General features: G+C 45.1%; 8 protein-coding genes and 1 non-coding gene across 12 annotated transcripts; 5 read left to right on the top strand and 4 right to left on the bottom strand.

The window, feature by feature from the left end:
- Positions 1-6,865: 6,865 nt before the first annotated feature.
- GCHFR (GTP cyclohydrolase I feedback regulator) lies at positions 6,866-22,863 on the top strand. Its single transcript, XM_006270345.4, has 3 exons — positions 6,866-6,970; positions 13,195-13,289; positions 21,180-22,863. Exons 1-3 carry the CDS (start codon positions 6,935-6,937, stop codon positions 21,376-21,378), a joined length of 330 nt encoding a protein of 109 aa, XP_006270407.2. The 5' UTR covers positions 6,866-6,934; the 3' UTR covers positions 21,379-22,863.
- Positions 14,868-53,014, bottom strand: DNAJC17 (DnaJ heat shock protein family (Hsp40) member C17). The gene is made up of 12 exons (XM_006270347.4): positions 52,907-53,014; positions 45,899-45,968; positions 43,708-43,766; positions 41,632-41,719; positions 41,052-41,134; positions 39,536-39,629; positions 36,360-36,409; positions 35,739-35,816; positions 34,936-35,016; positions 34,176-34,304; positions 22,947-23,442; positions 14,868-18,427 (listed from the first exon to the last, which is right to left on the bottom strand). The coding sequence occupies exons 1-11, from the start codon at positions 52,982-52,984 to the stop codon at positions 23,320-23,322; spliced, it is 933 nt and encodes a 310-aa protein (XP_006270409.1). The 5' UTR covers positions 52,985-53,014; the 3' UTR covers positions 14,868-18,427; positions 22,947-23,319.
- C2H15orf62 (chromosome 2 C15orf62 homolog) lies at positions 23,438-27,700 on the top strand. Its single transcript, XM_006270346.4, has 2 exons — positions 23,438-25,913; positions 26,332-27,700. The coding sequence occupies exon 2, from the start codon at positions 26,427-26,429 to the stop codon at positions 26,964-26,966; it is 540 nt and encodes a 179-aa protein (XP_006270408.1). The 5' UTR covers positions 23,438-25,913; positions 26,332-26,426; the 3' UTR covers positions 26,967-27,700.
- A 510-nt stretch (positions 53,015-53,524) lies between the features above and the next one.
- ZFYVE19 (zinc finger FYVE-type containing 19) lies at positions 53,525-69,584 on the top strand. Its single transcript, XM_019496577.2, has 11 exons — positions 53,525-53,994; positions 54,742-54,863; positions 56,673-56,726; positions 57,283-57,443; positions 58,515-58,660; positions 61,042-61,156; positions 61,715-61,924; positions 62,217-62,296; positions 64,093-64,203; positions 66,012-66,175; positions 68,848-69,584. Exons 1-11 carry the CDS (start codon positions 53,941-53,943, stop codon positions 68,918-68,920), a joined length of 1,290 nt encoding a protein of 429 aa, XP_019352122.1. The 5' UTR covers positions 53,525-53,940; the 3' UTR covers positions 68,921-69,584.
- Positions 69,585-70,936: 1,352 nt separating this feature from the next.
- On the bottom strand, positions 70,937-106,140 carry PPP1R14D (protein phosphatase 1 regulatory inhibitor subunit 14D). 3 transcript variants are annotated; one of them, XR_009460191.1, is made up of 5 exons: positions 97,594-106,140; positions 90,290-90,565; positions 84,221-84,316; positions 76,809-76,841; positions 70,937-73,806 (listed from the first exon to the last, which is right to left on the bottom strand). XR_009460191.1 is itself a non-coding variant. In XM_006270350.3 (4 exons), the coding sequence occupies exons 1-4, from the start codon at positions 90,470-90,472 to the stop codon at positions 73,738-73,740; spliced, it is 375 nt and encodes a 124-aa protein (XP_006270412.1). In that variant the 5' UTR covers positions 90,473-92,211; the 3' UTR covers positions 70,937-73,737. The 3 variants fall into 3 exon arrangements, 2 of the variants coding, with proteins under 2 accessions (XP_006270412.1, XP_006270411.1); XM_006270350.3 differs by lacking the exon at positions 97,594-106,140 and having other exon boundaries at positions 84,221-84,310; positions 90,290-92,211; XM_006270349.3 differs by lacking the exon at positions 97,594-106,140 and having other exon boundaries at positions 90,290-92,204.
- A 202-nt stretch (positions 106,141-106,342) lies between these two features.
- On the top strand, positions 106,343-127,823 carry SPINT1 (serine peptidase inhibitor, Kunitz type 1). Of its 2 annotated transcripts, XM_006270353.4 has the most exons (10): positions 106,348-106,882; positions 115,558-115,709; positions 117,756-117,894; positions 118,660-118,830; positions 119,610-119,636; positions 119,991-120,116; positions 120,405-120,455; positions 122,558-122,728; positions 123,976-124,032; positions 125,490-127,823. In XM_006270353.4, exons 1-10 carry the CDS (start codon positions 106,447-106,449, stop codon positions 125,684-125,686), a joined length of 1,527 nt encoding a protein of 508 aa, XP_006270415.1. In that variant the 5' UTR covers positions 106,348-106,446; the 3' UTR covers positions 125,687-127,823. The 2 variants fall into 2 exon arrangements, with proteins under 2 accessions (XP_019352148.1, XP_006270415.1); XM_019496603.2 differs by lacking the exon at positions 119,991-120,116 and having other exon boundaries at positions 106,343-106,882.
- An 11,913-nt stretch (positions 127,824-139,736) lies between these two features.
- Positions 139,737-139,807, bottom strand: TRNAG-GCC (transfer RNA glycine (anticodon GCC)). The gene has a single exon. It is a non-coding gene; the product is annotated as a tRNA-Gly (tRNA).
- A 19,455-nt stretch (positions 139,808-159,262) lies between these two features.
- Positions 159,263-168,511, bottom strand: RHOV (ras homolog family member V). Its single transcript, XM_006270351.4, has 3 exons — positions 168,056-168,511; positions 162,799-162,857; positions 159,263-162,223 (listed from the first exon to the last, which is right to left on the bottom strand). The coding sequence occupies exons 1-3, from the start codon at positions 168,252-168,254 to the stop codon at positions 161,783-161,785; spliced, it is 699 nt and encodes a 232-aa protein (XP_006270413.1). The 5' UTR covers positions 168,255-168,511; the 3' UTR covers positions 159,263-161,782.
- A 7,539-nt stretch (positions 168,512-176,050) lies between these two features.
- On the top strand, positions 176,051-186,523 carry VPS18 (VPS18 core subunit of CORVET and HOPS complexes). Its single transcript, XM_006270352.4, has 5 exons — positions 176,051-176,202; positions 179,065-179,206; positions 179,363-179,454; positions 180,954-182,824; positions 183,997-186,523. The coding sequence occupies exons 1-5, from the start codon at positions 176,112-176,114 to the stop codon at positions 184,723-184,725; spliced, it is 2,925 nt and encodes a 974-aa protein (XP_006270414.1). The 5' UTR covers positions 176,051-176,111; the 3' UTR covers positions 184,726-186,523.
- The last annotated feature ends 59,568 nt before the right edge of the window (positions 186,524-246,091 follow it).

Genomic DNA, 246,091 nt, shown 5'->3' with positions numbered 1-246,091 from the left:
ATACTCCACCTCATTTTGCAGATTAGTTTTCAAGTCTGACAGCCATTTTTTGTATTCATTTCAAATAGTCAAACTCTCACTTTTCTCAATGCCAACCCCACACAGCCTGTTTGCTTTCCATTATTGTCAACTACAAGGTTCAGCCCCATGTCACAAACTCCTTATCCTATCCATTAGTGGTTTTGAAAGAAACAGTTTTGTGAAGTTTTGAGGAAGCGAGAGGATTATGGGACCAGCTAGTCTCCCAAAACCTTCTACACACAAAGTTCTGTCATTACTCACTCATGATTTATACTACTACTCCCCAGCCTCTTTGAATTAGTCACTGATAATTGCATCAAATTGTCCTAACTGAAATTATTCTGTAAGATACAAAGATGTCCTCCAAAATCTTCTGTAAAAGAAAACTCACTTTCACTTCTGCAGAATTCAAACCTGTTTCTTTGGAGACCCTAAACTAGGATTTGAACTCAAGTTTCCTGAGGTAAAAAGCTAATTCAGGCAATCTGACTTAGTAAAGTGAGCATGACACTAGGCATAGAAGTGGAGTTCTTTTCCTGTTTCTGTTGCTGACTCGCTCCATGGTTTTAGGTATATCAAGTCACTTAACATCCCTGTTGCTCAACTTCCCTATCTGTCAAAGTGAGCATAATACTACTTGACTCATAAGGGATGTTTGTGTCGTTTGTACAACTCCATATAAAGTGCAATCATTCTTATTTTTTTTAGTTCCCAGACATTTTGTCGTATTTTTCTCTTCCCAGCTCCATAAGGTAAAGTCTTTCATTTTTGCTTGTGATATCAAAATTAGTATGTCTGAAAGCCATTGCTCCATCAAAATAACAAGTCTACAACTTCATCATCTGAAGCAAGATCATAGAGTATAGGCAGTAAAAAGCTAGTGTTCTGGATTAAAGACAATTAGGGAGATTATTACAAGCTAGTGTAATTACTTTAAATATACATCAAGTTTTCATTAAATAGGCTTTGGAAATAAATAGCGCTTTCATGTGGTGAGGCCTATTCATTCTCAAAATAAGGTGCTTGCAGATGGTTTGTTACTGAACCTTCCCTCCGTATGTGGCATTCAGGTCTAGGAAAGTTGTCCATGGACCATGTCTACATGAAAAGTTTACTTTAGAGTTAACTGTTTATCTCTGCAGTAACTGTGTTGCATCTATATGTGCAGGGCAATTAGGCTGGAGTAAACTAACTTTTTTTTTTACCTTGTAGCAGCACACATTTAGACACTGATGTGGCTGGCTGGGGCATGAGGGTGCTTCAGTGCAGGGGCTTTCTGCTGGCTAGCTCTGCACTGAAGCACCCTTGTGTCCTAGCCAGTCCCTCTGCAGCATGTTGAGCCAGGGGGAAGCAACCTCCAGCTGGTAGGCGGATGCCCAGGGCCTCCTGCCCGCTGGTGCTGCCCAGATCCAGCTCGACATGCTGCAGCTTTGGGCACATGTTCAAACAGCATGCCCGGGAGCCATAAACTTCCATGGCTTCTAAGGACAAGTGGCTGCTCACTGAGATGATAGCAATCTAGAGTCACATTGTATATTAGAGGTCTTCTGATGTGAGTTCTCCAGACTATTAGAAAAAACCTCTCAGATTTAAGGCTCAATCACAATTCACAAAAGATGTGTTGGGTGTGTAATGAATGCCCAATTCTCATTTCTTCAGACTCTTATTTAAAATGGAAATTGACCTACATGCAGAGCAAAAAAAGAACTGATGATCGGAAAGAGCATTAAACAGTATCAGGAAAAGAAAATAGGGGCAAACAACCATAATTAATTTAGTAACTCAGGACATTAATTACTGAATACAAAGAAATATTAAATCCTTTTGTAGTTTTTTTAAAGCTGTATCACAGTTTCATTAACTTCCTAATTATAAATTGACCAGGTAGCTTCTCAATGAGATACCCCAATTTGATGGTACAAAGTTGTACACAGAGAAAATAGCTCCCATAGGGAAACAAGAAATGTTTAAAGTTGTAAAGCTAGCTCTGCATTTTTGTAAAATAGTAAGTTGATTCTTTTAAATATGAATATACAGTAATAGTATTAGAATGTCTTATAATGGTTTTGAAAACCCTCTGTCTTCCATGTAATCAGTGATACATTTCCCATGTCCCATCCTCAGACTGTCCAGAGGGCAGCTTCCTGTTTGCTAATTCAGCTCTTAAAAGTTATTTAACATATATTTTAAGACAAACCTTTTGTGATTTACCTTTTACAATCAGATGTTGTGATTAAAATATCTGCTTATTTTTTGCAATGCAATTTGCCCTTATACAACAGAAGTCAGATTCAGGGGTTACTTACAGTACAGTGCTGTCTTCCATCCAATCAGTATTATTCAGGCAAGGAATTTAATTGAGTGTTAGAGAAGAAAGTATTAATTATAAAAAAAAATTACTGAACTTAGAAGAGAAAAATAAGCCTATTTATGTACCATGTCTCTTGTATTTTGAGCAACAATGCTATGATCTGTGACACAACCAAATAACCTTTATCCTTCTTTTAAAAGAGTCACATGGCAAGACCCAAAGTAAACAGCCCCCACTGGGACCTATTTCTGCCCTAAGCAAGCTATTCTATGTTTAACAATGACCCTAAGTAGACTTTTTGGAGCCAGTGCCAAATAGTAATAAGTTGTTTTTTGATGATAGACAGTGCCTCTGAGCTATATTACTCCGAGTTGTATAACACTCTCATGCCACTCCAGTGCAGATAACTTGAGGTCCCTCGCAGATTTGGTATCTAAACAGGAAACTAAATACCAAAATATAATTTATGTGCATATTTTATTCTGTTTTTCAAAAGACAATTATGTGAGCCATGCTGGCTAGTTGGAACTTGGCGGTCTGCCACAGAGTAAGAGCCCTTGCCTATTTTTTTATTTATTAAGAGATCTGAGTTTGGAAGCTGGAGGTGAATTTCAAACTCTCATTACATTCTATAGCAGTGAGCTAATATTGGAAGGAAGGAATTGGGAGACAATGCAAGTTGTAGATACTGTCTTATTAAGTTTAAAGGAGAATTGCAGGTGGCATTTTTGAAGAAATCAAATAAAGCAAGAGGTGTCACGCCTATCGCTCCCAATGCTTCGTATAGTGATCATTTATCATGCAACTGCTGCCACAATTGGGCAGAACAGGGTAGCTGTTCTTTTTTAATCAGTGCCACAACACAGTAAGGTTAGGAAGGTGCACTAAAGAATAACTACCCCAACTGGAAATGCAGTGGGAATTTTAGGAGGGCAAAATATTGCCTATCTAACCATAGATACTTAGTCCCTGTTACTTAGAGCAGTGATTCTCAACCAGGGCTCCATTGCATCCTGGGTGCTGCCAGATCCCTTGAAGGATGCCATGAGGTGTGAGGAGATAAGCACATAAGCAAAGATTCAGGCTTGCCTGACCAATCCCCCACCTCCACTGCCCAGCCCCTCTGCAAGGAGGTAAGCCTGTTAATATAAATTGATGTTTTTAATTGGGTGCCACTTAATTTAGAAAAAGTTATGAAAGGGTGCCTGGAGCCTAAAAAGAGATGAGAACCACTGACTCGGAGTGAGTCAAGAATATTCTTTTGTTCTGTGCTTGTACAGAACTAAGCACAATGGGATGCTGGTCCATGACTCAATATCATGGTGCTACAACGTTTTGCAGAATAATATACCTGTTCAAACACATCATAATCTTTACAGCAGCTATCTTCATAACACCTCTGTAATAGAGGCCAGTGCTGTTCTGCCCACTTGACTGATGGGGAACTGAGGCATGCAGAGAGAAAGTGCCTTGTCCAGGGTCCTGCAGAAAGCCTATGGCAAAGCAGGGAATCAAACCTGGTTCTCCAGAATCCCAGGCTAGTGCCTCCATCACAGGACAATGTTTCTGCTTAAGTTGTATATTTAAAATATCACCAACCAAGTAAAAAATTTGCCCAAGGCGTACATCTTTGTTCTTGCAAATTGCATCACAAGATTGATAATGATTCCAAGTGATCAAGACCTCAGTTTTTAATTTAATCTGAAACGCAATGTCCCACAGCCCCACGTTGGAGCATTCATTCTGCATACCATTCTGGGAAACATTTAAAGAAGTGCTTAAATCCCACTGACTCATACATAAGTGCTGTTATGAATCAGGGCCTCAACTGAAAGGGAGATGTGTTTAAAATAAAGCAATCCTCTTAGATACTGACTTACCTCTTGTCCTCTTTTCTGACCAATGCATCCATGCCCGAATACTTTTCTGCTGAGTTTTAAGGTGATGGGTAGCACTGTTAGGATGGGGTATTGGCAACTCCAGTTACATTGCATGAAACCTACAATACCATACTCTCATAAAGACGTGTCTGTTTCACAAGTCTCACCAAGCCTCCCTAAAATGGGATTTTATCGTTTGTTCAAATATGAATGATAGGGGTAGATGAGAACCTAGAGAGGGTCAGAATTGTTCCTGGTGTAAGCATCTACCCGCTCATTGGTTCTATTGCATAGCAAAACAGTCTGCATTTAGACACTAAGAAGATTAAACCAATGACCTTAGAGCTACTTAAATTTAGTAATTTATTTAGCTAGTTTTAGCTGAAGGTTCCACAACACCTTACAAAACAGAAATTCAGGGAAACTTTCAAGACTCCTATTAGTACAGTAAGTATTATTAGCTTGATTTGTTAACATATGGGCAGACAGAGGGATAGAGGAACTTACCTTAGGTAACATGGAGCTTGTGTCAAAGTTGACTTGGGTCTCAAACTGTGCTCTGTTCACCTTTATCATCTTTTAACATCTATATTAATAATAACATATTTGAGATGCTTTCCTTTGGAAAACAGGGCTTGTATTCAAATGTTTCTTTTTATTTCATCGAAGAATCAGTTCTAGAATAGACACATACTTTTTCTTTGTGCCTGTGTTTTAATTTAAATGGTCAAAGTTGGAAAAATATGTTGGGATAGGATGATACCCAATAAAGTTTTTGGATAAAATTTCATGTTTCAGCACTACTGGATGTGCTGGTTTCAGTGGAGAACGTGTCAATGCCCTGAATTAGCACAATTTTATAACATTATTCAGAGTCCTGTGGTAGAAGGAAAGCTAAAATCTTGCTTCTCCCTCTTGTGTGCAGTTCTAGAAGTGCATAGTCCAACTTCTTACAAATTCCTCTTTATGTTTTCAATTGTATGGCTGTAGGAAGTTGCAAAATAATATCTCCTCTGAGGGCACAAAAGTACTGTAATACTTACAAAATGTACAGTGAAACCAGACAAAAGTGTTTCTCTCTCTAAGCTTTTACAGTTTCACAATGCTAAGTAGGCAAAGCAATCTTAAATAGTGAGCAAATAAAAACAATTAATAGCCAGAACATTGTGATGAATAAAACATATTAAGAACAAATTAGGAGGAACCAATGTCTTGTTTACAACTCTGAAATTTTACCTTGAAAAGCTTTGGGGCTCACAGGGCTGTTCCCTGTCTTTGGCTGTGATTTACTTGGGGTCTATTACACATCATCACCTTTATTTTTAAATAAGCAGGGGTTTTTTGTGTGTTCTGGTATTAAAAAAATAAAATCTTAAAGTTTGGAAAGAACAAGAATCCTTTCACTTTTGGGCAAAAGCTAACTTTCTCTGAAAGTTAAGGAGATATATTCCCTAGCAAGTTATTTTGTAATGTTTACTTGAGGTTTCTTGCATTTTCCTTTGAAGCGACTGGTACTATCTAAAATTAGTGATAGGACACTGAAACTAGTTGGTACACTGATTTTAGGACACTGTGTCCTAAAACCAGTGTACAGTATGGTGATTCCTGGGTTTGACTGTCAAATACAATGTTTTGACATTTGTCCCATGTTGCCAGTGGTACTGGAGCTTCATATAAATCATTCATAACACATATTCATTTGTTATAGATTTTCCTCACTGGGTTTTGATCACTTCACTCCCATCTTATTTATGCCACTTTTATGACTCCATCCTCTACCTTGGAGAAGTTGTCCAGCTGACAGTAATGTGATAAGCAACATATACAAAAACCTAGGCAGATCCAGTGGGGAAAGTGCATACTTTCTGTGTTTCCTCCTTGGTCTTCTGGTTCAGAAACTGCAGGATGGACTAGAGAGAAGAGCACAAGGAACACGTGAGTTCTCATATTGGCTCTGATCTCTCTTACATAATGTTGGGCATGTCACATAGACCCTCTATCTGTTTCCCTCTGTGTACAATGGGGACACATGTACATTCTCAGGGTGTTGTGGGGGATTCAACAATATTTGTCCAATGCTCTGAAGGTATACAAAACTACTGTTGTCCTTAATCACTGTTTTACTCAGAGAAAAAATGGTGTTAACAAATAACACGGGTATTATTTTTCCTCAGAGATACCATGCAGCACAAAGGATATTCACTCCATTTAAGAACCAAATGTGAACTCCCTACAAAAGGGCACAACAGAGCACACACTTCAACCCTTGTAGCAGTGGGGTCATTCACATATTTGCCTCCTCAAGAAGGCAAATATTGGGTTCTACTATCATTGCATCCCCTGAATGACTTCATCAGGCATTTTTAAGGCTCCCCTGGATGGGACTTGATGTGATATCCCCTTTGCCAAACTTTCTTGCAAGGGAAACTAAAATTTGCTCATACAAAGAGCCTCACATTATAGCTCCAGTTGCTGTTTTCCCTGCTTTTGGTCCTGACCGGACCCCTGTAGGAAGCATTACTCAGGCCCGGGCAGCCCTCCCCATACCTGCAGCTCGGGGTGCAGCGAGCGCCCCGCCCCGTGCAGCGGGCGGGCTAGCGGCAGGCCCCGCCCCCGCAGCGGACTGGCTGGGCGGGGGGACGCGGCCGCGCGGCGGGAGCGTATCACGTGCGAGGCGGCAGGTGGGTAGCGGCGGCTGCAGCAGGTCGGGGCCGGCGCGGCCATGCCCTACGTCCTCATCAGCACCCAGATCCGCATGGTGAGTGCAGCTGGAGGAGCTTCCCTTTGCAGCGGCGGGTGGGTTTGAATCGGGACGAGGGCTTGGCGGCTCGGCTGGGGCCGGATCCGGAGCGCTGCCCTCTGGCCTCGGTTCCTTTCTGCAACCTCTCTCTCGGGGGCCCGTGCGAGGCTTTTTTGGCCGAAATCCAGAGTCTGCAGCAGTGTGGGGGTGATGCTGCAGCCGCCGCTGTCCAGGGGTTGTGCGAGAGGCCGGGGTGTTGGGGCGAGATCTCTGGCTGCACCAGCCATGCTTTAGAAACGGCTGGAGGGCACCCCATATGCCCTGGGAGTGATTGGATGTTGCTGCTGCTTGTCTTTTGGGGTAGTTTGTCCCAGGGTTTTTGTAAGTGTAGCTGTGGCCTGAGCCTGGCCCTGCCCCCTGTTCCAGGCATGTGTAGGGTTGTCCAGCAAGGTAAGTCACCTTGGTACAGGAGCAGGTGGCTGGATGACAGCTGTGTGAGGTGTCATGTTGTCCCTCAGGCAGGTAGAAAAGGACTAGATACCTGGCTTGGCACAGAGCCTCCTCTCTCTTGCTGTCCTTCCTTTATTCCAGGTAGGTCCCAGGACACTACGGCCATGTCCACGTGAGCGCAGATGTTTGGCTCCCTGGGAACAACCAGCAGGGCACACGCACCCTTTGGCATTGGCATGCAGCAGGTTATCCCGAGTGGGGTAGGGGAGGCTGGGACCAGCAGCTATGCTGGCCCCAGCAGCCTTACCTGGTGTCCTGGGGGCCGGGGAAGCTACAGCCGCAGTGGCTGGCAGCTGGAGTGAGTCTCCGGCCAGCCAGGCTCTGGTTTTGGGCAGTGCACACTGCAGCCATGTCTGCCACCTCACTCTCTTTTTTCTGCCCAGGTTTTTGTTGTTGTTGTTTGGTTTTTTTTGTTTTTTGTTTTTGCCCCTAGATCTCCAGGGGTAAAAAAAAAAAAAAAAAATCCTTGCACACTACAAGGTAGCAGCATGGGAAATGCCTGAATGTATGGCGTGTGGTGGTGCAGACAAGTCTGTACCGTCACATACCATATGGCTGTGCTTATCTGGACACGGCCTACTTGGTAATGTTTGCCTCCCTCCCCTGTCCCAGCAACCGTGGCTTATACTTCAGGCTTTGCATATGTGCTGCCTCCCAGGTGCTCACTGAACTTAGAAGATGAAGCTCAACAGATTATCATGCCCTCCTGGAGAGCTGTATATAGGAAACATTCCTTATGTCCAGAGTCCTATGTAGATGAGTACGTGGAGGATTCTGAGTAGGAAATAATATTACCCACAGCTTGGAGGCAAAGTATGGCAAAGAAATGGGCTATAAGAGCTTGAGAGCCTACTGAGGGATGGTTCTGCCATCCAGTGAGCCTGGTACAGGGTGGCTGACTATCTTTTCCACAGGTTTTACATGATTCCCTACAAATGAGTTGTGTTTCTGCTCCTTTTCCTGACAACCCTATGGAGCTGTGACTGTTGTGCTTGGTGAAGATCCTATCACAGTCCAGTTGAAACCACTTTACAGCCATGCTACCAACAATTGTGGTAATGCAGTTTCCCTGCCTGCTGGGCAGGGATATTAATCTGAGGCACTCTATCTGAAACTGACTTTTCTTCTACATAATTATATGAGAGAAACTTGTTTCTCTGTCTTGCTATCAACTGTGTCTAAACACAGTTGTAGCTAATGCAGTTTTGGCTGTTTGGCAGAATTTACATGGCAGAGGCATGGTATGTTGCTTTTTAAATTTTGTTTTAAATAAAGGAGAAAATGTACATTTGGACCAGGGTACCAAATATGAGGAAGTGGTTTTGCAGTAGGAAAAATTTACTTGTGAAACGCACAAATTGATCAGTTGTAGCTTCGTAAAAGGAACAGTCTGAAGTAGTGGGAAAACATACCTGAATCTGTGCGAGTGGAGAACACAAAGAAGACATAATGATGTTCAGTGGCATTAAAGGCTTTGCTGTTTACTTTCGTGCATTCAATGTAATGACAGTTATGTATATAATCAAAAGCAAGCCACTTTCTGCCATCATACCTTGTTCACATAACTTTTTAGGAAAAAGCTGTTTTGGATCATAGCAAAACTGTGCATGGATTAGTCAGTATTAGAGTTGACTTTTATAAGTCCTCAGACATGCAAATACTAGTTACAGATCCTGCTGCAATCCTGCCTTGGTCTGTGTGAAGAAGCTGCTGTACCATGAGTGAGTATGTTTGCCTGCAGGATGCCAGTTGCAGGTGTGACTGTGTGGCAGGCAAGCAGGCAGACCCAGGCTCATGTTAATCTAGTTCACTCTAACATTTGTAGTGAAGATGTGGCAGCCTGGGGTCCACGAGTCTGCAGAGACCCTGGGTACTTATTTGGGGGTCAGCTTGTGGTGCAGCTCACATTGTTTCACTGTTATTGGGTGTGTCTGTATCATTCAATTGCAGTGCTGTATTGGAACAAGCATCACTCACTCTGCACGTGCTGTTTCCCATCCAGGAGTAGCAGAACTGCCTTACTGGCATACGTGTAGTGCTGCACTAAGTTCTGCTGACTGGCACTTAGACGGCTATGCTTCTGAGTTGGGAGGTAGCATTTATTGCTTCTCCATATGATGCTGCCTGGTGCCATAACTGAGTGGCACAGGTCTGGGGTTGTCTGCCTGTGCTACACTTCTGCTTCTGATGAGATGTAGACAAATCTATGGAGTTCCACTGACTGCTGTGGGACTTGGCAAGGGCACAGAGGTCCATTTACATAAATCGACTTCTAAGATTTTTGTGAATGGACTATTTATGTGAATCACTGGGTCTATGCTCTCTATTAATATAGAACAGATACTCTGGGCCTAAAGTTGGACCATGACTGTAATCAGTCTGTCCTGGACTAATACAGTTTACTTATTTAAGTTCCTGCTTTTACCTGATCCATGGTGGCAGTGGCCAGAGAGGGAGGGGATGCAGTTGTCATTCTTTTTCTGGCTTTTGTCCAGAAGCATATTGGAGACTGCTCAGAGGTTTGGGAAGTTAAGTACACCCACTTTTTGAGGTTACTTGGACTGAAGATAGGAAGGAGCTAAAAACGGTGCATGTTATCGTCTACTTTCAGGAGACTGTGCCATGGATAGTATGTGTGTGTAGCCAGTGATGCTTTTTTACTACCTTGCTTTGTATCTTCTGTGGAACTCCAGCCTGCTGGCTGATAGTAGTGCGTCTGGGGAGGGAGACTGGGTAGAAGGAGGTTTTGTGATGCAGGGTTGCCTAATGTGTGTGTCAATTAACACATCTGCTTTAAATGCTACCTCATTGTGCATCTGCTCACTTCTGCTCCCTTTTTGGAGGCTGTGAACCAATGCTTGTTGACAGAGTTGCTGTGTTAATGGCTCAGCACTAGGGGGCAGAGGATTTGCCTTCCATGCTAGGTTTTGTTCTAGTGATATTTGCTCTTAAAACAAGTTGTGCTTCCAGGAGTTTGATCAGCTTATCTGACCATGCACAAGGACTCTGATTTTTGTAGCTGTGATTTCATAGTACTTACTACCCCGGTTGCTGTCAGGCTGGATTTTGCTCTCTTGTCCTGCAGTTTCATTACTAAGCTAATAACAGGTCAAGGTGCATAACTTCTGGCTGCTAGCTTGTTTGCTTCTGTAACAGACAGGCCCACCTAATGACATGGAGCACATGGTCCAGGCAGAGTGTCTATACGACATGTTCCTAAGGTTCATGCAGGGAAACCAGGCAGGTCTTTAGCCTCTGTTCCATTCCCATTTGCAAGCTGTGGTGTTTCCTTTCTTTTCTTTGTCATTTAATAGTTGATTTATATTTAAAGTTTCAGTTAGTTTTGCAATATTAGGGGTGGGTGGCACATAAGAATAGTTTTGCTGGCACACATGTTGCCTAATCCATCCATCCAAAGCACTCATGGGTCTTTAAGCTGCATCTACAGGCAGTGGGCATAACTCTTTGCAAAACTTTGCTAGTGTAGATCAGACACAGGGGACAGCAGCTGCTCCTCCGATTAGTTACTGGGGAAGAATACCTTTGACTTCAAAAGGAGCCAGATCAGGTCCTGAGCCTGTGTCTAAATCCTGTTTGGGATTGTTTCATATTCCTGGGGTTGAATTGGACATCTTCCCTGAAATACCTCTGCTGAAGAGTCTCCCCTACCTAAATTTCATGAAACTATCAGGCTACACGTTTTGTTTTGTTTTTTAAAGCAACAGATGCCCATATTATCTTGTTGGGGTTTTTTGGTTTTGGTTGTTTGGTTTTTTTTTGTTTTGTTTTGGTTTTTTGTAGTTTTGCTGACTCCAGAGAAGACCCTTGCTGAAAGGTACTGCTTCCTCCTCCTGATCAAGTCTGCCATAGCAACCAGTTATTTTTCAGAGGGTTAGAAGGGACCTCAGAAGTCATCTAGTCTAACCCCCTGCAGAAATGCAAGGCTCATTACTCCTCAACTATTCCAAGCAGATACCTGTCTAACCTCTTCTTGAAAACCACCAGAGAAGCAGCTTATTCCACTGTCCCAGTGTGGAATAGAGGAGAACAGTTTTTTCCAGACTTGTCTGGAGCAGTAAAATCCTTTGGCTGGGCATCAATGAACACTTAAGTGTTTTGTAGTAGTTAGGATGGGCTTTGCTGTTGCCTATAATGGTGTAGCAATGGCTGCACAAAGTTCCATAACTTGTGGTAAAGCCTTCCTCAGGGCACAGTGTGCCTCCTCCCTCCCCAGTTGTAACCATTTAGAATAGTCTGTAAAACAAGAGATAAAGAAATGAGACTGCTGCTCTGGACTGTGACTCAGGCTTCATGCTGGTCAGTTAGTCGTTGCTCCTCAGTTTTCCTGCCGTAAAAAATAAGCATGATAATTAGCTGCTCTGCAGGTGTTTTGAAACTTAAAAATTGTCTGTAAAGCATCCTGAGTTCAATGGATGGAAAATGCTACAGGCAGGTGAAGTATTATCATGCATTTGAGGAAGGTCATTATTCTTCAGGCTTCAGCATCCTGCTTTATCAAATCCATTCTGTCTGCTGCCTGTAGCTCTGCTGTGCTGGAAGTCTCTTTTAGAATAGTTGCCTTCAAGTATGGTTAAATTAAAACACAGTTGCCTCTTACAGCTTAGAGGAACAAAGTCTCTTTGTTATTTTCCATATAGTCTGTTGTAATGGCCTTGCAAAAATCCAAAGTGATTGTACAGTTCAGGAATGAGATTTAACCTAGTTGGTCCTGTCCGTGTTTTAAGACTGACATGCATTCTAACAGCATCAAGTGTGCTATGTTACAGCGTAGTCTCCCAATATTACTGTCCTAATTGTACTTAAAGTCTAGTTTGGGGAGCTTTCTAGAGCAGGGAATGCCTTATAACAATTATGTATCTGTGGCATTGTGTAACTGCTTAATACAAAGCAAGCACTGAGCTTATTTTGTATCTCTGCCTCACCTACTTTCCCTGCATTTAAAGGGAGTATGACATTTCCCTGTACCTGACTCCTGCCAGACAGTCCAGATAACTCTTCTTCCTCTCCGCTCCCCAGAGGATGTTTAGCAGTCAGAGAAATCCTCTAAAAGGGATGGATTATTTATGAAATGCATCTCTGCCTTTCCTTGCTCAGCCAGCAGAGGGCTCTGTTGGAACAATATGCCTCAGGCTTATACTCCCACTTCGAGAGAAATGGGCTTTCCTTACACCTTTTGCTTTTTGCATGTGCACAAACACCATTGCTTTTTTGGTTGCCAGGCTCTGTAATTGGGCTAAATACCACTGGGAGCTTGGCTACTATATAGTTAGTAGCATCAGATAAAGACCTGTCTGGTGCATGCTATCTTTCCTGTCTGCTGTGACACGTGCCACCTTCTGTCATCTTCCCAGTGTTTACTTTCCTGTATATGCTGCTTTTGTACCCAGAGCCTGTGCCTGGCTTCAGGAATGAACATTGTCAAGCCAGTGCAAGGAATATGATTCCCCCAAAATTCCCTTTGCCCAAATGTTAATTTCCTGACTAACTACAAATAGGAAACCTACCCTGCCTCACTGCAAGGATTCACTTCTGGGGCCTTGGTACAACACTAGCCAGCTGGATGACGGCTGTGTGTTCACCCTCCTAGAGGTATAATGTTGCCTTTTTTTTTTTCTCTTCTCGGATTAACCTGTCCTGTGTGGGGGAGGCTAAAAGAAGACCTGGCCTAGGGAACTTTTCTTACCTGCTGAATTGTCCATTTCCCTCTGCAGGAGGTTGGCCCCACGATGGTGGGAGATGAGCATTCTGATCTGGCTCTGATGAACTATCTGGGAGCCACTAAGAGGAACATGCTGGGGAACCATTTGTAAGTACTGCTGTGCTGCTGCTTTCCTCCACTCTTTTCCTTGCTGTCTCCAGCTCTCTTGCTGGATTTACCCATCCTTTTATCTAGACTACAAGGTTTTCTTTTCCTGAGACTCTCACTGGGGCCTTGCCTGTGTGCAGTGTCTCTCCTGTTCGATGGGTCACCATGCTCAGAGGACAGTGCTTGGGACCTGGTTGTGCTGTGTAGCCTCCTGGTAAAACTGAAATATGGGACATCCTTAGTTCTCAGAAACCCTCTGGAGAATACCCACTGTTCAGATGATTGACTTTGTTTAGATAATTGAAATCCAACATCTTGTGAGGGATTATCTATGCTAGCACATGGTGCAAAATGTAAAACCAGAGCAAGTTTAACAGGAGGGTCCTAAATACAGGCAAACTTAAGAGAACACTTTGTTATACAGTGCCACTTGTTACAAGTTGGTTATTTCAGTGGCAAACTTGTTTTACTGGGGTTGTGATAATTGAGGATGTATCTTCGTTGGCAGAGTGACTGAGAGGTCTGTAGCACTGGATTAGGGCTCCAAATCCCTTTGGGGGGCTGTGGGCTTGTAGCTGCCATAGTCTGTTTTTTGGTTTTTCTTGGGGGGGAGTTTGCCTGTAGGATCCACTCCAGTGACTGTGATAGTGAGTACTTTTGAGCACTCAGCAGCCTCCCTTCAAATTTGAATTATGGCAATGAGGGGTGCATCAATAAACATTTTTATGTCTGGTTATTAACCAGCCATATCAGCTGACACCAATCTGATTGCTGATATGCAGCCTGACAGCTTGGAAAGTCCATCTGGTAAGTTGGGGGGGGCAGATCGAGGCCCCCATGGTGAGTTAGGGAGTGGGGCATGGGCTGCCCAGCTGGGAAAGGACAGGACCGGGCAGGGGTGTGGAACAGAACTGTAGGCAGCTTGTCTGGTGTGGGGGTGTGGATCCTGCTGCTGCGCGTACTCCAGGGGAGGTATGGGGAGCATATCCCCCCAGATTTTTGCACAGGGCAAGGGTGGGCTGCCCACTGCAGCCTCTTCCTGGTGGCAGGGCTGGGCCGGAGCTACACTTAGGACGAGCGGGCACGGGGCAGTGCTGGGAGGTTACGGGGTGGGCTACAGCCACTCAAAATTTGCTGTAACCTCCCTCCTAGCACCAGTCACCCATTCCAAGCAGTCCCAGCCCAGCTCCGCTGCCCACGGCAGGCATCCCACCCTCACCCTGCACACACATCTGGGGAGCATAAGCCCTCCATGCCTCCCCTGGGGGTGTGCACAGCAGGGGGAGCCGCCCCTCCCCACCCTCCTGGATGAGCTGGCTGCAACTGTCCCACACCCTGCCCTGCACTGGCTCCGCAGCAGCTGTCCCAGCCCCACTCCCTCCCTCACTGTGGGGCCTTGATCTGCCTCTGCCCCTCCCCTATTCCCCTTCTCCCACACAAACTTACCTTCCAGATGCTGCTCTCCACAGTGCTGGGCTGCATTCCTGGCCACGTACATACTGCGGTTGCATGCATGCACGTGGCATTTATCAGTGACATAATCGGCCACATTGGCCAAAAAAAGACTATTGCTCATAATGTCAATTTTCCTTTTATTGGTTCTGATATGACATGGACTGATGTATCAGTGCACCTCTAATGGCATTGGTGGTCAATCTTTTGGCCCTGTGGACCAAATGAGTGGCTTGGGGCCAGTGTCATTGCTCCTCTGCTGCCAAATTTTTGGACCCATGAGGAGCCCCATAGGCCAGATGACCTGGTGCCAGGGGCTGGATCTGGCCTTTGGTCCAGGGTTTGAGCTGCTTGAATTACGGCAGTCTTTTATCTCCATCCCTGGAAGCTTAAGTGCAGTTTTGACAAATATTTGGCTCAGCAGCTGCAAGCAACGGTAGTTATTAATGGCTCCACATCAGAATGGCAAGAGGTTTTGACCATTCAAAATTCCACAGGGGTCTGTTCTGGGCCTGCTGCTGTTCAACCTGTTCATTAATCATTTGGATGTTGGCATACAAAGCTTCTTGAGCAAGTTTGCGGATGACATGAAACTGGGAAGGATCGTGAACATGTTGGAGGATGTGAGCGCAATTCAGAAAGATCTTGACAGACTGGAAAGTTGGGTTAGATCTAGTAGGATGAAGTTCAATGTGGACAAATGCAAAATGGTACACCTCAGGAGGAATAATCAAAAACACAAATATAAAATGGGTAACGCCTGACTGGATGGCAGCACGATGGAAAAAGACTTGAGAGTCTTGGAAGATCACAGACTCGATATGAGTCTCCAGTATGGTGAAGCCACACAGAAGGTGAATGTGATTTTTTTGGGGGGCTGCATCAATTGAAGCATTAGGTGCAAGACACAGGGAGTGATAATGCCTCTCTACTTGGCACTGGTTAGGTCTCATTTGAAGGGTTTGAAAGGCTGAAGGAGAGACTGGTGGAGCTAGGCATGTTCAACTTGTGGAAAAGGTACTTCAGAAGGGACATGATAGCAGTCTTCAAATACTTGCAGTCAGTATGAGCTGAGGTGCTTTTGGCAGATGGGGAAGTTGAGGCACTAAGGGGGTTAAGTTACTGCCTACATCACAGGCTGCAGTTAGTATGTGGGAGCTCTAGGCTGCTCACTGTGCACAGACCCTATGCTGCCTCATCCATTAAAGGCTGGTTACCATCACCATCCAGTGGGATTTGACCTGAGGTAGGATGTGCGTGTGGTCTTAATTGAGAATCATCCTCAGCATATTTGCCAATAATGGTTGCTTGAAGTTTCCTGTTGAAATCTAGTATTCAGCTTTTTCACTTGTAGAGCTTTGGAGAGGTCAGAGCATCTCACAAGGATTTATGTAGACAGTGAAACTGAAGCAAAGGAAGGGAGTGTGTCAAGATTGCACAGCAAGTCCCTGTCTCTCTGTTAGATCTCACAAGCAGGAAGCATTTCCTGACACTGAGTTGAGACCTTTCCCTTATCTCTAATTATACCACCAACGCGGCACCCTGAATAACCCCCCTACATCTCCACTGTTCACATTCTTCAAATACTTGCAGGCTGGTATCAGCTCTCTGGAGCTCAAGTAGGGTTTTGAGTGGTTTTTTTTTTTATCCTTCCTATAAATGAGTGCATCTGACCATGTGTCCCCAGTTGTTTTCTTGCTTTCATCTGAAGTTTCTCGTGGTAAGTATCATTTCCGGTATGGAAGTATTCACTCATGAACACAATACCAGATGCAGCATCCCCTGAGTTGCACAGCTATTGCCTGTCACCCCCAGTTCTCTAGCTAAGTTTCTGGCATTTCTCGCTGCCAAGTAACACTGCAAGCTGGCAGCCAGGCAGTTCAGAGGGAACACAATGTCAGTTTTCAGATCTTTGAAAGGCTGTCATAGAAAGAGCTGGGGGGAGAAGAAATTCTTTTCCCTTGTCATGGAAGACAGGAGGCAGTGGATTTAAACTGAAGAAAAACCCATTTGGACTGAACCCCAGGAGAACCTTAACTATTTTATGAAGAATGGGATAATGGAATAAGCTGCCTAAAGAAGTCATAAAACCCTAGTGAAGGAGGTTCTTTAGGGAGAGGCTTGAGGTTCTTTCCAGCTCTGATTCTGTAATTCTGCTTATCCATCATCACCCCATGGTTGCTGGTGTCCAGGTTTCCCCTTTTTATTGAGTACCTGACCCAGCGCTCACTGATGTCAATAAAAGCCTGTTTTGGCTTCCCGAGACTTTGCTTGGACCCTGAGTATGTGCTAGATACTGTTCTCCCAGGTGTATGAATTTTACATTTTTCCAGGTGGAGTCTTTCAGTGCTCTTCTCTGTCCATGTTTCTGATATCTCTTGGCTCTTATGTACCTTGATTGCCCACCTTGAGGTGGACACCTGCTCCCATTTTAGTATGAGTTGCAAGTGTTATTGACATGCTGCTTCCACTTTCACCTGAGTTCTCAGCCACTTATTCCTCTTTGAAAAAATTAATTAAAACAGATGAGGGGAAGCAGTTAGACTTCTGTTGAATGGAGCCCACATACATCTTTGAGTAGAGGAGGCGTGGGAGGAGGGAGAGGCGTCAAACAGAAGGAGCTCTTCTCAATTCCACCCTGCAAGCTGCAACTTTACAGATTGTCAGTGCAGCTCCAAAAAGCCCACTTGCTCCCACACTGGCAAACCTGAAACCAAGTCGGTTCTGCAGAATGCAAACTTAAAATTGGGGAAGGGGAGGTTTCAGACCCTTAGAAAGAGAGGACCTTCCCAATGTATGGTCCATCCAGCATCTGCCGGCAGATTGTTCTAGCATCACTTCTGCCAATCATAACTGTGCCTAGCAGCAAGATAGTGAATTTTACCAGACTCTGATTGGTTTTACAGCTGCTATTCTGAACCCTGTGGGTGGCAATGAAATTGTCATGAATGTCAGTTTCAGGCTGGTGCCTGTGAAGCTGAGGGGCAGACTGCTGAATTATGCATGGGGACAGAGGATCCTAAGGAGAAAAAAAGGAGGTTTGTGGAAGGATAAAGTAGAGAGATGCCTCAACCTTAAAGCTGCAGCAATGGTTTAGAAGGAGAAAATCCTTCTGGCTCCCAACAGCTGGGGAGGACCTTCAGAATGGTAAGACACCTGCAAGTGGGAAGCTGTTGCCAAAAGTTAAAACCCAAAGCATGCTTGTCTTACAGCATCCTTCTAGAAATACCAACAGCTGGGGTAGCAGAGATGGGGGCTTTCCAGTGGTGAGCTGCCCTGGTGGTCAGTGCAGGTGACGGATCCACTTTCTTCCCTACAGCTTTTGATTTTTGCCTTTGCCTTTGCTAGGAGGCAAAGGCAATTATCATCCTGCCTACTTGCTAGGATGGATTGGATGGATGCCGGATAACGTACCTTCCTGCTTTAGCAAAAAGCAGCAGCTCTGTGTTGCCTCTGTATTTTAGGCTTTGATTGAGCAAGAGGAGGAGGAGAACCTGAAGAAAATAACTCCTTGGAACGCATCTAGGTGTGCCCAGAGGCGGACTGCTGCATTCCAGATGAGATGGCCCTGTGGAACCAGTTTGGAGCAGGCTGAAACTCTGCTTGAAGAGTGAAGCTTCTCTCCAAGCAAAATGAAGGGTCCTTTAGTTGCACTTGGGGCCCACAGGATTATCAGTCCACCAAACCTGTAAAACAGAGTTTTGCTCTGTAATAGAACCACAAAATCAATCCTATATTTAAGTTGTAAACTTGAACAACATGTTCCAGTTGCTGCCTTTTGATGTCTGTCAGAGCTTGCAGAAGACCTGAGATGAATGTTCTGAGGGTGTGAGCTGTCTTCATTGGGGTGATACCTCTCAATTCTCTAACATAACATTCAGATTAGCCATTTGATTGCTCCTCTCCTTTCTTATAAACAGTCCTATTATGCTGCTGTGAATGGCACACTGTTTGTGGGGGGGGGGATCTCAAATGGACAGTGTGTGGGGAAGTATCACTGCTACTCACAGCAGGCCTGTAGAGGCATATCTCTGGGAACATCTAAGTATCATCCCCAACATGCACGAACCTAGTGTTTGGTGATGAGTATGGGGACAAACAGCTTTCTCCCTCACTTCTGTGACTGCTGCTTTTCCAGCTGCATGCAAAGAACACCTTCAAGCATTGGTTACAAGTGGTCATGCTGCTAGGCTTTCCTATAACGGCAAGGAGTAGCAAGTTTTTTTTATCTGAAGGCAGATATTCTGCCTTTGTATGCATCTCTGTGCATTGATGTAGCCTTGGCCTAGGGCATAACCAAGCTGCAAGCCTGAGGAGCTCAACAGAGCATCGGTGATATTTTAAACATCTGCACAGACAAACCACTGGGAGTTGTCTCACTTTAGTGTCCCAAAGGGCAGATCTTGGGACTGTACTGCTCTTATTCTTTCTTCCCCTCAAGCCTGGGCTTGTTTAGGTTTGAGTCCCTGGTTCATTGTATAATTGAGGCATGCCTTTTGGTGGGATTTTTGGAAGGCAGAGTAGATAATGTAAATTAACATAGCTAATTTACAAGATCGAAGTTTGTTTCACAGACGCCAGGTAAAATTATTATCTCTGCTGGGTTTTAGCTGGGAGAGAGAATTTATAAACTCCAAACAGCCAATGTTACCAAAACAGGCTGGCTGAATATTTGCTACAAATAGTATGTGGTCTTGTGATAAAGAATCAATGGAAGCCCTGATCCTACCTAATCTACCAATTTTCATAGGCTTCAGAAAGTTACAAGCCATCTCTGCCTCAGTCACCTCCTCTGCATATTGGGAATAATATTTAATTACCTCAACAAGTGAGCTGAAATTGCACATGGGAACTCTCTTTAAAAGCACTAAGTTCAAAGCCAGCTATAATAATACACATTATCTTTGCACCTCGTCTGTAATTACAGCAAAGTATAATGCGTCTGAGAAACAAAAATGTCTTCAGCAGACTTTTGCATCTCAGGATTATTGCATATATTAAAAAAAACCACCCCACTAGTAATGCTCTGCTACCTTAACTATAACAGTTCTGTCTGGAAATTTCTTTGGGCACAACTATAGTCCATAACATGCATTATGTTAATAACTGAAAGTCAAAAAATGTATGGCCAAGGCTCAGTACAGTTTTAACTCTGCTCCCACATCCAAAGTTATTATCAGCTTGTCTGGTGGTATGAGTCATACCCAAGCTAGAAAGCTTATTAAAATGCACAAATTATACCCAAAAAATGACATTAAAGAAATATTTAAGGTTTCAAAGTCAAGTGTGTTCTAAGTTGGTAAGCTTCCATGTACAACCATGATTTAGCCCCTTTGTGTGTGAGAAGACTGTGATTCAGTGCAGCTTGGACCAGCTAGTTAGTGCCAGTTCCTTCAGGCCTTTGTTTAATCTCAGTCTCCCCATCTCTATTTCCAGCTGTAGACTGTCTCTTTATCCGTTTTCACATGTAGCTACTCCCTTCTCTTCCTCCCCCCACCAGTCTGTCTCTTGTCCTCCGTGTGCATTCAAGTCAGGCTACTTCCACCTCCGTGCTGCCTGGGGGCCAGCATGGAGAACACTGTCACATGGCTCTTGGGTCCTCTGACCAACCTCACAGCAGCCTGGAGAATATAAATGAAGGTAACTCCTGTTCAGCCCTCAGCTTATTTATCTAATAAGTGTGCATTGAGCAAAAGTGAACTTGATTTTTGAAAGGCTTAACACCTGAATTTGGGATCCTCTTCACAAGGACGGCAAAAGCTCATCCTTGATAAATGGCAAGCACTTGTTCCAGAGCATGGGTGTAGGGAGAGGTGGCAGGTAGCAGGGTTTCAAATAAACTGTAAAAATGTTTAACGTGAGCAAAAAATATCTCTCGTCACCTTGGAAACGCCTGAATCATTTGTGCTGAAATGTTCCTAAGCAATCCAGCCAGCTAGATGCTCTGCATGAAAAAGCTCTGGCCTCAATAATCAGCTATTAGCAACTGGAAATAAAGTCTAGTAATGGGAAATGACAGGTAGCCTAAACTGCCCAGCTCTGTTCATAATTATATATGCACATGTACTTTCCAATAAGGTGAAGATTCAGAGGTATTTTTTTTTGATTAAGCCCAAAGTGGAGACAGTGGGGAGTTCAGCTGCCCATTTGATGAAGCTAGTGACCCATGGCTTTAGACAATTAATCTTTGAACCACACTCCAAATCTTAGGCAGCTTTTAGTTCTTGGCAAACTTTCTCCTCAGTTTGGAACTTGTGGTTATTAGCTTGTCTAATATGATGAGACATTACACACTTGCTAGGTTTTATGTTAGTGTGGGGACACCAAGGTCTTGCATGGGTTTAGAAGGTGTTGCCAGAATTATAGGGTCCCTCTGACAAGCAAAGTTGTGCCTCTTCCTTCCTCACCTTTGTTTCTTTCCCTCTTGTTTGGCTGCAGCTGGGAGTATTATGTAAATGATGCACCCCGGATCGTGTTGGACAAGCTGGAGAACTATGGCTATCGAGTGGTCAGCATGACTGGGGTGGGGCAGACACTGGTCTGGTGTCTGCATAAAGAAGACAACAATGTTCCACCGGGGCGTGACGTCAATGTTGATCCTGTAAAACTACAGCCTAGAAGTGAGCTTCCCCAATGAGAATCTCCTCTATGTTCCACTTTCCAGCCACGTTCAGGGGAAGTGCTGCATAGTCAAAACTTCACATAATGGAAAACTGCCATCAATGCCATTACATGAGCCCCAAGGAGAGGTAGGTTTGCCCATTCAGTTCTGAGGATAAGTCATGCATGGAGAATGAATGGCCCCAAACTCTGCATTAGTCTCAGTGGTACTTTGGAACACATTTACAGAGTTAATCTTGTCCTATGCAAGTGTTTGAGTTAGGTCAAGTCCTGGCTTTGTCTCTGTGGAGCAGTGGAGTACTAAGCTTCTTGCTTAGGGGGATCACACATGGGGGTGGGCCAAGCATGGGCCACTTGTTACACAGTCCCCAGAATAGGAGGTCAAACAATACCCCAGTTGCTGCTGTTTGAGGAAAACCTCTCCTTGGGCATGTCCCCCCACTCCTAGGATTAAGGTTAGGGATGCACTGATAAAGATTTTCTTGGCTGATACTGATAGCCAATGATTAACCAACCGTATCGGCTGATGCCGATCCAATAATCGATCTTTAGTAATAGTGAAAGCCATTTTAAACTACTGACATAAATGCAAAAACAAAAAAAAGGTTAACACATGCATGAATGTAGGCACGTGCCTTCTGCCTGCTCCAGCCCTTGCTGAGGAAGGCAGTAACAAATTTATTCCCACATGTTGCCCGCAGCCCCACTTCCTGCACAGCCCAGGTGGGGGGTGCGGACAGACCCTTGCATGGACAGCAGCACCGGGTGTGTTTGGAGCCCCAGAGTATGCCACTGCCTCAGAGCTGGTGGGCCCAATGCAGCTGGGCTCCTGCGGCCACCAGGGAGAAGCCACTTTTCAAAAGGAGCCCATTACCCAGTGCAGAAGAATGTCCCTCGCGCAGCGTTTTACCTAGCCTGTGCACAGCCCAACATGTCCACAGCAGCCCCAGTGCTTAGGCCCCTGCTACGTGCACAGTGTTGCCATGGCAGTGGCAGCAGCAGCTGGAGCCAGTAATGGTTCCTTTGTTGCTGAGCGCAGCACCCTGTGACCACTCCTCAAGTGCCTACTCCTGCTGCTCGCTGGGACCTGTAGTCTGTTGTGGGCTCAGGCTGGCAGCAGGATGCAAAGCCTGGACCACGCTCACCAGGGTGCTCCAGACGTGGCCATAATTATCAGCTACAATGACCAAAAAAGCTGATAGCTAATAATGTCATTTCTCCTTTTATTGGTGCCGATCAGATAGCCAACTGAAATATTGGTGCACTCCTAATTAAGGTTTCTCTGGTCAGACTCTGTCATCCCCAAAAGAACCATTCCAGCATAACTGGAAAAACTGCAGAAATATCTTTGGGCAGTAGATCATTGAAATAAGGCCCTGTGAATATTTCATGTTTTGGCTATGTAATCTTACCAACCGCAGGTCACTGATGGATTGACTTGAGCTGTATGTATGATCGACTGCTGCTGGTGGATAAACTAATAAAACTAATAAAAAGGTAATGTAAAGAGCCTGACTCCTTTCCATGGGCCACTCTGAATTATCACAGCTATGTCAGTGAAAAAGTTACCTAAAACACTCTTACCTCCCATGTGAAATTCCCAGACCTAATCTTGATAGGCCTCAAGCAGCCACAATGTCTTGGAGTCCTTTGAGCTGGCACCCCTCAGAAATTAGGTCCTCAGCTATGGTGCAGCTGCCATAAAAAAAAAAAAAAGACTATGACATCTGTTCTGCCTTTTCCTAATAAGGGAAGAAATTATGTGAGAGCTGTGCAGACTTGAAAGATAGTATGCCTTCAGCCCTGCCCCAAGAAAAGATTCCTATAGCCATTTTTCTTAAAAAACAAGGTTTATTGATTTAAATTAAGAGAACAATTTTTTTTAACGAAGGGTAGGGGTTGGGAGGAAGAAGGTGGAATGGGGTGGGGGGCAGGGGCAGGGAACTACTTCTCCATGCTAGGTATGAGACTCTTCTTCATCTTCCCGCTGGAGCTGCTCAATCAGGTGCTGTCTCTCAGCTGCTTGGCGCATCCGCATCATCACCAAGCTTTCGTAATCCCGCTCCGAGAGCACGGAACCCTACAGAATGAGAGCGTGAGAGGACCCAGGTGGTCAAAACCATCCTATATCCCAGGCTTATGATTCCCAGAAATCCTCCTCATTACTCCATGAGACACCCCTATGACATTTTGAATGGAAAGGTCTACAGCTGTTATTCCAGCACCACTAGGGCAATAGACTAACAGAGCTATGCACCACATCAGGTTAGAAGAGAAATTTGCTACTGGAAGTAGCCAACAGACAAGTGTCTGCACTATGATAGATATCCTCACTGGCAGCAGCAGCAGAGAAAAGGCTGGAACAGCGTATGGAGATTAATTCCTTTTCCTTCCCTTCCCTTCCCTCTTCCCGTCCTCCCCTCCCAGGTTCTACAGCGTGTCCCACCATGTCAAGGCAAGGCTTGGGGTAGCATAGAGAAGCTTGCATTGCATTCTGCCAAATGTGAGGAAGGACTTACACACACTGGAATTCAGCAAATTCACAACCACTGCAACACTTTTAAACAAACAGAAAGAAACAATGCACTAGGCTGGCACATTGTGCTGGTGTCTTAAAGGGGCATGGTTGACTTTATCTGGTCAATATTTATGCCTGCCCCTTGCTCCATTTTCCTAAGTTTATGGGGTTCTTCTACACAGAAGATTCACACAACCAACTGAAAGTCATGTATAACATACTGTCTAATATACAAAGGGACTAAATGAAGGAATCTTCTCTCTTGGTTTCCTTCAAGCAAAGGAAAACAACTTCAGATGTAAGGTATTCTGAATTAATAGCATTTTTCAGTGATATCTGTTTTCTGTTCTTCACTCAAGTTTTTACTGCTAATCCTAGATTTATTGTTCTTGGTCACAGTAGTACAAACCATTTCAAAGTAAATCTGGTATGCTAAAAGACACTCTTCTTTTACTGAATTTCTGAGACAGCCTTCCCGCAAGAATTAAACTCTTGCCATTTCAAATACTGTCCAAGTACAATAAAAGCACACTGGGTAACTTGTTCAAGTTCTATAGCATCATTAGCATCTGATGCCAAGCATACCATGTAATTAAAACTCTGGTGCAGTCTTGCATGTATCTTGCCAGTTACAGAACCAAAAACCACTGTAAAATGTAAGCCTCCCTAAAGTGCGTTTACTCAGAAGTGGCTGTATAAAATTAGCACCTGCCAGATCTGCTCCCATGTGTTTGAGAATCCTTTGCTTTTCTGACAAAAACACATTGGTATTAACAGTGAGGAACCACTCTAGTGATGATACCTCAAGCCTCAGTATTTAATCCAAGGTTCACTGCAGAATTTTTAGTATGAATATGCCCCCCCTCACTTCAAGGTTTATTCAAGATACTGCAAAGCTTTGAGACACTTGTCTTCTTCACTTGATGCTCAAAAGGTAAAAAGCCTTCCTGACCAAAAAGAAAAACTGAAAATGAAGAGAGCAAATTTCACATTTATCAGATATATTCAAAGCTGTCCAAACCAATATTGAATGTGGCTATGACAGTGAGGCATGAAAAGCCTCTTAAAGCAAAACTAGGCACCTGCAAGGAAGTCAGCAGGTGTGAATTCACCATCGTATCCCAGGAAGGAGGCTCCTCTAGCTGAGGGATAATACGAGATACCAGGAGGATACAGAACTAACTGAACTCTCAGAATGGGAAGCTTGGAGGATGTTACACTGTAGGTAGTATCTTAGCAACTATATATATTAATAACTGATACCATGAGACAACAGCAAGGATGTAGTTAATACCCAAGACAGGCCATACTTGGGCCAAATAAAATGAACTGTCTGCAGATGAACTAGGATGCTTTCCAGCTAAACCTGAAGCCCTTCTCCAATGAGCACAGATTCCTTTTTGCCATCTGCCTGGCTTGATTAATTAGCCAGCACGAGGCTCTTGCATGTGAGTCACCAATACCAGAATGTGTTTATCTCTACCTCGCATTCTAGTGTTAAAAATAAGAGGCACAACCCTTCCCCTCCATCTGTGGATCTCAGTGACACAGCCAGCTCTGTCAGAAATATCTTTAGGTAGAGCTATAGAGGGAGAATCAAAGTGCTGCTGAGGGGGGAAAAAATCATGTTGACAGGTCCCTCAATTCAAGTGCCTCTCAGGAATCTTGCCTTCTCCTCAGGCAGTGTGGGCTGATGCTTCACCATTCTACACACCTACTTCCTGCAATCCTGGCAATTACCAATAGTGTAAAACCCAGTTTCTGACGTGGCTGACTCAGCAAGGGTTTGGCTCAAAACAAATACATATGCACAAGGAACTGCAGCCTGGGAAGCAGTGACAAGAGACGGAAGAGAAGAGAGAGATGAAGAGAAAGAGATTTGGTGGATTTTAACAGCCGTTTCCAAACCAACTTAGCCCTGCCTGGAGTTGCTGCTCCCAACATACAAGCAGCGTCTGGTGTGGTTCTCTGTACTAAGTGCTTCAGCTACCTCTCCTTTCTACCTGCCTAACTCTGCCCTGCTCCAATACAAGGTAAGTCCCTCTTCTAAATTCATTTTTTCTAATGTTTGCTCATTTCAAATTCCTCTCAGACTATTTCTTTCACTGTCCTGTGTGAATGGGCTAATGAATCCCCTTCCTATCCACCTAGTGCAGTTTTTGTATTGTGCCTTTCACCATGAAAGTGCCTGGTTACCATGGCATTAAGTGCCCTTTTGTTCTAGATGTTGGGTGAATTTGCTCTCATTGTGACTACCTCCACTTACTGCTCTTCATTAGTTAAGATCTGCAGCACAGATCAATACACACAGATCTCATATTCCCTTCTATACTAAAAAGGTAGATTTCCATATAAACAAAATGGGCTAGCGACACCTTACCATAGGGATGTGGTAGGGATGAATTTGTATTTCCTATAATACCAGCCTCTTTTGATTTCTTTTCCTTCCAGCTACCAGAGTTGAAGGTAGGAGACTGTTCCTGACTGAGTTTTCACTAATCGTGCCATTAGAGTCCTGAGACTGATCTTCCTTTCCTCATCTCACCATGGATACTTGGCGGAGAGGATCCATTAAATCCTCAACGTTCTTCAAGCGTTTTTCACTCAGGAGGCATAAAAAGCTGGGAAATCAAGTCATCATCTTGAATCAGAATAGCAACACAATTGACAACGATGGGCAGTACCATAAGAGGGAACTAAGGGACCTGAAGGACAAATCGGAATACTTGTCATGCCAGAGTGAGCAAAACCTTGCCAAGGCACAGGCACCTCCCAAGCCTCCCCGGCTGTACCTGGACAGTTCCAGCTGCCCCAACATAATCGACCACACAGATTCCCCCTCTAAAGACGTCTCCTTTTCCAGTGCCAACCATCAGTACCACAAAGCTACTCAAACGCAACAGGCTCACATCCACAAGGACCAGGCTACAGACTGGGGGACTGCTGAGAGAGGCTCCCAGACTGGCTCACCTCTTTATGATCCGTCTGACCCCTTCTTTTCCTTCAAAGTGGACTTGGGGCTATCACTCCTTGAGGATGTGCTGCAGACCCTCAGGAAACAGAATCCCAGAGATTACACTATTTGAAAGCACCTGCCATTTCATTTATTGAGTTAATCAGCAGGACTGACAGTTTTTTAGCCCTAACAGAGGAAGGGATACCATTGTATCCCTTACTCTGAGGGTTTGTCTTATTGTCCTGCCTTACCCACCACAGGCTGCTCCTGTCCTTTCTTACAGAGCTGTCAGTCACCCAACCACCTGCTGGAATAAAGAGAAGCATTTCCATTCACCAGACTACTCTAGAAATTTTTCTCCTGCTGTTTATCACGCACCTCATCCTGGTAAAAGAAACCACTTTACTTGGCAACACAGAGACTTACTATTTTTGGAACATAATTGAGACTACAGAAGGTGTGGGAATCAAGGTGGACGGAACATGCATGGTTCATGGGTTACTGGACAGTCTGGATGGGAAGGCAGCTCCCACATTTCAAAGCTATAGCTGAGGAATTGAGAACCTGTCCGAAGAGAGAAACTGGAGTGTTTAACCCATATCACAAGCGGAGATCCTAGAAATGAAGATTAAGGATGTTCCTTTTTCTGGTGGGTTTCTTTCCCAATAGCTCTAGTGCGATGGGCATTCATAGTCACCTTGTCACTGAAAACAGGTAAGCAGCCAGAAAGACTCCTAATATAGGATCAGCAAATTCTCCATCTTGCTAGCAGGAGAAGGAGCTTCTGTAGATATTGCTTTCTGGAGCTTGTTCTGACTAATCAGCTGTAAAGATATATGCGAGAATAAATGTATCTGTTCTAAATGTGTCTTTGCTTTTTTTTTTAATCAAAGAGCACGGCTCATATATGGTAATCAATTGCTCCAGGTCTAGTGCTCCTTGGTCCCTTAACCCCCTCCAGCAAGATGACTCCATAGCTCCAATTTGTTCTGCAGCTCCTGACAGGAAAGACTAGAACTGCAGCAGCTGTGACATCCTTCTCCAACCACAGCACTGAGAACATCACTCAGATGCTAGACCTTTTACTAAACCCCCTGAAAGAACACTGCTGCCCATCTGAGATACCAAGCTGTTGCCAAGCCTGGCATCAAGGCTTAGAACAATTTGGGTAAGTGCCTAGTTCTAATCAAAATGGTGCTGCCACAAAAATTCTGCAGTAATTCTTATCACTGACTAGTGGTGCCTTTTTTCTAGGGGTCATTAATAAAAGGCATCTGAGGCATTAAGCCTTTGGGCAAACCATCTCAAAGAAGGTGCAAATAGCTCTCATCTCAGTAAATGTAAAAGCCATGCAACACTAAGGAGCTTAGCTCTCATCTATATGACAGAGTTCTGCCCTTAGAACTGATGGCTGCAATGAGTAGAGTTCACACCCTGTAGTCACGTAGCTGGGGCAGCAAAACACCAGGGCACAAGCAGCTCTGCTGGCAGAGGGCATCTTCTCCCTACAGTTTGTCCTTTGAATAACTAATACAGATCTGGTGGCAGAAAAACTCCTGCTAGCTGAGCTGTGGCTATACTAGGGGGTCCAGTTGCTAAAACACTGGCACCACAATTAAAGTGGCAGCAGCCTATCTAGGGTACAGAACAGTGTCAGAGAGAAAGCTGTGCTCAGCACCTGTACAATAGAATTGCTGGATATCTAGCTACCAGTGGAAGGCCAATGAGCTGGTAGAAAGCTCCCAGAGACAACCTTGCTAGGAGGGAGCTTCGCATGCTGCGTTTGCTGCAAATCACTCATTCAGTACTAAAATATTCAGTGCTGCTGCAATGTCAGACAAAAACTTCCTGCCCTTAGCAGCTAACAGTCCAGAACCACAAGCTGTTTCAAAGCAGAAAAAATAGCAAGTGTACAATCACCAAAGTGCTGTGGCTTTTCAACAGCATTCTGAAGGAGAGTATACAGGTAGCTTCATTTACAGGAAGTGGAAAGCTTATCTAGGTGTATGGGTGAATTAAAAGCATGAAGTAGCCAAGGGGAGTGGTAGAAGAGTGAGGGCAGACTGAAGAGAATAAGATATAGGTGGAGCTGAAGAACTTAAAACTGAGAACCCTGAACTTAATATAAGATGGGAAGGATGATATGGAGTCAATGATGAAAGATGAAGTAGGGGTGGCTGGGGCAGCAGAAAAAGAAGCTCTTTCAGAAACTGCATTTTGGATGGACTGGAGAGGAAGGAGAGCTGAGGGGAAAGAGTGAAGTCAGTGAGCAGCCAAGAAATATAGTTCCAGATCCTGGACATGTTAAAAGAAAACAGCAGGATCTGGGAGGTGCTGCATAGGCAAGGAGTAGAAAAGAAAGGAATTGGAGAGTACCTCATGGCTTCAAGCCTGGAAAGCAAGAGGAGAGCAATGTTATCAGAGTGATGGCAGATGTTACCAGCAATGACAGTGGACTGGAGGAATGTGTCAAATGGAAAGGTCACTGCATGCATGACTGATTATCTTTTAATTAGTAGATCCCAAGCCCTCCCCACTTTAACAGTGGACCTGTACCCCTACTGGTGGGACTCCATGCAGAAGCAACTCTCCTGCCTCCATGCACCAGGAATACCATAGACTGCTTTGGCTTGCCCCGCCTTTCTGTGCAGCTGCGTTAATCTGATGCAGCAGACAGATGCTGTAGTTTCATGCTAACAAGCCTTTTGTCGTGAAAACAAGCCAAGAAAAACTCAGTCACAAGTCAGGGCTTTCACAAGGGAATCTGCTAGAGCCAAGAACGCATTATCATATCAAGCAGCAGTTGAATCAATGACCTCTTATGCAATGAATGAGCTCCTAGCTGGGCCATTAGTTCTTGCTCTTGTGCCTCCAAGGGGGATGCTGAGATCTAGTAGGCTGACTACTGCTGGCCACCCCAAAAGACTCTGCAGTGCATGGAACTCAAGCCAGCTCTACACTGTACATTCCCAACCTCTCAACTCTGCTCCTGCATAAGCCTGCAGCCAGGCAGAGAAGCCACTCTGCTTATCACAGGCAGATGCATATATACCAAGCACACACCCCAGCCTGAAAAACTTGGGGTGGTGGCTAGGCGATACCCTCTGCAATCCCCCCTACATTCCTCCTTACATTGGTTGGGAAAGATCAAACAGCCTTGGAAACTGCCAAAAATATTCAGCTGCTAAATATACCCAAGGCTGGTTTCTAAGCACCCACTAAAATGGGGGTTGAGAGCACAGGCAGTGTGAGGCAGAATCACTCTTGGCACTGACTAATTCATTAGGGCTTGGTTTTGACCTCCAAATGAAGATGGGTTACATGAAATTTAAAGACTATGTCAGATCTGAACTCAATGGCAGAGGAGCTTGCAGCACTTCAACCCATCCCTCAGGGGTGGCTAAGGTGTCACCATCTGAACCAGACATGCAAGGGTCTGCAGAACTAAACACACTGTACCTTACAATGCCCTTATGTGGCACTGTTTACTTTTGCATTTCATAGTATTTACAGGGTGGCTATGGTCCCCATCTTGCACAGTGGGGAATGTAAGCAGAGGGAGATTGCGTGACTGCCACTGACTTGCTGCACAACCTCAAGCAGAGTCAGAAATAGAAACCAGGTTTCTTGTTCTCACCACTAGGGACTGAGTTTGGAATACTGCTACTGTAGCACAACAACAAGCGCACAGGGATTATTTAGGGCAGGGGTGTCAAACATACAGCCCACAGCCCAGATCTGGTTTGCAGAACAGTGTCATGTGGCTTGCAGGAATCCTAGAAGGGGCATGAATTTGGGAATGGGACCCACTGCTGAAATTTAGGACACAGAGCCTGTTAGGGACATGTGCTGATGGGGAAGGGGGGCGGGAGGAGGCGAGTCATGGCTGCATTAGTCCCCACAGCTCTCTGACACTACTCATCCCAACCATCACCACTAGAAGTGGGTCTGGATCTGGCTCCCAAGAAACTCTGTGGGCTGGATCCAGCCTCAGGGGACAAGCGAGTTTGACATCCCTGGTTCAGCGAAATTAACAGGGTATAGCAGAGTTAACGATCATCTTGCGTGTGTCCCATTTTCAATCAGATTCTAGATGGATTTCTCTCCCAAACATCCCGCTGCATTATCACAAGCCTCCACAGTCACAGAATCAGAGAAAATTTGATAGACATTAGGGCTGGAACGGACCTTGGAAGATCTTCGAGTCCAGCCCCCTGCCTCAGGGGCAGGAAGTCAGAAGGGGTCATAGGATCCCAGCAAGATAAACATCCAATTGTCTCTTGAAGGCGTTCGAAGTAGGTGCTTGAACCACCTCCGGCAGCAGTCTATTCCAGACCTTGGGGGCTTGGACAGTAAAGAAGTTCTTCCGTATGTCTAGCCTGAAACGGTCATGGAGGAGTTTGTGACCGTTTGACCATGTCATCCCTTAGGGCGCTCTGGTGAACAGACATTCCCCTAGACCCTAGTGAGCACCCCTTATAAATTTATAGGCAGACACCAGATCACCCCTGAGCTTGCGCTTGTCTAGGCTAAAGAGTCCCATAGCTCTCAGCCTCTCATCATAAGGTCTGTTTTCCAGACCTTTGATCATGCGCGTGGCACTCCTCTGGACTCTCTCAAGCTTCTCCACATCCTTTTTGAATTGTGGAGCCCAAAACTGGACACAGTACTCCAGCTGCGGCCTCATCAAAGCCGAGTACAACGGGAGAATGATGTCCTGGGATTTGCTTGAGAAGCATCTATGGATGCAAGCCAGCATTTTGCTCACTTTACTAGCTGCAGCATCACACTGATGGCTCATGTTCATCTTGTGGTCAATCATGACCCCCAAGTCCCAAAATTAGGGTTGGAAGGGGACCTCAGGAGGTTTAGTCCAAACCCCTGAGATTGCACCACCTCTCTGAGAAACCTGTTCCAGGTTTTACTACTCTTCTAGTGAGATAATTCTTCCTAATATCTAACCTAAACTTCCCTTGCTGCAACTTGAGACTGTTGCTCCTTTTTCTGTCATCTGCCACCACTGAGAACACTCTAGCTCCATCCTCTTTTCAACCCCCTTCAGGTAGTTGAAGGCTGCTATTAAATCCCCTCTCAGTCTTCTCTTTTCTAGACTAAATATGCCCAGTTCCCTCAGCCTCTCCCCAAAAGTCACATGTCCCCAGCCCCCAACCATTTTTGTTGCCCCCTGCTGGACTCTCCAATCTGTCCACATCCTTTCTGTAGTGGGGGCCCAAAACTGAACACAGTACTCCTGATGTGGCCTCACCAGTGCTGAATAGAGGGCAATAATCACCTCCCTGGACCTACTGGCAACAAACCTACCAATGCAGCCCAGTATGCCATTAGCCTTCTTGGCAACAAGGGCATGCTGCTGGCTCATTCAGCTTACTGTCCACTGTAACCCCCAGGTCCTCTTCTGCAGAGCTGCTGCCCAGCCAGTCAGCCCCCAGCCTGTACTGGTACATGAGACTGTTCTGTGCTAAGTGCAGAACTTTGTGTTTGTCCTTGTTGAACCTCATGAGATTTCTTTTGGCCTAATCCTCCAATTTGTCTAGGTCACTCTGAATACTAGCCCTACCCTCCAGTGTATCTACTACTCCCCCCTCCAACTTGGTGTCATCTGCAAACTTCCCAAGGATGCACTCTTTGTCTTCTTCCAGGTCGTTGATGAAGACATTGAACAAAACCAGCCTCAGGACCGACCCCTGGGGCACTCCACTTGATACCGGGTGCCAACTAGACATCGAGCCATTGATTATTACCCTCTAAGCCAAATGCTCCAGCCAGTTTTCTATCCACCTTACAGTCCATTCATCCAACCTACAGTTCCTTAACCCATATGTCCTTGCTGAGCTGCTGGCTATAGTAGCAACAAGGGGATGGATGGTGGAGAGGACATGCCAGCGTATGAATCTTATCATCAAGATAATCTATGTAGGTACTGCTGTTATTTCATTTCTCCAGTCTCTAGACTTTAACAAGCAGCTGGTCCTTAGGTTTCAATTTCACCAGTGCATGAGCCCAGCATTCCCTACAACCTGGTGAACCAACCTCCCTAGACACGTTCTGAAGGCCTTCTGGCAAACTCACAGTAAGCTGCAGTCAGCCTAAGGATGTCCAGGGTTAGGGAGCGTATGTTAGAATAGATCAGTTAAAATAAAGTCACAAAAAAGGGAGTTCAGAGGCTCTAGGCTAAACACAGAATGTCTGCACTTCTCAGTCAGGAGGAGGAAAACAGAGAAAGATAAAGTCATTTGAGCAGTTTGTGCCACATTTTGTACTTCCTCAGGGAAGAGATGTTTCAGCAAAAGGCTACTGGGTCAGCAAGACATTCCAAAGGCCAACTAGGAAGTACAGGCTGAGATAGAGAAAACTTTTACGCTGACATAACTGGCATTATACCAGTGTAAAAGGGTAGTGGATAGACGTGCACATCACCAAAGCAGGTAACTTCACCCAGTCCAGTGTAGTGTAACTCCTGAAAGAATCTCAGGAAACGCTACTGGCATAAATTATACTGACTTTTTTCCTGTCTGCTTCCATCCTGGAGTAGCTGTCTGCAGAAGGCAGACAGATTGTTACCTACTTCTCTGCCACTGTTCAGAGAACAGTAGCTGCATTTCTGCCTGTTCCTAATACCAGTGCAATTTATATCATTGCCCAAAACCAATGTAAATCAGTGCAGGGTATGCATGTGTCTGTCCAGGTCTCCAAGGCCCCTAACTAGGACTTTCTTATTAAACTCTTTTGGGAATGAACATATTTTATCACACATTAAACACTGTAAGAAAAATAAGTGCCACACTGGGTTAAACCAATGGTGCATCTAACCCCATATCCTCTATCTGACAGTGGCAGTAGTAGATGCTTCAGGGCATTGGGAACCAATCTTTCTGGCAGGCATGCCTCAAATTCAGCTCGAGTACCACTTTGATCCCCTTCCTCTTTTTTCTCCTACCCAATCTGGTGTGTGCTACACAGAGAGACTTTCCATGACACTTGGGGCACATGTGCTGCAGGTTAGTCACCCCTACTTTGGAAGGAAAAGTTATGAACAAGGCATGTCTAGAGTAATCTATCCCCTGCCATACCCTCCCAAACATCCATCCTCATTAGTTTAGATATAAGGATTGTTAAGTTTTGTTTAATAGCTATTAATGAATCTATCCTCCACACACTGGTCTAATCCCTTGTAGAACCTGGTCATGCTATTTGCCTCTACAACCTCTCCTGGCTGAAGTTACTATGTGACGAGTAAAAAAGAGTACTTCACCTTTTAAACTTCATTGGTGTTGCTATCCAAGTAGGTTTAACAGTAAATGGCCTGCATTCTCCTTACCTGGGAAGTCCAAGGCTGATTAGTACTTCCAGGAAACGTGGTGTTGGGATTGTTCTGTGGCTGGCCCTCTAGCCAGGAGATTTTTAGAGGATTATTTATCAGACCAGCTTCATTCTTCACTGCCATTTCCTATCAATGAGAACATTTGCCCATCACTATCTGAATTTCAGACACCATTCGTTCTAAACTCACTTTTTCAGTTTCAACCCAAAATCTAGGCCATATAGAGCACTAAACTGAGAATAACTGATCCACAGATGCTATAGTATCCTTACAGGAAGTCCACACCAGTATCAAACAGGGAGAGGATTTATGACAATCAGTGCATTTGATAAAGAGAATATATACTTGTTTTGATCTAAGGAATAAAAGAATAGACCCAGTCCTCATGCTGTGTATATTAGAGTAGGAGGGCTGCTTGGCTGAGAATTCACAGCTCCTGGCAGGTCAGTAGGGAAAATAAAGATTTTAAACCGGAATTAACCAGATTACACATGCCCCTCTAGTCCTGTAATCCACCTCCTAATAGTAGCTACTACTAAATGTATAAGTGAACTGGAAATTAGGTTTTAGGATTTCTGCTCCCATTAACCCTAGACTCCAGTGATATGTTTCTGCACTGTCTTGACTGTAAACATAATGCACTAAAGTATAACCGCCATTACTTGACTGGTTATAGCAGTAGTAAGAGCATCCATATCCTATTGCCCACCTCCAAGCTTCCCAAGAGTGTAAACCTGAGGTCTTCTGCTCAACTTACAGCAGCCTTAACTGACACAAATTCCACAACCGCACTCCCAGTCTTCTTACTTGAGATCACCAAATTGAGCACTTCACCATACTGTTAGAATCAATAAGAAAAGACAGGGCTATTGCAAATCCAGCTGAGAAGCAAGACACATCGCTGTGAAACATGACCAAAAGCTACAGCTGCTCCAGTTCAAGCATGTCTTTATGCAGACTGACGGAGGAGCTCTAACTGTCAGGGATAAGGGCCAGGATAAGATATCAGCTCCCCCACCAAGAGTCATTTTAAGAAATGTATGAATATAACTATGAGGTAGGTCAGAGGTACACTCACTGCTCCTGACAAGATGCATTGCAGGGCAGTGGAGTAGGAGGGCTGCTTGGCTGAGAATTCATAGCTCCTGGCAGGTCAGTCTATACCATCACGACTCAGGGGAAAATAAAGATTGTAAACCAGAATTAACCAAATTACACATGCCCATCTAGTCCTGTAATTCACCTCCCAACAGCAGCTACTACTAAATGTTTAAGTGAAGGGGAAAATAAATCCTAATTCTAATCTTTATACATGGTTACCAAAGAAGCCAGAACCACTGTAGGGAAAAGTGTATGAATGTGAGCCTGGGCACAGTTCAGTTGACAAATCTATAATGACAGCCTTTATAAGTGGTGTGAGAGGGAGAAAGGTACACAAGGAGGAACAATTAGAGCTACTCTGGTTATATATGTAAGTGCCACCAGAATTTTCTGCCCTTTCTTACAGCATCACGGTTGGGGGAAAGTCAAGCGGTAGAAAAGAGCATCTCAGAACAGGACCTTCTGCAGGATTCGCAGGAGAACTTCTTCTGAATATCCACCCTTTGTCTCATCATCTTTCTTGCATTTCCATCTTAGCTGGGAAAAGGAGTTGGAAGTTAATTTTGTCTACTTCAGTGCACTCTGCATACAGCTGTTGTAGGCTGCAGAATAAGCCACAGCCTGCCAATGACAACTGCACTCAATGATGCTGATAGAACACGCAAATTAAAGGGAAAAAACTTATACAGCAGGGAAGGGAGAAATAACTCCCAGTGAAAGAGGTCACACTATACAGCACCTGAAATTATTTTTCTCCAGGTAATGAGATGTTTGCAGTGCCTGAAGCACAGCCACCAGAATTCCAAGCTCAGACCTACCGGTTTCTATGTCAAACAGCAGGGGGAAAAAAGTGGGGAAAGGACTTTTTTTTCTTTTTTTAAGAGGAAAGCTAACTGAAACCATCTATCAGCATCAAGAGCACTAGGCAGAGAATATCAGCTCTTTCCCAGACTGGAGATGTCCCTGGTTTGGAAAAAAGCTGAGATGCTCCTTCTGGAAGCAAGTGCCCATTGGTTTCCAATATGGCAAAGGCTAGTAGCCAGTTTTCTCACCTGGCCTGATTTTTAAGGAATGTCTTACTTTGAGTTTGGGAGTCACTTTGCCTTCTGCTCCATTCCCTTCTTGTTTGCCTAGAAAGAGGAAAAAAAAAGAGTTGTATAACATAAGGGCAAACAGAAACACCACACAACATGTCAGAACATATGGACATTGTACTAGCCATTCTGTCAAGGAACTGTGGGGGCACTCTTCACCTCTACAGTCTTCTACTGTTGCTGAGAATGGCTCACTACCATAAGAAGGGCCCCTACCATCAACCAGATGCTGGTAGCTGCCAGCATTTTTTATATCTTGTTGCCCATACTTGCCTTGATCAAAACCAGATGTCACAAAGACAAATACAGGCAGTGTAGGAGCCTGTGCTCCTACAACAGCTCCACATAATTGAAGCTTCACTATGAAGTAATTGTGAAAATATGGAAAACAAAATTAAAACTAACGTTGATTGGGAATATCTGTTGTGCAGAGTTATGCCAGCAACACCTTGCTCTTAATTTCCCCTTATTTTCACCTTAATCTCTGACCATCTCCTCTCAATTTCCCATCTGTAAAGTGGTAATAACAAAGCACAAGAAGCTTCTGGTGGATCATGGAAGAGAAATTAGCTCACCTGACTTCCAGTGTTTATATTTTTTCCTTCCATACAAGATCAATCATTGCTGTGCAGGATAAAGAGAACTGAATCTATCCCCTGCTAGAATGGAAGGGGCATGAAGTAAGGGGCCCAGCAATCTCCCTAGTAAATTTCCCTCTCAATCTGGGAATGGTCTAACTCATTCAGATCAAAGCAGTATTTTCTGAATCATACACAGCACTGTACTTTGAGCCCAGGGGACAGAATGTTAAAGAAGTAAGCAAGGAATTGCTTTACAGGTATATGGTTCAGGTGGAAGATTCAAGACTATATAAGGAGGCAGCACAAGGGATGTGGACAAAACTCAGTGTAACAGGGAGCCTAGAGCTCCTGTTACTTTAAAGAATAAACCACAGCAGGGGGACCCTCAGGTTGGGAAAGCTACCTATCATGGGCTGAAGGATAACAGGTCCCCAGGGATTTACAGGCGAGGCGTGCCTATTGCAAAATGAACTATGCTGCAGCAGTACAATAAAGCAGAGCCTGCATGGGCAGCAGAGTGCCTACTGCAGTGCTAGCCACTCCGTAACAGTTCTGTAAAGCAGAACCCAGCAGAGCAGACAAGGCACTGCTAAAATGGCTAGACAAGCAGCAGCAGGCTACCCTTGAGATCAGTAAGTAAGCCTAATCAGGGTACACCTGCAGACTGCCCAGGGGAGTCACCTGCCTGGAAAGGGGCAGGGCCTGGGAGACAAACCCAGGGCAGGTAGTCTAGCCTCAGATGCTGAAGGGTAAGGAGCTCTGCTGCAAGCTGGCTGGCTAGATGACTGACTGAGACTCACCAAGCAAGGAGCTGAGGGCTGGTAGGGGACTGAGACCCAGAATGAAGAGAGAGTTTAGGAGATGGCCAGCAGACTAACAGTTATGTTAGAGGCAGAGTGCCTATGTTTTTCTGTTTGAGTTTTGACTGGTGGTTTGGGTTTGGGACTACTGAGGAGGTGGAGGTCCTGGCCATGCCCGAGAAGCATGTGACTACCTTAAGCTCAGCCAGGGGGTGGGATTCAAATTGTGAGTGTAGTAGAGACAGGGCCAGGGCCAGTGCCCAAGCAGGACAAAAGCCAGGACCAGGGACTCTACCCCAAGATGGGTGAACTCATAGCCTTGGAGGGGCTAGAGCTAGGGTCAGGGACTGGTAGCCCAGGAGAGGCAAGATCAGCCAAGAGGGGCAGAGACCAGGAACAGGGTCCCAGAAGCCCCAGAAGAGCAAATTCTACAGCCAAAGGCTCAGAGTGAGAAACCCAAGGGCCAGAGACACTGTCGACTGACAGGGCTGAGGCTGAGACAGCCAGACCCAGAGCAGTGGGTCAGGGCTGGAGACTTGCAGCCAGACAAAAGAGGCTAAAGCCAAGGGGGCTGAGGTCTCTACAAGGAATAGAACTGAACGTGTGCTGAGCAACAACTGTGAGACATGGGCATGGCTGTAGGGGAGGCCAGAGCTGTGAACAGCCCATAAGGCAACAGGTACCCTGGTTGGTATGTATAGGCCAGGAGGGCCAACTATGAGGACGGGGTTGGGACCTGAAACATCTGAGAGGGATTTGCTGGTAGGAAGATAGTTTGAAGCTCACTCAAGAACCCTTGAGCAGCTTCCCTTAAAAAAAAAATAAAAAAAAAAAATCAATTAATCAAGATATGGCAGGCAGGAGAGAAGGGAGGGTACCTTAGAACTAGAGTCAAACAGGAGCCGCATGATCACTAAGGGGCATCAGGGCTGCCCCAGGAGCACTGGCACTGTTACATTCAGTTATTGGTGCATAAGGGAACTACTTACAGTACCCAAGGTGCCATGAATATTTAGGGGCTGACCACTTTAAGCACATAAACTTTCTTATCTCAGACAGCAGTGCAAGAGATAGGGAAAGAAGCTCAGGAGTGAAGTCTTGAACTTAAAACTTTGCTGATTTCCTGTTGCATGTGAGAGTATGTGCATGTATGTGGGGGAGGAACAAACACCTGCATATGAGAGATCAGAGAAGTAAGTCCCAGGCACACCTGTGACTGCAGTTTATATAACTGACCTTCCATAAGTTGAGCCTCTCTAGGTGACAGACACTACACATCACTTCTGAGGAGTAGTGGTGGCTTTCATAAGTAACTAGTTTCCTAACCCCCTGGCAAACTAGAGCTGCTCTCCTGGTTGCTTAAACTGTGCAGGACCAGAATGGAGAGGGTGAATGCCTGTAACTGATTCATATCCCACTTTAGACTATCTTCCAAGCTCTACAGCAGGGAGCCCCTTTGGGGACATCCAGGTTCAAAGTGTCATAAAGAATGTATTTGCATTCCCAGAAAATGGAAAGGAGGTGGGGTGCAGAAGATGGCAAAGAACTTTATTTCCCCTCCTCCACTGCACTGGATCATCAAGCTCATGTGGGAGGCATTTCAGCAGGACTATTAGTACCACCTGCCTCCACATGCAATTCTCACCAGGGTGCCATACAGGAAGCTGAGATGTGGGTGTTTAATGAGTAGGGAGTGGTGCCCCTGCATGTTAACTCATGAAAATTTGGGGGCTTGTGAAGCATTTGGTTTGGACAAAGGCTCCAATCTCATCTGCCCATACCTTGGACTCGCTCTCTCTCAAGCCGGATCTGTTCCTGAATGAGCCTCTGCTGCTCTTCTAACTGCCTGGAGCCCTCTTCACGCAGACGTATGATCTGTAGCCAAGACAAAGTGAACAAATAAGGTGTACATGTGAGCCAGTTATATCAATGTAACTTACCTGTAACTTATATTGCCTGTAGGTCAGGGTGAGAGCACACAGACAACCAGCAATTCTGTTTTTACCCCATGGTAAGTGAAATCTAAACCATTAACCCTTTTTACCCCTTTTCCACTGAGGGCTCCGCTAAGACTCCCTCCCCAAACATCTGAGGCCAGGATTATCTCACATAGACACCCCTCTTCCTATGGGCTCACAGAATCGCTTATTCCCAAAGCTTTGCACTAAGCCATACTTCATGCAAATTTATAGAACCATAGAAAATTAGGGTAGGAAGGAACCTCAGGGGTCCAGGGGTTGGACATCCAGTTCAACCCCCTGCTCAAAGCAGGACCGGACCAGCCCCAACTAGATCCCAGGTCTTATAAACCTCCAAGGATGGAGGTTTCACAACCACTCTGGGTAACTTGTTCCAGTGCTTTACTACTGTCCTTGAGACAGTTCCTCCTTACATCTAACCTCAACTTCCCTTGCTGCAACTTAAGACCATTGCTTCTTGTTCTGTCACTGCCACCACTGAGAACAGTCTAGCTCCATCCTCTTTGGAACCACCCTCCAGGTAGTTTAAGGCTGCTATTAAATTCCCTCTTAGTCTTCTTCTCCAGACTAAATAAGCCCAGTTCCCTCAGCCTCTCCTTTTAAGTCATGTGCCCCAACACCCTAAACATATTCATTGCCCTCCATCAGACTCTGTCCAATTTGTCCACATCCTTTCTGTAGTAGGGGGGCCCAAAACTGGACATAATATGCCAGATGTCATCTCACCAGTGCCAAATAAAGGGGGAAAATCACTTCCCTCAATCTGCTGGCAACACACGCAGGTCAGTAGCTGTAAGCTTTCTTGGCAACAAGGACACACTGTTGGCTCATATTCAGCTTACTGTCCACTGTAAGCCCCAGGTCCTTTTCTGCAGAGTTGCTGCCCAGCCAGTCAGTCCCCAGCCTGTATTGGTGCATGGGATTGTTCCATCCTAAGTGCAGCACTTTGCACTTCTCCATATTGAACCTCATGAAATTTATTTTGGTCAAATCCTCCAATTTGTTGAGGTCTCTCCGAAACCTAGCCCTACCTTCCAGGATATCTTCTACTTCCCCAGCTTGATGTCATCTGCAAACTTGCTGAGGGTGCACTCTGTCCCATCATCCAAGCTGTTGATGAAGATATTGAACAAAACTGGCCCCAAGACCAACCCCTGGGGCACTCCACTTGAGACTGGCTGCCACCTAGACAGTTCATTGATTACTACCCTCTGAGCTTGACAATCCAAGTCTAAGCTCATCATCATGGCTATCTGCCCAAAGGGTCTTGCCCACATTTCTGCTAGGAGTGGATCAACCCACAAATGGTTCCCATTACCTCTTGCTCTAATGTTCTGGTTATTTGGAGCTCTTCCTCTTCGCTTACACGAGCTTGGGCTTCTCGTTCCCGGGCTTCAAGGTCTGCAAAAAACATTTCCAGTTATTGCCACAGTGGTCTACAAAGCCAAGTGACATGTCACCAGGAGCCAAAACTCTCTGCCTAGACTTGGCTGTTCTTATTGTTCCTGCCCTCAACTCTCTTCCTGAAGGGTAGTCCCAACCTCCCATCTACATCCAGGTTCAGCAATGAGCAACTTGCATCATTAATTCAGCAAAACAAGTCCCATGTGTTTAGGAGGTTGGAGTACAGGACCTGAGGATCCCTTCTTCAATCCCATAATTCTATGAAAACTCAAAAAAGGCTTCACCCCATCCCCCTTCTGCTGTTTGCAGGGGTTGATCCCAGGGGGAAATCTGAACAACCGGAGTTCCACAAGGAATGACACAAGAGTTCAGCCACTATGGGGAAAAGAAGTTTAACAGGAAATAGGGAATTCTAGGGGTGGAAGAAATGCAAATATCTCCCACTGTCTTAGACTTTACCCCATGGAAAAAGGGAGCAGTGTCAATTTTCCTACCAAGTTTCACTTTTTTCCTTCTGTCGTCAAGTTTTTGAGTCCTTTCTGCTGCCTGCTTCTTCGCTTTTCTCACTCTGTCATATGCTGCCTGTTTAAGGGAACAGCAGAAAGGATGACATGCTGTAAAACTTGGGGAGAAAGTGAGGCATGACAGTTACTGAGACATTGTAAAACTGGAGCTAGACCTTTTTTCCACCTAGTGCTGGGGGCTTTCATGAAAAAAACTGGATGTCAGCTCAGGTACTCAGAAAACAGAAGAACAAAATAGGACCGACCACTTCAAGTTGTAGCATGGAAAGGTGAAGTGTAAAGGGTGCCAGACCCAGGAATTATCCTAAAATATTTTTGAGAGAAACCATGACCCACCTTTAGAAGTGAGATCATTTTGGTTTCCTGAGCCAGCTATAAGCAACCATTGGTGGCACTGGCACAAAATGAGTCAGAATAATTATTTAATTTACATCTGACGGTGACAGATTGGAGTTTGCTTAGAGCAAAGTTTTACACTAAAAATGTCTAATATATAGGATAACTTTACTCACAAGCTGGATGTATAGCTTGACTTGACTTAGAAGATATTGTCTAATTGGTGACACCTGTAATTCTTCACTAAAAATATCAGGTTCAGCAGTTACATAACACAGTATAGCTCTTATGGCACCAGGTACAGCTCTGGCTCTTTTACAGGGAGCAGTGAAGTTATGCTGATTTATGTTAGTTGAGAACCTAGCCCATTAATCTTTATAGCATCTCAGTGGTAGGTAAGGCCCTTATCCATCTCAGAGTCATGCACATGCTTAAATTACACATTGCAAATCCCAACTGAACTGAGTGACACACAATGCAACGTGAAGTCAGGCATGTCTCTGAGTATTCATTTAACTTTAGACTAGGAGACGAGTTTTTTTTTTTCCCTGTCTTGACAGATCTTTGGGTAAAGTGGAATTTTGAGGGAGGGAATGGGGCAGGGGAAGGGGGTAGTGCCCAGCTAGGACGGGGCGTAGGACAGAGCTGCAGGCAGCTTGTCCAGTGGATCAGCGTCCCAGAGCTTAACAATGGCAGTGGGGGTGCTTGAACTGGCTGGGCAGCAGCCCCTGCCCCACTCCCTCCCTCACCCTGGGGGGGGGGGTCTTGATCTACCCACCTACACCCCCTCCCTCCATAGACTTACCTGCAGGGAGCTGCTCTCCACACTGCCCGGCTGCATTCCTGGCTATGTGTATGCATGAGGCCGTGCACATGCATGCAGCGCCCCATGCCCCGCTCCTGGGAGCTCCAAAGCAGGATCCCTTGCAGGGTGGAATGCTGCCTACCTGCAAGGGGAAACCTGCCATTTCCTGAGGGAACCCAGGCATCCAAGGGCCCTGGCCCCGAGGGTGAGAGGGAACAGAGGTGTTTAGGGGCCCTGGCCAGAAGGCATAATTAATTATATTTATTGGTGAACATTACCAGCTAAACTCGACAAAAAAAGCCAATAGCGTATATTTCCCTTTTATCGGTGCCAATCCGATATATTGGTGCACCTATACTAGATTTTGTAGACTTTCTTGGGAAACTGAACAAGATTCATATATAGTAAAGAGAAATGCACCTTGAAATTAAAGAATTCACTGCTCAGTTCTTCATAAGTCTAATCATGACTGTGGAGACAGCAGTTGGGGGATCAAAAGAAATTGCAGGTATTCAGTCTCTGAATCGAAGCCTACTTTGTTTGCTGTTGTTAGCCAAGGACACGTAGTTTAAACATAATATTTCAGAGTTCTCTTCTACTCAGCACACTGTTTCTGATGGAAATATATACATAGCAGATGGGACCCAAAACACTGGCCTAGGTTTTCTGTCTATCCTCATCTGAGCTCTGATGGCCAAAAAGCCATACTGGAAACAAGGAACTTCCTTATAAAAAGATGCACAGGATGTAACAGATAATCCTGGAGGCTCAGAGTTATAAAGGGGGCAAAGTATGTGAGACAGGAAAGAAAGGACAACTTCGATTATTTCTCCACTTAGACATGTACACTAACAGATATGAACAATGTGCACATATCAGCATGACCAAGAGATGGGCATCCTTACCCTTGCTGCTGCATCGGTTAGTACAGTTAAAGCCTGAGACAGCTGGTGGAAGACTTCCGCTAGGGATAGAGAGGAAAAAAAAAATATTTAAGACACAGAAAACCAAGTAAACAGCTCACAGGATTTCTGGATAAGTCTCTGAACAAGTAACCCTCATGCAAGGGTTCTAGAGAATATGAGAGAAAATAATAGCCTCTCCACAGAATTTATAGGCTGACAGACAACAAGGGCATCTGGAATTTAGTTCTATGCATGATTAACAAAGCTTCTGTTTAAAAGAAAAAATAAAAGTTTCCAGACCACCTGATTATGATGCAAGTCTTGACTAGATGAATTAAAAAGTGTGAGAAACCTCTTTCATATCAAACTTAATATCATATTTAAGAGTTATTAACAGTCAAACCTAAAGGAAAGTATTCACACTGTTAACTCTCTTAATTCCTGATCATTTTACCTAAAGGAACCAACTGATGTGCTTATCCCACCACCTCAGGTTGCTTCTCTTGCCTACTTGTATGTCGAAAGCCTGTCTTCCTGTCACCCATTTACTGAACCCCATTTCCTCTGTGACAGCCTTTTCACCAAAATTATCAGTTTGAAAAGTCTGTGGCACAGCAAGCTAAAATTTAGCTTAATTAAATATCTGGACAAAGAGCAGGAGCTATGGCACACATGGTGTAGCAGAAAGCCCCCTTTTCCTCTTGCCTGCATTTGCTCTTCCCTCTGGATATGTTTCTCTTTTTCTACCTTTTCTTCCTTCCTCTCTCTTTCACTTTAAGATAAGGAATTGTGTTTTAAAATTTGTGTGGGCGCATTTTGTATCTCCCCTTGTAGTTTGGTATTTTTATCTATTTGTGTGCCATGGCATTTGTAGCTTACATTTTATACTCCTCACCTTTCAACTTTCAACTAAATGTGTTTTAGTAAGTTATACATTGTAACAATGTTAACAAGCGCAGGAATCAAACTGTCCTTCTCTGTATCAGGTGGGCCCCTGAAAGAGGGAGTGAATCAGTGATTGAATATGTAACAAGGTAGCACACAGCAATTAACACCTGGGAAGCTGCAGATCAACCAAGGGAAGAACTCAATAGAAGACAATGTATCAACCGGGAAATCTCTAAACTAACTGATCAAGGGCTAGAAGCCCTGGCCTGAGTTGATCAACGCTGGGGACCAACTTTTGGGCTGAGTATCTCCAGATCAACTGCTCCCAGAGCCCTATTCAAAATTCATCAACGGACTCCCAAACCCGCACGTACATGCAGACGACCCCTGGGGCTGACAGATGCCGTCCAGTAGCCACCGAGGGGGGGAAGTCCCATGAGGGTCAATGACCCCTGGATTGGGCAAACCTGAAAACTGGGGAGTCACCAAAGTCTGCCACGGACAGATAAAAGGCAGTGAAAAGTGACCCTCAGTGGCGCCCTTTTGATCTCCAACTTGACCAGCACCCGACCTGTCCAGTCAGAAGGACCAGCCGGCAACCCCCTTCTGGAAGATAACACTACGCTGAAAGAAGCCTCAACGACAGACTCCAGCGCTTGAAGGATAGGTATACCTGACTCTGTAGCCTGCTACTGTGTGTGCATGTGTGTGGGGACCAGCCCCAAGGTTTATGATTACAGTGTTTCAATCCGCCTAATAAACTAGAATTTTAAGGATCCCGAGTTGGACATTTGTAGCCAACAATGGCATTCATTCATTTTCATATTTAAAACAGTTAAGGTTTGATTCATCTGAATGTAAGTGAAGCTGCTGCAGAATGCAGGGACCCTGCCCACAACTTAACTCCACTTTGCTCAACATACAGTGACTTGCATCTAACAGGGATACAACCTCCTGATAACAGGCACTTCCAGAACATAAACAACAGGATATCAACTTTCCATTAGAATAGAGATAAAGAGTTTTCCTATCTACAGGGAGATTTCCAGGAACAGAAATGAGAATTGTATGCAGCTCCCATCTGAGCTGTACATTTAGCCTCAGGACTCAGTTGCCGTGTGCTGCTAAACAAGTTTCCTACCCACCAACAGATGTGGATACACTGCATGATGCGCACATGTTTCCATGGGTTATGGGCAAAAGCAGAGCTGTGCTACAGCAAACAAATATGAACACTCCCTGTTATCCATGCAGCTGGGACTGACAGGGAGAACCTGTTTGTATACACACAGATTGATCTTACCTGCTTTAGGATTATCTGGGTTCTTATCTGGATGGCAAGTCAGGGCCTTTTGTCTGTAGGCTTTCTTAACCTGTAGGAGCCAGAAAAGAGATTCACTGATCAGAATGACCCTCCAGAGCGAGAGGTATCCATGACAAAAGCATGTATGTAATTTTTTTTTTTTATTTTCTAATCAAGTGCATGGATTTTATTTAAACTCAAGCACTTCACTTAAATAAATGAATTACGGTGAAGGGCCAACGCATACTACAGGGCTGAAAGATTTAGAAAATAATAATAAAAGGCATAAGGAAACAACTGGTAGCTAGCTAACTACAAGAAAATATCCTTCTGCAACAACAAGAGACTGTTTAAGGGCCAACATGCAACCTCCCTGTAGCAGTATCTTTGCTGATTAACATCATACTGCAACAAAAAAACATTCCAGTCCAAGATGCCAAGTACTCAGGGAGCCACATCTGAAACCAAAACGAGTTTCTGAAGGATAGAAATTTCACTCCTACATACAGCATGTTACAGTGATACAAATCTCAGGGTCAAAAATAACTGGAATAGTATAGCCAAGACCAGGTCTAATTAACTGACTGGAAGACTGTATCTCAGTGTAAGGTGGAAGAGGATGTTCTTACAGATGTGCCTGGGGGGTATAGCACATAACATACAGTGCAAGGGTTTGGCAGGGAAAAGAAATTCTGGCCAAAATATGTAGTATTAGTAACTGCCATAAACCCAGCTAGGGAGATAGTGCTATAGAGATGATGAACATACTGTATTTCTGACACTTCAGAGTCAAGTCAACAACAGTTTTCTAGACTAAGTCACTAAGCAGGATGTTAATCATCTGAATGCTCTTTACCATTTGAAAATGCTTTGTGCAAGAAAAGAAATGCTACAAGAAAGAAGAACAGTGTCTGTATAACTGCAAAGGAGGCCTTTTACAAACTGGGAAAAGGAAACCTGTTGTATTCAGACACCACCTGGTGGACAAAAATGAGAGGCTAACAACAAAAGAGAGGGGCTTGGCAACCTATGGCTCATGGGCCACATCCGGCCCACTGAGCTTTTGAGTCATGGCGTCTGTGGTGGGGGAGTTCTCCCTGCACTGTAACGCAGCTGGGAGCCTGAGGCATCAGCAGAGGAGGGCTTTCTCTGTGCTGTGCCAGAGCCAGGCAGCAGGGAGAAGCAACAGAGTAAGCCAGGCCCCAGCGTCTGCCTGCCTCAGAGCTGAGCTGGGTCATTCCAACCCCCTGCTGGAAAACATTGCTGATCCCTGCAATAGCCCTTTATTGGGAACCTATTGGCGAGACCCTACTAAACAAAGTAAAGTCTTCTCAAATGATAAGTAATCCACACCATGGACAGTCAAAAGAATTTTCCCATATAATGACCTCAGTGAGGCTTCCAAACACCTGGCCCACCTAACCATAACAACTCCCCTTCACCAACTGCTTTGATGAACAAAGGTCGCCCAGACGTCTGAGTTGTTTCAAGTATTTGAAACAAAGCTTGCGCCCAGTGCCGGGAAGATTGCTACTGCTGCTGGCCCAAGGCAGCAGTAGCAGCCTTCCGCCATCCGGCGTGCAGACCTGGGGGCCTACACCCCACACGAGCAGTCTGGCACAGCTGCACCAAACACTGCCTGGCAGGGGTGAGCGGGGGCAGGGGGCTTTCCTCCACGCTCAGCAGCAGGTTCTGCCCAGCTTCTGCTGCAGCTCAGCCCCAAGGGGTGAGCCCGGAGCTGGCATGGGGCCCAGGCTGGAAGCAGCAGCAGGTTACGAGCTGGTGCTCAGCATGGGGAAAAGCAGCTGCTCCCTCTTCCAGTGGCCAGCACCCTGTGCTGCAGCCACTTGGAGCCCACATGGGGCTGCCTGTGCCTGCTCTCTGGTGTTGTGGAGGAAAAGCAGGACAGTCCTGCCCAGGGGAGTGGGCCCCTGATCTGTGTGCTAGATGACAGGAGGCTGCTGCTGCTGCCTTGGGCCAGCAACAGCACCAATCTTCCAGCATTGAGCACAGGCTGCGCCCAGCATCAGTCCCAGGCGGCAGCAGCAGCCTCCTGTCATCTGGCACACAGATCCGGGGTCCCACACCCGAGAAGAGTACGGCACAGTCCTGCAGCCCTCCCCTGATCCGTGTGCCAGATGACAGGAGGCTGATGCTGCCGGCTGGGATGCCAAGTAAGCCCAGCTTTGAAACTTGAAATGTTTTGAGTGCCCTTGTTTTGTTTCAAAGCTGTTTCGAAGGCTTTTGTTTCGTTTCAGTTTCATTGTTTCGAGCTTGAAATGCATCAAAACAGCTTCGAAATGAAACACCTGGCAAAATTTCACACAGCCCTACTGCTCACGTCACTTTAACAAGATTAACTTTGTTCAGCAGAAAACAGTTGGTATTTACAGTTTCCTTATTTACTTTCTATAGGAGAGTCAGCTTCCCCATTTGTTTCTATAGGTCTTTAACACAGGAAAATAAGGAAAAAGAAGAAGAAAGAAAACAAAACAAGAAAAACGCAATGGTGAAACCTCAATATTGACAATTAGACTGAAGAACGGGTATGGGATCTGATGCTACTTTAAATCTATTGCGTTGCCAAAGAATATTTAAAAGCTTAACATTTCCCTCTCAAGGGCTGTAAACAAACACCAGAAGTGAAATTCTGCCCAGGTGAAGTCAATGGAAAGTTTGCTATTAACTTTAGTGGGACAAAGATCTCATCCCATGTACTTAAGACAAGGTGACAGAGGACATAACAGCAACTACAGGGCAGACTACAATCAGCAAACAAGGAAACACTATTAAGGAACACAATCAACAATGAGTAAGAATGAGCAATGCAACACTGGCAAAACTCCAAATGCCATGCTGGTTATTAATAAAAGTATCCGAGGCCAAACAAGAAAAATTACTTCACACAATTAACAAACAACCAATACCCAACAAACAGTTTCTAAAATACAGGTAATTATTTGGGGGGGGCATGAAGAGAAGGGGGGGAAAGGAGTATGCTACAAGGCGTTAAAAACATGTAGCCCCACAAGTTATTCTGCTGTGCCTTTCATCACGTTCAACCTTTGCTCCTGCGTTTCCAAAGAGGGAAATAATACAGATTGGAAATAAGGACGCTGGTTTATCACAGATAAGGCTGCCACGCCATGCACAAACCACAACAACCCTGAGACTGCTTTAATTTACACTGAGGCTGAGACAGGTCCCCACACAACCCGGGAGCCTAGAGAAAAGCTGAGGTACCATAAAGCAGCCGGTTGCTTTCCTGATCTGGGGACAGCCATGTGTGGAATGAAGAGCTGGACCCAAACGCACCTCTAGATCCTGCCACTAGGCTGAGCAGAAGAGTAGCTATATTAGGTGCACTGTCACTTCGTATCCAGTCTGTGCTTTAGATCCAACCAGCAGCCTGAAGGCGTGAGGGGTTAACCTGTGCCAGCTGCTGTTCCCCCCATCCCTCCAGCTGGAGGTTCAGCCTCCGCCCCCTCACTCCAGCCACCCTGTTCCTGCCCTTGCCCCAAAGAGCCTCTTGCTGAGGTTTTGGCTGCACTGCTCTGCTTGCCTTTTCCTTGGTGCACTCCCCACCCCTGGCCCCACCAAGACCTCCTGGTCAACCTCCTTCTGGACCTAAGCAAGCTGGCCACATTGCTGACCAGGAGGCTCTGGTGTGGGGTGGGGACATCTTCCTGTCCCTCATCTGTTCAGGTCTCTGGGCAGTTTCACTGGGCAGCGTCGACTGGCTTCTTGGACTCATTGGAGGACCAGTGGGTGCCAGAGCCATCCCGGGGGGGGGGGGGGCAAATCAGGGTGACTGCCCTGGGCCTTGGGGGGCTCCGCAGAGCTGGGTTGGGCCAGCTTTGTGTCTGGCCTCCCCCACCCCGCTTCATCCAGGCAGGGATGGGGGCCCAGACAGGGTGCAAGGCCCAGGGCAAATCAGCCTGTGCAAACCCCACACAGGCTGATTTGCCCTGGGCCTTGCACCCTGCCATGGTTGTCTCTGGTGGGTGCTACCAGTGCGCTCTGCCCCGGTGCCCCTTGGGTGTGCTTGGTTTGAACCTGCGACCCTCACTCCCTCCCTGTTCTTCTTGGATCTATCCCAAGGAATCAACTATTTCTTTCCCATCTGCTATGTTCTCAGCAGCCCCATTTAAGGAAGGCTTCTAGCTTTACATGACCAGCCCAGACCCACACTGCCCTGAGGGTAAAACAATGGGCCGGCCAAATCTCCAGCCAGAGATTTTTTATTTATTTTAAAAAAATGTATTTTGTGTTCCAGGTCAAATTAGTCAAATCCATTCCAAATCACATCAACTGAGCAGAACTCGATCACTCCAAAAACCATATCGACTGAGCAGGCAGAACTCAATTGTTCTAAACACCATGTACGGTGCTGCAACTGATGAGCATCCTTCATCCCAGACCTCTCACCCTGGGACTTCGTATGCTCCCAAATCCATTGGCAGGCATCCTATGTGCAGGTCCAAGCCCGGGGCTCTTGGGGTGCGGATGCCCCCAGATACTACAGGTAAGCATCCTCCATCCCAGACTCTTTAGTCCGGGGCTTCAGATACTCCCTACACTAGATCTTACCCCACAAGCAGTGAAAAGGTAGGGTTGCCAACTCTGACTGAAGCTATTCCAGATTTTTTTCCCCAACATGACAATGTCATTAATAGGGGTGCACTGTTAGAGATTTTTTGGGCCGATGGCCAATTTTTAACAAGTCATATCACCCAATACCGATCCGATTGCCAATATGCAGCCAGGCAGTTATGTGGCTGGTAAGTCTGCAGTGGGGGAAAGGGCAATGGGGGAAGGGACATGGGGGGGCACAGATCGAGGCCCCCGTGGTGAGGGAGGGAGTGGGGCTGGGACAGGCACTGCTGGGCAGAGTGCGGGACGAAGCCGAGAGTGGCTGGGGGGTATGGGGTGGCTTCTGCTGCTGCGTACATCCCTTATCTGTGTGCAGCATGAGGGGCATGTGCCCCTGGATCTGCGTGTGGGGTGAGGCCAGGCTGCCACTGCAGGCTGGGGCGGTGCTGGGTGGGGCTAGGGTGCTGCTCTTCCCAGCAGGGGATGAGCCAGGCTACACTCAAGGTGGGCGGTGGTGGAGCTGGGAGGGGCTGCAGTCACCCCAAGATTTGCCATAGCCCCTGTCCCAACATCACCGCCACCCACCCCGAGTGCAAATCTGAAGGCACATTTAGAGATTGTTAGGGGCTGGAAGGGACCTTGTAGAACATTGGGTCCAGTCCCCCTGCACTAGGCAGGAAAAGACAACCAGTGGGGTCAAGTGACCCCAGCAAAGTGACTGTCCAGTCTCCTTTTGAAGATTTCCAGAATAGGTGACTGCACCACCCCTGGAGGGAGTTTATTCCAGCCTGGACACCCTGACTCTGAAGGAGTTTTTCCTGAAATTGAGCCTGAAGCAGCCTTCCAGGAGTTTGTACCCATTGCTCCTGGTCTTCCCCAGGGGTGCCCTGGTGAACAGCTGTTCACTGAGTTCTTGATGTACTCCCCTAATGCAGCAGTAAGCTGCTACCAAGTCCCCTCTCAGCCTTCTCTTTGTACGCTGAAGAGGCTCAAGTCCCTCAGCCTTTCCTCGTACGGCTTGTCTTCCAAGTCCCTGATCATACAGGTGGCTGTTCTCTGGACCATCTCAAGTTTTTCCACATCCTTGCTGAAGTGTAGTGCCCAGAACTGGACACAGCACTCCAGCTTCAGCCTTACCAGTGCAGAGTACAGTGGGAGTATCACTTAGTTTTGCATGAGATACAACAGTTAATGATTGCAAATGCGTTGTTTGCCCTGCTGGCCACTGCAGCACACTGCTGGCTCATGTTCATACAATGGTGGATCACTACTTCTAGGTCCCTTTCGGCCGTGGTGCAAGTCAAATTGTTGCCACCGAGCCTGCAAGTATGTTGGGGATTGTTTGCCCCCAGATGGAGCACCTTACACTTCTGAGTGTTGAACTTTATCTGGTTCTGATCGGCCCAACTCTCCAGCCTGTCCAGGTCTACCTGTACCTGCAACCTATCTTCTGGCATGACCACGCTCCTCCATAACTTGGTGTCATCTGCCCCACCCTGTAAGAGCCACTTGTGGCTCTGTCCTGCACTCTGCCTCGGCTGTGCAGCACCTGCCCTTGTCCCTGCCCCAGCCCCACTCCCTCCCTCACCAGAGGGCCCCGCCCCCTCCTTCACAACAGATTTACCAGCCAAACCCAACTGCTCTCCACACTGCTGGGCTGAGCTCCTGGCTGCCTGCATGCTGTGCTACAGCTGCATGCATGCACAGACATTATTGGCCACATCAGCCATAAAAAGGCAATTACCAATACTGTCAATTTTCCTCATATCGGTGTTGATCCAATATGTGATCCACATATCAGTGCACCTCTAGTCATTAATTGTACTGTTCAACCTGTTCACAGTATCAATCTCCTGGATTGCTTTCAGTAGTCACCAGGGGCTTGATGCAGATTCTGGTAGATTCCTGGGGGCCAATCCGGGAGGGTTGGCAACCCCACAGAGAAATGATTTGTCCACTGGTGCCCCAAACTCGTTGGAGGGCCAGAAGGTGCTGCCACATTGCGTGTCCTGACGGTGCCCCTTGCCACCCCTCCTGCCCCAGCCCCGCAGCTGTGCCGGGGCTAGGCCCACCGGGCGTCATGCACCAGGCAGCCCTGGCCCGGGGGACTAGAAGACCCCGGCCTGCCAACGTTCTTCTCATTTGCATGGGCCCGCCCCTCCAAGGAGATGTCGAGGATGTACGAGGAAAGTAGGGATCACGCTGGGTGCCTGTGAAGTCACGCACGAGGAGGAAGAGGGGGTACAACGCATGCGCAGTGTAACCGTGGGGCAGAAGCCGACCGGGGCAGCGCTGGGGGAGGTGTGGGGATAAAAGCGACCGCAGAGTAGGCCCCGCCCCACGCACGCCACAGTGGTCGCTGCCCCGCGCCATCCCCAGGGCCTTGGGCCCCGGCGGGGTGGGAGGGCCCCTGACCTCCTTGTCCGACGCCTTCTCCGCGACGCCCAACAGCGCGTACAGGTCCCGCTCCAACATCTCCTTATCGACCGCCATCGCCGCGGCCGCCCACTAGCCCCCCCCGCGCACTGGCTGCTGGGACTTGTAGTCTCTGTGGCCTCGACCTCGCCCGCGATTGGCGAGGTCTTAAGGAGGGCGTCGGACTACAACTCCCGCCGGGCCACGCGCGGCCATTTCGGAAGCGCTGCTTGGCGGAACTGCGGCTCCCGCCAGGCTGTGCGCGGCAGGCGCATGCCCTGGGCAATGTAGTGCTGGGGCGTTCGGCCCGCAGTCTCTGCGGGCGGTGGCCAGGGGGAGGGGACTACAACTCCCGGCAGCCCCCAAGGCTCCGTGGGCGGTGGGAGCCTTGCGTAGCCGGCGGGCGCCGAGGTACTTTGCTGTGTGATGCGGTGGCTGTAGGCGGCTTCTTGGGGGTGTTGGTCGGCTCCGTCGTGCCCCATCCCGACTTGGCTGTTGGAGCGGGGCTGGCGCTGCCCAGGTGCCGTTGGGTCCGGACCTCGCGGGGTGTAATTACCTGTGGGCAGGGCTTGGGGCGGGGGCGGGGCTGGAGGGGCGCGGCTGCAGCCGGGCTTCAAGGGGCACGTGTGGTTGCAGCTGCGCCGCCCGGGGCAGGGTGCTCGAGTGTTGAGCTCTCCTCACTGGGTTGCGAGTAGCAGTGATAGTATTAGCGTTAGTAATAGCATTAGTAATAGTAAAAGACCTAATAGCAATAGTCGTCACCTGAGGGAGCAAAGCCTAGTGCTGCTAATAAGGAGTAGTCACTAGCTGTAGCCCCTTGCTCGCAGGCTGGAGCAGGCTAGTTAGTGGGGGGCTGGCACTCTCCTCTTCCCTTTCTCTCTACTGAAGGAGTCTGGAGCCAGTTTGCACTGCCAGTGCTGTGCAGCCTGGGCTGCTCCAGAGACCATCACCAGCCCTGCATGGCTCTTCTGGACCAAGACGGGACCTCCCTGTGATAAAGTGTTCCTGTGGGTGCAATTGCCTGCCTCCCTGCCATGGAGAACAGGTGCTATGGCTGCACATCCAAGTTCACTCTTTTCAAGAAAGAGGCAAGTCTGCCTTACACGGGGGATAAAAGGTCAGGGTGGCACCCCAGGAGGTCAGGTAGCCAGGCAGGCAGCAGTGCTTGATTGGTGCCGCATGGAGCACCAGCCCTGTGAGGGTCTGAGTGCAGAGTGCCAACCACACTTCCCATTTGCTGCCTTCCAGACCTAAGCTTGACCCTGCCGTGTGTGTTCATTTGGAAACACGTGTTCCCCGTGCCCTATCATGGCTCTCTGGTTGAGGGGAGTGGCTTTCAGGGGCATTTTGGTGGGAGGGGGTTTAAATACTGATGGCACAGAAACTAATATCTTGCCAGTTAAAGTGGTAGGGATTCCTGTAACAAAAAAGGCTTGTGACTTGCATCACCCACTCTTCTGCACGTGCTTCAGAGGAGAGAATGACTCTTCTCTGCGCACTGTCTCATGAGAGAGAATGATATTCCCGATTCTAGCTGTTAAGCTTTTTACGTCCTGAAGGTTGATGGCTGATAATTGTTATATTGTGTATGTAGGTGCACTAGCTAGGATAAACCATTTCTACTTGGAGAAATATTTAATTAATAAAAAACAAACAAACCTTAGAACTCCCTGAATAGCTCTGAAGTACTTGATACCGAAGCTGCATCTCCCTGGTCCCTGTTCAGAGAGACTCAGCGTTCATCTAGAGTTGTTGCAGGCAGGTGCTTTCACCTTCATACACTTATACACTTAATACACTTTCAGTACTCTGCCTTTCTTTTTCTTTCTCCTCAGTGTGGATGTAAGAACTGTGGGCGGGCATTTTGCTCAGGATGTCTTGGATTCAGTGCCATTGTTCCTCGGTGTGGGAGTACTCAGCAGAAGGTGTGCAAGCAGTGTCATGGGGTGCTAACTGGGTAAGATGTGAGACTTGGGCACTGTCTCTATATCTACTGTCTTTTCTTGTTTCAGCACTCTGTGTCACAATGCAGATTTTTGACCCACTTCCCTCTTAATAACTCCACCCTAAACTCATACTCGCATTGATCCTATCTTGGATTCCAATAGAGGATAGTTCTTCACTGACCTGCAGCTGCCTGGGTTGTCCATTCATTTATCCAGAAGACTACAGTTGTTGTAACCTTTTGCCTTTAAGGCAAAATAAACATGTTCTAAAATTCTACCCTTCCTGTTTCACTGAGTTATGATCTGTAATCTGATTCCCAAGTTTTGCATACTGTTGGGTTGCTTTCCTTTTTAAAGGAGAAAATATTCCTGGCCTCCAAGCTTGGAAAGCCCCAGAGCCCAGACTTTACAACCAGCCAGACTACCCAGAAGAGATGTCAGCCTTCCACAGACAGCGACCCTTACTCTCATTTGTTTAATATCTCAGAACAGGAACAATAGAACAGGCTGGAAAGGCTAAGAAGACCCAGTGGAAAAATGTTTTTGCTTTCCTTGTTCACTAGAGTAGACAAATGGTACATTTATGTCCTGATCTTGCAAACTGCTCTTTGTCACTGAGAGCTCCATCAGGCAAACAGTTCTGTCCCAAACAACACCTTGCAAAATCTGAGCTTTGAAGTGTAACCTCTTTGTGGTGGGGCCCAGGCCTTCGTTCTTATCTCTACAGTGCCTTGCTCAATGTAGAGCTTATCCTTATTGGGGTCTCTGGGAACAACTGTTGTGAAGTTGATGTAATATCTTCCATAAATATCAGGAAAGGTTGCAATGTAAATCACGTGTTAATCACCTTGACTTTAAGCATATTTGTAGTAGATAATATCCAACTATTGTCTACTACGAATTATAATTTGTAGTAATATTGTAATAATTACAATATTATAATTTGTATTGCATAACTATTTCTGCAATATGTAGTTACATAAAACCCTTTAGACCTTGCATCTTATATAATTATGTATTTGGAGCCAGTTAAGTTGCATCTTTTCCCCTAGGCTGTTCATTGATGGTGACCTAGGAAAGTTTAGAACCTTAACTTGTTTCCTCCTGTTTTCTGCCTTTGGAGATGCAAACTGTAAGATAGAGGGGGTGTTTCAGATCCTTTCTGTTGGGGGTTGTCAAGGGTGGGGAGGGGGATGCATACCCTGAGGGGGTACTTGGGAAGACCCCAGAGGGTATACAGCAGCAGCATGGAGAAGCGGTAGGTGGGGCCACCAGCACATTGTGGTGTTACATACCACATGCCGCTGGTGCTTTTGTTTTTGCCGGTGTTGCGCACTGCTGGTACTTCCAGTTTTGCTGCTGCACACTATGTGGCCCAACGCACCCCCCATCCCCTTCCTGGATCGGCCAATGCGGGACTCCCTGTTTCTCCACTGGCTGCCGGGGGTACACCGACCAAAAAAAAAGGTTGAAAACCACTGCTTTATATTGTAACATTGATAGCCATTTTAAACTAAGTCAGTCTCGTGCGAATACTTTTTATTCCCATCTCTACTGTAAGAAGGCTGAGTCACTGAGTCCAGTTTACCGCTGTCATATGCAACCTCCACATAATCCCTTTCAGAAACTGGGCAGATGCCATCTGGCTTGGTTTTTGAAAGGAATTATATGATGTGGCTGCTGATGAATGCAGTTGAACCATGCATTCTGTTCCCATAGGTTTGAACAAGAGAGGGTATGTGATGGAAGCATGTAGTTCAGACATGTGCCTCTGTGCTGTGCTTCACATTTGGGACTTTTTATTTTTTTTTTTTCCCCAGAGGGGCATCTCAAAGCAGCACAGCAAGATGGTCCCCACCAGAGAACTACAAAAAGTGAGTTCTGCTCATTTGGTTATTTCATTGCATTTCCTCTTGGTCCTCGTCTTTTCTACTGAAATTGGCAGAAGGCAGGGTCTTGGATATGGACTGCTTGGGACTGGATTGAGACCAGCAGCTGTTGTGCAAGGCTGGTAAAACAGTTTTTTAGATACTAATGACTTCTGGCTGTTACAGCCTGTAGCTGGATTCAACTTTAAGTTTATAAACCAGCTGAATCAGAGATGCATAAAGTGCACCTCTACCTTGCCTTCTGCCTGGATTTCACCTGTGCTACAAAAGCATAAATTTCTACATTTCACTGCCAACTCTGCCATTCACTTTTTGACCACTTTATGTTGCTGCTGTTCAATAATCTTTTTTTCCCCCTAGTGCCCCAGATTTAAATCTAGCCTGTTGAAGTCAGGAGCAGGAATATAAAAGCATTTGACCTGTTCTCTTCTATAGCGTCTTTTTCCCAAATAACGTTTGTTACAGGGGGGCTCACAGAAGATCTTTTCAGAATTCATCTTCTGAGTTCCAAGCTCTGCTGCTTTTTCCCTCCTTGTCCCAGGCGTGTAGCAGCTCTTGAAGCAAAGCAGAACCAGCCCAAGAGGCAGCCAAAGGGACCCACAAAACTCCAAGGCCTAGCAGATCCCAAATATCAGGGGCTGTCAAAAGAGGACAGAGCTATTGCTGAGAGACTGGAGAGGCTCAAGGAGGACACAAAGCCCAGTGAGTGTCACAGGACTGTGGAGACTCTCAGTGGGGAAGCAGTGGTTTCATTGCAGCTTGTGAGATGCATCATCCACTGCTGCTATTCTGCAATTACAACTACCAGTGTATTGGTAATCTAGTCTGTGTACCTGGAAATTGGTAGGAGAAAGCTGTCCATGGAAGCCAGGCCCTGCCTGTGCTACCACAGCATGTGGCATTACCTTTTGGTTACCTGGTTTAATATCCTTGGCTTAGCTGTCTTGGACTCCTGAGTTTTCACTGACTTGCTCAGTGCAGTTCTTACCTAAGTATCACACACAGTAAAATAATTTGCTTGTTTATATTTGTCTTGGGGCCATTCTTGTGCATGATAGCAACAGGAACAAGGCAAAGCAGGGGCCAGCACACTGCTGTGACTGTGTGGCCATAGTGTTATACTGAAAGTTACACATGGGAGCAGTTTGTCTGGGCTGCACCAGGGCTCCAGGGGATCGCATTCTGGTCAATCCTGCCTCTCAGGAACTGGAGAGAGAGCTGATTTCCGCACATGGTCCCAGGGAGGGTCTGAAACCAGTCTCTTGTAGGTGTAATAGGGGCAAGAACCTTAACTGGTTTTAAGATGGAGCTTGATTTGTCTTTGACTGGGGTTATATGAGTGGTGTCTGTAGTGTCAGGGGACTGGGGTCAGTGACCCAGGAGATCCCTTCCAGTCCTGTGTTCTTACAGTGCATAGACAGCAGCACACTTTGCCTCTGAAACATGAGGGTGCTGCATTCATTTCACTTTCTCCCTTGTAGGTATATTGGTCCTGTGAGCTCTTATGAAGTTGCTAATCCTCCAGCTACCTTCACCTTCTGGGTTGAGGTATATGTAGGAGGGGGCAGGTATTCAGCAGAAAGCAGTAGATTGTACTTTGATGCCAATATTCTATACACCCGTAACCTCTCCGGGTGTAATTAATAGGATGAGAGAAACTTTGCTTGGATGTCTGGATCCCTTATTCTAAGGAAATATAAAATGCAAGGGATTTGGGTGAGATGAACCCATTTGCCTTCAGTAAAAGAAAAACATCTTGGTCTGAATTTTTAGAGTCCATCCCATCTCAGGCTGAGATAGAATCTAGGCTTGCAGCATTGAAGCATGACCCCTGCAAACCTGTTCCATCTACACAGGAGATGGAGGACCGCCTGGCTGCCCTACAGGGGAGAGTCCCACCCTCCAAGTCTCCAAGACAGGTAAGATCTCCTAGTCCCCTTGTCAGTTATTTCCAGTTCATCTTCCTGACCTCACACGCTAATTGTGGTGTCCCAAGAGATTTCAGAGGAATGTCAGCCCTTCTTCCTGCTTTATTTGTATGCGTCTGCCATACCACCTCCAAAATATATAAGTTGCTCCCTGCTTATGGTATTGCTGTTGTACCTCATTGAAGTGAGGGCACCTAGTCCTTTTCAGGCTGAAGTTGGAGGTACAGGAGCACTTGTGGTGCTACCAAACAAATGGTAGCTAGTTTAAGTGGCTAGAAGTGGCTGAAAAGGAAGCAGCCCCATGTCTGAGTTACAGATAAGACTCCAATTGTAAAGTGCAAGTTGCTTTGTCTGTGAGAATTATTGGCTTGAGAGAGAGAGAGCCTTGTTTGGACAGCAGAGGCCAGCATCAGGAGTCCAGGATTCTATTCCCACTTCAGTGGTTGATCCACTTTGATGTGGAATAAGGTGAAGGAATGTGGCCTGAATTTTTGGAGGTGCTGAGAAGTCCTACTGCCTCCAACAGGCATTAGGCAATATGGGTGCTCCATGCCTCCAACTATCCAGCCACTAGCCACTCTTAGTTTTCCCATCTATAAAAAGGATAATGTTATTTGACTACCTCAAATAGGTGATGCAGTTTTTACAGGTGCTTTTAAATAGTAAATATTGCTGTAATAGTATGTAGTGTTGTTATCATTAATAAATGTCTGAAGTGATGAAGTAAATGGCAGCCTAAAGAAGACAGTAAGACAGGAAGAGGTTTGCTTCTGATGGGTCTTGAATATAAGGCTATGCCCTACTTAATTGCATTCCACATACTCCCCTTTCCCCAAAATCAGCCTTCCAAAATGAGGGTGTGTGTCTTAAGCAGAAGGATTACTTTTTCTTTTCTGGAATAGAAGCACAGAGACACTGCTCTCAAATGGCTGCTGCTTTTCTGTAGCTCAGCAAGCAGAAAGATCAGTGTCCAGTGTGTTAACCCTCTCAGCCCCTAAGGAATTTGCAACAGCTATTGACTAAGTGCACTGTAGCTTGTGCCTCAAGGAGCAATTGAGCTGGCTTGTGGCCAGTGAGGTGCTACTTGGTGAGGTTTGTAGCATGAAAACAACACTTTATTATTTAGGGAGACTTGCATAAAGAACTATTTAATATAAAGAAGCAAGTTTGCTTCTGCTCTTGCAACAGTTTGGGGCCTAGTGTTGCTGCTCTCCTGCCACACAAGGAAGTTCTTAGTGTCTCACTCAGACTGTTTCCTAGGATGCCACACTTCCTGGACACACTCTTACCAGGAGGTCTTGTCCCATGTCTCACAGTTGACCACAACTCTGGAAAGTCTTTTTTCCTATGTTCTGCCTTCCAAAAACAAGATATGTGTCTTACTGTATGGCATGTGCCCCTAAATATCAGAAGCTTACCTGTCCAAAGAAAAAGATTTTTATGACATTGATCATTGATCAATAACTGTCAAACAGGGCTTCCATGAGATGTTAGAAAGACAGGACATGACAGTACTCAAATATTGGAGAAAACCACTGTATCCGATGGGGGTTAAAACCACCTTAAGGAGACACTTTTGTGTGGCATTTTGCCAAAAACATGGGTTTTCTGCATGAGTTAATAAAGTAAGCCAATTACAGAGCTGAAGTTGAATTGAAATATTTCCATTACTTTTTTTAAAAAGGTAATGTTTTACCTATTTAAGAACTTTTGAAGTGAAACCAAGCAGAAATTTTAGTGACCCTGGCTTGGGATGCATTTAAAACTTTAATTGGAAGCTGGGAGAAAGGCATACTAGACTATTAATAATGTAAAATTTTATGTAAAAAATAAATGTGTTCAGTTAAAAGAAAAAGCATCAGCTTTATTTTTTACTTGACACATTCCTTTTAATGGTCCATATAAAAACAGTACAGCATGTTTTATATAGTTGTAAAACTTAAGTAGGCTTTGTCCCAGAGTGTTTGTTTGTAATTGGGAACCTAGCATTAGCATCAAATCCCAACAGCCTCTGTGGGGACTTCTGCCTGGTTGCTGAGCAGTTCTGGAAACTGGGTAATTTTATTTAGTTGCTTAAATGTGTGTACGCCATGATATGAGTTGGTATTAGACCTGGGATGAGATCTCAGCAGTTTCTGACTCTCCTTTCCATTCTGAGACTGGTCTAGTGTCTGTAGTTGGAGCTGAGGGTGTTCAGCCCCACTTGAAAACCAGATCCTGATCATCACCTGTTGCACTTCCAGCAATGGAGTCATCTGGTCCCAGTAGGAATAGGATTCAGATAACTTTTCATATTTTAAATTTACCTCCAACCATCATCCATTTAACTCTTCCATTCCTCTGTCTCCCACAATTTCCTTTGTCTTTTCCAGGTTCACCAGCCCCCAGACACCAGAACCCAGGTCCAGCAGACCAATGACCTGCTGACTCAGTTTGCTGAGGAAGTGGCTGTTGATGAGCATTGTAGTCCAGGAGTCCAGTCACAAGGTACCTCTTACTATCTGCCTCTTGCAGGTTGCATTTTCAAAGTCACTTGGTGACACCAGTTGGTGTGAGGATCAAGGCTTTAAGGCATTTTCCTTTTTCAAGGGTAATGTTGTTTGGTTAATATTTCTAATTTTGAAGGCAGCTGCTCACTATAGAAGAAAAAAATTCTACTTCCAGCCATTCAGTGCTGTGTTACACAGCCTGTGTGTTAGTGGTCAAGGTCTGGTGATACCACTCTGCCCAGCATCATGCCCGGTGTCTTTTATGAGTTAGTTAAAGCTTTCTTACTTGCCATGGTGAGTTCTTCCACAAATGGTTTCTTTTCTGTGGAACCCCACTGAGAACTGCATTGTGACTCACTTCTCTGGTCACCATTCGATCAAGGCCCTGATACAGTGTGACTTTCATTATGGAAAACGGAACTGTGCAGCAGAACCTTGGTGGTCCCTCTATTATGAAACGAGATGTGTTCTTGTAGTCTGTTCTTTTAATAGCCTAGGCTGTGCTGAGGGGAGGACTGCTACTGTAACACACATGTGTTCTCTTTCTGTTTTCCAGCTGTTAATATCCAGACCCTGAATGATCTCAATCGCAAGAGTGAGAGCGATATCTCCATTACAGATCTGGACCCAAAACTACTAGAGGAGGAGAAAAATAAACTTCTGGCAGAGGCTGCTGCTGAGCTAAGGGAGGAGAACACTAGACAAGACAAGATTCTAGAAGTTGCAAAGAGATTGGCAGTACTCAGAGGCCAGGACCCTGAGAGAAGTGAGTAACAGGGAAGAACACAGTGCTGGAAGAGAGCAGACCTGAGTTAGCACAGTGGTTGAGTTACATTCTCTTCCCATAAGACAAAGCAATATCCCTTCCAAATAAACCCCTCAATCATTCTGTATCCTCCTTACAGTGTGTTCTTTGCTCTCGGCTTTGCCAGAGCCAGTACTGGGCTACAGTATGGAACACTCCTCAAATTCAACTTGCCACTCAGAATGGTGTGAGAGCTGGGAAGAGATGCTGTCCCAACTCAGTATAGTTTCATAACTTTCCATACCTCTTGCAGTTACTCTGGATGACTATAAACTCCCAGACAGCGATGAGGAGATGGATGAGGACCAGGCCATTCAGAGAGTCCTGAAGCAGGTTAGAAGTTGATACTAGGACTTCACTTGCTTTCTTTTTTAATTAAATCCAAGTAATTTTGTTAGCGGTTCAGCAGGCACAAAGAACATCCTCTGTCTTTTTTTATGTGTTTCACTTGAACTAACTCTTGATTTCAATAGATAATAAAACATTTCTATGACCCAGTCACCTAAGTCTAGCAGCCCTGGCTTCTCTGTCCCTGTGTGCATCTTTCTCTCCAGCTGACTTGCCACTATCATGGTGACTTCATAGAATCATAGAAGTAGGGTCGGAAGGGACCTTGTAGATCTTCGAGTCTGACCCCCTGCCTGGGCAGGAGGAAAACTGGGCTTAAATGACCCCAGCCAGGTAGGCATCAAGCCGCTTCTTAAAGACCCCCAGGGTAGGAGCCAGTACCACTTCCCTTGGAAGTTGGTTCCAGATCCTAGCTGCCCTAACTGTGAAGTAGTTCTTACGGATGTCTAATCTAAACCTACTCTCCAACAACTTGGCCGTTATTCCTTGTTATCCTGAGGGGCGCTAGGGGAAACAAGGTCTCCCCCAAACCCTTCTGGTCCCCCCTAGTGAGTTTATAGATGGTCACCAGGTCCCCCCTCAGCCTTCTCTTGTGAAGGCCGAACAGGTTCAGGTCTCGTAGCCTCTCATTGTAGGGTCTGCCCTGCTGTCCCCGGATCATGTGGGTGGCTGTCCTCTGGACCCACTCAATGTTGTCCACATCCCTCTTGAAGTGGGGTGCCCAGAACTGGACACAGTACTCCAGCTGTGGCCTGACCAGTGTCACGTAGAAGGGGAGGATCACCTCCTTGGACCTACTTGAGATGCACCTGTGGATACATGATAAGGTCTGGTTAGCCCTGCCGACCGTGACCTCGGATTGTCGGCCCATGTTCATCTTGGAGTCAATGACTCCAAGATCCCTTTCTGCCTCTGTGCTCTCAAGAAGGGAGTTTCCCATCTTATAAGCGTGCTGCCGGTTACTACTGCCCAAGTGCAGCACCCTGCACTTGTCAGTATTGAAACGCATCCTGTTTTTCTTAGCCCACCCCTGCAACCTATCCAGGTCTTGCTGCAGTCTTTCCCTCCCTACTAGCATGCCCACCTCGCCCCAAATTTTGGTATCATCAGCAAATTTGTACAGGTTGTTTTTCACCCCGTCGTCCAAATTGCTGATAAAGAAATTGAACAGTGCAGGCCCAATGACCGAGCCCTGGGGGACTCCGCTGCCCACTTTCCCCCAGGTTGAATATGACCTGTCCACCACCACCCTCTGAGTACAACCCTTCAGCCAATTTGCAATCCATCTGACTGTGTAGGCATCGATGCCACAGTCGCCTAGTTTTTTAATGAGGATGGGGTGGTCAACAGTGTCAAAGGCCTTGCTGAAGTCCAGAAAGACTACATTCACGGCGACACCTGCATCCAATGCTTTTGTCCTTCCTAGGTAATTAAATGACTTCCAGTTTAAATTCTCCATCCCCCTTGCCTAGTGTATCTTTAGAATTTGCAGCAGAATGTAAGGCCCAGCCAGTCACAGGCTACACATGACTTTGGAAGTCTCTTGTGCTTATGTCCTGTCACTCTCATGTTCTCTCCCTCTCCTAACTCCTTTCCCCCACTCGGTTGTTGCTTGTTTTATATCCATGCCCCCTCGAACAGGAGAGCATGCAGTATAGTTCTCTTTGTAGAGGCAGGTTCTGTTCCTATCAGATTTCTGGCTCTAGTGATAGTTTGGAAGTTTAGGCTGGGGGTAGGGGGAGAGTTGAAACAAGACACTTTTTTGTCTTGCTTGTTACCAGCTCACAGAGGAAGCAGCTCTGGATGAAGCAAGTGGTTTCAACATCCCTCCAGATCAAACCACCCAGCCTGGAGTCTCACAGCAGAACCTACCCAAGAAAGCAAAGCAGAAGGTGAGTCAGTCAAGCCCTCTTCAAGTGACTTTTTAGCTTCCTGACACAACACGTTTCTCTGTAACACAAACATCCACCATATCTTGAGGGTATTGTAGCACAGTATTTATTGTGCTTTGGGCTCCTAAAACCATAATATGGGGAGGGGCTCATCTTGGATTTGAGTATGAGGTGGAGGGGGGGGGGGTATGATGGGCAGCTGCTGCAGCTCCAGCTCTGGCCCTGACTGGGGTTGGAATCAGAGCTGCAGCTGCTGCTATTTCCATTCCCACCCCCTGGCAGCTGGATAAGGTCTAGAGACTGCATCAGTAAGCAAGTTCATGCGCTCACTTACATCCAATGAAGGGAATTAGTAATGGGATGCCAAGTAGTCAGGGCTGATTTACATCTTATTACTTAGAGGCACACATGCTCTCTAAAGTAACTTGTAAGCATTAAATTAATCTGTAATATGTGTCACTGAGATGCATGTTTCAAATCCAAGAATATCTTTAATTATCAGTGTTATCAAAATGTCAGCAAGTGTGTTAGACTTCAAAACCTACCACTTTATCATCATTTTGTTAGGGATCTGTTCTTACAATGTGTGAAGAATATTTTCATGCTTTTCCCCAAATATGCACTTGGAAAGGTTAGTTTTTATCTGTGGCTATTACCATAAGGACAGTATAAATGAGAGGAGTTAGATAGCCTTGTGAGTAAGGCATTAGTCTTTGACACATCTTGAGTTCAGCTTCTGGCTTAGCCACAGGCCTTTTGTGTAATCTTTTGCAAGTGACTAAGACCTCTTCTTCAGTTTCCAGTATAAAATGGGGATAGTGTTACTACCTTAGACACACCAGGTGTGGAAGTAGAGCAATGTAGATCATCAGCCATTCTTATCAGAGGATGTCTTTTTCTGTGAGTTGGTACAGTGCCTGACACACAGAGTAGATGCTGCTGTTGACATTGGACAGACGGGAATGGTTACCTACCTGTCAAGAAGGATGAATGTACAACTAAGTATGAGTGCATGAATTTAGTCTTTATTGGAAAAAATAGATTATAATCTATATGCAAACCAGCCCTTTGACTCCTGGCTAGTTCACCGGGCAGAACTTGATACAGCAAAAGTTGGATGCTTTGGAGGGTACAGTGACATTGAACTAATGTGTGAATATTTGTGGCCAGTGTATATTGGAACAGGGCTGTCTAACTGGCAGCCTGTGGCCATACCTGGCTCCTAAGGAGTTAACATGCAGCTGCAGGCTCTCCTGCCTGTCTGCTGTTCTCCCTATTACTACTGCTGTTGTGGCAGCAGAGGTTTTGAGGCTCCCCTTTCCTCCTCTGGCTTCTGCTTCCTGCCTCCACTTCTAAGGCTAGAGTAGGGCTGGGCAGCAGGAGGGTGCTGCGCACAGTAGAGGGAAAGCTGGACTGCCCATGCCATAAGAGGGGGCCACGTGCATGTGGCCAGGAGGTATGTTGTGCTGCTCACTCTGCCTGCACTGGAGAGGAATGCTAGTTTGCTTGCACCACCTGCATAGTGGGTGGGAGACCCCAGAGGGCTATAGCCCATGCAGCCCAGTGGCTCACAGGGTGTGCATGCATTTCCCCCCCCCCCCCCCCCCCCAAGTTGGACAGCCCTGTATCTTGTGCAAGTCCTTTGAGTGTCTTTTCTGGACAGAATCTCCTTCTAAAATCTCTTGCTGCCTTGCCTTCAATTTGTGTGCAAGCTGATAAGATCCATGAAGCTTGAGTTCAGTCTAATTCTTGTGCATTATCCCAGCCTGTCACCTGCTTTTGTTTAATCTGGTTTCTTCTTGTATTAGAGTCAAGCTCCAGCCAGCATAACCACTGCTAAGAAACCCAGTCTGATGGCTGAGGCAGAAGACAGTAATGAGGAGGAGTTGCCATGGTGCTGCATTTGCAATGAAGATGCCACATTACGTTGCCATGACTGTGATGATGATCTCTACTGCCAGCGATGCTTCCGGTAACTGGGCTGAGATCTTTTGGATAGAAATGTGCATTGAGATAAACCTTCGCCCTCTACAGCGAGTTTATAGTTCTTATACAAGTAACTATCTTTCGTCCATTAGCAGGAGAAATTTGAGGAACTGAATAGTTCAATAAGTTGCCAACCCTTTAATGATTTTTTTTTCCAACATTGGGCATTATTTCATTAGCTAACTTGGAACTTACAAACACCATTATCAATAGTAAAACTGGGGTCAGGGAAAGTATTCCTTCCCTGCTTTTACACTGCAAGCTAAAGTGTATCATGAGGACGTTATGTCTATCTCTGAAGCTAATTTCTGCTGGAGGCCAAATAAGTGAGATCATTGTTCAGGTCTGGCTGTTCCCATGGTTGGTTGATGATGTTGTTGGATAATAGGGCTGTGCAAAGCTCTGGGTAGTGATTTGATTCGGAAGAAATTCAGCCCGATTTGGTGGCTGAATCTCCAAATCCAGATTGAATCAGGGGACCAATTTTAAAAGGTCTGAATTGATTCGAAGCTCTCTGAATCTTCAGAAAAGATTTGGAGACCTTCAGTGTTTTGGACAGTTCCCGGTGGCTGCAGCAGGGAGCTGTAGCCGGACTCAGAGTTGGTAAGTAGGGGGCGGAGGAAAGGGGCCTGGGGGAGGGGACCATGGGGTCCCCTCCCTGCTTCCCCAGCCCCTCCACAGCTGCCCCACCTGCCCCAGCTCCTGGCCTTTACAGAAAAGCCCTAACTCACTGGGTCCTGCTGGGCGGGGGGTGATCCCTGCTGCTGCCCACTGCCCCATGCTTTGTGAGGGGTTCTGCACAAGCACCCCAACCCCGTGCCTGCTGCAGCTTCGGCCCTTTAAAAAAACAAAGCAAAACCCTGGGACTCACCACTCCTGCAGTGGCCTCAGGGCTTTGTGGGGCGCATACAGAGCCCCCCACATGGTGGGGGGCAGCAGGGATCACCACCCTGCTGGCAGGAACTGCGAGTCCCGGGCGGACATGGGGCAGCCATGAGGGGCTGGGGGGCAGGTCGGGGGGGCTCATGCAGACCCCCCCCATGCAGTGTGGGGCAGTGGGGATTGCCCCCCACCCAGCAGCACCCAGTGAGTTGGGGCTTTTTTTCCCCCCAAGTGCCACGAGTTGGGGCAGGCAGGGCAGCCATTGCTGGGCTGTGGGGGGGTGGGCCTGGCTGATTCGGAGATTCAGCAGCAGCTGAATCTCCAAATTGATTTTGGCCAAATTGATTTGGGACAGTGATTTGAATCACTGTCCCCCAAATCAGCCGAATCCAAATCCGAAGCGAATACTGGCCACTTCGCACAAGTCTAATGGATAATTCAAGTCCGACTGTTGCTGGCAGAGAGACCAGGTGAAATCAGAAACAAAGGAAATTTACAAGGATAGAACCTGTGACGTGAAACAAAGACTTTTTGGTGTTTAGTTGGGGGTGGGGGTGTCTTTCTGGAGTATTTGAAATTGGAGAGTCTCCATTTTGTTTATCAGCAATTTCCAGTTTGCAGTTAAACAATACAGTAGCTACAGTTTTAACTCTAAAAAAACCCCCCAAACTCCTGAAGTTTTTTTTTGACTTCTGGCAGTGTAACAATCTTTGGGTTGGGGAATTATTTTCCTTAAAACAGTTTTTCATCAATCTTGGCTTCTAGTTTATTTACATTATCCCTCTTTTTAAAATATCAAAGTTGCTTGATTCCCAAGGATAGTGTTGTACAGCAGCTGAAAATTAGCCTAAAATTGAAACCAGGTAGTAGCAAAAAATGTTTGTTTGTCATTTCATGGCTTGTATATAGCTCTGCAGAGAGCAATGCTTGGAGCAAAAGAATATATTAAGTAGTAAGAAACATGTTACAAGTGATGCTAGCTAAGTTTCAAGAACAATTGGCCAGACAAAAGCAGGGTATTAAGTCAGTTTGCCATGTGCTACAGACCAGGGATTGTGTCTTTGCCTAACCCTGTCTGTCTCTGTTCAACTTGCTGTTCAACAGAAGAGAAATCCACTGAGTAGGGATTCTAGCCTCTGCAGTACACAGTAGCATTGTAATGGCAGCTCTTGTTATAGGAGTCATCGCCTTCATCGTGATATTGAAAATGACCAGTGACGTGAGCATGAACCTTTCAGAAAGCAAGGAACTCTGTCATTTCTCTTGCTAGCAGTCAGAACATAGAGTGGAGGTTTCAGATTTATCTGGCAGTCTCCCCCTCCATAAATAAATTACTAGTGTGATATTAAGAAACAAAACCTCTCAGCTCTCAATCTATATACAACAAATGGCAGTTTTAGGGAGAACCCCTCTCATAGCCAAACATACTACTGGGGATTGCTTCTTGGGGTATGTTCACACTACAGACCACAGTGCAGTGTAGCAGTACCTGAGCCATCTTGGGTATCTCATGCAATATAGCCACAGTTGCATGACCCTCAGTGCAGGTTAATCTACCCTGTCTCTCAGTAAAGTGTATTAGCCTGGGCAGAGCAACAAATGAATGTAGCCAAACTGGCTCCAGTACCCAAGCAAGCTCATTGGAACTACACTGCAGGCTGCAACATAGCTATCTTTTACTTGGGTAGCCTCTGTAGTTGCTGTTGCTGAGTGGACCACTTTGTGCAATCTTATTTTTCTTAAATGCTAATGACATTTTTTGTTTCTGGCTTTCAGGGAAGGCCATAATGAGTTTGAACTGAAGGAGCACCACACATCTAGCTACCGTCCTCTTCGCAAGCACAAATGAGTCTGAGTCTTGGCCAGGAAGGAAGATGGAAATTAAAGAGGAGAATTGTCCAGATGAGAAATCCAGGAGGGTTTTCAATTGCAGTTGAAACTAGTGACCTCTTGAGCAACTAATGGGCTCTCAGTAGTTCTGGAGAAGCTTAAAGAACCATGTGATCCCATTGCCAAAACACAGCCAGGGAAATGTTGCTGGGAATGAAGTGTGTGCATAGGGTATATGAGGGTTTAACATCAAGAAATGGTTGCAAACAACAAGAACTTAAAAACAAGTGGAGTTTAGGTAATGCTAGAGCCACGGATACGGCATGCCTTTTAAGGCAGCATGAGGCTGTGTGACAAATCACGTTTTTCTTTTACTAATAACATGCATGCCTACTCAAAAGAGAAGGTAAAGCAAGTTGTATTAAGTTAGTTTTTCTTTGATTAAAATTTCCAAAGTATAATAAAAGGTATAAAAAGAGGTGAGCGTGGTGAAAGCTTTCCTGGAATTTAAAGAGTATCATTGTGCCATAATGTATATCCTCCATTTTAGTGCCAGACAGATCGCAATCAAAATGGAAGATTTTGCACTTTTTGAAATACTCTTGGGCAGGTCTGAGAGACCTTGGGGTGGCCTTGTATAATGTTGCTGTGAAGAGGGTATTAAAAATACTTGCTGTGTTCCACCTTGGGGGCTTCATTTTACTACTGAGCAATATTGTTCCTGTATCCTTCTTGTCATGTTTAAGGTAAAATCCAAATACTGGAACACATTCCAGCTTCATATAAGCAGTGATTTCCACCCCCCCGGGTGCTAGAGTACCCTAGGATGCCCTGAGATCCTTTCAACAAGTGCACACAATGTTGGCACTGTTATGTTTACAGACTTCATTCAGAAGACAAACCCAGGGACTTCAAATAGACCACAACTATGGATTTCTGTGTTCTTTTTTTTCACAACAGAAAAACTTTCCCTGATATTTTTCTGTAGTCAAAAAATGAGTGAAAATGAAGAGCTAGCATTTTCCAAGGGGGACCTCAAGTCTGTCCAGAGGTGCCTTGAGTCTAAGGTTGAGAACCAACTGATATAAGGGCTCACAAATCATATTGAAGCAGATAATTGCATGCTTGAGCTGCTAGTAGACTGACAATCCTACCCCTCCCCCACTCCAGCATGCATTCCTCTTGCAATGAACATGGGCTGAGCTCTTTTGTGGTCCCTGGAGACTGTCCTCCTGTCAGTCACATCTTGATAGCCAGAGAGACTTAAGATTATCTGCTGACCTGGCAAAAAGCCTCTAAGGAAAACAGTTCAGGCTACTCCCACTGCACTTCTTCTGTTCGTTTCAGTAGTCACAATGCTTGCCTAACTCCTTGTTAATGAGCTTTGGGATGAGCACAAAAGACACCAGATTATTATGTAAGTGGCTAACCATGTCCTGCACAGGATAAAACAGTCTGTCCCTACCCTGAGGAAGTTGCCATCTACAAAATAAAATTTAGTCCTGGGCTGTGACCATTTAAGAGGGATAGTTATTTTGGAACTATTTGATTGGAACAATTTATAGTGAGACACCATTCCTGGAGCAAGGACTTGGTTTATGTGAAATCTCTTATGGTCTTATTCTCTCTCCTTTGTTGCTCAATTATGTTTTGGGGAAGGGAGAGCGAGATGTGAGAACTATCAGTGGCTCCTGTTCATGTATCCTGCATCCTTTTGGTTTGAAGGGGGCTTGCAGTTTAGAACTTGTTCAAACTGCTCCATCAATAGATCTTAGTCTTGGCTTTCTTCCAGGTATTTAAGTCTTTTCTTCACACCTGCTGCTTTTAAATACCTTAGCCTCAATTACATGGAGGAGCATGCTTTTAGAGAGTGGCAGACTATAGCCCTACCCAGTTCCCCCATTAACTTAATGGTCTGGTGTGACTAAATCCTTGCCTGCTGCTTTGAAAACATTCATAGAGATGCTCAACAAAAGCTAGGAACTTCTGAGCTGTGGTACTGTGAGTAAAGAATATGCGATGTATGCAAAAGAAATTGTGTGAATGTAGTTTTATTTCTTCATGATGCTTAAGGTAGGGTTGGAAGAATTTTTTTCCTGAAAAAGTTCAATTGTTTTACTTATTTTTGCTGTAGAATTAAAACCAATATGATATCATAGAAGAGAGAAGTTGAATATTTTAGGAAGGTGCTCTGAGGTGGTGCTAGTGGCAAGAAAATGGTGATTTGGTTTGATTTGTTGCTTTTATATTCTACACCTGGGCATAGATCCTCACTTGTAAAACCTAGACCAACTGAACTGTGTCCAGCTGAGCTACAATCAAGAGGACTTGTTTGTTTAAAAAAAAAAATCCTACAGAAGCCAGATATTACAGCTTTGAATTAATGGGTCTACTGAGAACCAAGATAAATTATTTATCAACTGACTGTAAACCAAAAGCAACACTGGTAAATCTATTCTTATTGTCAAGGCTGAAAGAGTTTCAGTGTGTGAACCGGGGCATAAATTTACTTAGATTTTAAATATAGAAAATAGCAAGCAAGGAGAGGTGTGTGCGCACACATGCTATAACATGCTAACGCACATACGTGCTATAACTTTTGGTAATGGGGTTTATCTTGACTAAATCTTAACTATACAAAAGATAAAAGGGGATAACTGAGAAAACAATGTTCCTGACTGATGGATATAAAATCATAGAGTAAGAAGGGATCTCGTGTCATCTAGTCAGGGGTTGTCAAAGATGCAGCCTGCAGGGCTCTTAGAGGGGCTGGGAATCTGGGGCTGTTGCCAGCTGCTGAAATCTGAGGTATGGAGCCCAGTTGAGAACTAGTGTCTGTGAAAGAGGCAAGCTACAGTTTCCTCTTGCCCCAGTGCTAGATGTAGGTCCAAATGCAGCCTCCAAATAGCCCCACAGTCTAAATCTGTCCCAGGTGGCTGGGTGAGTTCAATAGCCCTGATCTAGTCCAACACCCTGCACAGGTAGAGATGCAGAGCTGTTGTATATTTAAATCAAATATTTGAACATACTGTTTTCCCAAATTGCTGAGATTTACAAAATCTGTGTTCATGCTAGGACTGGCCATGTCTCACTGCTGCATTGTGGCACAGAAAGGATAGCCTCTGGATCAACTATTAGCATGTGGGCATACCCACAGGCAGGCTATTAGCACTAAAAGGAAGTGCCATTTCCACCCTTTTGCCATACTGCTGCTGAGGCTTTTGGACTCTTATCAGCACCCTAATGGTGAGGGATTAGCTTAGTATCAGAAGTCTTTAAAGATGGATTGTCGGGCTCACTGCCTGCTGGTATGCTAGGAAGCACAGGGAGGAGGGCAAACATGAGCCATCAGACTGCACTAACTAGGGAGAGAGAATTGAGCTAATTTTAAGATCAAAGATGAATCAAGATTTCTAGTCCAGCCAAAGACTCTCCTTCTGTTTTCTATTGGTAGCCGGCAGACAAACTAGCCCCATCCCTACAGGTCTTCTTTATGTTCTAGACCCCAGCCCTTCCTTTTCCTTTACTTAGGCATACAAGGATGAGTTCCTGCTCTAAATCGGCTCTGAAGCATCATGCTACATGGGACTTCCTCTCCCACAGTGGCCTAAAAATTCACTTCCACGGCTGAGAGATGACTAGAGTGGGAAGGGAGGAGGAGGTGGAAGAAGAACTAAGACTTTCCTGCTCTGTAGGATGTTTTTGAGCTCAAAATACCCTCCCCACATTTGCTGTCCATTTCCCTCCTATGCTTGGTACATCATTGTCCCTCTGACTAGAAAGGCTGAATGTGGCTTCTTTTATAGAAGTTTTTCAGTCCCAGTCCTGCTGCAGCCAGAAGCATCTGTGTAGGGAGACAAAAGGCTCCCATTTCTCTTCTGGGTTGATTGTCTATCCCAAGGAAAAGATTCTGAGATGCCCCCTGTAGGGAGACCTTGGCCAGTCCTGGGTAGGTTTTTCATGTAGTAGTTCTTCCCTCTGTATTTCCTCTGGGAAAGCAGAACAAAGGACCCTCATCACAAACAGGTCTTGCTTTTCATGTCTTTTAATATACAAAATAAGCATCTTCCAAAATGTTTTTGGGATAATAATAATATCTCAATGGTTATGACAGGGAAAATCCTTGACAAACTCCTTTGTTCCTGACAGCAGTATCTGCAGAAGTCCCATGCACCACAGAGAACAAAAATAAAGCCTATTTTCCATTAACCTTAGTGGCTGCTGCATACATTCACTCATCTCTTAAATATTCATTAATGATAGACACACAGTGGGATTAAGAGAAAAGCTTCAATGAGCACTGAGTGAAGGATGATGAATAAAAACACTGACTGGAAACACAGGAAGCAGCTTTCTGGCCATGTGCTGTCTTGGAGTCTGTACAATGCACTAACAAAGACATCTTGGTTTCTGTCTCAAATAGGCAGGGAGGAGGAGCAGTTCAGTAGAAGTGTGGATGACAGCCAATTACTTATTTTTCCTTTCAGTCACTGGGTGGAATAAGCAGCCTTGATGGGCTATGATGGAGCTGTGTTCAGTGCTGCTCAGCAGGAGCAGGGCTTCCTTTGAGAAGGAAATTAGAGGAGAAGCATGAAGGTCATCTTGGCCTGTCCCCAAACTTCACGGCTTTTTAAATATTGACGAATTACTCAAATAAGTCAGGAGTGGGGATGGAAAGAAGTAATTCAACCCCCATGGTGCAGAAAGTATGTAAGGTGTTTCTTAGTGACGCCATATTCCAGAAGAAACTAAAAATAATCTTCCCATGATTCTCTTCCCTGGAGAGATGCATGTTTCCATAGAAGCAATGATAGAGGCTTCCCAAGATGGGTGGAATCATTTCTTTTGTGGGGAAGGGATTTTCCTGAGACCTTTCAACCGGCTCAACAGTTCAGTAATGAAGTCCTGGAATGAGAATCAAAAGAAGGCTTTAGTGTTTATTATTTTCACCAACAACTCCATCCATTCCCTCCAACTCCATCTATACCCAATACCAGAAATGAGGAAGTACAGTCACCTTACAGAAGCACTCCTAAGACAGAAAGTCTCAGTAGGACAGGCACATGATCAGTGCTGTTCTGAGGCAGCTATACTACCTCATCTCTAGGTTTTGGGAAGAAGTAGGTAAGGCAGGCTTCAAGCTGCACCTTGGGTGTGGTGTGGAGGTGGTGTAGATATGCCATAGGGGTCATGCCTTCTGTATCACCCTCTTTTCCCTTTCTGTGTAGTAGAAGTATAAGGACCAGAATTCTGAATTGCAGACCATGTTACCTCTCGGTCTGTTTGGAGAAGGGAAGGTGAGATTTTTTGACAACTGAGCAGGGACATACAGGGGGAAGATACCCATTTCCTTTCCCATAGAATCATAGAAAATTAGGGCTGGAAGGGACCTTTGGAGGTCATCTAGTCCAATCCCCTGCCTGAGGATCATCATTTATATTCAAACCATCCCATATAAATCCTCATCTAACCTATTACTAAGGCTACACAATCCTGTTTCACAGCTACAACTGTAGCACTCTAACCTGCCCAAGGTAAAGCAGGGGGGACACCGGTGATCCTTGCTGCTGCAAGGATTATTAAAATCCACTTGAAAGATCCAAAGAAGATAGCCATGTGCCCACTACAGAGAAAGACAAAACCTCCAGTCTGTACCAGTCTGACCATGGAGTAAAATTCCTTCCTGAATCCAAATGTGGAGACATATCTAACTCTGAGTGGAGGGGCAAGACCCTCTTGCCAAAAGAGGGTCTTGGGTTTTGGTCCTGCTAGGACCAAAGCCCCTGGGTTTTGGTCCTAGCAGAAACACTGGCACACTCTAGTCAAAATTCCCAACCTTGGCTGCAGGTATCACCCAGTGTCTTCTTATCCCTAGCCTCTCCTCTCCACTGACTTCATTTACAGCAGTCTCACTTCCTGTCTCTTCCTATACAGTCCACTGCTTTCTCTCTGTGGAGTCCATTTGCTGCTGCCCATTAATGATGTGAGGGTGTAGCTGTCCCTACTGGGTCCAGTGCTTCTGCATTGACTCTCCTATTACCACTACAACTTCCCACTCGCTTCTTGTTGCACTCAAGATCTAGGCTAAAATATAACCTATATTTTGCTTGTTTAATATGCCATGCCAATAGATAGTGAATTATAGGGCATTTCACATTGTGACCCACGGTAACTGGCTCAGTTCTACGAGGACATGGCTGGCAGAGAGGCCTAAACACATTGGTGAGTGAGTAAGGAACAATGAGGTCAGAAGGTGAGATGGGCAGACTAGGTGGATGAGCAATTAAGATGACCCCCCCCCCCTCAATTTTACTGAAATGTTGATAACTTCAAACCTGGGGCATCTGATTATCACTGTAAACAGTAGCACAAATTCCCATAACAACCTGTATCACCATAAAGAATCAGATGATCTGAACTCCCTTTCCAACAGTGTTCACTAATAAGATCACTACACTTAGGAAAGGCCAATCTAAGCATGGTAGAGTGCCAAGTCTTTTGTTTATAGCAGGGTTGATTGGGAGCCTGACTTCATAGGTAGTGAGAACTGTGCTGACTCCAACATTGCATGTTTCAGAATAAATTCTCAGAACCATACCTTCTGGATCAAAACCTTCCCCATGTATTTGCTGTGATTCTGTCTACTTTCTACATAGGGATTCCAGGAATGTGATCGTGAGGAACCCATGGCTGGATACATACACATACTTCAGTATCTAGTGTGAGCTATGTGAATGTGTTGAATCCACATGTGTGAATTTAAGATTACTTTCTGTTGAATCTACTAATGTCAATGCACATATAGTTTTACTTTATGTTTACAATATATTCTGTGCCTGCCAGTTTGGCAGCCATCTTTCCCACACTTGTAGCTGGAGTTTTTTATTAGTGAATGCCTTGGACAAGCATAACGTCTAGTCCTAAAATCCTGCTCTAGTCCAGGTAGCTGTTAGCAAGCTGCAGCCTTTCGGCCTGTAAACAGATTATGATAGTGAATAATATCAACTCCTTCTGGTTACCCACACAGTCACAGTTAGCCTTGTACTCTTGCCTATGACTTACAGATGGGATTCCAGAGACAACGTCACTACAGCTGCTGCCTGTCAAACTGGAGTGAGCAGTATTCTAGGCAGGTTTCTGCAACTCAAATATGCTTGATTTGATCAAGTTAAATGTCCATGTGAATCATTCATCAACCCATCTTTGTGCATGGGGAATCTTCCTTCAGTCATTTACAATGACAATGCGGGATACAATGGAAATGAATAATGATGGGACAAAATGATCAAAGGCAGCGAGGGTGGTTGTAGAGAAGTGCAAAAGAACACATGGAGGAAGGAAACTCTCCTGTTATGCATGTACACTATGCAGCCAAATATAATTATGAGGTATGAACAACATCATATGGCCAATTTGTGACCTACTGTAGTCTATTCTTCCAAAGATCATTTGAGTTTCTGGTGTCTCCTGTGCCTATAACTAGGATACAAGACCTTAGAATTCCATAGGAAATACATCTGAAATCAGCCATCACTTAGTATTATGCATATGTGGTAATATTTGGTTTTATAAAGAGATGGAATGAAGTATTAACACCCCCACCCCCAAAACTGAACAAATGTGATATTTCATGCTGCCAAAACCTGCAGCAACAGCCTACTTAAGGCTATGGAGCCAAACTACATACCCACAGCACAGTATAGTGAAATTAGACACAAACATTGGGCATGTTTAGACCATTTTTACAGTGCTCTCTATCTCTGATGGGCTTGAGAAGTGGTAGGTGTGAAGAGTGCTTTCAGGATGGCTTCACTGTTGCCTTTCTGAGTTTGACATGGGTGGGTAGGCAGTGATGTACTTCTCTGTGGCAATGTCAAAAGCCTCACAGAAGCTAATGCTTCACTCACCTCTGTAGGTCGGGAACACTCATGAAGAATTTCCTGAAAAGCAAAGACAAATTCATTTTAATTCTTTCAGAGTTTGACTACTTTTTGCACTTTCTAAATGGAAAAAAGGAGATGTATATAGCATGCTACAGAGTGCATGGATGTTTAGCAATGTGATCATAGACAAAATACAATGTCACACATGCTGCTATTGGTCTGCCCTGCTTGCTACATTATGCAGAAAATCCGTGGACACACCATTGTCAAATCATTTACCATTTATAGCCCATTTATAATACCTCTTCCACAGTGCTAGATCAGTTTAGCAGTACCAATTTTAATTCACCATATAGGACCTCACAGACAAATATAACTGTGGACACATTGTATGATGTGTACAGATTCTGCTTCCAGCATGATTTTTAGTTACGATCATGGATCCAGGTTTTCTGTTTGCCATGGAAAAACATGGTAAAACCTGGATGTTCTCATTTTAAGGAGAAAAATGTGGGAAATGTGGGTTTCCCCTTGCAGACTGGCAGAGTTCCAGCTTGCAAGGGGCTGGGGGGGAGTGGAAAGAGGGTAGTTAGGTGGGGGGGGGCCATGTGCATGTGCGTACGTACACATACACATGGCCACCAGGCAGCCTGGAGAGAATCTCCCACAGGTAAGTTGGGGGAGCAGGGAATTGAGGTCTCTATAGTGACAGAGGGAGTGAGTTGGGCAGGGCTGGGGCTACTGCCCAGCCAGGTGGTACATGGGGCTTGGGGCCCGGGCAGGGAGTGGGACCGAGCTGCGGGCAGCTCATCCAGGGGGTAGCAGGGGCAGGGGCTGGCTCTCTGCCACTGTGCACACTACCGGGGGAACATGGGGGGCATGTACCCCCCAGATCTGTACACGGAGTAGGGGCAGGTGTGGTCTGCCCACCGCAGGCTTGGGCTCTTTGCCTTGTTACCCTCCCTCCAGGGCCTCTGCACCTCAGCGGGCAGGATGCAGTGCAGCAGAGCAGAGTGGGGCTGGGCAGGGAAGCTTGCTGCCATTGCTGTGAGTCCTGCACTGCCATAGCGAGGCGGCAGCAGCAGGGATGGCAGTGAGGAGTTGTGCCCCTTGCTACTGCTGGGCGGGCAGGGGGCTTCTCGCTATGGCAGCGCAGAGGTCTTAGCAGCAGCAACAAGCTTCCCTGCCCAACCCTGCTCTGCTCTGCTGAGCTAGGTCCCAGCCACTGGGCTGTGGAGGCCGCAGGAGGAGGGCAGCAGGGCAGGGAGCCCACAGCCTACAGTAAGCAGCCCACACCTATCCCCACGGGTTACACTCTGGTTGTGCTGCCCATGGGGAGGGGGAGCCAGGCTCTGCGCTCCACTCCACTGCAGAAGCCACTGCCTCCTGAAGGCAGCAACCAGGGCTTGGGTGCTGCTGTGAGGGGCAGGGGGCTGCAGACCCAGTCCCTGGCCCCATAGTCCTCCCAGCTGGGGGCCCCCTGTGACAGAGCTGGGGAGGCAGGGGGTGAGTGAGGGGCACCAGCAGGGGTGGGGGGGACTATGGTTGGGGAGTGAGGGGCAATGGCATGGGCAGGGCACTGGCATATCAGAGCTGCTCAGCACCAAAAAGCAGTTGTGGGGGGGACAACCTCAGGTGGACCTGCATCCTGGTGCATGAAGCGGGAAGGGGGAGCTGTGATTTTCCATAAGAAACCCAGAATCGAACAGCAAAATGTATAGGTATTTAGAATTTATTTTATTAGTGACTGAGGCACTGGTAGGCTCCCAAATTGCTTTCAGATTTTAAATATATCAATAAAACATTCTGTTCAACTGATACCTATATATATAATGGTGTTTCATTTTAATAATGGGAAAACATGGATTTTGGAGGCTTTATTCAGAGAATGTTGTGGGTTTTATCAGAGAATTTGCTATTTTTAAACAGAAAACCAGAATCCCTGGTCATGATATTTTCCCTTTGAGAGTTGCATGTGGAGAACAAGGCATGGGCCAAAACCAAGGCCCCATTGAAATCAGTATGGGTCTTCCATTAACTTCAGCATACTTTTAAGTTAGGGCTGTCCAACTGGTGGCCTGCAGGCTTGTATGAAACCCTCAGAGGGTTAGAATGCAGCCTGGAGGCTCTCACCCAACCACCACTACCCCCTTATTCTTGCTCCTGCCTCTTTTGGCTTCTGCTTCCTGCTTCTTCTCTTGGTGGTGGTGGGGCACTGCAGTGGGAAGGAGCTGGTGCGTCCAAGCTGCACATTAGGTAACTGAGTTATTTGTGCTGCATGAAACAAAGACAGGAGTCAGGCTACCCACACTGCCGGTGGGCAATGCGTGTGGTCGGGAATGCTGTATATACAGTGCAGGGCCTGCCTACATGACTGAGCTGTACACATGGGTTGGGATTGGGCAAAGGTTTGTTGGGCTGTCCATGCAATGGGACAGAGCCCAAGGGTGACCACCTATGGGCCTCAGGTCTGCAGTCCATGCCACGTGCAATCCCTGAGGACTACAGCCCACAAGGTCCCTGGCTGCCTGGAAGTTGGACAGCTCTGCTTTAAGTCAGGATCTATAACAGCTAAGTAATACTGTGAAGTTTTCTAACGTTCATTCTGGATAAATGCTTAAGACTTTGGAGGCTTAGCCCAGGATACTGAATCTGCAAAACAGGGCTGGAAACCTCATAAGAAATTACATTTCCATGTGATTTCAGATGCTTCATGCATTTGCTGGAACCAGAAATACTCCAAGAACAGCTACTACGTTTTTTGTAGGGGAGGAATAAATGGAGTTATAAATACAGTACAACTAGGACAGGCATGTAGGAGAATGAAAACAATAGGCCTGTGTGAGTCAGCAGTGATCCAATCCGGCTTCAGATCTGGCTGCTTCGGATGGCAGTGATCCGATCCGGAACTCCGGACCGGGTTTCCACATGCCACTTCAGAGATACGGCCATAGGGTATAATGGGGGAATCAATAACATATCTATAACTTTGTTGCTTTTTGTTCAATTTGGATTAAACTTTCAGGTATGGTAGCCTCGGCTGAGAGCATGAAATCTGCCACGTTTCAAGAAGATCAGTGCAGGGGTTTGGGGAAAACTGTACCCCAAATTCTTGAAAGCCAAACTCATGTCACAGCTGTGTGTTACACCACAGGGGAGTGAAAATGGCAGGAGTGAAGGCCCCTGGTGAGACCACAGAGCCTGCCAAGTTTCAAGCAGATTGGTGCAGGGTTTTAGGGGGAACTGTACCCCAAATTCTTGAAAGCAAAACTCTTGTCTCGTCTATGTGTTACACCACAGGAGGGTCAAAACTGCAGGGGGGGTAGCTCTTATTGAGGCCACAAAGCCTGCCAAGTTTCAAGAAGGTTGGTGCAGGGGCTTGGGGGGAACTGCCCCTCAAGCTGTGGACAAGCAAAACTCGTGCCATGGGTGACACTGCATGTCTTAAGGTGCAGCGGGGTGACAGCTGCAGGGATGGTGGCCCCTGCTGCGGCCACGAAGCCTGCCAGCTGTCAAGGAGATCGGTGCAGGTGGGTTCTGGGGCCCTGCACCTCTAGCTGCTGACAGACAAAACTCATGCCATGGGTGCTTGTGGGACTGCCTGTGTCTGTCTTGGGGCAGTTGATTGTCTGTATTGATGCTTTCCTCTCCTTAGCCTGGTTTTGTAGGTGCTAATTGACGGCAATTAACTGGCTACATTAGCTAGGTCCTGTGTATTGAGCTGATGAGTGAATCATGATTGATTGGTAACTGGTAACACTAGCGTAGCAGCCAGGTCTGCAGTAGTGTCTCCCATGCCCCCAGACAGACACAGTCAGTCCCACAAGCACCCATGTCATGAGTTTTGCCTGTCAGCAGCTAGGGGTGCAGGGCCCCAGAACCCCCCTTCACCGATCTGCTCGATAGCTGGCAGGCATTGTGGCCGCAGCAGGGGCCACCATCCCTGCAGCTGTCATCCTGCTGCGCCTTAAGACATGCAGTGTCACCCATGGCACGAGTTTTGCTTGTCCACAGCTTGAGGGGCAGTTCCCCCAAGCCCCTGCACCAATCTTCTTGAAACTTGGTAGGCTTTGTGGCCTCAGCAAGAGCTACCACCCCTGCAGTTTTGACCCCCCATGTGTTGTAAAACGTAGATATGACAGGAGTTTTGCTTTCAAGAATTTGGGGAGCAGTTCCCCCCAACCCCCTGCACCAACCTACTTGAAACATGACAGGCTTCATGCTCTCTGTAGAGTCTACCATACCTGAAAATTTCATCCAAATCAGACAAAAAACAACAAAGTTATATTGTATTGTTTCCCCATTATACCCTATGGCTGGATCTCCAAGGCAGCTCCGAAGTACTTTGGAAGCTCCCAACTGCTTTGGGAAGCCTAACGAGGACAGCACATCCAAAGCTTCTCCAGATCTGAAGCTCTGTCCGAAGCCTCACACAGCCCTAGAAAACAACTGCATTAACAGGTAACAATGTTTGTCTGACCTCACAACAGGTCTAGTCTAGACTTTGGGTGAAAGGCTGAGTTCCAACTTAATTTATTCGAGCTACAGTAATTTACCCATCCTTAATGAATAATTAGGGCAATTATCCTGAACAAGAAAATTATCAATCTATATACTTAAAAAGATAAAACATGCATAGTCCATGTCAATAGGATGTCTACAATAGAGTACAGATTTCATAGACATAAGGTGCTGGAAGGGATCTTGTGAGATCATCGAGTCCAGCCCCCCCCCGCCATAGGCAGGAAGTCAGCTGAGATCAAGTGATCCCAGCAAGAAAAATATCCAGACGTTTTTTGAAAGAGTCCAGAGTAGGTGCTTGCACCACCTCTGGGAGGAGTCTGTTCCAGACCCTGGAGGCTTGCACCGTAAAGAACTTTTTCCTTATGTCTAGTCTAAATCAACCTTCCTGGAGTTTATGGGCGTTAGACCTTGTTATCGCTTGGGGAGCTCTGGTGAACAGCTGTTCTCCCAGGTCCTGATGTACCCCTCTTATATAATTGTAGGCTGCTACCAAGTCACCCCTGAACCTTCTCTTTTCTAGAATGAAGAGTCCCAGATCCCTCAGCCTCTCCTTGTACGGCCTGCCCTCTAGGCCTTGGATCATATGAGTGGCTCTCCTCTGGACTCTCTCAAGCTTTTCCACATCCCTCTTGAAGTGTGGGGCCCAAAACTGGACACACTACTCCAGCTGTGGCCTCACCAAGGCCAAGTAAAAAGGGAGGATGACGACCCTGGTTTTGCTTGAGATGCATCAGTAGATGCACGCCACAGTTTGGTTTGCTTTGCCAGCCACAGCATCACATTGGTGACTCATATTCATCTTGTGGTCAATCAGGACCCCCAAGACTCTTTCGGTCATTGTGCTAGCAAGTGTAGCACTTTTGCAGCAGACCATGGTAGTTAGCAGTTAATCCCTTGAATGAATGAAAAGAGGACAAAAACTTTTTTCAAACCTAGTATGGACAATATGATTGAGAGGGGTTAGAATAAAGAAATGGTAATTTGGGTGGAGAAAAGCCAAGTCTCTGGGTTGCACTACACACAGTTTGATTTATCATGCTTTATTTTGATAACTGAAACCATAAATTGGGATCCACTGGTTTAACTATAATCTTTTTTATAGTGGCAAAACTCAAATGCAGAGCAGCCCTTGATCACAGTCACAGAAGTGAAGTTGATGGTTTCATAGACGTTAGGGTCGGAAGGGACCTCAATAGATCATCGAGTCCGACCCCCTGCATAAGCAGGAAAGAGCGCTGGGTCTAGACGACCCCAGCTAGATACTCGTCTAACCTCCTCTTGAAAACCCCCAGGGTAGGGGAGAGCACCACCTCCCTTGGGAGCCCGTTCCAGACCTTGGCCACTCAAACTGTGAAGAAGTTCTTCCTAATGTCCAATCTAAATCTACTCTCTGCTAGCTTGTGGCCATTGTTTCTTGTAACCCCCGGGGGCGCCTTGGTGAATAAATACTCACCAATTCCCTTCTGTGCCCCCGTGATGAACTTATAGGCAGCCACAAGGTCGCCTCTCAACCTTCTCTTGTGGAGGCTGAAAAGGTCCAGTTTCTCTAGTCTCTCCTCGTAGGGCTTGGTCTGCAGGCCCTTAACCATACGAGTGGCCCTTCTCTGGACCCTCTCCAGGTTATCCGCATCCTTCTTGAAGTGTGGCGCCCAGAATTGCACGCAGTACTCCAACTGCGGTCTGACCAGCGCCCGATAGAGGGGAAGTATCACCTCCTTGGACCTATTCGTCATGCATCTGCTGATGCACGACAAAGTGCCATTGGCTTTTGTGATGGCTTCGTCACACTGCCGACTCATGTTCATCTTGGAGTCCACTAGGACTCCAAGATCCCTTTCCACTTCCGTGCCACCCAGCAGGTCATTCCCTAGGCTGTAGGTGTGCTGGACATTTTTCCTCCCTAGGTGCAGCACTTTGCATTTCTCCTTGTTGAACTGCATCCTGTTGTTTTCTGCCCACTTGTCCAACCTGTCCAGGTCTGCCTGCAGCTGTTCCCTGCCCTCCGGCGTGTCCACTTCTCCCCATAGCTTTGTGTCATCTGCAAACCTGGACAGAGTACATTTCACTCCCTCGTCCAAGTCACTGATGAAGACATTAAAGAGTATCGGTCCAAGGACTGAGCCCTGCGGGACCCCACTGCCCACACCCTTCCAGGTCGAGACCGACCCATCCACCATGACTCTCTGGGTGCGACCCTCCAGCCAATTCGCCACCCACCAGACTGTGTAGTCATCCAAGTCACAGCCTCTTAACTTGTTCACCAGTATGGGGTGGGATACTGTATCGAAGGCCTTCCTGAAGTCTAAGTATACGACATCCACCCCTCCTCCTGTGTCCAGGCGTTTCGTAACCTGGTCATAGAAAGAGACTAGGTTGGTCAGGCACGATCTGCCCGCCACAAACCCGTGCTGGTTTCCCCTCAGCATAATTTGCCCTGCCGGGCTCTCACAAATGTGAACCTTGATAATTTTTTCAAAGACTTTGCCAAGGATGGAGGTGAGACTGACTGGCGTATAGTTGCCCGGGTCCTCCTTCCTCCCCTTTTTGAAAATGGGGACCACGTTAGCCCTTTTCCAGTCCTCCAGGACTTGGCCCGTGCACCATGAGCATTCAAATATTCCCGCCAGTGGCTCTGCAATTATGTCGGCCAGTGCCTTCAGTACCCTCGGATGGAGCTCACCCGGGCCTGCCGACTTAAAGGCATCCAGTTCTTTCAAGTGACTCTGCACCATCTCAGGGTCTACGTCTCAGGGTTTCATATCATCTGCGTGAGCTGTTAAACTTCTATCAGTATCATTTCCAAGTGGGCTGTTACTGACCCACATTTTCATCAATGGATCAATTTTCTAGTGTAGCCAAGGCCTTAGCTCCCATGTTTACTATAGGTAGGAAGCGGAGTATCTTTATCTGACCTGGAGCTTTGACTTCTGTTCATCATTAGGGACCTCCAGAAGATCTTCAATGTCAATTTCTGGTTCAGGGACGGCTGCTTCTGCCTCCTCCTGTAGCTAGAACAGAAATATATAATAAATACTCTTCAATTTGCAATGATTCAAGTAAGTCTTAAATGGAGAAGTGAGCAGGGAAGAGGATTCCAGGTCAAGATGACCCTAGGCTCCAAAGAATGTGTCAAGAAATTATTCTTCTCAAAATGTTAGCGGAGTTTAGAACCAGGGTTGTGATTCATCTCTGGCACTAATTGGAGCAATACCTATGAACATGCACAATGCCGCTTTGCATAGGTAACACCTCCCTGCTCCTACTGGCACAGCAAAGTCCTACCAGCCAGTCGAACAGTCCTACCCCTAAACCTGACACTTCTGCCCAAGGAAATTTGTGCCATTGTGATAGGAACCTTCCCAAGAGATAGTGCAGTTGCAATGGGATAGATTCATAGAATCATAGAGTTGGAAGTGACCTCAGGAGGTCTCTAGTCCAACCCCCTGCTCCAAGCAGGACCAGCCCCAACTAGATCATCCCAGACAAACCTTTGTTCTAGCCAAGTCTTGAAAACCTCCCAAGGATGGAAATTCTATCACCTCTCTGGATAACCTGTTTCAGTGTTTTACACTACCCTCCTGGAGAGAAAATTCTTCTTAATATCTAACCTAATCTTCCCTTGCAGCAACTTGAGACTGTTGCTCCTTGTTCTGTCATCTGCCACCACTGAGAACAGTCTAGCTCCATCCTCTTTTGAACCCCCATCAGGTAGTTGAAGGCTGCTATTAAATTCCCTCTCAGGCTTCTCTTCTCTAGACTAAATAAGCCCATTTTCCTCAGCTTCTCCACATGGGCGACTGATGCCTGCTGAGTCTGGGGGGGGGCACAGCACAGCACTATCCCCTCCCCCACCCCAGCAAGAGCCCCAGGCATACCTTTCTTTCAGTAGCAGGATCGGCACCTCTGCTGGGGGATGGGGGCACGCTCTTTGCAGGTAGGGAGAGGGAGGGAGGGGCTACGCAGGTGAGGGAGGTGGGGCAGCGCTCTGGTTGGTTGGAGCGCTCTCTGAGGTTCTGGGCTCCAGAGCACTGTGAGGGAGGGCGGGGCTGGGTAGAGAAGCAGGGCACGGTCCCTGGCCCTATAATCAGGCTGGCGGGGATCTGTTCTGCGCCTGGCCCTGTCCTGAGTGGTGCCGAGTTGGGGTCCATCAATGGGCCCCCCAGCACTTTCAGGTACCAATCTCAGGGGGGCACGTGCCCCCCCCCATGCCTCCTCTACCAGTTGCCTGTGCCTCTCCTCATACGTCATGTGCCCTAGCCCCCTCACCATTTTGGTTGCCCTCTGCTGAACTCTCTCCAATTTGTCTACATCCTTTCTGTAGTGGGGGGCCCCAAAACTTAACACAGTACTCCTGATGTGGTCTCGCCAGTGCTGAATAGAGGGGAATAATCACTTCTCTTGACCTTTTGGCAGCACACCTACCAATACTATGTGAATGCACAACAATCAGCCCCTATCACAGGCTCAAGGAAACTGGGTCTCAGAAGAACCACATCAATACAAATTGACACAGAATCTCCCTACTTAAGTTCTCTTTTGAAATGTCCACACCCAACAAATTCTGTGGCACTTAATTTGTCCAGATCAGGAGGAACATTTGAATTTACCCTGCTACGATTTAAATTTGTGATTTCTAGGAATCCTCGATATTTTAACCCTGATAGTTAAATTTCTGCAATGCATTAGAAATATAATTTTGGTAAGAAAATAGTCAAGGGAACAGAACAAGCTGCCAATGGAAGCTGTGGAATTGTTGCCAGTTGCATTAATGAAGAGGCAGCTATTGAGGATAATTAAAACAGTCCTGCTACAATCCAGGGAGCAGAGTTAGGCAGCCCAGTAGACACCCCTTTTCACTGAAGAAAATCTAGAATCACTTCTTCCTTATTAAAAAAAATCTTTTAAGACATTCTGCAAGTAACATATTGACTACAGACTGCTCTGTACCCTTTCAACAGGCTTTAAAACCTGCACATACTGGTTATGCCACTTCCCAATGTGTCTGGTTCACTGTAGGTGGAAATCTGGATGCTTGGTCTAAGGATATGAATGCTGAAATGCCTGTCTGAACATGGGAGAATTTCTTATGAGTAAGAGGAGCCAGCAGAACAAGCACGTGTCACAGGCAACTCACTCCATGAACAACGATGCTGCATTTTCTGATGTCCTTGTTCCTGCTGGGACTTTGCAATAAGGAAAGAAAGACTGACGGTATCTATAACTATAATCTATGGACTGCAGGTTTAAAAATGCTGTATTTTCTGATTTTCTTGTTCCCTCTGGGATTCTGTAATAAGGAAAGAAAGATGGACTCCAATTCTGTGCCCTTGAGAGAGCTACCACTGAATAAAAAATTAGGTTTGGAAGGGACCTCAGGAGGTCACCTAGTCCAACCTCCTGCTCAAAGCAGGACCATTCCCTACTAGATCATCCCAGCCATGATGTTCATTAGGAAATATAAAAACAGAGCCTGATTAGGGAATACAGACTCTCAGGAGATCAGAGATGGAAAAAAAAAGACTTGATTTGTTGCCTTTGTGGCTCCTTAAAAACATTCATTTGCAGGTCTGGAAGGGACAAGTCTCACAAAGGGAAGGATACCCTGTCCTTAAAAAAGAGTAATCAAAACCTACCCCTAGATTACCATCACCTGCTGTACAATTTTTAAATAGATATTTTAAATTTTACTAGCTTCTGTGAACAACTGTAAATCTCACTCTTAAAGGAGCAGTAATTGTCTTTGCTAACTTTCTCAGAACTCTCTCCTGCCACTTCCTTTTAGCTTTGTGAGCCTCAACATGGTAGTGCTCTATCATCCAGATCTCCATCATTGTGAACTCCCTCACAACAGGACACTGTCAGCCCCATGAACAGCTTCATCTTTTGCCAGCTCCACAGGTGTAAATACCATAAGGGTCTGTACTCTTTAGGCTGGAAAGTGGAAATGGGCTCCTTTTCATTTTTCCCTATCAAATGTAATTAGTCTTGTCACAAGAATGCAGTGACATCTTGGTTCTGGGGCCTGCTCTACACTGCAATTTCTACTGAACTAATAGAGGGACACAATGTACATGTTTTTTCACAAGAGAATTGGCACGCTAGCCTGGAACTGTGGGTCTTTAGCTGCAAAATATTATGGATTAAACCAAAAAAAGTAAAACCACATAGGTGGGTTTTATTGTAATTTTAAAAGTTAAGATGAAGCCAAAAAACAGCCAGCTTGTCTTCTTCAAGCCAAGTAAAAAAAATGGTACCAAATCAGCACATCTCTGGCAAATGAAAACAGAACAGAGAAAGTCCTGGGAACAGTTTTTTCCAGCAGGGCCAGCTTTGAGGGACTATAAGACTAATGGACCACAGAGCCTTTCACTGTTATGCTGATGGGTTACTTCCAGCTCAGACTGGTAGTGAGTCAAAATCAAAAGGGGCTAGCATTCAGTGTCTTTTGGTCCCAGTCCAATTTCTATATCAAACAAATTATCATCAAAATCATTATTCTTGTTGACAGCCTGAGCAGAAAAGCCAAAGGCCAACTGAACAAACCTATCACCCCTTAAATGGTCTCATCAAATCCAAGTTCAAACACAGTGAAAGGGAAACTAGTACTGTTGCTGTACCTGTTGCATGTATAAAGTCTTCATTTATGGGGATGGTCAGTCTGACACCTTGAATAAACACTAAATTAACATAAAATATGTATTTCTTTATTCACAATTCTAGACCTTGTGACAGTTCTATCAATGGGTAATCAGGGGCAGTCTGTTTAAAACTATCTAGAGACTCTATCTGTTATTGTTTTGGTTAATGGAGCATGGAATGAGCACCAATTAGTATTATTTACAAAATGAAAGAATAGATTTACATATGCAAAGAGACTAAGACATGAAGGAACCATCTAGCACAGCAGTGCTCAATCCCTGCCCGCTGAACCAGATACAGCTTGTGAAACCAAGTTTGCAGCGCTCCCTATGAATCTGAAAATCTAGTGTCAGGAGAGTGGGGGCAGCATTAATTGGTGTTCCCCTGCTGCCAAAATTCTGGAGTTGTGGGAGCCTTATGGGTAGACAGCATTTGCCCTCCATGCTAGATTCGGTGTGTGGGGTGGGGCAGTGTGAGATGGGATCCTGATGGGGTCTGATCTGAGTGCTGACCTGGTGGATCCAATTTGTAGACCAGTTCTGCATCACTCATTCTGCCTGTGGGGCCAAAAGGTTGAGCACCATTGATCTAACCTAGCTAATACAGTAGTGTTCTGAATTTCAGGAAGATTAAAACACTACTTAATAAAAAAACTGGTAATAATAAGTCAGGAAACCAGACATTTTTGCTCAGAAGTGCCAGATGTATCATAAAACAAAGTGACAATATAGTTTCTTTGTTCTATACATTTTAATTCCATTGCCACCTGTTGATGGTGCAAAATAGAACTGAACTGTTATCTCTTTTCAAGTATTGGGGCAGTCTGGAGACTGTACCTGCTATTGTCTTTGTTAATGTATTATAAACTGCCTGGCATGTAGGATGGGCATAAATGTATAAAATAAAATAAGAAATCAATATATGCAAAGAGAAATTAGATTTAATACATAAAGAATGGAGAATGAGCCCACAAGTTAATAAAGGTTCAGAAAAATATACAAAGCAATGGAGGACCCAAAAGTTTGGATACATTTCTGAAGAGTTCACAGTGTTAATTTTGTAGCTCCTGGTACAAAAAATCATGTAACAGCCTTTCCAGGGGCATTGGATGTCCTTTTCCAATTCTAGTTAAAATCTGAAATCACAGATGTTCAAACTGAAAGTTAACCAAACTTTTGGAGATATCTACTAGTAAATGTTTAATCAGCTTCTGGATGAAGATGGGCATCTTATTTTATACAAACTGTTAGACCCATTTCCACTTCTGCTGAAGGTAGCTGCCATGATAGATAGGATGGGCGGGAGATTTGGGTTCTGCTGGTGCTTCTGCTTTTTAGAGGAGCCTGATACAAAATTAATTGAACCTTGTCATTTCAGTAGGTTTTTTATCAGGTCTTGTTGTGTGACCCCAGGCAAATTCCATAATGATTCCATGTCTCAGCTTCCCGAAAAGGGGAAAATACTACATAGGCTCTCTGTGGTGGTGCTATGTAAATGCAAAATATTAAAGGTAGCACATTGTCAAATGAATGTTTTAGTGTTTAGTCAGCTCTGGAATGTTTCATACAAAAGCAGTAAAAAACTCCTGGTATAAAGTGGTTAAAAAAAAAAAGATTAGTATTGATATAGGCATATGTTTAGGGACTCTCAAACCTTTACTTGCTTTTGCCAACTCAAATATGGACAGCAAGAATTGCCCATATGCACTCTCACCCAATAACATAATTGCTGATGAAAACATTGGCCTGAGGAAGAAAGTTTCATGTCTATAGGGATGGAAACACAATCTGTACACACACTGGCTGAGCCCCCCATTTCTCTCTTCTTTCCTCTATACCAGTGTTCTCTGCCGGTAGATATGGTGTTACCCAGAGTGTGATCCCTAACACTGTGGTAGCACTAAGGGTATGTCTACCTGTTGTAACTGTAGCCTACTTAAATATACTGGAGCTACCTTTAAAGTAGCTGGATCAGGTGCTGGTAGCATTCCAGCTGCAGCAGCCTAAGCTCAGCATGGGCTAATTGCCAGAGTGTTTATCCAGTTTCTTGGGAGGGTTTTGCTGAGCTCCAGGCTGCCAGAGCTATAATACAAGTGGCAGCTGAACTGGCTACTTTAAAGGTGTCTCAGGTATGTCTACAATAGCTACAGTCATTGCAGTGATGACAAGACAAACTTAGAGAGATCAAGTGCTAGCAGTGTGGCAGTGGGATGCTTAACAAAGAATGAAGTCACCCTTGGTAGTCACTATGTACTACGCTACTCCCATAAATTAAAAAAAAATGTCATGGCACACCTGGCCTGTGACCCCTACACTTAAGTCTAATTCACCCCAGTTCCCCACCTGGTACTGGTACAGCTCCTGCAACTGGGCATCAATCCATTCCTCCAGGTCTCGCCATCGTTGAAGGTCTTTGCGGTTGTACTTCACAGTTAGCTTGCCTAGTTTCCTGTGGGAGGATTCCTCCTCAGGCTTCTCTGGAGTCTGAAAGGTGACTCGCGGCAGTGTGCTGGACTCGTTGGCCATCCCTGCTACTCCTCTTACTCCCCCTTCTTCTGTCTTCTACTCTCACAGTGAGAGCTCTCTCTCTTCTTGTCTCCTTTTCTTCTTCACTCTGCCCTGTAAGATAATTCGGTGATGACTGGTGAGTAGTAGTGCAAGTTGCCTGCAGTGGCTAACACAGGTAGGCAGCATCAACGGTCCCGGTGACAGAGTGAGAAAGACAAGGAGAAACTGCACAGCACAAGAAGCAGCGAGGCAGTGAAGGCAGAGTTACCGGAAAAAGATTCTGAGGTTTCACATTTGGTGGTGTGGACAAAAGCGATGGGGGAGGGAGAGAAGCTGTTGTAATAACATCTGTTGTTAAAAGGAGGCCAAGGGAACCATTGGTGAAAGTTTGTTAATATTTAATACAAGCCAGCTCAGGGGGTGGGAGAATGGAAGGAGAAGGTTTTAAATGACAGTTTTCCTACAGATGCATGTATATGTGCATACTTACATGCAGTTCCACAGGACTTACCATATATAAAATATAGACCCTCTTAGTATCAAGATACACAATATCTTTAGTCTAACACAATTCCTAAAACGTTCAGCTCATGCCAAAACAGTGTGTGCGCTATATATTTATTTTAGAAGAGAACTCAGCACTGATGAAAAGAATTAGCCTGAGAGAACTAGAGAAAGAATTAATTGTTATTATAGTGGTAACATCACTGTAGTTAATATGGAGACTAATTTACTCACTAAACAGCTACATTTGTAAGTGTTTTAAAATCAACATGTTTACTCCAACTATCTTGAAAAAGGCAATGTCTCCTAGGGATTCAGAGTAGGGTTAAAGATACAAATTTAAAGTAATTTCAGCAAGGGGCTCTTAAAATGCATTATCATGAAAAAAATTGTGCAACAAAAATTTTATGCTTCTTATAATTTTTCCACTCTTGCTTTCTAAACTCTTTTGTGTCACTAAGAGACATCAATGCTGGAGGCAACTTTCTTTACTGAGGAAAGTATATTGTTAGCACCTGCTTACAAAAAGGAACTAAAGATAAGAGGCAGAGTCTATTGCAGTGTAGTAAACATACAGTAACAGAATAACACTGCAGTTTGTCTTGCCATTTTTTTATTATAAGGGGGTTTAAAGGTCTGTGATATTCCTCACCATGTTACATTTTTACAGGGACCTATTGTGAGAATTGAATACGGAAATGCAAAACAATAACTCTAATTACAGGTGTCAGGGAACCTGTGCCCCCTTCAGACACAGTATCCTTTTACTCGGATATGCTCCACAAGCCTCCTAGTGCCCTTCCTCACCCTTCCAGAGACCTGATCTTAGACTTAAACAGTGACAGATTAAAACCTTATCAATGTCATGAACTAACTGAGGCTCTATATGATGGAAAACAATCCTACAATTGCTATTTGGCAGCCCACAAGGAAGGAGTCAGTGGACATGGCTACACATGCAATGAATGAACCTGAATTTTCTGCACAGACAATTCAGGCACATCAAACTGTGTCCTTGCACACATCTGAACGTGTGCCTGTTGGGAGCACATTTGCTCCTGGTGGGAGCAGTTCAGTCTAGGGCCGGTTCTGCCCTGCTCTGCCCTCCTGCAGCAGCCAGAGGGAGCTCTAGGCTCCCCTGGGTCCTAGCCCCAAGATGGCAGCAGGCATGGGGGCTGGTCCTGATCTCCACAAGTGGGGGAGAGCTGTCCCGGCTGCCGGGCAGCTGCCTCCCAGCCACGTGGAGATCAGGATGGGTCAGGGAGAGCTGTTCTGCTTACAGGGCAGCTGTCTCCCAGCCATGTGGAGATTGGGACCCATCCCAATCTCCATGTGGCTGGGAGGCAGCTGTCTAGCAGCTGGGACAGCTCTCTCTGCCCCATGGAGATCAGGATGGGTCCTGATCTCCATGTGGCTGGGAGGCAGAGTCCCACCAAGCTGGGACAGCTCTCCCTGCCCCCCTGTGGTCCCCTGCTGCCTAGGCTGACTAGGAACAATGGGTCCTAGACAGCATCTACACCTGAGCTTCAGCACATTACTTTAATGCACCAATTTTTAGTACTTGTATCTACAGGTACTAGAAAATGGTGCATTAGACTAATCTACGGTGCAGTAATTGCTGCACATTTGTAGAGGGTGATGCGTTACTGCACGTTAGATTAGTCTAATGTGCAGTAAAGCATCTCGTGTAGACACAACCAGTGTGTCTCAGTCTAGTTTTTTGTGAACTGCAACAAGCTCACAGAATAACCTGTCACTATAATTCGCAACCTGTGACACTCTCGGATCAGAGATGAAGGACTCTATAGAACCAGAAAAACTGAAATGAACTAGTCCAATGGAATCAGCTGCCTAAAGGAACTGTAGAACTTCCTTCACTGAAGGTTTTCAAGAAGAGGCTGAATCATTTATAAACAGTCAATCCTGCATCTGAGCAGGGGCTGGACTAGATGAACATTGAGGTCCCTTGGCTAGACTCTGAGCATTGATGGGAAAATAAAGGGAAATTTGTAGTGCTAGTGACTTACTCTGCAGATAAATTCAGCACCCAGAAACCCTGTTAACATGAAGTTAATACTGACCAGTTGTACCTTGTACCTAGAGCTGGTTGGAAAACAGATTTGCCACTTCATGGAAAATTCTGATCTTGTGAAAACGTTGGTAGTTTAGATAGCAGCAAACAGAAAAATCTTCTATCAAATGCAAATTCCATTTGGATTCTGAAACATGGAATTGTTTTGGTAAAGGCTAAACACAATTATAAATCAATAAAAGGCTGCAACTGATAGCATCACCTATAATTCAGGTTGTCCAATATAAAACTTTCTTTTCAGTTATTTGCAGCTGACAAATGGTAGCTTTTTGGGCTAAAAATTTTCATACTGGGTGTCTGCTGGAGGCTGATTTTGTTGTTGTTGTTGTTTGTTTTTTAGAAACGCTGAAATGAGGCTAGGGAAAAGTGTATGGTTTGGGGTGAGACTTGTATATGTTTAGTAAGGGTAGGAGCTTTGGAGATACTTTGCTACTAAAAAAATAAGATATTTCTACATGTGAAAAATGAAAAGGTTGCAGTGTTTTGCCTGGAGTTTTCCAAAGCGGGGGAAAAAAATCAATCTGAGGCAAGCACCCAGCCTAGTGAAGAAGGGCACTAAAAGGTTCTTGGAGCATAGATGAGTAAGGTAATGACAAAGTGTCCAAAGGGACATTGATTGCTGCAATCAAACTTATTCTGCCTTGTGTCTCTCTGCAGCTCTGACAATGAATCATTGTAAAATGGAGTAGAGCTGAGTTATCACAGGCTCTTCCAGTAAAAGAAAGCATGGGGGCTGAACTGTAATATACTATTACCGAATGTTTATTATACTTCTGTGAACTATGCCTCTTTTATCATTAGTTCCTTCTGAGAAGAAAGTGATAGTGTGTCTCTAGACATTTATAAAGGTTATCATCATCTCCAGTACAGAGATATTGTAGTGACATGGGAGGCTCCAAAAGCAGGAGGCAGAACATTAATTCTCAGTTCTATTGTAAGATGGGAAGGAAGAAATTTGTAACACTGATCTGAAAGTCAGTGGGAGTCATGGGAGTCAAAAGATCCTCAGATTCACCCTGACTGTCACTCTCTGTGGGTGTGGGCAAGTTAGTTGAAACAAAATTTTCAAAGCAGATGTCTAAAGTTAGGCAACTAAACCCCTCTATAGGCATTTAAATAAGTGAACTGATCTTCACAGTTGCTGGGTACTTATCACTCCATCTAACTTTCTGTAGCAGTTGTGAGTGCCCAGCTCCTCTGGCAATCAAAACACCAACTGTGGACTGTACCCAACTGTAGATGTCCAAGTCTGAAAGTATTAGACTTAACTATAGTGCTTCAGTTTCCCCAGTAGTAAGTTAGGGATGCTGCCAACCTTCTTGATGGAGGTGTTCTGAGAGTTAGCTAATTTTGTCCTTAAAAAGTGCTACGTTCTTAATATTCATGTGTCTTTCTAATTAGAGACTTCCTGTTTCATACATTCATAGATGTTAGGGTCGGAAGGGACCTCAATAGATCATCGAGTCTGACCCCCTGCATAAGCAGGAAAGAGTGCTGGGTCTAGATGACCCCAGCTAGATGTCTATCTAACCTCCTCTTGAAGACCCCCAGGGTAGGGGAGAGCACCACCTCCCTTGGGAGCCCGTTCCAGACCTTGGCCACTTGAACTGTGAAGAAGTTCTTCCTAATGTCTAGTCTAAATCTGCTCTCTGCTAGCTTGTGGCCATTGTTTCTTGTAACCCCCGGGGGTGCCTTGGTGAATAAATACTCACCAATTCCCTTCTGTGCCCCCGTGATGAACTTATAGGCAGCCACAAGGTCGCCTCTCAACCTTCTCTTGTGGAGGCTGAAAAGGTCCAGTTTCTCTAGTCTCTCCTCGTAGGGCTTGGTCTGCAGGCCCTTGACCATACGAGTTGCCCTTCTCTGGACCCTCTCCAGGTTATCCGCATCCTTTTTGAAGTGTGGCGCCCAGAATTGCACGCAGTACTCCAACTGCGGTCTGACCAGCGACCTATAGAGGGGAAGTATCACCTCCTTGGACCTATTCGTCATGCATCTGCTGATGCACGATAAAGTGCCATTGGCTTTTCTGATGGCTTCGTCACACTGCCGACTCATGTTCATCTTGGAGTCCACTAGGACTCCAAGATCCCTTTCCGCTTCCATTCCACTAAGGAGGTCATTTCCTAGGCAGTAGGTATGCTGGACATTTTTCCTCCCTAGGTGCAGCACTTTGCATTTCTCCTTGTTGAACTGCATCCTATTGTTTTCTGCCCACTTGTCCAACCTATCCAGGTCTGCCTGCAGCTGTTCCCTGCCCTCCGGCGTGTCCACTTCTCCCCATAGCTTTGTGTCATCTGCAAACTTGGACAGAGTACATTTGACTCCCTCGTCCAAGTCACTGATGAAGACATTAAAGAGTATCGGTCCAAGGACCGAGCCCTGCGGGACCCCACTGCCCACACCCTTCCAGGTCGAGACCGACCCATCCACCACGACTCTTTGGGTGCGACCCTCTAGCCAATTCGCCACCCACCGGACTGTGTAGTCATCCACGCCACAGCCTCTGAACTTGTTCACCAGTATGGGGTGGGATACCGTATCGAAGGCCTTCCTGAAGTCTAAGTATATGACATCCACCCCTCCTCCTGTGTCCAGGCGTTTTGTAACCTGGTCATAGAAAGAGACTAGGTTGGTCAGGCACGATCTGCCCGCCACAAACCCGTGCTGGTTTCCCCTCAGCATAATTTGCCCTGCCGGGCTTTCACAAATGTGAGCCTTGATAATTTTTTCAAAGACTTTACTAAGGATGGAGGTGAGACTGACTGGCCTATAGTTGCTCGGGTCCTCCTTCCTCCCCTTTTTGAAAATGGGGACCACGTTAGCCCTTTTCCAGTCCTCTGGGACTTGGCCCGTGTGCCACGAGCGTTCAAATATTCCTGCCAGTGGCTCTGCAATGATGTCGGCCAGTGCCTTCAGCACCCTCGGATGGAGCCCATCTGGGCCTGCCGATTTAAAGGCATCCAGTTCTTCCAAGTGACTCTGCACCACCTCAGGATCTACGTATGGAAGTCTGGCGCTTTGCTGCTGCCTCTCTACAACCCCAGTGAGAGACTTGTCGTGCCCCTCACTTAGGAACACTGAGGCAAAGAACTCATTGAGGAGTTCAGCCTTGTCCCCCCTGTCTGTCACCAATTGTTTCTGCCCATTTAGCAGTGGTCCTATTCCTCCCTGGGCCTTCCTTTTACTCCCAATATATCTAAAAAACAATTTCTTGTTGTCTTTTACTTGGGTTGCCATCCTCAGCTCCATGGTAGCTTTGGCCCGCCTAACTGCCTCCCTACAAGCACGAGCAGAGGAGGTATATTCATCTTTAGTGATCTCACCCTGTTTCCACTTTTTATGTGCTCCCCTTTTGTCCCTTAGGCTGCCCTGGATTTCTCTGGTCAGCCAGGGAAGCCTCCTGGCCCCTTTCCCTTTTTTGCCTCGCTCGGGGATCGTCTTGCTTTGTGCCCGAAGGATTGTTTCCTTTAGGCACAGCCACCCTTCTTGGGCTCCCATCCCTTCAAAACTCCTACTCTGCAGTGCTTCCTTGACTAATCGCCTGAGTGCATTGAGATCAGCTTTCCTAAAGTCTAGCACTTTCACCCTACTAGTTACCTTACCCACTCGCTGTCTTATGTTGAATTCTATTATAAGGTGATCACTGTCTCCCAAATGGCTACTGATCTGGAGGTCCCCTATCATGTCATCTCCTGTTGCCAATACCAGATCCAGTATGGCATTCCCCCTAGTGGGACTGTGTACCTCCTGTGTCAGGTGGAGGTCCTGTACACAGGTTAGAAACCTGCATGAGCGATGGGACCTTGCTGTCTGCGTCTCCCAGCAGATGTCTGGGTAGTTTAGGTCCCCCATGACTACCGCCTCTTTAGCTTTTATGGTCTCCGAGAGTTGCCTCAAGAGCCCCGCATCTATTTCTTCCCCTTGGTGTGGGGGTCTGTAGCAGACCCCTACCACCAAATCCCTTTCTCCTTGCCCCCCATGTAGCCTAACCCACAATCCTTCCACTTCCTCAACCTCGGATTCTGTCTTGATGAGGGATGATGTATATTGCTCACTGACATAAAGTGCAACCCCCCCCCCCCTTTTTTTCCCCGACCTGTCCTTTCTGTACAATCTATAGCCCTCAATATGTACCGCCCAGTCATGGGATGAATCCCACCAGGTCTCTGTTAGCCCCACTAAGTCATAGGTGTTTAGTGCAAGCAGGAGCGCTAGTTCATCCTGCTTGTTCCCCATGCTCCTAGCATTAGTATATAGGCACTTGAGCCCTGCGACTGGTGCCTTTGCTGCCCCCCCGCTCCGAGTCCCAAGGGGCCCATTGTTTCTTACCTTCTTGTTTCTTACCTGTTCTGTAGTGCTGGTCTCCCCATGGCTTTCAGGTTCCCAATGCTCTCCTTCTTCAGGCTGGGCTGTCCTTGTGGGTGCCACACGGTTTGGTGGTCCACAGCTTCCCCTGCCCTCGTACTCCCCTCCCCCCGACGAGCCTAGTTTAAAGCCCGCCGGAGGAGATCTGCCAACCTAGTAGAAAACACACGCTTACCTTTGGGGGACAGGTGAAGCCCATCCCAGCTGAGCATGTCCCTCGTCGTGATGTGCGGGTCATTGTCCAGGAAGCCGAAGCCTGCCTCGAGACACCACTGCCGAAGCCGCCAGTTGGTCTCTCTGATGCAGTTCTCCTGCCGTCTTCCTCGTCTGGTCACTGGTAGGATGGAAGAGAAAACCACCTGTGCACCGAACTCCTTCAGCACGCCACCCAGAGCACTGTAGTCCGCCATCAGGTGATCGGGGGTTCTCCTGGCCGCATCATTAGTACCCACATGGACTAGGACCAGGGGGTAATAATCGGTGGGCTTGATCCTGGCCTGGATTACCTCTTTATGTGCAAAGAGGCCATTTAGGTCAGACCAAGATCCAATGTTTCAGAAGGATCCTAGAGCAGAAAGTTTGTGCGAGAATGTCAAAAGGCTGTGGCAATGATCCAGGTCTGAAAGCAGTCACATATGTGAGAAGGATCCCATTCCACTGCTCTTTTTTTTTTTAATTTATAAACCACATCCCACACCTGTGACCTAAACTGCAGCAGCTGTGTCAGAGCTAACAACTGTTATACACTGAATAATTGAAAAGGGCTCCAGCTCATCTTTCTAGAGAATCAGGTCGGTCTCTTCTCCTCAAGTCCAAGCCCTAAAAGGAAAGCCTTCCTTCAAGAGAGATGGGACCAAGTCTCCTCCTACCTCCTTCTTTTGAAACAATCTTTTTCAACACAGTGGTTAAAGTCAATCGAAATGAGAGAAGGAACTGAAGTGACTGCCTCATGAGAGCATAGATATAAGAGCATAAAGTATCATGGCAATTATGTGTTGAAACACAGTTCAGGCAAGAGAGTGAGAATACAGAAAGAAACCTATTTGAAAGCCTACAAACAGAGCTGTATGAGCACGTGCATACACGAAGTAAGTGAAGCTGTTCTGAGCGAACTTCCCTACTACTCCCAAATACCTTACTTTCCAGACCTACAAACATGTCTATAGAGGACTAGGAGGAAAGAAGGAACTAAGACATGTAACATTGCCCTTAAGTTCTGGCTAGGGGAGGTGAGATGACAATAGCTGTGGACAAACACAACAGGATTCTGTTTTAAAGAGGGTCAGGGGTGGATGTAACTGTGAATTGTTAGTACATGCCTCTATCAGCATAAGTGGAGCTAACCTACTGTAACTTGAATGAGACAGAAGTGAACTGATGAAACAGCTCACCAGAAGCAGAACTGGTTCCGTGTAAGCTGCAGTAAATTGGTATAATTTTAAACTGCTGTAATTGTTTTTTCCGTCCATACTGTTTTCTAGAAGGAGGCTAGCTGTTCCTGCAGATGCCAGGGAATTCCTAGCTTGTATAATTCCTTTCTCCTGATACACTGGTTCTGTTACAAATGGTGGCAGAAACTAAAACAGACCCAAGAGGAGAGAAAAGAGAGGACAGGAAATTCAGGCCTTCCCCTCTTCTTCCTTATATTTTATCAGGATACTCTGTTGCAGTTACAGTTTTATAAAAGGATACAAACATCGCCCCTGAGACTGTTACCTGCATCTCAACTGAAGCTGATAACATGGCTTTATAAATGCCAGAAAAATGATTGTCAGAGGTCCCCCATTAAATACTTGAGTAGATTGCTTCTGCTGTTCCTCTTCTAGCATGAGGGGGAAGAGAACCATGGCAACTGAAAAGCTTTAGCATTAAATTCTGACCTAATTGCTTCATTTGAATTTCATATTTTTTAAAACATTTTTCCTTCTAAAACTTGACAGTATCCTGGTTAGCACAGTTGAAGACAACAGAATCAGATACACAGGGGTGTTGTGATAGCCCATGTTTCCTGTAACAGTTTCCAGACTTCACAAATAGGCTTTGGACACAGCCATAGCCCCCTCTGAAAGACGGAGACATGGCCTGGCATAGTAAGGCCCTGTAGGGCTGGGAAATAAATGGCAGTGGATAGGGACATGAGGGGATATGCGTGGGGGGAGAACTGCTGTCTTTTATGGAGGCTTGGCATGTGGATTGAGAAGGAAGACTGAACTGGGCTAGTTGGCACTCTCTTGGGCCAGAGGCAGGGAGCAGATGGTGGGGTGGAGTGAACTGCTTTTGATTTTGGGGGTTGGGGGTGAGATGGGGAGTTTGTTTATTCTTATTTCAGTATTGTATTCTGTTTTTGTAATTCTTTTTCTCTTTTACTGTGAGCCACCCTGGCCCTTTCTGAGAAGGGCAGCATATCAATCTAATAAAATAAAATATATTATAAAATAAATATAACGAGGGCTCATCTGTACAAGTTTTATACCAGTATTGTTATAAAGTGACAACCCCCACCCCAAGACAGATGCAGGTATGTGGAAATTTCCGTTTATAAAAAACTGTGCAGAGACCAGTCCTCAATAAGAGACTCTGCGGGAAGGTTCTCCAGTAACTAAGGACTCAGCCTTTCCTCACTGGCATCATTATAGGAAATGACAGGAATGCAGGCTGTGGGGAAGCCCAGAACTGTTTCTGTTGCAGTAGGAGTGTCAGAAGGTCTCCCACTTCAGCAGCAGTCACTGTAGGGATTGACATGGGAGAATGGGTTGTATGTGAACTCTCAGCTGCTCTCACCATAGCCCCTCACCATGAGGAAGGTGTGCATGTGTATCCTTGGTTGTTCTAGCCTTGCTTTCTACTAGTGGGAGCTGTACAGGAGGTCTGATGAGGGCAAAGCAAATCTCAGGCTTTGCCTTCACTGTCCAGAAAGGTCCATTTTCACATCTAGTTACCTGTTTCACTGTGAAATATGGCTGAATATAAGACAAAGGTAGTTTTTGCTACAACTTAGCTAGTCCAGGTTAATACCATTTCACCCCTATCTAGGGCTTACCTTGACTAGCAGCAATAATGAGATAAAAACTATGCTGCCTTGCCACCACAAAGCCTGCATCATAGCTACCTTGGTGTAACAACACACCTCCTTTGAGAAGTGAAGACATAGCCTCAACTCCCCCCTGAAGCTAGGCCTCCAAATACCCTGCAGAGCAGTGCTTCATGCTAAGGGAATGCCCCACTCCTATGCCAGGGATTCAGCACCCTGTCATCTTTTCCCACACCTTAGCTTTCATTACCACACCTTACTCAGTATCAGCTCTGATTCTACCCTGTCTCCCTCTCTTGCTACCTCTTTGTGCTGTCATTTATATCCGGGTCCCTCCCCCTACCTTTCTATGTTACACCACCCACAGCAGAAGAATTTACCTCAGGCAAAATAACAAAAGAGCAAGCCAACCAGTCTCCCAAGCATGAAACACAAATCGGTTCCTGAATAAAGCAAGGGGAAAAGGGTTCAGCTGCAGCAGGTGATGTGAGAGGCAGGTGGCAGGAAGCAGTCAGGGTAAATGAAGGGGGAAGATGTCACTCAGTAGTGTTACAAATCAGTTTAAGGAAGAGGAGGAGGAGGAGGAGGAAAGAGTGCCTAAACTTTTCTGTCACAACTGCACCAGAACTAAGAGGTCACTTCCTTCGAGACTGGGCATCAAGTTGAAGGTCAAGGTGCTATTGTTTCCCTAATAACCACAGTGACAAGATAAATGACAAAGTCAAATATGCCAGTAACACCTCTATTTTGTTTGTAACATTACATGCTTGTTTAAGAGCTGTCACCGAGTTAGACTAATATTAAACTGCCATACATCTGTGCAGGGCTCTGAACTCTGATAAGTACTGTAATACTGAAAGCAGCTACATCTCATCGCATTATTGGATAAACACAGCTCGTTTCATAGATTTGGGATCCTCCAGGAAATCCTATTACGATATAATGCTATAAGGTTTGTTTCTTCTTGCCTTAAAATAAATAAGTTAAGTTGCACATAACTGAGGTGGAGCTGAGTTGAAGTTGTGGGAAATTATTAATTAAGCTGGAGAGTATGGAGATTCATGTAGGAGTTATAAGGTAGACAATGATTTGCCTACCGGGAAGATGATAGTGTGTGGTGCTGGGAGGAGAACTGTTGCACTGAATGAAGGTACTAGTGATGTTCCTTAAGGATTTGTCTTTGGACCAGTCTGATTTGTTATGTTCATTAATGATCTCGGTACAAAAATTCAGAGTGTTCTGATGAAATTTGCTAAGGATAAGGCATCATCAGAACAGAGGGGGATTAGAATACCACACTGGCAAACCTAGATCACTTTGAGTAATGAGATGAAATTTAATAATATACATGCAAGATCATGCACTTAAGGACTAACAACAAGATCTGTTATAAATTCAGAGCTCATCAATAGCCTGTTTCCTCTAAACAGCTGAACTTCTCAGAACCATCCAGAAGTACATGTGTATCTGTGTAGACCTGACTGCAGGGTCAGAGCCAAAGCCATAAATGAATCTTTTTCCAAATCAGTGTGATATAATAAATATTCTGCATTTATATCCTACCTTTCACCTGATGATCTCATAGCACTTTACATGCACTGATTAGTAAAGCCTTGCTAGCATTCTGGTGATAGAAGCAAGTAGTATTCTCATTTCATTGATGGGGAAACTGAGGCAGCACAAGGTTAGGCCATATACCCAAAGCCACAGAGCAAGTCAGTGGTAGAACTGGTTCTCTTAGGCCCTACGTCAAAAGCCATTAGAGTATGCTTTTCTCAAAGAGCAGACCTGAAGCTAGACAACAGAGGAGCGTACTCATCCCACAGCTACAGAGAAAGCCAAAATAAGTAAGCAGTACGCTATTTAAACTTGATAAGAGTTTATTTCACTCTTTGCAGTATAAACAAGGAGAGCAGAGCATACAGGGAAAGAAACTGTGCAGATTAGTTTACCTTAGATAACCCAGAACAATGCGTAGTCTGATAAACCTAATGTATTACAAACCACAATTCTGTGGCAACTTGAGCAAACAGGGCAGTACTGACTGCCTGTAGAGAGTCCACATACCCATTTGCACTATAGGGTGCTGCTCAGTAGGGTAACAGGGGCGGGACAACCTGAACAGGTGTTCTGGGTGCTAACTTGGGGAGAGAGTACAGAAAGAAAAACAGCTGCTGCTACTACTGCAGAAATCACACCAATGGTGGCAACAGCAACCATAAGTCACCGATGTCCCTGTGTGTGACAGCTGCCTTGGGTGCTTGGCTGCATTCTTACACTGCTGAAGGAGCTCTAGGCATCCAAATGTAGACCACTGATTTTTTAGGAAGAAAGATGTTGAATACCACAAAACATTTACTTTGGGGTAAAATGGAGGAGATACACAACATGTAGCCTCACACCCATGTTTCTCTCTCCACTCTGGAGTAAAGTTAGCCCTCAGCAAGCAAGGAGTACATCACTCCACCAGTCCTCTGTTCACAGATCTAGTCATTATCCCTCCCAGACATCCCATAGGTCAATGCAAACAGGCTATTACCAACTATTCTAGCACTTACCCATAAGGCTGTTGAATGTCCACTCTGGACACCCATGCAATTTTATTCCAGTTAAGAATCTGAAGTAGACTACACCCAGGGGAACATGTTGTGTATTCACACCCTGAATCTCACAGCATTAAAGGATGAAGAAGAGAATCATGTACCCAGAAAGACTGCATGTGTTTATGATGGCAGGTAGGGGATAAGTCGATTTTGGTTTCAAGCTAAGTAGAAGGAAGAACAATTTGTATATGTGCAGTCAGCGATACTAAAGGAAAGAGAGACATTCCAATTCCCTAGGTCAGGAGTTAGCAGCCTATGGCCCACAGGCCCAATCTGGCCCATGGATTCATTTGATCCAGCCCATGGATGTAAGACTTCGCAGGGTTCAGTGGCAGGCACTATCTCCTATGCTATGGCTGGAAGAAGTGTTAGTGGTGGCTACATCCTATGGCCCACCTCTCTGCCTCTAACCAAAGCTGGATCATTCCAGCCCACAGCCTGAAATGGTTGCTGAATCCTAGAAACACTATTTTACTGAGTTCTCAGCACACAGCACTATAACACGGGCAGTGAACATCACATTCATATCTCCAGGGACCTCTGCAGCCCTCTAGACACTGTCTTGAGTGGCCCTGACAAGTCAATTGGCCTGTTTCCAAGTCCAAACACTGATTATGTAAGAGCTATGTTCTTTCAAAGGAAACAAGAGATTGAAGGGATCCTCTGATTATAATGAGAATAAGGTGGACTGAGTTATTCAACACAGCTCACCTAGGATAGGCACACAAATACCAAACTACATGACTCCTGAATATTGTTGATATCTACTTGCTATACCAAAGGGTCATTTTAACTGACAAGACAAATGTTCTCTCTTTATCTAAATGAATATTAATAACATAAATCCAATTCTCACCTTTTTGTAATTAAGCTTCTGGGGCAGGAAAACTACTAAAACATAAGCGAATTACTCTTACTACTATACTGTATGTTTAATTATTTCTTCTAAGTCTGTTTGAAATATCCCAGGTTAACTGCTGCTCCTTTAAGTTCTTCAGTCCAATACCAAAGAAATATAGTGCAAATCAGAAATTTACATTAAAACAGGCTCTGTATTTTAAATAGGAGAGACTGCTAGAGGCTTCTAGCAAAGAGTCTTTCTATCTGGCAAGGAAAAACATTTTTATTTCTTTGTTCTGGAGAAATGGGTATATAAAGATATAAGTAATGTTCAAGCCCTCTCCTCTAGTGCCCCACACTGATTTCTTCTTGACACTGTGCTGTATTTACTGCTCAGATTTCTATCTTGTATGGTAAAAATGTCAGCCCAAAGGATTTTCCTTTTGTAGATAAATATCAGCAGTTTGACCAGATGTGAGTATATAAAATCAACAGCCAGAAAAATCACATAATCAATTTTTAAATCATACAACTGATTTAAAAAAACAAAAACAAAAATTGGGTTATTATTTGCATTTTGGATTTTGAGGCTTTTTAAGTTTGTCTTTACAACCTTGAAAGCTGAGATACGTACATAACCTCCTACCTTCAAGAGCCAAACTTAGAAAAAAAATAAAAAAGATGACAACAGCATTGCAAGCACTGGAAATAGTGAATCAGAGGTGCTGTTTCAGATATCAAGATGGAGAGAATCAGCGAGAGTTGAAACAGCAGAGATGGAAAAGGTCTCAAGAACTGTGCTGGAAACCTATGATAGGGATCTAAGGGTGTAGGTGTGTCTTCAGAAGTCAAAGATCATTGTCCCTATTAGAAGGTGGAGCAGTAAACATTGTGCTATTCTTCCTGTCACAGGGAGAGTTATATAATATTGCAAACTAAAATTAGCTATGCAATAGTGTATATAGTGCCCTGTGCATTCCTAAGGAGAAAAACATAAGAACGAGGACCTCAAGGGAGGTGTGGGCTTTCAGGCACCTCCATGGAGAATGGTGTGGCGAGCAGCCTGCAAAATACTGTGACCCATTCCCAGCCTGTTCAGAGGAGGAATACAAACACCAGCAGAAGAATAGGAAATTGAACAAAGATAATCCCAGTCGGGCAGCATTGGTACATTTCCTGCATCCTCTCGGACTGGCCAAAACAGCCCGGTTTTGCAAAGTGGGAACGCTGTTGATGACTCTGAGCCTGATTTACGTGACATAATAAAGGATATCAATGGATGCATTCCCGACAACACCTGAAAGCTATTAGAAACATTTGAGGAGAAAAACTGGTTTAGAACTTTCCTCTGATGAAACACCCCGGGCTTGGAGCACTTTATGGAGCAACAGAGGGGAAAAACTGATTAGTTGCATGCTTAGAAAATAGGGGCTGAGCAAAATGACACAGTGCTCACAGAAGTGGGTCGCAAGAATATATGAAAGGGTTGTGAACAAACTTTAAAAGTGGATTTTACTTTAAAGGAGAAAAATGGTGGAAACGGTGGCTTTTCCCTTGCAGGCTGGCAGAGTCCCAGCCTGTGAGGGGCTGCTTGGGGTCCCCTGTATCCCCTCCACTGGGGGCTGGGACCTGGGGCAGCAGGTTTGGAGTGAGGGGCACTGGGTCAAGACTGGCCATCAATGTTTACCAATGGGTCCTGGTACAAAGAAGGTCAAGAACCACTGCTGTAGGGTACACAGAAATACAGAGGGAAGAACTTTTGGTTTTCTAGGGCCTGCAAAAATGCTCAGGTATATGCTCTCTGCAAATTGTACAAGTCATAGAATCATAGAAAGTGATGGTGGATAGGAACCTCAGGAGGTCCCTAGTCCAACCCCCTGCTCAGAGCAGGACCAGCCCCAACTACATCATCTCAGCCAAGGCTCTGTCTTAAAATCCTCCAAGGATGGAGAGTCCACTACCTGTCTGGGTAACCTGTTTCAGTGCTTTGCCACCCTCCAACTGAGAAACTTTTCCCCAATATCTACCCTAAACTTCCCTTGCTGGAACTTGAGGCCATTGCTCCTTGCTCTGTCATCTGCCACCACTGCGAAGGGTGCAGCTGCCTCCTCTTCGGAGCCTCCTTCAGGTTGCTGAAAATTGTTATTAACCCCCACTCCGTTTCCTCTTCTCCAGACTAAACCAGCCCAGGCCCCCAGAAGTGCACATCAGCACGGCACTCGCAGGCGCCGATGCAGGGCAAGCTTGCCCAGGCCCCTAGAGAAGGAGACAAAGTACCCGACACCTGCCCGCCCCGCCCCGGAGGCGTTGAATCCTCTTCCTGGGCTCGGCGGCGGCTCCTGGCCGGGACAATCACTGCGGGCTCCGCCTCCTGCCCTTCCTGCTCGCCAGGTAGAGCGGGCAGCGCTGCACTTCGCTGCTTGCCGCTGGGGAAGGGTTAAAGGTGGTGCTGCTGCTGCGAGGGAAGGAGCGGGCGGCGCCGCGCGACGAGGTAGTTTCACCTGAAACTCCGCAGGTGGGGACGGCGAGCAGCGGAGCAAAAGAGTGGCCGAGGATGCTGGTGCTGCCGCTGCTGCTAGTGCTGGTGCCGCTGCCGGCGGCCGCGCTGCGGGGCCGGGCGGCGCGGGACGAGGCGGCCGCCGCCGCCGCCTTCGGGGAGAGGTGCCTGGACCACTTCACCGTGGGGCTGCCCGACTTCGTGCTGGACACGGACGCGTCGGTGCAGAACGGCGCCACCTTCCTGTCCTCGCCCGCGGCCGCGCGGGGCCGGGACTGCGTGCGCGCCTGCTGCAAGGAGCCCGCCTGCAACCTGGCGCTAGTGGAGCAGAGCCCCGACGGCGGCGAGGACGGCGTGCGGGCCTGCTTCCTCCTCAACTGCCTCTACGAGCAGGCCTTCGTCTGCAAGTTCGCCCGCAAGGCCGGCTTCCTCAACTACGTGAAGCGGGACGTGTACGACGCCTACGTGTCCATGCGGGAGAAAGGCGAGGGGGGTAAGGTGCAGCTTGCCCCACTCCCTGCCCACCCGGGTCTTCCCCCTCTGTCGCAGGGTGGTGGGGAGGGGGCTGAGGACTCTTGTGGTGGGCGGGGGCAGGCGGGAAGAAACCTTTGCTCCTCTGCAGCTTCTCTACTCTGTGGCCTTAGTCATGTCACTTAACACCCCCCACCCTCACCCTTCATCCCTGTGTAAATGGAGTAGGGGGTGATACTTCCCCACAGCTCTGTAATAGTCTTCTGAGCCCCGGGGATGTTCCCGATGCAGCTTAAACAGAGATTAAGGCACAGCCCTACCCACTGAGCATTTTCGACTGGAACGTGAATGAACCTGGACTCCAAATGCCACAGTAAACCATTAACAAGGCACAGGTGAATTGCAAAGGTGTTGGAAGCAGGCCCTTCCTCGGCGCAGAATTCACTTTCTCTTTGGTTCTGCCTAAGTCTCGGCCTTGTGACTACTACCAGCTGGTGACAAAGCACCTCTGTCCTGGTAGGCTCTGTCTGACTTTTGCAGAGAGAACAACTCAGCGGGCAGGTTGGATTAGAGCACTTGCATTTAGGAGCAGATCTGAGGAGGTCTTTTGTTTGGATTCTGGGGACAAACTCTTTGATTGAGGAATTGTGTAATTGTTGCATTTGTGCCTACAGCACTGGATAGGAGCACTGGCATGAATGCAAACGATGCATCATTGACCTCTTATGAGGCAGCCCAAAGTCTCCCCCTTGGAAGAAAAGCTGTAGCAAGGTATTACAATACTGTTGTGGATCTAGCACCACTTCTCTCTTATCTCCTTCGTTGCCACCTTTTTCCAAAATCAAAGAAGATCTGAAGCTTTTCCTAACGGGATCGGGTCTCTAGTTAGTTAGACAGTGGCTTTTTGAAATGATGAGGCTTGGATACTGATGGCACTAGTGGTGCATCTGTGGAGCCCATTCCTGTGTTACGTGGATAAACTGATCCGTTGTTCTTACCACTGTAGCTGTAGGGGTGGTTCTGTTAAGTATGTCAACTTTTAATGAAAAATGGGGCGAGCATATGGGATAGGATTTGTAACTCCCCTGGTGGAATTGAGGTCTCAGCCATGATCTCTTCTTCTTGAAATTGGCAATGATACTAAAAAGACCCTCATGCACTGAAAGCTTACTTTTAAGGGATGGAAAATTTAGGAGATGTATCAATAGGAGATGATTTAAAAGAGGAGATTCATGTGGTAACTTCTTAAATACTCTTTAGTAACCCCCATGCTGATCTGGAATTGGTGGTGGCATCACAGAAGTGATATTTTCTCCACTGCACTTTAGACTTTTTCATTAAACCTTTGGTTTCTCTGCTGTACTTGCTCTATACCTTGAGTACAGACTGAAGTGTTTCCTTCTCAAAAAAAAAAAAAAAAATCTACCCCTCAGTAATAAATATCCTACAAACCAGGATGTGGGACATATGTTAGCCTTAATTGCTGTGTTGTTTTCTCCTTCCCTCTACAATAAGTGTGTTTTGTTCAGTATACTTTGGTTCCGTGAGATCCCAAAACTAGCTATAAGATATGTCAGAAGCCTCATTGCAATATATCCTTGGTATCTCCGATTTCAAAGAATGATGAATCCTAGGTTCCCGTCACTGAAACAGAAAATAATACTAAGGAGAGCAAAGGGTGGGGGGATCATTCTTGAAAGGTCCAATTAGGAATGACATCCAGAGCCTGTTTAATAGAGCGTGCCTTTTGTCACTGATGCTGATTTACCAAAATACCACTCATACCCCCTGTGTTCTTTCTCTTTGCAAATTATACTTGAGACGATGTGAATTCCAGATACAAAAAGTAGAAAGTTTGCAGTTCCTATTTCTCGGCATTTTAGTGAGACTCTTTTTATTTTGCACAGATTTCAGAACAACAAAGTTCTTCGTAAGTAAAACTGAAGTGTTTCTGGGAAGAGACAGGGATTTCCTCTTATGGATGGAGCTGGGAATTAAGGTGAATAATAAGAACAAACAAAACTACTCTAGACAGCACCTAACTTTGTGGGTCTGTTCAGTGTTCAGACACTCAGGAATGTAGATTTTGATCCTGGTTCAGAGCCAAAATAATTCCACAGCTCTGATGTTGGAACTAGGTCAGCAGAGGAGGAATTTGGCACACAACAATGGGCTTGTTTTAGTGGGAAAGGTGAGTGCATCATTTCCGCAGGTGGGAGGAGGGGGGGAGATTCTGAGGACGTGTTTGCAGGAGCCCAGATTAAACAGCCTTTGGGCAATGACTGCATACAGCTGGCGCTGACGTTTTTTCCCTTTCAAGACCTTTAATTGGATCTCAAGGACATATTTAGAGAGTTAAAGCTGTTGTGCTGAGGAGCCTCTTTCCAACCTTTCAGTGTTCCTTCCTCAGCTTGGACCCATGTTTTTCCCAAGATGTATTGCAGTGCTGCTAAAACTCCAAGGCTGCATGTAGCCCCGAGCACAGGAAGATTAAAAAGCAGACCCTAACTGAAACAAGAGGTTTGGGAAATTTTAAGCTTTTTAGAGTTCTCTGGATTTGCACTCTGATGTTTGGAGCTTTGACAGTGTGTTCAGGCCATATTCTGAAGGCTTCCCTGAAATAACAAGGGCTAGAAATTTTGTTTTAATAAATGCAGAGATTCTTATACTATGTCCTAGTTTCAGCAGCTGAGGCTTTAAGACAAACACTAAATATAGTGAGACTTGAGACAAAATAACAGGAGTTATTTGCACCTATGATTGCCAAAACAGGCTTGAGCTCTTGTCTCAGTGTATCTTCACTGCTTTGGGGATATCCTGTTTTAACTGTGTCCCCTAACAAAGCCGCAGCCCAGGCTCTGTCCACCATCCCTCCCTTTCAGTGTGCAGGGTGACTTTCCTGAATCATTGATATTAGCAGTCTAAGAAAACACAGCTTCTATTCTTACATCATTTTCTAGCATGAACTTTGCTGCGCATTTTCTCTCTGGCTCATTTGGGAGGGGCAGGGCTCATTGAGGGTTTTACAGCAATAATAGAACCCAGTGTTTGAGTAACCTCTGCATAAATTTATTCTGGCTCTGAGCAAACCTGTTCTGGGTGTGGGCCTGGAAAATAACTTCCCTGAACCTTTGTCCGTTTCTTGAACTGAACTTTCAGTAGTGTTGTGAAATCTTCAGTTACGCTCCATTTGTTTTGAGTTTGTGATGGGGAAACAGGGAATGCTGGAAAACCTGTAGGATTTAGGATGGGCCTATTTTTGCCAAATTCTGAGCCCAGATTTGCTAGCTAAAAATTCAGTCTGGGATTCGGAGTGGTTGGCTAAGTGATCAACTTTGTTGCAGACCCCCAGCCTGGACTCTGGAGGATGGAACAGGAATGTATTAATGATAAACTGTATTGTTAATACTGTCCAGTTAGGGCCACCAAATAGGGCATTATCACCTGACTCTAGTACTGGGGCCACAACTTTGCTTGAGATTAAATAGCTGGTTTCCACAAGGACAGGCTGCTTGTCAGACCTGAGGCATCTTTTCAGGTCAAAATGCACCAGGGTCAAGGTACGGAGAGTGCTCTGTAATAGGTGCATAGAACATGAGTGACTTCTTGCTGTGGAGCAGCTACATAAATCACGTAAACTAGCTCTTGTCATTTTTTTCCCCTTTCATGCTCTTGCTTCATTACTATTGACTGACTATGGTGGGAGCAGTAAGTCTATATCACAGGCTGGATTGTATTTAAGACTCCACTGGCCCACTTGATGACACAACTAAAAAAAATACCAAGGCACTGTCTTCCTCTTTCTGCTTTTACAAAATAAAATTGCCTTGTCTTTCCGTAGTAGGGGTGGCAAGTGACTTTAATCTGAAATAATCTGATCCTTGAAAAATGGGCTGGAATTTTATAGTGTTGCCCCCACTGGTTTTAAAGGTTCCTAGGAAGGTTTCTATGCTATATTAACTTCTCAAAGATTTTTCCATAAGGGTTTTTAAGAAGGTGCTCAGTACAGTTCACTTCTGACCTGCATCATTCTCCTATTGAATTCTGTCATTTTTATAACAACTTTTTCATGCTGCATCTCTCTCTGTGTGTGTACTCTCCTCCATTATAGTTTGTGGTTTTTTTTCCATCTCTTTTTAAAGTGTTTTTCCCTTAGAGGAACGGAGTTTGCTTCTACCTGGCAAACAGGCTTTGCCTTCATGATGTTGACTTGTTACTATGGAGAGAGGATTATAATGTTAATAGGGGAGGTTTGAATACAGGCTCTCTGGGAATTGTTTGCTTCTGAGTGGCTTCCTTAGGGAAGTGATGAGAGCTGTATGCTTAACAGGGGATTTAACCCTTGGTGGAACTTGTCTTCAGTGGCAACCTCTTCCATTGTCTGTCCTTTCTAGCTATTGCAGGTTAGTTTTCTAGCAGGCAGTCTGAGGTAGCTTTGAACTTTCTTGTCTGGGAGGTAGTGTGTCCTAGTGGACAGAGTACTAATGTAGGTGCTCTTGCCTCTGCTACTTGTCTACTTGGTAATCCTGACCAAGTCACTTCTCCCCATGCTTCTGTTTCCCCATGAGTGATAATGACTGGCCACTCTTGTAAAGTGCTTTGAGGTCTGCAGAGTGCACTCTGATTCAGACTCACTAGCTTTTGGAAAGGTTTCCTTTTAGTAGACACAGACTTTAAGTAGTTCTAATATGTTTTAATACCATATAATTTTAGCATTGCCAGAACTAAATGCTCTAAAAATTTATCAGACTAGCTTAATCCTCAAGTGTAAAATCTTGAATCATCTTTGCTTGGTCATTGTCTTTTGTGGGTGGCATTTTTTTAAGCATTTTTTTTTAATGAAAGCAAAGTACATAGCCTTCATGATTTCAAACAGACAGTCTTAAAAAAAGAGGAAACTAAATGTTCATATACTTGCATGAATTCAGGATGTGATACTTGTGCTCTCCTTAAGTGACACAAGACAACATTGTCAACCCTCTGTGTCTTGGTGACTGTTTAACGGCACTTTCTTTTTAAAACTGTAGACAAGGGAACAGTAAAAATCATGCAAATCTTCCTCTTGTCTAGGTGACTTTTGAAGTAAAGATACCAATTTAACTCTAGCTTTGTGGAACTCCAACTTTTAGTGCTTAGTTCAGCTAAGAAAGCTACCTTCCAGGAGCTATTTGCTGTTTGTTGCTGATATTTGCCCCCAGTTCAATGAGCATTTGGCTGTAAAGATTAGATTGAAAATGTGCTTTCCCTTTGAAATAATTTTCAAAGGTAAGGGAGGATTTCGGCTTGCTGCAGGTAAAGAATGTTGAGGTTTGTGGGAGTGCTGGTTAGAGCCAGTTGCTACTTGAATGCCCTGCGTTGACACAATGGCTTTTTTTCTAAAGATAATGAGCTTTCACAAGTCCAGTGAAGAAAGAGGAGTCTCTCTCTGCACCTCAAAGTTAGGCCTGAATGTCTAGAAAAAGCCCTCTCCTCATTAGTCTGTGCTTGTATGGAAGTGATTTGATCTTGGTTAGAGGTGATTATGAGGCAGGGGAAACTTGGAGACAAGATCTAGAATGAATAGGCTTGTTAGGGCCAGACTAAGGAGAGTACAGCTGCTTTTCTCACAATATCACAGTAATTGGTAAACTTATCAGCAGCAGTGTTTGGTGTTGTGAATTGCTTTAGACACTTTTTGGAGGTCATGCTGTTTCTGGCACATGTCAAGCCCAGGTACAAAGACAAAGAACCTTTTTTCCTTTCCTCTAGCCACGTTCAGATCCCTTTCTTTCACCCCAACACTAAACTCCTCCTATGGTTGTCTGTCGTAGCTGGACCTGAGGACTGCATAGTGGGGCAAAATCTTGCTATATGTCCCTCATTCCAAGTGCCGTTTTACCATGTGTAATTTCCCATGTCTTTCATTACTGTGCAAGGAACTTTAATGCTATGGTTACCTTGACTAGTTTTAGACTCTGCTGAGTGCTTTTAATCTGGCTGGTGTATAAACTGGCATAAAATGTTCTCTTCCTTTATGATGAAGCTCTCATTAATAATGACAAAATTTAGAAATGTAAATGAAAAAATGATTTTTACTAGTTGCACATTAATAACCCATTGCCATGGCTATAGGGCTGTAAAACTGAGTATTACCTGTGGTTATTATGATGGGAAGGCAGTAAGAAATTCTCTCTTAAATGTGTGTGTATGTCTAGGTATGTGCATGGGAGGAGTAATAAGGGCATTTTTCTTAGCAATATTTAGACACCCTGAATTTGAATACGTACATAGGGCTGCTCTTCTGTGTACACCTTGTGGAGAGTTTCCAGGTCTAAATATTTGAGACCCAGGCTGAACCTTTTGGTAAGATGTATACATCTTGAAAGATGTACTTATTTGGCTGTGCATATAACCAGGTCTACTCAGAACTGATGTTGTGGTCTTTTAGGTACCATGAAGCATTTCTGTCAGTCTCCATGTCTGGTTTCATACCCCTGGGGAATGATAGTTGCTAACATAAGCTAATTAGAAAGGACTGACATTCTGATCTACACTTCAGTGTAAAGCACCCTGAAAACTGTTGCATGCCACCATGAACAACACTAGCGCACTCCTACAATATGTACATCAGAGACCTTTTAATTTTTGTGATGGAAGTAGTATGTCTTGGCTACATTTTTCAGTCTAGCTGTGAGCCCAGTGTCCTTATTGAGGGAATCCCCAACTATTGCAGTATTTCCAGTAGCATTTCATAAGAATCTGTTCTTAGCCCACAATAAATTAAAATTTTTATCAGTGATATGAAATAAAATTAAAAAAAATCTTGATTTTTAAAAATTGTAGGTGATGGACAGGTGAGATGTCTTTTTAACCGAAGACACATAACTAGCACAATGATCTGGGTGGCTTGGTAAGCTGGACAAAATTAAATGCATCTTAATATAGTGAAATGCAAGGTGCTACATCTAGGAACAAAGAGGGTAAGCTACTCCTAGCTGGCATCTTCCAATCCTCCCTTGCTATAAAAAGAACTCTGGGGATATTATGTGAGCATCGCATCTGGTTCTGTGGCTAATGGGCAATGAGATTCTTGAATGTATAAACAGGATAGTATTGACTTGCCATGTGATATTTTAGAGTGGTAATAGCACTTGATACCACTACCAGCGTGTTACGTTGGGACAGGAGAGAAGTTGGAGAAGAGCTAGCATAATTGTGGTTTGATGCATGCATGCTGCAATGAGACCCCCAGCAAGCAAAAACCTAGTAAGTTACAGAAGAGAAGGTGAGATGACTTGTCCTCAGCCTTGGTATCTTCTCCCTCCTGACAATGGAAGGCCCTTCAGTTGGCAAAGGTATAATCGAGATCCATTATCTGTAGTTTGGATGTAGAAAAACCCTAACTGAGAACGAGGTGCAAGTTTGTAACAGTGAAATAATTAACTACTGGAATGAAATCGCAGTCCTTTGGTCAAGCAGTCATCCCTCCACATTAACTATTAATAGCATAACATAATAGCTGATTTGATAACTGACTAAATACTTTGGTTGAACTAGAGCATAAATTATTGGGCTGGGCGCGAGAACTACTGGAAGGCAGAAGTTTTTATGGTTCGGTGACATTTTTATGCAGGAGATCGGACTTGGTGATCATAATGGTTCCCTTTGGTCCTACTCCTGTGGATTTTGTGCCGGATGGCTCCCCTTGAAAGATGTACTGGGCTGTTCTGTGTCCCTTTGGTCTATTTTCATGACTGGAACTGACTTTGCCTCTTAGTTTTCCAAGCTGACTTTTATCCATATTAGTGAATTGTTGGAGTGACAGTGCTGAAAGGGGAGGGATATGGTTTGCTGAGTGACACTTAAACCTCCTTGTACTACAGTAACCTAACTGACGGGGGGAGGGGTGCACAAAAATAGCCGCGATCAGCACTGCAACAGCTGGCACTTCCCCTGGCATCACATGGCTGTCCTGGACATGATGCTGCTCAACTACACCATTGTTGTATAGTAGGGGCTGTCAGCCAGAGGTACACTTCTTGATTGGCTGCCGGGGGACTCCCTGCTTCTCCTCTGACTGCTAGGGGTACACTGACCAAAAAAAGGTTGAAAACCCCTGTTGTACAGGATTTTTATGTTGGTGGGGATGCTATTGGGTAACATTCTTTTTTAACATAATGTAGTCGGAAGACAACAATTGGAGAACGTAAATTAATTAACTCCTTAACTGATGGAATGTGGGGGACTGATGCCTGGTTTAACACCAACATGGAAATTGTATGCAGTGGGGATTGCTTCAAACAATCTTGAGAGGAAAACACTGTACTTTGAACACTCACAATAGTTATACAAACAACGGTGTTAACTTTTACTTGCTCCTACAGGTACATGTCTCTGACCAGTGGCAGCTGGCTCAAAGATGCTAGTGTTATGGATAGTTGACCTACTAGATTTAATCCTAGGACAGATGGGTGGCTGGATCAAAATTTTCTCTGACCACCCTCCCAACTGAACAGGCATTTCTTTTGTGCATCACTTAATATGGTAGTTCCAAAAGCATTGTTTATTGGCATTATTCTTGCATTAGCAACTAAAAGCCACATTTATTCAATCTGGGAGATGTTCACTGTCTTTCCAGTTTGGAGACGAGAATCCAAGCCTTCTGCTGCTAGAAGTCTTTTTTGTTTTTGTTTTTGTATTTCTTTCTGTCTTCTCCAGATGATCTGCCTCCCAAAGCTCGTGCTGGGATGGACATGAAGGTACAGCCAGGGGAGGCAGTGGTACTGAGAGGTGCAGAAAGCTCAGATGACCATGGGATTGTCAGTTATGATTGGAAACATCTCTCTGGGGACTCATCTGTTGTGCTGGAGGTAGGTAGTAGAGTGAGCAGAGCTGCTTATCCAGTGTCTATAGCAAATATGCTGCAAGTGCCCACTATTTTACCTGATCCTAGCCTCTTGTTCTAGCCCCAGTGTATTTCCAGAAATTAGGTAAAATTTCTCTCTCTCTCTCTCATTGCTTTCTTCTGTTTACGCTCTTCTTTTGTCTCCACTAGGTGGTGCTGTCATTGCTTAATGAGGTAACATTCCTTCTGTCCATCAGGAAATGTTGCACAGGAAGCCAAGAATGAAGAATGCTTCTAGACCAGGGCAGGCAAAGTTTGCCCCTTAGTCTGGTAGTGCCATTTTTCAGCAGCCCCTGCCCACATGGCTGGGGCTGGTCTCCATGGAGACCCCAACCACACCGGTGTGGTGATAGTGCAAGGCTAGGGTTGCCATGGAGACTGGCCCCAGCTGCACTGGCAGGGTACACAGCAGGGCAGGGCAGGGGGCTGCTCTGGAAAAGTGCCTGGTACTGCAGCACAAGCATGTGTACAAATGCAAATAGGGCGGAGGGGCTGGATCTGGCCCATGGAGCCAGAGGGCTTTGTGCCTGCACCTATAGAAGGCTGAGCAGTGAGGAGCTGGGCTAGGCAACTTCCACCCCAGCTGTCTTATAAGTACAGCTTCCACCTAGGGCACTAGCTGGGGGGTGGGGAGCTGGGAGAAGTAGTGGTGGCATGGGCACAGCTTCTAGCTGGTTGGCCCTAGTGGGAGCTCTCCCTGAACCCACATTGTGGATGTGCTGTGGAAGCCACCTGGCTTGTGTTGGACTGGAGCTGGATTGTTCCAGTCTGCAACTTGTAAAGGTTATCAGTCACTGATCTAGTTCATATCCCTGTGGCCTGTCCCTAGCTCTGCTTCTACTCTTATAGGGCTCCTGTCTGGCTGCACCGCTGTCTGTGTTAGATGTGTCATCTTGTCCTAATCCTGAAGAAATAGATGAGAAGGCTGCAGGTGCCTGCTGTCAGGGGATTGTGGGGTGTGTTGCAGAAGGTTTTCTTGCCATTGCTGTGGTGCATAAGGAGAATCTGAGGCAGAGTCCCCAAGTTACTTTCCCCAAACCATGCAATGAGTCAGGCTTGGACTCCATGCTATTCTCAGCTCCAGTCTGGTGGCTCATCTTGGAGCATGAACTTAGTTTTCTTCCCTCTGTTAAAACAAAAAAAACCAAAACTGCACAAGAACTCTTTGGAAAGAAAAAAAAATTGTAGCCTGTTTTTTGTTTCAACTGCTGCATTATTGTGACTTCACTGGCAGCTAGCTAAGATTGCATGACCTCTCTGTAAGAGGAGGGGTTTGGATGCCAGTATCCTAGCCAGATTCTAGCTCTAGTAACAAATCTGCCTCTTTTAAAAACTTTCCCTGTTTCAAGTGGTTGCATTATCTTTTATAACAGCTTGGAATAGAAAGCAAAATGTTTCTGTTCGCTATTGTACTGTGAAACACAGATAGGTGTGTGTCAATGGTGCTGTATATATATGTGGAGCCACATCCTGACTCTTGCTGCCAAAAGATGCTATGGGGCTGCAGTGCCCACATGATGGTGCCCTTGGGCAGGGCATAAAGAACAAAATGCCTCAGAAAGCATTGGGACAACACAGTCCTTCACCATTTTCTTTGGAAGTATTAACATGCATTTCTCCAGCTCCTATAACTCACTGAGGGGTGTTGTGTGTCCTGGCAGCCCTTTGGGGGCCCAGTAGCACTGCTGGACTCGCTGACTATCCCAAAGCCTAGGGTTGCAGGGACCACTAGAAATTAGATTAGATGTGCTGAAGGGCTGGACTTCCTGGTGCTCTCTCCTTTTCCTAGCTATGCTGACCTTGGGCAGCCAGTCTGTCTTCTAACTTTGTAAAGCACTCTGGAGTCCTAGAGGTCCATCCTTCATGTGGGAGTTGTATCCAAGCTGCTCTTCTCCTGAGGCAGCAGACAGGGGAGTTGTCATCTTGCTTGTGAATTAGATGTCTGCATCCAGTACTTTGGCTGAGATATGCTAACTCCTCATCATGTTCTGCCTGTTGTTTGTATTCTCAGAAAAAAGGGGATGATCAAGTGGAGGTCTCCAACCTGCAGAAAGGGATCTATGTCTTCCAGCTCACTGTCACAGACACTGTTAACCAGCAGGACACTACCAACATCACCATTACAGTTCTGAATGCTGAGCAGACTGAAGGTGAGTCTGCCCAAGAGACACTTAAACTTGGGCCTCATGGCATTCCTGCTGGAGTCAGTTGCTAATTGCATATGAAAGCAGCAAGGTGTATAACCAGCACTCTTTTTGTGAACTGCTGGATGGGAGTTGTGTGTGGTAGAGAAATGGGAGACAGGACTAGTGCATTAATATTCCTTGGATGAAAATTCAACTTACTGTACCTGAATTTTGAGATAGCAGGGGGTCAGCTGGTCAGAAGCATGATGATGAATGTCAGTATAAAGTCCTAAGTGGTCCTGGTTTTATAGGATGGTCACTGCAAAAGGCTTGTTTCCAGTAAACAAGACTTTCAGGGAGGCCAAGTCATGGATTTATGCCAAAAGCCAATCTATTAAGTAAGGGTTTTTCTCTTCCATACCAGGTGCCAAGTTAAATGGACTTCACTAAAGTAGAGATACAGGAGTATTTAGGAGGAGCCTATGCCAACATCTGCATCCTGCTCCGAGTCCAAGATACAATTTTTTCCCCAGCATGCCTGCTATGGGAAAGCTCCTGCCTCCTCCCAAACGAGCCATCACTGCCATATCCCTCTCCCCTTTTGTTACTAGATTAGATGAATCAGTGTGATGTTAGCTAATGCTTGATGCTGTCCTGGCAGCAAGCAGAAGCCAGTGATTCAGCCCACCTTGTAAGATCTTTGCAAGGCCAACCATCTGTATTTAGTTAAAGCAAAATATCTCAATCTTCATATGCTGATCCTTTTTATTGGCTTCTCTTGTTTTCCAGATCACTGCTTGACTCCTAGTAAAGTGGGTCGGTGCCGGGGGTCCTTTCCCCGTTGGTTTTACAATCCAGAATCTCAGCAATGTGAGAAGTTCATTTTTGGGGGCTGCAAGCCCAACAAGAATAACTACCTGCGAGAGGAGGAGTGTAATCTTGCCTGCAAGGATGTTCGAGGTCAGTCTGTTTCTAGAGGCAGCCGTTAGCTCAGGGTGTTCCAATGGTTCTGTGGTCTGGAGCTCAGGTGGACTGGTCTTGTAGATCACTAGTAGGAAGCAAAAGTCTCTTCAGAGGGGTGTGGAGCTGGGAGCACCTATTGTAATTTGATTTCCAACTGCTTTACTGGTGACAGACTATGTCAAAATCCCAAACATGTACTCCACTGGTTGTCACACAATTGGTATTCTGAGTAGCAAGAAATCTTTTGTAAGGGCCAGGCCATATTAAGAAATAATTTAATTCAGTTAATTGATTAGACTCAGGGCGTTATGCTCACCGTATCTCTGTGGCCAGATTCTGCTTGCAAAATTCTGTTCATGTCACTTCTTAAATATAACCACGTAATGCATGGAGGAGTCAAATTCCCCTTTCTCTCATGAAACTCATCTTCCTTCCTGGCACTAGCACAACTGAGCTTTTGCTGAAAGCCACTTAGAGCAGCTTTGGATGAGGTGAATTCATCTGAGCCTTTGCCAGGCTTCTGTGTTCCTACTGAGTCCAAATTGGGGATGTAAGATGGTTTGCAAAGGATTGGAAGGAACTTCAACTTCACCCTTACACCTGGTATAACTCCTCTGAAAAATGCAGCTTGGGATCCTGCTGAAGAAAATTGACATTTTATATATTTTTTTCCCTGGGCAGGAACTGTTTTACTATAAAGCTATTTATTTGGGTCAGTATAAAACAGTTGAATTTACCAAAATAACCTCGTGGTTTCTTTTCTGTCTCCTCTTCAGGGCCAGTTGGAAGACGGCAGCAGCCAGGTAAGCCTCTCGCATGTATTTCTAATCTGAGATGCACTCTCCCCCCCCCCCCCCCCAACCGCTCTCTTGTCCACCCTTCTTACGTCTTAAAATTCAGATCTAATTTCTGGTTCTCCTGGGCACCAACCAGAGCCAAGCAAAGCCTTTGGGAATAACTTCTGTGCCAGACCCCTTGCTTCCAAGCCTCTAAAAAGGCAGTGCGCTTTTTCCCTAGGAGAAGGAAAGGTCTTATTCTAAACTAATCTGCCCAAAGGGGGCCTGGAGTTGTCCTTTACCCCAGAAGAATATGGGTGCAAGTCAGGAAGAGAGGATTTTCATACTGAACCCAAAACAAAAACTTTTTTTCTGATATAGTATGTGACGGGAACTGTCAGGCCTCACACTTCAAATGTAGGGATAGCTGCTGCATCGATGGCTACCTAGAATGTGACGAAACTCAGGATTGTGCTGATGGATCAGATGAGGCAGACTGTGAAAGATGTAAGTTCTTGGATATATAGATCCTAAAGTTCTGTGCCCACATGGGTAAATCCTTTCTTTCCTTGGCTTTTTTTTTTTTTTAAACTTCAAACTTTTGTAGAGGTTTATTATGGCTCTTTATACTGCCTCCTGTATTTTAATAGTAGGGGGGAAAAGGAGAGAGTCAGGAAGTGTTCAGAAAGATCTTTCTGTCTGCATATCTCTGTAGAGGAGGACCAGTTTCTTTCATGTTTGAGCTGGGCAAGGTAAACTGTGTGCCATGAGGTGTTCCTCTGGTTTCTTCTGCAGATGCTCTTGAGTTCAATAACCTCCGGAAGATCAACGGTACAAGTGAACAAGGTGTGTACACAATGTATTTCTAAATACAAATGATTGTCTACTCTCTTTTGGCTCTTACTAGTCTCAGACTCTGGGGCTAGAAGTGTTTCCTGATTGGGGTTTCTTGTGTGATGTTTAGAGGAGGCAGAACCAGTCTAAAGTTTCTTAAATCAATTCAATCATGCTTCATCTGTGTTCCTGTAATATATCCATCTTCCATCCTCCTTCTCATAAGAGTACTTTGCCAAATCCTCTTACACAAGTTTTATGATTCCTACAACCTCTGTTCATTTTATACTTTATACATGGTGCACATTCCCCTTCCCTGTGACATTTGTATTTCTTGGTCTCTGGTCTGATCTATGGACAGGAGGCATAGATTGCAGGCATTCTTTTATTAAATTAACTTTGAATACTTGGCGGGTAGATGGTGCTGTGATGTTAGATGGAACAGAACCTGTGGTCTAACATTAGATTCTCCCAGACATACTGTCAGTTCAGATATCTTTGCCAAACTTTGAACCTTGCAATGTGTGCTCATTCTATCAAGATCAGTGGTTCTCAACCTTGTTAGACTCAAGACCATTCCCTCAGAAAATGTCAGCTCTTAGTTTTCACTCATTTTTTGACTACAGAAAGATAATAGAGTAGTTCTTCTACTGCAAAGAACTTTAAAAAAACTACAGTAGGTCAGGATGTTTTAAACACTATGGATTCCTATTTGAAACCTAGGTTTATGTTGTAAGTCACTTTTGCATACCTAAAAGTGCTAACAGTATCTGACACCCCACAACATCTCATAGATTCATAGATGCTAGGGTTGGAAGGGACCTCAACAGATCATCGAGTCCGACCCCCTGCCTAAGCAGGAAAGAGTACTGGGGTCAAATGACCCGAGCCAGATGCCTATCCAGCCTTCTCTTAAAGACCTCCAGGGTAGGGGAGAGCACCACCTCCCTTGGAAGTCCATTCCAAATTTTGGCCACCCTTACCATGAAGTTTTTCCTGATATCTAGCCTAAATGTGCTCTGTCAGTTTGTGACCATTGTTCCTTGTTACTCCAAGAGGTGCCCTGGTGAACAGAGCATCTCTGATCCCTTGCTGCATCCCCCTAATGAATTTGTAGGTGGCCACAATATCACCTCTCAGCCTTCTCTTGTGGAGTCTGAAGTGGTCCAAGTCCCTCAGTCTCTCCTCACAGGGCTTGTCCTGTAAGCCCCTAACCATAAAAGTGGCCCTTCTCTGGACCCTCTCAAGTCTATCAACATCCTTCTTGAAGTACGGCATCCAAAACTGGATGCAGTAGTTCAGCTGCAGTCTGACCAATGCCGCATAGAGGGGAAGTATCACCTCCTTGGATCTATTTGTCATCCATCTGCTGATGCATGATAAAGTGTGGTTAGGTTTGCTGCTGATCTCATTGCACTGACTTGTGTTTATCTTGGAGTCCACTATGACTCCAAGATCCCTTTCCGTTTCTGTGCTGCTGAGAGGGTTGCTTCCCAGCCAGTAGGTGTGCTGGATATTTTTGCACCCTAGGTGCAACACTCTGTACTTGTCCTTGTTGTACTGCATCCTATTGTGTACTGACCTCTTTTCTAACCTGTCCAGGTCTGCCTGCAATCGTTCCCTGCCATCCGGAGTGTGCACTTCACCCTACTGTTTAGTATCTCAAGGCATCCCAGGGTGCCATGGCACCCAGGTTGAGAATCGCTGTTCTAGATCACTGCAGTTGGCTGCTGGAGTCTTCTCTCTGACCTTTTTCTAAGGGGGCGGGTTTAATTTGTTTTCCGTGCCTAAGCCCGTCATGGGCAGGAGGGAAGAGGGGCACTATTTTCCTTTCTCCTAATGGGAACATCAGGGTATTTTAGCTAAGGCAGGAGTGCCACCTAGATTAGCCACATCTCCCTTTAAAATGTGCCAGGGACTATGGGGGTGACAGTAACCCAGGAAATTGGAATTGGTTTGGAGTTTGTGGATCCTTGATAATTTCTAATGTTAGGAAATAAGTTCCACCAAGTATTTTGGAGGCTGAACTGTGCTATTATAGGCACCAGAGTAGACGTGTGGATGTTCTACAGATAGGTTGCCTGAGCTTGAACACCTCTTTTTTGCTTTGCCAGGTCATTGTGTGGATTTGCCTGACACTGGGCTGTGCCAGGAGAGCATAACTCGTTGGTACTACAACCCCTTCACTCAGAAATGCAGCCGCTTCACCTATGGAGGTTGTGATGGCAACAAGAATAACTTTGAACATGAAGAAGATTGTATGAAATCGTGTGCTGGTGTCACAAGTATGTGGGGTAGTAAGGCATGAGGTAGAGGGTCTTAGAGTTAAATCCTCCCCAATTTAATTCCATAGTTTAATTCCAGGCATGAAACATAACATGGAGCCAGTGCTCTTGAACATAACATGGAGCCAGTGCTCCAAACTTTGAGGCTAGGGACAGATTCAAAAAGCCTGAGCCTGAATTGATTCATTCTTTGCAGGTTAGTCTAACCTACAAAGCTTGAACTGATTTGGAGCTGGATAGGCATTCGCTTTTCATTCCAGAAGTGCAGGCACATGCCTGCAGTGGCTCAGGCTAGAAGCTAGGGGGCGCTAGAGCAGCCCTCCTTCAGGATGCTATGATTAGGGAGGGGTTTCCCTACTCCCCACAAGCCTAGCAGGGAATGTTCATCACCCCTAATTCGGTGTTTATGAGCCCATTAAGAAAACAACAGGGCGACATGACCAGCTATTTGTTGATTCTTCTTTTGTCCTGTGTGCCACAGCTTGGAGGTACCCAGCATCCTGCTATGGAGCAGAGAGCCCTGCCCAGCCCAGAGAGCATGCCGGGATGCTGGGGGAATCTGGTTTATTTTAAACCAGCAAGGGATCTGGGACAGACGCTGCATAAACCGGTTTGACCCAAATTGGCCAAGTCTGATACTGCATTCAGCCAGGTTTATCTCAAACCAGTTTCAGCCATTTTCAAACTGGTTTATGTGCACTGAACATCTGCTCTGTTACAGGTCTAAACCAGTTTCTGGATCACTTAAACCAGTTTGCATAATGTTTGTCCCTAGCCTGAGGGAGCGGCATTGTTCTCTAGCCCTAGCTCCCTCAGAGCTCTTCATCCTGACTGAAGGCTCAAGCAGAATGCACAGAACACAGCTGTGTATATGAGAACCCCCTGACTAGGGTCAGTTGAGCCCAGTTTTCCTCCTGCCCAGGCAGGGGGTCAGACTTGAAGATCTACAAGGTCCCTTCCGACCGTACTTATATGATTCTGTGATTCTATGAACTTACTCCTGCCATGTAGCTTGCCTCAGGATATTTTTTTTTTTGTGCTCTGATGCTGCAATAAACTGAAAGAGCATTATACTGATGTGTTAAGAGAGCAAACTAGCACTGGGTGTCCTGCTGGCCAGCCTGAGAACTTTGTGCAATGTACTACCAGTTCTTGAAACTGAATTAAGGAGGCTTCTGCTCTCTCTTCCATTGTTCCCAGTTCTTTTGTGAAATTCTGTTTTTTTGTTTGTTTGTTTTGTTTCGTAGAGTCGGATGTAATTGGCCAGAGACTTGATTTCTATGAGACCCAGCAAGCTAGCTTGAGTAAGTAAAAATTCTACTTGAGCAACACGTTTGCGGTAACTTCCCTGTTCCTGTCCTGTAAAATGGGAGTATCAAAGTCATCAGGCCCTCTGGGCTGAATGGGTGGTGTGGAGCTGGTCCACGGGCCAGATTGGGCCCACAGACCAGCTCTGTGTATCACACCCAGTGCACATGGCCAGTCTGGTGTGGACATCTTTGTACAGCATGTGCCCTGGACTGGCCCCAGGCACTATATGTAGTGCATGGGGCTGGGGCTAGTGTGCACTGTATTCACTGTGTAGGTCCAATCCAAATGCCATGGGCAGCACCTTGGGCCAGATCTTTGATTCCTCTGTAAAGCAGGATGCACTTTATTTGGGGAAAAAAGGCACATCCCATCCAGAGTCAGAACTTAATGGGAAACAAGAAATGTTGATGGTAAACTCCTTTTTTTCCCCTGTCACATCTGTGGGTGACTCAGTTGTGACCTCAGTAGTTTATTGTTAATTAATGTGATAAGAGAATTGAATCTTATATTCTCTAGGCATTAGAATAGGAAATAAGGTAGCCTTGATATTTGAGGACAGGCAGCGTCTCCAAAACAGGGAAGGCAGCAGTGAATATCTGCTGACAAAATCTGCTAGTTCCGACCATAGTGGGCACTAACATTTTATGAAGTACAGGATCTAAAATGCACAGCACTTTTTTTTTTTTTTTTTTTTTGAAGTGTGATTCTCGTTCACCCCAACCATATTGACACAAATTTCTCCTTTAACAAATTAATCTTTAAAGCAGTTGTTTCCTATTATTCTATTTCCCAAAGTCCCAGGACCTCCCCTATTGGATTTGTCCCACTCCACATTCATCTCACTTGCATAACTTCAGTGTTGGTGACAGAAGCCTGGCTGACAGCCGTCAGCAGCCTCCCAGGATGTTGGGGCATGATAGGGCTATACCTGGGTCTGAAGTTTCCTCTCCTTGCTTTGCTAACTTGCGTTAGCCTAATCTGGAGGTGATTTCACTTAGTACTTCATTATCCAGCCCCAGTCATTCCTATGGCCTCCCTACTGAGATTCTGTGTGATGCTGATATTGGGAAGAATCTTGGTGTGCAATTTTTTTGGTTTTGTTTTTATTTTTAAGTATGGATGCCAACCCATCCAGTCAACTTAAGTCATTGTGTAACAACTTGTGAGACTTGACTTGAGCTGAGCTCAAACCATGATAGAAAAATGAGAGGCTGTGCATCCCCTCACCAACCTTGTGAGCCATCTCATCACCTTCCTTTTTTCACCTCCATATAGCCCATGTACTAATCGTTCCATGGTCAGGCTGGCCCATATTAGACTCTAAAATAGGTTCTGTGTCCAGTGCCAATTATTGAATAAGTTCTATATTTCCTGTTTTCCTGCCTGTTAGTGTGACAATAAAAGTAGTAGAGCAGCCCTCATAAACTTTGTGTGTACATGTCTTTGACAGGTGCTTTTGAAGTAGCCATTGCGGTCCTGCTTGGCATCTGTATCATGATAGTCCTGGTTATTATTGGTTACTACTACCTGAAGAACAGAAAGAAGAACAGCCGGCGACGCCAACCTGCCACTGCTACGAACTCCACCCTCTCCACCACGGAGGACACTGAGCACCTGGTTTACAACAGCACCACCAAACCCATTTGACCTAAAATGCTTCCCTCCGACTTGGCAGTGGGAACAGTTCCACATGACTGTGGGGGTTTGTTTGAAACAAAGGTGGCTGAAGGACTCCTTGCCTCTCTCTTTATTTTCCTCTGTTAGATGTAGCATACTAGGAAGCTGTAGCCACAGTTCAACTTTATTAGAGCTTACAGTTGTCCTGGATAAGTGCTTTTGCAGTTGAGGGAGGGTGTCTCTTGCCAGTGACAGCTTTAATGTCACTTGTGCCTTCCACTCTTTCCTAGAGAGGAGCCTGTTTTGACTAGAAGGATCTGCTGTACTGACTGAAGGAGCTCTGGTTTGACTTGTGTGGCATTATCTCTTCCACAGGCCTACCAGAGCCAGCCATTTTATTTTATTTTATGTTGTCCTGTGCCACACAGTGCTACCTACTTTGAACCTGTCGATGCACCTATTTTTCTTCCTCTTCATGCTTATCCCTTTACAGTACTATCTTCCAAAGATAGCGTCCCAACATCAAACCCAGTGTTCTCAGTGAATTTCTTTGGGGTCCTGTGTTGTGTGACTGGCTCCATAAACACTGATAACTGCATGGCAGTCTGCATGAGCTTTTTTCCTGTGGTGGGCAAGGTAGGACTGTCTGCATTTTTTTTTCTATGATCACTTGAATTTTGAGCAGATACTACACAAAAGTGAATCTATTACTTTCCTAAATGATCCCAAGTTAACATCAGCAGTCTGCATCCACCTACATTCTCTCTCTTACCTGCTCTCCCTTGCCCTTCTCCCCCTCATTTCCACCACCCTTTTTTGCCACCTATTTACTTTTCAGCTGGACAGCCTAATCTCTGAACATTCCTTGCAAATGTAGTATTTATTTGTGTACAAAAATGTGAATGAAAGGGAGGATCCTTATTTTTCCTGCTAGTTCTAGGAGTAAAGAAAAAGGGCTGCTTCACCACCACAGTAGGTTGAGCCAGACCTCATGCCTCAGCTCTGATTTAGTGCCACCTGTTGATTGCTCATTGTAAGCCTTGTTGCAAGCTTCTTCAGAAAGGGCTGCTAGACACTGCTTGTGAACAAGGAAATATCTTGGCAAAAGGACTGTAACTAGCTCTGGGTGGGTGGGTGGGGGGTGCTATAGTGAAAGAGGACTTGGAGAAATTGCTTCCTCCCCATGCTCCTAAACTGAACAGAAGTGAAACTGACTGTGTGGGGAAAGAGGGTGTGTTGATCTCATGTCCAAAAACACAATGACCCAGCCCCTTTACTGGTGAAACTGTTCAGATTCTTTTAGGTTTGCCCAGCCCTTGGCTGTGACTTGGATGTACTGCTGGGGTGGGCTTTCTGTAGTAGTCTGATATGATGAACTTGTTTGCTTGTTTTTGTTTTGGGTTTTTTTTGTAAATATTGTGTATTTAATATTTTGAGGCCAGCAATTGCAAATGTGGCTAGAATGCTTGGCTACTAAACAGTGCATCTGATTCTGTCCAGAATAGATGGTTTGCAAAGCAAACCTCCCTTAGCTTTCTTACTCCTTCCATCCTGTTTCTCCTGGACACTTAACTCTTGGCTCACTCATTGTCTGTGTCCCTCTCTGGGTGAGGGACTAGCTCTTACCTATGAAAGACTTCTGAAGCATTGTTGCTTAGTAATGAGATTACAGCCTGTAAATGTTTTGTCTATTGCTTTAGAAAGAATCCACCAGAGTGGTAAGAGATGGTTTTTGTGTGTGTGTATTGTATGAAAGTCTTAAATGTCTGTACAGATCGTAATTAAATTTTGGTCATAAGTTTATGGGGCCTAATTACTGGCTGCCATTGGGCTGGGCTGACATTGATGGCACTTCTGGGGAAAGTTATGATGTAACCACAGTGTTCTGGAGATGTCATCAGTATGGGGGCAAGACAGTTGGTCATAAATAAATGGTACTCTGATTGCCAGTTTCAGACCCACAAACACCCCTTAGGCTGTGGACAGATGACTTGCAAACAGCTACTTGTCTCCTCTGGCATTCTGATCTATCTTGCATCATTTTTTTTTTTTCCCTCCTCCCCTTCCTTTCCACCCCCTTTCATTACCTACCTGTTGCCCATGTAATTATCATAAACTTTTAATATTGTTCCTTTTTAAAAAGCTTTATTAAAACTGCATTGTTTTATGTTGTTTGGGTTGAAAAAAAGTAATCTAAGGAATGTTGTCACCCTCAATAACCATCAAGAGCTTTTTCCCACCCTGCCCTCAGGACTGTCTCCCCCACTCCAGTTGTAATGGCTTGGGGAGAGGGGAGATGAAGTGGCTCTGTAGCAGTTGCCTTAAGGAAAAGAGGATGACATTTTAAATTGCACATATGAGGGAGGGAATCTCTTTAAATGCTTAACTAGACAGATAATGACTAAGTCTGATGAGTACTGGGAATGAAGTCACTTCCCATTAACACACAGATGGAGCAAGAGAAGGGTGTAGCCTGAAACTAGGCTTCCACTAGTCAGACTGGTTTTGCTTTTGGGTCTGAAACCACACTGTCTTTTAGCTGTACCTCCAGGTCATTGCAATGTAAAACATTCATACTGGGGGTGGATATGTCTGAAAACTGGATTTAATGCCTTGGTGTGCACTCTCTTTGAATGTCCAGTAGCTGCCTCCCTCTGCCCCCAACACTGTTTTCTATGGCTTGGGTTATTTTGCTTATTGCTTCACCCTGTGGGATTCGGCTTTTAAGACTGGCCTCAGTTTTCCTCTCATACCAGTGCACCACCAGATGCAACTTCACTGAAGTTAGAGTGTAAAACTGACTTGAAAAAGGAGTTGGAATGGGGGCAGGGTAGGGTTTTCTTCTCTCCTCTCTGAATTTCTTAGGCAAATAGGTGAGCTGGGCTATGGCTTAGTACCTTGAATTCTGTTCCCTGCTGAATCACTGTGGGCTTTGCACATGTTGCTTTCCTAGTCCATGCTATAATTTTTTTTAACCAAGTTTGTGTCCACCTACTAACCTGGTAGGCTGTTGTATGACTCGATTCTGCATAAAGAGTTGATTCAGGAACAGGATTGCTGAAATTCCTCACTCAAGCATAGACGTTCCCTCCTGACACTCCTAAATGCAAACACTAGAGATGAAAAGAGGCATGTGTTTCATAGTTTTTCATAAATGTTAGGGCCTGGAAGGGACCTTACAGATCATCAGGTCCAGTCCCCCTGCACTTGAGCAGGTAAGATGGCTGGGGTCAGATGAACCCAGCAATGTGGGTGTCAAGATGCTTTTTGAAGACCACCAGGGTGGATGACTATACCACTTCAGGGGGGAGCCTGTTCCAAACCCTCGGCACTCACCTTGTAAAGAAGTGTTTCCTTATGTCCAGTCTGAAGCACTCCTCAATCAGTTTGTGTCCATTGTTTCTTGTCCTCTGCTGGGGGGCCTTAGTGAACAGATGCTCCCCCAGGCCCTGATGTACATAGGCTACCACCAAGTCCTCTTGGAGTCTTCTTTGCTCCAGTCTGAGCGATCCTAAGTCTTTCAGCCTCTCTTATGACCTGCTCTCTAGGCCTCTAATCATGCACATGGCCCTTGTTTGGACTCTCAAGCTTCTTCACATTGTTCCTGAAGTGTGGCACCCAGAACTGGATGCAGTACTCCAGCTGTGGTCTCACCAAGGCCAAGTAGGGCAGGAGAGTGACATCCTTAGCCTTGCAAGGATTCATCCAGTCCATTTTCAGGAGAACATCTTTCCTACCTCTTAGCCCAGTCCAGTTAAAACTAGTTCTGGTAAAGCCCTTCCACTGTTTAAATTGGATGTTTCCACAGAATGGACGAGTCCCCAAACACTTCCTGATATATTCTCATCTTTGTTTGCTCACTATGTTATTTCTGGCTCATGTGCCCCAGACCCACCCCAGACAATTGCTCTCCTTCCTTGGGGATTACATTTTTCCAGTTCTTGATGTTTGTACCTATCTGACTCCCACCCAGAGCCATATTGCTCCTGTTTTAGCTGGGACAATGGTAATAGTCATGGGTCAAGGCACAGCAGTGTTCTTCCTGCAGCAGCTGTGCTCAGATCTTCCTTTTGCCATTTGAGAAGCAGAAGTCTCTCAAAAGGAAACTGGAAGCTAGCCCAGCAGGAGGGTGCACCCTGACACTCCTTTGGCTCCTTTGTTCTGGGAGAAACCAGTCTTTAAATTTTTCTATCTCCCTTGAGATTCTTATTTTAATACAAAAAATGGGGGCACAAAGCATAACAACTCAGTACTACTATCTGACTGCACAGAGTCCTTTCAACATCTCTGTGTAGCAACCCCAGATAATCTCTCTAAGCTGCCCTTAGAATGGCTAAGAGCACACCTCATGAAGGATTGGTATTAAGGCCAGAGGAGTCAGTGTGACCACTGGGGGGTAAAGGTTACACTGTATAGGCCACCTCAGTATAGTATGAAGGACTTTACAACTGCATTTCATTTATTAAATCACACGTGAAAGGCATTACACACATGCTGTAATTCACCACAATGCATTCACAAGCCTTTGCGCAGGCTGCAAGGCACTGTGGTACAAGTTGTTCACTGGAACAACTGTCCCTTGCTGAACTTGATTATCCAGCTTTGTACAGACACCAGCGCAGTAGCAAAGAAGCAGAATGAAGATCAAGGTTATGACAGCAACTTAGAACTTGAGAGACCGAGGTTCAAATCCAATATCTACCACTGAAAAATACTCCCAGGCTTTATCTACATGTACAATTAGGGTGAAGCAATAAACTCTGGTGCAGTTTGTGCCATAGTCAACTGCTTCTGGGCACAGTGTCTCCCCATAAACACCTTACAGCAGCAATTTGAGCCAGGGCAGAGTAAACCTCTGGCTAACTGGACACAATTTACACCCCTGGTCACTGTCTATCGGTGTGTTTTGATGCAATAAAGTACTCCCCGCATAAGATAGTACTGTCCCCAACAGTACTATCCTATGGCTGATTTACTGAGCCTAATATCAGCACACGTATACACTGTGGAGCTAACTAGTTACTCCGCAGCAAAGTACACCCTCACTGACTTCCCCAAATCCTCATGGCAGCCATGTAGTAGTGGTGTGTAATTGTGCACAGCGATAGTAAGGAGTGGGTTTTGTGACATATTAGGATGGATGGCAGTGGCCAAAAGGGTTGAATAGTCATATCGCCAAATGCAAATTTGCCCCTAGTTTTGCCTGCATTTAACATCACTTTTTTTTTTTTTGAAGAGCCCTCTGTGGGTGGGGGAAGGTGCTACTTTGGGAAGGCTGTAGTGCATGCTGTGGCCACCTGTTGGCATTGCAAATCAAAGTATGGAATAGCTAAAGTACTGTGAAGATACGCATTATTGCTGCCACATCCACTTTTCCCAAAGGCTCTTCATAAAGGGAAAGCTGCCTGGATTTAGTACAATCTTTTTTCAGCTGAAACACATCTGTCCCAGGTATGGTCCACAGGTTTGGCTGGAACCTTTCACATTATATTCAGAGACGTGCTTTCTCTGTCTGAAAAGAGAGGGAGAATATGCCAAGCACATGGAGCTGGATGGCAGTCGTGCTTTCTCAGCAATGAGGCAATAATGGAGGAGATATTAGAAAGTGGGGGAGAGCCATAAAGTTGATCATAGCATGTTTCAGTTGTGGAGGATTCAAGGTGAGCCAGCAAAACTGAGCACCTGCATTGTTGTGACTTCATTTGGAAAGGTAGGCGCTCAGCATTTCAGCAAAACAAGTCCCATGAGAATAAAGAAATGGACAAGCATGGTAACTGCCCCAAGCGCAGGTTTGTGGGAGCTACATGTCTACAATTTGCATTTTGGACAGCTGCAGTGCCCACTTTGCCCAGGTGATGTCATCAGTGTGTTTTTCTAGAGAACCAATAAAAGATACGACCCAGGAAAATCCTTGCCTCTGGCATGTTTCCTTAGACCAGGGGTTCCCAAACTCTGACAGACTGCACACCACCAATTTAAAACAAAAATTTGCTGGTGGTACTTAAGGTTGTATTGTCATATAAAATAATTATAATAAACCTGTTAATGCGTACCATTGACAGATTGTCTATGTACTACTGGTGGTACCCATACCACAGATTAGGAACCGCTGTTCTAGACCATCAAGGCTACAACATTGCCCTTGTATAGTTGGTCTCTATGGAAACATAGGCACTCAGTCAGTGGCTCCTAATGTCTGCAAGAGCTGCTGAGAGTTATTAGATACTTAGCTCTGAATGATAATATCCTGTCTATCGTCCTTAACTTCAGCCTGCTGCTCAGCAACTCTGGTAGCTGTACTGTTTGGGGGATGTGAAAATCAAGCTAATCAGAATCTGGACTATGTCCCATGAAGAATTCAAGCCTTTCATAATTTTTTTTTTCCTATTACAAATTTGGAACAAAAATCCAAAACTTTGCATTTTTTTTAAATCAATGTATAAGTAATGAAATGTTTTGATAATGTCCAAACGTGTATCATTCAATTTCAGACCTACACAAATATGATGGGTTAATATAACATTTGAAACCAGGAATCAAAGTTAATAAAATGCTCCATTTTGGCTTTATCAACGTGAGAAAAAGGTCAGAAATTTTTGTTTGACTTTTTTCATTTTGCCATATAAAATCATTGGCACATTCCCACAAGATATGTTGATAAAATGGTATTATCCAATAAATAACAGTTGAAATCCTTTTCATAACCAGCTCTGCTTTACAGTATAGCGAGTCCTAGCTATTTTCAGTAGATTATATACTCAAATTTCTCTTACTGTGAAAAATGTTTTAATTACTTCTAGACAGAATTGTTAATGCTCCATCTGAGCTCTCTTAATGGTACTGTGAAAACAACAGCATCTTGAAGAGAACTCAGAGTCCTCATTGCTGAGTTGCAGAGTGACAGTCATTATGGTGTTGGAGATGATTAACTGCTCCTAGGCACAGGGTAGCTGCAGGGGATGACTTACAAGCAGGAATCCTGGTTTTCTCTGATAAAAAAAATCCCCGATGTTCAAATTTTCAAAAGTAACCCAAAATCCACATTTTTTCCGTGATTAAAATGAAACACCACTAATATATAGACATGTATATAGTGGTGTTTCATTTTAACCACAGAAAAATGTGTATTTTGTCTTTGCTGGCTAGTATTAGCCTAATTGCACTGTTGGCTGCAGTATCTGTTGCTTGCATTTATCACAATTTCCCCATTGAGGAGCCAAGTGCTGGTCATTTTTAAAGAAGCTACTGTATTGTTATTGAACAGGCATCTCTCAAAGTGTCTTTGGGTGAATCTGATGTCTTTTATTAGACCAACTTAAATAGTTGGAAAACAATTATTAAGCAAGCTTTCAGGTTCAAAAACCCTTCATCAGGCTAAGGAAGTTTCAGCAGTTGGTGCATGCTCTTCCTGGATGGAATGAAAAGTAAGGAAGCCAGCGGCTGGCTGTATGCATACAAGACAGGTACCTGTTTTCCAAAACAGGTAATTGTTTTCCAACTATTTAAGTTGGTCTAATAAAAGATATCAGATTCACCCAAAGAACCTTGTCTGCCTATGTCCTTAGACGAACACAGCTACAACCTACACCTCTCTCAAAGTATGGCATTGACAGCCTTGATGAACTGAAATAAATTTGTCTGTTTTTGCTCAACTTTCCTACTGCACTTAATTAACCTTGAATACTGTGCCAAGCTGTGGTCCCCACACCTCAAAAAGGATATAGAAGAACTAGAAAAGGTACAGAGAAGGGCAAGGAGGATAATTAATGGCATGGAGGGGCTTCCATATGAGGAGAGACTAAAGAGGATAGGCCTAGTCAGTGTAGAAAAGAGACACCAGAGCAGGGGACATGACAAGGGTTTTTAAAAAAAACTAAATGGTGAAGAGAAGGGGGAAAAGGGATTTATCATTTACTCTTTTTTACAATACAAGGACTAGGGGTCATAAAGGAAGTGTTTTTTTCACACAGCATGTAATTAAAGTGTGGAACTCCTTGCCACCAGGTGATGTAGAAGCTGACAAGTTAACCAGATTAAAAAAAAGATGGGACAAATTATTGGAGGAAAGGGGAATCAGTATCTACTGAGCATGGGAATTAGAGATACAGTCTCTGAATCAAAACTTCCTAGACCTTAAATGCTGCAGATAACAAGTGAGAGAGGAACAGTGTGGGTGGGGAGGAACCCTGGTCATACCCAGTTCACTCTCCCTTTCAGCATCTACTGTCTGCCACTGTGTGATGCAGGACACTAGGCAAGATAGATTGATGGTTTGACCCAGTAAATGGCAATTCTTATGTTGCTGTGTCCTTATGTTCCTAACTATTCCCTAGAGGTGATGAGACTTCATGGAAGGAGGGAAGTTGAGACTCTGCTCATTAAATTCTGCTCCAACAAAGTATTGTTAAGCCTGCTTGGGAAGGACCACCCTGCTGTGAGCAGGAGAGGACCTCGATTGGGGAGGGTGAGATAAGTCAAAACTGGAGGAACACAGAAAGCATGTGCTTTGTGTGGGTCCCAGTCAGTAGACAGGAGGCATTAGCTCACAGTTAAATATTGGGTGTCTCTGGCTTTCCCATGGCACAATGTCTCTGACTGACTTTGGACTAACTTGGCTACCTCTCTGTATGTAAATAACCACATTAACAAACCATGACATGACAATGAGATGGCCCAACCTTGGCAAGGTGGCAGGTTAACCTTGGGAAAAGAACTGGTGGCTGTTTGACTTGATAGAGATATGATGAAGCATATGCATATCTGATTCAGTTAGTTTATAAGGTGCATCTCTGCCCTGCCTTCTGCCTGGCTTCAGACTAATACAGCTAACTACCTCTCTCTGTTTAAGGTAATGGTTACAGTAGCTTTCAAGTATATTGCTGCTTACATGAAAAGTCATTTGAAGTTGGATGTCAGACACTTTACTTGGACTTAAATATGACCTCTATAAGACAAAAATATGAGTTTGTAAGAAATAAAGATGGCCTAAAAGTGTTTTTTGTCTAAACTCTGTGTTTTTCCATTAGTAGAAGTGTTAGGATTGCCGAGACCTGCTACTACTGTTTCTGAAGAACTTCTTGGATGACTCAGATGTGAACTGGGAACCTTCTTAGCTCTTAACTGAAGGAGAATAAAATGTTGAATCCTTCACCAAATGTTGTAGCTAAGTAGGTATAAACAAAAGCTAAGATTTAAGCAGTACACTGTCACACTCCTGCCGGTTTCCCAGAGAATCTTCTATAGTAGAAAAGCCTGCATCTTTTAGGGGTGGGGAGGGGAGGGGTGCTGACAGCATTTCAAGGTGGGGATTTCCAGGGCTGCTTCATTCAATGGGAAAAAAGTAAAAGATGTCATGAGCCTAGGTTTCATTCCTCCTTTTTAACTTGCCTTTGAACAAATGCACAAAAAAATCCCCTTCCTCTCCAAGCTGTTGGGGGTAGTAGTAAGGGTAACTTTGCCTTGAAGTCTGGCTCTTGTGTTCTCATGTTGGAGCTTTTGCACACAGGACAGCATGTGGAGTTGATGCTCATTGCCCTGATATCCTTCTCAAAGGAAGTCAATCAGCTTCCACTTGATGCAGCTATGGAGAGTCTTCTCTTTAGCTCATTTTTAAAGCTGTTTGCTTATTGCAACAATTCCACGAGCCCTGGGAACTTTCTGGTGTTTTCCAAAAACACCAGCACCTACTCAAGTTAGGAAGCTAATAATCTGTCTTTGGTAGGGATGAGCAGTATAGGCCCAATGACACATTAAGCATTACTGATTTCAACCAATAGAGGACAGTGGTGCATCTACACTAGCTAATCTGTTCAACTCTGAACCCTGAAGTCTCTTTATGAACTTCAACTCCACTAACACTGGGCAAGCAAAGGGACTTGTGTAGTGCTCAACAAATGCACGCAACACCAGCCTGGCTTCTCTCTTCCAACTTTGTGTAATTCAAGTCCTGTGGGATTTAAATGCGTTTCAGAAATTCACTGGCAGGGGTGTGGTTGAATAAATGAGTGTCCGGGAGTTCAAACATGGGTCTCAGGGCTGCTGAGGGAGTGGTGTGTACCAGAATCTTAACCCACAATTCCTTAGTTCTTGGCTCTTTGTTTTGAAATTTCCTGCACACACAAGCCCTTTCTGGAATATGGTTGGGAATGAATTTAAAGTGCAATAGCTAATCCAGAAATGTCCATATGGGAAACTGGGCTGCAATAGCTATTCTAGGCAGTTCCTCATGTAACCAAGCTCTTGTTCCTTAGAAAAATGAGAGAGAAAGAGAGAGAGAGAGACAGGCAGAGGCTAGAACTATTCATATCTGCTCACCAGGAATAGAGCTGAGTGGCTGACATTTGGTTGTATTTTCCCTGTAGTTTTTACAGCCTTTATTAAAGAGAAGTGATGCTTTTCTGCAGTCTGGTATCTCTGTTGCTGTGACCCATATAAGGCAAAGCAGTACCTTGTTGCAAGGGAGAGTTTGGCTGACTAGTGTTGTAGAGGTATGACTCTTTTCTTGGCAGTTAGAAGGCCTGGGTGTGACTGGAGTTCTCATGACCCTTTGTCACTGATTTTACCACTTAGCCCCCCCCCGCCCGCCATACCACAAAGTTTTGCTGGCAATTGTTATGTCAGCTCAGGGTGCCATCAGAAAAAGTCTTTCTGTCAAGAAATGTTCCACCTTGACAAGGCGGCTGTGCTGACTGAGCTAAGCAGACACAGGTAAAGCAGCAGACTCTGTAGTGTAGTGAGCCCTAAGACATGTTTTTGCCCATTTTCTTAAAGTCTGCAGTAGGCTTTTATGAAATATTGCCTTGTTCCTATAGCAATGCCCAAGCATTACTGCAGACAAGTGATTCTCAACCAGGGTGCTGTGGCCAACATGATTCATAAGACAAATCCAGAGATTGCACATAGGAATCCACAATACTAAAATCATTCTCATAGAATCATAGAAGTAGGGTCGGAAGGGACCTTGTAGATCTTCAAGTCTGACCCTCTGCCTGGTTCTGATCTGTTGTGGTCTTCCTGAGTTCTTTGCAACAGAAAAAAAACTGCTCTATTGTTTTTCAGTAATAAAAAAGCATGAAAACTAAGAGCTGGCATTTTCTGAGGGTTGTCTTGAGACTATCAAGGGGTGCCTTGAATCTAAAAAAGTTGAGAACCACTTCTATAGACCAACCATAGTTCTTTTTAGCTTTGGGTTGTCCAAGTTGCCCACAGCAGGTCTTGACAAAGTGACATGCAAAATGGCAGCAAACACTGACATGAGTGCTCCGCTGTTCCTGGCTCTGGTGGTGTCACACTGGTGTCGCACACAGCCATGAGATGCTGTAGACAAGGTGTCTGCTTCTTTGTTCTCTGCTCCACCACACCCTGGTGCAAGTGTCTGTTGAGAAGTGCTTGCAGACATTCTTGAAGAGAAATATCTATTCTGTTAGTCCAAGAATTTGAGCTATTGGAACTCCCCAGACCAGAAACTCCTCTTTATGGCAAGGTCTTCTATCACGTGTACACAGATTTCCTGTCAGCCATTCCTTATGCCAATTCTACTCTGCGGGAAGCTTGCTCAGTTCCCCCAGTGACAGTCCTGGTTTAATGAAAACTGGTACTGAAGTTAACATGTTAGGCTAAAAACAGAGGACCAGTTTATCCTGGGATAAAGACTTTTATCCTGGGATCCTACAGATGTACAAGCCTATTGTTCCAGTACCCATGAAGTATCCAAATTAACACTTTGCCCTGGGACAATCAAGGCTAATTCAAGGTAATTATCATTCAAGATGAGTGTGTAAATGATTATCCCTAGCCTGTTTTGATGCAAGTAAAAAAACTGGGACAATCACTCCCAGTTTTTGATAAAACCAGCAATCAGTTTTTAGCTCTAGATAAAGGAGTTCTGTTTTTGGCTCAGTGAGCCAGAGTCTTTCATTCCCTCTCTTCTTCTCCTTGTCCTTACTGGCATTGTCTATATCAAATGCCTATCTGGCCTTCCTCATCACAGTATCTGAGCAACTTACAATTACTCCTCTGTGAGGTAGGGAAATGCTATTATCTCCATTTGAAAGTTGGGCAATAGGGACACAGAAGCAAGTAGCAAAGCAGGAAATTGAAGTCTCAGGATCACATCCTACCCACTGGATCTTCTCCCCCTCTATTCATTGGTTATTGGTGGTTTGCACACTCACTGCCAGCTTCAAGTAGTTGAAAACAAGTAGGGAAACAAAAACTAGCAAGATTTTAAATATAACCCACAAGGGGTTTTTGTCTCTTGGATGATACACCTGAGGGTTTACATTTTCTGGATTTTCTCTGCATCTGTGTGAATCTTAAGAACTTACTGTTGTCATCTTAGATCAAAACTGAGATTTCCATGTAATTACAGGATTCTAGGAGATGAAGCTTTAGGTGCCTCCTCCAATATTATGAAGCTTATGATAAATTGTGAGAGATCGCACCAATATATTTCAAGCACCATTATACAGCCATTTTCTCACCTGTTTGCATGTTGCAGCTCAATATTACTCAATGATGACACCCATGAAAGGGTTAATCATAAAGCCAGATGCTCTCAGGAGTTTTCAGGAACTTTGTCCTGGCCTCCAGACCCAAGGTTAGCAAATAAACCAGCTTTTTCTGTGAAAGCAATGCTTACATCTCACTATCATTGCTAGAAGTTTTTTGGTGTGTGGGGTTTCTGTCAAACCAGTTTGAGCTGATTCCCACAGTTTACAGATGATTCCTGTTCATGTATCTGAATTATACCCTGTCAACTTATCTCCGTTCCCTTCTCTCTCTGGCCTATACTTTTTGCTTTTTTTCCTCCTTGTTTCTTGTAGTCTGAACCAACATGCTTGAAGCTGTTGTCTTATTGGCCCAGGATTCTGTATCCTATTATCTATGCTACTAACAGCCCATTTACTCTTCTATTATATGCTTTCTACTCATCTTTCATTCATCTCTTTCTGTGGGTGACTCCCACAGAGGTTATTCTTATTAGAAGGGCAGTATCTGCTCAAAGAACAAGGAGAGAGCTTAATAGAACAACTGTCACACTTGTCTCCACACACTCAATGCCCTATGCTCTTTGCTTACTGGTGAATTCCCCTCCCCTTCAACACCCTTTGCAGCCTCAAGTGATGAATGCTGTAGAAACTTGGACACCTAGCAAACCAGTCAGATTCAAGAGGAGATTGGCATCCCTTTCCTAAAACTGCACCCAAACAGGCATTGACAGTGGCCATTGGCATCACCAGACACTCTGGCCTTCTTGACAAGAGTGGAACTTTCTAAAATGTGCTTCCTCCCGCTTTGCTAATAGGGCTCCAGTCCAGGGGTGTGTGAGCAGCATGGAGCACACTAGTACAGATCGACTCGTTGCCATCAACACTTTTAAATCCAGGGCTCTTTCCATAAGCAAAGCTACCTTCTGGGGACCTAACTCTCACTGAAAAATCAATAAAAATTGAACTCCCCACCCAGGTCAATCAGACCTGGATAGAGCCCTGGCCTGGAGCCTAGGAGAGGCTGCTTCTGCCTCTGGTCTGCCCAGTCACATCAGGCAAATCATGTTATTCTTCTGAACTAGAGTTTACTTGTGTGTAAAATGGGGAGGCTGATACCAGTCCTTTAGTCCTTGCTAACAACCCTGCTTATGAAAGCCATTCTCACAACATATAAAAAGTGGTGACAGCTAGTGGGCTGTCTGGGTTTTAGCCACACTACGAGATTCCTAAAATTGTCCTCAGTGCAACACTTCTTACAGAATCTGTCAACAGCCTCAGGAAGGATGCATTGCTCCCCATAGCTTTCAGTAAATTGACTCATCCAGCTGTTGAGAGAAAGGGTTTTCCCAGCTTTCATTTATCTTGAACTTAATTGGTTTATGCTAATTTACTCAAAGAGTAATTGATCCTGGGCTGGAGCCTATTATGAAGCCAGTGATGAAATAGTTGGGAAATTCTGAAGGACAGACAGGTGAGGAGTTTATTTCAGAGCCTGGATTCATAGTCAAGAAATGAGACAGAATGTCAAACAAGTATCTTCAACCAGGACAAGCATGGTAGAAGCATACTAAGTAATCATCTGGAGTACCTGCATTGGCTGGGAATTGAACCCAGGTCTCCTGCATGGCAGGCAGGAATTCTACCATTGAACCACCAATGCTTGCTTGTTTTGGAATTCCACAGCCAAGGGGAGTAGGGTGCTTTGGGCACATAGACCTAGAGCTGAGAAATCAGCTCTAAACCTCTTTTTTCTGTTTTCTAAAGTGGCCTCTGATTTTGAGTGTCAATGATTATTTTGAACATTTCTGCCTGAATGACTTACCTGAAGTTACATAAAGAGTCCAATGTGGAACTGAGAAAAAACCCCAGAAGTCCTGTCAGACAGAGCCCAATTTTCTACTGTCTTGTAGACCAGTGGTTCTCAACCTTTTTTGTACCAGGTCCCATTGTAAACATAGATGGCCAGTCCCATGCCAGTGCCCCTCACTCCTGACCTGCTGCCCTCTGCCCCCAAACCCTAGTTCCCCCCCTCCTCCCAGTGTGTGGGGCAAGGGATGAATGTGTGGGGAGGAGAGGTGGATAGGCAGCCTCTCACAGGCTGGAACTCTGCCTGCTTGCAAGGGAAAAGCTACAGCTTCCTGCGTTTTTCTCCTTTAAAGGAGAATCCATTTTTAAAGTTAATTTGCAACTCTCATATATTCTTGCAACCCGCTTTTGGATTGTGACTCACAGGTTGAGAAACACTGTTGTAGGATGCAGTCACTTGCACCTGTGTAAAGGCTGGGGACTTTGACTAGGGTGTGCCAATGCTTCTGTTACGACCAAAGCCAAACGTTCCTGGCTAGAAGGTCTTGCCCCTGTGCTCATGGTCAGACCAATCACCATATTTGTAGTCAAAAAGGAATCTTAACACCTGGTCAGATTGGTATGGACTGTGGGGGATTTTGCCTTTCTCTGTAGCAGTGGGCATGGCCCTCTACCTGGGAACCTCTTGAGCATATATTGACATTTCATAGAACCAGGGCATTTGCTGCCATGGTTCCCCTGCTTTACCTGTGACAGCTTAGGGTCTTAGGTCTGTGTTGTGTTAGGACTGATAGGAGTCTTATGCAGAGTTTAGATTAGGGTTTGTAAGCGATGGTTTGACTAGGGATGATCCTGCCTCAGGCAGAGGGTTGGACTAGATGACCTCTGGAGGTCCCTTCTAGCCCCACTTCTCTATGACTGTAAAATGAGTATAAAGTGCTACCAAGTCAGAATTTTCCTTGAGTTATTGTGGCAGTAGCAGTGTTCGTAGCTATAAAAAAATACTCAAGGTTCAGGCAATGGAGAGTCACCCGTCCTCCCCATTTTATGCCAAACTTTCAACCACAATAAAGTCCCTGCTCAGATTTATTAATCCCTAACAGAAATACAGTATACCTGGGGTATGATGGCGTCTGCCTAACTTTTCCTCCTAAGGAGTTAAATGCACAACTACAAAAGCACTGTCCCTCCTCTGGAGCACTTAGGCTCAAAGAAGAGAAGTAATGTATTAAGAGGGGAGGCAAAGGGACATCACCACAGACACACAATGTTTATAATTCTCAAACTATGTGTTAAAATAAATAGGTACAATAGATTCCCACCTGTCTCGACTCTTAAGAGTCACTGGCCAATTTCTAATCAGCTGTGTGGCAGAGGTGGGTCCTGAGGAGAAACCTGGAAGACAGTATGTATGCCAAGGATTTCATCTCCCTGTATTTCTTTCATGTGAGGTTATGGGAAGTTACTTGCTCACTTGAATGAGCCCCAACTCCAATCCCTGATGTTATCATCCTAGCCTCTTTTGTTCTGCATCAGTAGGCTAGATGCAAAGACCAGTGAGTTGTCTTCTCTCACATTCCCACAACCAGTCATTTCCCAAGACATGGCAACAAAGCCATCACTACACAATGTGCAAACAATTGCTTCCTTTCTAAGTCATCTCTAATGCTGACCTAGAGATCTTTGGCTAGAACTACCTGATGATGACTAATGCACTCATTACACATAGTGTTGCCTAGCTCAGTTCTGCAATGATACCATATAGCAAATGAACCTTGTTTTCCTAAGCCTGGTTTGCCCTTGTTCCCACTGCAGTTGCTGGGCAGACTGAGCTGTGGTCAAACTTGGGGCAGGTAGAACAGGTACTTGGGGCATGACTAGGCTTGTTCAAAGTATAACTTCCTATTTCTCTTGTTCTCCCCCCTCCTCTTCACTTTCCCATAAAATCTCCCTTTGTTTTGACTCTCATACTCCTTTCTGTTGTGTCTGTTTTCTTTTCCAGTGGGAGGGATCTTTGATATGCCCTGCAGAAGTCTGAAACTTCAGACCTGATCCAGAACAATCAAACATGTTACAGCAACAGCTAGTTACATTGCACCTTTCAACCTAACAAATTGACTTGAGAATATCTCAGTCAATAGGTTCTATTGATAGAATATCTTCTATCAATAGGTTCACTTCAATCACCACACAAATGCAACCATCACTAAGGTGGGATCCTGCAGACTTCCTGCGCTGGAAATGCTGGTTTCAAGAACAAAAATAAAAATTAATTTAGCTAGTTTAACATGCTGGGGGACTTTTGACTTATAATTAATATAGACTGGAGATTAGCCTGGATATTGGGGGTTAGCATGCCTTGCAAGTGCCCTGGGAATATCAAGCAGACAAGGTTCCTTGAGTGAATTTGATATCTTTTATTAGACCAACCCAAATTGTTGGAGAATAGTTAATAAGCAAGCTTTCGGGTTCAAAAACCCTTCGTCAGGCTAAGGAAGTTTCAGCAGTTGGTGTGTTCCTTAGCCTGACGAAGGGTTTTTGAACCCAAAAGCTTGCTTAATAACTATTGTCCAACCATTTGGGTTGGTCTAATAAAAGATATCAAATTCACCCAAGGAACCTTGTCTGCCTATGTCCTTAGACCAACACGGCTACAACCCAAACCCCTGGGAATATTAAGACATACAAAAAACTAGAACTCTCGGTTCCAAAACGCTACCTTTTATTAGACCAACTGGGAAATCACAAGAAAATTGTCCTTTCAGCAAGCTTTCAGGATCAAAGTCCCTTTGTCAGGCTCTGGGAAAAGAATAAATGGTACAGGATGGTAAAAGTCTCCATAGGTAGGAAATAAACTTCATTTTTGCACAGAGGGAGCTGAAGATGGAAGGTCGTCCCTCTGGGTCCCTGAGAGTGTCTTTGTGAGCTGTGCTGAGTGGCTCTTTGATGTGTTGATCAGGTAGAATTCCTTCCCTGGAGGTGTCAGATGGCAGGCAGGGAGGTAAAACATCTTTCTTGTTGTTCTTCAATGAAGTTTAAAATTCAACATCGGCTAAGATTCGGCATCTTCCATGTTTATTTCCTACCTATGGGGACTTCTTACCATCCTGTACCATTTATTCTTTTCCCAGAGCCCGATGAAGGGACTTTGATCCTGAAAGCTTGCAGAAAAGGACAATTTTCTTGCGATTTCCCAGTTGGTCTAATAAAACGTATAATTTTGGAACCAAGAATTCTAGTTTTTTGTATGTCTTCTTGTCACAACTTCACAACACAGTATGTCTTCTAACACAACTACCAAGTATACCCCTGAAACATGGAAGATGCCGAATCTTAGCTGATTTTGGATTTTAAACTTCTTTGCCGAACAATAAGAAAGATGTTTTACCTCCCTGCCTGTTATCTGACACCTCCAGGGAAGGAGTTCTACCTGATCTACACATCAAAGAGCTACTCAGCACAGCTCACAAAGACACTCTCAGGGATCCAGAGGGATGACCTTCCATCTTCAGCTCCCTCTGTGCAAAAATGAAGTTTATTTCCTACCTACGGGGACTTTTTACCATCCTGTACCATTTATTCTTTTCCCAGAGCCTGACAAAGGGACTTTGATCCTGAAAGCTTGCTGAAAGGACAATTTTCTTGTGATTTCCCAGTTGGTCTAATAAAAGGTATCATTTTGGAACCAAGAGGTCTAGTTTTTTATATGTATTCTTGTCTCAGACCAACACGGCTACTAAGTAGACCCCTGGGAATATTAGTGACCTCAGGAGTAGGGTTGTATCTTGCCTACAAAAATGTCAATTTTCTTACATGGATAGTGTTTGGGTTAGTTGGCTCATTGTGAAACACAGGTGGGAACAAAGCACGGGTGGTTTTTACTTTAGGGTACCTAGTTAAGATAATCAATACTATAGTCCCATGTGGGGTTGACCTTGAGTGGTTACATGGAGGTAAAACCACAATGACTTATGTTTACTGGGATTTGGCATCAAGATAGGCTTCGTCTTCAGGGCAGAAAATGAGGTAACATGAATGAGTCTTTCCAAACAAAGTGCTGCTGCATTGTTTCAGGTTCTGTTAGTGATCAGCCACCAAATTCATACTACAGGCCAGAAGCCCTTTGAGTGGGGACCAGCACCAAGTTACGGGTTCAGCAGGAATGTTGCTTGGCTTCAGTTGAGTTTCACTTTGAACCCTGGTGCTTGTCTGCAGTGCGGTGCCCGGGGCAAAGCCTGCAGAGGCACCCCACCTTTGCCTCATGCACAGACTTGGGAGGCACACGCCCCCTCATGCTTGCTCCTCATATGCAGCAGCATGAGCCACTCTCACCCTGTCCTCGTGCCCCCCCAGATGAGCCGCTCTCAGCTCCATCCCATGCCCTGCTCTGGCTGGGCAGTGCCTGTTGGCGACCCTTCGTTTCAGCGCCTGGGGCAGTCTCCCCACTCAGCCCACCCTTGCTACCTCCTTGCTTGTCTGAGCCAAGAGCATAACTGCTGACTTGGCCCGTGTTAATGAAAGCCATGCTTTCTGTCTCATGCTAAAGACTGCTCCTTCACCAGCATAGCTACTTAGTACCATGCTGGGGCTCTGCTTCATCAGTACCTTTGATTAAAAAAAACAAACCAGGGACTGATGGGAGCTGAAAGTAAAACCACTCTCCAAAAAAGCAGATTCAAAATCATGTTTCAGGGGACACAGAAGCACAGCCTGCCTCCTCTCTCCTCCCCAAAATCCTTGCCCCTTGACTATCTGCTGAGATAGTTTTTGCTTAGGGGCTACCATCATCTACCATAAATCTTTATGTCTTGGGACTTTTATCCAACTAAGATTAGTTTTTTTGGGATTCAAATGCCTCCAGGGAGCTGAACGGATCAAAGGTCTTGCCCTAGCCTAGCAGCCTGAGAGTTAACTCACTGCTCAGTTTGACTGATTCTCACACCTGCATAAGTGAAATGGGTTAGCAATGACAGTAGGCTCCTGACTAAGAGCACAATTATGAGCTCAGAGCTCACGGGAGCTTCAAGCACTGGTTACTGAAAGTCAGGGAGCAAAGTTTAGCAGTGAATTAATCCACATTAGGGTTTATACTAAAGTTTATGCTGTAATTATAGTGGAGTCATAGTTGGTTCAAATTAGCAGTGTAGATGGGACTTTAACAGTGTTCAAGATGTGGCCTAAACTCTTGGAGAGGTGTCTTACTTGGTCATAATTGTAAGGTAGGTGTTTGGAGCTGTCTTCACATTGTAGAAACATAGAACTGAGAGGACCTTTTGTATCATCAAGTGCAGGCACCTGCATTCTTTTCATAAAGGTATGAAGCTCTATTATGAAGTAGTTCCAACTCCCACTCTTCTCATTAGAAGGCTGTTTCAGAACTTCACTAATTAAAAAACCTCTTCTAATTTTCAGCATAACTTTAGCCGTGGCTAGTTTATGCCTATTTGTTCCTGTATCAACAGTGTCTTTTAGTTTAAACTGCAATTCTCCTTCCTTTGTGTGTAAAATTTGAGCTCTCCATCTAATAGTGAGACGCAGTTCTAGGTGGTTTTTGTCTAGAAGAAAAACAGTCACTGGCTATGTCTACCTTGAGGATTTTCTGTCTCCCACAACTCCATCTGTATTAACAATTAGTGCCAGAGCAGCCACTTACGGCATTACTACCAAGTTGTCTTGCCTTTCAAGGTTAGATGACAGCCACTCTCTGGTGGCACTGCCCGAAGCACAAACAATTGAGCATGTTCAGAGCCAGATCCTGGAGAGTGTGTGTGTGTGTGTGCGCGCGCGTGCACGCACGCAGTGGCACCTCCCTTTGATTCTTGCTCCACCCAAAGTTTAAAACCAACTATCCAGTGGTGGCAGCAACATTTCTATTCAGGCAGCAGTAAAGAAGTCAATTGACTTTGTGGTTCATTTAATCACCTGGATTCCTTTTAAACTCCTCATTCCACAGGTGTTAAAGACCCTCTGTCCTTTTTTAATAGTTTTGAAGATGTTCCACTAATCTAGATATTTTTTCTTCAGCATTTTGCTGTATGATAGCTCCTCCTCTTAATGTAGCTCTTATTTCAGAGCCCTGTAAACTTTTTTTTCAACTCTAGCTAAAAACATCAACTTAGATCTGGAAACATTTACTCAGATGAACATCAATGTAGGTGTGAAAATAACTCTCAGGGAAGTATTAGATGCACTGTCAAAATGCTCAAGAAGGCTAGATTGTTTTATGAACCTGAAAGAGATGTACATTTAATTCTAATGGCAACAGGACTAAAGGAACAACATATTTTAATTATGAGACTTTTTGCCAGGTTTTTTGTGTTTTTATACATAATATATTATATAGCACATTAATGCACATTTCAATACACTTATATTTGTTTTTGCTTAAATCTTAACATGAATAATACAGTGCTAAGCCCTTAGCATATTATAAAGCTTATAGTTTCTTTTTACCCAGAGAAAAGTGTGTGTTGTGTTTATATATGATGATATGCTGCACCATCTACATCCCCTTTCAAAATCCTGGATCTACCCATGAGTTTGTCCATGTTAGACATAACCTACTGTGCTAAAGACATTTTCATTTTTCATCTTATGTCCATCTATTAACATAAAGGTTCAGTACCTTCTGGTACATGTTTTGTCATTCTTGGTGCAGCTCAATGTATTCCGGGAACTTTTGATAGGTGTCTAGGTTGTGGGACTAACCACATCCCTGTCCTACCCTGGGACCTCAAGCTTTTGCCTTTCCCTTTCCCTTTCCTGGGTTAAAGTTTTACAATTTTCCTACTCAGACTGGGTCCTGAGAATCAGAACCTTTCGTATCAACTGTGCTTAGCTGGCAAGTAGGACTGAATGGAGACACTCGCAGTTCTTCCTTTCAGGGATTTGTGACCGGTGATGGATACAGCAACTAAAAGCTTTCTTAAAACCAAAGCCGTGCTTACAGGTTTCCCTCAATTTATGCGGGTTCTATATATGTGAATTCACTCTTATGCGATGAGCATATTTAGACCCATAATTCATTATATGCAAGGTAAATTAGATCTTATGCGATCAGCATAGATGCCCCCCCACCCAAGGTGCAGCCCAGGAGCAGAGGTAAGTGGGGACAGGTGGAGTACGGTGCAGCCCAGTGGCTGCAGGCAGCTGGTGCCGGCCGCTCCCAGGGCTGCTGCAGCCAGGGCTGGGGTGAGTGTCTAGTCCCTCTTCTTTGCTGCCCTATGCAGCCCTGAGAGTGGCACCCTCCCCTCGCCCCTTCCTTAGTCCCAGCCTTACTCCCTCCCTCACCGTCATGGGAACTTATCCCTATTTGTTACATTGTAAAGTGGGCTGCTCTCCAGGAATGCATGTACAGCATAAATCGAGGGAAACCTGTATTTTACAGTTGAAACAAAGCACGGAGAGGATTGTAGAACAATAGTCTACACCTGTGTTTATCTCAACTCTAGCCCCTACCAGCCAGTGAAGGTGACCTAGGTAGGCCTAGCTTCCTCTGATAGCTCAGCAGGTGTGTGTATGCAAGTTTGATTCGCCTGAATTATTCCTCTGCTTTTGAGAGAGAGAGAGAGAGAGTGCGCACTTCTTTGAAGAGTCAGTTTCTTTGTTCTTCTGTGTTCTTTGGCCCTTGTGGACAAAATTAGTTTTTCAGGTTGGCTGGAGAGGAGGGAAATCTTCAAAGCCAGCAATTTTGGGTATTTTCTCTTAATAACTCTAGAGTGTTTGCTTACAGGTAGTATATTACAGGCAGTTATGTTTGTTTTTCCTTCCTGACCCCTAGAAAACTAAAACTATATTTGTAGAGCACATATCCTAGGAACCAGGTCAGAATGCAGCTAGTTATTAACTACTGCAGAGCAGCACCAAATCTTTCTCAAGAAGTACTGTGGAATATCAGTACAGGCACAGGGGAATATTGGGAGGAAAGATCTTTACAGAGATATCCCAGAACTCATTTAGTTCTGGCCTTTTTCCAGTTTGATTTCACAACATGGAACAGGCCTCCCAGAATGCTCTACACGTTGGCAGAAATGAAAGTCTGTGCTGAAGATTTGCATTCTTTTAAACTACCAGTGTTCCTTGTTCCTCTGTGATAGATTTAAAACTTCCCATGAAGTAGCTGAGATGAATGCTATTCAGGGGTGAAAATCCGTAAGAAAATTTAAGCTCAGTGCTATAAGGTGTAAATTTTTTCAATGAGGAATACTCATGGCTGCTACCTTCAGAATCCATATCGGCGAGCTGTACTGCTACTTAATAAAAGCAAACTGTTGCAGTTTATCAGCAGATCTCAAAGGCCATTTTTACATGTGCTCTGAGGTGTGTGTGGGGGGCATTCTAAAGAAATATTCTTGGGAGCTGCTCTAATTAAAAGACCCACAGCATCTCTTGTATTCAGCATCCCTGTGCTTCAAAATGGCAGCAGGGGCACTTTAACTATGGCTGGCTTGATGAGCTTTAGTTAAAACATCCCCACTGACATATTGAAACATGGGAACACAATACACATGACATTGAGGCTGCTGGAGCATTTGAATTAGATTGAGTGTGCTCGATGGGTTCTAATTAGAATGTGTTGGAGCAGGTGCTGGGCATGTATTTAGGTGCCCAAAGTATTTTACAAAGGGGGTCAATGCTCAAGCTAGTTGACAGCCAGAACATCCATTGTTTAGGACATTCAGACATTTCAAGCAGTTTTGTGTTCCTGGTCAGGAAGAAACTTGGGAAAGTTTGAAATTTCCTGTGGAAAACATATTTTTTTCATTTGAGGAAAAACTGAGATGTTTCCATCCAGGGATATTCAACACCCAAACAAAACCTAAGGCTCAGGGTGTTTCCTGCTGGAAAGTGAGGCAGGGGATGTGAGAAAAATCTGAGAGCCCCATCTTAAACCTGGTTTCATAGGGATTCTAGGCTCCCAGCAGCAAAACCAGGTGCCTAGAACCTGAGAGCGTCAGGCAGTGCTGGGCTTCCCAAGCTCTCCCCATCATGGACCACGGAACCCTGGTCTATGGGGTCTCCAACTCTGGGACAGCCAGCATGGCAGGGCTATCCCAGGGCATCGTGTAGTCCCCAGGCATGCAAGCAGGAAACAAGGCTGTGCACTCCCAGGATTCTGCCCATATTTTAGTGGCTGCTCATCAAATCTGAATGGTTTCCACCAAACATTTCAGCATTTTTATTCCTGTTTTACCACTAGGGAAGTGACAGGACCAGGAAGTACACATGGCCACATGGTGTTTGGGGGCCTGGCCTATACTTAGGAAATTTTGGACTGAGATTGGTCAGGACATGAGGACCAACAGCAGCTGCAATTCTCCTGCAGGAGGGAAGAGACCTCTTGGAAATCCAGAACAGGAAGCAGAGTTTTTTTATTGAGTCACCCTGAGCTTGGGTGTGAGAGCCTTGTCTGAGGATACAGAGGATTAATCCTGACAAGCTCTTGTTAGCTCCAGTCAGGATATGAAAAGGCTTGGCATAGGATTAGAGTTTTCCCTGTAGGAAAACCCATCCCCCCACCCAAGGACAGCCAAGTTTGGGAAAATATGTAGGCTAATATTTATTTTAGAGTTATGAGCAAAGATGAAGCCTAGTCTGGAGGTGAGCCACAGATACTAATGCAGGATGAGCACACCCTAGGGAGGACAGGCTACAGATTTAGACCATTCATACAGCCCTGGCTTGATGTACTTTAGTGGCACTTAAAGGCAAGTCTGTAAGACCCATCCAAGAGTCCCTATTTATAACTTCTGATTGTTGGCAGGTCTCCTGCACCCTGCTCCTCCTTGGATGCCAGCTGTCAGAAGGTGCCTGTGAATGAAGACCATCACAATAAGAAAGCACAGAAGGGCAGAGCCCACATCACTGAGGTCAGCATTAACATTAACTCTCAGCATAAGCATACAGTTCCTTTATCTACCGGCTCTAAATCTGGATGGAAACTTTGGAGTGCGAAAGCCCTCCTCCCTTGCTACTAACCAACACTCCTCCTATCAGTATTGACAGTTAATTTTAATCATTCTATATGTACAAAGGGCTTGGTCCATCTCTCTGTGTCTGTCCGTAATGCTCTTGGGGGCGTGGCTCCAGCCAGCGGTGCTTCAAGGATTCTGGGTGGGGCATGGCACCAGTGGAGTGGGCCAGGTTGGGTGGGGGTGGCGCGGGGCCAGATGTGGAGTGGGCGGGGAGAGGGTGGTGTGCGGTCGGACGCAGAGCAGGGGGTGGGCAGCATGTGGTGGTGGCAGCTGCTGCATGCAAGCTTCCCCACCCGCCTGCTCTTGGGAGGCGGTGGCAGCGCAGGGTGGTGGTGGCTGGTGGCACTCCATCCCTGCCTGCCCCCCCTTCCCCCATCATTCTTGATAGGCAATTTGCTAATGAAGGAATAACAATTTCTGCACTCAGGTTTCAAATCCTTCAGGAACATCTTTTTACATTTGTGCAGTGATGTACCATGGGTCTCCGGCACCTGGGGCTAATGCTTGCATTTGCGCCCCTGCCCCCGTCCATGGCTAATTGCCGAGCGGGGGTGGGGGTTCCCCTGGCAGCTGATCGCCAAGCCTGGAAATGCCACTGGGGGACCAAGTACCCCTTGGAGGGCCCGACCCCCCGCAAGGCCAGCGCTCGGGGACATGGTCCTCCTGCTTCTCCCATCAGTACGCCACCGCATCTGTGTCTACAGGAAAATTGGAAGTGTGATAAAAGTAATGATGCTTAAGCAGGGTGCCATGGCACCCTGGGGTGCCCTGAGATCCTTTCAAGGGTGCCCTGGGGTGCCATACAATGTTAACACTGTTTGATGTGCAAACATGATTCACAAGATAAACCAAAAGATTTCAAATAGGAATCCAAGGTGTTAAAATTGCTCTGACCTGCTGCAGCCTTTCAGAGTTCTTCACACCAGAAAAACTGCTCTATTTTTCCATAGTCAAAAAACAAGTAAAAATGTAAGTGTTAGCATTTTCCAAGAGGTGCTACGAGTCTAAAGAAGTCTGTTAACCCCTGGATTATAGTGTGGGCAGACCCACCCAGGCTAGTTTAGGTCTATCTATCTTAGGTACCAACAGTCAGGAGGCCACTGTAACACAGGCTTCAGCAAGGACTGTACAAACCTACCCCTGACCCTGGCTAATACCTCAGATGGCAGTCCTGTGTTAATGCCTGTGCTGCCGTATCTTCATTGCTATTTATCCTCAAGTTAGCTAGACCAAAGTGAGCCAGGATCTGTCTACACGTGCGCCAGTTACAGTTTTGATTTCAGTGTGGACACAGTCTCAGAATGTGGTGCACACCTCTTAGACAGAGGGGCTTTGTTTTTTTCTGTTTTCTCCTGGAATTTGATAGCCAGCACTTACAAGTGCTGTAATTGAGAATTAAAAAATCATGCACCAATTACTTCAAAATCACTAACTTAGCTTAAAAACCCTGGGCTTTTCAGAAATAATGCATTTGGGTTCCTTTCTACTTACTTGATAGTTTTTGAAACTTTGGGTTGATGTTTTCAAGATTTTCCTCCTGGAACAGCTCACCTTTTGTCTGAAATGAAGCTGAGTTTCTCGCTGAATCTCAAGAATCCAGTACATTAAGGAAAACTTTAACCATTGAGAGTCTTGTGATAAAACCCTGAGAGGAGGCAGCAGTGCAGCTGGTATTTCTTGGATGTAGCCCAGAACACTGCCTCCCTCCTTAGGGAGAACTATGGGAAACACTGATAGTCTGTGCCCTCATATGGCACCCTGTAAACATTCATTAGACATCCCCACATCATCCCCGTGAGGTGGGGGGTAGAATTAGCCTTGTTTTAAATGTGAGAAAGGGACAATCACTTGCCAAAAACTGCAAAGGGAGTGGTGTCAGGACTTCCAGGTTCCTGGTGTGGAGTCCTGTGTTTCATACCTCTCTCAGTACTTTATGCATTGCCTTTGGAAATAGCTAGGAAAAGCAGACAACTGCCAGAAAATTCTCTTAGGACAGGGGTGTCAAACATACAGCTTGCAGGCCAGTTCCGGCCTGTGGTGCCCCACCACTCAGCCCCTGGTGCTGTTCTTTAGTCTCAGCAGACCACATGGGTCATGGCGCATGTCAGATCAGCCCTGTATGCAGGGCCCAGGACGTGCGCCATATTCAGCACCTGCTGTGTCTGCTCAGGGACTGCACTGCGAACAAATGCAGCATGGATCCTAGAGTGGCTGGAATGGGTGCCGAGTACAGTGTGGTCCAGCCAGAGGGGCGCATCATGGATCCCAGACTGCCCAGAACTGATGCCATGCTGCATGTGGTGCCAGCCCCAACCAGGCTCTGCTACATGTACCATCTGCTCTGGGACTGGACTGCATGCGGCTCCTGCTCCAACCCATTTGAGAACTGTGCTGTGTGTGGGAGCATCTGGCCAGGGCAGGCACTGCATGCAGCTAGTTTGGGATCCACACTACACACCTGTACTCAGCCAGACTGTGCCATGTATGGTGTCCATTCTAGTCACTCTGGGATTTGCACTGGTCCCAGACTTGCTGGAGTGGGTGCTGGATCCAGTATGCTGAGGGAGAGGGGGGAGAACAGGGTCCATGGGCCAGAACTGGCTGGTGAGCTGCATGTTTGACACCCTTGCTCTAAGAGAACTGCTGGCAGTTGCCTGCTCTTGTCAGCAAGGCCCACAGACTGGCCCCATACCACCCATCTGGCATGGGCCTGGATGAGTTTGACACCCCTGTCTGAGGGTATAGGACTGGTGTTCTAAGCTGGTTCTGTTTACGTAGGTTAGTAGGTGATGTTCTTAAAAAAAGTCATACAAGAATCTTTAATGATATATTAATAATACTATTTTATTATGTAATAATACTATTTTACTATGTGTCTGGACATTAGGCCTAAACTAGGACTTTGTGACTTGTTTTTTTTTCTGTTTAATGCAATTGCAATCCCCTTGAGAAAAGGACAAGAATATTGCTCTGTGTTGTATGCAGCACCATGAAAATGGTAATCTCAGGTGAAAATAGTATGAGTGAATTGTAATCGATATCTGGAATGTTTAGAGTTTTTTTTGTGCACATTTTTCTCTGAGAGCAACTGGGGATCTGACTGGTGGATCTCTTCCTATCCTGGGATTCTGTCCCCGGATTACTCTTTATTCACGGCAAGGATTGGCTGGGCTTCAAAGCTTAGGTTCACTGTGATTGTTAAAGGCTTTTGGTTATCTTAGGAAATCTGTGCTGTGAGTGCTGACAAGGACTGAAGTGCTGGGAGAGAAAGAGTCAGGGAAACTCTCCCTGTGTCTCACGAGTCTATTCCCATGAAAATGATCTAAGGTGTGCAGTGCGTCATCGTATTGCCCCAGGCACTTACCGAGTCACTTCAGGGGAAAATGAATGTGCTATTTCTGCAATCCAGGGCACAGCCTCCCAAGGCTACTGCAGTACTTTAGGGATATAGTGTAGCAACTCCTGCAGTGGGGTACATTCCCACGTTTCAACAGACACATGCAGTTTCTGTTAAGTACAGCCAGCCCCCTATAACCTAACCTGAGCATTAGAACGTCTTGTGTGCTGCAATAGTATCTTTGTCCCAAGACTACAGCTTGTTCTGTAGCTATAGACAAGTTTTCTAGACTCTTGTCTGGCCCTACAGGGATCACCCCTATAGGGGGGAACAGGGAACCAAGTCTCAGGAGTCACAAAAGTCTGGCTTCTACTGGCTGCTGCATCATTGTTCCTCAGAGCTGCCTTTTCCCCTTGGATGAGAGAGAAGAACTCAGTCTCCAGGTTCATGCAATTTAGATTCCTTAGAATTCTACCAGCCCTGGAAGTTTTTCCTTGTGCCAGGGTATGAAATGCTGGTGTTTTCCTACACCATATCCTTAATGATACTAGGTTGACTTCTGTAAGAGCTGACTGCTGTCACCAGCAGTTTAGCTGTGGTGTGCTACAGAAGGTTGGGGTCTTTGTCTAGATCAGTGGTTCTCAAACTTTTTTTTTGTGGACCAGTTGAAAATTGCTAAGAGTCTTGGTGGACCATTTAATAAACATTTTTGGCATCATCATCAAAACAGCTTTGATCTCCACCATCAGAAAAATTACATCAAGTGCAGGGCCAAGTACAGATATTCTTAGATTCATAGATTCATAGATTGTAGAGTTGGAAGGGACCCTGAAGGATCATCGTGTCTGACCCCCCGCCCCAAGCAGGAAAAGGACCGAGGTCAGATGACCCCAGTCAGGTGCCTATTTGCTTCCTCTTGAAGACCTCCAAGTTAGGTGATAGTACCACCTCTTTTGGCAGCCTGTTCCAGATTCTGGCCACCCTTACTGTGAAAAATGTCTTCCTAATGTCTAACCTGAATCTACTCTCCACTAGTTTGTACCCAATATTCCTAGTTACTCCTAGGGGTGCCCTGGTAAATAGCGCATCTCCAACTCTCTGTTGTTCTCCGTTGCTAAACTTATAGGTTGCTACAAGGTCTCCCCTCAGACATCTCTTGTAAAGGCTGAAGAGATCCAGATCTCTCAACCTCCCCTCGTAGGGTTTTGTATGAAGGCCACTAATCATATGAGTGGCCCTTCTCTGTACCCTCTCCAGATTCTCCACATCCCTCTTGAAATGCGGCATCCAGAACTGGACAATACTCCAACTGTGGCCTGACTAGTGCTGCGTAGAGGGGGAGCATCACCTCCCTCGATCTGTTTGTTGGTCATGCATCTGCTAATGTACGATAAGGTGAGATTGGCTTTGTTGATGGCTTCATTACACTGTCGGCTCATGTTCATCTTGGAGGCAACTATGACTCCAAGATCCCTCTCAGCTGCTGAGCTGCTGAGGAGGTCATCCCCCAAAGGTCATCCCCCAACCTATAGGTGTGCTGGGGATTCCTCCTCTCTAGGTGGAGTACCTTGCTTTTGTCTTTGTTGTTCCGCAACCTTTCTGTGGACAACTTGAATGGAGCTTGTGGACCAGTGGTGGTCCACAGACCACAGTTTGAGAACCTCTGGTTTAGATGAATGCCATTGACCTCTGGATTGGGTAAACCTACTCTGAGCCAGCAGAGCCAACACCAAACTTAAAACAACAATCACTACCTAGAGTCCTGTCTAACTAATGTCCTGCCATCACCAGCGAGTGAATCTGGAGGAGTATTGGGAAACCTCTGGTATCTGGTCTAGACATATATATCCAGGGCCCTGTTCTAGCCATGTTTTAAGGGAGATAACAAATTACCCATAGGACAAAAGAAGGCCCAGTTAGACAATCAAGGGCCCATTTTTGCCCTTGGCAGTGTCTGTCGCACTGTGTTTTGGAGAGCTGCACAATTGTGACACAGGCAGTAATTAGACTAGTATGTGCTAGTTCTTTCTGCTAGACCTGGCACTGCTCTTGCTTCTTCTTGATTTAGCAGGGCCTAACTCCACACAGGTCAGTTGTTGAAAGCCTGAGCAGAAGTGGAGCCACTGTATTCAGAGACTGTAGAAACCAGTGGGTTGTAAATATGTCACAGGGCAGAGCATAAATACTGGACAACCAAGCAGCAGCTGCGGGTGAAGGGGGCCTGAGCACTTCTGGCCAACATCTCCCAGCTGCCGCAGGATTGGATGTAGTGGGGACTTGTTTAGGAAGGACAGTTGACCCCTCTCTCCAATATTCCAGTATTCAACAAAACTGAGCAGGTTGTGAAGCCCTCTGTCCTGCACATCCTTAATCCTTTGCAGGCCTAGAGATGCTCCTGTATAAAAAGGATGTGTTTTCCCACCCCTCCCACTTCTGGCATGAAGTCCAATTCCTTTGGCAATCACTGACTTTCCTACAGGGTGGCTTATATTGCTGATACACAGCTGGAGGAGCAGCAGGCAAGACTCCACCCCAGCTCTGCTGAGAATTGGAAACTTAGCACTGAGGCTGAGCTGTTCTGGAGACGGTAGAGTTACCCTGTGTGACATGGAGCTGGTGATAAACCCCTGGCTTGGCTCCTGAGAAAACAAAAGAAGAAGGATTTATGCTAACCCCTGGGAAACCATTTATTTTCATTGTGTTTTAATTTTAAGAGATTGTCTGCCCCGCCCAAGATTATCTCATGGGAAAGAAACAACCTGGCTCAGTGTCTTGTGGTGAAACTTGTTTCTGAGCCAAATTTCCAAAAAGTGATGCTCCACCATATAAGCAGAAACACGTGTATTGCAGAGCACAACAGCCCTGGGGGCCAGGTTGCAAGGGGGAAGGGAGAAGAAAGATGGGACCCACATCTCATCCTTGGCTTCCAGAACCAGTTAGGCCAAGCTGGAAAGGGCAAAGTGTCACCCTGGGAACTGACAATCACATGATGTGATAGTAAAAGAAACCTGTCTAAGGGATAGGTTGAAACATACCTCTTTTTGTGCAATAGATCTTTGGTAGTGCAATACAGTATTAATGTGATGGGAATACTCGGCTAATACAGAAAGCCCTGGGCTGCACTGTGTAGTGAACATGAGCAAGCAGGTTTGAGGAGGACCAGATGCAGGATGGGACAGCTTTCTGATTTCTGTTAAAGGATCAAAGCTGCACTGCAAGTTGGGGCTAAAACAAGGTTCTTGCTAGCTGCACTCTAGTACAGTAGTTCTTATACACCTGTTTTATCCTCACAGTCTATAGTATAGCATTTTAACAGTTATAGAATTCTTGTAAAATGGGAAACAAGCCACGTTGTAGCCAGGGTGAGCATTGCTTGAGCCCTCTTGGTGAGAGCTGAATTTAGACAAGGTTGTGAGGAGTTTTAGTTAGTGCCATTCTGACACCAAATGTTTCAGCTGCACAGGAAATTCAGCTCTGCTGCTGCATCCATGGCAACCAAGCAGTTCCCTGATATGGTAAAAACACAGCTTGGTTTTGCAGTGTCAACAGGCCCTAAACATATGTTACAGGGACCCTAAAGCCTTGTCCCACCTGCAGCTAAAAGGAGGCTGCATTGAGTCAGATAATGGCTGGCACTTTGGTGATTAATTCCCAGCCAGTGTTTAGAGGAAGCACAGGGATGCCCTGCCAGCTGGGAGCAAATTAGGCACAGCTAAGCTTATTTAGGGTGTGTTGCTCCATACGAGAAACAAAAGGACCCTTTTTACAGCAGGGATGTTTTCCCATGCTTGCTGACACGAGAGCTCAGCTCTATCAGAGCTAACAATGTTGGGGGTTCTTGTGCAGATAAGTGTGGATAAGTGCGCGGCTACCAGCAGTGACTAGAACAACTACTCTAAGCAGGGTTACGTGACCATGGTGCTTAAAGCAGCATCAGCAGTTTGTCACCCGCCCTCAACATTTTTAATCCTGGCAGAGCTGAAGAGCGGGCAAACCAGGTGTATCCCGAACCATGTCCTTGGTGTAAACAGACCAGGTGGGCTGTGCATGTAAGAAGGGCAGAAACTTTGCAGTAGGAACAGAGCCCTGAGTACATCAAATGAGAGTAGGACTAGGCTGATGGAACCAGGGAGAAAAAATGGCCTCACACAACCATGTAGCTCATAGTTACAAGTATTTCCTTAAAAGTCTCCAGCATTTACTTGAGTGCATGTAAGACAGACAGACAGGACAGTGCTGACCAGGAGTCAGGGCATGGATCTGTGGGCAAATAAGAGATGCACCATCTATTTTGTACATATTTTTTCTTTGAAGTTTACTGCTTATATTATACAGGACAGGGCCAACCTTCAGTGTGGATGCTGCAAATGGCACAGGCAGCCTCTGTGTTTGTCATGGCAGATTAGGAAGGGGAAAGGCAACAGTGGCAGATGGTAGGAAGCAGAAAGTAGAGCATCAGATGAGGTAGGGAGCAGAAAGCTGTGCAGAAGATCAGTTAAGGGAAAGGGGTTGGAGAGGCACTTGGGAAGTGTGCAAGGCTAATTTATAGCGTGGCTGCTGAAAAGGTTGCCCCTCCACTGATATAGGAGATCAGATTAACTGACTATCAGGCTCCCTTCTGGCCTTAAAATCCATGAAAAATGCATGGAAGCATGCATGCAGCAAGGCAATTTTATTAAACTAGTCTTTCTCTGGGTCAGGCCAGACCCTCTGTAGTGAAACCTGCCTGGAGCAGATGATATTGATTCAAACCCAAGCCTCATTCTCATTGTCACACCTCTGGGTCTGCTCCATCCCATTGTTCCATTGTTCAAGGCCTTAGCATGATCCCAAGACACAGCTGGAACAGGGGTGAATCTGCCTAGCAAGGCCAAGTCATGTTTGAACCGGGCCATAGCTCAAATGATTACCAGGCTGCACCTTGGGTCTGCTACTATGCAAGGTGGCCAGGGCAAGAGTGGATAAGGCTTAAAGATGCCCATTGCCCAGTATGATTTTAGGGGAGGTATCAGTGTTAGTCTGAAGTCAGGCAGAAGGCAGGGGAGACTTGAACCCTATAGACAGCATCTGATGAAGTAAGCCCTTTGCTTATGAAAACTTATACTATACATCTCTGATTTAGTTAATCTCAAAGGTGCAAATCTCCCCTGCCTTCTGTTAGTATGAGTTTGGCCATTCCAACAACACATTAACATGAGACTGCAAGCTGTAAAAACAGCTTCCTTTTGTTAGTTCAGACTTATTCATTGATGGTGTCTCCAGGAGCTTTTAGGCACTTTGCAGTTCACATGACAGGATGTGGGTCTTTGGACTGAATCACTCCGAGCTCATTCACACCTTGCTGTTACTTCCAATTGCAGATCATTCCCCCATCTTTAATAGTTAATAATCAGGGGCAGCCCTGTGGCAAGCAGCAAGGCTAGGCCTAGACTCTGTGCAGCCTACAGGTTCCAGCATTGATCTTTACACAGATGTGTGTTTTGTTTTGCTTCATTTTTAATAGAAACAAAACACCACCAACACATTCAGGGGCTGGTTGAACTTGGGGCACCTCACAGAAGGAGCAAAACAAATCAGTCCAGCTCCCAGGAAGTCTTCCCATACCAGTGTTTCAGCAATAGCCCCCACTTCCCATCATGGATTTGCAGTAGCACCCACCCATCCTTCAGTGCATCTCTTTTCCACTGATTCTTCAACTTTCTGCTAAATTCCTCTTCACCAGCCTGGCTTCCCAGCTCTCCCCCAGATACAGTTGGGAGACATCCAGCTTCTCATTGCTGCAAGCCATCAATGCATTGGACTGGAGAGCAGAGAGGATAAAAATCACCAGTGCTAATGAAAAAAATGGGCCAGGAAAAAGTAGCTGGGGATGGGGGGTTAATGAGGGAGAAGACAAGCTCTGCTACATTGGTGTCTGCCACATAGAACAATCCCATTTCCTTCATCAGGCCCCATGTCACTTACCCCTAGTGAAATTAGGAGCAGACTTCAGCCATACTTAAATAGAACCATTTTATTTGAATAAACATTAGACAGACAGTCACTGGTGGAAGAAAGCAGCTCTTTATCAGTACAGCTTCTTTCCCAAGACAAAGCAACTCCTGGATTATGTAGAGGTACTACAGGACAATGCCTGCTCCCCTCCCCACACCTTTTCCACACTGAGGAATGCGAGAAATCCGTTGCTCCCCAGGGGATCCTACAGGTGCCTTTACCATTGGAATTGATCCTCAGGATGACAAGGTTGTTGTCAGCCCACATCTTGGTGCTTGTGCCCACAGAGTATGGAAATGCATAAAGACCCAATATACAAACTGAACTAAATGGACAGCAGTGTTGCCCTACACTGTACAGAAATACCCACAGCAATACGTCAGTGACTAAGAGTGATGCTCAATTTACAGCATCCTGCCCAAGAAGGCATAATGGCAATACATGCCAGGATACTTCTTCAGTTCCAGCTGCTGATCTGCATTGTCTGGAGCCTGGCACAGCCTAACTTGATCCAATTGAATTAATTTAAGCTTTAGCACCAGTGGGGGCATGTTCATTTATAAGGGCAGAGATGCCCAAGCTTTGCAGGTCTAGGGAGGGGCTCAGTGGCAAGTTTGTACAACATGGAACAACTGCAGCCACCCTTATCTTTAACAGAAGGATGCAATCCATGCAGACTATAGGCCTCCATCCTGAGCTGAATGACTTTGCATTGCATGTTCAGAGCTTGGTTCTTTCATATGCTGTACCTCTGCGATTATAAGCGATTGGGGAAACTGTCAAAGACCTGTATGCACAGCATTTAGATCAGGGCCACATTCTGGCCTCTATTGACTAGCTAAAGTATTTAACACACTATTTCCAGAGACAGAACACACAAATGAGTGCCCAAAGAAAGATAACTTGCTGCCTCACGCTGGGATCCATTGCTAGGCAGGCCTGCCATACTCCTTGTCACATGAACTGGAGCAAAATGTCTTTATGAAAGATTTCAGACATGGAAAAAAGTTCAGTAATGAGAACTGTGAATAACTCATTAGGAGCTCGAGCTCTGCTGTAAGGGGGAGCAGGGGCAGAGACAGAACAGGCTCCTTCCCAGGACAGGTCATACAGCAGACACCATGGATTTCTTCATATGGTCAGAACCTTATGGGTTTCCTTCTTCAGTTCTTGGCTTCAGTGTGACTTGTAAGAAAGCAGCAGGAGAGACGAGGAGCTATAAACCTCAGGTCTCATTCTGCAGCCACAAGGGCGAGGGCTTGAATGAGGTAAGGTGAACTTCGCTCTCTCTTGCTCTTTTGTACAGCACCCAAATTAAGGATTTGATTTGAAAAGAAACCATGCCCTCTCCCCTGCCCCTAACTCCAGTATGCCCACTAAAGATTGATCTCCAGGCACCAATGATATCTTGCCCGGGGTGGGAGGGGGGCAGGAAGAGATAAGGTGAGGTCATTAGCAATTTTTTGTTATTGCTCCAAAGAATCTCTTATTTACATCTCACAACTAGTCACAGGATAAAAGATTTCCTTCCTAGTTCCTCCTCATCCCCTTCCCATTTCCTCCTTTCCTTTTTCTTTTGCTTCCTTCTTTTTCCCCTTTCCTCTATCTCCTTTGCATCACATTTCTTTTTTCCTTCCACTACATGCTTCTCCCACTACCTGCTTCTGTCTTCTTTCTGCCCATGTTTCACTTCCCTGCTGCATTTCAGGCTCCTTAGATCAAACCACTGTCTATGTGCTCCTCTGTACATCAAGTACAAGGGCATCTCAAAACAGGGGAGGGGCCCTAAGTAGTGTTAACTTTGAACATGTGGCTATAGCTCTATAATGTACTGTGCCAGGGAGCCCCTTTATGAATTAATATGGCTGGTAGGGTGCTTCCCTTTAGGCTTTTCCTGGGATATACCTCAGGTGTAATCCCTCTTGAGAGGTATTTGAAATCCCTGGTAAAGGGTCCGTAAAAAAGAGCACTACTTTATTTATCTAGACAACACCATCTTCTTTAGTGATTAGAACTAGAGGGAAAACCCGAGATCTACTTTTTAAACTTATCAGCCCACCTTGTGGTCTCCCAAAAAGCCCTCACCCTATTCTCAATCAAGACTTTAGAACAGCTGGAGTAGAGAAAGCCCAGGTATTACACTAGAGTTAGACAGTGCTGGGACAGGACTTTTAGGTAGTTTCAGACAAGAAACTGGTTACACCAGACATCTGACATCATGAAGCTGGCTCACTTGGTAGTCCTGAATCTTAATGTAGTGTATTAAAAGCTCCCATTGATCTGGGGCACCACAAGCATATCTTCCAGGTGCTTAATGCTGTATGGACCATTCAATAGCCTGGTGCAATGAAGTCCATTTCATGTTTCCTAGGCATGGCATGCCGACACCCAGCAAGAGCCAGGCCTGCCAGTCTCAGGAGCTCATAGCAGCCTCCTTGCTGGAGCCATAGGACCAGTCACTCCAAAGTATAGAGCTAGTGCTGGCATGGTGTTTTTTTTCCCCCTCCCCTCTCTCAAACTAGCTTCAGACAAAGCAGAAAAATTTCTTCCAGCGGCACTTGGAGAGGGTTTTGATCCCTTTGGCTGTCATTTTCTTTTCCTGCTGCGCTTTGTGCTCAACAGCACTCACAATGGCTGTGTCAAAGACTTCTTTCAGGTTCTTTTGGGTCAGAGCTGAGCACTCCACATAGGCCTCAGCCCGGATTTTCTCAGCCAGGCCTTCAGCCTGAGGCTTGGGCACAGGCTTGCCATGGTAGCGGTCCAGGCTGATCAGGACATTGACGTCATCCCGCAAGTCAGCTTGCGTCCCCACTAGCAGCACCGGGGCCCCTGGGTTATGAGTCCGTATCTCGGGGATCCATTTCTCAGTAATGTTTTGGAAGGAGCTGGGGTTCACCACGCTGAAGCAGACAAGGAAGACATCCGTGTCAGAATAACAGAGCGAGCGGAGGCAATCGAAATCTTCCTACAGGGGAAGAGGGAAAGAAGATGAAGGAACCCTCACAGTAAGAAACTGCAGTAACTCCTTCACACTAGGAGTGACAGATATAGCAAGACATGACAAGCTTGCACTTGGGGCCAGATTTCTTCACTCTACACGAGATGAGCTGCTTATCACTGAGAAGAGCTTTCCAAAGAGCACCCCTCCCCTGGAAGGCCCTTTACCATATGCATGCTCCAGTGGCATGGTGACACCCATAAAGTACATCCCCTGTGCCAGGCTGAGGTCAGTATCTATTGTGGGGGATTGACAGGCTGTGTGCAGCCACTTAAGATTTTGCCTAAACTCCAGGAACAGATCTACACTGATGAGACTGTGGTCCCTCCATGTCACTTCTACATCATTTTGGAGGGTGAAGGCTCAGGGACAAGAAACTCTCCAATTTGGTTTGACAATGATGATGATGTCAGTACTCATACATGTCCTTCTTTCAAATCTGTACATAATCCTTCCTACAAGACCTGCTAATAAGTCCTGTCCTACACATTTGTCAAGACTCCAGGCACTGGTTTCCCCTCAGTTTAGGTTAATGATCTCACCTGTCCAGCTGTGTCCCAGAGCTGGATCCGAACAGGGGCTCCGTCTACCAAGACCTGCACTGTAAGAGAGAGAAGGGGGATGAGCATGCACTTAAGTCTCTGATCCACATGCATCAGTTCCTCCCTCCCAGCTTCTGTTTTTTGTCCTACTGAATTATCAAACTGGATCAATTTTATAGTAAATCACTCTGTGTCACACATGTTCACCCTGTCCAAGTATCATAAAAGTCTCACTAAAAAAACAAACAAGAAAAAAAAAACACCCATAGCTTGTCCTAGCAGGCATAGAGACCATTGGGAAACCTGAAGTGGTTTAAGCAAAGGACATTTTCTTCTTTGATTGTTTCAACATCTTAAGGGAGTTTTTTTCCAGGACATTCAGATACAAGTGCCTTCTCTAGGGATGGCCTTTAGTCAAACATTACCCAAGCCATAATTTAATGTTTTTCTCCCACACTTTAAAACAACAGTCAGGGAAGGACATGATCTGTGAGCTTCTCTTATGGACTCATAGTGATCTGCCCTGACTGGCTTCTCAAGTCATTCATCCCTTGGACCTGAGATTGGACTTTATAAAGACTTTTTTTGTTTTGTTTTTTTTTTTTTGAGATGCTGTATATATAGCACCCCAGCTGAGGAAAGCAACAGACATGAGAAAACTGTTAAACAACAGTTGCTTAAAAAGGAAATAATTGTGTCAGAGTTCCTCCAGAAATTTTTTTCAGGGCTCATCTGCACCCTGAGTCCTTATGTTTTTATAGAGTTTGGGTGTTCTTGTCACCTCTAGTCTACACCTGATCCAAGCCGAAAGGCCGAGAATCAATAGCTGCTACCATTTCTACCACCAGTGAAGATGTCAGTGGTAAATTAGACAAACAGGTTTTGTATTTGTATTATTGTTCTCTAGTCAAAGGAAGCCTTAACAAGCCCCTGCTGCCTCAGATTAGGTAGTGTGTATCCTTCCAGTGGAAATTCAGAGTTAAACCGTCTGACTATTTAACAGTTCAGACAACACAAAGTGACAGGAGGCTAGAACTAAGAGCAACTTATAGAGGGGGAGTGAGTGGAAAATTATATATTATTGGAGTCTTGACAGAATGTGAAAATAGCACTGGCTTGACAAAGGATCCTGTGCTAAGGTGACAGTGGGCACAGGCTAGCAGTCATTCACTTTGTTGGAGGACTTTGATTTTGTTTCCTTAAAGAAGCATCTTTTCTTACTCTTCAGGTTGTTTCTGACACCTATAGTTAATAACTGACCTCATACATACTCTTGGGGAGAAGAAAGATCTTTGTTACTGACAGAAGACTGTGACAGAAAAAGCAAATGAAAGACAAAATAATGAACTGTGAGGGGGAAGGACTTCTTAGGGTGATCTCTTTTACTGGACCAACTACATTGTTGGGATAAAGTTAGACAAGCTTTTGAATACAAGACATCTTCCCCCCACAGCAAGAATGAAGAGGGATGGGGGAGAGGGAGGAAGGCAAGACCACAGTTCTCTCCTACCAGGCTATGAGAAACTACAGTTTCCTTATGGCTACAGGACAGTCAAGTTGTTGCCACATCTTTGCCCTAGGGGAGGAAGAGAAACTATTCCTGATCAAAGGAACTGTTCAGATTCTGACTTGATCTTTCAAGGCACTGGGTACTTCTCTTTTAGTATATTATTTCTTCACCACCTACCAGGGGTATTGAAGGAGGCAAGTAACACATGGGGAAACATTTAGTGATCCTCAGAAGAAAGGTACCACATAAATATGAAGTATAATTTATCTCCTGCAACAGTGCTGGCCTGAGGAAGTTCCTCCCTGCTAGCACAAGCCATGCTCACAGCTCGACTTCTACCGAAATGCTGGCCTTACCACTATTGCAGCATACACACCTGTGGAAAGATACCAGGGTTCAGTACAAAAGAAAGAGCAGGCAGAACAGGAAAGTCTGCTGGGGAAAGGTCACAGAGTGTATGTTTCACTGCTGATCTAGCTCAATGTGACACCTGGCAGAAGGTGGGACAAAGACAGTGGCTGGGTAGCAGCCCTGTTTCTTAGCATTACCCAGGTATTTAAACACTCATCTTTTGTACGAAATCACTCCCCAACTGGTGTTGGCTTTATGGTATATTGTTTAGAACTAGAGATGAGAACAAGCTGCAGAGTTAAGATCTAGATCTAGTGTAGGCAAAAGGTGACACCCAAACGTGAAAAAAAAAAAAAAAGTCCCAATTGTCATGGATGCCAGGCCCTTGCAGGTCTCTCTCCAATTTCAAAGTTGTGGACAGTTAGGTTTACTTCACATATAGGTAGGGCAACTAGGTTCTTTGAGCTACAGTTGTCACTGCCTTCATGCCAAACAGGGGTGGGCAATTATTTTGGATGGAGGGCTGCTTACTGAGTTTTGGCAAGCCATCGAGGGCCACATGACAGGCAGCCAGGGGCAGATAAATATTAATTTTCTGAAATTTTTGAGGGGCCTTGCAGGCCAGATAAAATGGCCTGGTGGGCTGCATCCAGCCCTCATTTTGCCCACCCCTGCTTTAGAAGATACTGATACAGTCACTAGAAATGTCTAATGATATTTCTAGTCTCCTAAACTGACCATGTTAGTATTGTGGGAGCAGAGGGACAACAGTTACCTCGCTCCCTTATCCACAGCCAAACCTGAACTGAGCTCATCTCTAGCTTAGAACAGTCAGGCTAAAGAAAGAGCTGTGCTTATGCCACTTTGTGCTTCTTTACAACAGATAAAGGAGATCAGAAAAAGAGAATGAATTTTAAGAGCTTGTTTCTACAGTTTTACTTTTTGAAATGTTAAAAGTTTGAGCCCACTTTGCTCGATTCTGATAACTGAAGAGCTCATAAAATGTCATTTATGAGTGTCTAGACAACTGAGAGCTCAGTAGCAGAGAAGGTATTTTGAATCTGTCTTCCAACTCCTCTTTTGTTAACACCTACTCAGTATCAGTGGCAATGACCATTTTGGCAAAAGGACATCTTTGGTGACCCTCTGCCATCAGTTTAAAACAGAAGACTTTATAATCTACTTCTAGAAAAACTAGAAGAGAAAAAAAAAAAGTGTAAAACAAGCAGGATTATTTAAAAAAAAACAAACAAACAAAAAACAAACAAACAAAAAAAACTTTTAGACCTTATCCACCAAGAAAGTAACAAGAGAGGCAGGAGCTCAGTATTAAAGAAAAAATTCTTTATCAACTAACTTTAAAACATGCTTAAGCCCTGTCTGCATCAGGGCTTTGTTTTTAATAATTGATAAAAGATGGTCATACAGCAAAAGGGGTGAAATTTTCCAAAGCGTTTAAATGATTTAGAAGCCTAAGCCCCGTTTTCAAGAGTGACTTAATGCCTATGTTGGGGGCACTTTTCTGATAGATTGGTATACAATCCTATACGAGGCAAAGCACTCCCAGCATGGCTGCAGCTACATCTGGAAAGATGGGCATTATACCAGTATTAACAGTACTCCCTAGCAAGAGAGGCACCTTGGTAAGAGAGCAGCTTAGGGGCTTTTGCCAGCACAGCCAAGTCTATCATAATCACACCTATTCACAACCTTGAATGGCTTAACTGTGCTGGTAGAAACCCCCATTATAGGCTCCTAAGTGCCTGAGGCCAGAACTAAGCCCTTCTAAAAGTTACTGGAACCCAGTCTCCTTAATGTCAATAACTTTGAAAGTGTTTTCCAAAGTTTGTAATACTTTTGGAAAATGTTATCCTTTCTATTAGGTTAAAGGCAGGGTCTCCTTTTGAAAGAGACTTAAAGGAGCTGTCTCCCAAGACCATGCCTGGCCTGACTTCTGCCCACCTTTGGACTGACAGGGCCCACAGCACAGACTGGCTGAAGGGTAGAAGGTCAGAGGCTGGAGAGTTAGGGTTAGTGAGTGACAACTCAAAGTACAGAAGAATGCACAAATTAAGTAGGGAGATAACATATTATCCTTCTCTCCCTCCAGGAGCCAGGAAGGCATCTATAGAGCTGTTTCCAGACAGCCATCAAACACCGGGGTCTTCTAATATGCAAAGCAAACTTAGCAGACAGTGCTTATTTATGTGCTCAATTATTTATGTTAATGAAGACAAAGCATAAGGAGGGAGAGCCCTCAGGTTTCAGTCTCCAATTCAACCTCCTTGCCCCAGGGCAAGTAGTCAGAAGAGATTTCCTCACGCTCTTTTGGACCACAACCAGAACAATAAAACTCCAGGGATTTACATACAAATCTCTCTCTCCTGGAATCCTATAATCACCAGAGAAAGAACCACCCATGAATTCCCAACAGCTATTCCCATACAGCTCTCCGATATATCAAGCCTAAACTGCACAACTTTGATAAGATGAATCTATCCTGCTACCTCTTTTTAGGTATCTCATCCCTAACCAGCAATGCAAACAGAAGGCCATTCCTTTCCCTGGATCCCCTCACTAGGGTACAGCAGTTACTTTCTCCGAAGACTGTCTCAGTGCACATAGTCGTAAAAAACACTCAAATAGCACAGTGATGAGGGACATTATAGAAACATGAACTCTTGACCCTGTTGAAGCCAATGAGATTTTTTTCAATAGACTTTATGAAGCAATGTTTTTTACCTGAGGAGTTTAGTACCATCATGGATCATGAATATATGCAATATATTCTTCAATAACAACTCCTCAAGGCTGCCTCTCTCCCTCTATCTTAAGCTAAGCAGCAGCTAGGCCAATTAACCCAAGGAACCGCCCCCCCCAATTTCAGAGACTCCAGCAGAACACAAATTTTGTTCTGTAGGTCTATCCCAGCTCTAGCCAAGCAGGAAGGTTGACTCCCTAGTTGTGCATGAGAAACAAAACCGGTTTCTCTTTACAGCCTCCTCTTCAATGCTTCCATTAAAACTTTGCCTGCAACAGGGAAATATTGCAAAACTTTTTGCTGATACCATTCAGTTCCTCCAGTGTTTAAATTTAGGAGCTTCAACAAGTGGACAGACTGATGGCCCCTGCTGCTGTTTTAAGCACCGTGTTGACTATACTGGGTTTGAACAGGGTGAGAGCACAGTATTTAAAATTTTAAAAAGTAGTCTCTGTCCTAGAGTCCCCATGAGTGTTGGAGTTATGCCCTTTGGAAACATGTCTTTCCCCTTAAGAACTTGTTTCAAGTATAGACAAGGTTATTATGCCAATAAGAAGATGAAAAAAAAAAAATCAACAAGGAAGAAACAGCATACTACTGTCAGCCAGAAATCCTCAGGGGCACCTGATTCTTACCTGAAAAGGTGTCCAAGGCAGTTGGCTGGTACTCATCTGGGTATCCATTTGTTGTGTAGCTGATAATCAGGCTAGTCTTTCCTACAGCACCATCACCTACTAGGACACATTTAATGCCCAGCTCTGAGCCACTGCCCCTTGGGGTACTTCTCCTCCTCCTCAGGGCAGGTGAATAATCCAGCAGCTCCTGGGGAGGCATAGCTTGAGAAATGGCTACAAATGTTTGGTTAATTAAAAAAGGCAGAAGCTGCAAATTTACAGTCAGAAAACAAAATTTGGGCTATAAAAGCCACAGGTAATGGCAGAAAAGCAGATTAGGTAAGGAGCAAGGCTCAGCCACTGTAGCCCCATACATGGTAGTAGCTCCTCTAGAGCACTATCCCTTCAAGTGTCTCGGAGCTGAAATAGCAGCAACCACAGCAAACTCTGTGCAGTAGTAGGTAGGCTCCACCCCCCCCCCCCCCTTTAAACTAATACAGCTCTTAACTTCCACACCTGTCATGGTTTACAGAAGCCTGATTTGCATAGCCCAGCCTCTGCTCCCTGCAACCTGATTCAGCTTCTTAGATGTCTTGGTAAACTTGATCTGCAAACCTCACTCTCCACCTTTTCTTCTTTCTTTTCCTTATGGTTTCCACGTGATTAGTGCTGGTGAAAGGTGCTGGCCTGGGGCCTTGCAACGCTCTTCTCACGGAACAGGTACAGCCCAAGCAGTAAGTGTCAGTTTCACCAGGTCCAGAAACTACACATAAACTGGCATAAGTGATGATCGGAAACAGGTCTAAACCTGTAACAGAACAGAAGTTCAATGCACATAGACCAGTTTCAAAATGGTAGAACCAGGTTTAAGATAGACCTGGATGTAGTATCAGATTTAATCAGTTTAGATTAGACCAGTCTATCGAATTTCTGTTCCGGATCTCCATGTCTGGTTTTGCTGTGAAGGAGAATGAATCCGGAGTTCAGTCCCCAGCCCCACTTGACATTTACTCCTCCTGCTCAGGCTGCCAACAAAGACATGGTATGGGAAATAAAGACTGACCAGAAAACTCCTATTTCTCAGGCCAGTGAACAGCCAGAAGACAGTAATGACTTTCAATTACTACTTACCTGACCTGGATTCAAATCGGCCACCTACAGGCAAAAGGTTTTGCCATACCCTATCAATTCCATAACGATTATTGCTCATTACTTATAATTGGCATTGTTATTATTGGTAGCACCTGAGAGCCTCCTCCTATTATAAGCAGACCAGGTTGTTTGGGTGAATCTGATATCTTTTATTAGACCAACTTAAATATTTGGGGAAAAAAAATGGCAAATTTTTGGGTTTAAAAACCCTTTGTCAAGCTGAGGAAGTCTCTGCAGTTGGTGTGTGCGCTTCCTGGGTGGAATGAATAGTAAAGGAGCCAGAGGCTGGTTTGGTATGCATGAGAGACAGGCAGTCAGTGAAGATGTAAACTGAGGAGTCAGTGGGTGAGAGCTGGGTTAGTTTATTATACAAACACAACTAAGAAATCTAGCCTCTGCACAGTCCTGTAAACTATTTTTTCCATTAAAGAAATACTGACATTGTACTTCTAAGATCAATATGGGGAGCCCCAACAGAGAAATTCTATGATAGCTGGCAAAGATTTCCAGACAGAAATAGGAGCAGCGATTTTGTTAAATTGTACATGACTACACAGAAAGTGGATGAGAGACGGAGAATGTCACCTTTCTTATTATATGACCTTATGCAGTCACATCCAACAATTCCAGCCCTTAACACAGTTGAAACGATTACCATGATCTGGCAAAAATATTTTAATACGTACAGGGATTTCCAATCTGGTCTCCTTTTTACCATTCCTTATTCATTTCCCTTAGTGCCTGCAATGTGCTAAGTACTTCTAAACAGAGAAGGCAGGAAAATCCTTGCTCTTGCAATCTAAAGAAAAAAAACTGAACAAACACAGAGGGGAGAGGACACCACAGCGAGAAGACAGATGATTGCCAGCATCTTGTTAACCCTTGTCCCATAGTATTACACCTCCAGGGGAGCTGAGAAAGCCATATGAATATTGAGATTTTTTTTAGGGGAAGCTCTAATATAAGCAAAACCTCAAGTTGCATATTTTACCTCTATGACAATCTCAAGCTTGGATATGGGATTAATTTCTGCTGTGGGATTTGAATACACAGACTGCAGGGCAGACTGCCACCAACGTAACATGCTGACTCCTGCAGCCTTTCAGCTGAAGAGATGCTGGGGCACTGCCAGCACTATGCAAAACGATGCTAAAAATAGGCATCAACTGGAAGCCCTTGAACTTGCAGCTCATTCTATGCCTTGCATCCACAAGGAGCAGCTGCCTAAGTGTTTTATATGGTGGACTGCACTAGTTTGTTACAATTCTTGGATAAACCTCCTGGAAACAGTAGTGAACACGGTGGCCTTTTTTATGCTAGCATTTTTTTCAAATCTCCCACCAATGCACTCACACCAGCATAGCAATTTTTTTGCAGTTGTAGCATCAATAGGAGCATTAGTACAGACAGGCTACTGCTATGTTCTGAGCAGGGTTTACTGGCAAGGTAGTTAAAATGGCAGTGGCTGATCTACATTACAGCTTCTACTATTACTATATTAATGGAAATTTTAAAGAAAATGCTAGTTCAGATGCAGACTATGAGCAAGCTATGTCAGGATACTCTGAATACACAGGAACAATCACTTCTAGAAGGCAGTGTTTTTCATATTGGCCTAAAGGTATTTCTACAGTGTATTTGTGGAGGATATGTGAGAGGAAGGACTGGGAAAGCAAGAGGGAAAGGGGAATTATAAATGGAGGAAAAGGAAGAAACAAAAAATGAAGACAAATTGACTATATCTATTAGATTTTGAAGAGGGTATAGTGTGGTTGTAGTGACAAAACCTCAATGTTTCTGTTACTCATAACACAGAATCATAGGTACCCAGCAATAGAACAAACATATATATGTGACACCCCCCCCCCCCAGGTGTGCTGGGTGTGTCTGCAGCTGACATATATATGGGCAGAAATACTGCTGTTGTAGGGGGCAGGTAAAGCAATATATTGTTGCTTGTTATGTGAGATAACTATGAGAACAGTACATCTTGGAAAGACTTTATGCTATTTCTTATTAAGAGGAAGAAATACATGCAAATCAGGGAAGAGTAGGAATGCTCCTGCTTTAATAGCAGCAGGAAGAGATAAGACCAGCCTGGCAGTGTTTTGTTTCTCACATTATTAAGTATTCCACTATGGATGTCCTGTAAGAAGATGTACTACTCAGACTACAGAAAAAAAAACTTTTTGTTCTCACTAGCAGACAAGGTTCTTTGGGTGAATCTGATATCTTTTATTAGACCAACTTAAATAGTTGGAAAACAATTTTTAAGCAAGTTTTCAGGTTTTGTTCCCACTCACCTTTTCAGGAGTCACCTGCTTCTGTGCATGAGCCTTCTTTTCTTGACAGATTTTTATTGACTAAATGACACACTTAAGTCAATGGATGTATTGGCCTGATTCCCCTTTTTAACTGATTTGTAAGCCAACTTTAACCTGAGCAATTAAACAAACAGGTCTGTTTCACAGACTTTTTTTTTCTCATGTCCAATCTGGCTTCCAGCTTCCAACAGAACATGTAGTTACAGCTCTACAGTAGACAGAGGATTCAGATAACAGGACTAACCAGTCCTCAGGAAAAAGGTTGTGCTTGCAATGACAGTATATCTTAGTTCCTAAAAGGTGCTGGATTGACAGCCATAGGGACTGATCTGCTCTTCAAATGTGAAGAGCCACATTATGACAAGTGCAGTGCAAGCTGCCTTTCTAACATAATTCCTTCCTGGCCCGCAAAGATCCTCTTCATGGATAAGTTGATAACTCTCTCTCTCTCTGAAGGATGTTAATTACTGTATTGTTCTTATTATAAGTCTACTCTTTTTTTTTCCTCCAAAAGAACCGTATGCGGGGTCAAACTATAATTGGACCCCCAACAGTCTTGACTTTTGTATTTGCAGTATTTATGTGCATGCAATACTCAAATACTGAGTCTAAACATTTCTCAGAGCAGTTTTTTAGTATTTGTAGTCCTTCTGACACTTTTTTTTCCTGCTTATTTGATTCTCCCGTGGGATTTTGTAAAGACAATAGCCATTCAAGGTCTTTTTTCTGTAGTTATTGACTTATATCTAGGGAAGAAATCTGCTTTTCCTAAAACTGAACATGAAAAAGGAGGGTCAACTTCTCTGAATATTAGCATATAATCAGAAAAATATGGTTAGCACCACTTATGATGGTAGCTTTTTGATGTGGACACCTGTCTATTAGAAACGGAACTGAAACGACTAAGTTCATTTCAGATACACCAAATATTGGCTTCAGATACTAAGTTTTCCAGTGTTATGGGTATTGACCTTGGCTGGAATATTAGCTGCAGCTTCTGCTTAAAAAATTGTTGCACTAAAGTTAATACTGATTCACAATGATATTTTGACTTACATATTTGAAGAGTGTAGTACTCTAGTATATAAGGTATATCAGGTAAACTGGTGTATATCATATTATTAAAAAAAACCTATTATGAAAATAAAAATAATTGCTTCCCTCTTAGGTCCTGCTTATTATAACTACCTTCATAGCTGGAGCCACAAAGCACACCTAACAACTAAGGCACTGCTTTAAAGTTTGGGAAATCTGTCGTGCCAAGGTCCTAACTTGTATCTTCACCTCATAGATGTCCGCTCACTGCCAAATCTTAGCCTTTTGTAACAACTGAGAGTGAATTATTTAAATCATACTAGAAACACATGCAAAATATGGTAAATGGACCCAGATTAAAAAACAATGAAAAAACAACCACCCTACCAACCAACCAAACAAACCCCAAAGTCCCTTTTTTCTGAGGCAATAAATACTTATAAACTACTGATAAAAAGGCATACTAGCTATTGAGTAAAGTTTGTATTCAGATTTATCTAGTTATGTTTAAACAAACAATGCATATGAAATTATATAGACAATGCAGTTTGTTTGCAAAGGGTTCACTCTGCTTGTATATTAGAGCCCTGTGAAGAAGCTCAAAGATGCAATTATGAGTGAGAAATTCTGGGAAAGAAAATGAGAAGCAAAGGAAGAGAGGATGCAGGTTAGAAGGGTGAGTGTTGCCAGGAGAAGTGAGACTTGATTAAACCAGGACACATGCGAGAGGAACTTAAACAAATGTATCTCCCTCACCAGCCACCAAAATCACTATTCTAAGCAGGTTAATGCTGATTCATCGTCATCTTGTTAGACAGCTGATTGCATATCTCTGCCCTCTCTTCTTCCCTCCCTCTTCCCCTTTCCTGAAAAATGCCTGTATGATAATTTTCATCATATAACCTTAACAAAAACAAAACACAATTACCATGTGAAAGATAGCCAAAAAAGAAAATATCCTGAGCCCGATCCCCCATTACTGTGCATCATATCTGACTGGCAATTCTGAAGAATCAGAGACAAAAGTAATATGAGTATATACGATGGCTTGTGCACACACGTGCGCACACACATATTTACATAAAATAAAAGGAAAATCTCAATATTTACTTGTCTTAACATCTCCCTTGATTGATTGATAGGGCTTTGTTATTTTTTGAGATCATCAACAATGGAGATCAAATCTGACCCTTGGGTTGCACTTAGGGGGAGTCTAATTGTTAAGGAATTTCACATCTCTGGAGCACATAGAGGAAGTGCTGGAGTATATCCACCCCAGTCCTAGTGTTGATGCACCTCTTTATTTTTTCCTGGAATTAAAAGGGATGGCATTGAGGAAGGAACAGACATGACCTGGCTAGGTTGCATTTTGTCCTCAGTAGTGCAAAAGAACCCAAAATCTTATATTAGTTTTAAGACTGAATAAAAATAAATGAGAATGGAATAACAATGAAGCTACCTAAACCTACTTAAATGCTCTAAAAGAAAGCAAGTATCTATATTAAACTACTTCTTTTTCCCCCAAACAATTTATATAATACCCAGAAGAAACTAGCACAGGTCCTTATCTCAGAAATGTCTATCCTTCAGGCTTTAAGGATGTGTTGCCATCTGCTGGAGAAAACTTTATTTGGCACTGATGCACCAAAAGGAGTCACTAAGTAACATGAAGTAAGCAGGCTTACAAAAGCTTATACGTCTTGGATTTAGCCAGTCTATAAAGTGCAAATTGACTCTGCTGCCTTTATTTGGCATTGACATACAAAAAGGAGTAACTTATCCACATACAGCCTAAGTCATTTGAAAATGCATTGTATATCTTTACCACCCATGAGGCAAACATCAAGTCCATTAATTTAGCATCAGAACAGGATGGTTTAAACTATTTGTGATTTAAACTGTTTATATTTTAAACAAATAGCGCAGCTGATATTACAGGTGAGCTTGGCAGGTGTTTGGATCAGGACCTGGATTAGCTTTCAGTTGACATTTCTTTCCAAAGAGGACAAGGTCCTGGCTTCTAGTTTAACAGCAGTCAGATCAGACAAACAGTTTTTGGTGAGATTTCACTCCCAAATGGAAGTGATTTCTTAAGTTCAGCTGTTCTCAGCTAAATCAGAATGAGAAAATAATCCTGTGTTTGACCTGGCAGGAAAACACTTGTTTTAATCTAGGATTTTAATCAAATACTCCCCTCTTCTCAAGGATAAAGTATGTGGGAGCTTGTATATGAGGTTCCTGTTTTGGCTTATCTCTGGTTATTACCATAAGATATTTCAGGAAATACATTTTGAACTCATTTTCATTTTTTAATAATAAAATTGCAATGACTTCAGGAGGAAAAAATCTTAGAGAATAGCAAGGAATATTAACTGTAGCTTATCATCAGAAGACAGATTTGCTCTTTACATTAAAAAGCAACTTTCTCTTGGCTGCAGTGCATCAGAGTTTCTTGGCTTTTACCAATTGGTGGTAGTAAAAAAATAAACAAAAGAGTAACAAAATGGATCAGTGATAACGATAAGCCTATACGATTTGTGTGTTTGTATGCATGTGAATGTACACTGAGAGATGACTAGAATACTTGACCTTGAAATGTGATAGTGCCCGGCAACTGGAAGAAAAAGAATATCTTTGAATATTAGACTAACAAAAATTTCCATGCCTCCTTGTGCTTCTCCTCATAGCCTGTTTCCCTGTATGTAAAACTGAGATAATACCACTCTGTTGTCCAGAGAAAAGTGTTTAGATATTGTTTAGATGTACAGCAAAAATAAAAAATCCAGCATGAGATTAGTGCTATTATTTACATTGTTGTGTTGTACTTGCTCTGGGCTTAATCTGCAGGATAAACATGGTAATAGTTAGTGTAACTGTCAAAAAAAAAAAAAAGGTCTGAAGAAAAGAGTCTCATAACAGCATAGCAACAGATCATATTTACAACATTCAAAAAGTCCATTCAGTAAATGGACAAGCAAGCAGAACAAAGGCGGTTTGATCCCTGCCTGCTAAGCCACATGTGCCTGTTCCACCCTGTACTAACCAAACCCAGCTTGATTGTCGCAGAACTTGTGAAGTTTGAGCAAGGCATTCAAAGCTTTTGCCTCAGTTTCCCCACTGTAATTTAGGGGATATAACTTGCTGCCTCACAGGAGTGTCGTGAGGGTGAAACCTGACCCCTGTCGCTGTGGGGTCCCGGGGCGCTGATGCGTGGGTCAGGGAGGCGCCTGCACTTGTGCCTGAGCCAGCACCTCATGGGATAGGGGCCCACACGGGATGGCCATGACCCTGGCAGCACCAGGATCACTGGTGGTGTGGGTAGGGTTGCCAACTCTGACTGAAGCTATTGTGAGATTCCACCCCCCCAACATGTCATTGATTTTATTGTTTTAAAATATCCCATTAAAATCTCCCGGATTGCTGTCAGGCCTCACTGGGCGATTAATGCTGATTCTGGTCTCTGCGTGAGGGGGCGGGGCCAGCGCAGGCGCACTACGTCGCCAGTGAAACGTGACTCGGGTCAGCTGAGCGCCTGCGGAAGCGGCCGGCGGCGGCGGGGATGAACTATGGCGTCCATCCTGGACGAGTACGAAGACTCGCTGTCCCGCGCTGCCTGCCTGCCGCCCGGCCGCGCTAGCGTCGGCATCCCGCACTCGGGTAAGGTCCCGCCCGAGGCCGCCGCTGCTGGCGTGGGCCCGCTGCTCGGGGCCCTTGGAGGGGAGGCGGAAGGAGCCCGCCGAGCAGGCCCGCAGGCGCCAGCGGGCACTCGGGGGTCTCATCCCAGTCGCGCCGTGTTGCCGGTGCAGGGAGGGCCCCGGGCTCCCCGCAGCCAGGTGCCCGGTGCTCCCTCCCATCGCCGGGGTGCAGTCGGCCAGCGGATCCGTGCCGGCCCCACGTCTGGTTTGCAGTGCGCTGGGAGCTGCGAAGCTCTTATGTGGGTTTTGTACCACGATTTCGTGGCTTATTCGTTGTTTTATGGCGCAGTGAATCACAGGGGTGCATGGCGTGTTACTGCATACGACAGTTGTACCTCAGTGTAGCATCTGCCAGGGGCCAGGAAGAGCCAACGGTCTTGTTGCCAGTGTCTGAAAGAGACGTGAATCTGGCTCTGGGTTTGTGCGGGGGAAACAGGCCAGAGAAAAAAAGCTTTCCCCTTGCTGGGAAGAACCCCAGTAAGACTCTCCCTGCTTAAGACAGAGGAGCATGTTATTGTCACTAGCCCAAAATACAGTGATCTAAAAGTTGCATGTTGTAACCAATAAAGCCTTTAGTACAAACATTAAACCATCCACAGATTCACAGAAACATAGGGCTGGCAGGGATCTCATGAGATCATTGGGTCCAGCTCCCCTGCTCTGGTAGGAAAGACTGCTGGGGTCAAATAACCCTAGCAAGGTGTGCATCCAGTCTCCTTTTGAAGATCTCCAGGACAGGTACCTGCCCCACCCCTGCTGGGAGTCTATTCCACAGTCTAGTCACAAACTGTGAAGTTTTTCCTTGTATCCAGTGTGAGCCCTTCTAGGAGTTTATGACCGTTGCTCCTGGTTTTCCCCTGGGGCGCTTTGGTGAATAGTTGTTCGCCCCTCTCAGCACCACCACCTGCCTTGAGCATAGCCCCGGCTCAGACCCCTGCCAGGAAGAGCTTGGCGCACTGCCTGCAGCAGTAGTCCTCTCTTGCCCTGTGCACAGATCTGGGGAGCACATGCTTCCTATGGTTCTGGTGTGCATGTAGTGGTAGGATCCACTCCCCTGGACGAGCGTCTTGCAGCTCTGTCCTGTGCCCTGTCCTACCCTCACTCACTGCAGGGTTCTTGACCTGCCTCCCCCACACCCCTTCCCTTCTCCTTTCCCCCCAACAGACTTACCAGCCAGATGCTGCTCTGCAAGCTGCTGGCTGCATATCCACAGTCGGTTTGGTATCGGCCGATATGGCTCGTTAATAATCAGCCATCGGTATCAGCCCAACAGTCTTTATTGTTGCATCCCTAATTTTTAGTGGTCTGATTCTTGATTGTCATTCATGTTTCCATGATAAATGTGAAATTATTTCCCAACTCTCCTAGTGCTTAATGCGGTTTGGTGTTTTTCAAACTGATGATTTTTAGAAACTCTCATAATTGGCTTAGTATCAGTGGATCAAAAGGGGGAATGTGGTAGAGCAGATGGTAGCATATGTACTTCCTGTCACCGCTCACAACAGGCTTAGACAGTGTAGTGGTAAAAATGTTAGCAGCCCACTTATGCTAGCCTTTCACCATTTTTAGCAGGAACTGGGCTATGCTAGTGAAAGAACTTCTGAAAATACTTGGCTGTTTTAATGATCGGTGGCTTTGGTTTCTGCAGCCCTCTCCTCCCTGTAAGTCTTTTGATAGTGAAGACTTTCCCAGGCTAGTTGCACACCATGGGTGCTATAGTCTCTCAGAAATCCCAATGGAATCAATGATTCTCCATCCTTGAAATGAGATTAACATTTAACCTGGGAAGGGACAAAAACTGATTAGTCCATTGTTGGTGCTTAGCCTGGAGTGATGTGGCCAGTTGCTGTTCGTACTGTATTCCTTTGTCAAGAGATTACATGATGTGGAGGACAGATGTGAAGATAGCTTTGTGATACAATCTGTATGTGGATCTAGATATGACCCCCTTAATCTGCTAATGAGCATCATTCCTGCTTTGTTTCGTGCGAATGTCTCATTATTTTACATTTGACTACATAGTTCAACTCATCTCTGGATTTTGGCAAAGATCCATCCACCATGAGCAGCTTCTGAAGGACACTTCTGATTTAGGCATGAAGTTGTCCAGTCTTAGGCTGTCCCACACTTTTGAAAGCAGATTCTTCTCCATCCTTAGGAAAATGTTGCTCCTTGCACATTCTTCATCCCCGATATAGATTGGCCTGTAGTAACTCATCTTAACTTACACATTTCCTGCGCTCTTGGCCCTTCTGCTCTGCCTAGTCCTTTGTATCTTTTCCTTGCAGTTTTAAGGGAAGTTGTTTAGAACTTGGCTTTTGTTTAGAAGTGGACATTTTTGACTGGTCCACTTGTTTTTAGGGTGACTTTAAAGGCTTTGAGAAACAGGATTTTGGATATTTCCTGTTTCAGCATAGATCTACTTCTGCATCATTCTGATTTTTTTTTTTTTCTCGGTGTGGAACAAATCATTTGATTTCTTGATTGTTGACAACTTATTTGCTTTTGTTTTACAACTGTCTTCATTAGCTTTTTGTGCAGTTCCTGTAAGTCCCCTTTCTCAGATTTTCCCAGAATTTTCAGGCTTTGTCTCTAGACATGTTTCACTTAATGCCATTTAACACAGTGCTGCACTGTGGCACTATGGAAAAATAAACCAATTCTGTATCTTCCATTATGCAGTCAAGTGAATGGAGAGACAGTTGCGTACCATAGCACACTTCATTTTCCAATAGCCTTTCCCATTTCTTTTCCATTTTTAAGTTAGGTTAAGTTAACTGCCCATTTTCTAAATAATGTTTGTTCATATTTTTCTCTCCTCTAGGATATGTGAATGCTCGGTTGGAGAAGGAAACCCCGATATTTAACAAGCAGAGAATAGATTTCACTCCTCCAGAGAAAATTAACAGTCTAGTCGTCTCCTGTAACCAGCTCTGCATGAGTCTTGGCAAAGACACACTTCTAAGGTAATGTGCTGTTGACGACTTACAGCTGATGTCCGGGAGCTCCCTTCCCCAGGTGGTGTGCTTCCATGGTCTCTGGTTAAATATTAAAGTAGAACTTCTTATGGTTACATGAACTTTTTCTGTCTGTTGGTAACTTGCTTTATCATTTCCATGCAGGATTGATCTTGGCAAGCCAGATGAACCTAATCAGGTAGAGTTGGGACGCAAGGATGAAGCCAGAGTCTACAAGATGTTTTTGGACCACACAGGTGTAGTTGATGAATACTTTTTCAGTCTCACATGAGAACAAAGTAAATAGACCATAGATAGAAAATATTAATTAAGGAAGATTTGCAGTTTCTATTCTGTGTGTGGAATGAGTATATGGTCTGCCTGGGGCTGAATTCAACTATCTAGTTACTTTCCAAGGAATCCTTCTAGCTGAATGTTGGAGGAAGAATGCTGTGCCTCACTGTTTTAAATTCTGCTGTATTTAAATGATAGTTTAATTTAATTCCTGATGGAACATGGGCTGTTTTGAGCTAACTGATCTATGGAAGGTACCTATTACAGCCCATTACTACTAACAGCTGAGGCCAAGAATTTAGCAGAGTTCTTAGAGAGACTTTATGTGTAGTTAACAGCTGGGATGAAAAATTTGAGAGAGAACCTTCTGACGATCACTGGTGGCCTGGGGCTGGAAGAGACTTTTTAAAAAGGGATCATTTATTTCATAATGGTTCACGCAGGGTTTCTTGTGCTTTCCCCTGAAGCATCTGCGGACTGGTCACTGTCTGTTGTGATACTAGATTAAGTGGGCCATTTATCTCATCGAACATAGTTTCATAGTTGGTAGGGTCGGAAGGGACCTGAGCAGATCATCAGATCCAACCCCCTGCCATGGCATGTCAGTCCCCTTGTCTTTATGAATGCAGATTCCTCAGAGTAATCCAGAATCTAGAACATGGGTGGGCAAAATGGTGGATCCAGCCAGCAGCTGGACTCCATTTCCCAGTGGCCCTGGCTCTTGGCTGGTCTCCCTGGAGACCCTGGGAGTGTAGGGCTGTGACAGTGCAGGGCTGCAGATCCAGGGCTCTGCCCTGGCCTGGCCCAGCCTGGCCCTGCACTCTCATGGCCTTACACTCCTGGGGGTCTCTGGAGACTGGCCAGGAGCAGCATAGGTAGGGCATGTGGCTGAGAGGGGAGCTGCTCCAGAGCTGGGATCTTATGGCGGTGACAACATGGGGCAGGGCCGGGGCCGAGTCCCAGTCTGCTGCCCATGGAATCCGTGCTTATTGCAGGGGCATGCGCGGACAGCAGATTGCAGCTCTGTCTTGGCCCCACCCTCTACTGTGACTGCCACAAAATCCTAGCCCCAGCCAAGGTCCCAGAGCAGTTTCCCACCCAGTTGTGCGTCCTGGCCCTGGGGCTCCTGGCTGATATGCATGGAGACCCCAGGAGCATGGGGCTCAGCTGGGTTGGGGCAGAGCCCTTGTTCTGCAGCCCTGCATTGTCATGGCCCCACACCATCATGCCCCCATACTCCTTCTCCATGGAGACTGGCTGGGAGCCAGGGCTGCTGGGAAATGGAGTCCCAGCAGCCCTGGCCAGACTTTGCCCACCTCTGATCTAGGACGTCTTCCTTGAGAAGACCCAGAAGTCTTGTTCAACAACACGTGCTACCTGAGATGTGATGGTCACTTTTCTGTTAACACTATGTTCCTTTTCTCTCTTTCATTACCTCCCCTTGGCCACATGCCTTTTGCAGGTTCTCACCTCTTGATTGCATTGAACACCAGTGAATGCCTCTATTTGAACAGAAATGCTCAGAAGGTGCGGACACTCTCCCGCTGGAAGGGTCATTTGATCGAAAGCGTGGGCTGGAACAAGTTCCTGGGTACAGAAACTAACACTGGCCCTATTCTGGTGGGGACAGCCCAGGGCCAAATATATGAGGCTGAGATATCTGTCAGTGAGGGAAGCCTCTTCAGCACTAATCCTGACCAGTATTTCCGCCAGGTTTATACATTGGAGGAGGAGACTGGGCCTGCTCCTGTCTGCTGTTTGGAGATAGAACGCGGGATTGATGGGAAGTATTTTATCATTGCCACCACTCACAAGAGGCTCTTCCAGTTTGTTGGCAAGGTAGCTGAAGGGACGGAACAGCAAGGCTTCAGCTCCATATTTGCCATGCACATAGACCACTTGCCAAGCTTCCGGGAGTTCCCAGCTAGCTTTGGCTATAGTGAAATAGCATTTTACACCCCAAAGCTACGCTCCTCTCCCCGCTGCTTTGCCTGGATGATGGGAAATGGTGTCTTGTATGGTTTGTTGGACTATGGGCGGCCTGACTCTATTCTGAGTGAAGAACGGGTCTGGGTATATCCCTCTGACATAGATGTGACAATTAATAAGCCAATCTCCATTGTGCTCACCCAGTTCCACTTCCTGCTGCTTCTGCCTGACAGAGTGACAGCAGTGTGCACTCTAAATGGGCAGGTTGTCTTCCAGGATGTGTTCTTGGAAAAATTTGGCTCTCTGAAGCACATGATCAAAGATCCAGCAGTTGGGCAGATCTGGATCCACACAGAGAAAGTTGTGTTTCGCTATCATGTACAGCGAGAGTCTAGAGATGTGTGGAAGATGTACATGAACATGAACAAATTTGATCTGGCCAAAGAGTATTGCAAAGACCGGCCTGAGTGTCTGGATATTGTGCTGGCAAAAGAGGCAGAACACTGTTTCCAGAACAAGAAGTACTTGGATAGTGCCAAGTGTTATGCCCTTACACAGAACTACTTTGAGGAAATTGCCCTTAAGTTCATTGAAGCCAAACAAGAAGAGGCATTGATGGAGTTCCTGCTCAAGAAACTGGCAAGCTTGAAGCACTCTGAGAAGACCCAGACAACTCTGTTGACCACTTGGCTAACAGAGCTCTACCTGAATTGGCTGGGTGTGCTGGAGGGTGATGCCTCAAAAAGGCACCTCTATTTGGAGACCCGTGAGAGGTTTCGTAACTTCCTAATCAGCCCCAAAAACAAAGAATGTCTGTTTAATAACCGTGCATCTATTTACGAGTTGCTGGCAAGTCATGGAGATACAGAACACATGGTCTACTTTGCTGTTATTATGCAGGATTATGAGCGAGTGATAGCCCATCACTGCCAGCATGAAGAGTATGATGAAGCCCTAAATGTACTGTCCAGACATAGAGATGAAAAGCTGTTTTACAAGTTCTCTCCAGTTCTGATCCAGCACATCCCCAAGAAAGTAGTTGATGCTTGGATATCCATGGGTATAAAACTAGATGCAAAGAAGCTTATACCTGCCCTTGTCAATTATAGTCAGAGTGGAAGCACACAACAGATCAATGAAGCTATTCGGTATATGGAGTTCTGTGTGTATGAATTGGAGGAAACCGAACAAGCCATTCACAACTACTTATTGTCTCTTTATGCTCTGTGTCGGCCAGACTCCCTGCTATCATATCTAGAACAAACTGGGACCAGTCCCAGTAGGATTCACTATGATCTGAAGTATGCGCTTCGGCTCTGTGCAGAGCATGAACACCACCGAGCTTGTGTCCATATATACAAAGTGATGGAAATGTATGAGGAGGCAGTGGATCTGGCTTTGCAGGTTTGTGCTACTGCATGCAGGTATTTTAGTTCATATATTGTAGAATATCAGGTCTTGGCTGCTGCTCTGAAGAGCTCATCCTAAGTGTAATGTCTTATTTTAATAAGATCATTGAATTAGTTCCCACTTGGTCAGCTTATGGAAAATAAGTTGATACTTTGAGCAGTAAATGTCAATGTGTAATATACCACATCAGCTGCAGATTAGGGAGTGCTATGGAGGAGGCCTAATGATCTAGTCCTGTAAATATAAAAAATTATAATGGTTGTACAGTGGAAGCTTCTTTTATAGTTAACTGTGGATGTGGAAAGTAATTGGTTCTTTCTGCTGTTTATAAATCTATCTAAAATTAATAAGGCCTCTTTCCTGATGGGGTTGTATATTGAGGGAGGGAGGTGACTGCCATATGGATATGTGGTACCAACAACAAACCGTAGTGCTAGAGAGGTTGTTAGGTAGAAGGTAGGGCAATGTGGTACTTTCATAGACTAACTCATTTAGAAGGGTATGCACTTTCATAGGCTACATCTTACTTCATCAGATGTTATGGGTGGACTTGCAGAGAGCAAGGGTACTAAATAGGGTGGAGGAAGGGGGCACTGCTGACAGGGAAAGGTGGGTAGAGGTCAAAGGGGATAAACAAAAGAACCCTTTGAGGGATATGAGGGATATAAAAGTTAGTCCTGGTAATGGGATAAGCATTCAGAGTCTCTATTGAGACTATACGTAACACAATCTAATCTGTGGATGATTTCTTGTTCTGGAATTTCACAATGAAGTTGGTTTTTAAAGTTTTGTTGTCCAAGAACAACAACTCTGAAGTCAGTGATGGAATGTCCAAAGGTAGATGAAGCATTCTGCTACAGGCTTTTATGGCTTTCTGGAATTGATGCCAATTTGGTGTCCATTCATGCTTTCATGTAGGAAATGCCCAATTTGCCCCATTGGTATGCAGCAGAGGGGCACTGAAACCAGGTGATACGGACTTTGGATTCTTATCCCATGTTTCTCTGAATGAGTTAGTCTATAAGGTATGACACTACCCTGCTTCTGACTAGCACAGCACTACTTATGGCTGATGTAATAAAAAGTTATCCTGTTATTGAGAACAAGTGTTCATGTTGGAGGGAGAAGTTAAGAGGAAATTGTAACTTTGCTTGTTCGTTTTCTAGGTGGATGTGGATCTGGCCAAGTCCTGTGCAGACCTTCCTGAAGAGGATGAGGAGCTCCGGAAAAAACTCTGGCTGAAAATTGCATGCCATGTAGTTCAAGAAGAGAAGGATGTGAAGAAAGCCATGGCCTGCCTCTCCAGCTGCAACCTGCTGAAAATTGAAGATGTCCTGCCATTCTTCCCAGACTTTGTCACCATTGATCATTTCAAGGAGGCTATCTGCAACTCTCTGGAGGACTACAACAAGCATATTGAGGAGCTGAAGAGAGAGATGGAGGAAGCCACACAGAGTGCCAAAAGGATCCGGGAGGATATCCAGGAAATGAGAAACAAATATGGTTCTGTAGAGCCTCAGGAGAAGTGTGCTGTCTGTGACTTTCCCCTCCTAAATCGCCCATTCTACCTTTTCCTTTGTGGCCACATGTTTCACTATGACTGCCTTCTTCAGGCAGTTTATCCAAACCTACCCGCTTACAAACAAGCTAAGTTAGAAGACCTTCAAAAGAAACTGGCAGCTACAAGCCAGCCCTCCAAAGCTCACCATCGCCCAAAGGACACAGATGCCACTAGTTTAGGGAAGGGGCAGCAGAGTCGGGAACAGATCAAGGCTGACATTGATGATATTGTGGCAGCTGAATGTGTGTTCTGTGGGGAGCTGATGATCCGGTCTATTGACAAGCCTTTTATTGATCCACAAAAGTATGAAGAGGAGAAGCAAAGCTGGCTGTAGGATCATATGGTCCTTGATTATGACTGCACAAAAGCAGTACTGTAGGTCATGTTTGCTTGTGAAGTTTGTATATTTGGGAACTAACCTCCATAAGTCTGAAAACAAATGGATTCTATAGAGTTCTAAAGGGAAAACAGCTTGTTAATTGGGACATAATAAATTAGTCCTGCAGGATGGTGTGAGAAATGGTCACAGTTGTCTAAGAACTGGAAAATTAACTTTTTCTGGCTTCTCTGAAGCTGGTCTTGAGCTTGCCACTTAGCACTTATGTGCAGGTAATGGAGTGCCTCACTGCCCAGGGAGAACGGAACAGTTTTGGTTTCTCATTCTATTCAGTTGGTCTGCATGCCTGTCTTCCTGTTCTTTTAGCATTCATGTTGATAAAGCCTGGAGTGAGGGGAAAATCAGTGTGGGGAGTGCTTAAGGTGTGGATTTCATTCATCACTTTCAGATTTGGAGTTGCTTTTGTATGTCTGTATTGGAAAAAAACATAAAAAGGAGAAAGTAGACCTAATCTCACACACATCTGTAAATGTCATGTCACACAAATATACATTTTTGCACAGTAACATAGGAATGTAAAAGATAATTCTCAAGCAGCAGTATCTCAAAAGATGCTTCTTTGTCCCTTTCTGGTAATTTGGGGGTATTGGTTTCTACCAGTTTCCCACAATTGTTGAATAAGTCCGCACGAGGAAATCTTCCTTGGGGTCCCTTCACTTTGTTTCTAGCTTCCATGCATTGGTTCATTTAATACCTACACCAGGACATTTCCACAACTCCCTGTTTTGGTTCCAGCTTGACTGAAGTGCAATATTTGTAGAAGATAACTTAGTACAACAGTTTATGGTATCTTGCAGGGAACACTACTGGAACCACCACAATAGGTACCTCTAAGGACAGACCACAGCACATCTTAGTGGTTAATATTGTCCACTGAAGCAGGTACCTGGTAGTCTGAAAAATGCTCTGTTGGGTAATTTATTGCCTTCATGGTTAAATTTAGTACTTCTGAAATGAGTGTTTCTTGGATGCTGCTCAGAGCTAGCAGATGGCTTTGTCCTTAAGTAATGAGGATGATTACACTTGAAGTGCAATCAGTAGGGACTCATCACAACATAAATCTTAGGTCTCTAGTTCCTTGTAATGGAAGTAAATGTCTCATGAAGCTTATTGGCTGGGGCTAGCCATAAAGAAAAGATTTTGCAGGAGCAACACTCAGATTCTCAAAAGTGATGTTCAGTATCTTTAGCATCTCAGTAAAGAAGCAATATTAAAAAAAAAAAAAGCTCTCAGCCTGCTATCCTTTTGCACTGCTTATGTGACTAAAGAACTGGACTGTTGTGTCATTTAAAAAGAGTATAAAATAAATTATCTTCCATTAGTCATCGGTGACCCCACCTGGTTCCTATAGAGTTTCTCCATTTCTGGTAAGATCTTTCCTAATCGAAGGTTTCAACCTGCAGTTTAGTTTTATCTGTATAAACATGACAGGAAAACTAATGAAATGCAGAGCTGACAGTAGTAAAAATACCTGTTTCTTAGAAAGATTTCTTTTTACTACTGTAGCTATTGACTAGCCAGTTTCATTACTGCCTATTGTTAGTAGGGGTTGCTGGCATACCAGCTCAGAAATTGCTTGTAATCTTCCTTCTGTTCTGTTGCTTTGGATTGCCTTTTGACTTGAGTGAACTAATGTCTATACCAGAAGGCTTTTACGATGAAGACATCTGAGGTATGCCTCTCTTGTTAAATGTTATGTCTTTGAAATTCAACATTAAACCTTGTTATGATCAGATTTTCCTGGATCTTTGTTGAATGAAAGGTATATTTTACACACACACTGTTTTTTCATGGGGCTGGGGGTGGAAAGAGAATGAGGATAGGCATACCTCTGCCTTGGTGAGAAGGTAAAGATGTCAGTCAAGTTCATTCAAATCCATTCGGAATGACTGGGCCTGCTCAGTTTCCTTGTAAAGCTGTTGTACTACTTCCTTTCAGATGCTTACCACATACTATCCCTGGAGTTCTGCAGTCATGGACCTGCTGTTTTCTTACCTGCTTTCCATAACTGTCCTCTTGTACAGTACTAGTTAACATTTCTTTCCTTCAGAGCCAGGCAAAATCATTAAGCTGCTCATAGCCCCTTTATAGGCAGATTTTTATCATTAGCTTTAAGGTTAAGGTGAGCTGAGGCACAGATCCACTTAACAGCAATAGAGTCAGGAGTGAAATGGAAACTTGGAAGCTTCTTGATCCTGTTTTTTTTAAACTCAAATATTAGCCAATTCTACTTAGTCATAGTTTAAATCTAAATTAGTTAACTGTGAGGTCTGCCTTTTTAAATGGCTGTGTGCCTTGTAGCATCTATGCCTGTTACTGTGCAGATTCACAGATTTTTCAGTTTGATGGTCATAATGCAGTGTGGTCATCTTTGGGGAAGTGTCGTGGTTGAAGATTGCTGGTGTTCTTGGCTTTTATAGAAGAATTCCTCTGAGTTTTGCTTTCACTTCAGTGTTCTGAGTTTTTAGCTGTTTGTATGTGCTTTGTGAAAGTCTCTGAGCATAGATATCCACATTAACAGGAGGAGTTGCCTTAATTTTTTGTGGTAGAGTGGGAGGAAATTTTAACCTTTCTCTTATGAGGTGTTCTGTTTTTTTTTAACCACTTTCTGTATAGCAACATGGTATCTCTGTAAAAGAAGATGTAACTTCTTGCTCTCTGCTATTCTGAAAGCGTTTGGCATTCTTGTCATCCTCCTAGTTTATTTTACTGCTGATGTCTCTTGAATAGGTGTACAAGTGTGATTTTATTTTAGCGATGATTGTTCTTCACATTGTGGGACTCATCAACAGCCTCTGGGGAAAAAAAATTAAAGCATTAGGGTTTTGGAACCCTGTTCCTTGGCCTTGTCTGTGTGGGAAGCTTAACCATTCTTATAGCTATCATTATACTGCTATAAACCCTTATGTAGACACTCTTATTTTGCGATAAGAGGAGTCTTTGCTTTAGATTACTAGTTAGGAAGCAGTTTAACCTAAATCAAAAAGTCCCTCTTTATACCATGATGAGTGTGTCTACACAAGGGGTTTATATCAGTTGTGTGTATGGTTCATATCTTGTGTTATTCTAGGGGGGGGAACTTAATTTTAGACCTAAAATACATGGAAAATCTCTGGAACACTCCACATCAGAAATAAGCTTAAAGGAATAAGGGTCTGGAAAAATGAAGAAATTCGGAACAGACAGGAAATACAGTAAAGACAAATTTGTGGAGATTTTTTTCAAAAGCACTTGGTCTAAGTCTTTGCAAGTCTTACCACAAACTAAAGGGAGGCAGATGTAAATCAGTGCAGACAGCTCTCTCTGTTCTATCTAGTATTTAACTGGTAAGTTGCAAACTCGGACACTATAGCCACTAGATGTCATTGTTCTCCATTAAATTCCGTAAAATAGGGTTAGTTCATTGCTCCAAAGGGATTTGTAATAGCTATCCCAGAGTGACTATCAGTAATTAGCCATTTTCAAATTTTTGAGATATATTTTGTAGGATGTCAAAAAGTAGGAAAGAGTGATTCATATACTAAAAATTCAGAGTGAAATTGTGCACTCAGACTTGCTATATGTGAATTACATAATTCCAGAGATAACTCTTTGATGTACAGTTACTTACTACAAAATTGAAAACATTCACTATAACAAAAATTACATAATTATGATGGAGCAGAATAATAAAAGATTTCTGCTTTTCATGGTCATATGTACTCCTCAACAAAGTATCTTCTATTTTTTGAAAATAGAATAACTGATTATCTCTCTTGTTGAGCCAAGAAAAGCTGAAGAGTATCCAGTGTTTTGCAAACATCATCTGGCTTACTAGGTGCTATGAAGGGCATAGATCAGTATCTAAGTTGGCTAATTATCAGAAACAGATGTCATTGTGATTTCGTTTGTGTGAATGCTTAATTCCATTATAACAGATGATGAATTGGCTAAAATATTTTGTGTAAGGGTTTTGTGCACTGACTAGGAAAATTCTAGTGATGAATTAACTCAGTAACTGGATGAACTTGATTGTATGCTGAGTTTTGATGAAAAGGAGCTTCATGGTTTTGCTTTTTTTTCTAGACAGTAATGTAGAATAGTGCTAAGATGACGAGGCAGCACAAGCTTTCAAGGGTTTTTTTTTTGTGTGATAAATAACTGCATACCAGTGCCCTAACTATTGAGATGAAGGAAATAGGAGAAAGATGGTGTCATCTTTAAACAAAATCAGTGTTCACAGGGTCATTGGTTGTCAGCTGTTGAAATCCTGAAGCTGGATTTGGTTTGAAGTGAATTAGTGATAACTTCCTAGTAGCCTTAGGAGCAGAGAGCACAAATCAGAGTGTGGGACTCTTGATAACCAATTACTGTCAGTTTTTAGTCCCAGCAGGGTAGGTACCAGGTAGGTAACAGTTTATATATAAAGTTTGAGGCTTCTTGACCATTACCTTGGAATAACTTCCAAAGGGAATACATGGACATTAATTGTATTTGGTGATGTGAAGGTGAAGACTGGAAACTGGATCTTTTTCATGAGTCAAGTGGGATTATTTTGTATGGTCTAATATTTGGGTTTGAAACACCCAGATTTTTTGGAACCACAAATCAAGTCTCATCATGATGTCCTAAGCCCCTCTTCCAACGTGGACAAACGATGCACCATGCAAATACATGATTACTTTTTGGCTGTGTTCAGGCACTGAGGAATCCAGTGGTGTTCTCACCAAAATATTTCCATTTGGCCCCTTTCTTTACATCTCAGTTTACTGAATTGGAAGTAGACTCACAGGTATTAATTGATTTACTTCATTTCTGTAGAACACCTTGAGATCTCTCAGCATGTAAGACAATGCAGAAGATTTCTCCCATCTGACTCTTGAGAAAAAGTTTCAGGCCAAATTAATCTTTGATAATTTTTCAGTGCAGATTTCTTGGTCTTCTTACATGCCCTTGTTCAAGGGTAAGGGTGCTGGTCTGCTAACTCCAAGTTTGTAGGTTTGATCCCTACCCCCCATACCCTAGATCCTAGGGCCCACATGGTAGCAGCGGACTTTCTCTGTTGGGAAGAGATGGCATCCACCAGTATAGGGTACAAGCCTGAGAAATGGCAACCTGGAAACCAGCATACCAGGGTACAATAGGAAGCATTCTCTGACAACAGCCAATGGACAGGGTATTCCACAGCTCACCAGGAAGCTGAAGACCTCCAATGGCAGGCTTAGTTGCCTGTACACAGATGTCAGAAGCATGGGAAACAAGCAGGAGCAACTTGCAACAGCAAGCAATATGATCTCATAGGGATTACAGAGACCTGGTGGGACTCCACCTATGATTGGACCATAGAGGGTTACACCCTGTATAGGAGGGATTGTGTTGGGAAGAAAGGTGGTATGTGAAAGAATGTTACACCTCCCTAGAAGTGAAGATTGGAAACAAAGAAGGGCAAGTTGCGACCATCTGGGTCAATATATGGGGAGAGCATGGGGCATTTACTACAGACCTCCAAACCAAGAGGAAGAGCTCAACCTGGAATTCTCTGGAGAACTGGCAGAGGCTGCATGTTCTTGTAGCATGGGCATCATGGGTGACTTCAACTACCAAGACATCTCGTGGGATGAGCACTCGGCAAGATCCGATTGCTCACAAAGCTTCCTCACTTGCACTGAGGAGCTCCAACTCAAGAAGTCTATGGGCAAGGCAAAGCACTCCTAGACTTAGTTCTGGCCAAAGGGGACAATCTAATGAGCAACCTGAGGATCGAAGGGAAACTGGGTGACAGTGACCATGAGATGATTGTTTTCTCCATCCACTGTTAAGTTAGGGAAATCAGATAGTAGGGTAGAAATCCTTGATTTTAGGAAAGCTGACTTCCACAAGCTTAGGTGATTGGTTGGCAAGGCCCTGCAGGACCATGGTCTGATGAGGAAGGGAGTACAAGAAGAATACAAAAAGGCACAAACAATACAAATTGGCAACCGGAATCAAGGACAACAAAAAGTCTTCTTTAAATATGTAGAAAGTCAGAGAAAAAATAAGGGAAGCATAGGGCTCCTGATGAATGAAATGGGATGGCTGATAATCGACACTCGGGACAAAACTGATCTCTTAAATGAATACTTGACATTGGTATTCTACCAGCCCAAGGGTGTTAGCCTGCTTGACAGGATACAGGATGATCAAGGTGGGGGTGATTACCCTCCTATAGTTGGCAAAGATCTTGCGGGGGAGCACCTACAAAGGCTAAATATCTACAAGTCAGCAGGACCAGATGAGCTACACCCAAGAGTGCTTAAAAAACTGGCTGACATCATCGCACGACCTATGGTAAAGTTATTTGAAGACTTGTGGCGCTTGGGAGAGGTCCCAGAAGATTGGAAGAAGGCCAATGTGGTGCCTATCTTTAAGAAAGGGAGAAAGGAGGACCTGGGAAATTACAGGCCAATCAGTTTGACCTCAATCCCTGGTAAAATCCTGGAGAAAATTGTCAAAGAATCCATTACTGACAGGCTAATAGAAAGCAGTATTCTGGAGGATAGCCAACATGGCTTCATTACGGGCAGGTCATACCAGATCAACCTTATTTCCTTCTATGATCAGGTAACTCCACACCTGGATAGCGGAAATGAGGTTGATGTCATATACTTGGACTTCAAAAAGGCCTTCAACCTAGTCTCCCAAGATATTCTCATGGTAAAATTAGGAAAACGTGGCCTTGACTACTTTACGGTCTGGCTAGGTAACTGGCTCCAAGGTAGGACCCAGAGAGTATTGATAGATGGAGCTGAGTCAGCATGGCAGAAGGTGACCAGTGGCATCCCTCAGGGTTCAGTACTCAGACTAGTGTTTTTCAACATGTTCATCAATTATTTGGATTTGGGTATTAAAAACGAACTGGCAACGTTTGCTGACAACACCAAACTATGGGGGAGTGAGATCATGCTCAAGGACAGGCTGGGTGTTGTGATAGACCACAAAATGAGCATGTGTCACCAATGCGATGCTGTAGCTGACATAGCGAATGAAACACTGGCATGCATTTATTGAGGCATCTTGAGCACTGCTAAAGATGTCATCCTCCCGCTCTATTCGGTCTTGGTGAGACCGCAGCTGGAGTACTGCATCCAGTTCTGGGTTCCGCACTTCAGGAAGGATGTAGATAAGCTCAAGGGAGTCCAAAGGAGGGCCATGTGCATGATTAGAGGCTTAGAGAGCAGGTCATATGAGGAGAGGCTGAAAGACTTGGGACTGTTCAGCCTGGAGAAGAGAAGACTCAGAGGGGAGCTGATGGCAGCCTATAAGTATATTAGGGTGGTACATCAGGGCCTAGGGGAGACCTTGTTTCCCTTAGTGCCCCCTGAGATAACAAGGAATAACGGCCACAAGTTGTTGGAGAGTAGGTTTACATTAGACATCCGTAAGAACTACTTCACAGTTAGGGCGGCTAGGATCTGGAACCAACTTCCAAGGGAAGTGGTGCTGGCTCCTACCCTGGGGGTCTTTAAGAAGCGGCTTGATGCCTACCTGGCTGGGGTCATTTGAGCCCAGTTTTCTTCCTGCCCAGGCAGGGGGTCGGACCTGAAGATCTGCAAGGTCCCTTCCGACCCTACTTCTGTGATTCTATGATCTTCACCAAGGTCCCCCAGGGGAGGACAAGAAATAATGGGCACAAACTGATTGAAGAGCGCTTCAGAAGCATAAGGAAAAATTTCTTTAGAAGTTGAGTGCTGAGGGTTTGGAAGAGGCTCCCCCCAGAGGTGGTACAGTCACCCACCCTGGTGATCTTCAAAAAGTGTCTTGATGCCCACCTTGCTGGGGTCATCTGACCCCAGCAGTCTTTCCTGCCCAAGTGCAGAGGGGCTGGACCCGATGATTTGTAAGGTCCCTTCCAGCCCCTAACATCTGTGAAACTATGAGCTTTGAAATTGAACTTGAGGGCTCTTAAGTCCACCCTTCCCTAACTCAATGTCAATCCCTTCTACCAAATGTTTGGGGTGAAAGATATAGTAAACCATTCACTTTTCTGCATGCGGGTCTTATCTTCTGAGAGTCCTAGAGAAAAGCCAAGATGTTTAATTTCCATGTGGAAAATGGATGTATTGGTGAGAAGCTTAAAGGAGGAGATCTGGGTTGGGCACTTATTTTTGTAACCATCTACAGCAAGAGAAATGGAGGTGTTTATTTTAATAATGCCATAGTTGCCTGGAAACCAGAAAGCTACAGGACTGCTCTAAGGTTACAGTCAAGTGTATAACTGATCCTCCAGAATCAATTCTTTATCAGAGTAGGACAGAGTTCAGCAAAGGATAGTTCCCGGTTGGAACAGGAAAGTCAACATGGCCTTTAAATATAGTGTTTAATGCCTTTTTTTACAGTAGGTTACAGTGTGCCATCATCACGGAGTTAAACCAATTAACCAATTTAGCACTTGCCTCAGCAAATACCCATCTTGCAAGGGTATAGTAAGGGTGCAGAGTGAAGTACTTCAGTGCTACAGAAGAGCAGAATTAAGACTGTGTGCCTGTGCTGTGCGTCAGTCTGTGCATGCGTGCGTCTGTGGCTCTGGCTGCATGTGGTGGTCTCTGTGTGGGGGTTGTCAGTGTGTGGGGGCTGCCCCATGGGCGTTCATCTTGGTGTCTCTGTGTCTGGTGGTCTGTCTGTGTGTCCCTCTGTCCCTGTATCAGTGGCTGTGTGTGGGGCTATGACTATATCCCCATGTCTGTCTGTCTGTGCCTCTGTGTGTGTGTGTGTGTGTGTGTGTGTGTCTCTCTTTCTCTCTTTGTGTGTCTGTGCATCTGTCTCTGTGTGTGTGTGTGTGTGTGTGTGTGTGTTGCTGTTGCTGTCTGTGTAGCTGTCTGTCTGTCTGTCTCTGTGTCTGTGTCTGTCTGTCTCTGTGGTTGTCTTTGTCTCTGTGTGTCGTGTGTGTGTCCATCTGTCTCTGCGTGTCCGTGTCTGTTTGTGCGTGTGCGCGTCTCTCTTGCTGTGGCTGGCTGTGTGTGTGTTTCCATTTGTCCATGTCTCTGTCTGTCCGTCTGTGTCACTGTGGCTGTCTGTGTGTTCCCATGAGTGTCTGTTTCTATTTCTCTCTCTCTCTCTCTGTTTGTGTGTGGTTGTGGCTGTCACTGTGCGTGTGTGTGTGGCCGTCCCTGTGTCAGTGTCTGTGTGGGGCTGTGTCCCCATGTCCGTGTGTGTGTGTGTCTCTCTCTCTCTCGCTCTGCTTGTGTGCGTCTGCCCCTGTCTGCTTGTGTCTCTGTGTCTGCCTGTGTGTGCATCTGTGTGTCTGCCCATACGTCTCTGTGCATCTCTGTGACTGTGGCTGTGTCTCTGGGACCGTCTCTCTCTCTCTCTGTCTCTCTTTGCGCCTGTCTGTGTGTCTCTGGCTGTGTGTGTGTCTGTACATGTGTGTGCTTGTGCCTGCCTGTGTCTCTGCATCTGTGTCTGCCTGTGTGTCTCTGCCTCTCTGTGTCTCTGTCTGTGGCATGCCTGTGGCGTGCCTATGTGTGGGGCTGTGTCTGTATGTGTCTTCCTGTGTGTCTGTGTGTGTCTCTGGCTGTGTGCCTCTGTGTGTGCATGTCTGTCTGTGCATCCCTGCCTGTCTGTGTCTCTGTCTGCCTCTGTCTAGGTGTCTCTGCCTCTCCGTGTCTCTCTCTGCCTGTGCTTGTCTCTGCCACGTGTCTGCTGCATGTTTCTGTCTGTTGTGCATGTGTGGGTGTCTGTGTCTCGGGCTGTGTTTGGCTGTGTGTCAGACAGACATGGGCAGACTCTGTGTGTGTGTGTGTGTGTGTGTGTGTGTGTGGGGGGGGGGGGGGAGGGGTCTGTCTGTGCCTGTGTCTGTGGCTGGCTGTTTGTGCGTGTGCACCTCTGCGTCTGTATGATTTTTTTTTTTTTTTTTCTTGAATTGTGGTAGCCTCTAGGCATTGTGTCATGGACTAAATGCTAGTGCCCAGGCACTAGACAAATACAGCAGAGACGCAGTCCCAACCCTAAAGAGTTGAATCTTTTAAGTCTGCAACTTTAATTACATATTCACTCTCCCCCACCCTCCCCCACATACATTCGCTACCCTCTTTCCTTCCTACCACACTCAGCATCTGGACCAGATGGTGCTCCATTAATAAGGAGCTAGTCTATACCAATATTTCATTTTCTCCTCTCTGTTCCATGTATGGCTTCAGGCCTTATTTACAGTACATTGCTCAAACTATTTTGACTACAGAATTAATTTTTTCAAAGGCTTTTTCTGGCGTGTTCATTATTACACTTCTGAGAGGTGTGGAGATATTTTTCTCCCTTTACAGAGGGGAATTTGAAGCAGGTGGACACTAATTTCAGAAGGGTTCACAGACTGCTGAATGTCCCAGAAAAGGCTGTGGAGTACATTTAGAAATTTGTGGTCAAAGTACTGCTTTCATTTATTTTAGTTGTAATTGTGAGTATTCAAGTTAGGCACTCAACACAGTGGCTGCTTGTGAAAAGTTTGCTTTAAGGGGTTTGCTCAGCATCACACAGAAACTTGTAGAAGCTACAGGAATGGAATATGGTTTTCCAGGACAGCATTTTACTATTGTAAATTCAAGGCTATCATTTTTCTTCCTGCAGATCCCTGCCTGATGCCCTTCAAACCTTTCAAGTTCCTCAGCAAGTGAGGCAGGGTTTCTACAAGTCTCTATTTATTACAACCCAGACTCCTTCCGGGAGCAGGTGCATCCTGGGCACCAATTGTGGCAGGAGCCCCTTGGGAAAACTAATATATGATCATGTAATTAAATCATAATGTATATTTATGGGTGAGACGTAGCTGATTTGATGTTGCATGTGGAGTCTCAATTTTGGCATCTTCCGACTCTGCAAGAATCTGCACATCCCTACTGTGACTCTTGATTTTAGATGGGGCCATTGCTAAGAGATGAGGATTAGTTCAACCTCTCCTGTTCATTTAATTCTTTGATATATCTCCTGAGCCTCTCAACAAATATAACAGTAGTCATTTTTATGATGACGATGACATTTAGGAAGAACTGAACAGAAGCTCATCACTCATTTCATGGTACTCTGAAGTGTTAGATCAACTATCACAAACAGTATTCAAAAAAGTCTGGTAATTTATGTGAACAAGTTCCATATCCTGTTACCAAGCTTGGAGCAAACTAGTCTTGCCAACTTACTGTATACTTGCTATCTTTCTTTGATTCTCAACCTTTTCAGGCTCAAAGTATCCCTTATTAGACTTGAGGCATCCCTTGGAAAATGTCAGCTTTTAGTTTTCATTTGTTTCTTGACTACAGAAAAATAATTAAGCAATTCTTTGTTGCAAAGAAGTCAGAAAGAACACAACAGGTCAGAATGTTTTCTGCATTATGGGAGGCAGAAAGGGGAAGTAGGGGGACCAGTGCCTCTGGACACAGTAAGAAGACTGATATCTGCATCTTGTCTGCAGAGTTAATGGGAAAAAATCCTGTGAAGATTTTTCTCTGCCTAAAAGGCAAAATCTTTAAGTGCGTTCTGTGGTTCATTAGCTGGGTTCAGCAAGAATGTCTGTCACTGATCAGTTTTTGTCCCAGTGTTATAGTTAAAATGGTGTAATGGTTATCTGCATTAATGGACAGATTTGGTTTGTTGGCACTTTGAGGATTATTCTACCTCTGATCCTCATGATGCTGTCCACCATGATGGGGGCAATAATGGGAATAACTCTCATTAGCACATACTGTATGCGAGAGGCTCCTTCTGAGAACTCTGGAACACGACGTTCTTGGGTATGGAGGCAAACGTGGTAGATGACTTAATTCTTTGCTAAATCCTTGCCTATGAGATGCAGTGCAAACCTCTGTGCAATGCCTGAAATTTTGTCATGGTGGGACAGTCTTCCCATCAACCTCAATGGGAGATGAGCATTTCCTTATGTTCTTTGGTCTGTTTCAAATGCTTATTTGCCTAGCTAAGGGAATCTGTAATTGCATCCAAAACACTTTGTTCTGTCATGGGTAATGTCTCTAAAAGGCTGTCAGAGGTACACTTTGTGGATGAAGCAAAGGTTTGTAATTACAGCTCTTAACACTATTTACTAGGTCAAAAAGTAATTCTTTGTAGGAAATGTCTGACAAAGATGGAATGCAGAGAAACCACATTGCTGAAAATGAGCTGGACTAGTCTTTCCTTATTGGAGAGCATACTTTGGAGTGAGTAGTGAGGAAATAACTGTAACCCTGAGGTAACGGCATTTTCTGAATTCACGGCAAAATTTTTTTCACTTGCAGCCCAGATCAGTGAGCATGTGACACAGGAATTTCCCTTTTCTCTATAAGTAAGCTGCATTGTAGCAAAATGCTAGATGAATGCAGACATTTTGGAGCAAATTGCCTCTGAGCAGCTTCCAGTTTTCTCCATGTGTAGCTCAAAATCATTTTTGGGGTAGCTTCTGTATCATTCTTAGTTGTGGAGTGTCCAAGCTCAGTCCAGCCTAAGTATTCATTATTTGAAAGCTGAGCTCAGTGGACAGGTTTTATTTGGACACCCAGGCCACATGATATTCCTGTTTCCTAATCTGGTAAGTACAGGCAGATGGCTAGGAGATCTTATGTATGTTTGGTCGTTTCTTTGCAAGATCAAAAATTACTTTCCCTATAGGCTTTTTAAAAAGTTTTTAAAATTAAAACTCACTTCTGTATATTATTCCTATGCTGTAAGTTTGTTTGCTTAGAGTTGTTGCAGAAAGGGAACTTTCAGTGATCCATAATATGGCTGAAGCTAATTCAGCTAATTCTCCCATCTATACTACTGAACCTGTTTCTTCAGATCTGATTTCCACCTTCTTTTCCTGCCTCAGAACAACAGTCTTCTATACCTACAGTTTCCCCTTCTTTCAGGTTGTAAGTACCTTGCTTCTGTGTGCTTGTGTATTTTCCAGCTCCATCTATTTGTTTAAAGACCAACAGCAGTTGACTTTGACTTTGGAGCTTCGCGTACTCTACTAGATACCTGGCAGGCCAGTTTTAGGAGGCCATGCACTAAAGTGTACTCTGACTTCCAAATGTCAAGAATAGCAATGGCAAATGGCACTGGTGGGTGGAGGGTATGTTTTAGATCTAATTTCTTTGGAATGGGATCTGTGAAGTTTGGGGAGGGGGCTGCTAATTTAATGACCAGCTGGCTGCTAATTTAATGATCAGCACTTTGAAGTGTGTAATGCTTTTGGGCAGGCAAAAGTATACTGCTCTTGTGTATTCTTATTGAGAGGCACCCGTCAATCTGGAGGATGTTAAGCTTAATGGAGCTAGGTGTTTCTTTAGTGGATTGGCTGCTGCTGTAACCCACTACAGCTTCTGGTTCTTCCCATAAGAACATATCCTGTCTGAATATGGAGTCCGACACCACCTCCACGATCTGTTTAGAATCAGGGGTGCTCAGCACCCACCCTACGGGCCAGATCCAGCACATGGCATTCTGTCAACTGGCCCATGGGACTGCCCATGAGGCCAACAATTTGACAGAGGGGGAGTGGTGCCACCACTCCTCTGCTACCAAATTTGCGGATCCATGGAGAGTCCTGGCCCTATGTCCTGTATACCTACCTCATCAGGTGTACAGGACTCTGGAAGACCCAATCTTGATACATGGGGCTGAGCTGGGTGGCACCAAGCCCCAGTGTGCCTTGTCTTAGTGTGTGGGGGCAGCAGGGAGTACCAAGGTCTAATCTGGCCTGTGGACCAGCTCAGTGCCACTCACCTTACCTGTGGGCCAAATGCTTGAGCACCACTGCATTAGAATGATTTGCAATCTCATAATGGCCTCTTGTTGTTTGTGGTTTGCAGTCCAGATAGGTAGGTTTTTAGGCCAGAAGTGTCCTTTATTAATTTTAAAAAGGGGAAGTTCAGTGAACATTCAGTGCCTCTATACCTGTTTGCATGCTGGCATCTGTGCTTCTTAAATTTTATATCTTTTTTTCAAATATGGGATAAATATTGGGTCAGTAACTTTCAGCATATTTTCCAGGCCATTTATCTGGAGGAGAGTATAAATGTTATTTAACTATTCAAATAAAACCTTACTTGGAAGAAAAGAAGCTTCTAAAATGCACTCTTAAGGTATCAGATAAGGGTACAAGCTCTAAATTTTATCCATTAATTTTCTTAATTGAGCTAAAGTGCTCCCAGTAAGCAGCCCTGTTTTACATTGTATAAGTCCTCCTGTTGTGCAGTTTGGTAGAGATTAAAAGCAGTCTTAAAAACAATTTGAATCTTTTGCTGTTGGAATGAACTATGGGGTCAGTATCCCGCAGTTCTCCATACGAGAAAGTGGACTCTACCTTGGATCCATAGACCTTTAGTGTTGCCAGTACTGCAGCTTCTGGTTACAGGGAGCTGCTCACCTGTGACACCTGAGTAAATGTAATGGTTTAGATTATCTACCTGCGTGAGGTTACCTTGCCCCTGTCTTTAGTTTCTTTAGAAAGAAGAAAAAAACAGTTCAGAGAGCCAAGGCTGCTGGGCTGAGCTGATTGCTTGTGATGCTCCATGACCTAATGCAGGTGGGTCAGTGAAGCTCTGCAACATGTTTCTTATTGTAATTCTTTCATTAGGCAGGTTCACATGATGCAAATCCAGACCAGGCTTGCTGAAAATTTGTGCTAAAACCTGGTAAGTCTGTATACACAAGGCCATGGGTGAAAGTGTAAAGCACACTTCTCATTCTGTGATTCAAAGCCCATGTGAAAGGGCAGCATTTAAAACAAGGCTGGGCATCAGCAATGACCCCGTGGTCAAAACCCTGCTGCTGCCTGGCAGATGTTCAGCTGCCTCATTGTCTGTTTATTGCTAGGACAGCGAAATAGGCTAGCTACCCAACAGCTCCCACCTCCTGCATTCCTTCTCCGCTTGCAGCTCTGGTAAAGAACACCACCCCTATCAAGTTCAACTCTGGCATCAATGTTTCACATGGGAAGGGATGGTGGGGGTGGAGGTTGAAACTCCCTGACATTGGACGTGGAAAATGAAGAAGAAAAGGAAATTATGTAGAGTAGCTAAGGCCTGTTGGTTTCCACTTGCCTGTTCTTGGCGGGGTGGGGGTGGGGGGGAACGGGACACATTCTTGGAGAGTCGTGGGGAGATAAATTGGAACTGTGCGTTTGCAATGAGATGCATCTTTCCCACGGCAAGTGCCTTTTATTTTTCTTTCTTCAGAATTAAGTTCTTTATAAAATGTGTGCTACTGCCTGGCCTTGCCCTCTCCTGGGCTTATTTCCTCACTGGCAAGTTTTGTGCTTGTACAGGGACTTGGAGAAGCTGGATATGTGGGTAAATGTGAGGAAGAGAAACTCTAATGATCTTTTCTATCTGTTGTATCAGGCCTCATCCACAGACTTCCAGGCTGGGAGAAGGTGCTAAGAGACCATAGGATTTAGGGCAAAGCTTGCTTTGAACACATCTGTGATATCACCATGGGATGTCAGTAGAAATGTATTAGTGTCTCATCTTTTGTGCTGATGGTTCCCCTCATTTCTACTATATTTGTCTCATGTAGTAGGTAGTGCAGTTTTGGGGTTGTACTATCCAAGATGGGGCTACACTCTAAAGAGAGCATTAGCAGCAGGTTGTAGATTGTTTTTTAAGCAAAGAACGGATTTTTTTCCCCTTCTCTCTTCCTCATTAGAGCAGGAAATAGTGTATCTGAAGAGAACTTGGCTTCTCATCGCTCTCTTCCTTACCTAACCTTGAAGCAAATGGAAAAAGCATTCCCTTTACTGAAACTGTTACAACCTCATACTGAAGAAACTGGATTTGTCATCCTCCCAAGGTGATAGAGCCAGCATAGGGATCCCAAAGCACTCAGTTTCAAAAAGCACCTGGACAAATTCCATCTTTCAGCTCCACTTCTTCCCCTGCAAAGGAAGCAGGGATATATAATCAAGTAGCTCTCCACTGGTCCTGTAATTCTTAGTGACAGCCCAGGTCATTTGGCCACAATAGCTATCTTGGCTGGATCCCCTCATTTTTTTTTCTCTACAGCTATAAATGGCTGGTAGGTATCCCACAAGCTGGACCTTGGCAATCTTCAAAAACTTCTGAATTATTGTGCTTGGGGGACTTCAGCACTCCATCCTATTGAAATACAGGCTTTGACACTTTCTGAAGATGGTGGTTCCTCATTCTATCAAGAAAAAAGGCTCAAAAAGACTAGCAATTCCCAGCATCACCCTTGTAAAGACACACTTCAGCTGAGTTACTCCACCATTGGTTAGTCCCTTTGCTTCCTTCTCATGTTATTTAAAGATCTGAGGTCTCAGCCCTCAGCTAGGCCCTGTCCAGACTACACCTCTGGAGGATTCCCTTTGTCACTGACATTTGAGCTGGTTGCATCCTTGACAGCATGTGAACATTGACTCCGCTGTTCTCCAGTCCCAATTTTAGGCACTTAAATGAGGACTGGTCACTCCAGAACAATTGCTCTGTGCCACAGCCCAGCCTGAGTGGGCACTGGCAGGGTTTGCTTGCTTATAGTAATTTCTGCTGCTTTCTTTTCTTTGACTCATTTTTTTACACATTACAAGAACCCTTCTCCCTTCTATATGCCACTGAAAAATAGGTTTAACAGTGAGTGGTTTTAAAAGAGAAAGGGCTGAATTGCAGCTGATGTGTCTGCCTTAGGGCTCCCACTGCTGTTAATACATTGCAGACTGAAGCTATGTTACTCAGGGAATGTATTTTCTAGTGGCTTTGTGCAGATGCACTTGGGAGGCACTAAAAGTTGATGTAGCTCTAAGTTGCACTGTTTTCAAGGATGATGCTCATTTAAGTCACAAATTGCCTCCCATAGTTGGGTCACTGACATTGTAGAAGTCTGGAAATAGTAGGTTTCTCCCTTGGTAGGCATTGCATGAACTCTCCATGGTGCTCAGGGTTATCTTGATTAATTAAGCAATGTCTAAATGTGTATCTGTGTGTATTTGTATTTTTTTTTAAAGATGGCTGAAATCTTTTAGTAAATCTGTTGCTTCCAATTTCTCCCTGAAATTGCAAAAAGAAAATAAAAGCCTTAGGTAGACAGACCAAAGACTATAGAACAGGTGTCAGTAATGTTTTTTGGCAGAGCACCAAAAAAACCTACAACCTCAACTTGTAAGAAGTTGGTGTGCCAGGAGCGGATGGCAGGGGAACCATGAGGGGCCTGATCCTTCTGTTGTGGCAGTGCAGCCCTGGCTCCTTCCCTGCCGTCCACTCCAAAGCACACATGCCAAGCAAAATGCTTTCGCATGCTGCACTCTGGCACCCATGCTGAGGGTTGCTTACCCTTGTTATAGAACTTTCTTGTCGTTGTTATACTTCAGTTGTTACTGTTGTAATCCTGTTGTAATGATTAGAGTTGGTCAAATTATTTTTCCCCCCAGTATTTTTATTTGGATTTTGGTTTGGAGGGTGAAAAAGCTGTAGAGCTGGATGAGACTTTTCATGTTCTAAAAAACTGATTTAAAACTGATTGGACAGGTAATTGTGAAAATGTTTTTGACAGCTCTGATCAAGCCATTAAAGGAATGTAGAGAAATAGCATAGGACTCTGATTATATGTTGGGATCGGGAATCTGGGGGTTATAGTTCTCCAATCTCCATATGTCCCAGCAAAGAATCACTAGGAAGAATGAATAAGAATGCTAGTGGCGAAGGGCTCAGGGCTACTAGTCATTAGCAGCAGATGGCTCCATCAGGATTGGTGCAGAAAGTCTAGCTGTAAGGGAGTTCATGCCTACATTAGCCTAGTCTTTTCCAACAGGAGTCACCTTTGGTGGCATAGTCAGCAGGGAGCCAAGAGCTGTGTCAGAGTCTGAAGTTCCCCTTGTGGCTATCACTGCAGACAATGGTGCAGGTCAGACCACAATTTGCAGGGAGCTTGTGACTGTACCAGTCCTGGTTTCCTTGTTCAGGAATGGTGTGCAAGCACTAGCTGTGGGCTTTTGCATTTATAAGCTGACGTGTCTTCCATGCCATGAATTTTTCTTTGGTATCTGTTGTCAGGACTGTCCCCATCAGCCTTTACCCCAATTACCAGTGGAGCCCTAATCAATGGGTAATCTGCCAGATGCAGGTTTGTTACCAACAGATGGCAGAAAGCATTTGAGGTAATGAGTGAAAGGATAATGTTTGCTGATCTGCATAATAATCAGCTTGTGAACAGGTTTCATGTTATTTCTACATTTCCACTGGCTCAGGGATTACACTGTGAGAGAATCGGACACCTTCCTTTCAATTAAAGAAACATTAATTGCCAAACTTGTTTCTGGACACAAACCAGAATTGTACCAGAATTACTGAAGTAGACATTAGTTCACAAATACAGAGCAGGGCATTAGGTTGTAAGGAGAGGAGAGCTGTTTCATCACTTACTGCTTTCCCATGCTGCATGACAGTTGTAGCATTGATTCCCACTTGCCTGGCACCTTACAAAGATTGCAGTGAGGCTGTTCCCAGTGGCAATCCTGCCTTTAGTGCCCCTGCAACATAGATACCCTTGTGAAAAATACCCTTGTGATGTCCTATGTTGTTGAAGATGTGGAAGCAGGATCCATCACAGGGACTCAGCCTCTCTGCCCCACACTGTATACTACGCAGTCAGAAGTGGGTTCCAAACCTGCAGCAGCTTTTCACACTTCTTATAAGCAGGCCTGCAAATGGGACAGATTTGCACCTAACTCTTTATCTTGCTTTGTCCCTAATGATTGTTAATGGTTGGCTTGGCTTGGCTTGGATTTGCAGCGTGAAGCTAATTCCATTAAATCAGGGGTTGGCAATCTATGGCCAGTGATTGGATCTGATGACTAGCGTTCTCTCTCCTTGGGCAAAAGGTTTCTGAGAAGCTTGCATCATCAACCCTGGTAGCCCCTCTCTGGCTGCATCAGTACCTGAGGCTTCAAAGCTTTCACCCCTCACTTGCATAAAGCATTGGGCCTGGTAGACAATGTAGTAAATAGGGCGGAAAGGGGCATTTCTCTTTGATGTATCCAGTGATAAATTTGTACCCTGAACTAGGAGACACTAATGCCATAACCTTATCATACAGCTATAGATGGTAATATTGGTTACAAAATTACTTGTTTTAAACAAGTCCCAGTATTTGACTGGGAAAAGGTGAGAGCTGCTTGTAATATTTTGTAAATAGGTGCTCCGCCTGCTTGTTAGCCACCAGGGAGGTTAATGGTAGCTATGTGACACTGATTACAAAGTACTAATTCAGACAGGGATTTACTGCATTTACCATGAGAAGGAAATCGTGACCTGGCAAGAGCTGTGAACTCCAGCTTCAGCTCCCCTAGTGGGGTGCATAAGTCAGTTTAACCAGGGCAGCTTCTGAAGAGCAAAGTGGGTAGGCATTGAAACAGAAACTGCCAGAGACCACACCAGACTCAAGTCCCAAAGATGAGATGCTTGGGATAAGCTAGGCCTACATGCACCATGGATAGGGAAGATGCATGTATACTGGTCCCAGAGCATGCCACATGTTCAAATTAACAGACCCTATCAATCAGATGCAAAGGTTTTCCATATGTGGCCTGCTGCCATTTATGGTACAAAACCCACTACCTGCTGTGCCTTTTATACAACGTGCTCCATAAATGCAACATCTGCCATCTGCTTGTCTTTCTGTTTTCACTCCCATTTTGTTACACTGTGCTTCTGCAGTTAAAGATTATATCTTGTTCTGAAAAAGCTGTCTGGTTACCAGTGTTAACCCCTTGTCATGGTTTCTTCAAGGAAGGCTTTAAAGCATCCAGGTGCACTCAGACCTGCTGAGCAATTGCCCCTCATTTACAAAATGCTGTACTTAAGGAACCTAGTCTAAGAGATGGGAGAACTACAGGATTCCACCCCAAGGACAGGTGAAAAGGAGCCCATCCACTGAAGGAGGTATACTCAGGGAAAGGAGACAAGGAGGTAACAAGAATGCAGTGGACTGTCATTTGTGACTTTGAGATCCTGATGAAATGCAATGCTTTTTCTTTTATCTCAGTTTGCTACCCAGCAGTATCTGTTTCTTAATGACATAGGTTAAAAAAAAGCCAACAAAGCAACTTAGCATAGGATATCAGGATTTGGGGCCAGAACCCAGGGCCCCTCCCTTTACAGAGCAGCATCCATGTCACTGAGCCAGCCTCCCTCTGGCTTAGTTCCTCTTCCCACCTCTTCTGGCTGCTTAGTGGACCAGCTTCACAAGGAGGACTGTAGAGTGCTCTGGGAAATGCCTAGACTGTAACTTGGTGGTTAATGTATTTTGCTGGGTAGGGGGGAGGCATAGATGCAAGCTCCTTGGAGATCAGAGCCTAGAACCTGTATCTCCTGCTCCCTGTGCAAGTACCCTAACCATTATGCTATGAAGGCAAGTGTAGGGCAAACATACTTACACAGGTGGAAATAGACAAGTGCCCAAAATGGCATCAACAAGGACTACATTTGGATGTGAAAGTAGTACTTAAATTTGTAAAGGTATCCCTGTACCCAAGTCCCCTGAAGGGCCTATCCAACAGGTATACACAGAGCATGTCTCAGACACACTGATAACACTAAGTTGAGCACAAAGCACAGCAGCTACAGTGGATATGGATGGGGCCCAGCTTTTATGAACAGATCCAGGTTAAAGCACTGGCCCAAGAAGTCAGAGGCCAGTGTTAGACCCCCCCCACCCCCTCTGTGAACTAAGGAGGTTCACATTCACAGCTCCCATTTCTCAGGAGAGTATCTTAAGTACTTCTGGCCTTGTGAGTCTTGTATTTGTAGATGCACAGTGCCTGGGTAAAGAGTGCATCTGTCCCAATCTAGCTTCTACCCTCATGCTTAGAGTTCTCTCCTGAAATATGGGAGAGGTGGATGGGGACCTCTTCAAGCTGAGGTCACCGCTTCCTGAACAAAGGTGCTACCCTGTAGCCCAGGACAGAGGCAGGAAGTCAAACACACCCCTCTTCTCATCATTCCTTGTTGGTTTACTCACCTGCTGCCTTGCTCAATGTAGCAGCTGTTGTGAAGTCTGTTTGTAGACACTTATTTCTCCCCATTCAATTTTTAGGAAGATTAGGTTTATGAATTCCATGCTGGGACCCAGAAACATGCAGCTCCTCAGGAGATGAGACAAATGTGTGACTGGAAGAGGTCTCACTCTTCTAGGCACTGTGTTCCATGAAGCATCACCCAGAACCTTGACTAGTCATGGAGGTAAAGCTAAGCTTGGAAGCAGCTGAACAGCCATGAATAGCTTTTCACACCTATTTTCTCTGGGCCTACATGCTGTCTTTGCTTCCTGGCTTTAGTTCAGTTGGTAGTACTGTCCATCTAGTGATACACGAAACTTTCTTTCCATGCCCTGAGCCTCCTGATTCAGACAGCAGGCAGATGCAGGAATTTATGTTCAAAAGCAGTTGATTCCTCATTGATTACAGCACAGCCCAGTTTTCCCACTAGCCTGGCCCTCTCATAAACTAAGCTAATACATGTTAATTCATGTTTCTAGATGTTCGTATCTTCCTCCATTCTTGCTATACATCCTCTAATCCTGAGAGGTTCTGAGCACTTGCATTTATCAAAGATATAAGACAATGCAAGCGCTCAGCATCTCTCTGGATTAGGCTTTTGCTCTCCCGTGCACACCTGCTTTTCTGTTTCCTTCCCTCCACAGGATCCCTCAGAAACACCAGTTCTGAAGCCACAGGGAATCAAACAGCAAAGAAAGCAGTGCTGGTATCTTTACAGAAAAGAGCCTGGCACTCTTAATTCCTTGTCCTGCTTGGGTAGTATGCAAATGCAGCCATTCATTAGGTTGCACAGCAAGGCTGCTGTGTAGTTTCATAGTAGCTAGGGTCAGGAGGGACCTGAACAGATCATCTAGCCTGACCCCCTGCCACAGGCAGGAATGAATGCTGGGTTCACAAGACCCCAGACAGGTGATCATCCAACCTCCTCTTGAATTTACCCAAGGTAGGGCTGAGGACCACTTCCCTAGAAAGTTGGTTCCAGATTCTGGCCACCCTAACAGTAAAACATTGTCTTCTGATCTCTAACCTAAACCTATTCTCTATCAGCTTATCACCATTGTTTCTTGTCACCCCAGGTGGTGCTGGGGAGAATAGGGCTCTACCTATTTGCTGTTGATCTCCCCTGATGAATTTGTAGGCAGCCACCAGGTCCCCCCTCGGCCTCCTCTTGCTGAGGCTGAACAGGTTCAGGTCCCTCAGTCTCTCCTCATAGGGCCTGTCCTGCTGCCCTCTCACCAAATGGGTGGCCCTCCTCTGAACCCTCTCCAGGCTGGCCACATCCCTTTTGAAGTGCGGCACCCAGTACTGGATGCAGTACTCCAACTGTGGCCTGGCCAAAGTCGCATAGAGGGGGAGTATCACCTCTCTGGACCGGCTTGAGATGCATCTTTGGATGCATGACAAGGTATGACTGGCCTTGCTGGCTGCGGTCTGGCATTGACGGCTTATGTTCATCTTGGAGTCAATAATGACTTCAAGATCCTGTTCCGCCTCTGTGCTTTCAAGAGGGGAACTCCCCAGCCTGTATGTATACTGTGGATTCCTTCTCCCAAGGTGCAGCACCCAGCATTTATCTATGTTATACCCCATCCTATTCTCATCTGCCCACTTTTGTAGTCTGTCTAAATCTAGTTGCAGCCTCTCTCTCCCTTCAAGTGTGCCCACCTCACCCCACATCTTAGTGTCATCAACAAACTTGGACAATGTGCTTTCAAACCCCTCGTCCAAGTCACTGATGAAGATGGTAAACAGTGCAGGCCTGAGGACCGAGCCCTGGGGTACCCCACTGCTCACATCATGCCAGGTTGAGTACAACCCATCCACCACTACTCTCTGGGTGTGCCCCATCAGCCAGTTTTTTACCCATTCAACTGTGTAGGCATCAATGCCACAGACATTTAATTTATTAATGAGAATGGGGTGAGAGACGGTGTCAAAGGCCTTCCTAAAGTCTAGAAAGACTACGTCCATAGCAACACCATCATCCAAGGATTTAGTTACCTGGTCATAAAAGGCAATCACATTGGTCAGGCAGCACCTGCCTTTGATGAACCCATGCTGGTTGCCCCTGATCATGGTCGCCCCTGCAGGCCCCTCACAGATGCGCTCCTTGATGATTTTCTCCAAGATCTTCCCGAGCACCAAGGTGAGGCTTACAGGCCTATAGTTACTTGGGTCCTCCTTCCTCCCTTTCTTAAAAATGGGGACCACATTAGCTAGTTTCCAATCCTCCAGCACCTGGCCAGATGACCACGAATGCTCATACAGCCGGGCCAAGGGCTCTGCGATGACCCCTGCCAGCTCCCTCAACACCCTTGGGTGGAGGGCATCTGGACCTGCAGATTTAAAAATGTCCAGCCCTTCTAGAAGATCCCCAACTACATCTGTGCTGACCCAAGGCCTGACAGAGCTATCCCCGAGATTGTTCCTACCTCTGGCCAGAGGGATATCCCAGTCCCTGTTCAAGAAAACAGAGACAAAGAAAGTGTTAAAATATATTTTAACATATATTATATATTTTATATATAATATAAAAATATATATTTATGAGCCGCCTGGAAGAAGACTTCCTCAAGAACTGCACCATCAAACCCTTGCTATACTTAAGATACATCGATGACATCATCATCATTTGGACTGAAAACCTACAATCTCTGATTGAGTTCCATCAGAAATGCAACACTCACCATCCCTCCATCCGACTTTCTTTAGAATACTCCAGCACCAACATCTCCTTTTTAGACACAATGATCAGTATCCAGAAGGGTAAAATACAGACCACCGTATACAAGAAACCCACAGATCAACATACATATCTGCACAGAACCAGCAATCACCCTAAACACACCAAAAAAGCTGTGATATACAGCCAAGCCCTCAGATACCACCGCATTTGTACTGAAGAGAACACCCGGGATCGCCACCTCACCAATCTTAAAAAGGCTTTCACCCAACAAGGACACTCGTCCAGAGAGATAGATCGCACATTTGAAGAGCCACCCGGATACCACGTGAAGAACTGCTGCAGTACAGAAGAAAACCTGCCACAAATCGCACACCGCTGGTTATGACGTATCACCCCCTCCCTTGAACCTGTACAGAAAATCCTCAAAAAATTGCAACCCATACTAGAAAGAGACCCTATTCTTAAAAAGATCTTCCCAGAGCCACCCGTCCTAGCCTTCAAACAAGCACCGAACCTTGCCAACCTCATCACCAGAAGCAAACTTCCTCAAGCCCAGAACACACCAAAAGGATCCAGACCGTGCCAGGACAAGAAATGCAAAACCTGCCCACACACCCCCACAATTACTACACCCCACAACAGAGCCATCAGCATCCCTGGATCTTACAGCTGCACCTCCAGAAATGTAATATATCTCATCCAATGCACCAAATGCCCTGATGGAAGATATGTAGGAGAGACCAAACAACAACTGCGCACCAGAATGAACGCATACCGGAAATCCATCAAAGACAGAAACACCCAATTACCGGTGGGGGCACATTTCTCACAGGAGGGCCACTCTCTCTCCAATCTCTCAGTCCTGATCCTCAAGGGAAACTTACACAGCACTTCCCAGAGACGAGCCTATGAGCTCCATTTCATCAACCTGCTGGATACTAGAGATCAGGGACTAAACATAGACATTGGATTTTTAATACATTATAATCTGCCTGACAACTGACTCCCCAGCCCAGCCCCTGGCTTCTTTACTTTTCATTCCATCCAGGAAGAGCACACGCCAACTGCTGAAACTTCCTTAGCCTGACGAAGGGTTTTTGAACTCGAAAGCTTGCTTAATAACTATTCTCCAACTATTTGGGTTGGTCTAATTAAAGATATCAAATTCACCCAAGGAACCTTGTCTCCCTTAAAAATATATCTGCTTTCTCATCTGGTGTAGACACAAGGTTACCATTTGAGTCTCTCTTCTTGCTCCCAATGTACTTGAAAAAGGACTTTTTGTTGTCCTTAATCCTGGATGCTAGCCTGAGTTCCATCTCTGCCTCGGCCTTTCTAATAGCCCTCCTACACTCCCAGGCTGAGGAGGAGTACTCCTCCTTGGTGATAGCTCCTCTCTTCCACTGGTTGTATGCCACACTTCTGGTCCTTGGGCATTCCTGAATGCCCTTGCTGAGCCATGGGGGTTTCCAAGCACTCTTACCCCCCTTGCTTCTCTCGGGGACTGTTACCCTTTGGGCCTGGAGGATCATCCCCTTAAAGTATGACCATCCCTCATAGACTCCCATCTTCTCTACCTCCTGGGCCCTCAATGCCTCCCCAACTAATCTCCGAAGCTCATTGAAGTTGGCCCTTCTGAAGTCAAGGGATTTAGTCTTGCTATAAGCCCTTGACACCCTGCACTGGATAGTGAATTCCAGCAGATGATGATTGCTATTGTCCAGGCAGTCAAGGACCTGCAGTCCCCTCACCAGGTCATCGCGAGTGGCCAGGACCAGGTCCAGCAAGGCCTTACCCCTAGTGGGGCTGTGCACCCCCTGGATAAGGTGAAGGTCCTGTAATACAGCCAGGAACCTACGCAAGCCGTTAGACCTGGCTGTCTGCTCCTCCCAGCAAATGTCTGGGTAGTTTAGGTCACCCATGACAATGACATCCCTTGACCTAACCGCCTCCATAAACTGACTGGAGAAGTCCCGGTCCAGCTCTTCCACCTGGTTGGGTAGTTTATAGTAGACACCCACCGTAAGGTCCCTTTTGCTGTGCCCCCCTTGTAGTTTGAACCACAGTGTCTCCGCCCGACCCTCCTCTAACCTGAAGCTAATCCTTGATGTGAGTTGCTCTTTGACATAGAGCGCGACCCCCCGCCCCACCTTTCCTTTCTGTCCTGTCCCTTCTATATAGTATTTAGAAGTGGAGTTTACCTTTTAATTTTCTTTCCTAGAGAGATCAGTGAGATACTTCATTGTCTTTACATTGGGGATCTCACTTCCCACTGAAGATGCCTAGACTCTTGGTTTGACCTATGAAGGATACAGCAGTTCAGTTACTTGAAGATACTGTTTTTAAAAAAACATTTTGCTTATATCATGATTAATAAGATACATTTAGGAAATACTTGATTTATATAGGAAACATTGGGATGACTGCATCTCTGCCTTAATCTTCACTGCCAGAAGTATAATTAACTGACAGTGATTAAAGGCTATTTGGGTAAAAAAATTCACAACTTAGGTTTTGTTCATTACAACTTATGGACAAGAGGTAGTGCTGGCCCCAGCATAATTGGTGCTGTGACATGGATCCATCATACCTGTTTACTACCCAGCAATAGCTCAAGCATGAGAATTGTGGGAGACTGCATCATGTCACAGAGGTGGTCAGAGGTAGCTGTTTGGAGCTGTGAGTACATCTCATCTCAGCTGCTGGCAGTGCAATCTAATGGGTTGGTTGTGGGTAGCCTTTCCCAACCAGGGATAGGTGGTTTTGCACATAGATGTTTTCAAATGCCTAACAAATTCAGTTCAAAAGAAAGGAGGCACTGTGCTGAAAGGAGCTAGGGGTCACATAAAAAGGCACTGGAGGTAGTGGCTTTTGGATGAAAAAGATAAGGAAAGCAAAGCAGGGTCTTTTATTAAATGGTCTGCATGGCAATAAGTGCCTTCCACCAAATTATCTGTGTAATGAAACAAAATAGATCACTAGAGGAAGAGAAGGCTGACTTACAATAGCAAAAGAAATTTTTTAAAAGTAGAGACAGTAGTACAGTATTGCCAGCCCCACAATGTCAAAAATCATGAGACAAACTCTTAAAAATCAAGAGATTTGGTATGTAACTCATGAGATGTTATTTTTGAAGTGTGTGTGTGTGGGAGGGTTATTTGTGAAGGTGTGGGGAGCTGTGGGTATGTGCATGAGGTTTGGAGCCCAGGGAGAGGGGGTCCTTGCACACCCTGGGGGGTGTGGGGTACTGTGAGTCAGAAGTGAGGGGTAGCAGGGTTGGGGTTAGGAGCGAGGGGCGGACAGACACACAGAGAGGTTGGGTTGCGGGTTGTGTAACAGAGCTGTGGGCGCCTGGTCCAGAGGTGCGAGGGGGTGGGCAGCTCCCTGCCACTGTGTGCATCCCCAAGGGAGGCATGTGGGGCACATGCCTCCTGGATTTGTGCAAAGGGAAGAGGCGGGCTGCCCATTGCAGGCTGGGGCTCTCTGTGCCCTGCTGCCTTTGCCCTGGGAGTTGTGCAATTCCATGTGTGCCTTTTGCTGGCAAAGTTTGCCCCAGGAGCAGTGCGCTAGCCACGCTGCACGTCCCCTGCCTGCCCACCAGGCATTACTGGTAGTAGCAAGAGGAATCTTTTTTTTTGCTAAACTTAAGACCCGTGAAGATAGGAGCATGTTGAACTCATAGACAAGGTGTCTACCTATAAGTTCAATTAGCTCATTGCCATGAGGAGCTAGTGTCCTCATCTGGGTCTCCATCGCCATCAGCTCTGCCAGCTTACAAGCTTGAGGACTATAATGAATTATGCCCATGGAGAGCTTTATTATCTGCTGCTGTTGAAGAATCTTATGTTCTGCAAGCCCCGGTTATAAACACTGAAGATACTGGAGGTCAGCCAGCAAGACACATGAGGGAGTTGAGATACAGCCAAGTACCAGAAGTTGGGTTTTTCTTAAATTTGTGCACTGCAGTTCCATGAATTTCATGGAATTCACTGAGTGGTTTAATAGGATGTCCAGATAACAATCGTACGTCTTAACTGAGAAGACAAGCAAGTTTGTTTTACAAGAGGCCTCTGGGTCATCCTTATGGTCCTGTGCCCTCCAACATGTGCTAGGAGGAAATGTTGCAATAACAGTTTGATTAAGCAAACATTTGCTCAAAATAAGGTCCCTGGGAGCAAAAATAGTCAAGTTGTTATAATAATGCTGCCAAAGGCCAGGCCTGAAGAGGGCAAACATAGATTTCAGACCAGGCTTGAACAAAATGCAAACATGGGCTAACAACCCAAGAGGTCTCTACTATCGGATATAATCTGAATTAATAAATACTCCAGTGTCCAGTAGCATCAGTAACTCAGGTGGCTACCAAATAAACCCCTGCCTGTTCTGTTAGAACTCTGCAGTACGATTTATTTGGAATCAAGGAAGGTGATGATATCATTAAAAGCCACCTCATACCTGCAATCGTGCAATGGATCCAAAATCAACCAGGCAGAAGATGAAGAAAAACTGAACCAAAGGTGTTCAAGATACAGTGCTGAGGGAGCAATGTTTTGTAGGGCCGGGTGAATTTCATCCCAGGGTCCTAAAGGATCTGTCACAGGAGATCTCAGAGCCCTTGGCAATGATTTTCATGAAGTTGTGGGAAATGGGTCAGGTACCAGAGGACTGGAAAAGGGCCAGCATAGTGCCCCTCTTTAAAAAAGGTGAAAAGGAGGACCTGGGGAACTCCAGGCTGGTTAGCCTCACTTCAATACCTGGGAAGTTACTGGAGCCTATCCTAAGCAAGGCCACTTGCAAGCATCTGGAAGAGAAAAGAGTGATCAGAAGCAGCCAGCATGGATGTATGAAAAACAAATGAGGTCAAATAAACTTGACTTCCTTTGAGAAAGCAACTACTTGGGTAGATGAAGGGAATGCTGTGGATATAGTATATCTCGAGTAAGGCACAACCTTCTCATAAAAAAATTGGAGAACCTGCAGGCTAGATAAAACTACTACAATGTGGATAGATAACTGACTCAATAGCCATATTAATGGGTCCATATCAAAATGGCAAGAGGTTTTGAGTGGAGTCCCACAGGGTTCTGTCCCAGGCCCAATGCTGTTCAACCTGTTTATTAACCTTTTGGATGCTGGCACAGAAAGCTCCCCGGGCAAGTTTGCAGATGACATGAATCTAGGAAGGATTGTGAACATGTTGGAGGATGTGAACACAATTCAGAAGGATCTTGACAGATTGGGAAGTTGGGCTAGAGATAACAGGATGAAGTTCAATATGGACAAATTTAAGATGCTGCACCTTGGGAGGAATAATCAAAAACAAATATAAAATGGGTCACACCTGGCTGGATGGCAACACTATGGAAAAGGACTTGGGAGACCACCGACTCTATATGAGTCTGTAATGTGATGCAGCCATACAGAAGGCGAACGCAGTTTTGGGATGCATCAACAGAAGCACTAGGTGCAATACACGGGAGGGGATAGTGCCTCTCTACTTGGGACTGGTTAGCCTCAGCTGGAGTACTGTGTGCAGTTCTGGGCTCCACGTTTTAAAAAGGATGTGGAGAAGTTAGAGAGGGTTAAGAGGCGGGCAACAAAGATGATCAAGGGCTTAGAAGGCAAGTCATACAATGAGAGGCTGAAGGAGCTTGATATGTTCAGCTTGTGGAAAAGGTACTTAAGAGGGGACATAATAGCAATGCTGCAAGCATCCTATTTGCCTCTTTTAATGCTACTGTGTTAACTTGTAACCTGGTGTTTTTTATCCTATGAGGGCTATATCAGCCTCTGCAGCTTTGATTGGAAGCCTAACATAAGGAAGAGAGGCTGTGAGAGACCCTTTTCTTCCCAGACTCAAGTAAGATGGATCTAGAGGAAGGGCAGTCCTGCCTCATAGAGAACAAAGGTAAAATTGAATACCCAGGTAGAACACTCAGTTGGAACATCACACACACACACACACACACGTTCCAACTGAGTGTTCTACCTACGGGTGTGTGTGTGTATTTCTGATCAGGTTTAATATTACATGGCAAAGTGAAATTGTCCTACATCTATATATAGATATAGATAGAAATTGTAGAACATAGTGAAATTGTCCTATATGTATAGGACAATTTCACTTTGCCATGTAATATTAAACCTGAATCAGAAAATAAAGAACCAGATATAGTAATTGACTGGTTTAGGGCAGTTAACCTAATTACTTTGTTGGAAGAAACTCTCCAAACACAGAGCCAGTCTGAGGATGAGGTAACCTTTATTAACCCTGGCAATAAGTAGAGTAAATCTGTTCACATTCATAATTTCCAGTTTACTTATTAGAACACTTCCTCTACTGTGTGAAAGATGTGGCTTGAGTCTAGTAAGCCAAGACATGGAGTAGAGGAACTCTACTAACTAACTAATGCTTAGAGTGTTGGTTACGAATTGGGTCAGACTGAACAACTTCCTTCATGACATGTAAAAGAAAATGGATGGAGAATGCCTTGTTTGGTACAACACTGATTGCCACAGTAGTCTTTACCCATTTTCCATATTCATGATAGATACTAGCAGAAATGCCCTTCAAATGTGATCTCCATCAAAAAAGTTTGAGCAAGTGTTTTTTTTTTCTCTGACTTGGATGAGATCAATGGATAGAGCATCAGTTTGATATCTGATATATTTACTTTAGGGGGACTATTTTCTTCATAGGCAAAGGAAAAAATGTTAATCTAATAGTTCTTTTCCACATCTGCAGCAGTGAAGGCCTTGAAAGTTCTGTGCAATATAGAAAGAGGTTGGCTTTCTTTTTGTATCTGCTACATTATATTTTGCAACTCAAGCAGCCAATTCTGTCTTATGATGGATCAGATCAAAGGAATGGTATGAGCAACCCAAGCCATTCAATGAACATGAGGCAGGCCTCCAAAATTATAATTCTGGCTTACAAATCACAGGATTTTTTTAAAACAACAATTTTTCATTTGCCTTTTGGTGATTGATCCTTCAGGATTCATGTTTTCCAGCATTTTTATGCAATCGGAAGAAGTGTAAACTTAACTTTTTTTTAAATGAAAGGGGAGATTTGTACTTAATCACCCTGGAGCTGGCACTTTAAAAACCTCTAAAATTGTAAGATGGCAACACTGGAAGTCCCTGAGCACATACAACTGCTGTATGAGACTTTCATGTAACCACTTTATCATCTCCCTCCTACAACCAACAGCGAAGCTAGTGGACTAGTGTATTTTTCTGATATTTTATCTTCATTACAGAGGGCTTCACAAGAATCTTATTTCTTTGCAAAATTTGCTGTTTATCTTTGCATAAACTGACATCTGTTGTGACTCTGTCAGGAAGATGCCTTTGGTGTAGTCTGAAATAGCAAGAGAAAATTTGCTAGAAAATGTTTCTATCTATTTCTGGGCATTGTGAGTCTAAGACCGTGCCACTGTTGTGTCATCAATTGGTGCTCTCTGCTGACAAGCTGCATCATTTCAGAATTGGAGAGGAGGCTGTGGGTGTTCATGAAAGTAATAAGAACAAGGTGTAGTGATCCCCCCACCTATGGGCGTAATTCAGCATAAGACATTTCCATCTCCAGGGGGAGATAGAGTTAAGTATAGTAAGTGGCGCCGAGGCTAAGGAGAGAGAGAGAGAGACAGAGAGAGAGTCAGTGTGATGAAACAAGCAGCATTTCCCAATGGAGGGGAAATTGAGAGATTTGTGATCAGTACTTGACTTGACTGTTAATGGTCCAAGGTAATACTACAAATATGTGACCCCTTTATTTGTCCTCCTTTTGCTGGTCTATGTAAAGTGCTTTCAGATTTGGTGAGAACAGAGGGAGTGAGTGAGGCCCCTGTGAGAGAGGGGCTGTCTGTATGTGGTCCGTAATTGGGCAGTATGGAAAAGGCCTAACTATGGCCGAGTTTGGCCCGGACTTGATCTGGAGCCCATGAGAACTTCTGATGACATCTGTGAGGCATGGGCCATGGTGTAGGGGAGGTATGGAGCTGTGGATAGTGCCCCCTGGCATCAAGGTAGTGTAAGGACAGCCTCCCACTTACTAAATAAGGTTTACATTCAAGTCATGGCAGGCGAGTCAGGGCAGACAGCCCTAGCAAGGTGGGCAGCTCATTGCCATGAGGGGCTAGTGTCCTCAGCTGGCTTGTGATCTGGCCTTGTGATCTGGCTTTGAGTTTGCCCTCAATCACACATTGAGAAATGTAAAGTACTCCACCTGGGGACAAACAATCCTCTACATACCTACAGGCTTGGCAATGCTGATCTGACCAGCACTATGAATGAAAGAGACCTGGGGGTAATAATAGACCACAGTATGAACATGAGCCAGTAATGCGATGCTGTAGCCAGCAGGGCAAATAATACTCTGGTGTGCATCAATCAATGCATCCCCAGCAAAACCAAGGAAGTGATTCTTCCCCTCTACTCAGCATTGGTGAGACCACAGCTGGAGTACTCCATCCAGTTCTGGGCACCACACTTCAACAAGTACATGGAAATCTTGAGAGGGTCCAGAGAAGGGCCACCCGTATGATGAGATACTTGCATGGCAAGCTATACAAGGAAAGGCTGAGGGACCTGGGACTCTTCAGCCTGAAAAAGAGAAGGCTGAGAGGGGACTTGGTAGCAGCTTACTGCTACATCAGGGGCATACATCAAAGGCTCAGTGAACAACTGTTCACCAGGGTGCCCTTGGGGAAAACCAGGAGTAATGGCCACAAACCCCTGGAAGACCGTTTCAGGCTCAGTATTAGGAAAAACATCTTCACAGCTAGGCTGTCCAGACTGTGGAATAAGCTCCCTCCAGAGGTGGTGCAATCACCTACCCTGGAAATCTTCAAGAGGAGGCTGGATGGTCACCTTCCTGGGGTTACCTGACCCCAGTTGTCTTTCCTGCTTGGTGCAGGAGGGCTCAACCCAATGAACTTCTGAGGCCCCTTCCAGCCTCACAATCTATGAATCAGTGCAGTAGAAATGCTACATACTGTCACTGCTTGCTCAATGCAGGGCACAATTCTAAGCTGCATCCAAATGAAACACCTTCTGCCAGGTTATCCTGAAACTGCATCCTTGACAGAACTATGCTGAATGAGGCAATCTGAAGTCTAGCCTGGTTTGCAGTGGTGTTGGAAGAAATTCTGTATGTCATCATGTGGAGGAGGAGGTCAGATTTTATATAGGTACCATTATCAATTCATAGAAAAGTCCTCAGGATCCACCTGCGCTTTGTATATTATGGCGGAGCATTGAGCAAATGACCCAAATTTTGGAGAGCGGGGGAGGGTGGAGAAGTCAATTTTGCTTATCACTGTCTGTCAGGAGTGGGATTGAAATGAGGAGGAAGGTAAGGAAAGAAGAGAATTGAGGAAAAGAAATGAAAAAAATAAATGTAGCATCTGTGCTACAGGAAGTGTCCCCTTGTGCCCACTCTTGTAGTATTTTTTGTATCCGCCATGCCTAGGCAGAGGGGGAAAACCCACTCTTTAAAGCACATGGCAAAATGACAGGAAAAGAAAGGGTTGGAAATTCCTACTAGTTTTGCAGCTCTCAAGATAGTTCCAAATGTTTACAAGCTCCCCCCCACCCCCCACTACAAATCCCCATGGCTCCTACCTGGGAAGTGCCATGCTTCTAGGACTGCCATTTTTAGAAAAACAGAGAAATCAGAAGTCCTGATCCCATGGCATTTTTCACAAGCATCTGGGCTGTTAACTTCAGCATCTTGGCCAAAGTCCAGCTTGAGTAATTATGTTCTGCCTCCCTCAAATTCTTCCTGGAATTACCTAAGGTTACATAGACAGCCACTGGCAGAGCAGGAAAGAGACCCTCCCTCTCCCAGGCCCCCACTTTAATTATTATACGCTTCTTCCCTTCAAAAAACCACAGAACCCCTTGGCTCACCTCAATGTGGGCTGTCCAGTGCCCCATGAAGCAATGAGATAAGAAAATTAGATCTGAAAAAGAATCCCTTGAACCGCTGTCATTCTGTTTTGAAGTGTGATGCAATCCCCCTTTCCCTTTGATAGCTGTGTGGCTGGTATTTTTAACTGACAGTGGCTCTTTTCTTTTTCTTGTTTGCATTTTGGAGCCAGTGTGGCACAGCTAGTTCATGAAGGAAATTACATTTATTACTTTTTCCCAGCAAATGCGCTCTCTCTGTTGTGCCATTTTGTGTGGTGCAGGGCAGATGCAAGTCAGCCAGCCTGTTTTCCTAATTTCATTTGGAAGGATCAGAAGACACCACGCTGGTCTCACAGGCTGGGGGCTTGGTGCTAGGAATAAAAGCCTCAGCAGGGTTCTGTGTTGATGGAATCTGTGGCATCGCCCCAAATGCTAGTTCTCCATAAAAAATCTCAAGGACAAAGTGTATCCTTCAAAAAAAAAAAAATCATAGCAACAATGGCCCCAGAAAGAAGGGCTCTGCCCTCAGGGCAGTTATGCAACTGTTATTTCAGAGTGACTTAAGTCTGAGCTGCTTATGTCTCTGTTGCCTTCCTGTTGTGCATATCAATGCTGATAAAAGCCAAGACTTAGGAAACTTTTGATAAACAAGAAAAATGCTTTCTGTGCCACATCTGTCCAGTCTCCCTTGCAAAGGTGCACAGATCTAATTCTCTGGCCTCTAATCCTATAGGTCTCTGTATTAATTTCTTCCAATGCTTTTGTGCCCATTTCTTTTTAGATTCAGTTAGCCTTTGGGGGTCCAGCTGAAAAAGGTTTATATTTTGTTTAATAAGCCAAACTGGAGAGAATTTGGAAGGAAGTGAAGGTGTGTAAACCCGGGCTTTAGGGCTGGCTTCCTGTTTTTGGTAACACTTTATATGCTTGATTTCACTTTGCTTGTACAGCCATTTATTTATTCATTCATTTATTTTGCAGTAAAATAATAAGCAGATGGCTCCTCTCTCTACTCTTTCTCCTTTCATCATGAGTAAGAGGGTAGGAGGAAATAGGATGATTATACGTAGTGCGGGTAGAGTTGGAAAGATTCAAATATTTGGGTTAGAAGCTTATTTTAAGTCACTGTATGTATGGGTGAAGGCTTTTAGGGAGATTACTAGTATTTCATTCAGAAATGCTCTCAGAACAAGTTCTGTTACAGTATTTTTGATACTGTAAATTTATGGTCTTATCTGGAACCAGGTAATGCATGAAAATGACTGGTTTAAAAAAGACAAATTAAAAAAAAACCCAGCTTGGACATGCCATACTCTTAAAATGTTGTATTTCAGGAGAAAAGTTTTGGTCATTTCTTAGTGTATCCAGACCGATTCATTCACATGCAAATGTAACAGCACAGGAAGAGGCACAGATCAATGGTGTCAGTTTGAGAGACAGAAGAAAGTAAAAGGTTGCAATAAATTTGAGCCAGAAGGAATACTGAAATCATGATGCATGCATGGAAACTAAATTGCAGCGGAGTGGATTTCAGTCAAATCTCATGAAGACCTTCCTTACTTTAAGAATGGTAGGACAGTAGAACAAGTTGCCCAGGATGCTGGAGAAGAAGAGGCTGGATAGATATCTCTCTGGGAGTAGTGAATCCTCCATCTGGCCCTGGGGAGTTACACTCGGTGGCCCTGATGTCCATTCCAACCATATGATTCAAAGACTCCAAGTGTGACAGAGAGCAGTGAGAGGTCTTGGCCCAAGATTCTTGGTGCACTGGGAAAGCCATGTAGCTTTGTAATATTAAAGTGAATTTAAAGGTGATTTGCATTAACTTTTTAAAGCCTGGGCTTGTTTCATATTAAAATTGTGCCTGATATTCCTATATAAAACTAACTTTGTCTCCACAACCTGCTTCTAAAAATCAGCCAAGAAAGTAATTTTGGCCTTGTACTTGGTTGTCTAGTCTTGGAACCAAAGACAAACTTTTCTACAACATCTGAAGTGAATTGGGAAAATAGGTCCTGAATTACGAAGATCTAAAACTAGACGTATTCACCATACATCAAAAAGTCTCCCTCAGGCCCACTTGAATGTTGGAAAAATCAAAAAGCAGAAAATAAATCTCTTGATTGAGATCTTCCCATGTGCTCAAATAATTTATTTGTACCTACACCCTTTACTATTCTTTAAAGAATACTTTCAAATGGGGCATACTTAACAGTTTCCCATCAGATGCTCTGCTAATATGACACAACATACACAGAATACTCTTTTGTTCAACACAGAGGCTGTGAAGAGCCATTTGCACACACGTACATGTGTTGGCATGTGAGTCTGTGCACTGCATGTGTGATTGTGTTTGTTGCTTTCAGGTGTGTCCAGCTGTGCCATTTATCTGCCTGAGCCAGTGTGCGAATGGGTTACAGCTGTGAACACAGTATATCATACTGTTTGTTCACTCTGGCAGTTGGTAATTAGCAGCTCTCTCCCTGCTGGCATGGGTTTCAGCAGCAAATTTGTTTGATTAAAAAGCACCAGATTAGGATCTGGTGGGAGGCCACAGATTGATTTTAGGTAAAAGAGGTCCTGTTTGCTGGAAGGCGAGAAGGGGAAAAGAATGAAATCTGCAGATGGAAGAATGAATGCCTGCTGTTTTGTAGGGTGAGGGCAGGAGGAGCTGGCTGCCAAACCCTGGGCTTGGCAGAGTGGCACACAGACAGGTAAAGAGGATGAAGCAAGCATGTGTGCATATTCAGGTGTGTGCACATGTATGTGTGTGTGTGTGTGTGTATACTTGAGCCTGTGTGCATATACATCTGGTGTGTATATGTTTGAGTCTGTGTGTGCACACATCAGTGAAAGGCCATGGCCTACATTTTTAAAAGTGACCTTAAAGCAACTATGCAAAACTCTTGGGGTACAGGTGATACCTTTTCTTAGACTAAATAAGAAGTTGTAATTTTTTTTTCTTTACAAGCTTTTGGGTCTAAATACCTTTCTTCAGGCAAAGGAGAATTCAAAGATTGTAAATTTCTCACAGGTAGAAAAAAAAACTTCATCTTGCACAGGGGAAATGAAAACTAAAAGCAGCTAGATTTTTCAGCAAACACTGAACATGTGGAAGTCATGTGAAACACTGAACACCTGAAAATTAGAGCCCTTCAGGTGGTTAAAGTTGGGCCCACAGAAATTGGAGTGCTCATAATTAGTAGCCTCCTACAAATGTATGCCCAAGTATATGCAGGTAGAAGGGATGGTGGATCCTGCATCTGTGGATTAGATGATCACTGAGGCACTTTCTAAACCTATAAATCTATGGAAGATGGCTGGTCATCTCTAAGGCCATTTATATGTGGCAGGCTTGCTGGTGGCAGGCTGGGTTGATGATTTGAGCCAAATGGCTCTGGTTGATTAATGGGGGCATTCCCCTTCCCCACCAGTCAGAAGAAGGCAGGAGAGAGGCGTGCCCTGCACTGACCTAGGGGTGAGGTGAAAAAGAGGACCTGAGGGGGAACTACATTTCAGGCTTTTCCATTGGTCTGTTTCCAATCTGGGGGCAGAGCCTCAAGTAGGAATACAAGCCCACGTGCCAAGCACATAGGCAGCTTCTATGAGGGATGATGAAAAAGCACTGCCGAAGAGCTGGTGGAGCTGACCAGTGAGGCAGAGCAGTTGCCCCAGAAATGCCCTGAAGATGCCTCCATTGAGCAGGAAGCACCGAGCAGCTGCATCCCTGCCCTGCCATGGAGGGAGCTGGGGCATCAGTGCACAGAGAGTCCGGAAACCGGATGGGACCTTGGCGGCTGCATGAAGCATTGTGGGTTCCCAACCCTGCACGAGGCAGGAGCTCTCAGTGCACAGATTGGTACACAGGGCTGGTGAAGCTACCTGCATACTGACCGGAAGGCCATAGAGGATCAAGGCCCGTGCTTGAGTTCAAGGTTAATAAGAGTTCTTGTCATTGTAAACCTATATTTGTAAATACTGTGCGTGTGTGTAAATATATGTTTATAAGTTTGATATAATTTTGAACAATTAAACCTGTAAACAGTTAAGTATCAGGGTGTCCTTGGGCTCTGCTCTGCTCTGTAGGGAAAGGAGGTGAGCTGGCCTGCAGCTAGGCAGTCACACTCCCGCAGCATACACACACCCACTGACATCTCTTCAATTGAAGAGGGGGTACCAGCCACGTACCACCCAGGTTACATTTACATTAAGCGTATACATTGTCTACTTTGCAAAGTGTTCAGTGTGGATGCTGTGATCCAGGGCAGGGGTGCAGCAGTGCAGTTACATCCCAGTTTCAAAAAAATGTGTTGCATTATAAGTAGTAATATGGCACACCATCTGCATCCCCTCCCCCTTTTCAAAATCCTAGATTTTCCCATGGATGCTGCTATCCTGGCAAAGCTGTGCTTTTTGCCAGTATGGTAAAGCCCCCACACTCTCCCAGCCAAATGAGCTGAATTTGAACTGAGAACGCACACTTTTGATAGTGAGATTGCCTCTACTAGGGGTTTCTGATAGCCCAACTGTGTTGATCAGGAATCATACCTTCTCTCTGTCCTGGCCCACACAACAATAACAGCAAAAGCATGCAGTGCAGTGATAACTTGAACCTCTAAAAAGAATATCAAATAGGGCTTCCTTATTTTTTTTCCCTTTGAGACTCATGGATGTTGACTGCATGTCATCTGGAGGGGTCAGGAGGGTATCTAGGGTTTCCCAACCCATTCAGTTTTTATCTATATACTATTAAGCAGCTCCTTCCCTCTTACACTAGGACACAGGCTTCCTTGTCTTCTTCCATGAAGACAGAAGCTTGAGAACATTACAGGTTCTAATTGTTCTAGGCAGACCCAGTTATCATCTGTCTGGCCTGCCTGGGTGCTAGAAGGCCTATTGAAACTTCTGACCATGCAAGAGGAAAAATGTGCTTCTGTATATATCTCTCAACTAGAAATTAATTTTAGTATTTGGATTTGAATAGTTTTCATTCATTTATAATGGAAGATATGCGCCCTGATCCTTATGCACCAGAGTTGTTTGAAGTCCTGAGTACTGGAAGAGGCAATGACAAGTTAGGATGTTTCTCCTTTAAGAGAATTCGAAAGATTTGATACTATCTGAGAACCTATTACTAAAGCCCTGGGTTCACTGCTGCAAGTTTGGATTTAATTCTTTGTCAAGAATTATGTCACTGTTACGTCAATGCGGGAGTGTCCAGATTATTTTGCAGCTTCAGGAAACTTAAAAATGAAAGGCTTTATTGAATTAAATATGGAAATAAATAACTCAATCCATGTCATATCCTTTGTTAATTTAATGTGCTGTCAAATGTTGCACTGAAACACAAAATCACACTACGGTAGTGGCGCTCAGTCTTTTGGCACCGTGGGCTGGATGAATGGTGCAGGGCCAATCTGCAGACCAGTTTGTATCCTGTGCACTTGGATCGAGCCCCACACCACCCTAATCACTAGATCTAGCACACAGGACCACACTATTCCACAGATCTGGAAATGTGGAAGAAAGGGAGCAGTAATTAATGCTGCCACTGCTCCCCCGCGATCACATTTTTGGACCCGTGGTGACACTTGTGGGCCAGATGATGTGGCTGCATTGGGCCACAGGGTTAAGCACCCCTGCACTATGAAAATTGCTAGGAAAATGTTAGAGCAGTAATTCTCAACCAATTCTAGTACCTGGAAAACAGATATTTTTGGTTGAATACAATTAGCTGGATGCTTTTGGTGAAATGATTGACAGTAGAACAGTTAATGTAGACATCTAAGATATTATGATTGTGTATATATATGTTGCAGAAGTGTTCTCATGAGAACATCATCAGTGACAGAGGCAGTTCACATATCGGGCTAAAAATAGACCTTAAATTTTGGGTTTGGACATAAGTTGACAATTTCTGCCAGAAGATCTGGCCATAGAAATCAGTCTATAGCTGTGCTATAGTTGTGACCAAACACAAGCGCATGGCTGTAGACAGCTTCAAAACTGGCCGATCAGGTGAAAATCTGATCCCTCATTGCATGAGGTATCACATAAAGATGTTTCAAATTGTAGTGTCTTGTAACTTGTGTCTGTTAGGCTCACAGTCTGTCCCTGTTTTCAGAATGGGAAAGGGGAAAAGGAGCTGAGGGAGTTCAGTCTGAGGGTTTTTCAACCCCCCCCCCGAAGGGTGGGGCAGGTGTATTTGGGCCCTTCCCCCCTGAATTGGGGCAGGGGGGCTTCAATTCACTCACCCCATCCTCCAGCACTAGTTGGGGAGCCCCAAGAATGAGCTCCCTCTGCTGCCTTTCTCCCCTCCCATTCTGAAAACTGGGAGCACTGGCAGAGAGCCTGGCCATTGCAATAGGAATCTGGCTGCAGGCTCTGAGCCAGCAGCTAAATTCTTCTCCCCCTTGGAACCAGCAGTGAACTTCTGTCTGGTCTGGGGGAGCTCAGAACACAATATGAGTTACAAGTGGGAGCTGCACTCCTGTCTGCACTGTAATCTGGGGCTGATTTGACTCATAATAATATAAAACAGGTGCAGGAAAGTCATTTATACACACAGCTTGAATGACAACTGGGTTATAGGTTGTAGCTGTGTTGGTCTACAGACAGGGTTCTTTGGGTAAATCTGATATCTTTTATTGCAGTGGTTCCCAACTTTTTTTCTCTTGCAGTACAGGGTGTATGGAGCTGGCTGCCTCCCTCCAGGGACTTCCCTGCCCCCCCCAGCTTTAACCCCACATGTGACTGCTGGCAGTGGAAGCCACTTGCCCAGGCAGAGAGACAGCGGTCTGAGCAGGGGGCTCATGCCATGACTCGGCAGCCAACCCTTCGCGGCCCAGTACCGGGAACCTCTGTTTTATCAGACCAACTCAAATAGTTGGAAAAATTCCCCTTTGCAAGCTTTTTCCAACTATTTGAGTTGGTCTAATAAAAGATAGCTTGAATGACAATTAATTTGACTTAACTGGTCCCAGCAGTGTTATAGGTACTTAATGTGGGACAATAGGTTTGATCTGTAAAGTTCCCAGGATAAAAGGCTTTGTCTCAGGAGAAATTCAAGGTCTGTATTTAGCCCTAGGAGCCATGGTTTCAGGCTGTCCTCTGAGTTAGGCAGACTGCTGCTTGCATTCAGTCATGTTGGTAAGGTTTGCTTTGCAAGCAAAAAGAATTAAATATGAATTATTTTATCAGAAGCTGAATGCAGTGGTAAATTTTGCTTTGTTAAACTGTGGAATGGAAGGGTGCCTCACTTCTGTTACATAGTATGGGAAATTAATTTACTGCAGGAAAAAGAAATGAAATGTTTAACAACAGTGTCAGTGGGATTGCAATGAAAAACTCAACCTGGCTAAATCTCAACAGGGAAAAATGGCCGCAGAAACTAGCATAGTAAAGTAGGAAAACAAATAAGCAATAAGCACAAGGTTTTTAAAAATATAAACTGTCTGGTAAAGAGGCTTGGCATGTCTGTAATAATGAGCAATTATGAGTTAAAAGGTACTTAGAGGAGCCCAATGTCAATTTTAAAGACTTTTTCAGTTTCTTTAAAAAGGGTCCTATAGGTATAGCTTCATAGGAAGAGACATGTGAAGGGGGAAAGAATGCTATGAAAAAGAGAGAGTGGAGACATTTCATGTGGCAGAGCTTTTAGTTTCTTGATTATTATGGGACCTACTCACTAAGTGATGGCTCTTTCATCTGCCTTCTATGGGAGCTTTGTCAGGCCTTAACAATGAATGCTGAGTACCTGATGGGGTACACCCTTGATAAGGTACCACAAAATGAGTGGTACATATTTCTTTCCTTATCTTTGAAAATGTCAGAGGAGAAGCTCCAATGTCAGCCTGGTCCTCAGGAATCACTCGGCTGGTGGGTGTAGATGTGGTCAACAATGTTAGAATCAATAGGAAATGCAGAATAGTAGGAGACTTTTCAATTCTGCACTTTATCCTGTGCCAAACCAAAAGAATGAACAGGAACTTTTAATGTCTGTTTTTAGTAGAATCAGAGCAAATTCCCCAGATGCTTGCAAACTATTTCCAGATTTCAAGGATTGTTGTTTTATTTTATTTGTAGCAGGCTTGCCTTTTGAAACTTGGGTTGAGTCCCAGGCTTGAAATCTTCCTGTTGTGATTGGTGGAGTCCATCCACCAATCAGGAGGCAGCAAGAGGAGTTAAGTCACGCCCCTTTCCTGAGGGGAGGGGGAGAGGAGTTCCCAGTTGACAGCTGGCAGGCGTCCTGGCCTCAGCAGGGGCTAGCAGGCCTGCAGCTTTCACCCTGCTGCGCGTTAACACACACAGTGTCACCCATGTCATGAGTTTTCCTTGTCTGCAGCTTAAGGTGCAGTTTCCCCCAAACCCCTGCACCCATCTCCTTGAAACTTGGCAGGCGTTGTGGCATCAGCAGGGGCTAGCATTCCTGTAGTTTTGACCCCTGCTATGGCTTAACACACACACGGACATAGATTTCATAGACATTAGGGCTGGAAGGGACCTCGGAAGATCATCGAGTCCAGCCCCCTGCCCAAAGGGCAGGAAGTCAGCTGGGTTCATAGGATCCCAGCAAGATGAGCATCCAGTTTGCTCTTGAAGGTGTGCAATGTAGGCGCTTGAACCACCTCTGGTGGCAGGCTGTTCCAGACCTTGGGGGCTCGGACAGTAAAGAAATTCTTCCTTATGTCCAGCCTGAAACGGTCTTGTAGTAGTTTGTGACCATTCGACCTAGTTGTCATCCCTTGGGGCGCTCTGGTGAACAAACGTTGCCCCAGATACTGGTGGTCACCCCTGATAAACTTATAGGTGGCCATCAGATCACCCCTGAGCCTGCGCTTTTCCAGGCTAAAGAGCCCCAGGGCTCTCAGCCTGTCATCGTAGGGTCTGCTTCCCTGACCTCTGATCATGCGCGTGGCTCTTCTCTGGACTCTCTCAAGCTTCTCCACATCCTTTTTGAATTGTGGAGCCCAAAACTGGACGCAGTACTCCAGCTGCGGCCTCACTAAGGCCGAGTACAGGGGGAGAATGACGTCCTGGGATTTGCTTGAGAAGCATCTATGGATGCAAGCCAGCGTTTTGGTCACTTTACTAGCCGCAGCATTGCACTGCAGGCTCATGTTCATCTTGTGGTCAATAATGACCCCCAAGTCTCTTTCTTGCATAGTGCTAGCCAACATAGCACTGCCGAGCCTATAAGGACGCTGCGGGTTTTTCTTCCCAAGGTGGAGAACCTTGCGTTTATTGGCATTGAACACCATCAGATTCTCGTCCGCCCACTTGCTGAGACTGTCCAGGTCAGCCTGGATCACCTGCCTGTCTTCTGGTGTGGATGCTTTGCCCCAAAGTTTGGTGTCATCGGCGAACTTGGCCAGTCCGCTTCTGACTCCAGTGTCCACATCATTAATGAAGATGTTGAACAGTATGGGTCCAAGGACAGAGCCTTGGGGGACCACACTGGTCACAGGACACCACGATGAGTGACTTCCATCAATTACTACCCTCTGGGTCCGACCCCGGAGCCAGTTTTCCAGCCAGTGAATCGTGGAGGACCCAAGGCGACAATTGGCCAGTTTCTCTAAGAGGTGATTATGGGAAACCAGGTCAAAGGCTTTTTTGAAGTCAAGATATATGACATCAATCTCTTCTCCCTTGTCCAGGTGATAGGTCACCTGGTCGTAGAAGGAAATGAGATTGGTCAAGCAAGACCTACCCGCAACAAACCCGTGCTGGCTATCCCTTAAGATGTTGGCGTCGGCCAGTCCATTAAGGATGGCCTCTTTAATAAACTTTTCTAAGGTCTTCCCCGGGATAGAAGTCAGGCTAATGGGCCTATAGTTAGCCGGATCCACTTTCCTCCCTTTCTTGAAGATAGGCACCACATTGGCCTTCTTCCAGTCTTCGGGCACTACACCAGAGCACCAAGAGTTTTCAAAGATCCATGCTAGAGGCTGGGCTTTGATGCTCGCCAGCTCCTTGAGTACCCTGGGGTGAAGTTTGTCAGGGCCGGCTGACTTGAGGGTATCCAGCTTCTCAAGATGTTCTTTCACGAAGTCAGCATCAATGGAGGGCAGGGGATCACCCTCACCTGGACTTCCCTGTCCCGTAGCAGGCATGGGCGTCCCATGGGGCTGATGAAAGACCGACGCAAAGTACCTATTTAATAGGTTGGCTTTTTCCTGGGCGTCAGTTGCCCCATCTGGTTCAGCAGGGGTCCAATGTTGCCCAATGTTGCCCCTGCTTTTCCTCCGGCTCCCCACATATCTGAAAAAGAACTTTTTATTGTCCTTGATGCTCAAAGCTAGTTGGAGTTCAGTTGCAGCCTTGGCTTTCCTGGTCTGCTCCCTACAGGACCGGACCAGTGCAGAATAATCCTCATGAGTTTTGCTTTTAAGACTTTGGGGTGCAGTTTCCCCAAACCCCTGCACCTATCTCCATGAAACTTGACAGGCCAGCAAATTTTATTCAAATCAGGCCAGAAATGACAAAGTTATAGACTGTTTTGACCTTCCCCGTTATATCCTATGGGCGAAACGTAGGAATGGTTTCGCTGTTTCGACCCTGTTTTGACAGAATGGAATGAAATAGCTGTTTCGAATTGAAACAAAATTCGAAACAAAACACTGTTCCGTTGAAACGCAAGTCGAAATGGAACGCTGCCGTTTCACACAGCCCTAAAGAAAAGGTCTTTTTTCATTTCTATTGTCCTCTCTGAAAGCAATTCATACCATGAAGATAGCATTTCTTGTACCTTGATTTTCAACAAAACCACAATTGAACTTTTGCAATCTCCGGTCTTATTTTACTTCTAGCTCTCACTGTTATCATCTTCGTTACATGTCTCATTAAACCAATGGTTTGATGGAGTTCACATTCAGTGGCTCCAGGTCTTTTGGGGAGTGCAATAAAGATCAATTTACTGAGGACCTCAGGTATTTCTCCACTTTCATAAATCTCATTGATAACAGTTGCTAGCTTTTCCATACCAAACTCTTCCAAACATTTTATTTGTTCTACTGCAATTTCATCTGGTCCTGTAGCTTTATTGGTTTTCATTTGGTTGATAACTGTTCATACTTCTGATTTAAGAATTTTCAAACTGTCCACGCTCATCCTCCTGCTCAGTGCAAACAATTATGATGTCATAGGGATCATGGAGACCTGGTGGGACTCCACCCATGACTGGACCACGGGGATAGATGGCTATACCCTGTACAGGAGGGATCGTGTAGAGAAAAGGGGCGGGGGTGTAGCTCTCTATGTTAAGGAAAGCTACGCGTCCCTGCAAGCCTATATTGGCGACCAGGGTGGACGGCTGGAGACCCTCTGGGTTAAAATCCGTGGGGAACACGGCACAGGGGACTCAATGGTGGGAGTCTATTACAGACCTCCCACTCAAAGTCCTGGGCTAGACCAGGAGTTTGTCCAGGAACTGGCTGAGGCAGCTTGCTCCAGGACCATGGTTGTCATGGGTGACTTCAATTACCCAGACATCTCGTGGGAGGATTGCTCAGCAAAATCTGAGCGGTCGCAGAGCTTCCTCTCGTGCATGGATGACCTCTACCTGACTCAAGAAGTCTATGGGCCAACAAGAGGCAAAGCGCTGCTCGACCTGGTGCTGGCTACTGGGGAGGACCTAGTCGGCAACCTAGTGATCGATGGGAAGCTGGGTGACAGCGACCACGAGCTGATCACCTTCACCATCCGCCGAAAAGCTGGCAAGTCAGTCAGCAACACGGAAGTCCTTGACTTCAGGAAAGCCGACTTTGACAAGCTCAGGAGGCTTGTCAGTGAGGCCCTAAGGGACTGTGACCACAGGGAGAGGGGAGTTCAAGAAGAGTGGTTGCTCCTCAAGGGAGCGATCCTCAATGCACAAACTAAGTCTATTCCATCTCAGAGGAAAGGCAGCAAGAGGGCACAGCAGCCCCCCTGGCTCTCCAGGGACCTAGCAGACCTCCTGAGGCTAAAAAGAAAGGCCTACAAAGGATGGAGGATGGGAGTCACCTCCAAGGAGGATTATTCTGCACTGGTCCGGTCCTGTAGGGAGCAGACCAGGAAAGCCAAGGCTGCAACTGAACTCCAGCTAGCTTTGAGCATCAAGGACAATAAAAAGTCCTTTTTCAGATATGTGGGGAGCCGGAAGAAAAGCAGGGGCAACGTTGGACCCCTGCTGAACCAGATGGGGCAACTGACAACTGACGCCCAGGAAAAAGCCAACCTATTAAATAGGTACTTTGCGTCGGTCTTTCATCAGCCCCATGGGACGCCCATGCCCGCTACAGGGCCGGGAAGTCCGGGTGAGGGTGATCCCCTGCCCTCCATTAATGCTGACTTTGTGAATGAACATCTTGAGAAGCTGGATACCCTCAAGTCAGCCGGCCCTGACAATCTTCACCCCAGGGTACCCAAGGAGCTGGCGAGCATCATAGCCCAGCCTCTAGCGCGGATCTTTGAAAACTCTTGGTGCTCTGGTGTAGTGCCCGAAGACTGGAAGAAGGCCAATGTGGTGCCTATCTTCAAGAAAGGGAGGAAAGTGGATCCGGCTAACTATAGGCCCATCAGCCTGACTTCTATCCCGGGGAAGATCTTAGAAAAGTTTATTAAGGAGGCTATCCTTAATGGACTGGCCGACGCCAACATCTTAAGGGATAGCCAGCACGGGTTTGTTGCGGGTAGGTCTTGCTTGACCAATCTCATTTCCTTCTACGACCAGGTGACCTATCACCTGGACAAGGGAGAAGGGATTGATGTCATATATCTTGACTTCAAAAAAGCCTTCGATCTGGTGTCCCATGATCGTCTCTTGGAGAAACTGGCCAATTGTCGCCTTGGGTCCCCCACGATCCACTGGCTGGAAAATTGGCTCCGGGGTCGGACCCAGAGGGTAGTAATTGATGGAAGTCACTCATCGTGGTGTCCTGTGACCAGTGGGGTCCCCCAGGGCTCTGTCCTTGGACCCATACTGTTCAACATCTTCATTAATGATGTGGACACTGGAGTCAGAAGCGGACTGGCCAAGTTTGCTGATGACACCAAACTTTGGGGCAAAGCATCCACACCAGAAGACAGGGGGGTGATCCAGGCTGACCTGGACAGGCTCAGCAAGTGGGCGGATGAGAATCTGATGGTGTTCAACGCCGATAAATGCAAGGTTCTCCACCTTGGGGAAAAAAAACCCGCAGCATCCTTATAGGCTCGGCAGTGCTATGTTGGTTAGCACTATGGAAGAAAGAGACTTGGGGGTCATCATTGACCACAAGATGAACATGAGCCTGCAATGCGATGCTGCAGCTAGTAAAGCGACCAAAACGCTGGCTTGCATCCATAGATGCTTCTCAAGCAAATCCCGGGACGTCATTCTCCCCCTGTACTCGGCCTTAGTGAGGCCGCAGCTGGAGTACTGCGTCCAGTTTTGGGCTCCACAATTCAAAAAGGATGTGGAGAAGCTTGAGAGAGTCCAGAGAAGAGCCACGCGCATGATCAGAGGTCAGGGAAGCAGACCCTACGATGACAGGCTGAGAGCCCTGGGGCTCTTTAGCCTGGAAAAGCGCAGGCTCAGGGGTGATCTGATGGCCACCTACAAGTTTATCAGGGGTGACCACCAGTATCTAGGGGAATGTTTGTTCACCAGAGCGCCCCAAGGGATGACGAGGACGAATGGTCACAAACTACTACAAGATCGTTTCAGGCTGGACATAAGGAAGAATTTCTTTACTGTCCGAGCCCCCAAGGTCTGGAACAGCCTGCCACCGGAGGTTGTTCAAGCGCCTTCATTGAACACCTTCAAGATGAAACTGGATGCTTATCTTGCTGGGATCCTATGACCCCAGCTGACGTCCTGCCCTTTGGGCGGGGGGCTGGACTCGATGATCTTCCGAGGTCCCTTCCAGCCCTAATGTCTATGAAATCTATGATATGTAATAATTGGCTTTTCTTCTCAATTGTTGTGGAATAACTCTCAATATACTCAGTCCATCTTTTCAATACTTGTCCTTGTTCCCATGATTACATGACCATTTTTGGCTTTTATATATCCCCTAGCAGTACATCCTCCTTTGCCTGTGATGTCTTTGATATTCCTATACATTGATGTAACATCTTTATCCTTTTGTTTTCTATCTTTGTACATTTTTTCATTAATCCATTTTTCCTTTTCTTCATTGCACATTGATCGAATTCTTTTGTCCAGTTTTTTATACTTTTCCATACTATGGATTTTCACTTTCTGTTGATGGTGATGAAATCACTTGGTTTCTTACATTATCACCAGGACTTTTCTATGTATAGCTTCTACTTGGGTGGTGTTCAAATCATGTGCTCATGATGACTTGATCACTGCAACACACCAATCAATCCATGTCTTTCCTCTTTTATTTTTCTCTCTAAGTCCATGAGGTCCAACAATATTATCCACTCATTCACAACCAATTTTCACACACAAATCTCCCATCACTACGACCACTTCCTGAGGTTTGCATTTCTTTTTTGATTTATCAAGGTCTTCATAAAAATGATCAATGACCTCTTCCCCACTTTCAGCTATCAGTGCGTAGACTTGTATTATTGTAATGTTGAACGGTTTAGCCTTTATTTTCACAAGCATCACTCTATCAAATATTGCCCCAAAACCATGCAAACATTTTGAGGTTCTTTTGTCCAAAATCAACCTAACTCCTTTTTCATGCATCTGACTTCCTGAATAGATGATCTTCACATCTTTTGAAACAATAATTCCAGCCTCTTTCCAATGTGTTTCACACAGACCTAGAGCATCAATTTTTAATCTCTTCATTTCATTCTTGACATTATCCAATTTCCCAGTCTGATGTCGAGTCCTCACATTCCATGTTGCCACTCTGGCTGCTCTCTTCTGAGTGCAGACACTAGCAGGCTGCAGCTCCATAGTCACTTGTTGCACATGAATTTCCTTACCAGGTGAGGAGTTTTCACCTTTTCTGTCAGGGACCCTGCTTCATGCCGTTGTGTGCTTTTCTTAATTCTTGAAAGACTATGGATTGTGCTTGGCAAAATACTGCAGTCGGTTGCCACTTCTTGCTGTAGGCTGCAGTGCTCAGCTAACTTGAGCAAATCTCCTCTACTGTTGTCCCAGTTGCACCAGACATCTGCCAGATGAGGTGATCCACCATCCTATGCCCCCAGCGGCTTCCAGCATAGCCCTGGTAAGGGAGGCTGACAGATGCAACGCCTTGCCTAAATGTGACCCAGAGACTGCAGTAGCTAGAGAATACTTGTCTCACTATTACCCTAACAGTTAAAACTGTCCCGCTGCTGGATGCAGTTTAATGTCATACGCAGGACTGCTGGATGCAGGACACATGTATATATAACCCTCCCCCTTCCCACACACCATCGGGAGCCCAGAAGCCTAGTACAGGGTTCTGGATTTTACTGCAGATGGGAGCTGCTTATAAGTTAGCCAAGAAGTCCGCCCTCATGGCATTCCCACCACTGTATTCACCTGACACTGGGAGGAATCAGTGCTCAGCATTGAAGTGGTTAAGTCCTTTTTTGCATCTAGCTCATGGTGCTTAGTGATCCCAGTTGGGGATCCACAGTGGGCACCCCATTGTTCTGGGTGCTCTATGTAAATGTAATAATAAAGTTCCTGCCCCAGCAGTTTTGCAATCTGAAGAGTAATAAAGGATAACAATGTGTAAACACTGAATAATATACTCCCGGAAAGCCTGAACCTTAGTGTACCCCTCTTCCCTTTGTAGTCCTCTGTGGAGGGTGGTGGGGGGTTAACCTACAGTCTTCCCTGACTTGGTGCATGCAGCCAAAAGATTGAGCACCACTGGTCTAGAGCAGCCAGATTATGGGGCTGCTTATGTCTGGTGTGAATCCAGTGCCCGTGTGGAGACCTTTTTCTTTGCTACAGGCTTGTACTGTATTTATATGACATGGTTTGGTCATCATAGTACAAGCCTCAAAGGCTTTTGGCAATTGCAGTGGTGTATTCTTAGAGCAGTATCTTATTGAATGGTTAGTATTTCAAAGCTTTTCCAGGGAGAGACAGCTAATCAAATCCAGCTTCAGTAAAATAATTCAGGATGAAAGAGCAATGCTGCCTGGATATGTGGGAACCCAGTGTTTCAAATGTGGAAATGAACCTGAGAGAACATAATGATAAAGTCAGAAGGATGAAAGTCAATGCAAGGTCAAATCTGGAGGGAGCAAACAAAAATGCTCATATGCTATAGATAAACAAATTTAAATTCTTCCCAATAAACAATCCTGTCATGGTCATCAATTTTGCCTCCCACTTGCTATCAGCCCTTTGGTGGTGACAGCTTGTGAGGCCGAAATCAGATTCCAAAGCTTGACCCCTGTGTGTGGAAAAAAAAGAAGCAAGACTAGATGGATTTTTTGAGTATAAGCAGTCTTTGTTGACAAGAACTTTATCAGTCTAGACAAAAAGATAGCTATAAATATATATGGCATACCTGTACTGTTTATCCATTTTAATACCCAATGGGGAGTATGCCTGGCAACTGGATGGTGAGATCAGCATACACTTAAGAAAAGGTTTCAATGACGTTAATTAAATTACAAGTAGATGGAAGCTATCTTATTCAGCCATGTAGGAGGGGATTTTAAAAACTGTTAATCTGGATCAACAAGAGTCCAGTTGGCACTTATATAAAGTATAGTGAGTTGGTCTGACGTAACAACCATGAAATTGTGGATTGCACAGGTCAAAACTAAAATCTCAAGTTACAGCCACAAATGAATTAGAAGATATTGACATCTCTGGGTGGTTTTTTTTTGATGAAGCAAGTTTTATTGGAAAATGCCAAGTTACTGGAGCAGAATCTATTCACAACTGAATTTTTTAATTCAGTTAAAAAAAAATGTTATGTCCAAAAATTGTAGTACAAAAATAGCCAAAATGCTACATGTTGACATTTTCTAACAGAAAAAAGTTCTCTCTCTCAGTTCAAAATGACTTTTTGGTTCAAAATTTAAGATATAGACAAAATGTCAGATGAAAAACAAAATGATTCTTCTTCCCCTTCTCCCTTTCCTCCCTCTGGATTTTCTCTTTATAAAAATGTTCAGTATGTTCATCTGGCAGAGGAAAAAATTTCAAAACCATCTCAAATTCTCACATTTCCAAAAATACATGTCCTGCCTAGTTCTAATAACTACGTACATCCATAGGAACACAGGACTACAAGGTGTCTTCTGGGCCATCAGCTCCAGTCCTCAAATCCAGCCTGGGGCACAAACAATACTTTGTGATTTAGGAGGTCAGACACATGCCATAAAAAGCAAATACTGTTTCTTTAAAGGGAACAGTTATGAGTAACACGTTAGTGAAAGTTTTCATATGCATTAAACCAATAACCGATATTATCTGCAATGCACAATCAGCTCTAGTCACAAACTTTTATATCAGTGGTGTCAAATATATGGCCCACAGAGCTGCTGTATCCAGCTCACCTGAAGTGGGTCCTGCCAGATTACTGACACGCCACCAGAAGTTGGGGTCACCAGAAGTTGGGGGATGTGGCTGGCAGGGAGTAGCTTGCAGTAGAGTCCAGGGTCCTTGGGCCCTGATGGACCTGGCAATTGAGAGCAGGAGGTTGAGCAAGGGCTGACCTAGCTCTGGTAGCCCTCTGGGCATTTTGTCCATTGCCCCAGCTCCTCCGCCACTGGCCCTGTTGCCACTGCCGCAGGTCATGCACTGTGCTGGTCTCAGAGCCAGAGTTGTCATTGCTGTGTGCTTCATGCTGGAGCTGCCACTCTGGCATGAAATGTACACGGGGCACATGGCATGTTGCAGGAGCTGGAGTCATTGCTGCTAGTGTATAAACTGGGTGAGAGCTGGAGCTGCTAGGGCCACCCCATGCCCTGGGCTGGATCTGGCCCGCAAGCAGCCCCACAGCTTGGTCCAACCTTGGGCAGGAAGTAAGTTTGCTATCTGTCATGGCAGGGTCCTATAGGAGGGCTGTGATCTCCTTAAGGCCCTCTCTCCGTGCCAATTTGGCCCAAGGGCACCCTCTGTTCTCGCCCGCCACATCTTGCTGGTAAATATAATACGGAGGCTGCCTTGCGTCTCCTTGGGCACGTAAACTCCTGGACCCCTCGTGGGTCTTATCCTGCACCCATGGGTGCCTTGGGGCACCCTAGCCTTATGGGCTACACGTGGCTCCTACCACCCCTAATACCACACCCCAAGCCTCGCTGATGTACTGGATGTTGGTCTGTCAACATGCCCGCTTCCCCGGGCCTCCTCTGTAGTCTAGCCCGCTCTCCCGGGCTCTCTCCGATATACAGCCCCTCACTGGGACTCTCATCGAGCCCCCTCTGGGCCTTCTCTAAAATAATCTAGCCCGCTACAGGACTTCCTAGCGGGTCTCTGGTCCTTTAGGCCAACCGCATGGCTACCCTCTCTGATCCCGGCTCTCCACGCTGCTATCCCCTTTTGCCGGGGACCACCGCAGCACCTTGCCTTTCTCCTGGGGCGCTGTACTACTAACCCCTTCCATCGGGGTCCACCGCAGCACCCAGCCCCTATCTGAGGGCTGTTGCTGCACTAGCTTACAGCCGTGCTCGCTACGCCTGTCTCGGGCTCCTCAATAGTCTCCCTTCTCAGGGACCTTACATGCCCGTGCCAGGCTTCTCAATAATATCGCCCCCTCTCTGGGGCTCGCTGTGCCCACGCTGGGCTCCTTAATAATGGTGCCCCCTCTCTGAGGCTCACTATGCCCCGCGGGGCTCCCTAATAGTGCCACCCCCTCTCTGGGGTTCGCTATGCCCCACTGGGCTTCTCTAAAGGGCGCTCCCCCTTCCTAGGGCTCGCCACGCCCACGTTCAGGCTTCCTGGTAGTGCCCCCTCCTGGGGCTCGTCGTGCCCGCGCTGGGGCTTCTCAAAACGCCCCTCTCCGGGGCTGGGGTCTACACACCCCGCAAGTTGTGCCCTTACTGGCTCCAAAGTCCTCACTCCCTTGTGAGTCCCCAATAAGGATAGCGTGCCCTCACTAGTGCTAGAGCCTCACACCCTGTGGGCCCTTATGAGTACACTGCGCCCTCCTCAGGCGCTGGGGCCCCACCCCTCTGGGGTCCCTATGAGGCCTCCTCCAACCCCTTATAGCCTTGCCCTAGCCACCGGTGTAATAGCAACAACGCAAACGCAAACCACAAGCCTCTAAGCTATAACATAACTATAAGCCACCTGGCTATAACTTAGCATCATGGCTCAAGCCTCCAGAGCTATCATGAGCTATACTTGCAATCAAGCTTCTACCCATAACTTGACTGAAAGAGCTCCTGCCTCTCCAGCTGCTGGCAGGGAACTGCCAGCCTGGCTTCAGCCCTGGGCTTTATAAGGGCCAGGCCCTGCCCCCTAAGGGCAGCTGACTCTCCTTAGTTGCCCCGGCAACCCACAGCTGTACTCCCTAATCACAGCTAGGGCTCCCTATAAACTGCCAGAGCTTTTCCTTTGGCAGTTTTCCCCTCTCTAGGAGCATAGCAGTGAGGTGTGCCGCGACACTATCCCTATTCTATATTAACCTTATTTCCAAAAGAGGAAGGTTAGAGACAGTATAGTAACTGGCACAATCATCAGCAACATGAAATGACTTCTCTAGCAAATGCCTAATAATTGCTTGTTTAAGAGATATTGGCTTCTGTCCATATGAAGTCCTAAAATGTGCCCAGAGTTGCCCTCTAGCTCTTTGATGCTGCCAAGAGAAACTAATAGTTTTAGTTGAAACTAATGGTTGCAACAGAAAAGAAACCAAGTCTGTTTATCCTCTCAAAGGGCCACAACTAGCACCCATTGAAATCAGTGGCAAAGCACTTATTGTATTCAGTGGAGCAGCACCTGCCCTCCATAGTTCTTTTAACACCCTGGGTGAAATCCAGGTCCTTTTGAAATCAACGGGAAAACTCCCTAATGATTTTAAGAGTTGGGATTTCACCCCTAGATTTTGAGGATTTTTCCTTGTTTCTGGAGTTTTATTTGTTTTGCTTTATGTGCTAATGAAGTTAACCAACAAACAATTCCTGTTCCTCTAATGCAGAACATATATGTGAATATAGCTCTATTTTTATTAGCACTACATGCCAATGAGCGTGCCTCCTGGCATCATAACATTTAGGTCTCACTGGGCATGTCTATATGGGACTCCTTAATACACAGTGGACTGTTCTACTGTGCATTAGTGCATCGCCACACAAACCGTGCTAATGTGCAGTAGAATTAGTCTATTTTACTCTGTCACAAAAAGGTCACCTTTGCTACTGCGCATTAGAGCAGCTATTGTGCCTTTATCTAGTACCTCATAGTAGAGGTACTAAACTTAATGTGCAATAGCAAAAGCATGTTAATTAATGTGTAGATGCACCCACTGAGCCTCTCCTCTGGAGAATATAATGATTAGAAGGACCATAGTAACTGTTTTACAATGGGCATGTCTACACATGTGTAGTAGACTAATTTACTGTGCACTAAAGCGTCACCATTTACATATGCGCTGCAATTAAGATGCAGTAGGTTAACTTATTTTGGCATAAGATAGTCCTATTAGACACAGGTACTATCTGAAGGCAGAGTAAATAACTGTGCTTAAATGCATGTGTAGATGGTGACACTGGGATTAATTTACTCCAGCTCAAATTGCACCAGAGTTTATTCAGTCACATTAATTGCACATGCAGATGTGCCCTGTTGTCAGTAATCTTCAGCTTAACTGACATGATATGATCCAAACAAGCACCCCTTCCATACCTAGTTGGGAATAAGTTATGGTTTAGACTATGGATTTCCCTCCACCCTTGGCTTGTTACTTGTGGCAAAAACATTCATGTGCTTGCTTGAAATTGGGAAATTGGGAAATTGAAATGGGATCTTGAAATTGGGAAATTGCTTCCTTGAAATAGGATTTTGTCCACTCATCGTTCATCTTTTTTTGGTTGCATATTTTTCCTGTTGTATCTGATTGCCTGCTGGGGACCATCCAGGTGGCAAACCAAATTTCAGAACTAGTTCATGTTATAGCAGGGCTCATCAGATAGGACTAATACATCCAATGCTTGCAAAGCTAGGAGCAGTAGAACCATGGCATGCACAATTAAGACTGACAGCATTGTTCTTAGCTTTCAAAGTTGGAATTCATCTACCCCAGGGGTGGGCAAAATGCGGCCCACGGGCTGGATGCGGCCTGCCAGGCCATTCTGTCCGGCCTGCGGGGCCCCTAAAAATATTAGAAAATGAATATATATCTGCCCCTGGCTGCCTGGCATGTGGCCCTCGTTGGCTTACCAAACCTCAGTAAGTGGCCCTCCACCCAAAATAACTGCCTGCCCCTGATCTACTGGCTTGTTCAGGGACACCTCTAGGCATTTATCATATAAGCTCCTGCTCTCTTGGGCTTCTACAGACCCTTCTATACATCCAGTGCTAGTGGCTGAAGGAGGAGGTGGCCAGCCAGCTGAAAAAAATCCCCTTATGCCTGCATTGCTGACTCCCAAACTCTGCCCTGAGTGGCAATGGTACCAGAGCCCTCCCCACATCCTAGTATTGCAGTCACTGAACCACCCAGAGTCCCCTTCTGCTGCCAAAGCACTTGTCTAATGACAGGCATCACCAACCTGACCTGTCCAACTGCCAAATCCTCCCCTCTCGTGATGCACGGTGTTGATTGTACAAATCTGCCTGAGGCCTCATGTCACTCTTACTGTCCACAGGGCCTGCAAAACTGCCTTAGCCTGGGCTGCTCAAACTGGCACAAAGCGCTTCGCATTCAAAAGCTTGTCCCAGCTGTTGTTTTCCTTTTGCTTGAATCACCACGTCCTGCTCTGGCCTTCAGAGGTTCTACAACATCTGAGTGTCAGATAGAAACACCTCTGCAAGGAAGGATGGCTCCTTGGCTCTCTGGAGTGATTGTGCTTCTGACCTCTAGCTTGTTAGGAAGTGCTGGGACAGACTGCTCAACAGCTCACAGTCTGCAACACAAGAGGCCTTCCCCCCACCCCCTTTCAGACCCAGATGCCAGGGTCAGTGAACAAGGGCACCATGAGAGGGACCTGCCAGTTCTGCCACTGCAGCTGCTCCCTCTGTCGCTGGCAGCTGGGCTTGAATATTCATAGCAACAAAAGATTAGCGCTTGTGTGTGCTTGGCACCGGAGGCAGATAAACTTTCTTGAGGTGCCGCTGGCTCTTTTCTCATCCCATTCAAACTGCTCTCTCCCCCACTCTACTTGTCTGCTTCATTTACCAGCTGATTTTACTGCTGTATAAATGGCCCATGTTGGGGGAGAGAAATAGGCAGCCTGATTAAGTATTCAGCGAAGTAGTTCAGAGTCAAGACGACCTAACACAAGTCTTTGCCAAAACTCGCACTGAATTGGAATCGAAGAAGAGCAAAAAGGCTCATTTATAAATGGGTAAATTCTTTTAAAGCACCACAGTGACTAAGGGGCCTTTATTACCTTCTCAAAAGTGACCTGGGTACTTAGGAGCCTAATTCCATTGACTTCCAGCTCCTAAACACCTAAGTCACTTGAAAATATGAGATAGGCTCCTAAGTCATGTATGACTCATTAACATTTTTGGTGATTCATTTAAAATGTTCTCTGCCAGAGCACTTCCTCACTCCAAACAGGCATGGAATAAAAGCACAGAATATCAGAAAGTTGGTCTCAAAGTCTTGTCAGCTGACAGTGAAGTAGAACAGGGGTCGCCAACATTTTTGAACAGAGTGCCAAAAACACCTGCAAGCTCGGCTTGTAAGATGTTGGCGTGCCAGGAGTGGATGGCAAGAGAGCTGTGAGGGGCCCAATCCTTCCTGTGGCAGTGCAGCCCTGGCCTCTTCCCTGCTGTCTGGCCCAAGGTGTACGTGCCAAGCAAAATGCCTTCACGTGCCACAGTCTGGCACCCATGCGGGGGGTTTCTACCCCTACAGTAGAATGTCCTGAAACAATGGGGGCTAACCTGTTTGACAGGCATGACACAAATTAAGCCCTGCACCCTCCAAGTACCACTCCAACCCCCTTCCTCTGCCAAATCAGCTTCTCAGCTGTCTGTTTCCTGCCCAGTACCCCCCTGCCTTATCTGCTGCTCTTCTTTGAACTCCCTGCACAATCTTTTGCTGTGCTACTTGCCTCCTCCCTATCTGCCATGTGCCACACAAAGACTGCCTGTGCCACTTGTGGCACACGTCATGGATTGGCCACCCCTGTCCTAAAATATCTCACAAGAAAGCTTCAAGAGTTCCAGAATATCTCTTCTCACCCAAGAGGACTGGGTAGGACTTGGGTGAGCAACACAACTTTGGGGTCTTCTACTCTGTTCTAGTTCTTACATGATGCCAGTCACAGCACTGTCTAGCTGCTTTCTGGTAATGCAACTTGATTATCATCTCTTGTGTATGGTTCCTTCCTCCTTTTCTTTCTCTTACAGGTGTGGGGGGTGTGGGGGTGGGGGAGGGATGGGGACTGCATGTGGTATTCCAAGGACTATGAATATATGCACTGTACTATGTGTTACTATCAATATCGTTATCAATAAAGGCATCTCACACTTGCAGCAGAAATTGGTGAAGTCCAGGGTTGCTGTGAGATCCTGACGGAGTTTGTTTTATAGTCATAAACCAGCCCCAAAGAGCAGCTCCTTTCTGTTCTACACAGAGGTATTCATAGATCATAGGAAATAGGGAAGTAGGGCTGAAAGGAACCTTATAGGTCACCAAGTCCAGCTATTTGCTCAAAGCAGGATGAGCCCTGACTAAATTATCCCAGCTAAGTATCTGTCTAATTTGCTCTTGAAAACTTTAAAGGATGGAGATTCCACAATTTTTTTAGGTAGCTTCTTCCACTGCTTGACCATCCTCATAGTCTGAAATTTCCTCCTAATCTCCAACCTATATTTCCCCTGTGGAAGCATGAGGCCATTGCTCATAGTCCTGTCTCCTATGGCTGCATAGAAAAAACCATCTCCATTCTCTCTGTAATTGCCATTCAGGTATTTGAAGCCTGTTGTCAAATCACCCCTCAGTCTTCTCTTCTCCAGAGAAAATAACCTTAACTCTCAGCATTTCCTCATAAACCAACAATTTTTGTTGCTCTTTTGTTGCTGGACTCTTTCCAAACTGGTTATATCCTTCTTGAAGTGTGAGGCCCCAAAGTGGACACACTACTTCAGGTAAGGCGTCACCAGGAATTGTTGTCCTTGCAGTGGACAGTGTGCCAGAGGAGTGGAGTAATCCTGTCCCAGAACCCAGGACTGCTCTGACATAATTTGTGCTCCTAACTCTTAAGAAGTTGCACCAACTTAAACTACTAAGGGACGAGGAGCAAAAGAATCCTGGAAGGTGCAAGCCATTTCTTCTTCTCAATCTCGCTCCCTGCATATCTTCTGGGTGAAGGTGGGGAAACAGTTTGCCATCCTTCTTCCAGTTTGCCATTCCATTGTTATGCTATGGAGAGTGAGCAAGGATTTCTGATCATATCTAGTGTAACAGCTGCTGCTGGATTTGCAGCAGGGTCCAGGATCCCTGCAAAGGCAGAGCAGGAAAGTTTGCAGAAAGTTGTTGCTTGCAAGAGCAGGTGCATGTTTTTGATTGGCTCCTGAGGCAGGAGAGGGGAGGGAGCTCAGCCACAGGGACTCAGCCAGGCTCAAAGAAGGGAAGGAGCCACCTTGCAGCCTGCCTGTGAAGTGAAACTGCCCTTAGTTACCAGGAGAAGACAACCTGATATCCTTTTAATCTCTGTGAGGCAGAGGGACCCATGTGGAGGAAAAGGGGTGGTAAAGTAGACTTGCCTAGGAGGGCAGGGTGTTGATGTGGGAAGGCCCTGGGGAGAGAGAACTGAGAACCAGCCTGGGGCCCGGTGGGTGGCAAAATCAGGGTTGCTTCAGTTATCAGCACAAGGGGCCGTGTCTGGGAGCTGGAGAAAGGTGCTTTTGGGGAGCGAGGACAGCGTGTGTTTCTTTGCAGATACCACAGACAGCTGGAGCAGAGGAGAGCTCTTCCCTATGAGACTCTAGCAGAGAGCAGGACTTTCTGAAGCAGCTTCACCAGCCATGGTTATTGTGTTGCCAGTGTGAAGGAGAGCTGATATTTGTATTGATCCCCGTGCTCCTGCTGAAATTCACTGGAGTCCCAAGTTTTAAGCTGGGGAGTTGTACTGAGTTTGATTCAATTTGTATAGAGTGTTTTAGTTTATTGATACCTGCCTTTGACAATTAGATTATTGCTGTCCTGTTCTGCCATTAACCTCATTCCTATGTTGAATGTTTTGTAACTAATAAACTGTGTAAATAGTTAGACTGTATGTACTCTAGCGTGTGGGGAAACCACAAGAAAGCACTCCATGGAGAGGTGGCCCCCGCCTTAGGGGCTGTGAGGTTGACTGAGGGTATTTGACACCCTAGGACTCTGAATTGGGACGTGGCCATGGGTAGCACCATGGCTAGGGTTACACTAGGGTGAGGATAGCCCCTGCACACTGTACATGAATAAGGAATGCGGAACAAAGAAGCGTGGGAAGACAGCAAAAGGGTTAATAACATTTTCTATAGATGTACATTCACATGTATTAATGTAAATGGTTATTCAGAGAGTCTGTATGTACAACTGATACATTCTAGTTGATATTATGAAGTTGCTATTCCGAAAAGTTCTGTATTACAAATACCCTTTCCAGTGTATGAATGTTCAGTCCACAGCAGGTTGGCAAGATGGTGCCACAACTAAGCCAGTTTTAGAGACAATGGTGGGTCATTAATACTATTAATATTAATACATTAATAGGGTGGAACACTTTAGGACACTTAGAGTTTGGGGAGTGGAAAATTACAAAACTCAGAATAAAGACAGCAAGTTGGTGCTGTCAACCTTTAAATGGGGCTTAAAGAGAGGGGAAGTCTGTCAGGGCCTGCTTATGCTTCCTCTGATCCAGGCCTGGGAGTGTTGCCATGAAGTACACTATGACCAGTTAGTCTTACTTCATGTACAGCAAATCTCAGAAATGTGGCAGTGAAGCCACCTTAGAGGGTTCCTGAGTGTTTGCCAATGAGCTCATCCCAGACAGGGAGCCTAAGAGCAGCCCTGAGCATGGGGTCAGGGCTTCGCTAAGGTGGTTATATTACCTGGGATTGTCATGCATAGAGCAATAGCAAATGGATGAGGTGTGCTTCAACATGGTACTCCTGGCTGTGGCATTGTGTTAGTGTAGACATGCCTTTAGAGCAGTGGTTTTCAACCTTTTTAGACTAAAAGCACTGCTCAGATAATGCCAGTTCCTAGCTTTCACTCATTTTTTCACTATGGAAAAATGAGAGAGCAATTTTTCTGTGGCAAAGAGGTCAGAAAGACCACAGCAGGATGGAATGTTTTTGATGCAATGGATTCCTAGTTGGAAACTCTTCTGAGTTTATCTTGTGAATCATAGTTAGGTGTTTGCACACCTAACATTGCTATGGTAATTTTGCACAGCACTTCAATAGAATCACAAGGCACCCCAGGGTGCTATGGCACCCTGATTGAAAATCACAGCTTTAAAGAGGCGTGGAGAGTGTTGGACAGAAAAGACAGACAAGCTTTTGTTGCGAGTATCTGCAGAACTCATGAAAGTCATAAAAGGCAAACCATGAGCTCCCTGCCAGAAGGCAGACACTGCTTTCATTTTTAAGTAAAGAGCAGTGCTGTAGCCAGAGACATGCTGAGCCCATCTGTGTGTTTGCCTGCTGACACCTACCATGGGGCTCCTGAAGAGTTAACTGTGAACCAGAAGGCTTAAACATTCAGTGGGATTATGAGGAAGGGGTACTTATGCTACAAGAAGTCTGAACAGCTAGTACAAGACCCTCTGGACATGCAGTTGTGGGTTTCAGTTGGTATGAGATGATACTACACAGAGGATTTGTGCCCAGAGAGCACATCAAGAGAGCCCAGGATAGGGGCAGTACGCACACTCTGTTCAAACTCCAGAGCTTTAGACTATATGGGGGTTTTGGCAGCTGAATCCTCTGATTGTGGGTGTGCAAGTGTGGGGGGATCAATCAGATGTGAGAGGCTTAAATGCCACACTGGATGTGATCAGCATATTACATCTGATCCAAGAAATGGAGAAAAGCTTTAGTAGGTGTTTGTTGGTAGAGGCTGTTTGATTATTAAAGGAAAAGCGATAGATACAATAAAGGGCCTTGGTGCACAACTCCTGAAGTGAAATCCAGAACCCTGTGTTAGGTGCTTCATCTCCTTTTTCTCAGAGAACTGAATAGATATTTTTCTTTTCTTCTGAAGCACCTTCTAAGGTAAAAGTGGGGTGGTGGTATTACCGCCCATTTTGTATATGATACATAGAGCACTAACTCAGGAAGTAGTCCCACTCTCTCTGCAGCTTGAGGGATTTCACACCCCACATAGCCACTTTCCAGGAGAGTGCCCTAATCACCAGGCTAAAGGCCATGCTAGGTGCCCCTCTGGGAAGAAATAAATAAAAGATCCATTTAGACTGTTAGGTAAAAAAGTGGATGCTACCATCTGTTTGTATATGTCCATCCTCAAGAGGCTTGGGACATGGCCATCTTCTGAAGTGAACAAAAATGCCTCTCTGCAGACCTGAGCTATATCCATAAGGCTCTGATATGGGGTAGGAGTTCAGACACATCCCTGTGTTCAGTATTCTCAATAGGCAACTCCATGCTTGGTATGTAGGTTTTTTTATTTGCTTTTTAGAGGCCCCAAACT

The sequence above is a fragment of the Alligator mississippiensis genome, chromosome 2, assembly GCF_030867095.1.
Source record: "Alligator mississippiensis isolate rAllMis1 chromosome 2, rAllMis1, whole genome shotgun sequence".
In the NCBI taxonomy this organism is placed as follows: domain Eukaryota; kingdom Metazoa; phylum Chordata; order Crocodylia; family Alligatoridae; genus Alligator; species Alligator mississippiensis.
The sequence above is the reverse complement of the archived record's forward strand: the minus strand, read 5'-3'. Positions and strand labels throughout refer to the sequence as shown.

Coding starts and splice junctions, on each gene's coding strand:
- DNAJC17 (XM_006270347.4), bottom strand. CDS start 52,984: ATGGCGGTCGATAAGGAGATGTTGGAGCGGGACCTGTACGCGCTGTTG. Junction 43,767..45,898: donor CCCAGATAATCCTAAAGCAG/GTAAGATCAATC, acceptor CTCTATCCCTAG/CGGAAGTCTTCCACCAGCTG. Junction 23,443..34,175: donor ATCAGCCTTGGACTTCCCAG/GTAAGGAGAATG, acceptor CTCATTCTGTAG/GGTTCCGTGCTCTCGGAGCG.
- PPP1R14D (XM_006270349.3), bottom strand. CDS start 90,472: ATGGCCAACGAGTCCAGCACACTGCCGCGAGTCACCTTTCAGACTCCA. Junction 76,842..84,220: donor AACAGAAGTCAAAGCTCCAG/GTCAGATAAAGA, acceptor TTTGCTTTTCAG/GAAATTCTTCATGAGTGTTC. Junction 73,807..76,808: donor AGTGTTCCCGACCTACAGAG/GTGAGTGAAGCA, acceptor TTCTCATTCCAG/GACTTCATTACTGAACTGTT.
- GCHFR (XM_006270345.4), top strand. CDS start 6,935: ATGCCCTACGTCCTCATCAGCACCCAGATCCGCATG. Junction 6,971..13,194: donor TCAGCACCCAGATCCGCATG/GTGAGTGCAGCT, acceptor TTCCCTCTGCAG/GAGGTTGGCCCCACGATGGT. Junction 13,290..21,179: donor AACATGCTGGGGAACCATTT/GTAAGTACTGCT, acceptor GTTTGGCTGCAG/CTGGGAGTATTATGTAAATG.
- VPS18 (XM_006270352.4), top strand. CDS start 176,112: ATGGCGTCCATCCTGGACGAGTACGAAGACTCGCTGTCCCGCGCTGCC. Junction 176,203..179,064: donor CGTCGGCATCCCGCACTCGG/GTAAGGTCCCGC, acceptor TCTCTCCTCTAG/GATATGTGAATGCTCGGTTG. Junction 182,825..183,996: donor CAGTGGATCTGGCTTTGCAG/GTTTGTGCTACT, acceptor TTCGTTTTCTAG/GTGGATGTGGATCTGGCCAA.
- ZFYVE19 (XM_019496577.2), top strand. CDS start 53,941: ATGGAGAACAGGTGCTATGGCTGCACATCCAAGTTCACTCTTTTCAAG. Junction 61,925..62,216: donor AGGCCAGGACCCTGAGAGAA/GTGAGTAACAGG, acceptor TACCTCTTGCAG/TTACTCTGGATGACTATAAA. Junction 62,297..64,092: donor TTCAGAGAGTCCTGAAGCAG/GTTAGAAGTTGA, acceptor GCTTGTTACCAG/CTCACAGAGGAAGCAGCTCT.
- RHOV (XM_006270351.4), bottom strand. CDS start 168,254: ATGCCTCCCCAGGAGCTGCTGGATTATTCACCTGCCCTGAGGAGGAGG. Junction 162,858..168,055: donor TGCCTTGGACACCTTTTCAG/GTAAGAATCAGG, acceptor TCTCTCTTACAG/TGCAGGTCTTGGTAGACGGA. Junction 162,224..162,798: donor TCTGGGACACAGCTGGACAG/GTGAGATCATTA, acceptor CTTCCCCTGTAG/GAAGATTTCGATTGCCTCCG.
- SPINT1 (XM_006270353.4), top strand. CDS start 106,447: ATGCTGGTGCTGCCGCTGCTGCTAGTGCTGGTGCCGCTGCCGGCGGCC. Junction 115,710..117,755: donor ACTCATCTGTTGTGCTGGAG/GTAGGTAGTAGA, acceptor TTGTATTCTCAG/AAAAAAGGGGATGATCAAGT. Junction 118,831..119,609: donor TGCCTGCAAGGATGTTCGAG/GTCAGTCTGTTT, acceptor TCTCCTCTTCAG/GGCCAGTTGGAAGACGGCAG.
- C2H15orf62 (XM_006270346.4), top strand. CDS start 26,427: ATGGATACTTGGCGGAGAGGATCCATTAAATCCTCAACGTTCTTCAAG.